Genomic DNA, 207,029 nt, shown 5'->3' on the forward strand with positions numbered 1-207,029 from the left:
ACAGAACTAAATAGAGAATTCTCAATAGAGCAATCTAAAATGGCTGAAAGACACTTAATGCTCAACATCCTTAGCCATCAGAGAAATGCAACTCAAAACAACTCTGGCCAAAATGGCTAAAATCTTATACTAGCCAGAATGACTAAAATCAAAAACAACAAGGACAGTTTATGCTGGAGAGGATGTGGAGAAAGAGGCAAACTCCTCAATTGCTCATGGGAGTGCAAACTTACAAGTACACGACCACTTTGGAAATCAGTATGGCAGTTTCTCAGGAAAATGAATCAGTCTACCTCAAGATTCAGCAATTCTACTCTTGGGCGTATACCCAAAGAATGTACATTCATACAACAAGGACATATGCTCAATTATGTTCATAGCAGCATTATTTGTAATAGTCAGAACCTGGAAGCAACCTAGATGCCCCTCAACCAAAGAATGTGTTGGGCCCCAACCCCACGGGGTCTCTGTGACTTGCTGGTCAGCCTACAAGTGCAATTTGTTTTCCAGTCAACATTCAGCAGGAGTAAAACACACTCTCTTCTACCTGGGGTTTTTCCACTGTGCTGTAAGCCTGTATATAAAGCTCCTCCCTCCTACAAGAGAGAGACCTCTTAGCATTTGTAATGAAGACACACACACACACACACACACACACACACACACACACACACACACACACACACATTCTCCTGGCAATAAAGGCAGCACATGCATTCTCTTAGTACAAACAAGTGGACATCTTGTCTTGTCTCTCTTTTCCTGATACCCTGGAGTTGCTTGTGGCACAGGTGCCACAGAATGGATGGAGAAAATGTGGTACATTTACACAATGGAGTATTACTCAGTGGGAAAAAACAAAATAATAAAATCTTGAAGTTCGAAGGCAAATGGATGGAACTGGAAGAAAACATCCAGAGTGAGGTAACCTAATCACAGAAAGACACGCATGGTATGTACTCACTCTTGTATGGATTTTAGACATAGAGCAAAGAATTACCAGCCTACAATCCACACCACCAGAGAAACTAGGAAACAAGGAGGACCCCAGGAGAAAAACACATGGTCCCCCGAAGAAGGCGAAAGGGACAAGATCCCCTGAGCAAATTGGGAGCACGGGTTGGGGGAGAGAGGTAGGAAAAACAGAAAGGGAGAAGAGGAGTGAGGAGGAGAACAAGAGAGATCAGGAATACTGAGACAGGGAAGGAATAGAGGAGAGCAAGAAAGGAGATACCTTGACAGAGTGAGTCAGTATAGGTTTAGAGAGATGTCTGGCATTTAGGAAAATGTTCAGGGATCCACAGGAATGATTCCAACTAAGAATCTAGGTAGTAGTGGAGAAGCTGCCTTTGATGTTCTTCCCCTATAATGAGATTGGTGACTACCTTGGTTGCCATCCTAGAGCCTTCATCCTATGGCTGACTGAAGCAGAAGCAGGCACCCACAGCTTAACACTGAGCCATACACCTGGAATCCAGTCGTAGAGAGGTAGGAGGGATGAGCAAAGGAGCCAACACAGCGCTGGAGAAACCCACAGAAACAGTTGACCTGACCTACTGAGAGCACAGAGACACTAGTCGTAAACCTGGGGAACCAGCATTGGACCGAACCAAGCCCTCTGAATGTGGGTGCCAGCTAGGAGGCCAGGGCAATCTATGGGACCTCTAACAGTGGAGCCAGTGTTTATCCCTAGTGCACAAATGGACTTTAGAAACACATTCCCTATGGAGGGTTACTATTGCAGCCCAGATACATGCAATAGTACCTAGGCCCTCCCCCAAATGATGTGACAGACTTTGATGGTCCCTCGTGGAAGGTCTCACATCCTTGGGGAGTGGGAGGGGAATGGGTTTAGGAGCATGTGAGGATGGAAGGGCAAGGGAATGGGGGTCTGGATATGTAAAAACTTTTTAAAAAGATATGTAGGTCTTAGAGCAGACGGGAATGAGCATGTGAAAGTACCAAAGTCTCAGTTTATTGTATTCCCACTTCAGGCAGAGTTTAAGACAAGATTGTTTCTAGATTAACTAAAGCAATGTCTAGTATTTTGAGCATTGTAGCATTCCATGAAATTCTCTTTCTATTCCACTTCTCCTTAAGCTTGCTCATGATATAACTTTTTTCCCTAGGTTAAATGCTAAACCTAACCATAGGCTAAAGAACTGGGTGAGAGTGGGGAGGAAGTAGCTAGTTTTTTTTTTTTTTGTATTTCCTATGGGTGTTTGTGGGCTTTATCCTTTAGGAAGTTACTAAACACTGGCTATGTAACTGAGTCCTAGAGCTCTTACCTAGCATGAATGAAGCCTAGGTTTCAACATCAGTACTGGGGGGTGGGAGGAATCCTGGCATATGTTCAAAACCATATTAGTTTTCTGTTACTGTGAGAAAATTTCTTGACCACTTGTATTTACGTTTCCAGTGCTGTGATAAACACATATCCAAAAGCAACTAAGGGAACAAAGGATTTATTTAAGCTTATGAACGTAGTCTACCATGAAGGGATGTCAACTCAGGAACTCATGCAGGAACCTGGAGACAGGAACTGAAGCAGAGACCATGGAGGAACACGACTTGTTCTTAGTGACTTGTTCAGCCTCCTTACACAACTCAGGACCACCTGCCCAGGAATGTCACCATTCATCATTGGCTGGGCCCTCTAGACTGGCCAATCTAAGTGAGGTATTTTCTCAGTTGAAGTTCCTCTTGCCCAGTCACTCTGGCTTGTGTGTGGTTGAAAAACATATCTAACCAGGACAATGACCAAGGACAAGTCACTGGAGAGCTTATTTGGGCTTGAGTATGTCATGGGCAGGAAGCCATGACAGCAAGTGGCAGGCATGGAAGCAGGAACAGGAAGCTAAGAGCTTGGATCTTTATCTACCCCAAGCATGAAGCTGAGGGAGCAAACTAGAAAAAGGCAAGGCTATTTACAGTCAAAGCCTATCTCAAGTGACATGCCTCCTAGGCCTCCTCAATCAGAGGCATTGACTCAGGACCAAGTGTTCAAATACCCAAGACTAAGGGGGGCACTTCTCACTCAAGTCACTATGAATGCTGTGAGTAGAAGGCTAGTCCAGAATACATCAGAAGCATCTATCACAACATCCCTGCCCTATAAAAGAAAAAGGCCTTAAATACAAAACTGACATTTTTACATGTATGTGGATATACTCCTTTAATCCTAGTCCTTGGCAGGCTAAGGCAGTATGATCATGAGTTCAAAACCAGCCAGGGCTACAGAGTACAATCAGAGCTCAAAAACTTTCGCAGAATATTTGTTTACATTGTAAAGATGTATCTCTGCCAAGGCACCCTTCTTGTTGATTTAATAAAGAGCTAAATGGTCAATAGCTAGGCAGGAAGGAATATACTGGACTTCAGGCAGAGAGAGAGAGAAACTGGGAGAAGGAATCAATTTCCCCAAAAGATTTGGAGCAAGTTGGGTGTACCACTCTAAGAAGAGGTAACTGAGCCACATGGCAGAACACAGAGTAAAAAAATATATATGGAGACCAGAAGGTGGGGGCACATGCCTTTAATCCCAGCACTTGGGAGGTAGAGGCAGGCAGATCTCTGAGAGTTTGAGACCAGCCTAGTCTACAAGAACTAGTTTCAGGACAGGTTCCAGAGCTACACAGAGGAACCCTGTATTAAAAACAATAACAACAACAACAACAAAAAAACAAAGCCCCCCCCAACCAAAAATGGGCTAATTAACTTATAAGAGCTGGCTGGGGAAAAGCCTAAGCTAAGGTCAAGCTTTCATAATAAGTCTCTGGTCATTATCTGTGGGCTGGCAGTCCAAAGATAGTCCAACAAGTTAAGCTTGCTACAAAAAAAAAAAGAAAAAATGCAAACATACATTTGCTCAGGGACTCAGTTCAATCAGCTTCCTAGCTGGGAACGCTGGGTACTGAGAAGGTGGAACTTAATGCTCTGCACCATTCTCTTCTGCTTCCATTTGAAACCTATCACCGTTTAAATCAACAGCTGCAGAGGACGTCAGGCAACGCAGTCCAAACCAGACCTGGTTTTCATTCTCCTTCTAAGGTGAGTGTGGCCTGTAAGGGCAGCCTGCACTGAAGGCGATGGTGAACTAGTCGGCTGAGGGTGTGCGCTGATGGTGTGCTTTAGGAATCACTCCCTCGGGAAGCTGCATTCACTGCTATAGAAATAATCCTCATCTCATTTCGTCCCAGGGGGACTTAAAGAGAACACTAAACCTATAAGAAAAATTTCCTTCAGATACCTCATCAATGGACCTATTTCTTTTCTTTATTTTAAATTTATTATTAGTGTGTGTGTGTGTGTGTGTGTGTGTGTGTGTGTGTGTGTGTAAACATGAGTGCCTGTGTGGTATGTACATCCTGTGCAGCATGTGTAGAGATATCTTTCTACTTTAACTTGCGTTTTGGGGTTCAGTCTCAGGTAAGTAGTCTTCTGTGACTCTACTTTTACCTGCTCAACCATCTCACCAACTCCTGCTTATTTATTTTTAATTTATTATTATTATTATATTATTTTTAATTAGAAACAAGCTTGCTTCACATGTCAATCCCAGCTCCCTCTCCCTCCTCTCCTCCAGCACCCCCTCAGACTCTCCCAGCCTCCCACCCTATCCCAATTCCCTTCCCCATAAGGGATATCCAGAGTTTGTCATTTCGTTCAGAGCAGGGCCTAGGCTGTCCCCCAAGAGTCCAGGCTGAGAGAGCATCCCTCTTTGTGGTATGGACACACAAAGTCCATTTGTATGCCAGGGATAAATACTGATCTACTGCCCAGGGCCCTGTAGATTGCCTAAGCCTCACTGATACCCACATTCAGGGGGTCTGGATCAGTTCCATGCAGGCCTCCCGGGTGTCGATCTGGGGTCCAAGAGCTCCCCCTTGTTCAGGTCAGCTGTTTCTGTTGGTTTCACCAGACCATTCTTTACCCCTTTGCTCATCACTCCTCTCTCTCTGTCACTGGGTTCCAGCAGTTCAGTTCAGTGTTTAGTTGTGGGTGTCTGCCTCTGCTTCCATCAGTTAATGGATGAAATTCTAGGATGGCATATAAGGTAGCTGTCAAACTCATTATCAAGGATGGGCATTTAAGGTAGTCTCTTCACTATTGTTAGTTTGCCAGTTGGTATCATTTTTGTAGATCACTAGAGGTCTCACTGGTAGACAGGTCTCTCCTCAAACCTAGAGACTGTTAGTTTCAAGCTTTCTTCATATTTTTAGTTCCTACCTAATAAATGATAGGTTAGCTTAGTATATAAATAAACTACAGCCTAACTGGGGAATATAATGACTGAGTTTTAGCCAATCATAAACAGTGAGGTTTAGGGAATCACAAGTACACACTTATGATATCATACCCAGATTAGACAAATGCTCCATAACACCATGGCCCCCGAAGTCAGATGCCTTGTTGTAGCCACTTCACTTCTGGCTCCATCCTATAAAAATCCACTGCTCACAGTGCCAAATAAAACTATCTGAGCCTTTCCTGGTTCTGGGTGCTGCCAAATTCATGAGTTACTGTATGGACAAAGAAACCATGTTAAATCCAAGTTCTCCACACTTTTTCTAACATTTCTATAGCACTATCAGGCAGTGGACAACCTTCTTCACCTTATCCACCTACAGGTCTGTGGTCACTAAGGACTATGACAAGGAGGCCTAGGTTCCCCTGAGTCACCTAAGAAATATCCCATCTTGAGACATCATGATCTTGGGTTAGTGTAGGTAAAATAACGACAAGGTTATGTTTTGAGTCTTCCAGATGCAAAATTTATACAGTTGACTAACATAGTCTAAGAAAAATGAAAAAGACAGAACTGAACAATCTCTCAAAAGCAGGAGGGAATTTTCCTGAGGACACTAATCCCCGGGGTAGGGGCCAGTGATAAGGATAGCCCTGACTAGCCTTCTATTAATTACTTTGGCTCAGTTGTGACAAAATATCTGATAGAACAGTCTGAAGAGGGGGAGATTTATTTCTTCTTGTGGTCTCAGAGAACTCCGTTCAGAACAATCTGAAGAGGGGGAGATTTATTTCTGCTTATGGTCTCAAAGAACTCCGTTCATGGTCATTTAGCTTCGTGCTGTTGAGCAAGAGTGTGTGGCAAAGGAACCAAAAGTAGGAGCCCTGGACAAGCTAAAACCTCAAGGACTCATCCCCATGAACTAATTTCCCCAAGTAGACTTCAGCTCATAAAGTTTCTACAACCTCCTTTCCAAGAAAGAGAGTGCCACCAGTATGGACCAAATCTTTAAAACATTAACCTATTGGGGACATTTTATATCCAAATTGTAAGCATAAAAAATGATTGTACAAAAAGGTAATGAAAATTTCTTCATTTCTTATTTTCCTGAAGAAACACTCTGTTGTAGCATCCATGGTCTCCTGTCTCACCAAGACTTTTCTCCATTGGAGAATCTAAAAGCTTAGAGATTGTAAGTTAACTCCTTCCTTCCTTCTTCCTTCTTCCCTCCTTCCTTCCTTCCCTCCCTTCCTCCCTCCCTCCCTTCCTTTCCATTCTTTTCCTTTCCTTCCTTCTTTCTTTCTCCCTCCCTCCCTTACTTCCTTCCCCCCAGCCCCACCTTTTTCTTTCGCCCTAGTCTCATGTAGCTCAGGCTAGCCTGGAACTTGCTCTGCAGCCGAGGATGACCTTGAACTCTCTATCCTCCTGCACCCCACTTCTCAATTTGCTGGGGTTACAGGCATGTACCACCATGCCTTGCTTTGGCCTACATTTCATGACTGGGTAAAACTAATCTCATAAAAAATTAAAAGCAAAATCAGTTTGTGGTGGTGCACATAGAGGTGGAGGCAAGGAGGATCAGGAGACTGAGGCAGCCTAGGCTATAAAACAAGTTGAAATCCAGCTTGGGATATGAAACCTGTCTCAAAAACAAACAAGCAAATCAAATCAAATAAAATAGACATTTAGAAGACTATAAGCATTAGGGAGCTTTTCTCTGTCCCAATTCAAAGGAAGCAGAAGTCCTTGGTGAACCTGTGCATCCTATAGATTCAACTGTTCTGTGGATGTACAATCCAGCACTTGGAAACATGGTGGCAGAATAGACCCATTTCCCTCCCAAGCCTACCTAGGGCACTCTGCCCAAACAGCTCAAACTGTTATCACTATCACCAATCTACCTCCTTCATTTTATTCTTGGGCCCCTTCAAGCCTCAAACTAGGGGAACAGAACCAGTAGAATATCTATAGTTATAAGGGAATTTCTTAGTTTACAAATGAGAGACTGAAGATTCCCACAGTGACCACCCCAGCCTAGAGAGGTAAGAAATTTGGTGGCTGCTCATTCCAAGAAACTGAAAGCCTCAAAAGAGAGACCAGTAATGCAGTGCCAGCTTGAGGGCAAAGGCCTTATACCAGAGGCCCACTGGTACAGTGGTACATGCCTTTAATCCCAGACAGAGGCAGGCAGATCTCTGTGAGTTCGAGGCCAGGCTGGTCTACCGAGCAAGTTCCAGGACAAGCTCCAAAACAATACAGAGAAACCCTATCTCGAAAAACAAAAACAAACAAACAAAAACAAACAAAAACAAACAAAAAAAACTAAAGAATCTGGTATGTGATGTCCCTATGTATCAGCAGCAAAGCATAAACTATTCCTGCTCAAATAGGGTCCTAGTGTGTGCACAAATGAACATCTCTCTTCTGCATATTCATTCTGAGTTCCCAGAATTTTGGACGATGCTACCCATGCTCAGGGTGATTTTCCCACTCATCCTACAAACAACCTAACAGACACATCAGGAGGATATTTCACCAACTTTCCAGTCATTTTACTCCATCAACAACCAATATTAACAATCATCACAAACTATAACACATAGCTTCCAATACATTTTCTTCAAAGGCTTCTTATCCTTTCGTTCTGACTCTTCCACGTGACATTTAAGAGTTAAATGGTCATTCAGATACAGGGAGCTCTGGGTCTGAGGCTGCTGCTACCTCATTACCCTGTTGGTAATGTCCTATGGCATAAAGCCAATGTGCTTCGGGGGTATTGGACAAGTGTTAAGTGAAACCCCATGACTGTAAAGCTGCAGAAAATGCTCATTGTGTAAACGTGGAAGCCCCATGAGAGCAGACACAGGCCACCGGTCTTCTCCCACCTCTTGAGCTCCACTTCCATGCAACTCAGATCCCCTTATCTCATGCCAGCCTTACCTATTTCTATATCTATCCCAGAGCTGAGCCTGGGTCCTCTGTGTTCCAAGATGGGTACTGGAAACTTAGCATGGGTATCTAGCCACAAAGAATGCCTTCTTTTTTGAGACTATCACATAATAACATTTGAGGTGACAGTTCATCATCTTTATTATGCTGCGAGCAAGAGATCTGGAAACATTTCTTCAGTTGCAGAGAGACCCTTAGCATATGCAAGTTAAGTCTCCATTTGGACCTAATTTGTTCTTTGTCTTAGAACCCATAATCATGTAGGCACATTTGATTTTTGTTAATATTTTTATGTATGTGTTTTGCTTCCTACATGGATATATGCACATCGCATGCAGAGATCAGAAGAGAGCACTGATTGCCTAGAACGGGAGTTAGGGATGGTTGTAAGCCACCAGGTGGATGCTAAAAACCAAACCTGGGCCCTCTGCAAGAAGCACAGTGCTCTTCATTACTGAACTGTCTCTCCAGCCCAAGCAGGCACATGTTTCTAAAAAGCAGTTTTATTAATTCTGACACATCTCATCCCAGCACACTATTTTAACATGGACATTCTTTCCAGTTTGCATTAACAACCCCCTTCACTAAAAATAAGGCAGTGCATTTCCCTCTCCTGACTTTTCTTTTTTTTCTCACCTCGGTCACTTCTTCATCTACACGTGTCCACACATTCGTGGACAGTGTAGCTTTTTGTGGAACTACACAGCCTCTGTATTTAGAAATAATGGTCAATCCGGCCTTTTCATGGCACGGAGAGAACTGTACAGCATGATTCATCCAGCAGAGACTTGAGCACATCTGGAATAGTGCAGCCACAGTGTTCGAAGCATCCTATTCTCACTTCCAGGCCTTGCTTGTGTATCCACTAGCTACTTAACAGGAAGTGGATAGTACAATCAGAGTGTCCCTGGAGGCTACTGTACATGGAAAAATATGCCCCAGAGCTCGCAACCAGGCCACCATCACAGACATACGGGACTGAAAGGGAGGGAGAATCTGGGAAGAGCAAATACAGATGAGCTTGTAGTGCCAGTCCATAGAAATACAAGGAGGAAGCTACACTAGCTAGCAGCTTAGTCGCACCTTCCTCTTGCCCCATATGACCCTATGGTGTTCTCCTAGTGGCTAATGTCTACTAATAATAGCAAGGTCTGAAGCAGTGCTGGGACCGCAGTTTAGCTAGAGCACCTCTGCACACACTATTTGAGAAGGGAGTTATTGTCAGGTCTGTGCATCCAGAGGATCAACCCTGGGAGAGGGAGAGAAACTAAAGAGGGAGACAGAGAACCTCACTCTTAAAAACTATTTTTATGTGTATGTGTATCCCATGTGTATGTGTGCTCTCAAAGGCCAAAAAGAAGAATCAGATTCCCTGAAGTTGGAGTTGCAGGTAGTTGTGAACCGCCAGACGTGGGTGCTGGGAATTGAATTCAGGTCTTTAGCAAGAGCAAGAAATGTTCTAAAACTCTGGGCTATCTCTCCAGGAAAGGGGTAGGGGAAGGGAAGGGGCAAGAGAGGGAGAGAGAGGGGTCTTGAATTTTGTTTGGTAGGTGTAAAAAAATTCCTGGGTTAAGAAGGCTCATTTGTGTAACTCAAGTTCCCAGGGCACAGAAGAGGCTCCTGGGTAGTGTCTAGGATCAATGAGAAGATGTTCAGCTCAACCTTGGGAAGTTCCTCATTATCACATGGTAAAAACATCTCTCTCCCACTAACCCCACTTGTTCCTCTGCAGTTGCTCCAGAAAGCAAAACTTGACCAAGTTAGAGTTCTTCTAAGTACAGTGTTCAAGAATTGTTTAAAAAATGATTCTCTGGGGACTGACATCTGGGGGACCTGCATGGGACTGAATTAGGCCCTTTGAATGTGAGAATGTGAGTGACAGTTATGTGGCTTGATGTGTTGGAGGATAGTGGGACCAGGACCTATCCCAGGTACATGAACCAGCTTTTTGGAGCCCATTCCCTATGGTGGGATACCTTGTTCAGCCTTGATACAGAGAGGAGGAGCTTGGTCCTGCCTCATCTTAGTATGCCAGACTTTGTTGACTCCCCAAAGAAGGCCTTACCCCCTCTGAGGAGTGGAAGTGGGGGAGGTAGGGGGCATTTATACACCTCATGTTAGACCTTTCCATCCTCAGACCTCTGTAACTTGCATTTATCCACCTAAAATACCTGTTCCTGAAGTCTGCTTTGTGACAGTTGCAGCCTTGGCTGCTGCTTTAAGCTGACAAAGCTACCAGTCATGAAAAGCATCTGAGTTCTTGAGAAGGATAAAATTTTACCTGAGCTAATGATTAGAGAATGACGGAGACTTACTAGCTGGCATCTCTAGTTCTGTAGCAGACCACCTGCTGTGACCCCTCGTCCCTCTGCACCCCCATTTCTAGGCCACTAAGCAGATCCTGATGGTGACACATCTGATAGAGGGTTAATATCCAAAATACATGAAGAAGTACAAAAATGGGGCATCAAGAAAATAAATAACCCAATTAAAATGTGGAGTACATGTCTAAACAAAGACCTCAAAAGAGGAAACTCAAATGGCGAAGAAGCACTCAAAGACATGTTCAACATCCTTAGTCATCAAACCAAAACTACTTTGAGATTTCATTTACACTAGTCTGAGTGGCCAAGATCAATGAAACAAATGACAGCTCATTCTGGCAAGGGTATGAATGAGGGGAATACTCATCCATTTCTGCGGGGGAGTACAAACTTATACAGTCACTATGGAAATCAGTGTGGCAGTTCCTTAGGAAGACAGGAATGGATCTATCTCAAGATCCAGTTACACCACCCTTAAGCATATACCCAAAGGTGACAACAGACACTTGCTCAATCGTGTTTATTGCTGCTCCATTCATAGTAGCCAAAAATTGGAAACAACCAAAATGTCTGTCAACAGATGAACTGATAAAGAAAATGAGGTACATTTACACAATGGAATATTAGCTGTTAAAGAATGAAATCATGAAATTTTCAGGTAAATGGATGGAACTACAAAACAAAACACCATCCTGAGTGAGGTAACCCAGACCCAGAAAGACAAATACATGTATTTGCTTATATGTGGACATTAGGTGTTAAGTCATTGATAAGCAAGCTACAATACTTATAACCACAGAGGTCAGGTATAGAGTAAGGGGCTACAGAGGAGGGATGGAGTGCCCTAAGAAGGGGAAATAGAATAGACAGTTACTAATGGATGGGGGTGGGAGACTGGAATGGATGATCAAATGGGTAGGGAATAGGGGGTTGAAGGGGGAAATATGGGGAGAGACAGCTAAAACTAAGAGTCATTTGAGGGGGTATATGGAAACCTAATACAGTAGAAGCTTCCTAGTGTGTGTGTGTGGGGGAGGTGATGTGTAAGTGACCCAAATGAAATTGTCAAATAATGGGGGACATAGAGCCCCCAACTGGACATCTCATCACTAAATGAAGATTCTTCCAGTACCAGGAATGGGCACATCTAATAAAATTGTTGGCTAAAGGGGTCCCATGGCAACCCCCCCAAACAACCCAGGCTGATGCCAGGTATAGTGGGTGTTCTCCACTAACTTATAGTAAAGCTTATTGCTGAAGACAGTATCTACACAACTCACTGAACACAAAGAAGTCACCCTGGTGCCTAACTTGAGCCTTCACCCCTACTGAATAGTTTTCAAGATACTGGAAGGTACTCTGCTAGCTACCAAAGGAGAAAAGTAAATACTAACCCAAGTACTAACAAGCCTATTTATACAATGGTGACCTACTTTCAAGATACGCAGGTGCAATAGTGGCACAGAGCTTATAGCAGTAACCAACATCTGATTTGACTTAAGGCCCACTCTATGTCATGGAGCCCATCCCTAGCTCCTCTTGGGTGGCCAAGAACCTGAGACTAGATAGTCTAGGGACCTAGGAGAAAACCAAACACTGCTGTTCTACTGAGGGAACACATCAATAAAATTACTGTTAAGGACATTCTGCTATACTCATAGGTCAATTCCTTGCTCAGCCATCATCATGTAAGCTTCTTCCTGAAGCAAATGGGAACAAATACAGAGACCCACAGTCAGAAAATAAGAAGAGCGTGAGAGGCCTTGGAATACTAAGCCCTAAATGTCTCCTCAAATCTGTCCTGTCAGGCCTCAGGGGATTCTTCAAAAGAGGAGGATGAAAGTATAAGAGCCAGAAATGATGGAGGACACCAAGGAAGCAAGGCCTTTTAAAGACATATAGACAGAGACTGGTAGCAGCACAAGGTTTCCAAGGATCTGCACCAGACAGGATTTTAGAGTTAAAAAAAAATGGGCTCGCATTCCCAATCCATAAACTATCTCCAATTGATTTCCACTTGCAAATGAAAAATTAGTTTTTGCTAATGGGGTTTTATGAGGAAAAAACCACTTTTAAGGGCAGGCTGTATGCCCAGAAGTAGATGGCCAACAGAAAACAAACTCAGCAGCATCTTGGAAGTCTTTTCTTTTAAGCTTATGGATCCTTTGCATTTATATTATGACTTCTGGTTTGGGAGTATTATAGGATTCTTTGTGTGTCTCTGCATCTATATGTGTTTCTTGTGCTTTTTCTTTGACTTTTTCTTCTGTTGGTTTGTTTTATCTTATTATTATTATTCCTTAGGTGCCTGTTTGTTTTCTAAGGCAAGACAGAAAGGGTGTGGATCTGGATCTGGATGGGAGAGGAGGTGGGGAGGAACTTGGAGTAGTAGGGGGAGGATAAACTGTAATTAGAATATATTATATTTAAAATCTATTTTCAATAAAATAAAAAACATGATTCTCTTATATATTTTTAAAATCCTGTTTTATTTAACCCATCATTGAATAAAGAGTAAAATGCCGGAATTCGTCTGGAAGAAAATATGAAGACTGACTTGTACTATATACACAGTACAAAGAACACTGAGCTGTATGCTAATAATGTAAAGCTGATGAAGACCCTGTAAGCGCACGAGGTGAGACCCCGAAGTTATGTTTTCTGCACAGGAAAATCAGTACCTCTGTAAGTGAACTTCCTTTTTATTATCACCAGTGTTCTACAAGCTAAACTCCTCTAAATACCCCAGGGTGCACATCTGTACTGGCTTAATGTGGCAAGCCTTCATCTGGTAGTCAGTTTACTCCACAGGAAGGACATGCACTGATCATCTCTCATTTCTAAGCCTTGGGAAAGTTTTTACTTTGCTTTGTTATGTTTTTAACATCTACCTTCTGTCTAGAGGCCCTTCTGATATTTAAAGACTAGAGACAACTCATTTTTCTCTTGGAGTCAGGTGCCCAGACTGGCTGCAGGTGTGCGGGGAGCAGAAGGGTATTTCATTGCAGTAACAAAAGGGAGAATTAAACCTTGGTATCCTTAAAGCCCAGGGGACAATATTTACTGTAAATCCTATTTGCTGCCTCTGTTACTCTGAAGAAAACCTTTATCGTGGATTTTCTCTGCTCAGAAGAAAAGGCGAGGCTCTATATATATGGCTACAGCAAAGAGCTAGCAAGAATGAGAAAAGGGACTATTCTGACAAGCAGTATGCGAGGGCAGGTTCTGCTGCAGTGCTGGGTCAACATTACTTCAGAGACAGCAAGTTCATTTGGTCCAAATATTACGCTTTGGCATGATCATTAAATTTTGAATCCGAGTATGGATAGGGATATTTCAGGCACAAGCTCTATGCATTTAGTGGCTCTAATTGGTATCTGGTGACTGCAACAAGTTCTGCTTTATTACCAGTACTGTTCCGAAGTCTCTTTCCGACTCTAAGGTAGGCTGTTCTAGTAGGTCCCTGACGTGGGCTCACAGCAAAAGGAGAAACTGGGAGACACATGAACACACACACACACACACACAAGGCCTAAAAAGGAACTGGGGAGATGCCTCAGGCTTAGGAGCACTTGGTGCTCTCTTAGAAGATTGGGGTTTGATTTCCAGAACCCATGTAGTGGCTCACAACCACCTGTGACTCCAGTCCTAGGAGATCCCGTGCCCTTCTCTGGCCCCCCATGGCTTCAGGCATGCACATGGGATACAGACACACATGCAGTCAAACACACTCATAAGAAAATGAATGCATTCTTTACAAAAGAGGTCTAAAGACAGGAAGAGCCAAGGAAAGGAGGAAGTGTGGGAAAAACAACTGAGTCACACTTAAAAAATATGGAACTGTTCTTCTCTGATGGAAAAACAGCATGGCCGACAGCAATGTTTTCATTTTAAAAAGTGATTTAACTACAGAGATCTGGGGCTGGGGAGATGGCCCATCTGTTCAGAACACTTGTTGCTTTTGCAGAGCACTGGATTTTGCAGAGCACTGGATTTTGGCTCTTCGGTGCATGCACATCAGGGCGTTCACAGCTCCATGGGTGCCTACATACACAGGCGCCTACACACAAACATGTGCGCACACATGAATAGAAATATATTTTAAATAGCAATAAATATGATTTTCTGGTAGTAATTCAACCCAGACAGGTATAAATTTATCAACCCACAAACTGATCTTTCAAAATAGAGCAGATTCGTGACTCAATGAAAGTACTCAGTGTGACCTTTACAATCCTATCTAACTCCTTTACATATTTCAGCACTCAGAGATTACTGTATCAGATAGTATACAAGTCCCCACAGGTAGTTCTGTGATTAATACTACTGAGGTTAAGAATACAGGTCTAAATACTTCAAATTCCCCAGATTATCCAAATTCTAATTACACATGCTATAGGAGAGAAAGCGTCCCTGCCTCTAGTCATACTTTACCTCCCTGAGTAGCAAGTGAGATTGTCTCACTTCTTGGACACCATGGCCTTTTGCAGAAGGGCCCATTGTACCCTAGTCACTATCAGTAGTGAAAAGACCCAGGGACAGACCTTGGCCTATGGTAGGCCTTAATCAATCCTCGTTAATTCTTCTAAATATGATTAGGCAGAGAAGCACACTGTTGCCTAGCTCCATACTTATAGATTTATTGTCATGTTGGGTAACTGCAGTATGTGGAAACAACTGCCAATATGATTGAATCAGGAAGTCTAGCCTTTAGGATGATTAGGTCTTGAAGGTCCCCTGAAATGTGGTAACGCCTTAGACAGTAGCCTTCACTCAGCATTCACTCCTCTTTGTCCTCTGTCTCCTTTGACAGAGTTTTTCACCTCATAGGGACAGTGATATAAGCACTGTCTTAGAATCAGAGAGGCCAGCTTAACAGAGACACCTAATGGGTCAGTACTTTGATTTTGGAATTCTTAGGCTCCAAAACTGTCAGAAGTATTTGTTCTCTATAAATGGCCCAGTCACAGGTAATATGTTATGGTAGCATGGGCAGAAAAAGACATTCTCCAAAATCAATGTATAGAATGGGAAGGGACAGAGGGAGAAGAAGGAAGACATGAAGGGACCTTTGGAGACAGGCTACCCAGAAAACAGGTAACGTATTGCCCCAATAGAGAAGGAAGAGCAATACTTCAAGAGACAAGGGAGGGGCGTTAAAAAATGGAAGTAACAGCTGACCTGACAAGGGGGAGCATATGGACCCCAGACTGATAGCTGGGAAACCAGCATAGAACTAATCCAGACACCCTGAACATGGGTGTCATCGAGGAGGCCTCAGCAATCTGTGGGGCCTCTGGTAGTGGATCAGTATTTATCCCTAGTATACTAATGGACTTTGGGAGCCCACTCCACATGGAGGGATACTCTCTCAGCCTAGACACACAGGGGAGGGCCTAGGCCCTGCTCCAAAGGATATGACAGATTTCGAAGATCCCCCATGGAAGGCCTCACCCTCCCTGGGGAGCAGAAAGGGGATGGGATAGAGGGCTAGTGGGGGGCAGGGGAGGAAGGGAGGGAGAGGGAACTGGGACTGACATGTAAAACAAGTTTGATTCTAATTTACATTTGTCCAGCCGTATACGTCTTTAGTCCTGCCTAAAGTGGGTGTGGTTAGCGGTGTGGTAAACCGCCCTTTTATTACCTCATCTGTATGCGCCTCTAGTAAGTCACATGTTTCATGGCGGCATAGACTTCCTCCTACAAAAAATAGAAAAATACATAAAAATAAAAATAAAAAATGGAAGTAAAGAGAGGCATGAGCCACACTGTTGATTTGGTAGCAACTCAGGAAAGGGAAAAAGCTGGGCCTCTGGAGGTGTGAGCAGAAACTGATGCCAACAGTTAAGAACACCATGCTGGCTGCCAGCATTTCCAGTTCAGTACACGGTCCAGGTGGATGCACCTTGAACATATTACGTAACTGGCATGAGCCAGTCATGAAAGGGAAAATACTGTGTCATCGCTCATTTATCAGTTAAACAGTCAAATTCATAAAGATGGGGAGCAGAAACACAGGCTACTTGGTTTTGATGGGGAGGGTGGAGAATGGGAAATGATTACTTAGTTTCCAAATGAGTTTCCAACTGAGATGGTGAATATTCCAGGAAGGGTGCCTGGTGATGGCTGTGCAACCAAGGATTAAAACGATAAACTGTTGATTTTGCTACGGGAGGGGGGGGGGGAGAGAGAGAGAGAGAGAGAGAGAGAGAGAGAGAGAGAGAGAGAGAGAGAGAGAGAGAGAGAGAGAGAGAGGGAGAGGGAGAGGGAGAGGGAGAGGGAGAGGGAGAGGGAGAGAGAGAGAGAACCTAAAATGATAAAGAACTTGGGGAGATCATTCAAAAACTTTTCTTTCTAATCACTAAAAGTAGGAATGTAATTTCCTTGCTTAAACTGGTGTTCTTTTGTTCTGTGATGGCACCCTTCGAAGAAAACAGTATTAGAATTACACAACAGAGGCAGTGAGGGGAACGTGCAGAGAGATCATCTAATATGTCCAAGAGCACAGGGAATGTTTCAAAGAGTCCCCGAACTGGAACAAACATTTTAGACTCCAATCACCCTGCACTTAAAAAAACAAACAAACAAAAAACAGTATATGATTGGCTTATTGCGATACTTCCCGTTTAACCCACCCAGCCTTGCCTTTTCTGGATATACCAACTCACACAACAAAAAAGAATTCCCTCCCCTATCTGCCAAGAAGGGTTGCATCAGAAGTCTCAGGTTTTGCAGAATGTGTCAGATGTGTGAAAAGTCTCGGGTTTTGCAGAATGAAATCTTTGTTTACTGTTGAACCACACTTGAGATTTTTTTGGTGAACTATGACCCCCCCCACCCCCATGCAAGAGAAACCAAAAAGAGCATTCAAGATAACTGAGGATGCAGCAGGGCATCTCTTCACAACATAAAGTGCAGAGAGGGACCTCTGGGCCTGCAGCCAAGGCTCCCGCACAGCCGCTTGCTCCCCGCAGGGGGGGGGGGTACTCAGCGCACTGTCGTGCGCAGGCGCAGCACTGTGCTCAGCCGCCCCGGTTCAGTGGTCCCCGGCTGCTGTCCCGGCTGCTCCCGGAGCACCTGCCCGGTCACCAGCTCCTCTCCAGCACCAGACCCGCCGAGTCAGGCGCGGCCCTTCCCTGACCCCAGGAGGCAACATGCCAGGGCAAAGTCCCCGAGGGTGTGAACCCCAGTGTCCCAACCCCTGGGCGGGGACGGGCTGCGGCAGTGCGGGGAGCTGTGGCCAGCACAACCCGCTCAGCCCTGCCGCGAGCCGCCGGGTGCCCCGGGAGCCTCTGCCGCCACGCTAGGCCCGCACCGAGGAGCCCCGGAGCTCAGGGTCCGCGCCGCAACCCTCTCCGGGCCCGCTCCCGCTCCTGCGCGCGGCCCGCGCTCCTCCGCGGCCAACGCCCCACATCGCCGGGCCCGCGCCCCGCATTGCCGGGACCCGTTCCTCCGCGCCCCGCACCGCCAGGGCCAGACCCCCGCCGCCCAGCCGGCCCGCGAGCTCTCAGGCCCGCGCCACCACCGCCGCCGCCGCCGCCGCCGCCGCCATGGCGGAAGTCCACAGACGTCAGCATGCTCCGGTTAAAGGAGAAGCCCCCGCGAAAGCCTCCACACACAGAGATGAGGAGGAGCTGGGGATGGCGCCGGCCGAAACGCTGACGGTGTTCCTGAAGCTGCTGGCCGCCGGCTTCTACGGAGTGAGCTCCTTCCTCATCGTGGTGGTCAACAAGAGCGTGCTCACCAACTACAGGTGGCCGGGCTGGCGGGCGGCGACTGAGGCGCGGCGGGGCGGGGACGGGGGTTCGAGTCCACCCGGGGATGCTCTCGGCCGCGCTCCCCGTCGCGGCGGCGGGCAGGGGGTTGGGGGGACACACAGCGAGGCCGGTGTCCGGGGACTGGCGACCCGCGTGGCTGACAGCCTGGGGACCAGCGCGGCCGCACAACCCACGAGCCCGCCGTGGCCACTGTCACTGGGACTCCGGGGCAGAAGTTTGTGCGTGGTATGTGTGTGTGTGTAGTGTGTGTGTGTGTGTGTGTGTGTGTGTGTGTGTGTGTGTGTGTGTTTCTCCCCCAGATTCATTTAAGAAATTTAAAACCGTTGGCGAGATCTCTGCCTTAACTTTCTGGAAAAATCCAAAATCCGTTGCTGGGAGCCCAGGGAAATTGTAAAACGGGACAAGATGAGACAAGTGGCCGCCCGAGGCTACAAAAATCTAAGTTTTTGTTTTTTGTTTTTTAATTTGGATGGAGGGCAGGCATTGGTGTGGGTTGAATTGAAATGCATTTTAAGGTTGTCAGTGTGAAAGTTGAATTCACGGTGCCTGGAGGGCTTTCTGGCTGGTTTTAACCGCGTTCCTTTTCTTTACCCCCTTTGTAGATTTCCATCCTCGCTATGTGTTGGACTTGGCCAGGTTAGTTGGAATCTTGGGCATTCCGTGGTCGGTGTTGTCAGAACTTCTGTGTGTGTCTTTATATGCAGAACAGTGCATCTGTGTGTGTTCTCTGTTTGCAGATGGTGGCCACGGTAGCAGTTCTCTGGGTGGGAAAGGCACTCAGGGTAGTGAAGTTTCCTGACTTTGACAGAAATGTACCTCGAAAGGTAAAAGTGAGAAAGAAGGAATCCTTTATTTTATAAAAAGGAGCCATTCTGTGGCTTACGGGGGAAAAAAATCAGTGCCTTGCATATTTAAAACCACAATTCAGCCCCAGCCCCAGTCCACGAGTGAATATAGCACAGGTAGCAGTGCTTGCAAGAGATGTGCTAAAGTCTCTTGAAAACGAAGGTAGAAAAATCTTTCTGTTTTGATTAAGAAGTTTCTGGTAATAGCTCTATCCACTTTAGCCATGATACTCTTTTATTATTTCTTGGCCTTGTGTTTTTGGAGGAGAGGTGTTTTCATATTGCTCTCTACGCTTCTGTGAGACTCCACGTGAAAACTAAATGCTTTCTCTCCTTCTGTGGGCATTGGAGTCTCAGACTCACGGGTATCATATTTTCAAGCAAGTGATGTTTCTGCCTCACGTGGTTGATCATGTTTATACTTCTGTGTCCTTTCTTCCTGCCCCCCCCCTTTCTGTCAGCAGTGTTGTCTATGGAAGGAAAGCTAATGTTGTTTGGGTGTTTTCGCCGGGGTCAATACTGTTTATGAAAACTAATCTTATGTTTCAAGTGGAAAGAATTTGACTATATAAACAGAGATGCTTCTGTTTGAAAGGACTTTGCTGTCACTGCCTTTATTATTGAGATTTGTTACCCTTTTCACTTTTCCAGACGTTTCCACTACCTCTACTATATTTTGGGAACCAAATCACCGGACTGTTCAGCACAAAAAAACTGAAGTATGGATAACTTTATTTTTCTAGTGGAGTTAAAATAATGTAATCTTAAAGTTAAACACCAATGTCATATTAATGTGTCATGATAGATGGGGGGACAACAAAAATACCAGGAAGCATCCACTACCAAATAATGAAGATCGAACCCGAAGTTTTAATTTCAAGCTGTCTATTTGAAGCTAAGGAACAGATTTTGCTTTGTTTCCTTTCTCACTTTTATGCTAAAAGTGTTCAAATATTGTCAGTGGTGCTGTAGATTTTTCTCATTTTTGCAGTATTGCCATGGAGAAAGATTTCTGCCAGGCAGACTAGCCTTGGACTTGTGGCACTCCTCTTGCCTCAGCCCTCCAGATTGCTGCCCTCATGTGTGGTTTACAATTTTACTTCTGTAATATAGTTCATAAACACTGTGTATTTTAGGTGTATTCCACACAGCAAATCAGATAATGGACATAAGAATTTCTACAGGTTTCCTTTTAATACAAAGTGGCTAAAGTCGGATGGAATCTTGACATAAACATGATTACTACATCAGCTGTAACTTTGTAACTAGAGAGCCATTCACGTTTAGCTTAACTCCATGGGCACATTACCCGCTTCCCTCCTAGTTCTTGGCTTCCGACTTTGCAGTGGTGTGTGTATGTAGTAAATACATAGGGGCAATAGTTTAGCAGAAACCTCCATGAACTGAATGAAGCCCTGATGTAGTAAATGATTGTAAACATTATGGCGGGGTCTGGACAGATGGGTCAGTGGTTAAGAACACTGGCTGCTCCTCCAGAGGACCAGGCTTCACACCAGGCAGCCCACCTGACATCCGCCACTCTCTTCTGGCCTTTTTAGACACCTTCATCGGCATCCACATACAAACATATATGTATGTAAAATTAGAAATAAAATCTTAACACAAACACAGTATGAGAACCAGAGGCAAAGAAGTTTTTGTATTCTCCTTTTTGATTCTTTTTGAACCAAGAACCCTGAGAGAATGACCAGAATATCTCTGGGGAAAGTTCCTAGGAAGTCAGATTTGTCACGGAGAGGGATTCCTTTTCCATCTCATTACCCACTCGGAAGGAAATACGGGCCTACAGCAGAATGCTGCTTTTATAAAATTTGCCTTTTTTTAAAAATCCATTGTCATGCACTCACATTCTGCCTTTGATTGGCAGACAAGTAGAAAGCATTTTAGAGTGAGATATATTCAGAAATTCTTACATTGTAAGAGGCTGGCTGTTTGATTAATGCAAGCAAACTGCTCTAAGAATTTAGAGGAACATGTTTCATGGGTGAGATTTTCATAGTCGTCTAAAAAGTAAGAAGGGAAGTTGGGCCAGTGAAAAAGAAAGAAATAAGAAAGAAATATTAAAGACTAATATGGCTGGAGTCAGGCTATTTGCATAGTTATGAGCCTATGATAATAGATGCATGGTTTTATCATTTTGTAGTTAATGTTTTAAAGGCTTTTAAAGAAAACATTTCTTTAGACAAATAAGGTTAGTCATCATGAGACCTGCATACAGTCAGAAAGAGATTAGCATTGTTCAAAACTACCCAATTTGTAGAATTGTGGTTTACAGTTATACACTTTTAAACTTTGTTTTGTCTGCTTGTTTTTCTTTTACAGCTTACCCATGTTTACAGTTCTGAGAAGGTTCTCCATTCTGTTTACAATGTTTGCTGAAGGAGCTCTACTCAAGTGAGATTTATTTGTAATACGTTGTCCTTGTTTATAAGACCAATACTGTTGTTTGTGTGCATGTGTTTGTGTGGATGTATTCATTCCTGTGTGTGGTTGTCTGAGGCCAGATGAAAACATTGAGTTCCACATAGCTGAAGTTATAGGCAGTTGTGAGCAGCTTAGTGTGGGTGCCAGGAATTTTAACTCATGAGGCATTGTTCTAGCTCCATATATTTATTCTTCAAATACTTTTAAACACCTTAAAAAGCTCTCCAGCCTATGTAAAATACTAATTATCTTTCTCGCTTCTACTTTAAGCTTTGAAAGCTTAAACAGGCTGATTATCTTGCTATCAGAATTAATGTAGTTGGGAAGGTTACAGACCACAGTTAGAAAACTACCCCAAAATGGGATGTGCTTGCTAGAATTCTTGTGTCTGTTGCTGCTATTAGGAAAAGCCAGGTCGGAACCCTAGGTATATGTTTTAAATAGTGTTCATGTCTTGTTTACTTTTACTGCAAATGCGTGTGACCCTTTTCTACTTAAAGACACTTTGACTTGAAAATTCCAACTCAGTGATAATAAACAAATGGTAAGACTAAGAGAAACCTGGTTATAGTTATTTCTATAGCAAAAGGAATTTATACCCCACCTTTTAAATACCTAGTTCCTTGGAAATACTCATAATGTGATTATATTTATCCTTTTTTAAAGAAAACATTCCCTTTGTTTTTTTCATTGATATGAATCTACATGGATAAAGTCACATGTATGTATATTTTACATTATTTTGTAGGAAGACTTTCTCTTGGGGTATTAAGATGACTGTATTTGCAATGATTATCGGAGCCTTTGTAGCTGCCAGGTAAGATGTGGGCCTTTGCAGCCTGTATGCTAATTATCAATAGTTATTAATATTATGTCTTGAGCATCTTTGAAAACTACTCAAAAGACTTCCAGTGTTAAATCTTTTGGGCTGTATTAGATCAAAGCTAGAGAAATGAAGATTTGGGGGATTCCTAAAGTCAGTTTGTGTAATTTAGGATTGATACTGTTCTCTGCTTGGTGAGCACATACCACAGACCACACAGAATATTCAGCACTGACACATTTATGACTTCTTTTCAATTCTGACCAATATGACTTTCCTGTTTTATATTTGAAGGAAGTCTTCCGTCACTCTCAAGAGTTACAGCTAGTAAGCAGCAGGGCTAGAGACCAAGTCTGTCTGAAATCCGGTCTGAGATTTTATACCATGCTAATTCTTTCACTGTGCATGCTGTTAAAGAAAGTAGTATCTGCCGTTCTGTGAGACGAGGTGAAGGACAATGAGTCTTTTCTCCTTGTGGAAAAGGAATAGAAGCATTGCCTCATCTGGCCAAGAACATATCACAAATGTCATGACATGGATACTCTTATTATATTCTGAAGCTTTTTCCATTTAAGTTTTAATTTTAAAATATGTGGAGGAAGACACAAAGCAAAGATATACTTTTAAGGTGAGAAAAATATGAATGACCACTATTTGATGATTACAGGTAGGCAGGAAGGAACGGAAGGCAGGCAGACATGGGGAAAATACATACATACCCAAAGAGTGAAAATTGGAAGGGTATCTAGGAGTCTTCTAGACACGGTGCTCAGCTTGGTAGATTTGCTAGTGCTACAAACTTGTTTTCCTTTGGGAGCCAACTGTGCTTCCTCAGCTCGTTAGCTATATGCCTGTGGTGTAAGTGTATGTAGTGGGGTGTAGACATCAAATTCTATTTTGCATTAAATCTCCAAACGAAATTCCACTCTTTTTAAAAAAAATCATATTTTTATTACATTTATTTGTTTTGTATGTATGCGCGTGCGTGCCACAGGGCACATATATTGAGGTCAGAGGACAACTTGTGGCAGTCTATTCTTTCCCTTCACCATGTGGGTCCTGGGAATAGGACTCAGATTATCAGGGTTGGTGGCAAGTGCCTGTACCAGATGAGCCATCTTGGGGCCCCTGAATTCCCATTCTTAGGAAAAAAACAAAAATCAAAACAACAACAACAAAAAAAAGAGGGCAGCATCATTGGTTACTGGAATGTAGAGCTGACTCCTTTTCTCTCTAAGTTGCCTTGGCTCCTTTGACAAAAGTTCAGTAGTAACCACGTACCTTTCTTCTTATAGATGCCATCCTAAACTATGTATATTCTGAAGTATTTCCCCAATGCCAGTGAGAACCCAAGTTGTACTACACAGCAGGACCTCCCTGCATCTCCCTTTGGCCTGATGTTGCAGTGGCCTGGAGGGTTTCCTTTACTAGATCAGCCACACGTATGTAGTGTCTTTACAGAGCCATAGAACTTGAGGATATTAGAATACACTGCTGGTAGATTCTGTCAAACTTTCACTTATGGTTCATATTTACTGAGTTCTTATGATAACCACTCCACTAAATGATAAGAGCTTTGTTCTCTTGATCTCCCTAGTTATGTCTTGTTCTTAGAACTTGCTTGTACGCTCTTGTGGCTTGATATCAGAACTGTCATCCATGTTTCAGAAATTCCACCCAGGGACAACTTAGTCCTATCTTTTATGTGAATCTTTGACCACACACACAAAAAAAGACTTGTTCACAGCTCCATCCTTGACTTCCCGTCCTCGAAACCAATGCCTTCTGCTTCTGCAGATTAGGTAATGATGTTTGGTTGCTTGTTTGCTGACTTTAGAGCAGCATACAGCGAATTGAAATGAGTGTTACTTGCGCAGATGTGCGGTTTGTTTATTCTGAGGTAGGGTCTTAACTAGTCCTGGTTGTCCTAGAGCTGATGTATAGCACACGCTGGCCTTAGCTTGCCTCCTTCTGCTGCAGCCTCCTGAGTGCTGGTGTGACAGATGTGTGTCACAATGGCTGGCTCCATGGTTGACTATTGGTGTGAGCACGGATGTTTCTCATAAACTTGCCAAGTGTGGCCAGGCCTGAGGAAATGCTGGTAGCTGATAAGATGCATAGTGGTCTACATAGACAAGAACATGCTTGTTCAAAATTAACTGCACATTTTTGAAGGTGATCTTAAAGTGTTGCTTATGTTCTGCAGCTCTGACTTGGCATTTGATCTGGAAGGATATGTTTTTATTTTGATCAATGATGTCCTGACAGCAGCAAATGGTGCATATGTGAAGCAGAAGTTAGATTCGAAAGTAAGTAGCGATCTACAACTTCTTCATTGGCTGCTCACAGATGGTGGGGAAAGTGTGGAATAAAGAAACCTACTAAGGAGGGTTGGGGAAGCAGACAGGAGGTCTCTGAAGGTAACGTGTATATATGTTCATGTTAATATAAATAAATTCATATTTGCCGTGGCTCATTCCTGTAATCTCAGCACTCAGGAAACTGAGGCAGGTGGATAGCCCCATGTTCAGAGCCTGCCTTGGCTGTATAATGAGGCCCAGCCTGGGCTACAGAGTGAAACACTATTTCAAAAAAAAAAAAAAAAAGACAAAATCTCTTTAAATTAGGTTGTAATGCTGGCTTTCTAGAAGGAAGTGTGTGAATATTGATTTAGAATGAGGTAAGAGAAATAAGAAGTGTCCATAGAGAAAAGTGTCTTCATGATTGTGGTTGTATTCTGGAAGAGTTAGTGGGGGGGGGCTAATGAAGTACAGGGAAGTTTGGGCAGTTACGAAGGAAGTGAGTGCTGGGAAAGGCTGTGGGACAAGGAAGCCTTTGGATGCTAGGGAGCTCTGGGCATGCTCTCAGAGACCACTGCATCCCTGGGTCCAGATTTTTGTCTTCCACACAGTGCGCACACGGGCTTTCCACAATACCATCTGCTTGGTGACTCTACTTTCCATAGAGACACATTCAGTTGTTACTTTATACCCTCAGAAAGCCAAGTATTTGAGCTCTGTTTTGTGCGCTACATTTTAGGGTTAAGTTACCATAAGAAAACAGCTACCTGGATTTCGGTTTTCTTTGTCTTACAACTCTTAGTGAATGGGTTGTCCTTAATTTCCTAATGGGCCCTGTGAGAACGCACATCGATATTCATCTCAGATACCACCCTCCCTTTTCTTGAGCAGCTGACACGTGTTTATCTCATAACTGAATCTCATAACCTACGCATGTTCCTGCTCGTATTTTATTTTTGTAAGATGGCCTCATCCATTCCCTTTCTTGTGTGCCCTCTACTGTGTATAGTATTTCTGAAAATTACTTCAAGTGTTTTTTGGAGCTCAGATGACAAGCAAAAACAATGTCCCACTTGATAATGGTGATCCTAGTGGATTCCTGGTCTATGTGTCTCTATGGTTGCATTTTAGTTAAAGTTACTAGTAACAATTTTTCACCCTTTTTAAAAAGAGGAAAGGGAATCACAGTCTGGCCTAACCCTGATTCTACTGTGGGCTCATTTGCTGGTTTACAAAGAAGATGCCAAGGCGGCATTGCAGTGAGCTCTCTGAAGCCATGCGGCAGCCCAGCAGTCTTCTGTGATGATGGAAATGGCCCCTTCTCTCATTAGAGACATGGCTTCTGGGAATGTGAAAAGTGACTGGTATAGCTGAGAAAGTAAATTGGTGGCTTCATGTAATTATAATTGAATTAGCTACATATGGCTAGTGATTACTCTTTTGGACAGCACAATCTAGAATACATCCCAGAACCTAGGAGAAAATGAAGGTTTCAAATGATTCTTGTTCTAGAAGAAAGTACTTCAATTCCACACTTAGAAATGGCTGATAACTTCCTTTTATTAAAACTCCAAAGCTGAAAGGTAGTAGTGATGCGCACCTTTAATTCCAGCTCTTAGGAGGCAGAGGCAGGCGAATCTCTGCAAAGTGAGTTCCAGGACAGCCAGGGCTACACAAAGAAACCCTTTCTCGAATAAACCAAACCAAAACAAACAAACAACCCTCCCCCAAAAGAAAACCCAAACAAACCACAAAACAAATCAAACCTCTGTGGTTCTGGGGTATACTTGAGTTGATTTCTTTAGAAATGTGTTTTTTAATTACTTAATTTTGAGACATGATCTCACTATGCAACCCTGGTTGTTCTGGAACTTGGTCTATAGAGCAGTCTGACTTTGAATTCACAGATATGTGCCTGCCTTGGCCTCCTGCATGCTGAAACTGAAGGCATGTGCTATCATACCCCATGTAGCTTAGTTGATGTATTGCTTGCCTAATATGCATGAAACCCTGTACCACATGAGCCAGGTGAGTCTAGAATTGGAGGCAAAAGTATAAGATGTTCTATTTCATCCTTAGCTATATAGTGAGTTTGAAGCCTGAAGTGTTTATCTAATTATTCTTTACCAGTAAAAACTCAGAATCAGATTTCAGAGTAAGAAACTGAATGATAAGAGAAGTGGTGAGAGTCTACCAACGATCTTCTCTCTCTCCTTCCTTAATCCAAAAGGGCCAAGAGTCTTTCTAAGCCCACCCTATTACTTCCTGTGCCTCTCTATGTCTTCAGTCCTCCAAAACCTCTATGGCTAATTTTGGTCAACTGGTAGCTAGCTCTACCCTCTGATTCAAAATAAATTTTATTGGCAGTCTCAGGAGTGCCAGAATGTGATCAAAATACCCCACAACAGAAACCAACCTGAGATATATGAGACTCTGTCTCAAACAAAACAACACCTTATTCAATCTGGGTGTTAGCAGCTTTGTAACCTGAACCCTCAGGAGGCTGATCCAAGACACTTGTGAGTTCAAGGCCAGCCAGTACTGTGTATTGGCATCTGATACACTTGCAGTGTCGTAAGGAAGAATGCCATTCAAAATAATTAGAATGTGAGAGGAGCTACAAAGAGTATGGCGTTAGTATTTGTCACCTGTCAGTTATGTGGTTGGCGTATCTGTGTTTGTGCAGCCTGCATACCCTGTGCTCCAGGCTGGTTCACGCTCTGGGTCATGGGCACTTGTTGTTTAAGGTTTTGTAGTCTCACTGTTGATCTTTTCGTGGTCCTACACAAAAAGGCACAGCTTTCCAGTGATACTTAGTTATAACTTATCCATATTTTGGTTTAACCGAGGACCAATATGGTCACACTGGTTTTAGTAAGTCAGAATTGTAACTTCATGGGTCACACAGCTGAAGTCCTAAGACAGAAAGACCTGGGCCTGCATTTCTGACTTGAATGTGATTATTCAAATGAAGACACTTTTTAACTTTAAAAACAATCCAACATAACTGGGCTGTGGTGGTACATACTTTTAATCCCAGCACTTGGGAGGCAGAAGCAGGTGGAGCTCTGTGAGTTCAAGGCCAACCTGGTCTACAGAGTGAGTTCCAGGACAGGTTCCAAAGCTATAGAAAACCAGTCTCAAAAAACCTCAGGGAAAAATAAAAACAAAACCCATCCAACATAATATCTATATGTAACTGAACTAGTAATCTATGTATGTTTAAATATACCTATCTGCTAGAACCAACTGAATAACAAATTGTTTACTATGTAGGAGCTGGGAAAGTATGGCTTGCTCTATTACAATGCACTGTTCATGATCCTTCCCACCCTGGCCATCGCATATTTCACAGGAGATGCACAAAAGGTAGGACTTCATAATTATGGGTTATTTACTTACTGTTTGTGATCAGAAGATAGACTTTTGGGTTGTTAGAAAGAGATGTGCTTATTAAGTGACCACAAACTGAGAATTTACTCTTTAGATCTTTAGCCGGCTGATGTCATGCTAACCTGCCTTCTTGTCATAAACATTTTAAGTATTAAAATGGCTCAGAATAGGTCTCTGTGCCAGGACAGAGAAAGAAGAGTTTACATTAAAAACATTGTTGATTGATTAATTTCTACATGTATAATGTGTTTTGCTCATATACACTTCCCTGTTATCCTCTATTAACCCCTCCCACTCCTGCCTAATCCCTTCTTTTGACCAAGATCCCCTCCTGCTTTTGTGTGTGTGTGTACATGTCTGTTTGTGCATGTTGTGTGTGTGTGTGTGTGCATCTGTGTTCATGGTTCATGCTGCATTGAGAATAATTAGGTATGCTGCAGGAGCATGGGTTAGGAGTTATTAATTGAGTAATCACCCTGTGGCTGCACTTCTAAAGGAAATGTGTCCTTCCTGTAGCTGTTAACTGCTGGTGGGTACTCAGGAAGAGATGAGACCTTTCAGGCCCCTCCCCCATCCATGATGGACTGTTACAGGGCCCGATTATGTGCAGATTTGTGTAGGTAACCACGGCTGCTGTGTGTTGGTGATCACAATGGCTGTATGTCTAGAAGTGCCTCACGGCATTCCTCCCCACTCTCTGGCTCTTAGATTTTATCCACCCCTCTTTCATGATATTCCTTCCCTGAGGCTTGGAGGGAAGAAGTTTTACATTTTTATTAATCTATTAAAATAGGAATGGAAGCAAAATAAAAAATTCTGAAGTATTAAAACTATTTGAGTCTCTAGAGTTCTGTTTCTTTGTCGGGTGTTTATCTTCTTAAATCCCACCTTGGTTCCCCATCGACTTTGGGAGGTACTTAGTATTGCATGGTGCCTTGACCAGATAAATAGCAGCTCATGTAGTAGTTTACCAATTCTATACAAAACTTTACTTAAATAAATCCAGAATAGAATAGCAAAATCAATCCCAGAGAATTTTTCTATAAAACATGCCCATATTTATAGAAAAAAACTGGTGTTATATTGTTAGAAATAACAACATTTTGCAAATCAAATGGAAATGCAAAATTCTGCTAATGATATCCTTCCCAAGATTCTGTTTCTTGGTTAAATATCTTGGTTATGCTTTCTTAAGGCAGCAGACCATGAATCAATGGGAACTTGAACAGAAGATTTTGAAATTAGAGTACTCATAAATTCTTGAATCTGAGACAGAATTTTGTCTAGGGCAATCTTTTAAAGAGTTACCCCAGATTATTTTGAATATATGAATAGATGTTTTAGTGAACTGTGGCCTGGATACCAGCAAACCTAAACATGACCCCAAAATAGAAATTGCTATTGCTTTTGACTAATGTGTTAAATAACTTTTCTGTGGCTTTGAAGAAATGGGGTGAGAAACTAACATTTCCTGAATGCTCATTATGTATTAGTCACTTATATGAAATATAATCTCACTTTCTCAATAGCTTTGGGAAGCTTGGATTATCCCTATTTTGTTAATGTGGAAAGAGTTCAGGACATTAACAATTTTGCCTAAGGAAATAAAACTCCTTCCAAAGGCCATGGTCTGTAGAGGCCTGCTTCATTCTAGCAGACTCTGGCTGAAGAAGCTTTTTCTCTCGAGAGTCAGAATGAAGGTGTGATAGAGATAACCTGCCCCTCAGGACAGGACAGGTGTCTCTAAGTCTCAAGGCAAGTGTGTATTTGAGACAGTGTAGGAATTAACATGTTTGTATACTCTAAGGACTTGTCAAAGATGTGATTTTCATCAGATGTTGACAAGTATTTTGAAGCTACTTAGAACTATTAGCTGAAGGAGGTATGTCTTCATTCCAAAATGATGACAGTTTGTATGGAAATTATAACATAATTTGTGCATATTTCAAAGTTCAGTAGCATTTTATTCCTGGACTCAGGAGGCAGAGACAGGCAAATCTGAGTTCAAGGCCAGTCTAGTCTATAGAGCCAGATCCAGTGCTGCACAAGAGAAACCCTGTCTTAAAAAGAAGGGCGGGGCGGGGGGAAGAAACCCAAATAAATCAAAGCTCAATAATGTACATGTAGTTTGAATGTTCCAATTTGGCTAAGCATGCTTATTTGTAGCATGGAAAGTTACTTTACCATCTATAACAGGACTAGATTTGCTTTCCTTTTCTCCTTTGTCTTTAGTCAGGACAGTACATTTGTATTTTCTTTTTACTGTTTTATTTTTCTAATTACACTGTCAGATACAGGTCAAGAGAATATGTTTTAGAACAATGATTTTGATGAGTATCAATTCACCTAAAGATTTTCAAATTGGGATGATGAAGTTAAAGATAAAAGTAGAACTGACTGCTTTGTAGTCATGCCTCATTGTGCTTTGCATGTCACTCTTACTATTAATTAATACAGCTCTTATGAAACATTTATTGGGGTACAAATAGACACTGGCCATGCTCTCACCATTAGATGGCTGCTACGTAGGACAAGGATGTTCACATTTTCTTCAGCTATTTAAATAAAGGAACTCGGGAAAAACAGAAACCAATAAAGTAGCCAGAGACTTTCTATGCATGTGTGTGGAAACAGGGTAAATATATTTTTTCCTATTATGGAACCATGTAAAAGTACTTAAAAACTATACTTTATAAATTGAACCGTAAGAAAAAGATGAAGTATTCTGTGATGCATCTTAAATTTGGACATAACTAGGGCAGGTAGGACAGACCAAATTATCCTTATTACTCAATAAATAATAAGGGCCAGGAAGCAAACTGAAGCGAAGCCTGATTTTCTCAGTGGGGATCTAGGGAGAGGGCTCTGAAAGGTCAGTTCCCAGAGAGTCAGGAGTGGACACAGCCAGTGATGCTGTGGGCATAGAATTTAAGTAAGAGTCGGAGGTGTAGACACCCTGAAGGTCCCTGTAATTTACAAGACAAAATCCAACTGGAAACTCATCCCAGGGAGTACATAGTACAAGGGCTGAGATCAGATGCCTTGTGTGTGGCTCTGTCCCACCTCTCCCTCCTCCCTCCTCCTTTCTTATTGGCAAAATCTGAGGATTACTAGAAAAGAAAGGATCAACATAATTAACAGTTTTAGAAGAGATGCATCTTACAAAGTATCCTTAAAAAACAAAACAATAGCAACAAAAAACAAAACAGCCAGACTTGGTTTGCACCTGTAATTTCAGAATTTGGGAGGCTGAGGCAGGAGGACGGGTCTGAGTTTGAGGCCAGCCTGGCCAACAGTGTGAGACTGTCTCAGAACCAGCCAGCCCTCCAACCAACCAAATCCCCCAAAGGCTAGCTACTGTAGAAACAGGAGAACCAGGAGTTCAAGACCATCCTTGGCCACATACTGAATTTGAGACTAGCCTGGACTGTATGAGACCCTGTGTGTTATACAGAAATCATCTTCCCTTTATTAAAAAAGAAATCTAATAACATAGGTTAAAAAGAAGTGTGTTGTGTCATTTGATTAGTGATTTTCTAAAGTGTCAGGATAGATGTGTCTACGCTCTGAGCTGCTGCCTCCAAAAGGGAATGCTGTAGCACAAAGCCAGCATTCAGAGTGGCGAGTGTTGGGCTTGGCTTCCTGGCAGCACTTTGAACTGTGTGTTCTCAGGTACCTATGGATGAACAGACCCCTGCCGTGGACCTCACAAGGCTGCTGCTGTAGCTGGGTGCACTGTGTGGTGTCCACTGCTGTAGCCCAGCGCATTGTGTGGTGTCCACTACTGTAGCCCGGTGCATTGTGTGGTGTCCGCTGCTATAACCCAGTGCATTGTGTGGTATCCGCTGCTATAACCCAGTGCATTGTGTGGTGTCCACTGCTGTAACCTGGTGCATTGTGTGGTGTCCCCTGCTGTAACCTGGTGCATTGTGTGGTGTCCCCTGCTGTAACCTGGTGCATTGTGTGGTGTCCACTGCTGTAACCTGGTGCATTGTGTGGTGTTTGCTGCTGTAACCTGGTGCATTGTGTGGTGTCCACTGCTGTAACCCTGCACATTGTATGGTGTCCACTGCTATAGCCCGGTGCATTGTGTGGTGTTTGCTGCTGTAGCCTGGTGCATTGTGTGGTGTCCGCTGCTGTAGCCCGGTGCATTGTGTGGTGTCCACTGCTGTAGCCTGGTGCATTGTGTGGTGTCCGCTGCTGTAACCCTGCTCATTGTGTGGTGTCCGCTGCTGTAACCTGGTGCATTGTGTGGTGTCCGCTGCTGTAGCTGGGTGTCTTCATTATGTTGCTGCTTGAGTGGCCTGACTTAGAAGAGTTCAAGGAAAAGTTACTGGTCTAAGTAATTACTAACCATTACTTCATTTTAGGCTCCTCACTTACCTGTTTGAGTTACTGAGATTTTGCAGGATCTCTCTGTGGACCACACAGGTTGATTTTATTTATTTATTTATTTATTTTTGAATTCCTGTAGTATTTCCTCCTCATAGAGACAAATCTCTTATTTGTAGGTTTTGGTGTTCTCCTTGTAAAACACATGTGTTGGATCAGAAATTCTTTACATCCATATGGGTGGGTCTTTCTCAGCTTGAGTGTTCTTTGGTTATTCTTGTCTTCAGGCCATGCTCTTTAAAAATAGGAGCAGTGACTCAGTAGGGAAGGTGGGCCATGTTTTGCTACCACACAGAAGTAAGTGTATAGGTGTTAGAACCAGAGGACCAAGAGGAAGTAGTGAACCAGTATGGGCTCTAGTTTCTCATCTGAGCCAGGAGCAGGAGCAGAGGGAGAGACGATGTGGTAGATGTTAAGTGTGGTGTGGAGTAGGTGGGTAACCTGGGGCAGTGCCCTTGTCCTAACTTTCCTAAGGTAGGGAGAGAACTTTGGAGATGTTTGTACTGCCCTATCCTCTGTCTTGGCAAGTTCCCTGGCAGTTTACTTTTGGGGAAGGACTGAAGTCCTTTTTTCTCAGGAGCTTTCAAAGTGGCATGCTATCATTCTCACAGTTCTTGCTTAAATATATAGTGCTGTGTATATATTTTATTTATGAGAGTTTTATAATGTATACAATGTGTGTTGATCGTATCTATCCCCTATTCCCCCTGTCACTCCCCATGGATGCTCCCCATGTGACCTTTCCACTGCCATGCCCCCGCCTCTCCCCTTGGGGTACACTCCAGCCTGAACCGTTTTTAACTTGTTGGTCTAGTAAGAGTTGCTATATAGAGGCCTAAAAGGGAAGAAAAGGATGTGTTGTCTTCCCAGTAGTATATGATAGTACAGTGTGGGGGTGTGGGGGGTCAGCCCAGCAAGTGGTCTGAGAAATTCCATCATTGGGGACCTCTATTTAGGTAAAGACTGTGTAAAAAAAGGGAAAAGAAAAACAGAATTTCAGAGTGAGGATGGAGCAGAGTTACTGTTTGTTCCATACTGTCTGGAGAATCTGTTATATCAGTGCTTTTAGTTTTGAATGAGTGGATTTATAAAGTATAGCAAACAAAAGGAAAAGGATAAATAGTAGCAAATAGAAGAAGCAACAGAAAGCAAAACATCAAATCAGATGCTCACAATGTCCAGCAGAAACGGTTGGAGCAGCCTCCTTGAGTGCAGTAGAAACTGACTGGGGAGGTTGAGGCAGGCAGCTGGAGTCCTGATTGAGCTTTTCTCCTGGGATGTGGTACTGACAAGGGGTCTTGGTCCTGTTCATTTTCTCTGCCAGCTAAAGAATTAAAAGGCAGAAAAACCTCAAATGCAGCAAGTAGCAGCAGCAGGAGAAAATCAGCCCCAGCAGACAGCATCAGTGGGGAAAGACTTTCTTAGAAGTGTCTTAGAGAGGAGGAAACACACAGCAAAGCTCACAGACAGAAAGACCCTCTACAAAACAGAGGAAGGCTTGGACCTGGAAATCCAGTCTTTCTTGAGACTGCAGTTTTTAAGGATCTTTAAGCTGCCTTTTTTTCTTAGTTTTGGTTTGGTCAGTTTGAACAAAGACAGGGTGGCTGGTAGGCCAACAACTTTGGCAGAAACATGGCCTGATCTAGACTTGAATGGTTCAGCAGTCCATCACCAGAGGGCCAGACTGGCAGGAAAAACAATGACTGGGGCCTTATGCTGCCAGGTCAGCCATCTTGGAGAGGAAGAGGCCAACCATCTTGCAAGTTCACCACTCTTATTACCTAATTATGGTCCCTTTCTCCATGGATGAGCTTCCCATTCCAATTGCAGACGTTTTGGTATGGGATAAACAATAGTGACCTTTGTGGGAAATGGTTCACCTTGTAGCTGTTCGCAAGGACACAGTGTTTTTACTCTTTGGCTGTTTTGCTGTTCTTCCCTCTCTCAGTAACAGAGCCAGAGGCCCATCCTGTCTGCAGACAGGAGAACACAGAGGACACTTGAAGTAAACATCTAGAACTGTTTCTCTGCCCTCCTAATGCTGCAACCCTTTAATACAGATCCTCATGTTGTGGTGACCCCTGTTCATAAAATTATAATGATTGCTACTTCATAATTGTAAGTTTGGTACTATTATGAATCATAATGCAAATATCTGTGTTTTCTAATGGTCTTAGGCAACCCCCATGAAGGGGATATTCAACCCCCAAAGGAGTTACAACTTACAGGTTGAGAACCACTGTGTCAGAGTCTGGACTGGGAGAGCCTTCCAGGCTTCCAGAGTCTACTTTTAACAAGCTGACATACACAACACATGACAATTTAGACAGTTTAGCAGTATAATGTGCATTACAATTAGTGAGTTTATGAAGAGAACTCAGAGGTGTGTGTGTGTGTGTGTGTGTGTGTGTGTGTGTGTGTGTGTGAGAGAGAGAGAGAGAGAGAGAGAGAGAGAGAGAGAGAGAGAGAGAGACGGAGGGAGGGAGGGAGGGAGAGAGAGAGAACAGCTATTAACTGCAGGCATCTGTATCATTTTGTGGATTTTGAAGTTACATTTCTCAAAGGATGTAGTTTACCAGGTTAGATGATTGTTGGTGCGAAAACAAGCTTTCACCTTAAAGTAAATAAAAGGTACCTTATTCTAGAGCCAAATATCATTGACTGTGGCCCAAAAACATACGTGTGTGTGTGTGTGTGTGTGTGTGTGTGTGTGTGTGTGTGTGTTACCTGGAATAAAGGAAACCATAAATCAAGGCAAGTTTAAAGTACATTGATGGGTGCATAAGGGAGGCAATTATAAGTTGGGGAAGCTTGTCTATCGGCCTCACATTCTATCTGATGATACTTTTGGGTTGGTGGACACTGATGATCTGCTACATGAATAGATTCCAAACTGTTTTTATTTAGTAGTCACATGATGTTAGTTACTACACAGAGGTAGACAATGAATGGCCGTTCAGGGACCTAAAGGTAGCCTGAGATAAGGTAATTAATAAGCCTGTGAACCTGCAATATTCCAACCTCCCCATGTAACTGCAGTTTTAATCAGAGCATCAGACTTTGCAGACACAGCTTTTCCCCCAGAATCGCCTTGACACAATTAAGCAGTGTTTACAAATTACTTCTTAAAAGTAAGTAAAAGCTTAGTTGAGAGTAGTGGCTTGTACCTCTATCCCAACACTTGTGAAGCAGGGAAAGGCAGATCTCTGTGAGTTCTAGACCAGCCTGATCTACATAAAGTTCCGGACCAGCCAGGGATGCATAAGCAAGACCCTGTCTGCAGACGAAAAAAGGTAAAAAAATATATGAGCTGGCTTGCTTCTCTTAAAGAATTACCTTTTCTGAACAAAAGATAAAGTGTTTTGGAGAAAGGAGAGCTGACCTGGGCAAAGCCAATGGATACATGCATTCTGGTCCAAAGCAAGCATGATCCACTTGGTGTTTTTTAAACCTGTGTTTGAGATATGAGGATTTTAGCATCTTAGCTGTTGTGTTGAAAGTTTTGACTCTAAAATCAGCAGGAAATGCAGAGTAGACCTTCAGGGCTTCTTCCCCTTCCAGTCTTTTTGGCGTACTTTCTTGCTCAGGGTAGATGGGATGACTAGGCTGTGGGGCAGGGCACACACCTCCCTGCACGATAGTTGTGTGTTCGACATTTCTGAGTTTGCTACATACTTAAGATATGTAATAAGGTGTGGCTTTTACTGCTTCTCTTCTTTTAATGCTCCCTTGTGGCACAGGAGCAGACCCATGTGTGTTGTAGGGACTGGTTAGGTCATATTTATCCTGCAGCTGTGTTTTCAAGTGGCTGTTGCTTGCGTGTTTACAGCCAAAGATCTATTCCTGTCCTAAAGCCAGAATGTAGCAGGCTGACTGACTTTCTCCAGAGGCAAGCCAAATACTGAGGCTAGGGGGCAGGGATCCCATGAGAACTGTTTGTCTCCTTCTGAATATTCATTACTGGAAGAAAATCTAGTGTGCCATATAAAGAGAGCCTTAAGGCTTAGAGTATGCAAACGCAGGCTTATATATTTGCTCTCTGAACTGCTGCTAGTTGACTGTTGTCTTCTGGAGATAACAAGACCTTGAAGGAGCCAAATAGCTTGATTTGTGTAGAAGCTCCACCCCCATAAATATCAGGCAGTACTTTGACTGTTTTGGTTTGTTTTCATCAGTGGAAAACATGACTAAACCATCTTTATCACAGTGCCCCAAGGTGTCAGAATTGTGCGCCCACATTTAGAGCTAAAGAGAAGGAACTCAAGGACATAATGCCAATTACTTGTTACTCACAGGCGGCTTGTACTCATATGTGTGACTTATGTATAATTAAGGATATTTACTAAGAATGTACCTAAAAACTTGTAGAACTCAGTCATTGGAAGACAAGATTTTGAAGGGCCAGAGAGATGACTTAGAGAGTAAAGGTACTTGCCATAAAGTCCAAGTTGGATCTTTGGAACCCACATAATGGGAGTATGGAACCAACTTTCCTAAATTTTCCTCTGACCCCCAACACATGGCATGTGCATTCTCTTCCCCCCAAATAAATAAATGTAATTTTTGGAAGAGCTGGGGAGATGGCTCAGTGGGTAAGAGTGCTTGTTCTGCAAGCATGAGAACCTGAGATCGGCTCCCCAACATCTAGATAAAAAGCAAAGCAAAATAAAAAAGGCTATTTATACAGTAACCCCAACATTAATGGGTGGAGACAGGTGGAACTTACTGGCTAGGCAGCCCAGTCAAAATGGTTCAGTGAGAGACCCTGTGTCAAAGCAATAAGATGGAGAGCATCTGAGGTCTTACTCTGGCCTCTGCATGGCGGCGTACACACATACAGGCTTGTGCAGCTGTGTACTAGTAGGTATATGCCTCTCACACACAGAGCAAACTATTTGGCAGATGTCTCATAAGAGAATAAATACTAACATTAAGTATAAGCACATTAAAAAAATACTCGTTAGCAATAGAGAAATACAAATGAAGATTACAGGAGACCACTTACTGCTTGGTAGACTGGCCCAAAAAGTTTCTAAGTGAGTCAGAGTGCAGGGCAATGAGAGAACCCCAATCAGTTATAGTGAGAACCTAAAGTTGTGTTGCTAATTTGAAAAACAATTTGGCAGTTTCTTGTAAAGATGTGCTCACTAAAAGAACCACCAATCTCATGGATCAGGTTTTACATAAGATAAATGAAAATGTGGCCAAAGATGTTTCCCGCAGATTCATTGCAGATTTATTTTTAAGAATAAATCATGTGGGAACCATGCAAATAGAAGTCCACTGAGTAGTGATTCAGCAGTGTGTTGTATTCTCAGGGTGGGATGCTCTCACAACTGATGGTACAAGTGAGTGCATGACAATTTCCGTAGGACCCGGATGGATCAGTGTTACGCCAGAGCAAGGAGGAAGACTCAGAAGAGTTTGTATATGGCTTGCTCTACCTGAAGTTGCCAGACAGCAAATCTGTCCTAGTGTTACTGAACTCCAGCCAAAAGATCATTGGATCCTGGGGACTGGAGTTACAGATGGTGTTAGGCTGCCTTGTGGGTGCTGGAAATTGGACCCAGCATGAAATTCTTGGGAAATTTCTACTTTTGGGCCCATTGTTTCAATAGTCTGATAGTCAGGTTGAGAGACACATGTGTGTCTTTAGTATCTTCATTTCTGCCAGGCCTGTTATAGTAGCAGAAGTACCTTTGAGGTCTCCAGGGATAGAATAAGGGAGATATCTGATTGTGATGAGCAGGTGATGCTTGGGTTGGGTGTAGTGTTGTCCTTATCTTGCATGTAATAATGATTATTCACTTTAAATTTGTCAATTATTGTTTCTGTTTTTACTTCAAATTGGTGTTTTTTATTTTGATATGATATACCTCAAAAAAATCATGAAGAAGCTGAATAGCTGCTGTGCTAGAAATATGATTAGGTAAAAAGTGGGTCTTCCCATGGTAGCTCACGTGGTAGAGAAAGACATTTGAGAAGTGAGAGCCATAGAGGAAAGGACTGAGACACCACTGAAGTGTTTCATCAGCTGCTGCCCCACGAAGAGCCTTGAGTTTAGCCTATTGGGTGAGTCAGTGTGGATGGGTAGGGCATTTCAGTCCAAGGCTCACAGCATGAAACTTTTTTTAAAAAAATATTTTATTTATTTATTGTGTATACAGTCTTCTGCCTACATGCCAGCAGAGGGCATCAAATCTCATTCAAAGTGGTTGTGAGCCACCATGTGGTTGCTGGGAATTGAACTCAGGACCGCTGGAAGAACAGTCAGTGCTCTTAACCGCTGAGCCATCTCTCCAGCCCGAGATGAAACTTCATCTTGTGTTTCGTGAACAGGAAGAGCCTGGTATTGTGGGAACCACAAACTGGGGTTTAGTTAGATGCAGGGATAGTTGCAGCTGGACATGTTGGCACAAAGACAAAAGGTGAAATGTTTTTCACATTTACTTGTCCCTCCTCTGATGGAACATGATCCTGCCTTCTTTTGTGTGTGTGTGTGTGGGGGGGTGTTCTTTACATTTTGTCTTAAAACAAACAAGCACCAAAAACAGCATCATAACAGCTTCTAAGGAGGAAAAACTGTTTTGACTCATTTTCTCCAGACTGGCTTCTTATGACTTAAGGCTGCACTTAGCATCTGTGCACCACAGAAGGGTCAGGAAAGCCCTTGATTGACAGCCACCTGCAAAAATGGTGCACTTGGGCAGGTGTGACTTGAACCTATAAGGAAAGATCAGTTTTTTAGTAGCAAGAAGGGACAGTTTAAAGTCTCCTCTACATTTCAGTTTGGAAAGGTGCAGACTGAAAACTGGTTCATGTACACATATCTGCAACTCTTTTTCCTAATATGATATCTTAACTGATTCTTTGAGAATTTCATATATACATCTGATTTATTTTGATTATATTTATCTATGCTTCCTCTAATTTCTTTTCTTTTTAATTTATTTAGTTCTACTTTGGGAATGTGTGTGTCTGTGTGTATGTATGCTACATGTGTGATGGTGCTCACCATGGCCAGAAGAGAATGTGAGATTTCCTGGAGGGGTATTGGGAATTGAACTCAGCAAGACCAGCAAGTGTTCTTAACCGTTGAATCACCTGTCCAGGCTACCTCCCAGCTTCATATTCCTTGCCCTTTTTAAAAGTAACTGACCAAGTCCACTTTGTCTTGCCACCTACCAGGGGCCACACCATTTAAAAATAAAGGACCTCTCCATCCCCCAATATTTGAAACTCCTGAGTATCATTCTTAGTCCTTGGAGTGATATATCAGAGAAATGACAAATGAACTAAGGGACCCCAGTTAATGACAGCTGTTGGGAGGACCTGCCCAATAACCCAGTGTTTTCTCGTGTATTGCAGGCGATGGAGTTTGAAGGCTGGACAGACACCCTGTTCCTTCTGCAGTTCACTCTCTCGTGTGTGATGGGGTAAGCCTTTATACATTCCTAGCAGATCATTTCCTAGAGAAGCAGGTTTCAGAAAGTTGTTTTAGAGTTTTTCTCCCTTGCTTCTGAGTGTCTTGTTCAGTTTCCTGAGTATGTCACCTTGTAGCTTCACGTTACATGGGAATATGCTGAACTGATCTCAAGCCACTCATAGATGGATGGAGAAATGAAATGTATATTTATCTACCACCCCACTGTCTGATAACAGCCATTATATTTCCATTTGCATCATTTCATTTTCCTCAACATTGACATCTTACATATGTCATTGTCCCTCACTTGTAAGAAAGAAGGTTCAGAGCTTTAGTAAATAAGCTTGCATGGTTAGTGGTTGACAGTGGTGGCATTTCATTTTGATGCTACTTGAACTGAGTTCTACGTGTGTAGAAGTGGAGAGGGCTCTGCATTTCCCAGGTGTGTTTTCCTTAGCTGGCCGGTTTGTTGTAGCAGGTGAGTGGACATGAACACAGTGAGACAGTGCTTCAGAATCTCAGTGATGTGGGCATTACAAATGATGTCAGGTAGCTGTTGAGCAGACCCGCCACCTCCTCTTGAATTCTCATGTGGTGTTCTCTCATTATTGAGAATCTCTCTTGCCTTCATCCTGGCCCTACTTTATCTTAGTGGCAGGTGCCGAGATGACAGAGGCCTGTGAGCCTGAGCTTCCTGTCTGGCTTTCATGAGTTGGCAGGAAGGATGTTCTCTAAGGAATCCTCGTCATTGGGAATGAGATGCTCATGGTTTTGGTAGCAGGAAAAACACCCAGTCAGAAAACAGATATGTGTTTCTCTTGAGTTCAGTTTCAAGGATGTGAAGCTGTGGAGAATGTGAAGAGCTTTCAGTTGCTCGGAAGCTGCATAGCTGACACTGGTTGTTTCTCTTGGTGAAGGATTGTGGGAAAACAAGCTCTAGCCTGTGACAGACCCTTTCCTTCTCTGCCCTAGGTTTATCTTGATGTATGCTACAGTACTGTGCACTCAGTATAATTCTGCTCTCACCACGACAATAGTTGGCTGCATTAAGGTGAGATGAAATAACAATACTGTTTCTTCTTTGAAACGTGCTTAATTTAAAAAATGTTCCTCTAACTTAAAAATCTGGGGGTGAGTGAGATGGTTAGTTGGTAAAGATGCTTGTTGCTGAGTCTGCCAACCTAAGCACAATCTCTAGAACCCAATGGTGGAAGGCAAGAATTGACTCTGGCAGTTGTCCTTTGACCTCTACTTACATACTATGGAATGAGTGCTCCCCCGAAATAAATAAGTAAAAACTGTTTAATTTTTTTTAGTTAAAACTTGGCTATAGAACCAACAGGATGGTTCAGGAGGTAAAAATCCTTTCCGTGTAAGCCTGATGACTTGAGTTTGATTCTTAGAATTCATGTCAAAGTGGAAGGAGAGACCTGACTCCACAAATTTGTCCTCTGACTAATGGCATGTGCGCCCTCCCCTATTATATATACAATAATAATAATAATACAATAAAATAAAATTTAAAAGAATCTATCAGTAACCTTAAGTCTCATAACCTTATTCCTGTGTGCCAGCCTACTAGCTTGGCACATTGTGGTGATAATTTCTAAATTAGTTTATAAGAACTTAGGAAGGACATAGCCTCTGCTTGAAGGTGGCTTAGCTCTGGGGGGTGTGGGAAAAGTTGGTTACTGTAGAGGAAGAAAGAGAAGTAGACTGCTTCCTGACAGCAATAGACCCATCCCTCCACCCCCAGTGAGAGCAGTTGTGCTTGGAGCACTGCCTTCTTTGGGAGGTGAAGCCTGCCAGAAGCTAATCATAGGAGTTTCCTAGGTCTGAGCCAGCCCTCAAATGGTCTGCTTTTAAAAGCTGTGCCTGGCACTTCCCGTGATGTCTTTCCTCCTGTTCCATTTTCTTTAAGGAAGAATCAACAGGCAGAAAAGCCAAGTTAGCATGAGTATTGAGCTAATGCTCATCAAAGCTGGGACCTCTTTTATCTGACTTAGTAATCCTAGTTCTTCAGTTTTAAGAATACTCCAGATGCTCGGATTCCTCAGCAATCGGCAAAGTGGGCTTGCTTTCTGCAAGAGACCAGACCGGGATGTGCATCACCATGCCTAGTCCAAATTCTTTTTTTTTTTTTTTTAAGATATCAAGGAAAAGTGTTGGTCAAGTCTCCATCTTCCTTTTCATTTTTAAAAGAAGGAAAATGCTTGCAGTTAAGCAACCTTCTTTCTTCTCCCCTCACAAACCAACAGTTAGCTTAATGGGAGGAAAAAGTCAGGTTGGCCACACCAGGAGGCAGAGCAAGTTTGATGATGCATAGTATTCTTCATGCAGGTGAGTGTTTATCCTTTGGAGAATCAGACGAGGGAAAGGTTCGTGTCAGAGATCCCTTATTCCTGCTCTTACTTTTGCCATCCACAGACGGTAGACCTGTGTTGGTACTGTGCACTTATATACTTTGTACTGAAATCACGTGTGCATTGCAAAAACTCAGGTGGACTTACATGACAGTGTATCACTGTTTTTCCTTTTAGAACATATTAATAACTTATATTGGAATGGTCTTTGGTGGAGATTATATTTTCACATGGACAAATTTTATTGGCCTAAATATCAGGTAAGTAAAAATATTGAATTAAATATAAATACAGTGACAGGTGGGATTTAGATACTCAAATAGTGTCACAGCATAGGATTGGGCTGTTCATTCAGTTGTAGATATATTCACTTATAAAATAAACTTATGGAGTACCTGAAATGTGGTAAGTATATTTTAATGTCTCTAGCCAACATTTTAAAGAAACAGAAGGAAATGGTTCCATATTCAACATGTAAGATTTAGAGTTGAACTTTCTCCCCTGCATTCAAGAACAGTAATTTCCTAATTGAACTTGACTGGGTAATGCTCTCAAGAAATTCAGGGCTAAAACCATGAATTCTGTTACACTTGTGATTATCTGACCATAGGTATGTGACTACTTTAAAAAGATACTAATTTAGTGGGGCTGGGGAGATGGCTCAGCAGTTAAGAGCACTGGCTGCTCTTCTATAGGATACAGGCTCAATTTCCAGCAACCACATGACAGCTCACGCCATCTGTAACTTCACTTCCTGGGGATCTGGTGTCCTCATCAGACTAAAAGTCATGCACCACCACCACCCTGTGGGCACAGGCACCTTCATTTCTATGGATGTACTGATGAAAAGAAAAACCTGGGCCGGGTTTCTCCTAGGACTGTGGAAACTACCTAGCAGAGAGGCGTCTTCCTGCTTGGTTCCTGCTAGATTTATGTGTATATTGCATCTAGGGTATCTGGAGGACAATCAAGAGGGGTGGCAAGGGCTTATGTTGTTTTGGGGCCTTTGGGGTCTCCATGTCCAACTGTTTTAAGGAGGTAACTCATGCCTAGCACTAGGGTTTTGTTTAATAACTCTTGGCTTCTGGGAACAGCTTTTTCCAACCACGCAAAAAATCTCCCTCGAAACTCTCTCTCTTTTAATAAATGTGTTTTTAAATTTGGCTACAAGATAGGAAGTTTCCATATAACTTTTTCTTATACCCTTCATCTTGGCTGTTCCCAATCCCTCCCTGTTTAACTTTTTCTATAACTGCTATTCCCACTCTCTACGTTCACATTTCCCATTGTCTAACTCTTCACTGAAGGCTCTTTCCACACATACCCCACATTGAACACACAGAATTAGATTCACAGCTAAAATCCACGTGTGAAGAAGAATGTGCAGCATTTGGTTTTCTCTGCCTGGTTGTATCACTTAATACATATTTTTTCATTTTCATTCATTTAGCTGTGAATTTCATAATGTCACTCCTCTTTACAGTTGAATAAAACTCCATTCTGTACATGTATCGCATTTCTGTTATTCCTTCATCAGCTGATAGACATCCAAGCCCATTCCAGGTCCTAGCCATTGTGAATAGAGCAGTAATGAACATGAGTGAGCAAGTATCTCTTTAATAGGATGTAGAGTCCTTCCAGTATCTGCCCAGGAAAGTCTGAGTCATGTGGTGGCTCTCGATGTATGTTGTGGAAGAATGTGCACACTGATTTCCATAGTGACTGCCTGAGTTAGCTCCCCACCAGCATTGACCAATGCCTTTCTTTTACCTTTGTTTGCCACCATCAATGAAGGGTTGATTGACACTATTAAAGCCTTCTTTCAGTTCCAGGGTTTGAATTTGTAGTCTTAAATATTATTTATATGTCTATAAATTATTCAGCTTATTTTTGGGACCAACCTCTGTCCTGATGTTAATCTTCTCTCCCTAGTAACCTACTTGCCACCTCTACCTGATTTATTCCAAACCCAGTTCCTTTCATTTTCTTTTAATCAACTCTATCGAGAGTCCCAGCCATCTTAATTTCTGGAAACTCCACCCTTCCAGGTGAAAGAGCAGGCTCCACTGTGTGTAGGAATTATTTTAGAATTTAGTTTTACTTGTATTTATGTGTAAGTGCCTGTATCTGTTAGTGTGTATATGTGCATCCTGGTGCCCTCTCCTTTCTTTACCGTGGGCCTGGGGCTAGCCCTTTACCGGCTGAGTCATCTCACCAGCCCCTCATCCTTTTAATTATTTCTCAAATTATTGAATTTCCTAGCCTTTCACTTCCTCAGGTATAAAAAAAAGGCAGTATATATTTGCCTTATTAATTAATATGGAGATTAATAATAGTAATAGCTTCATAATGTCCTTTGTCATTCTCCTAATGTTTATATGTCATCTTCTTGGGGGGATTTGGCAGGGGGAATTGGTGAAGGATGTGTGTTTTAGTCATGGTTCTGTTGCTGTGAAGAGACCACTTAATTAGGGACTTGTTTACAGTTTCACAGGTTTAATCCATTAACCAGGGAGCTAGGCAGGCATGGGGCTTTACATTCTGATCCACATCTGGGTGATGTGGTTGGGGTGGACAGACAGACAGATGCTCTGGACCTGGCATGGGCTTTGAAATCTCAAAACCTAGCTCCAGCAATTTGCTTCCTCTAACAAGGACACACGTACTCCAAGGGGAGCACACCTCCCAATCCTTCCCAGTAGTCCACCAGCTAAGAACCAAGCATTCAAATATCTGAATCTATGGGGGCCATTTTCTCAAACCACTACTATGTGGTTTCTGGAGGTTGCCTCTTGAAGAGTGTGGAGTTAGAGTGAATGATGACTTGTGTTTGTCTTTGAGTAAGTTGCTGGTGCTTCTGCTGAGTTCCAGTGTTGTTATGTATTAGGGATGAAACTAACTTACTGTTGAATTAGGATGACAGAATCCAATAAGACTGAAATCCAGGCAGCCCAATTCCTGTTCCAGTGTTATTTTCATTATAGCTTTTGGCAAGAAAAGTATATTGTTTAGTTTTTTTTTCACTTTTTATTTAAAAATGAAATTGTCTTTATTATCATTTCTAGGGCTGTATTTTGGCTACTGATTTCTTTGACTAGTTATTATGCAGAGACAGAAGTTGTGGATATTAGTTTTTGAATGTAAAAGCCAAACTCAGGGACTATTAAGTAGATTTCACTTGTTCAGCAATGGTTTCAGTTCCTCCTTAACAGACTGCACTTTTAAGGAAACCACTAACTGAACTATATTCTTGAAGAATATATGATTAAGCCTGAACAGGTCTGGCTCCCCTGTAACCTGCCTGGCTTCTTTGTTGCATTAGGAAGGGCTCAAGAGTCAGTTATGATGGCTCACATCTGTAATCTCAGCAGTTAGGGGATGGAGGCAGGAGGAACAAGAATTCATCCTCCGCTACATAGCAAGTTGCCACCAGCCTTAGCCACAAGAGACCGTATCTCAAATACCAACCCCGAAGAGAAGTTGAATGTCCCTCCCTCTGGCCTGGTTCAAATGCAGGAAGCCTGGGGCATGCTTAGTAGCCTTCCCGGAGCCACTCAGCTTTGATTCTATGATTCAAGGAGGCGTTAATGTTTTCAATAGAGTACAGTTGAGAGCCTGTCTGAATCTTCCCTAAATGCTTTTTTTCCAGTGTCCCATTCCTCAGTGGTTAGCCAAGGGCCCTCTCCCAAAAAAGAAGCCACAGGGAGGGTAGGGGATGAGTTCTGAAGACAGAACTTGCTGCTGTGCACCCATCCATCAGTCTGGGCTCTGACTTGTGACTCAGGCCTGAAGAATGTTCTTCCTGAGTAATGACACCGTAATCTTACAGCCAGGCAGCTAGAATTCCTCAGCTCTCTGGAACGCATCTTTTTCTGTCATTAAAAATGAACACGTGATTAAATAACTAAATATAATAATTTATTCTTTCCAGTGTAGAGTGCTATCAGTTTTGGCAAGTAACATTTAATCTCTGTTACCCTTTTGTATGTGATTGCTTCTATTCCCTCAGATCCTGACAGAGATCTTTGTTTCCACAGAGCTTCCAGAATGTTACATGAATGATGTGTGCTATGTTTCATTTCCAAGTCTGGCTCTTTCACATGTTTTCCAGCTGTTTTTGCATGTATCGACATCTCATACAGTTTTATTGCTGGGCACTCTACGGGATGGATATGTTACAGCTTTCAGCATTTGAAAGCAGTTGGGCCATTTCCAGTTTAAAGCTATCATGCTACTCTGTATTATTGTCCATAAATACTTGCTTAAAAATTTGTGTCTGAACCTAGGTTTCCATTGCAGTGGGATAAATACTTCTTAGAAGTAGATTTCCTGGGCTGTATAGTAACACATTTAACTTAGTAAGAAATGGCAGGCTAGGGTGTCACTCAGTGCTAGAGTGCATGTTATGGGAGACCCCGGATTGATTTCCTGGGGGGAAGGGGGAGAGAGATGGAGACACAGAGACACACAGAGAGATATTGCCAACCTTTGTTTCCTCCTAAAATGTCAGGATGGCTTTGCATTACCCCCAGCAGTTTGTGAGGTTTTGGTGCTCTTCCCCCTGGCCTTGGGAGCTGCCTGTCTCACTTTGCTTTTAACCCCTCTTCCATCTCTGTCATGCAGTCTCACTGTGACCTCTTTCTCCCAGGGTTAGTTATGTGAGCATCTTTTTAATGCTGACATGCCATCAGCATGTTTTTTTTCTCCTCAGTCTTTTAGAGTTTTGAAAGCATGGCATATTCTGTTTTGGGACTTGTCTTTTTATTAAAGTGTATTTTAGAGAAGAAAATTTTTAGAATCTGATAAAGCACAAGTTTGCGATGTTTTCTTCTGTGTGTACTGCTTTCATTGCTGTATCTGAGAAGTCTTTGCCTGACCCAAGTCCAGAAAGGTTTTTCTCTTGTGTGCAGATTTTTTGTTTCAGGCTTCACAATTGTTTACAAAGCCTGTTTTCAATTCGTTTTTACTTATAATAAAGTGTGGATTAAGGTGCTTTTGAATGTGTTGTATAAATATACATATTCAATTGCTTCCATGCTTTTAATTAAAAATAAAGTCCTTTCTATCTTTTGCCTACATTCTTATGACACTATTTGATAGGTGATTTTTTTGTTTTTTGTTTGTTTGTTTGTATGGTTGGTTTTTTTCTTCTTTATTTCAGCTCTCTAAGGGAGGCTGAGAGTTAGAGAAAGGAACCTGAATGCATTTTGAAGACAGGCTCCAAGCCTGTTTCTCTATGCCAGGAATTCTGCTGTACCTCATAGAAGAGGGTTCTAGAATAGCCAGTGTCACACAAGTAAGCCATGGCTCGAGGACCGTAATCCAGAGGGTTAGGTCCCAGAGTCTAAGTTACATGTTCAGTAAATGAGTCAGTAAGTTAGTGTAGCTTCATGAGTCACATGTGTGTTCGTTGCCACTTAGATTACCGGTTTTTGAGGGCAGAAAATTGCTTATCTTAATTATGCCAGTAAATATTGTTCCTAGCCCATGAGAGGCATTCAGCCATAGTGATAACAACACAGTATTGCCAATGCTTGCATGCTTGTAGTTGTATAAGGCCCTATTCTTTGTAATGGCTCCTGTGAATATCCCTTTTCACAGAGAAACTAAGGCGCTTGCCTCTAGTTGTCTAGCTGCTGAGTGGCTGGTTTGCAATTCATCTTCCATATCCGTATTCTTAACATGCGTATTGTTTAGTTAGTAATAGTCAATAGATAAACATATTAACTATTTCTGTAGCTTTTCAATATATGTGTCCTGGTAATGTAAGCCTGGAGCCATTTTGCAGGGGCAGGTAATAAAAACCATTTACTATGGCCCATGTGGCCAGACCAGACTCTATGATATGGTGTGGTCCAGCTGTAGAATTGCTTCCTAGGACATTGTTCCAGCAACTTTGACCAGCACCTGACCTGTCACACTCTTATTTGCTTCTTTCCTTAAAATTGTATGTGGTGTTTTTAGTGCCAGCATGCTTCTCCTCAGTGCTTCCCTTCTTATAGATTCTTCTGTTCCAGTGTTCTGAAGTAGAAGCCTGTGCTTTCTTTTATTTGGTGGCTCTCATTTGGAGAAAGAGAAACACATATTTGTATTCTTTTAGTGGCTGCTGACGTCATACCTGCCAGGCTGCTTATGGTTATATAATGGTTTCTCATTAGAGTAGCTTGGACTTTTGAACAAGTTGTAGGAAAGTCATCTAGCTCTTTGATGACATCTCCATGGGAAGAGGGGAGAGCTGAACTGAAATGTAGCAAAATGCTATGTTCTGATGCAGCTGCTGCTGCCATCAGCTACCTACTGTTCCTTCTTCATGACCTCAGCTTCTCATTTTTAAAATGTGGGTTTCACTTCAAATTGTCCTGCTTGCTTCTGCTCCTCAGTGGCTTGAGTCAGCCTGGAGTGTCCTGTGACTCAGGTCACTTCGTAGGAGACTTGGAAATTTGAAGGACTTTCCCACAGGTTTGGAAAGCTCATAATGTGTGTTTGCTCTCCTAGTTGTAGTGGGAATCTACTCATATCTAAACTTTCTTGAAGAGAGAAGAAAGGAGAGGTGAGGCAGATACAAGAGAAAAAGGGGCAGGTGCTTTAGTCCTTAGTATCAAAGATACTTACACAAGCAGCAAACCCGAACACCCCTCCTCAGTGCCTTGAACCTCTTCCTAGACGATAGCCAGGAGTGGTAGGAGGAGATGCCAAACAAGCATTCAAGCTGGGCCCCCTTTCCCTCAACCGTTCTCTTCAAAACCCAAAGATGCACGTGCAGTCTCACCAGAATTCTGATCTGGAGGAGGCGTTTGTCTGGCATCTTAATAAAGCAAGTGATATCCTTGTCAAGGTTGTGGGTGCCACAAACATCTCAACAGGGTTTGGGAATCTTGTAGGTTTTTTTTTCTTCTAAATTTATTCCTGGGCAGTCTCCCAACACTCCTAGGCAGATGGAATGGTTCATAGCCTAGCCAGACTTGTGTGACTAATACACTTCTATTTTTGAAGTGTGTGCAGAGACCAACACTTATTTTGGTATAGGTAGGGCATAAACAGATACCTGGGAGGCAGCAGCTCGCTTTGCATTCTGGTCTCCTTGCTTGCCTTCTGTCTTATTACCATTTCGTTTTTGTTCTTCTAGCTCCCTTGGTAAGTGAAATAGAATTGGCTGTTAAATCCATTTGATCCTTAGACTAAAGCAAGTATCCACTTGAACAAGGTTAAGCCAGAGAGGAACTCCCTCTTCAGGGGTGTGTAATCTGGCCAGAAAGACTGCTTTATTTATAAGCAAATGTGTGCTCAGAGCCTGGCTGGGGCAGCTGAAGCAGAGCTTCTGGAATGAATGCTTGCTCTGCTGACTGGAGAGAAAGTCATAGAGAAACGGGGTGGGGGAAAAACTGCCTAGGAAGGGTTGTGGGGTGCATTTCATGTTCATACCTGGAACACAGGGAGTGAGTCCTTTGTTTCAGAGAGAAGAGCAGGCAAATAGCCTTGAAGTGCAAATGAGTCTGGAATCTTCCAGAGCTGGGCCTGCACAGCAGGGATCAGCAGTGAAAGGAGATGCCATTCAGCTCTTTAAAGGAGTAGATTGGGGAGGGCTTTTTGGTCATTACAAAATTATTTTGGAGAGAGGGAAGGATGATGGTGAAGTTTGAGTGTGGTGTCATGTGACTTAGTTTTAACAGGATTCATTTGGCCTGAAGGAAGAGAGGACTTAAGGAGTGGTTGCATTATTGTCAGGAATTCCTGTGGAGATCTTTCTACAGTTCAGGGTGGCAGTGTGGAAGCCTTTGGTGGTATTCACAGTAGTGACCAGGCTCCTGTAGAACTTCTATGAAGAGCTTGCAGGGCTGCTGTTATGAAGTAACTATCCAGACGGTCAGGAATTCAGGTGCTGTTCCCAGGAAACAAACCCTGCCAGGGTTTGTGTGGGAGGCTTCATGGAAGGATATTTAATAGGCCTCAGCATTTGACTTTTACTCCTACTAGTTGGCTGCTTTTGAAATGGTCTATTGCCCTGGTATATAGCATAAGTGTGTTATTTAATGTATAGTTCTAAGGAACGAATTTTTTCACATGATTCTGTAGCTTAACTCCTACTTCAGTCCTAGTCTCTGTTGCACAGAGGAGGGAACTGAAGTAACATGCCCTCTGTCACAGAGCTCACAGTTTTGTAGCTGCTGGCATTCACAGTGGCCCTGTGGAGACAGTGGCAATGCAGCTCTTTGCTTGGCTGATGAGAAGGAAGGTAGGAAGGCTTGCCCTCGGGCAGTTGAGAGGGGTCTTGCCTCTGTGGGAAGACTACAGCTGAAATCCATAATTTAGTGGAAATTGTACTTGTTTGGAAATAACAGGAATCAAACTCTTGACTCATATGTTTTGAGTAGACTGGCATGTTTGGCTTGCAGAATGCAGAGCTGTCTGCTTGGACTCACACACACTAACATGTCAGTGGTAAATAACATGGAGGCAGCAGGGACTGTAGGATTCTTGTTCCCTACCATGGGGCTGCTATACTGATGGATTTTAAAGGCTGAATATTTAATTGTTGGAAGGTAGTGAACATGGCCATGACTGTAGGCCTTGGAGGTAACTTTTCTTTTTAAAAACTATGTATTATTTCATATATGTGTATCTGTATCTGAGTGGATTATGTGCACCATGTGTGTGCAGGAGCCTGTGAGTGTCAGAAGAGGGCATTGGATCCCCTGGAACTGGAGTTATAGACAGTTATGAGCCACCATGTGGATGCTGGGAACAGAACTCAGCTCTTCAACAAGAGGAGTATACGCTCTTAACCACTGAACCATACCTCCAGCCCCTTTTGTTGTTTTATGACAATATGCATCTACCATCCAAGTTAGAAGGCTCTGGGGATCAAGCCCAGCGCTATGATATGCTAGGCTGGCTGTCTACCCACTGAGCTCCACTCCCAACATGTTGTGAATCTAGAAGCCATGAGCTGTGTCATCAGAGGTATATAGTTTCCATGGATTTCCATAGATTCAGACTTGGAAGAGGTGAGTGGTGCAATTTCAGACTAGACTGCAGTAGTCTAACTAGACCCCTCTGACTGTGAGGAAGTGTGGCTGCTGCTTCTCCTGATCGTCCCCTCTTCCTCCTCCTCCTGCTCCTCCCTCACCGTCATTCTCATCTTCCAACACTGTCTGAATTAGTAATACTTGGGTCTCTGAGATGTATGCTCACATTTTTAAAAAAGGTCTGCATGATGATTGGTTCTCAGTTTTAATGTGCATTTACATGTTACTGACGGATATTCAGTTCTTACCAGGTGATTCATGAATGGGCATCTCTGTAAACACAGTACTTGGTGATGGTCGGGTCCGGGTGGAGACCTAAAGGACTGACTGCAGCTCTTTCCTTCATCCCTTGCTGTGGACTGAAAGCTGTGTTCCTCCAATGTTCACATGCTTGCTCTGATTCCCAGGGTCAGAGTTTTAGGAATAAAGCTTGGGGAAGAGGGGAGGCATTTGGAGGTAAAGATTTCTTGAGATTGGTATCCCTAGCAAAACAGGGAACCTTGCTCCCTCCTTCATTGAAGGGCCCAGTGAGAAGGCTCCCTGTCCCATACACATTCCACCTTCACGCTGCGCTGCCCTGCTGCAGAACTGGGAGAAGAAGACATCTGTTGTTCATGTGCTGTCTGTTTTACAGTGTGTTACAGTGTCATGAGTAGCTACGCTGATGCTTCCACTCCCCTCTGTATCAGGGCCAACAGGGAAAGTAGGAGAACAGAAGTGTCTCCCCTTGACCACTGTGTTATAGTGCACTGTGTGTGTGTGCGCGCGTGTGTGTGTGCATGTATGTGTGTGTGCACGTGCATGCGAGCGTGCATATAGTAACATGAACTTTATTTTTATTCTTACTTTTTTTGTAGTGAGATCAAACACAAAGCCTTCTGCTGGGCAATTCTGCTACTGAGCTGCAATCCTAGCCCACAATTACATTCTCAATTATATTCTCAGCTCATGTAATCTCATTTAATCTAACAGATAAGCCTAAAAGCACAGTAGCCGACTTCCTCTTTTCTTTTTCCTTTCTTTCTTTTTCTTTTTTTTTTTTTGGGGGGGTGGATTTTGAAGACAGGGTTTCTCTGTGTAGCCTTGAGTGTCCTGGAACTCACTCTGTAGACCAGACTGGCCTCAAACTCATGGAGACCTGCCTGCCTCTGCCTCCTGAGTGCTAGAGCTAAAGATGCGTACTAGCTGGGGTGGGATGGGGGGTGGGGGTGGGGGGTGGCGAAGGGTGGTGATGGTGGTGGTTATGCAGATCTTTAATCTCAGCACTCAGGAGGCAGAGGCAGAGACAGAGACAGAGGCAGGCGGGTCTCCATGAATTCGAGGCCAGCCTGGTCTCCAGAGTAAGTTTCAGGACAGTCAGGACTATACAGAGAAGCCCAGTCTCTAAAAACAAAACATAGCAAAAAGGCGTGTACCACCATCCCCTGCTCACAGTGACACTCTTACTGAGTACAGAGATGTTACTTCAGAAAGATTAATTAATTTTCCTATCTTCGAGCTAGTAGAACATTGAGGGTTTGGACCAAGACCCAACTCTGGTCCAAGATTATTGTATTACACCAAGCCTGTACTTCCTGGTGTTCCAGTCCAGGTGAAAGGACTCAATGACAGGAGAAGTATAAGAGTATTGCTTTCAGGTTGTCATGGGGATGTAACAACCTAGGAGAAAATGGAGTGAAAGAAAGAAGGAGCCGTTCTTCTCCATTGTTTGGGTTGGGGTGGGTTTGAGGAAAGGGAATTGACTGTAGTGGAGAGATGTACACATGGTCCTCAGGGAGTTTGTAGCTTCAGCACAAAGGCTTGGTCCTAGCCAAGCTATCTGGGAACTCATCTGCCAGGAATGACGTTGGAAGCAGAACTGTTTCCAGAAGGGCAGATCAGATCCTACAGCAGCAGGATGGGAGAGCTGCCAGGTGATGGAAAGGGGCAGCAAGAGCCCTGGTGGGAGTTAGTGACAAAGGGAATAAAATGGGGTTTTCCATCGTTACCACACAGTGCCAGCCCCTTGCAGGGAACTCAAGATGAAAGAATAGGACTTGGGGGACTGGAGAGGTGGCTCAGTGGTTAAGAGTACTGCTGCTCTTCTAAAGAGCAGAGTTCACTTCCAGAGGACCAGGGTTCAATTCCCAGCACCCTGTCTGTAACTCTGAACTGGGGGATCCAGTGTCCTCTTCTGGTCTCCTTGGGCACCAGGAATGCACATAGTGCACAGACACTCATGCAGGCAAAACTCCTCCACACATAAAATTAAATTTAAGAATAAGTCTTGATGACGGTGAGGGACAGGGAGCTGCAGTGTCAAGTACAGCGGGCCCTGAGGGGAGGCGGCTGCCGCACTGGAGCTAGACTGGCCTGGAACCTGATGCTGGGCAAGTTTCTTTTAACTTTTTTTGTGTATGAGTATTTTGCCTGCATGCATGTATATGTGCACCACATGTATACCTGGTGCCATGGATCCCCTAAAACTGGAATTATAGACAGGTGTGAGCTGCCATATGGGTGCTAGGAATTGAATCCAGGCCCTCTAGAGGAGCAGCCAGTGTTCTTTTTATTTTTTCTAAAGATTTATTTATTCATTATATATACAGTGTTCTGTCTGTAGCATATGTTCATGCAGGACAGAAGAGGGCACCAGATCTCATTACAGATGTCTGTGAGCCACCATGTGATTGCTGGGAATCGAACTCAGGACCTCCAGAAAAACAGCAAGGGCTCTTAACCTCAGAGCCATCCCTCCAGCCCACAGCCAATGTTCTTACACACTGCACCATTTCTCTATCCCCTCTGAGCAAGTTTCTTACAGGTTGAGGACTCCCTTTCTTCTTCTGTAAAATGGGCACCTTGCAGGGATGTAGCAACCTGGAGGGGTATTGAAGTGGCAGGAGAAGCATGAAAATGCAAACATACCATGCACTTCAACAAGCGGTCTGCGGAAAGGTGCTAGGCAGGTTAGAGTAAAGGAAGCTTTGTAACCTGCAGGGAGGGCTCAGAGAGTGGGGAATGGTATACCAGCTCCTAGTTTCAATTGCTTCGTCATGGAAGCCTGAGGTTGGCATTTTTCACCCTTCCACAGCTAGCCTGGGGCTGGGACATCGAAGCCCAGAGGAAAACAGAATGAGTTTTAAATTGCGTTGATGAGGCTTGTGGCCAGGCCGAAGATGGGAGCTAGACCCAGGGCAGGACAGTTTTAAGGGGAGGACCCAGCCCAGGCTCTGAGCTGGCTAGCCACCCAGTGGAATGGGTACTGGCAGTTTGACGTGAAGAGTCAGACAGGGGCGCTGTTTCTGTGAACCCCTCCAGCTTACAGCTTAGTTTGAGAGGCAGGAAGGTGTGAAGCCTCCCCAGAGGATTAATAGAGGCCACTGTCTGCATGGACACTGTGGAGCGCAGTATAGGAACAGGTGAGACGTGCTGCCATAGCCATAGGCCAAGTGCTCAGGGGAGCGGCCTCCACGAGCTCGCTTCTGGCTGCAGAGGAGCCACCTGGCATCTTAGCAGCCAGCCTTACCCACAGGGAATGGTCGTGGTGTGTCCTCCAGATCTGTCTGTCTTCCAGTACAAACTGAAGCACGCATTCATGTTCAAGTGATTCATACAGAGGTGACCAACATTGAATGTTTTGTGCATTTTTCCCCTCGTAAGATGACATTGCCTGTGTCATTTATAGCATTTTAGTGGATGTGTAGTATCCTACTGTGTGAATTTATATAGTAATTTCCCACTGCGGGGCACTTCACTTTTACCAGACTTTTCCCCATTACAAGTGGCATGAGTCCGTCCTTCCTTCCTTCCTTCCTTCCTTCCTTCCTTCCTTCCTTCCTTCCTTCCTTCCTTGCTTCCTTCCTTCCTTCTTTTCCTCCCTCATGCTGACTTTCTGTCTTGCAGTATTGCTGGAAGCCTGGTGTATTCTTACATCACTTTCACCGAAGAGCAGCTGAGCAAGCAGTCAGAGGCCAACAACAAGCTGGACACTAAGGGGAAAGGAGCAGTATAACCTGATGGCCGGCGCTTATGTACCCTGAAGACACTGAGGCGTCCGGACTCTGGGCCGTAATATTCCTTTGCAATTGTTTGACCCTAGGATTGATTGTTGCCTTTGAAGATTTATTGACTGTATGTTAACTATATTTGAATTAATTTATATCAGACTGGAAAATGTCCTGGGTGGGGTTTAATTTATTTTTCTTCTTGATGACAGTGAAACATCAGTGTTTTGAAATCTTCTACCCTGTAGCTTGCTATCCGGGTGGCCCTGATAGTATATAGAATGTGTTCCAGCTGGAGCTGCCATCTAGCGGGCTGTGTCCAGAGGCGATTTAGCTGGAAATGCAGCCTAGGATCTGAACTTTCTTCTCTTTTAATTGCATTAGCTTCATAGTATCACTACACTTGCCAAAGGTGACAACTTTGGCACTGAAAACCCCATGAGGCCCTGAAGTGTTTTGCTTCCCTGGATTGTGTGGGGTGGGCAGAGTGTGCCTTGGGATGTCTGACTCCTTTGTTCAGTAGGAGATGAGCAAGGGGCGGAGGAAACCGGCCATTACTCTGATAGTCACTCAACTGTAATGCATTGAACATCCTTGTCGGGTGTTGCGCTGAGTGCGGGGACGCAGAGATGAGCTGGTGGTGGTTACCAAAGCTCATTCCTGCCATAGACTGAATGTAAGATGGAGAACTTGGTTCTCTGTCCAGCTAGAAAACCCTGGGACCGTGTGCCGGTCACTTCACCCTGTAAAACTGCAGGCCTGTGAGGTTAGAAGCACCTGACCTGCCCACTCCCCAGAGATTTCAGAGCCGCGGTGAGATACTAAAAAGCTGTGGTCTCCAATATGGTGCAGCAGTAGCTCAGCCTCGTGCTTCTTCTAGAGAGGCAGATAGTCGAGGTGGCTGCCATCTCCATCCCCATGCCTCCAGCATGGGGATGCAGTTGCTACTCTTTGTATCCTGTTTGCAAGTCCCCATGCCAAGGTCGATGTGAGGGAAGAGCTAGCTGGGTGTCTTTGTATTGTTGGGACTTGATCTCTTCCTGGCAGGACCAAAGTCATGCCCTCAAGTGACATGAGGCCAGCTCTCACCTGCAGGCACACCCACCCGTACCCTCAGTCCTGCGATGCACCTGATGAGCATCTCAGGTGGTTTCTCCATTCTGAGAGAGCAGCTGGGAGTGGACATGGCCTGATGGCCCCAGGGAGGAGTGTTTGTCAGAGCTGGGTGGCATGGCACCGAGACCTCACTTGCTGTGGAGGAGGGTGTGTTTGCTCGGGCCAGCAGAGTAGATGACCTCTGCTTCCTTCATGGGCAGTGGGCTGGATGCTGCAGGCCTAAACAACTTGGATTTTTGTGTTTCATTGGGGAACAGGAGAGTTTTGATTTTTTTCCCCCTCTTTTTGAAATTTTCATCTGTAGGCTCCACCTTGAATATAAATTGTAAGAAAGCACATTTGCAAGTTTTCTGCAATCTTGTATCAGGAATCTGGAAAGCTTGGGTCTGTGAAGCTGAGGCAGGGTCTCCAGGGTATTAGTGTCTCTCTCTTGGTGGGTTCACAGGCACACTGAGGACCTTAGGCCTGGGCACCTTTGCTTTCATCATTAGGACGCTTACATGAGAGAAGACTTAATGACCTGCGTGTGAACAAACAGGATTAGTCTGGCACTCTCAGGTGTATAGTTGTTCAGCCAGAGGTCTGACCTTAGTTGAAAGGACACCAATGAAAGAACTTGGTGATTTTTAAATAAGGCCTGCCTGCAGTCGGGTAACACTGATTTTAGACCTACCCCCAAAAGACCAGTGTTTCCATTTCAGAGGACTTGGTCCTCAGATCATCTTCTAACTCAGATGAGCCACGCTGCTCTCAGAACTGCCTCTCCTGAGCCCTCCCCTGACCTGGATGCTCTTTCTTCCCACATCTGTGTGATGCTGGTTTCTCCCATGAACAGGCTGTAATGGATTTCTCCTTCCCTGGGGGGAAATACTGCGAGAGAGTACCATTCCCATTACATAGGACACACAGCAGGTGTAGGTCTAGCATCCTTTCGTGGAGGACTGTGTTTGTTCAATGCCAGCATCTTAGGGCGGCATGTTTCCCAAGAAGCTCAAGCCTGTGCCTCCTTGCTTAGGTGACAGTCTCTATCCTCTAACCTTTTGAAAACACAAAACAAAAACATTCCCTGTATAATTACAGCCACTGTGGTTCTGCTTTTTCAGAGGAAAATTGTTTTCATATTATGATAGCAAATTTGAAAAAGCGAAAACTATTTTCTGTCTCAGTGGGAGACAGTTGCATTTCAGAATGGAAGTTCAGTGAAGACTTAGCTGTCACCCTAAGGTAGTTTCCAGGCCTTCCTCCCTCACCTCAGAAGTAAACACACTGGACTGGCTTCCTCAACCTCCGGGCAGCTCTCTGTAGTCTGTGATGCCATCATTTTCCAAGCCTGCCATCTACTCCTTCTCTTCACCTTTCACCTGGTGGAATGACGAAAGACTCTCGTGTTTTGTTTTTTAAACTTCCTTTTGAAAGTATTTTTTAAAAAGAAATCTACTGGCTAGATTTTATTGTCTCACAGAAATGTTTTTAGAGATTATTTTGTTCACAGATGTTCCTTTCTCGGGCTAAGGACTGACTTGCCCACAGGTGTCTGCCTCTCACAATGTTTCTTCAAAATAGATTTAATTTACCAAGTTACTTAGTGTTTTTAAAAGGTACTGAGCATTGAGGAATGTAAATCAGGTGACATAAACATGAAAAATCATGTGCCTAAATATTTTTTTAATGATGTCAAATAAATACTTTTTCTGGAAAATGTGTATTAGCATTCCTTCCTGCGTCGAGCAGTTGAGAGCTAGGGGTCTGCTCACATTTAAGAGGGTGGCATGCAGGTGCATGCAATCCAGAGGTGGGACACTATTCAGTGTTAATGCTTTGCAAAAATAGTACCTGTGGCTGCATAGTCAGTGTCTTTGACGTGCCTTTGATAAACTAGGAGAGAAGTGCTAAGCTGTTTGCAGGATGTTTGACCTGCTTGATGTTTTTTTGTTTTGTTTTGTTTTTGTTGTTGTTTTAGTGTTGAGTACCTTTACTAGGTAATAATCCCTGAGTGAAATGCACTCAGCAGGACAGCCACTTTGGTACAGTGGACTCAGTGGAGACAGAAGTACATTAAAGTATGTAGAGGTAGGCATGCATTGAGGTACTTTTTTAAGAATCATGACTTACTGCAGGTGTGCAGGCCACAGAGAATGTCCACCATGCTGTGCACTTGTCTCCAGGTCAGACGTCCCCATTTCCCCTTTCTCCATTCCCTGATGGCCCCAGTTATTTCTGTTTCTCCAAGTTTGACTAGGCTACTAGAGGTGGGACTGTGCAGTGTTTGTCTTTGGGGGACTGACTGGTGTGTTGCACATGCTCTGTCCTCTAGGTTCCTCCCTGCACCACACATCAGGTTTTCCCTGAAGGTTGACACTGCCCTGGTGTGTCCACAAGCACAGCCCGTTGGTTGTCATGGATGGGACCCTTGGGAGCCATGCTACTGTGAGTGTGGTTTTGCATGTGTCTTGTTACAAGGTTCTGCTTCCAGTCCTTTTGAATATGGTCCTAGTCAGCTTGCTACAGCTGAGAGTCACCTGAGGAAAGCCTTGATTGAGGGATTATCAACATGTTTCAGGGTTCCCAAAGGTGGGACTCCATCCATCCATGAAGTCATATCTCAGGGATTATCAGCGTATTTCAGGGTTCCCAAAGGTGGGACCCCATCCATCCATGAAGCTATATCATCTTTTATAAAGTGTAGAAAGGTCTATCAGCCTAGTGTGAGACACATTGCAACTCTGGCACATCTGAGTTAAGCACCTAAGGTCAGCATGAACCGTGGTGAGTGCTGTCTGACCTGGAACTCCTTTGGCGGCCTGGGTGGTTATAAGTGTCAGCACTTACTCAATGAACCACACTCTGCTGGTACAGGTGCTGGAGATTAAAACCAGGCTGAGTTGGAGGGGTCTCAGCAAGACTGAGGCTGAGACAAGTTTATTGCAAGCAATCAGACTTTTTATACTCTTGTCAGAAACAGACTATAATGGCAATGGCCAGGATTGATACAATGGTAGTTGCTAGGATACAGTGATGGTTGCAACTAATATCTAAGACCAATTTTCCTGTCAAGCCCCTATATGCTGATTTCTAGGAAACACACAAATATACAGGTGACCTGAATGCTTCACTGCCTGAGGGAGTGCCTCAGTCTCTCAGAACTAAAAGGCACAAAGTGTCCCAGGAGCCATGGTCTCTAACCTGAAAAACCTATGACCCAGCCATGCCTCTCAAGATGGCTGGACCAGGCCTATGATTCCCTGCAAGTGGTATCATGCTCATCACAACTGTGTCTTGTCAAATGCTGGTTTTTGTGGGTTTGCTTGCTTGTTTTTTAAATCAGTGTTCATGCTCCACAGATTTAAAGCTGAAGACTAAGTTAATGGTGGTTTGGATCAGAGGGGACCAGCAGCCTAGCTTCTGGCCATTTGGCTTCTGGTGGCAGCTATGATAAAAGTTTGCTAAGATGAAGAGGCAGTATGGGCGGAGGGCTGACTGTGTTCTTTTGCTGATTTAGCTTCTGCCTTTTGGTTGGTATTTAGTTATTACTTTTTTTCCTAGTGGACAAATGACTTAAGCAAGGCTAAGGGACTTCTGCTTCCATCAGGGATGTTTAAATCAAGACTCTGATTCCAATGAAAATCCTTACTCTTGCAAGGAATGCATTGCAAGTAACACTGGACATTAAGAGGACACACTATGAAGGTGGAGTGCCTCGTGTCTCTTCCTCCTCAAGTGTGTTTCAGTGGTGAATAATGAGGACAGTGTACAAATGGTGACAGAGTCGTGAAAGTCTGTTGGAAATTCTAAATGTTTGGGGGCAAAGGAATTTCTCCTGTAGAAGGGCTCCTGTCATAGCTTGCTTTCTATTGCCGTGCTAACCCACAACCAAAATCAGCTTGGGGAGAAGGTGTTTATTTACTCTTACTTCTTATAGTCTACCATGGAAGGGAGTCAGTCTGGAACCGAGAGGCAGGAACTGAAGCAGAGGCTGTGGAGGAGCACTGCTGCCTGGCTTGTACCCCAGCCTTCCCATAGAACCCAGGACCACCTGCCAAAAGGTGGCAGCACCCACAGTAGGCTGGGCACAGACTGCCCCACAGGCCAATATGTTAGAGGTATTTTCTCACTTGAGGGTCCCTCTTTCCAGAAGACATTAGCTTATGTCAAGTTGGCAAAATAACAAACAAACAAAAAACAAAAATGCACAGCCCAGTACCCTTAGAGAAATGGTAGTTGAAACTAACTCTTAAAATTACATTTGTTAATGTTTACGTGTGCATGTGTGTGCATGTGTGTCCGTGTGCATGTGTGCCATGGGTCTGTTGATGAGAGGACAACATGCAGCAGTGGGTTCTGCCCTTCTACCACCTGGTTCCTGGTGATGACCCTCAAGTTTGCAGGGTGGACTGTAAGTGCTTTCACCCACTCAGCCGTCTCTCCAGCTTTGAGCTGATGATTATTTACAACCAGGATTTGGGAAGACCCCAGAGGAAATAGCTCTCTAGAATTCCAGGACCTCATGGTGTTTGAAAGAAAATGGTCCCAAAAGGGGGTGACACTTTTAGGAGGTGTGGCTTTGTTGGAGTAGGTGTGGTCTTGTTGGAAGAAGTGTGTCACTGTGGAAGTGGGCTTTGGGGTCTCAAGATATTGCCCAGAGTCTCAGACAACTTCCTGTTGGCTGCAAGATGGACTCTCAGCTACTTTTCCAGTACCATGTCTGCCTGAATGCTGCGATGTACCGCCATGATAATAATGGACTGAACCTCTGAACTATAAGCCATCACAATTAAATGTTTTCCTTTATAAGAGTTGCTGAAGCCAGGTGGTGGTGGCCCATGCCTTTAATCCCAGCACTCAGGAAGCAGAGGCAGATGCATCTCTGTGAGCTTGAGGCCAGCCTGGTCTACAGAGTGAGTTCCAGGATAGGCTCCAAAGCTACAGAGAGACCCTGTCTCAAAACCTAACAAACAAACAAAAAAGGGTTGCCATGGTCATGGTGTCTCTTCACAAATAAAAACCCTAAGACAGCCTCTGTACTTTACCTTGTCTGGAGCATGTCCTCCTTAATAGTATAGCACTTCATCCCTGGGCTTCCCTTACCAGCTGGGGGGGGCGTGGCTCAGATGAAGAGAAAGTACTGAGATGTGTGAGGGTCTTGATACCCAGTTGCATATCAAATGCAAAGTCCATATCACTGTCTTCAATCACATTTAAGTTTCATGAAGGCAGAAATCGTATTCTCTTTTGTTTCCAACCCATGCTGGGCACATTGTAAGCACACAATAAATATTTGTTGAATGAATGATTCCAGATAATGATCACTTTCAATTTTAACTTTTAGTTTACAAAATTAATTTTTAGTGCATGTTCTGGAAAGGCAACATCAGTTGCAGTATATGCACCAGCTACAGGTCTCAGGTGACAAATTCCAGAGTCTCTGAGAGGCGATGGTGGATGTAGTCAATACAGTTGTAACCTGGTGATGGCACTGTGCTCACCTGCTAAAAGGCATCAAAATGGAAAAGCCATCTGCCAGTCAGACATGGCCCGATGGCTACCAGTGTGACCAAGCTGGCCGAGCTACCTTAAGGCAGCTAGCACCCCAGCTTACTAGGACAGTAGACCTGTGGTGGGGCAGATGGACTTCAGAAGACAAATTGAGAATGCCATTGAACACTTGAGAACTGACAGGATGAAACCAGTGTGAAGACACCCGAGGAGGAAAAGGTGCATTTTGGTGATTTTACAAGGTGGAATTAACAAGTGATGATGAACTCTGCTTTAAAAAATTGTGAGACTATGGTAAAGTGGCCTGGAACAAGTCATAACATGTGATGTTTAAGTATGTCAATAAAATCCAGGGAATTTCCTTGTAGGAAAGCGCATCCTCTTTCTATTGCTCAGTTTTGAGCAACTCTGGAGTGTTCTGGAAGATCCGATTCTAATTCCGGCCTGGCTAATTGTAGTGATATTATGTTTGTAATCTAACAAAGCTTGCCTGAAGATCAGAGTGCAGAGCTAAATCACTAGTTAGCCACACACTTAATAAGAGCTAAGCCATTAGTTAGCTACACATACACTAAGCCACTAGTTAACCATAGAGGCCAGGCAGTGATGGCTCATACCTTTAATCCCAGCACTTGGGAGACAGAGGCAGATGGATCTCTGTGAGTTCAAGGACATCCTGAGCTACATGAGAGAGTCAGTCTAAAAGAGAAACAGAGCTCACATCTTTAATCCCAGCACTAGGGAGGAATATAAAACAGGAGCTCAGTGCAGTCTCAGGGCAGTATGAAGTTTGGTGGAGTCAGTCTGAGGACAGGACCACCCTTTAACCCTAATCTCTGTCTCTGAGTTTTTATTCTTTGTGCTACAGCTAATGGTTTTACTGACATCCTACAACATGCTGTTCAGTCTTCTTTCAGCCCAGATAGCCATTCCTGTTTGGCTAGATCAAGCAAGGTTCACATTCCTGCTACATCCAGAACCCACTGGCTTCCATTTGCTTTTCTAGTTTGAAGGAATTTCTCTTCTCTAAAAATCACACTTAGAGATGAGGTAGATAGTCTGTAGACATCTGTCCTATGATGCATGTCTTCCTTGAACATAACGGTGTGCCTTTGGAAACAAGTGACCAGAAAGATGATCTAACTTCTCAAGGTGTCTGTTTCCCAATTTGGAGACTGCAGGGAGTTGTGAAACCTGGCTTATAGTGATCGAGGGAGAATGTCCCTGGAAGCCATAGCTCAGAGTGGCCAGGGTTATCTGCTTGTCTATTGGCGATCCTTGCCATGATTACCATTGTTTCTTTGAGTGAATGCCTCTTCTTACTCTTGTAAGCCAAAGGACTCAGAAAGAAGCCACCATCCTATGAAGATTAGCCTGTATACCGAGGACTGCAACTGGCCAAAGGGTAGCTAACAGAAACCTGAGACTCTGGCCTTAGAAGCTTCCTAGCCCTCTCATGAGGCCATATAAACTATCAAAGTGTTGTGAAGGGAAAGAACAGAGGGGTCTGGCTCTAAGCTATTTAATGCAAGGCTGCAGGGCCCTAGACAAGATCTTGTTTTTACATGGTAGGCCTTAGGTTTTCCTGTACATAAAATGACAGGGCTGCATATAAGACTCTAGGACAGCGGTTCTCTACCTGTGGGTTGCGACTCCTTTGGGGGTAGCATATCAGATATCCTTCATATCATATTTACATTACTACTCATAACTAGCAAAATTACAGTCATGAAGTAGCAACAAAAATTTTTATGTCACAGCATTAGGAAGGCTGAGAATCACTGACCTAGGGGGTCTCCTCTGGACGATGGCAAGCTCTCCTACCCAGCACTTACATTTTGGCTTCCTACTGACTCTGGAAAGGTTGGAGAGTGCATGTCAAAGCCACTAGCTATTGTCATTTGCCCTTTTTTCTTAGAAAACAAGGACAGTTAGGACCAATTGCCAGGTGAGTGCTGACAAAAATTTGGGATTAACTACAAAGTCCTAAATCTGAAATCCACAGGGCTCTGAAAAATCACATTTTTTTCAGTTGCCAAACTGATTTGGCAACACAATCTATGGGTGCATTTTAAAGTGGACCTAACTGTTTTGACTATGGGCTTTTTTTTTTTTCAAATATGCTCCCAGTGTTTTGAAAAACACCTTCTTCCTCTCTGAAATGCTGGCTGGAGGGTTTTTGGTAAGATTAGAAACCTGTCTTTTTCCAGTGACTTCACAGCCTTGTGACATCAGTCCCAGTACAAACCATCCTTATTTTACCTGGAGCCAGCCTAGGGATTCTGTTTTTCACAAAGTGACCAAAGTGTCCAGATCAACCGATACCTTGAAACATGGCTGAATTTGGATGGAAAAAAGAATGTTATAAAAACTGCTGTCTTTAGGATAGGATCTAAATAAAATGTGACTATTCTCTGGTATGAACAGAAATAAAATATGAGGTATGGTTGAAGACAAGGGAATGCAAGGCCAGGCTTTGAGTTGTTTTTCTCTGAGGATTATTTGAAATAATGTTTTTGTTTTCCCTGTCCGCTCCATGATCTACTGACTGAGCACATCAGCATAGGGACCAGCTGACACTGGCTCAGAAACGCTTCCCCAGGTTCTAGCTACAGATGAGTCACTTCTCAATGAAAAAAAAATGGGTCTCAGAAGGAAATGGACATTGCCACTGTATTCAAGCCACAGGTGGATGCAGACCCTGTGAGAAGCCCTTGTGACTTGGACTATGGTGACATTCACTTCATCTGTCCAATGTTTCTCCTCACCACACCTCATAGGAGCACACAACCAACAGGGTGGCATGATCTTAACTGGGAGCCGTTTTTAGAAAGGTTTCAACACAGCTTTTCACTCACAGGCAATTTGGACAGAATGGAGCTGTTTGATTATGCCTGACATTTTCACAATTTGTAGAAACTTTGCAGACACAGCCCCAACACATTTGCACCGTCTTCTAAAATGCTTACAGTCATTTTTAACCCTGGAAGTAAATGTAGGCAATGGAATGGATATCGCTCACCATAAACATCAAACTCACCATTCAAGAGCTACTCCAGTAGGTCCCCACCAACTACAATGTGTGTGTTTAGAGGGGAATAGTGAGTTACTAAATTTAAAAGGATGCACTCAGCTGGTGCTCATGTTCATCTGATCAAGACCCAGCTGGACCCAAGGGCAAGACAAAGATACTGTCAAGTCTCTGAAATAAGCCCAGTTCCTGTTTCCTGCAATCTGAAGCTGTTCAAGTCAGGGCCCAGAATCCTCTTCTTCCAAAGCCAAGCATACAATCATTGTGGAACTTCAAAGTCTATCTGCTTAAAAACAAAAACAAAAACAAAACAAAAACAAAAACCAAAAATCCCTTATCGGGGAATTAGCGCTGAACTCTACTGCAAACTACCTTTCAATGTCCAGAACATTTTGAGTCAGTTCAGCCAATCAAATGTTAGCAATGAGGAGGAAAAGGCTATATTTAACCACTAGGCAAAACCTCCATTAGGCTATACTTCTTAGGCTTTGCCACCGAGCAGTCCTCTATATGCACTACTCACCAGACAGCACGACATTATATACAACTGATCAATACAGCCTGCTCTGTAGTGGGTATTAGAAGTGAATGGTTCCAAGTGGTGGTGGTCCACACCTTTAATCCCAGCACTTGAGAGGCAGAGGCAGGTGGATCTCTAAGTTCAAGGCCAGCCTGGTCTACACAATGAGTTCCAGGACAGCAGGGGTTACACAGAGAAATCCTGTCTCAAAACAAACAAAAAACCACAAAAGCAAATAAAAAAGGTAGGGCAACCACATATTTATTTCATATTGGTCACTTACACATCTCAAATTGAAAATACATTTTAGGCAGAGTGTTGTAGTTTAATCTTTTTGTACACTGTGAAGCTATGTCTCTGCTAAGGCACCTTCTGGTTAGTTTAAATAAAGTGCTGAATGGTCAATGGTTAGGCAGAAGATAGGGGTACCTCCAGCAGGACTTCTGGGAAGGAATCAAGAGAGGTGGGATTTCCCAGCAATACCTCTAATAAGTCAGACGTACAGTATGGAGAGAGGTAATGAGCCATGTGGCAGAACATAGATTAATATAAATGGGTTAATTTAAGTCTTAAGTGCTAGTTGGGAACAAGTGTAAGCTAAGGCCAACCTTTCATAATTAATAAAATGTCTCCATGTCATTATTCAGGAGCTGGTGGTCCAAACAAAGTTCAGTTATACTAGAGTTCTATGGCAAAGCGGTGGATACATTCATTTTCCCATCACCCGTGCTGTTCCTACAGAGTACTTATTTTGACCCTGACACTTGTCTACTTGAAGACATACTGAATTTCTGAAGCCAGCAGCTCAGTATCTGGTACAAGAGACTCAAACATTTGCTGAATTAGAAGATATATGGAAATATAAAAATTAGCCAGTTCTTAAAATTTTGTGTATGGGTGTTTCACCTGCATATATATATATATATCTATGTACCTTATACCTACAGTGCTCAAGGAAGCCAGAAGAGACTGCTGGATCCCTTGGTCCTACAGGTGGTTTTGAGCCACATGGGAGCTGAGAATCACACTTGTGGTCCTCTGGAAAACCAGGCAGTGCTCATAATGGCTGAGCCATCTTGCCAGTGTCAACTACTGACAATAAAATATAAGGAAATCTTCACCATCAGTTTAGATGGAGGACAACTGGAATGTGGTTAGTTCTAGCTTACACAGCTTTAGTGACTGCACTAGGTAGTATGTACAATGTGTATATATGTAGAGAATTTAATAGTGTCTCATTTAGCCCAGGTTCACCTAAAACTTGATCCAACCCCTTGGCTTCTACCTCCCAGGAGCTAGAACTACAGGTTCAAATTATTTACTCAACACAAAAATTAAATACACCCTTTTATACATCCTACAGTGGCAGTGGGATAGGAAGAAGTCAATTCAGATAATAAAATACATGAAGGTAACAGGTTAACTTGAGTGGATGAACCTATTTAAGATGGGTTTTGAAGAACACTGGATTTTTATGGTAAATTTTCCCAAGTAACTAGAATTATAAGAAATTTAAAAAGTCATTTTCAGTTAAAATAAAATCAAGGTCAAATCCGAAGAGTGGCTCTTTCCATGTGTTGTGGATTTTGACAATGTCATTTCGATGACTATGGATGACACTAGGAAACTGTGTCTGGTTGATACTGATAACTGTCAGTTATACACATGGGTATGCTGGTCAGTACACCAACACTTAGGTATTACAAGTGTCACTCTGGATTACCTGTCCATAGAAAAGTTAAGTATTGTGACAAAACACATTTTATTTTGCAAATTATATGGTATGAACTTCATTGAAGAAGAGGTGAACTTATTATTTTTAATTATACAGTTCAGAGAAAAGGGTAATGGAGGTTTGGGGGGTAAAGTCTCTGGGGAGAATAAAGGACAAAAATATACCCTTTCCAGATATAGTAGTACACATTTTATACTCCATTGCTTGAGACAGGAGATTAAAGCCAGTTTGGACTACATGTCTAAGTAGGCTGGGCCCATAGCCTTGATCCCCGTGCTTGGGAGGCAGAGGCAGGCAGATCTCCAAATTCCAGGCCAGCTTGATCTACAAATTGAGTTCCAGGACAGCCAGGGCTGTTAACACAGAGAAACCTTGTCTCAAAGGGAGACAGAAAATAATAATCTAATCTCAGGTAACTAAAACTGTTCAGTGTACTGTGCATGGGTGTGGAGGCACCAGGAATGGTACCCATCTGTACTGTGTTCCCTACACCACAGAGATTGAAAACTGAAATTAAAACACAGTGAAACTGAACAAAAAGGTACAGCACAACACACAGTGTGCTTACAAAAATATTTTAATGAGCATATCAGAATGGCAGAAGGAAATGGGAAAAATGACATTTTACAGTGCAAAATTATTATGCAGGAATTTAAAAACATCTAATTCATAATTTGAATGCCTACTTAAATATTACTTCAAATACATTTTAAAGCTCAACAGATTTTGTTGAACTGAGTTACAGCTTCTGAACCTTATTGAGAATACATCATAAAACATTATATATTCCAAATGAAAACAACAGTGCTTTGCTAGGATCTAAATAACTACCAACAGAAACTTTTCTTTTTGAGACAGTGTCTCAAGTATCTCAGGCTGGCCTCAACCTCACTACGTAGTTGAGGATGGCCTTGAACTTCTGATTCTCCTGCCTCCAGCTCCCAAGTGCTGGGATTGCAAGTGCACACCACCACACCCAGTTTATGCGGTACTGGGGATGGAACCCAGAGCTTCATGCATGCTGGTGCAAGCATTCAACCAAAGGAGCTATACCCCCCTGCCCATCATGAAGGCTTCTTTTCTCATCTCAACTTATTAAGAGCTCAAATTATAAAATGTACTAAATCTTAAGCAAATTAGATTCATGATATTGTCAAGATGTTTAAATAGTGCAATGACTTCTCAAGTGACAGTGGTTACATTGAAGAACAAAGGGTGAAATCCCTGTAGAAATACAGAACACAATTAAGATTTTGGGAAAAGCTGAGCATCACTTATTAGTGGAATGTCTTTCTTTATGCATACTTTAAAAAGAAAAATAAGATTTATTAACATTTATACATCTGGCACATTTGCCATCATGCCTGAGAATTTTCTTAAAATGTTGCTGTTATGGGTCTCAAGAACTCCACAAACTTGCCACCAGATGGATCTTTAAAAAGGCGGACATGATACTGAGAATACTGCAATGACTGAGAAACACATCACTGTTCTTTAATACATTCCTAGAGACCACCTGTGACAGAGAGCTAGGATGACCTGTACTCACTTAATAAAATATGCTTCAGAAAATAGATTACAGCTGGGTGTGGTGGGCAACACCTCCAATCTCAGTATCAGGGGGCCGAGGTAGGAGGATTGCAAGTTCCAGGCCAGCCTGGGTTACACAGTGAGACTCTGTCTTAAAAAAAAAAAAAAAGACAGAGACAAACACACACACAAGGAGGATGGGGGAGTGAGCAGGGAGACAGGGGCCATGGCCATCTGCTAAAGCTACTTGACTTACTGCCATTCTGGATAAATTATCTTTTCAGTAAAACAAACAAAAAGCCCCATCATGCTTCTCAGCACTTCCATCTGAAACTGATTTATTGGGATATTTATGCAAAAACAGTAAATGCATATTATACGGACGGATGTTGTCAAAGTCCAATACTGATTGGGGGCGGAGAAAAAGTTGTTCCCATTGGTCATGAGAAGCAGTCTGGACAAATGTAAGAACACTAGAGGGATGAGGCCTAGACGGTCATTCTCAGTGCAAACCTTTACCCATGCTGCATCAGACAACTGAGCCAGTAAAAGGACCACAGATCTGCCTCTAAAAGATTTGGCTCTTGCTTGAACTGATGGCTGAGAACGAATTGAAAGCAGCATTTGGGGATGTGTCTGTGTGAGAAAAGATAGCTAGTAATCCTTTACTAAAAAAAAGTTTGGAGATAGGATTGGCCTATCAGCTGTATAAAACTACACTTTATAAGAAGAATTTTACACTAAAAATAAAATCCTTACAAGGCTAGTGCATACAGATAATCCTTTTTTAAAAATCACACAGAACAATGATTATTTTGTATCTGTTTCATTTTGGAAAAACAGTATTAAATCTGTCAAACTGGATTGTAACTGGAAAGGTCTGAAAATTCTTAAAACCATTATTTTCTCATAAAAAAATCAATATTGCTACCTGTCAACAGTTATTCTTCAATGTGACAATATTAACATCACCTGGCCTTTTCTTCCTGTTGACATAATGAAAACAATGGGAAATCTTATAGTGCATACAAGAGTAACTGAACAGGATTCTATTCAGCACGATACATTTACGAACTGAAGCTGACAGTATGTCTTTGTTTTGCTTCAAAAATAATTTTGAATATTATAGCAAATGCAAACAAGCTTGCAAATCTGAGTATCATGCTGAACTCCAGAAGTCCCAAATTATTTGTCCATAAGTAGAAGCTTGAAATAAAAACATATGTTCATAATTCTTTATGAATGCTTTTACCACCTGGATAAGAAACATGACTTGGTTAACTACACACACTTAAAAATTCATTAGAAAAATTTTAGCAAAATAAAATGAAAGCTGACAGACTCAATATCAGTTCCTCTCATAAAAGTTTACCAACTGTACAAGTTAAGAAAATTATACAAGCTTTTTGTATTAAGAAAGGACAGCTCAGTCAAGACATATGTACTGTAAAAATCTTTCAAAGGCTACAAAGAATCTGGAAAAATACAGAATGTATTTCTTATGCCCAGATAAGAATATGGAAAGACATCATTGATGTCAACAATTTTACAAATACAAACCTGACTTGGTTTATTTTTAAACTTCTACATATAAAAATCATGCTAGCATAACCTTCAGGATTCATGAGGGTTTCCTTAGTGACAATGTTCAATTTGTATGGAGAGAAAAATGTCTGGTGTAAAAACATTTCTAGATAATTCAAAAATTGGTGTTGAGCATAAACACAAGCTTATTTTCCCCCTTGCTATTCTTCCTCATAAAAATAAGGAAAAATTAACTTTTAGTAAAATTTACGATTAGTATCTCAAATGAGAAGGTACAGATAAGTCTTTGGGTCATTCAAATTTACCAATGTTTTTATCCTACAAGAGTCTTCAACGATTTGAAGTAAAAGAACTTGCAAAAGGTGGAATTATGAATCCCATTTCTTAAAGTTAGGACTCAATTTAAATGTTGAGATTTAACCAACTGCTTCAAAGAAATCAGCTTTCTAAAGGTCACCCACCAACCCTGAAAATTGTAGTCACACCAGAATTTACTGCAAAGAAAGTAACATAGGCCTAGGACTTAGTCGTTTGTGTTTTCGTGTTCCTCAAATTTCCCATGCGAGACTGCTTCCTGGAAAAATTCAGACGAACCCGGACTTTCTTTCCCATTGCTGTTTATCCGTCGCCTTTTGGCAGGTCTCTCATTTTTTTCATCAAAATCATTTTCATTTCTTGCAGTCATATGGGCAAGTTTTGGGTCGGTGGTCAGGTTATCTGCTTCATAACCATTAGTATCCATATCTGTATGAAGTGGCTTCTTATTTCCGCCTGTTGGTCCATTAACATGTAAGCCTTCCACTTTTACTTCTTCTTTGTTTAGTATTTCACCTGGTCCATTAGATGACACACCTACATCCAGAGAAAGATAAAACTTAATACAAAAAGCTTAACTCATCAACTATTGTAAAACAGCTGCTATAACAGGTTTTCATCAAGGGACAAGCAAAGTATCAAATGTGAACATACTCATGGTGTGAAGCATGGCTGTGCCACTTACCAGCTGATACTACCCAAATCTTCATATGCTACACCTCAGTTTCCTTACATACCATGAGACACAAAGCAACGTATGTTACACAGTTGATGTAAAGACCAACTAAGGCAATGGATTTTAAGAACAAAATCCATATATTAAAAGCATGCTAAGGGGCTGGAAAGATGGATCAGTGGTTAAGAATGCTTGGTGCTCTTAGAGGAGAACCTGGGTTCAGTTCCCAAAATCCACATGGAGGCTCACAGACACCTACAACCCTAGTCTCAGGGTATCTAACACCCTCTCCCAGCCTCCTCAGGTCTCACACACATGGTACACACACATACATGCATATAAACACATTAAATGTAAGAAAATATTCAAAGAAGAATCCCAAGTATTACTATGTAGCAACACTGACTGACATTGTCCCCACAGGAGGTAGGATCTGAAAAATGGAGAATTTGAGGACCACTGCACTGCATATAGCAAGACCCTATCTATCTATCCACAACAGGCAGGAATTATTCTAGTTAAAGCAAGTAGCGGAAAGACCATGTTAGAGCCGATTATAAAATGGAACACAATTTTGATAATACAAAGTCCACTCAGCACACATCACTGGAAATAAGTTTTTCTTTTTAAGATTTTATCTATCTATCTATCTATCTATCTATCTATCTATCTATCTATCTATCTATCTATCTATCTATCTATCCATCCATCCATCCATCCATCCATCCATCCATCCATCCATCCATCCACCCACCCACCCACCCACCCACCCACCCACCCACCCACCCACCCACCCACCCACCCTACCTACCTACCATGTGTACAGTGTTCTGCCTACGTGTTTGCCTGTAGGACAGAAGAGGGCACCAGATCTCATCATAGATGGTTGTGAGCCACCATGTGGTTGCTGGGAATTGAACTCAGGACCTTTGGAAGAGCAGTCAATGCTCTTAGCCTCTGAGCCATTTCTCCAGCCTGAGATAATTAAATCTTAACCATGTAAAAAATATTCAACATAAAGGATGGGTCTCAAAGATTACATTTTGGTCAAATACTCAATTTTTTCCAGTTCAGTATGTATCCAAATCTTTAATACATCATATAACACTAAAGAAATAATTCTGTGCTAGCTAGTCTAAATAGCTAGGTTAAACTGATCAAGTAAAAAATAGCTGTAATAATATTCTGGACATGAATTACAGTCCTTTATATAAAAGAAATAAAGCTAAAAATTAAATATATATATAATTAAGCTAAAGTTCTAACCTTTCTTTGGAAAACCTGAAAATCTTGATCACACTTACCTGATGTCTTCTGAGCTAAGTAACATTCTTTATTCATTTGTGAAAATTATCTTGCCCTAATAGTGCTTTCTCATCACAAAGCTAAAACAAAGGGTTCCCTTGGTGTTAAGATGGTAACAGACAAAAGGACTGACACTCGTGAGCACCTACCTCAGTTCCATGCTGCAGTCACACTGCTCCTTCCATCTCTATAAAAGGGGCAGCAGACTGCAGAACACCAGTCTAACAAGCAGTCTTAGACCCATGCATGGGTGCTCAGACCACAGCCTGCCTGTCTGGCTTGTTCTTCAAAGAAGTACAGAAAAGGACTGTGAAATGAACTAAGTAATATATATGCAACTTAGTGAAAGCTTGAGGTCAAAGCTTTGGCAGTTTCTCTTCTACATTCTCCATGGCTCTCCCCAGTTTTAAAGTCCAGTTTCTTCCTTACAGGGACGCTGCATAATAATGCTTGCTATTTTCTCACTTGGGACAATTAAAGTAAAAACCAAAACAGCTCTTACAGATGGTCCTTCACATACTCTGAAAGAACAACACTGTCTGCTTTCTCCTGTATACCTGCACACTTGTGTGTGTGTGTGTGTGTGTGTGTGTGTGTGTGTGTGTGTGTGTGTGTACAAATGGTTCTGTAGAACACCCATGCTCAGGCTGAGAGCTGCTTCACATGTGCTCATTTTTCAAGGCTATTATACTAAGTCAAATATTTAAACTTCACTTATTACCTACTTTTTGTCTTTATTATAGCTCATGTTACAGGTTCTCAAAAAAATTTGAAAAATAAATATTTCTTATGCAAAGCATCTGGATTTGTCTAAAAGACAAAGCAGTATTCACATCCAGGCAGTATCCCATTCAGGTAGGGAGATGCTACTGAATACAAATTTATTGAAAGCAACAGCCCCTGTGTAGCTTGCATTATGAATTTCAGTTTATGAGGTCACTACGAATTCTTTCCAACTACTCCATGGTGTGTGTTTGGATGTCTGTGTGCTAATGTTTCATGTTATTTACATTTTCAGCCTCCAGAGTTTAAAGCAAATTCCCTTGAGCCACTCCAAGTGTCCTTCACTACGAAGAACTAGGTGTATTTCCTGGTTGCTTACCATTTTGATTACTATTGCTGACAGTGCCATCTTCTTTCTCGGACTGGCTGTTACTACTATTTGAGGCAGTAGGGGGAGGGGATGGTGCTCGGCTAGAAGCAGCACTTTCACTCTCATCCAAAAGACGATCCATGTAATCCCTTAAGATTAAATTAAATAACACAACAATTAATTCCTTAGATAATGAAGATTAAAATTAGTTGAAGTTAAATATACATTCCACTATTAACACATATGCCCTGACTGTCACTTACTTTCAAGACAATGCCTTACTACTGTACCAGGTTCGGAAACACTAACTTTGGAAGCTTCTGGCTATGTATTTGTAGGGAGATGCATGAAGATGCTAAGCTAAGGAAAATGTAAAGTTCACGGCAAATTTAAAGACTAAAATGTACAGAGAATGGCTTAAAATGGCTCAACTGAAGCTGGAGTGCGTATAAAGAGGTGAGCATGATGTCATCTGGGATACAGAGTGATTTGTGAACAGACTGGTTGTCAGATTTCCTAAAGGCAATACCTGAAGGTACAACGGAGACCTAACACAAAGGGTGTTCCCTGCTAGCCACCATACAGTTCAGCATTCTGCCAGATCTGTACCATAATGGGTTGAGTCCTAGGAATATTTGCTAGTCACCTGTTAGCATCTTGCTATAGACAGGTATATTTGTAACATCATTACTATTTCCTGAACTATAGTTGAGGATCATTGACACTGGGCTGAGGTTAGAAGATCTAGGCTAAATGTGTGTCTGAGGGTAGTTATTTTACAATTGAAATGCAGATAAATCCTGTGTGTCCTATCTATACACATGGTTATCATCTGTGGGTTGCCTAAAGTTTCTGTCAAGTACAACTGGAACATGGTCATACACCATGGGTTGAGACCCCTGGGGGTGTTGAACAACCCTTTCATCACAGGGGTTGTTTAAGACCCCTGGAAAAGACAGATATTTAACAGCAGCAAAATCACAGTTTTAAGGTAGCAACAAAATAATTTTATGGTTGCGGCCACCACAACATGAGTAACTGTGTTAAAAGGTCACAGCATTAGGAAGGTTGAGAAACAATGCTTTAAGGCATCACCTATGTTTTATACAACTTAAAATAGAAACAGCAGAAAATGCAAGCAAGTCAGAAATAGTTCTCACAGAAAATCAATTTCTCACTACATGAATAGTAATGTATAGTATGGTCATTACTTTTCATTTTTTTGTAAGATATTATCGTACTATGTAGCCTTTACTGGCCTGAAACTGTACAGTCCAGACTACATTCAAACTCATAGAAATCCTCACATCTCAGACATTACAGGTATGAGATATCACAATCACACACAACTGGTCATTGATTTTTATAAAAGGTAAAATACACCTATGAAGAAAATGCTATAGATCTTAAAAAAAAAAACAGAATGGAAGACAGGGCAGACAGGCAGGCAAAGTTCAAAGAAGCACAAAGGAATAAAAAATAAAAGTAAATTCCACAAAACGATGGCAATGGTACCCAGGGGAAAACCAAACATATTTAGGATTTCATTCCATTATGACACGAAACTGGTATTAAATCATACCTTAGGAAAAACAAAGTGTGGGTCACTAACTATGATTTATCTACCTACAGAAAACCTTAGGAGAAATTAAGATGATAAACATCTTCAACAAGTTTTCAGAAACTGTAAGAGACTATCATAGAACCTAAAATGACTAGTGGTCCATCCCTTTCTACCTTACTGCAATGGACATCAGAGTCAACTAAGCAAAGCCTTCATTATATTCGTCTGCTAAGGCTTTCGGGAGTCTGAGCTAGCACAGCACATGTTGTGTGTTCTTATGCTGATGATGACATCCTCATCATGGCTACATTGTTTCTGAAATGGGGAGGGGAGTGGGAGGAGAAACACATCTAGTCCTACATTTTTGTCCTTGAATAGTACCACTAAATAATCCAGAATAATAAATTTAGTAAGTGGTTAAATTTATGAATTAAATTATTAATCATTTTTAATTACTTATCAAGCAATGATAAAGTTTGTAATCCTTCTTTATATGGCTACCAACTCTGAGTAAATAGGGAACAGGAGAGGAAAGGAGTTTACTGTCTTCTGACGAAGGTGGATCATCCTCATTTACTCCCTTGTGGGGACTGGTGTCAGAGATGAAGCCAAAGCCTTCAGCAGACTCAGCAAGCACTCTAACACTGAGCTCTAAGCCCAGCCCTCATTTATACTTTTTTAGTTTATTTTGCTTTGGGCTTTAGAATGTCTGGTCAGAGGAAGTACTCAGTGCAGACATCTATACCTATAAATGAACATAACGAAGAAACACTATGGTTTATGAGTTTAAAAAATACAACCAAACATAGGTAACAATCACATCTTTGTAAAGGGGTTTGAGGACATCTTTACTAGTGCACACTGGCCTCATCAACTCAGAGCTTGAAGGAAGCTAAGAATTTCTTGTGCCAGGACTGCATTTAGGCAGTTAAGACACATCACGCATACTGTGATGAGAGCTACCATCACTGTCTCAGTCAGAATGTTAAGAGTTGCATTACTATCATTACACATTACTTCTATAACAATGTCCTGGAAGACCCCAGGACAGCTAGGAAATATGTCTATCAAACAAGAGGATACAATTTAACCTGACCATCATATTCCTGCACCCTTTCCCCTCTTTTAAGAACACCTACATTCAAATCTTGTTTTAGTTCCAAAGATCAAAATATACTACACAAGGGAAAATTTCATATTTCCCTTCCTTTTTAATGGCCCTCTACTTGTTGTGTAGCCCAAAAGAGTTTAGAATTTGTCTTAATCCCATTTTTTTAAACTGTTTTCAAAGGTGAAAACTAAGCCAGATGTGGTGGTGGTACATACATACAATCCCAGCACTAGGAAGGTGGATAAAATTGCTAAGAATGAGGCCAGCCAGGACTACATGGCAAGATTTTGCCTCAAAAAATAAAAAAATTAAAATTGAACGCAGTATTTGCACAGTCTTTTTTTCATTTTAGGAAAACCTAATAAAAATAAATGCTTTAAACCTTGGTTTAATGCTTGCTGTCTTAACATGTACAGTAGCTTACTACTTTTAAGACAACAAAGTCTCCATGCCTTATATGTCAACAAACTGTAAGTTTTGAAACTAACTGTATTTTGAAGGACTACAAAATTCATAATTCTTTTAAGACAAGAAAGCTTAGAAAACAACTCACGTTACACCAGGATGAAGATTATATTTCTTTTTTCCAAACCTTGTTTGCTGAGCAAAGAAATCATAACGCTCAGACTTTTTCCACATGTAATAGAATGCTACACATTCACCAACTGATCTTGTTCGGACCTGTAAGAAACAAACGCTTGTTTTAAAGAATATTCTCCTTAACAGAGCCACTTGAAGAAAAACCTCTTAAGTGTGTGCTGGATGGTTTTACATAGCTTGACACAAGCTACAGTCACTTGGAAGAGGGACTCAACTAACAAAATGCCTCCATAAGACTGGCCTACTAGCAAGTCTATGAATCATTTCTTGATTGGTACAGTTATTGCCAACCCTGGGCAGGCAGTTCCAAGCTATATAAGGAAGCAAACTGGGCAAGTCACTAGGAACAGGACAGCAGCAATGTTCCTGCTGCAGTTCCTGCCTCTAATTCCTGCCTTGATTTCCTTCAATGACAAGGAGGTTCTGTGATGTGAAAGTGTAAGCCAAATAAACCATGGCGTTTTACCACAGCAATAGAAACTTTAAGACAGACTGGGGAAAAAAAGCTACTCCTTAGTTAATATACAAACAAACATATTGTACATGGAATACTAAACTACAGCAACTGTGCTGAAAACTATTTTTTCCAAATCATTGAGAAAAATAATACATCAATAACTATGTAAGATACTTAGCATTGTTTTTTAATTCAAGGGTACAACCATTCTAGTATTTTACAATAGAACAAGTATTCCTCTACTGCAAATAGGAGTGACAATTGGGTTAAAATGAATCCAAAGAAGAAATGCTTTTTACTCACAGACCATCTAGGGAATCTAAATTTAAATTCTCTTATAAAATGATTTCCCACAATGAAGCATGAACTCAGATCTGAATCTTAAACTTTGAAAAAAATTAATTCAAAAATGAATCGAAGACCTTAATATAAGGTCTGATCCTCTGAAACTGCCAGAAGTTAAAAAAACAAAACAAAACAAAACAAAAAAACCCTTTGCCCTGCAAATGAAACTATCAGCAGAGTAAAGAATTCACCTACAGGATGGGAGAAAACTTTTGCCCTCTATTTATGTGAAGTGGACTAATTACTTAGAAAATATAATGAATTCTAAAATGGCCAATAAGCACCAAGAATCCAGGATCTTTAGCCTTCAAGGAAATATGCACTAAAACTTCTTTTAAATTCTATTATACTCAGGTCAGAATGGCTTATCACAAAAAATAAGCGACAAAACCAAATGACAACAAAGGCTGGCTGGATATGGGGAAACAAATGCCCCAGGATGGAAAAAAGAGGATACTCACACACTTCTTGATGGGAATGTACACTGGTAAAAAGTATGGAAATCAGTATGGAGGTTCCACATAAAACCAAACTGAGTTACAATATGACCCACTTTTGTCTTCCCTAGGTATATGTCCAAGGATTCTGCACATCACAGATATAACTTGCATAGTCATGTTTATTGCTATATTACACACAACAGCCAATAATAGAACCAGCCTAGATGTCCACCACCATATGAATAAGTATAAAAATATGTAGAAACAAAATACAATTTTATTTAGCTGTAGAGAATAAATGAAATTATGATGCTGTCAAGAAAATGGATAAGCTGATCTTATGTTACACAAAATAAGCCAGACTAAGAAGGAAAAAGGTATTTTCTCTTACATAAAAATATAGATATAAATTTATGTGTACACACACATGTGTACAGGATATGAAAGAAAGGAGGAAGAGGTTAAGGGGCCAGGAAGGTAATAGAATATATATGCCATGACAGCAGAGCAGGGAGGATGAGGAGAATAAGCAAATAGACTTGGAGATGTCAAGGAAAAGAAACAAAGTATAATATATATGTATAAAATGTCACAAAAAATGAAACTCGAAAGTTAAAAAGAAAATAAACAAAAAACAACTCCAGATGAAGTACTGAGAGATGTTTGTAATCCCAGCACTTGGGAGGAAGCATAAGTAGTTCAAGGTCATTCCTATCTATGCTTATTCTTGATACAAAACCAAGGTTCGGTTAAATAAGACTCATCTTAAGAAACAAACCAAAACAAAATCAGAAACTAAAACACAATAAGTAAATAAATAAACCAAAATTAAAAAGGCCTCCAAAAATTAACTATGAAAATCACCACTCATTTTCTTCCCCAAATGTCTATAACTATGCCAGGGAAGGAGAAGCTCTTAAACTAGTACTTATTCCTTGTTCATTAAGATACCACTGTGGCTTATGGGTCTGCAACTAATTATGCAAATGATTGGCTTCCCATTATCCACAAAAAATGCTGAAGATCTCCTTCACTGCTACTGCTTTGGAGAGCTGGAGAAATTGATGAGTAAGAATAAAACACTGCACGCTTCCAAGAGAAAAGGCACATGCAATAGTGCTCTAGAAACAGGATGCTAACAAAATATTTTTGGCATTGATTTCATCTACTATAGAGGACATCCTTTCTTACCTAACAAAGATTTTTCTTCCTTTTCTTCCCCTCTGCTTGAATTTTATAAAAGATGTAAAGCAATAAGGGCTTTTAAAAAGTCCTTTCAAGGGGCTAGAGAAAGGGCATTTAGTGGTTTAGAATGCCCAAAGGCCCCAGGTTCAATTCCCAGCATCCACATGATGGCTTACAATCATCTAGTTTAAGGGGACCTGATGCCCTCTTCTAGCCTCCTAAGGCAACAGGCACACATAGCAACACCAAGCATTAAAAAAAAAAAAATCCTTTCAAGCTCCTTTTTGTTTTGCTTCCTAAAGAATGATTTCAAGCAAGCAGTTGTAATTTACTAAAAGCAAAAACCAAGGACTCTTGGGGCAAGTTGTTAACTACAATCCAAAATCTTCATGAAATAAGCCCATAACAGAGCTTCGATATTTTCAGATTGGATCTTAAAAATCACTATCCTCCCTTTGTTCACTAGAGCAACTAAGTAGAGCACAGGCTAGACAACTATTACAGCATTAAAAGATCCCACTTAAACAATTATAATAAAGAAACGTATATATGTACGTACGTATGTATGTTTTTCGAGACAGGGCTTTTTTGTGTAACAGCTTTGACTGTCCTGGAACTCAACTTTACAAAGCTGACCTAGAAATCAGAGAGGCCTCCCAAGTGCTGGACTTTAAGATTTAAGGCAAGCACCACCACAGCTCAGCCAAAGTTATATTCTTAATAAAGCACATGTTGAAACTTTGGCTCATGGTTTCAAGTCAGCTAATGAGGTTTTTAAAGTCATACAGGTGGGGTTTTGCTCAGTAATACTCCAGAGATACCTTTGAGAGGTAATCCAATAGTTTGGTTAGCAAGATTTCCATGTAAGGAATACTAGAAAAAATAAAATGTACTTTTCAACCTGCAAAATGTATTTTAAAACAAATTCAGGAACACATACAGTCATCAGCATAAGACAACCTTTCCCCAGAGTGCTGATTATCAAATTTGGACACAGTGGGCACCTCACTTTGAACACCAATTGCATTTTTCAAATAAACATTCAAAGGTCCAAGTTTCTCTTCTATTATCAATGTTTTTCTTTTGTAAAAGATGTAATTATCTTTAACTATGTGTGCTGTGTTTAGATTGTGTGTGTGTGTGTGTGTACATGTGTGCATGTGCGCGTGTGTACAAGAGAATGAAGGTGCCAGTGGAGGCTGAAGGTGTCAGATCCTCTCGCTAGAGTTACAGGAAGTTGTAAGCCACCCAACATGGATGCTGGATACCAAATCTGGGTCCTCTGCAAAAGCAGCATTTGTTCTTAACTGGCGGGCAATTCATTAATAATGCCTGATGTCAGTCATAAAAATGCAGTAAGATTTAGAAGTAGTAAATGCAGAACAAAATTAGTATGAATTCACAGGATCTGTAGCTTTCATTAATAGTGTGACAAAACAAAGCAACTGTATTCCAGCAACAGCTAGGAAAAAAAAAAAAAACACCAAAAAGCAAAGCACATAAATGAATTAGAGCTTCAAATATATGCCCAATACCTAAACATAGCCCTATACAAGGTCCTAGATTAAAAACAGCTCTCTTCAAGGGACTATGTAAGCCCAGCTTATCACATTCATGAAAAGTAATGTTCATGAGTTTTAGTATTTGTGCTGAGACTTATCATAATCTCCCCACAAAAGCACCTTATTTTCTTTCCTATTATATAAAATGATGGAGTTAATATTTAAAATCCTATGAGAATTTTATTGAAAAGAAAAAAACCCACTGGGTGTGGTGGTACACACCTTAATTCTAGCACTTGGGAAGCAGAGAAGGTGGATCTGGGAGTTAGAAGTCAGCCTGGTCTACATAGGAAGTTCCAAGATAATCAGAGCTGAGACTCTAAGTCACAACAAAAACAAAAACCCAAAGGCTGGCAAGATGTCTTGGCAGGTAAAGGTGCCTGCTGCTAACACTACCTACCCATTACCCAAAATTGTCCTGTGACTAGCACACACATGCACTATGGCACTTATATGGCCCCTTCCACTCGTGAATGAATAAAAATAAACCTTGAAAACAATTAAATGTTCAAATTTGCAAATTATTATTTAGTTCTTTAGGATATATAATGTATGACTGATATTTATTGGATATCAAACTACCATGTTAAGTCTCTAGTGATAGATACATCTGGAAAATATCATTGCAAGAATATGATTTAAGATCATTTAGGACTTAGGTACCATAAAACATATCTTAATCACTGGGCAGTGGTGGCACATGCCTCTAATCCAAGCACTGGGAAGGCAGAGATAGGTGAATCTCTGAGTTGGAAGCCAGCCTGGCCCACAGAGCAAGTTCCAGAAGAGACTCCAAAGCTACAGAGAAACTGACTCAGAAAAAAACAAAAAATTATTCAATTAATTAATTAAAAAAAAATCATGGGCAGTAAGATGGTTCAGTGGGTTAAGGCGCTTGCCACCAAGCCTGACAATCTGAATTCAATCCCAAAGTTACATGGGGGAGTGGTAGGGGTCCCAACTCCAGAAGGGGAACGAGAGGCCACCTCCAGAGTTGTCCTCTGACATGTATATACACACACACCGCACGGTTATTTTCACTGTAAATTTGATGTTAAGAATATTTTAAAATTTATTTAAAGAGGTATTTGCAATCGATAGCTGCAGGAAGAGAGAAAATTTGTTTTCTTCAATGGAGTGACAGGTTCTATTAACCACACTCAGAGGCAGGCCCCACAATTAGAAGCAGTCAGTTAAGACACACTCAAGAGTCCATGGGTGTTGTGCTTGTGTGTGAGAGTGAACCTGCGTGTGCACTTAAAAGAAGGAAAGAATATAAAATTGGTTGGATAGGAACTGGGAGGAGTTGAAGGAGAGTATAGAATATGATAAAAACATATCGAATGAACTTCTTAAAGAACAAATAAAAACATTTTTAAAACATAAATAAACCTCTTGTCACAGAAAATGGAAAGCAGCCTCAAGCAATTGTATTACGCAAACAATCTGGGAAGTTGACTGGCAGACATATAAATGAATTCAATTCTTAAATGTTTACAGTATGATGAAAAAAGTTACCTGGCAAACAAATCAGGCAGTCTAAGTATGCTTATTCTAATGAGTGTAAATCAAAGATTGTAGTATTAAACAAACTTTAAATCATGACTTACTTTATTAGCCTGGATCAGATGAAAATCTTTTCCATAGGCCTTTAGCCCTTGTTCAAAATTCCTACACTCTTCCTCTGTCCACACAGATAATTCCTCTGACAAAATGAAGGGATAAAACTATTAATATACTATAAAGAAACAAAGCAAAATTGTAACTTTCTGGCAAAAAAAAAAATTAAGGGAGTATCTTACTTTGGTAGGGGTGGGGGTTCGAGACAGGGTTTCTCTATGTAACAGTCCTGGTTGTCCTGGAACTCGCTCTGTAGACCAGGCTGGCCTCAGTGATCCGCCTGTCTCTGCTGCCCAAGTGCTGGGTTTAAAGGCATGCACCACCACTGCCCAGCATATCTTATTCTAAAGTGCTAATAATATTGGTCATTGCAAAAGATAGTGATAAAATTTCCTGATTTAATAAAATTGGAACGATTCGGTCCCTAACCCTCCAATCTCAGATTTGGGCTACTTGTTCCTTCTTTGTTGTGGAGAGAAGGTCTTGCCATACATAGCTCCGGCCAGGCATTCAACACCTCAGTTCTTCTCAGCCCAAAGGTCATTAGGCACCTTTCCATGTCTTCAACCTGGTTAAGTTCTTTCTTACTTTGGACTCCATTTGCCCTCTACTTCATCCTTGAAGTAACACAACCCTTTACTCATCAGTAAAACTATTGTATTCTCAAGTTTCCCCTCAAATCCTCACATTAACTAGATATGCTCAGCTATAACAGGCTTCAACAATATCCTCTAACTCTCCTTTAAAGATCAGCCTGCCTCCCAGGCTGCCAGGCACCTTGACGACTGAGACTCCTGGTTAGGTGCTTGGTGATGGGGACTGTCCTTCTGTACATGTGTCTCTTATTGGTTGATGAATAAAACACTGATTGGTCAGTAGAGACAGGAAGTACAGGCAAGGCTATGAGATGAGTGACAACCACTTTACCTACTGAGCTACCTTACCAGCACAGTCTCGCAATTGTAAAGTTAGGCAGCAGAAGTCCTTTTACCCAGCTCATAGGACTTTTACAAAGATCAAAGAAAAGAATCTTTAACTGTTTTGAAACTACAAGGCATTATATACTTTAGACTTTTACTTAAATGCCCTCATTTTACATAATAGAACAATCTTAATCCCACTCCCTGTAACAATTTGAGTGGCATTTGCACTCTCTGCACATACCTATTGAATTGAGAAAGACTGGAATTAAGCTGAAGATATATTTACCTTAAAGTGAACAGCTTAAAGTTAAAATTTCTGCCAAGTCATGAACAGAAGTCTAGCATGTACTTACCTCGAGCTGCTTTGACATTAAATCTCAATCTTCTCAAGGCTTCTTCTGTATCAAAACTGCATTTAACCAGTTCATACAAAGCCTAGGAAAAGAAAAGGTTTCTATGTAAGACTTATAGACTGCCAATATTCCAGCCCGATGCTCATTTTTAGGAGCACATTTTCTGAATCACGTGTTTATGTCTATATTTTCTGGTCCAATTTTAGGGTACAAGGATAAAAAGACAAATTCAATCTAACCTTCTATGCCTCTCCCTAAGTACAAGGTAGGATATGTAACCTGGTGACCATAGCATCCCAGCAACTGAGATATTCATTTCACAAAAATATTATTTGCTTAAGCTGTAATTCTTTGTAGCCTTCTGAGATTTGAAATGTACTTTAAACAAATTAGGAAAAAAAAACAATGACAAACAAGGTTCTAAAAATAATGTCGTATTGGGTTCATGTTAGACCTTAGTCTGACCATATACACAATGGTATTATCTGAGATGAGGAAGCCAATTTCATCACAGATGTGGAGTCTCATAGAGACAGATTAGAAAACAAACAAGGCTGGGCGTTGGTGGCACACACCTTTAATCCCAGCACTCGGGAGGCAGAGGGATGTGAGTTTGAGGCCAGCCTGGTCTACAGAGCGAGTTCCAGGACAGCCTCCAAAACAATACAGAGAAACCCTGTCTCAAAAAACAAAAACAAAAACAAAAAAACAAAAAAAAAAAAAGAAAAAACAAAAGGTTGGCAGTGGTAGCACACACCTTGGGAGACAGAGGCAGGTAGATCTCTGTGAGTTGAGGCCAGTCTGGTCTGCAGAGTTCCAGGACAGCCAGGGCTACACAGAGAAACCATGTCATAAAGAAAAAGAAAGGAAGGGAAAGAAAACAACAGGAAACACTTTTAAAAACACTATGAAAAGTATATATGAGCAAAGTCAAGATTTCTGTTTAGTAGAGTTGCAATTATATCAATGATGTTAAGCCTATCAACAGTAGGTCTTGTGATAATTCCAACCTTTACAGAAGTTCAGGTGGACAGAGCACCCACAGAAAAATGATTGTCACATATGAGGAAAACCCAAACAACTTGTTCCTTACTAATGTACCTGTTCATTGTCTTTAATGTGAGATCCTTCAGGAATTGCTTCTACACCTTTTTCATCACCTGTTCTTCTGGATGCATCCTTAAGAAATACAATCACTTTATCTTCTGGTAAATACTCTGGGTCCCACAGAAGCTGATCATCATTTTCATATACTAAATTCATAAACAAAATGTTAATAAAAACTACCAAAAATTGACATAACCTGTACAGACATATTACTAAACAAATAACTCAGTCTTTTAAAAAATTACATTTATTTTCTTTGTATTTGTTATGCATGTACCACACCACACATGTGGAGGTCAGAGGACCATTTGGAGGAGTCAGCTCTTATTTATTTATCTATCCATTCATTCATTCATTCATGACAGGGTTTCTCTGTATAGCCCTGGCTGCCCTAGAGCAACTTGCTGTAAACCACTCAAGAGATACATCTGCTTCGGCCTTCAAAGTTTTCAAAGTGCTGGGATTGAACGTATGCACCACCACCACCACCACCTATCGGGAGTCAGTTCTTAACATGTGAATCCCAAGGATCAAAGTTGGGTCATCAGGGTTGGATCTCTGTTCTCTTGTTGTCTTCCTGTTTGTTTGGTTTTTTGAGACAGAGTTTCTCTGTGTAGTTTTGGCTGTTCTGGAACTCGTTCTGGAGACCAAGCTGGCCTTGAACTCACAGAGATCCATCTGCTTCCCAAGTGCTGGGATTAAAGGCATGCATGCATCACCATTGCTCAGCAATCTTGTCTTCTTTTTTTTCCTTATGTGCCTGCACACGTTATAATAATTTTCATATCAAAGTCACAACCTTTAAAAAAATTTAAGTTTCATCATAATTTCCAATGTAATAATAGTCTAAACCTCACCAAAATTAAAAAAATAGAAAGGAATATGACCTAAGACAGTGCCCTATAAGAGTTCAATGAAAACACATAAAACCCAGAACCAACAGCCTAAAAATGAATTGGTGCCAGAAATGTGGTACCTCAAGAGTCATGGCAAAGTGTTGTAAGAATAATTTCCAAGTCTGGTTAAATCCCAGAGTGACTAGGGATTGTGAGGCCTGCAGGGTCTGGTCTACTAACAAGGACATGAGGATATAAAGACTGAATCATTAGAAGGGCTAGGAAGGTAAGTAGAAGGTGAAATAAAGTAAAATCTTTTGAAAAGTACGGATGGGAAGGTAGAGGTACCGCAGGAGGCAGTGAGGAAATCCAGTTGAACAAAGTTTGGAAGGCCTTTGTTTTTAAAGACAAGAGACAAATATTTAAATTTCAATAGAAAGGAAACCATTTGATAAAGAACTTTGAGACATCAGATGACTTTTAAAATTCCTTGTATTATGAAAAGGAGTAGCAGCTAATTAAGCATCTCAGGCATACTAGGGAATGTATTGGTGTATTCACATAAATTAATTTCTTACTCCATCCATACAAATGTACTTTTAAAAAAAAGTCTTACCTGAAAAATGTCTTTCTGCCATTCTTTATTGTTAGCATAATAAACACCAAAACTGAAAGGCTGAATCCATTGCTAAGAGAATTTGGACATAGTATTAGTTTCTGTTCTCTGCTCAGCCTACTCTGCAAAGGAAGCCAGTTCCTCACTATTTATGTTTTAAAGGCTGTCTCAGGAAGAGGAAGTGAAGATGGTGTGTGTCTGAATCCCAGTGTTCTCCATACCTCATTTAAACCTACAGAACAGCACAAATTACCTAAAAGACATTTCTGAAATCACTGACAATGTTTTGTAAATCCTCAAACTGGTAGACTACCATCACCAGGTGGCGCCAAACGACAAAGTTTGCCTTCTTTAAGGCTGAACAGTTGTGGTTGTGTCAGTAACCTCAGAATAACAAACTGTATTTTAGACAATTACAATGTAGTTAGCAAAGAGCATGGGATGAGAGTGACTGGATTCCCTCTAATCAATACTGCATAGGTCATAAGCATGCAAATGTCAATCAGCTTGAGTCCAGAGAGCAGTTCACAAGTGTATGAAGTAGAGGAGGAAAGCTTGGGGCAGCATACTAAAGACTGACTCAGCAGCCATTAAATGAGACCCTGGAATTGCTAATTCACAGATGAATCTGATGAGGCTGGTCAGTGAACCATACTTAACTAGGTATTCACATTGCTCATTTCAGCTATTTTATTACCTACAATAAACTTAGAAAAAGTTAAAGTAATCAAATTGAACATACAACACTGGAGTTCACCAGACATATTTTCACATTTACATAGCCTTATGACACACAGGTTAAATGAACAGTTCTGGGATAAGCGTTCCTAAGCAGAAAGTGTGAAGGCCAAAATGATCTGAAATACAAAACACTGCCTTAAATATTCTAGATAAAGGCTATCAACCTGTCCTAAGGGCAGACTACATTTTTTCACTTCCCTGTTTTAGTCACATCAGAACTTAAAATAGAGCCAGGTGTTGTAGCAATATGCCTATAAGACATGTTCTCTCTGACCCAGCTGGTGATAAACACCCTGGGGTTTTGCAACAGGACTGCACTAATGAGCAATATCTTTTTACAAACTTTATTTTTAACAGTATCTGCGTAATATTGGTATTTGCTTTATGTTCACAGGGTTCACTACAGAGAAATGAATTTTGTGGGTTTTTTTAAAGACAGAATTCCTTCTTCCATTATTATAATCCCCCCTACACAAAAATAAGAGTCTGCTCACATGACTCCTCCAGAGAAATGTCATTTTCCTACATCCTGTCTGGCATTTCTATACCACCTAACACACTTAAAGTCTTCAAATAAAAGCCAGGCATGGTAGCACATACCTTTAAATCTGACAATTGGGGACACAGGCAGAGGGATCTGAGTTCAAGGCCAGCCTAGTCTACAAATTGAGACACTGACTCAAAAAAGAAAAATACACATATAAAACATCATCATCTTTAAATTGTACTTCACTGCAAAGAAATGACATCCAGAAGAGGCAATATTTTCAAAGTAGAAGTTATAATTTATTTACTGTATTTGACGATAGATACGAAAATAAAAGGTAAAGTACAACAAGAGATAAACCTTTAATCATGACAGCAATGTACTACAAAACTATGGTGTCTTCCTTCCAACTACTAATGACTCTTGTCTTGGGGGCTGAGGAGTAACCCAGGGGTTTGGGCATGCTATGTAAAAGTTTTACCACTAAGCCACACAGTCAGCCCCCTTAATATCAAACTATCAAAATATAGGCATTACCTCCTTCATAACCAAAAATTTTAAGACGTCTAGGAAAATGGAACAAATGTTTACCTCTCAGTTCCCTACTGACAGAAAGAAACTCATGGCCTGATATTGTATAAGCACAGTACTTAAATTTCAATATAAACACAAAAGCCAACAGACCATTTTTTTCTGAACACAGTAAGGTACACATAAGAAAGACACAGAATTCCAGCACAGAACAAAGGAACTTAAGGAACTAAGCCGGGAAAGCTTGTAAAGGCAAAGTCAAGTGATATGAAAACATTTGGCTATGAAATTTAATAGCTTATGCTGTACCCTACATCTCACCTCTTACATCCAGAAGAGCAGCAGGTATATAATTAAAACAGATTATCTAGAAAGAATGGCAAAAAGAAAACAACAAAACAAAAACAAAAAAACTCCAACAACAACAAAAGACTTCCCAATTCTAAGCTGAAATGTGAAGATAATGAAAAAGAAATTAACTTTTAGCTTCAAGCAATGACACACTACATATGGGCTCAGTAAGGATACAAATGCATTCTTTTAAAACCCACCTAAGAGCTGGGCGTTGGTGGCACACGACTTTAATCCCAGCACTCAGGAGGCAGAGGCAGGCGGATCTCTGTGAGTTTGAAACCAGCCTGGTCTACAAGAGTTACTTCCAGGACAACCTCCAAAGATACAGAGAAATTCTGTTTCAAAAGACCAAAAAATAAAATAAAAAAATAAAACCCATCTAATACAGGTAATGTGAAATAGACCGACTCAAACAACAAATCCTCATTTATTTTATTATTAGATGCATGATTTAAAAAATTTGTAAAACTTAAATATACAAGTATTATTCCCTAAGTATGTAAGACTCAATTGACAAAATATTCCTTTTCACTTATGTTGAGTTTTAGGAGCACATAAGCAACCAGTTGTTTATCAGTTGATTTTTAACCCTGTTATCGAAAAGTTGTCTATTATTATGAAGCCAGGCAGTGGTAGCACACACCTTTAATCCCAGTTCTAGGGAAGCAGAGGCAGGTGGATTTCTGAGTTCAAGGCCAGGCCAAACTGGTCTACAGAGCTATTTCCAGGAGCCCTAGGGCTACACAGAGAAACCCTATCTCGAAAAACCAAAGTATTACGTTCAGAGCATTAAAAAAAAAAAAAAAAAAAAAGCTTTTCTTAAGAGAGACACATGGCTGAGCTATTTTAAGGCATACACCCTCAGACTCTCTTCTTTTACAGTGACCAGCCCTGACAAATACGCTTCTTTTATATATGTCATCAGGGTTATTTGGTAGGCTACCATGTCCTTACCACATCTGATTTGTAAATTAAGAGGCCAGGGTTAGCAGATGGCTCAGTGGGTAAAGTGCCTGCTATGCAAGCCAGAGAACACAAGTTTGGATCCCCAGCACCCTGTGTGAAACCCAGAGCAGCAGCAAGCATATGTAATCCAGGCAGCAGGGGTAGAAGACAGATGCCCACTGGTCAGCCAGTCTAGACAAACAGACCCTATGCATCATGGTAAAGAGCCAACAAAGGAAGGAACCCAACAATGACCTCTGGCCTTCACATGAGCATACCTAGACACAAACACAGGCCACCACTCAAAATAAGCCCATCACATCAAAATTTCAGCAACATAACTTTCCTATAACTCACCTTTTTCATTTTCTTTGTATCTACAAACACCAACTGGAATCTCAGCTTGAAACATGGAGCCCACCATGATTTCCTATTTTAAACATAACAAAAAGATCTCGTGATACACATCATATGTTCATGTTTAGCTTCACCTTCTTCTTGGGTAAACTCACTCTGGTCTCTCTGTCATAAAACCAATTACCTACCTCATGGTAGAATTGTGAGGATGAATGAGTTAATAATAGCTAGGAGCTTACATATGACTGGATGGGAAATAATAATAATGACTGAAATGCAATATAAACAATATATACAAGATATGGAGAAAAATTAGTAACTGAGTTTTGATTAGCTAATAAAAATAATTTTTAAAAATACCCTGAAAAATAGAAAAATCAACTTTGGGCGTTTTTTAAAAGTATTTATTTACACTTATGATTCTTTGTGAAGGCAGCATAAACACCACTAGCGAAACTGTTAGAAACTGAAGTCTTTAGGTCCCAAAGGCAACTTTAACTCACACTGAAGCCTGAGAAACAAAGGTTTAAGATAAGGGAACAAAACATAAAAGGTTTGTAAAAAGTTTTGAAGGACAGATTCATTTCCAAATCAAGTCTTTTTGCTTGAGGTTAGTGCCTAAATTTCTTCAATACAAAATGAAAAAGTACCCCTTCCCCAAAAGGTTTGAAACTGTCTCTTGAGAAAGGCAACTGGAAATCACCACTGAGATTTCTCATGGAATGGGGATCGTCACAAATAGATCCAGTATTTTCAAATGAAAATGTGGACAAAAACAGAGCAGTGGTGGTGCACGCCCTTAATCCCAGCTCTTGGGAGACAGACACAAACACATCTCTGAGTTCAAGGCCAGCCTGGTCTACAGAGTGAGCTCCAGGACAGCCAGGGCTACACAGAGAAACCCTGTCAAGAAAAACACACCCCAGCCCCCCAAAGTATGAGCATGCTTTAGGAAGTTTAGATGACTTAGGGTTAGAAAGCTTCCTCTCTGCTGCTGTTGTCACTTCTCAGTTAACAGCATCTCACTCTACTTCAAGGACATGCTCAATTCAATGAGACTGTTCTTATACTACAGAGGAAAGCCAGACTTTCTCACGGTTAGATTTCAAAAAAGACCATCGCAAAAGACAAACCTCCTCCTCATTGCTTAGCATTCTCTTAATGATGTCCACTACAGAATACCTCTGCTGTCAATCCCTATGCCTCTTTTTACTTTATTCACCAAAGAGTCACAATCATTCTTTAACTTTCACCCCAGAATGGGTAATTACTCCCTATAGATTCATGCATGGAATTCCCCCTTCAGTTAATCATCTACACTATATACTCTGGCACCTCCCCAGATGGGAAAGAATTGCATACAATAGGGAAGAAGGTGCAGAAGGCAATGCCTCAATCTCTGAAGACTCATTACAGCTCCTCCTTCTATAAGGAAACATCAACACTGTAGCACAAATAATAAAAACCCAGAGATAGATATTGGGGTTAAAGCTGAAGATCAGATAAGCAAAGCAGCCAGTTCTCACCTCTACCAAAGCTCAGACTGAAGGGGCGATCCAACTACACTGCTGCTCAGACTCACTGAGACTGCAATGCATTCCTGTCTCCTCCAGCCTTATATTCCTCTCCGCCCAGCTGTATCACTCCTGTCCCCACCTCCATAGTGCTGGGATTAAAGGTGTGAGCTGTTTCTCATTTAGACTGATTCACGCCCATGTAGCCCAGGGTGGCCTTGAACACACAAAAGATCCATTTGCCCCTGTCTCACAAGTGCTGGGATTAAAAGTATGTACCACCACTGTCTGGCCTCTATGGCTAGCTAGTGTGGCTACCTCTGCACTCTAATCTTAGGCAAATTTTATTTGTTGTATCATAAACAAAATATTACCACACAACATTCTCCGGAAGGTAGTCAAAGTTGCCCTGTGATGGCTACTATGTTCTAATAGGAACAAATATACATGGAGGCAAAACAACCATAAACATGAAATGATGAAATAAAACAAAACCAAGGAAGAAAAAAAACTTCAAAGGGTGTTATCTCTCACTATGGAAAATATTCTCCTACAGAAATGATTTGCTTTAACCAATTACATATAGTACGTACTATGATTTCCTAAGAGGTTCAACTCCTGTGCAATACCATTAAATTAAACCCTACAAAATTTAACTGTAGTTAATTAAATAATGCTATGTAATAGTTTAAGGAAAAAGAACCTAATGTTTCAAGTTTATTTTAGAAATTAGTTGTATGTCTGTAGAGCAGCCCAACCCACACCACCAACATTTCTTACTTTAGGACTAAATGACAAGAAATTTGGATTTCTAATATTGGTTTGAGTATCAATATACTCAGCAAACTCCATTCTACCCACCCTATCATTTTATGGTAAATGTATTTCTTAGTTGGATATATTAATGCAGACCTTAAATAACTTTTTACAAAATGCTTAATGCCACAAAAAAGGCTAATACACTGATTTTGTCAATATGCATTAAAATATTCCTGGCTTTTAGAATATTACTATAAGTTTTGGAAAAATACCTTTTTCCAGTCTTCTGATGGAATATAATCTTCATCTTCTTCAGATTCTTCTTCTATTTCACTATCTAGAATATATAAGAGAAGGATACTATAAAACGGGCAGTTATCCTGTTCACATCTATACGTCTTTGCATTTTTATACCTACCATCAAATATTCAGATATGCTAAAAGGTCTGCTAAATCAGACCAAGATATTTAAAATCAAATAATGAACACTGTATCTAAAACAAGACAACAATAACAACAAAATTCCCCCAAATAAAAGAAAAACTATGTTTCCTCAGCTGTATAAGGAGTCCACTAGAGTTTGATTCTCAGAAACCACACTTAGGTGAAGGAGAAAGGTAACTCCTGTTGTCCTCTGATCTCATCCCCCCACAGTGGAAAACTGGTGAACTATATTAGCATATATTCATACCCCAAGAACCTACCACCCATTACACCAAGATTAGAGAAGATAACACTATGAATACATAGCTATGTACTTCCCGATGTCATCTTTGGTCTCTAGATTCTATTTATGATGGTGTTCCTGCCAAGACTATATCATCTTGAGATCCTGTGTTCACATTAGTCACACAGCCAAGAAACTTGACAAAATTATTTCTCAGAATACATCCCTGTTGCTGAGTGACACATGATTATACATGAAAGATGGTGCAGAATCAAAGAAGAGTACAAAACAAAATCTTCAAGACTACACAAACTAAAAGGAACACACCCATATTCAGGTAAAGCAGTAAATGTGATGTATGCACTGAGAACAGGTCCTTCATTCTGATACTCTAGTAACCCCTAACAAAATCCATTTACCTTTGAAAGCAATATCATGAGTGAATTCAAGTATCAGTAAAAGCACATTAGAATTTTAGGTAATACAGAAGAGGGAAAGTTACATTCTAACTAATGCAATGATAATACACATACTTGTATCAAAATATTTACAACGACGTGGGCGGATTATTTCCTGAGCATCTTGGGAAGTAGCAGATTGTGAGGGATCATCATTGGAAGACTGAGTTTCATCCTCCTGGCCCGATGAATCCTTTATAGTCTCTTCCTATAGAATAAGAAAATGTGTGAGCCTCTTTTATCTAAAATTATTTTTTAAAAATGAATACAGAACTGCCAGGCAGCCTATATAATTTAAAAGTAACAGTTTTGTTTTGGTTTTTTAAATTGGTACTATTCAGAAAAAGCAGAAAGCAATCTGAAATGACAGTACAAACTTATCTCACTGGAGTGAATTACAATGTATTTTCTTTTTTTTTTTTTTTTTTTTTTTTTGGTTTTTACGAGACAGGGTTTCTCTGTATTGTTTTGGAGGCTGTTGGTCCAGCCCGGCCTCGAACTCACAGAGATCCGCCTGCCTCTGCCTCCCGAGTGCTGGGATTAAAGGCGTGCGCCACCACCACCCGGCTGATTTTCAATTTTTATATACACATTTCTGTAGTTTTGTTTCTGAAATTTAACTTTGCTGTACAAATTATATTTAGAGCTTAGTACTATCTGTGGCTTCACAAAGACAACAAAAATTTTAGAACATAAATGTTCCACAAGATAAAAAACACTTACTTTATTTTCCCCACTACAGCCACTGTTGTCATCATTATCAGCATCTTCATCATCTTCACCTTCCTCCTCCTCTTCCTCTTCCTCCTCATCTTCTTCAGGTAACCGAACAGTGCTGTCATAACCATAGAGGCTGAGAAGCTCGTGGATTGGCATGTCGCCTTCCTAAGTACACAAAAAAGTCCATTTCTGAAGTTAGTGATCTCCTATTTCCATGTTACAATTTACAAATCTATACAGTACTAAATTGACAGTCCTTTTTTTACTTAGCATGTGTGTGTGTTTGTGTCTAATATGTTTAGTATTTTCAAATTAGGAAATAATGCTATCTGAAAAAGAGGTCTAAGATATTTATTGAATATAGAAGTTACCTACAGGGAGATAGGAGCTCTGGGAACGTGGCTAGCTACCAAGAGAGACATTTTGCTTTTCCTTTCCTTTTATATCCCACCTGTCCCATGTATCCCTGCCCACACCCCAAATTGTGGGCTCACCCCTACATTTCATCAGAATTACTCTTCGTTGTTCATTAATATGCAAACTAAGTTAATATTGTTTCAAAACAAGCTGTACTTTCCAAACAACTGAAAAAGAAAAATACTGAAACACATAAAAAATGACTGGGTTCAAAATCTAGCACTACCTAAAAGAAGAACAAAAGAAAAGTCATGTCTGAAAGAACAGAAATGTTCATAGTATCAAACACAAGTACTAAGTTGTCATATTGAAGTTGATAAAACAAGGAGCATGACTATAAAAAGTTCAGATAAACAACCAGGTACAATGGTGTAGGTGTGTAATCCCAGGACCAGGGAGACTGAGGCAGGAAGATTTCAAACTCTAGGCCAGACTGAACTACACAGGGAGTGCAAGGCCTGGCTGGAGTGCAGAGCTGAGACCATGTTTTCAAAAAACGATAAACAGGAAAGCATAAATGCAAGCAGAATAGACAAATTCTACTAATATACTATTTGTCTTTTTGGGACAGGGTTTTACTACATCTACACTGGCCAGGGAACTTACTCTGTAGCCTAAACTCGTTTCCAATTCCTGGTCTTTTTGCCCTAATTCATGGGTGCCTGAGTTAAAAGTGTATGCCAGCTGGATGCCAATTTTATTTGTAATTAGAGGTAGTCTTAGCAGTAGACCCGCTCGGAGAGAAGAGTCTACATCTTCCAGCAATCTATCCCTGATGGGCTTTACTGGATTCCTCTAGTCTATCAACTAAATGCTGAACACATGACATTTGTCTCATAGAACACATGGAAAAATAAACACTGAAGACACTAAACCTTGGGTCAAAGTATACAACTTTGACATTTTTTGTATGTTTGTGTGTGTGTCACTTCTAACAATGGATTGGCAGATATCATCTGTGCACGGGGACAGGGTAAGAGTGAGATACAGTATTATGCAGCATTCAGAGGTGAGAGAACTTTGGGAGGTCCTTCTCTATCAGGACATTATTGTACTAGGGTCTACCCATTTTAGAGAACATTACATTATCAAAGTATACATTCTACCAAGTATTAAGTGACCATTTCCTTCAACTTATTTCTCTGACACTTCAGCTAATATGTGGTTGGGAAACCCCAGGGATCATCCTTTCTTAGCATTCCCAATACCATCCAGGGTTACCTGGTTTTTTTATATGGGTGCTAGGGATACAAACTAAGATCCTTGTGCTTACACAGCAAATGCACCGAACACTGTGCCACCCCCCAAACTGATGACATCTTTGGAAAGAATGAGAAGTTTACAGATTTTGCCAGGTCTCTGGGTCCAAGCTAATGAGAAACAGGAATATCTGCCCTCTAGGAAATGCTTTGATTCCCTTATCTCACAAAAACCAAACTCAAAATGCTCAAAGTACTATCTACAATCTCACTGGTCTTCAACAGGAATACCTCTTAATTAGTACCAGGTAGACATGCATTAAGAACATTCAGCTACTCTGTTTGTTTGTAGTATTTTATCAGAATCAGCTAAACAAAAACGCAGTGAGTGTCTCACACAACACAGGAACAACGCGATGAAAAGATTTGAAAAAGGAAGCCCAATCGTATTAAAAAGCAGAAACTAAGGTATCACTTGAGCCCCAAATCCTGGCTATTTTCCTGCCCTTAATCATGTTTTTGTATACAATATAATGAATTCTTCACTGACTGCTTTAGTTCCAAATGGACTTCTGTCTTTCTACTCCCAAGATTCTGATGGTATCAACAGTAGTGATTTTCAAAGTGAATATTCTATATTTCCCTCAGAGAAAAAGACTGAAGGATGATTAAAACTTGGCCAATAGAACATAAGTGAACAAGGGTCTAAAGTCACCTAGTCTAGAGAACATCTTACTAGTTTTGTTATCAAAGTCTAACTTCTACCAGTATTAAAGGATTTCATTCAATTATATTTAAACACCATGATGAAATAGCTGGGTTTTATCCTTCATCTAGGAGCAAGGATATAGGAATAGGAGGACAGAGATCAAAAGCTATAGGGCATACAGTATATGCGTACTACTGTGCATCAGCTTTCTCTGAGAAACACAGGAATGATACATCTAAGATTTAAGATTTATTCAGTAGTTTATCATGTGCCAGACACTGTGCTTTACATTATTATCTTTGTAAGGATGGAAGTTTAACAATGATAATCAAGTTACATGCTTATGGAAAAGTGAGGTTAAATTAAGAATCCAGGTTACCTAGCTCACTGACTTGCTTACTTAGTTATATATGCACATATACTTTACTCCTTGAAATCTGTTACATGTTCACCATGCTGATGCAGTATGAGATAAGGGCTGAGTAGATAAGACTATGAGGGATAAAGACAGACACAGGCTGAATAAAAATGGATGTATATTATAATGTGCTTTAGGAAGTAAATTTTATAAATACCATAATAAAAAGTGGGACAGTCATATCTGTGTAAGCTAACAGTACACTGGCTAAAGTTTAGAAGAACAAGCTACTTAAAAGACAAACACCAAGAGCTCAATGGTTAAGAACACTTACTGTTCTTGCAGAGGACCAGGATTTGGTTCCCAACACCCACAAAGAGGTTCACAACTGTCTGTAACTGGGGTTCCACAGGATCTGACACCTTTTTCTGGCCTCCCTCCACAGACACAGGCACATCATACATGGTATAAAGACATGCACGCATGACAAACACTTGTCTCGGGATTGAAGTCAAGACAGGAAGATAAAGTCATCAAACACTGACACACTAGAGTACTGTAAGATCCGAGTAGCATCAACTTCTTGGTTGCAGAAGAGATGACTGGTCTCTCATGCATGTGGCACAGATGCAAACTTTCACAGCAGGGCCATCTGGTGGATGGGCACGCTATTCTTCACATATTTACTGTACCAAAATAGACTTAGCAATACAAGATTATGAAGAGGGGAGGTAAGTCCTAAGGGACCCCATCAAGATTAAAGACAGTTCCTAAGGTAACCAATCACTTGGGGCTACTAGTTGACTAGAAGACAAACTACAAAGATAAAAAGTCAGTAAATTTCTTTGATAATTTTCATATTGGGGTTTCTTTAGTATTTATAATTCAGCCTGTGCATACTATCAGATCCCAAAAAAACTCAGGGCAAACAGCTAACTATGGTACCTATTAGTACCTATAGTGCAGCAGGCCTCAAGTTCTCTCAACATCACAAGTACCTGGCACAGAGTCCTAGCTCCTCTCAGCACTTCTCATCCACTACCCTACCTTAAACCTCTTCAAGTCCCTGAGCTTCCATTTCTATCCCCAGCTTCTGATTCCAAGATAACCCAGCCATTTCAGCCAAGCACTCTCTTGGTCCTCCTCCCCTCTTGCCCTTCCTTCTCTCTTGATTTCCTTTCTTACCTCTCCCCCTATGGACAGGTCTATTCTGCTGTCCATGCTCATATTCAGTCTGGACTCTTGCAGATGCCTCTGGCTGTTCTCTCCTTCATGTCTACAATAAAAACCTTCTCCTCAACCATATATAGGAGTAGTGATGTTCTCATTTTTTTTTTAAACCAGATAGGGTTTCTCTGTATTGTTTTGGAGGCTGTCAATCCAGCCCGGCCTCGAACTCACAGAGATCCGCCTGCCTCTGCTTCCCAAGTGCTGGGATTAAAGGCGTGTGCCACCACTGCCCAGCGATGTTCTCATTATTATTCATGTACACTGCAAGAAAATCTCAATCTTTCATACTTTTTTCTAGAAAGAGAATTCAGAGAAGTGACAAATTGGGAGACAGCTTTTACCACAAGGTGCAAATATACACTCAAGAGGTTAGTGTGGGCACTCACATTAGCCACTCAATCCCTAGCCCTAGGCTTTGGTGCTTTACTGGGAATATGTCCAGTGCTTTAAGGGGTATTAAGAACAAATGTTAGTAATAAGTCTTTTTCTTTTACAATGCATTTAAATAGATGCAATTGATACTCATATTTCTTCTGAATGCAGTGCTACAATTGTGGCCATGCTTGGTCTCTTGAATTTTAACATCACTGGATAAGGGTTAAATTTCGGTACAGGTAATTTACAGCAAACACAAAACTTCATGAATCGTGTGCATAATTTTAACACCCCTATTAGTATCTCAGTAAATTCTAATCAATTCATCTAATTGTATTAAAATATTTAAATGTAAGATTTATATGGGGGCTGGAAAGATGGCTCAGTGGTTAAGAGCACTAACTGTTCTTCCAGAGAACCCAGGTTCAAGGTTCAATTCCCAGGCCCACATGACAGCTCAGAACTATAAACCCAGTTCCAAGGGATCTGACATCCACACACCAATGCAAATTAAAAAAAAAAAGACTTATATAATACCTTTTATTACTGGCATGATACATGCAGCTACAGCTGCAAACATTAAAGCCTGTATCAACAGTAATCAATGAAAAGTTTAGAATTCAACTTGAATGAAATTAAAACTACTTTTAAAGTATTCTAATATTTGAGTATCTTTGAAGTAATTCAGTTGACTTTGATCTGAAAGAACTCAAATAGAGGTGAGAGTGAAATGCATTTGTTAAATTTATTGCTACTTTATGAGCTGTGAAGTTTGCCCACAGAAACAGATTTCATATAATGAAAGCTCCAAATGTAAAGCACCACCCCCTGAACTTCATTCACCACTGTCTCACTCCCAAAAAAGTAGATGAGTAATCAATAAGACAAACTGGTTTATTTATTAAAGAAAAACTGGCTTGGTTCATACCTATGAAGTTTATAACTACAGGAAATCTAATCATACCACTTAGTTTCAGATTATAAAAGTTGTAGATATGGGGATAGTTAAACCTAAGACTTTGCTCTATGTGGAATGTCGGGAGATTCTGGGAGAGTATAAGACTGCTTGAGATGAAAACATACAGGATTCTTCTTTTCTTTCTTTCTCTGACCTCTATAAATTTCAGTTACCATTTCCTACAGAAAAAAATAAGCTATGACTGTCTAGCTTCTTACTTTTAAAGACTGTTTCTGACCCCAAGTACAACATGAGCTTTTTTTTTAAAGGCTCTGTGAAAACAAATAAACAATATTCCCACCAAAATAAATTCAGTTCTCTGGTCAAAGTTTAGAAAGTTTGCTCAGGCACAGTGGATAATGCTAGTTTTAGTAACTAAATGATTCCAAACAGGACCTAGCAAGATTTAACTAAATGGTATCAGGACTCCTTTCAAATCCTCACCTAAACTCTGAAACATAGATAATTACTGTAGAAGTATAATAACATTCATTGTCTCTATCTATAAATACCAGCACTATGTCTGTTTTACATTTGTTTTATCAAAGGAGCAAATTAGGCCATACACATAAGTTTTATTAGAGAATACTAGATCCCCTTATAAAATCAATGAAGGCAATAGGTATTATTACATATACATATATGTATATATTTTATATATATATATATATATATACATACATACAAATGTGTATGAACTGTGGTGGGAAAACAAAACTAAAACATACTGAATAGGATATAGTATTTTGTTTATTTCTTATTAGCATATACGAATGGCAATGCCAAATCCAGAGAAGGCAGCAACAAATCCCAGACTGCCAAGCATACCTCAAACAAGAACAAACTAGCCAACCCAAAAACAAAAGCAGTTAGTAAGGTACAGTGTAATAGGGCTTTTGTGATAAATGGAAAAGGTCCTATCAAGCAGTTGGCCTTGCAGCAAAATTAAGTAATTTAGATTTTTCTCTAGGAGTTATAGGAGGTTGAAATAAAAGGATTTGTACTTTAGAAAGGTCATTATAGATACTGCATGGAAATCTACTGGAAGAAATGTAGTAAAACCAAATGGAGAAACCAATTAGGAAGTAGTCATAATAGTCTAGGATAGAAAAAAAATATCTACTGGGGTAGATATAGAACAAGAACTGGATAGAGATATTTCAGTGGAGAGCAATGGCAGGGTTATTTAGAAACTCAACATCGATGAAGAAAGAAACATTCTCCCTGGTCTCAGTATAAAGAAATATTTTTTAAGTGACATTTTTATAGCTAGAGAAGGTACACGTAAGGAGGGAATAGTAGATGTTGTTTTGAGTGTTCACAATTTTAGAGATAGCTGCCAAAATATTTTAGGAAAAAGTCAGGTTAAGCCAGAAATACAAACTAAGAAAAAGCAAGCAGAGACCATGGAACAGATCAGATCATACAGCTTGGCAGTTTCAGATTTGGAAAGCAGGTAGCTCAAGCTTGCTTAGTTAAGATGTAGGCTGGGAGCCTACCCTTGGGAGAGTTGTGGTATTTATTAAGTCTACAGCACATTCGGAGGCAGCTGACCTTTATAGTATGTACATGCTGAGCAATTACCTAATAGAGACAAGAACAGAAGAATAGGTCCAATAAACAACCAACAAGTACAAACACTTAAACTTTAGGTAAAGAAAAACGCACAGGGACACTGAAGGGAAAACAAAGTACAGGGAAAAGCAGAGCGGAGAAAGAATGGTAAGCTGTGTTGACTACTAAAGAGAGTTCCCAAGAATGAAAAGGAGCAATGGGTGTAGAAAGGTCAAAGGTGAACCCTGATAGCAAGAGGCAGGCACAATCTAAAACTTAATTAGAGAGGAAAATGATGACATTTGAGACATTTAGACTTTGAAGAGGGTAAATAAAAGATTCAGTAACTGGGGATGGGGTGGGGACCACAAGAGAAAATTCAGGATTCTTTTAGTGTCCATTTCTGACAGATCTTGATGTTTTATCAAAAACTACTACTGAATTCCATTATTTTACACAATAATTCTTTTAGCCTTAATTTCAAATACCCCACCTATGGGTATTTAAATTTTCCAGCATAAACAGAGGACCCAAGTCTTCAGTGTCCCCTACTCCATATGCTACACCGCTTCACTGCTAGTATAGGTCATTTACCCTTGCAAGATCCTCTATTTCAGAACTGAAGTTTGTCTCTCCTTCCATCATTTCTTCTTCTTCTAATGTTCGCTCATCATCAAAATCATGAACCAGCATGTCAGCTGATGGATCAAATTCATGGTCCTCTGATGTTGCTGAGCCTCCTATAAAGAACATTTCCAGACGTATGGTAAGCCTTTTAAATAAAGTGCATCTTATCAGTGTTACTTTAGTATATATGCATTGTTTATTTGAGGCTGAATGTAAGTTAAAAAGGACCAGGAAAAAGACAGACACAGTAAATGCTTTTGCTTCAAAAAATTATTATCTTTACTCATCCCCACTCCCAAAAGGCTCTTGCAAGGAACTACTGTTTGCCATGGCGCATTCCTATATAATCAGTTTTTTTTTGGGGGGGGGGGTTTACGAGACAGGGTTTCTCTGTATTGTTTTGGAGGCTGTCGGTCCAGCCCGGCCTCAAACTCACAGAGATCCTCCTGCCTCTGCCTCCTGAGGGCTGGGATTAAAGGCATGTGCCACCACTGCCCGGCTATAATCAGTTTATACTGCAAAATGGGGGTAGAATATTTGTAACTTAAAATTTTTTGCTGTAGTCTTCTAAACAGTAAACTCAAGTTATAAAGAAAAAAAAAAAGCTCTATCAAGTAAGCATGGTCTCATTTTGAAAGTTCTCTTGTCCCTGAAAATCTGAAGTCACATATTGCAGAGTGATTTTTAAGGTCGATGACAAGCTGTATATGTTAAAGTGGCTACACTTTTATGTGCTATGATTGCAGAGGGCTACACCATACAGTCTAGGTATGTGCTAGGCTTGTAGTGGTACACTCTATGATTCTTGAGTTTACTGGAATGTGAGCTTGCTGTTAAGCAACAGTGGACCACTGAGCAAAAATAATCATGTACCATCAGCACTACCTTAAAGACATTCTAGTATTTGAGTATTATCTTGAACTTATGCAATTGATCTGTAAAAACTCAGGGGTTATGAGTAAAATGTAATAATATATATATACAATTTTTATCAAAGGCAATACAAGTAACTCTAAGGAACTGATATATCCTAATCAACATTTAGCCTGGTTAGGGGGATGTTACTCGGTTCAAATAAACTGCAAAAGCTAAAGCATGGGTGTTCTATAGACATTTCCTACATTTTGGTTACTGCCAAAAACCAGGGAATACCAATGTATTAGAATTCTTCAGGCAACTCCCACAATATTCAGAAAGCCCCCTCCCCTTTTACTATATGCCAAATAATAATAAGCTTAGTCATTTGACAAACATTATCTCAATCCTCAAGCAGTGGTATAAAGTAGGTATTATCACCCGATTTAAAAGGGGGAGGGAGAAGTAAGATTCAGGCTTAAGGAATGTAAGAAGCACTTCTCAACACAGTAAAGATGAACAGAGTCCTAACTGTAACTTCAACTCCTGTGCTCCAAACTTCCTGTAAGTCCCTACATATCTTGTCTTCAAGTGTAAGGACAACGAGTTATTAATCATTATGTAAGTTTCAGAATAATTTATATAAAAAATAGGCATCTTTTCTTAATTTCTTATAACAGACTGTCTTAGTTTTATTGTTATTACAGTAGTAATTGAACTACTGGGCAGGAGGGTTCCTATGAGAGTACAAATAAGAACCATTAATTTGAAGTTTTGTTTTTATCATCCTTTCAGTTTTCTGAAACTTTTCTTCTGAGACACTTAGCAGTAAACAGTGTCGAAATCTCACAGATGATGCTACACTTTTATTCATGTTTTCGGACAGAAAGATGCTTAAAAAAACTCTATTATTGGAGCTGGAGAAAGGGCTTAGCAGTTAAGAGGACTTGTTACTCTTGCAGAGGATCTGGGTTCAGTTTCTAGCAAACACCTGGTAGCTCACAACCATCCTTATTTCTAGTGGATTCTTCTTCTGGACTCAATGAGCTACAGGCATATCCACAGCACATATACATACACATACAAGTAATAACACCCTTACACACAAAAAGATTACATCACCATCCCTCCATATGGATATTATTAACTTAAACTTAACATAGTTCTTATTTAGTACAGATATTGCCAAAAATAGTTATACTAAATATAGCCACTCATCGTTATACTGTTATCCACTTAAACATTTCCAACTCACTAGTACACAGCACCAAATCATGAATGTCATATTACTTACCTGAAATCTCTTATCTTTTGTCATCATTTGCAGACAGTTCTACTTAAAGACCTGCCACCTTATCCCCCTTCCCCACTACATGAAATGCCTAAGTGTATGAGTTGCTTTTCTAATTTCAACCTTTCCCAAATATGTATCGCATATCAACTTTCAATTTTAACTATTTTCTTAGCTTAAACTGATGTTTACTTTATATGAGTTCTTACTATCTTATTTGCAAGTAGCAACTAACTATTCTATTATTGTCTGCCAGATGCTAGACCCATTATTAGGACAGTTTCCTGGAGGGGAAGCTCAATAATAAGAACATCTTTTGCTTTGTAGAAGTTAAGTAATTTGCTAGGAAGTTAAGATAATCACCACTTTGTCATCTACTTTTGGATCATCTTTTTAAAGGCACAAAGATAACTCTAGGTTACAATGTATCATGTATACCAGTTCAATTACTTAAAAATTTCCCCTCTGCCAGGCATTGTTGTCACAAGCCTTTAATCCCAGCACTCAGGAGGCAGAGGCAGGTGGATCTCTTTGAGTTCAAGGCCAGCCTGGTCTACAGAGCAAGTGCCATGATAGGTTCTGGAGCTACACATAGAAACCCTGTCTCGAAAAACAACACCAAAACCAAAAAAAAAAAAAAAAACAAAAAAAAAAAAAAAACAAAAAAAACAAAAACAAAAAACAAAAAACAAAACCCTCTCCTAGAACTCTCACATATAATGGTTTTGTAATGTGCCTGCACTCCAGATAATGCTGACTGAGCCAACATACAAGTCATTTAGCATAGTTATGTGACTATGACAACTCCCAAGTACAGATGCTATGAAGACTAGCTTTTGACAGTTAAGCAGTGTTTTTTTATGTGAGGCCTCTATCCTTAATTCTATCAACTTTAGTAACTCTCTCTATAATTGTACATAGCAACAAACATTCTTTCTGCCAAAGCCCCTGATAGTTATATACTTATTGATGAATGCCTTGAAAGAAACTCTAAAGCTTAGTAAATCTACAATCTTACATGAATAAACACAGGAAACCCATTTTCTTTTTTCGGCAAAACTCATTTCTAGAGTTTTGAAAGAAAAAAATACTGGAAATATTTCTATACTTTACAATCAACATAGTGATGACACCTTTCTAATCTTGTTGCTTCTAACTCCTAACCATCCTGAACTCATTTATAAACTACAAAGTTAAAAAAGTCACAAAAACCAATATACTTTACAAAAAAAACTTGTAAAATTCGTAAAAAACTTGAAGTAAAGATAAAATCAAGTGTAAAGTTAACACTCAAGTTATTTAGAAGTAATTCAATCCTACCTCCAGAACATAACAATGTATGTCCATGGAAAGCATTCTAGATTATTAGAAAAGACATGTTAAACACAAAAAGTTCCAAGACAGTCAGGGCTACATAAAGAAACCCTGTCTGGGAAGGGAAGAAGAAGAAGAAAAACCAAAAACCAAAAACACACTCCCAAAAAAGAATGAACTCCCCCAATAAAAAATTATAATACAAATGTCTATTGCTTCATTATGCAAAATTCAACAACATGATGTTAAACTTTGCTAACTATTCAATGTGAGATACTTTCAAACAAAACACACCTAAGAGGACTCCTGAGGACTTCTAAAAAAAACATGTACAGTATTGAAAGGAGAATATAAAAAGCCTAGACAAACAGTTAAGAGTATATACAACCTATCCTACTCAAATCTATGAATAAATTCCTTATGTTCCCAATGCAACTCCCCTGCTGAGTAGTTGGCTTATTTTATTATTTCCTTTATTGGTAAACGCATTGACAATTTTTTAATCAAATATAACGCTTTGAGTATCTGTAAGATAACTAACTCCTTTTCAAAAGAACTATTTCATATACACTTTCAATTAAACAACAATTTTAAACTATAAGAAATACATAAAGCAACGGAGGAGAGGGAAGAGGAAAGAGTAACAAAGAGGAGGAGAGGGAAAGAGCACAGAGTTAGGAAGAGGAACTCGCAGCAGCCTCACCTGTACTTTCAGGGGCAGTCAAACATTGCATCCATTTCTTTTTCCCCAGAAAAAAGAAGCATTCACAGAAGAAAAGCAAGTCAGATGATAGTCTAGCTCCTCTAGCCTTTATGTCAACTAACAGGACAAACAGTCGAATGGGATTATAAAAACACATAAAAATACTTACCTGGACTTGAAGACTCAACAGATGGCTGAAGGGAAAAGAAAACAAATTAGCATTTTTGTATCATGTACCTTCATAAACATTTTAAGAAGCACTCAATGACTAATGACACAAAAACTATACCAAGTTTTAATGCCTAAAAAAAATTTCACATGATCTTTCCCTTCCATTATGCTTGGACCTAAAGAAACACCCAACACACTCTTGGATTTAGAAGCAAAAATAGTAATATATGAAATTAATTCTGATTTTAAAAGCTGTACAGTCCTCAAATAGGTGAGCTAAGAGGTATGGTTTTAGATCTTAAAATCTTCAAAAAAAGGTTTCATCCCACTTATACTGAAATAACCATACACAAAGTTTGATGTCAGTGGTTTGTAAAGCTCAAAAAAAATAAACAAACAAAAAAACCAAACAAGTTCTGCCAATAGCTATATTCCCACCTCACCCTCGAGAAGGACAAGAGCTTTCTAAAGTCCAGGATGGCTTTGACCTCACGATCTCCTGCCTCAGCATCCCAAGTGTAGAGCTTACAGGTATCACTGTACCACTCATTAACAACCTTAAATGGAAAATATAAAGAAAATTGGCAGCAACTACTTTTACTAATATTGCCATTTGACAGTGTGGTTATTTTATCTCAATTCTGTTAATTTACAATTATAAACAAATCATCTTCAAACTAAGTTCCTTCTAGATAAATGCAGTAACTTGGGAGAATTTAAATGCCAGTTCAGCCAGAGATACTCATTGATGTTTTGAGAAGGAAGGAAGTCATCACTGGTAAAAGAAAGAGCATGCTATTAAGAATATTTCTTCTACTAAACACAACAGGCGTGAGAGTTAAGGTAATAAAATGGAGAAAAGTATTCAGTTTTCAAGGGCCTGGGAATCTAAGACAGATCTCTACAAGGTATTTAAGTTCCATTTTGAAACCTACCTACGTCATGGTACTGTTGTAAGTGGCATTCCAGATTCCAGTGGTGACCTATGCTGGCTTTTGAGGCACACTTTTTCAGAGGTCCAATTTCTTTCTTTTTTTTTTATTTTTAAATTTAAATTTAAATTAGAAACAAGGTTGCTTCACATCAGGTCCAATTTCTACTTCTAAACTTTAGTAAGAGAACAGTTCATCCCTTCAGCATGGTTTTTCTAACACCACCACCACTAACAAACCCAAACAGTATAGATCGTATTACGCATTTCCTATACCACACCAGCATTATTTCAAGTTACTATACCAGAAAAGTTAATAGGGTTGTTTAGTTTGGTTTCTCTGATGAGAAGCTGGAGAGCAGGATGCCATGGAAATAATACAATAGCCATAAAAGCAGAACTACAGTTCTGACGTGAAATGGGTGTTGGCGCCATACATATTATCCAGCAAATCTACATCCTAAAATCTTAATTCCAACTATAAGTCTAACCTTTGGACAATTACATCATTCAATGACTTCATTTGGTGCCAAGTTGATCAGTACTACAGAAAAGTTTCATCGCAGTCCTTTCCTTTTTAAGTAAATGTCTAAAACAAATACACATGGCATAAACAGCCACCACAATTTCTTATAGATTAGGGCTCAAAGAGAAACAGTTCCTAAACATAATTATTTTTAACATTACAATGTTTTATAGTCTTCTGATTAAAAAAGAAAAAGCTTTCTGAAATCAAGTATATTGGCACACTTTTAATCCTAACACTCAGAGGCAGAGGCAGGCAGAGCTTACTGAGTGTGAGGCAGGTCTGGTCTACATAGTGTATTCCAGATGAGCCAGATATAGTAAGACCCTGCCTTAAAAGGGGGAGGGTGGCTTTTGACTGTAAAGAACTACTACTGGACATTATATGGTTTAACGGCATTAGCTATTATCAATAATAGGATACTGAATATGGAAGCAGTATACTTCAGTTTATAAAAGATCTTTCACCAGCAGTAAATAACAATACCGCATTGGTGAGTATTATCATCAAATAGTTGCCAGCTTCAAGTTCTAAAATGGCCCCAAATATAGAGGACTGGCAGCACTGTTAATAACAGCACAGGGTACTCCACTGAGCACATCTCTTAATGTTCAGAGAGCTAATATTCTATCAGAAGTGCTGGGCTTGATGGAAGATGGCATACGCCGGCTGCAGAGGGACAGGACATGCTAAGTGTCTATATATTCTAGTTCTTTATGTCACAAATAAAAGTTTACTAGTTTGGGAGGAAAGGGTGAGATTATTTTATTGCAACTTAATTGCAACCAATTAAATCAAAGATTACTTGCTGAAAACAAGCATTTAAAAGTTATTATGGGGCTGGAGAAATGGCTCAGAGGTTAAGAGCACTGGCTGTTCCTCTAGAGGTCTCTTCTAGAGGTCCTGAGTTCAGTTCCCAAAGAACACTGTATACATAATAAATAATGTTTTTATTTTATAAAAAGTTCTTATTGTGAGCTCCACTTTTATTCAAAGAACAAAAATGATTCAAGATGAAGTTGTGTTTAATATCACAATACAGGGGTTTCAATATAGAATGAACATTTTTATAGACATGCAAGAGAACAGAATTCATACAGTGCTACACATTCTCAAGCAGAGTTACTTTATTTTAATCATGTTTGTAGCAACAACACCTATTCCGTCCACTCATTTCACACCATAGTAAACTCGGAATATGCACTAAAAAGATGCACCACCACAGTGGCGATGGAGACAAAGCTAAGGAAACCTATCACTCTAGAACCCTCTACATCTCAAGCCAAAGTCAAACCACTCTGTTCTCCCTTTTCTCTCGTTACTATTTCTAAAAGCTTTTCTACCAGCTCAAAGCATGCTTAAAATATAAAATCAAATTGATTATTTACCTTGTTGAGCACTTTTATTTCTTTAGGAACTAGCTAGTAGATTTAACAATCTACTCCAAAACAGCTTGGACCATTTACCTTTTAATATTATAGTAAGTTAGAAAGAGGAATGAAGATAAAACAAAACTATAAATAAGTAATAATTTTTAACTATCTATTCTTATGTACATATAAGAGGAAGACTCACATTATTGCTAAAAATATGAATGATTGCAACCATTCAGGAGATCCTTTACCAACATCAACATAGCCTATCACACATATAAGTGTATATCAATGTGTGTGTATTATTTATTACCATAGCTTGTTTAAAGCAATGAGTTGGGTGGAAAAAATAAATTCATTATTTATGTAGTTTTAAATGATACATGGTTCTTCTAAGCAACAGAATACCATGAGTCTGTAATAGTGACGAAACATTTTGTGTTTGAGCTAAAAGAAGACTAAAAAAGGTATTGGGAGTTTAATAAAATCACTAATATCTATACTCAGGAAGTAAGTCAGGAAGCAAAGGGTTTTCCCATTTCATATTTTTCTGTATGGCTGGAATTTTCTATTGTTTTCATGTTTTACTTATTTTTTTTAAAGAAAATGAGGATTATCTTGTGGAATTATAAGTCTTATTTTTTTTCAAAAAAAACTAAACCACTAGTACACTTTAATACTAGCACTTGAGAGATAGAGGCAGGCAGATCTGAGTTCGAAGCTAGTCTGGTTTACAGACTGAGTGCTAGGACATCCAGGACTACACAGAGAAACCCTGTCTCAACCCCCCAAAAAACTAGTGCTTTTTACTGTTTCTTAATTATAATTATAAAAAGTTACAGTACATGTTTATGTGGGACAGAAAACTATCTAAGCAGAAGGATATCAAAGGATAAAAAACTGGCTGAAATAAAAGCAGGAGCTCTGCAAAACTGTTCCTGTATGCCACCCCACTCCACAGTTGGTGATTCTGTGGATAAGGTCGCTGTGCTAACCCCAGTGTCTCAACTGTGTTCAACTCTTTTTTGTACTTTTCTAAAACAGAAAACCCCAATTTGTAAGAGTCAAAGACCAACTCTATAAAAAACAAAACAAGACTATTATCATTATTTTTACAAAAACTAATGTGGCCGGGCAGTGGTAGCACACGCCTTTAATCCCAGCACTCAGGAGGCAGAGGTAGGCGGATCTCTGTGAGTTCGAGGCCAGGCTGGACCAACAGTCTCCAAAACAATACAGAGACACCCTGTCTCGTAAAACCAAAAAAACAAAAACAAAAACAAAAAAAACCTAATGTGCTCAAAGGATTCACTATATCTTCAGTGAAAAGAAAAATGGATTTCCCCCCTCAAACCAATTCTATCACCATTTCTTTAGATGTTGCCATCACTTTCTTAGGGAGGTAGAAACTAAAAAGGAAAGGAGGTACCAGGCTGAGACAGAATCAGAGAAGCCTATTCCAGGATGCACACGAGAGGCATATTGTGGCTCTTCCACACAGATGTTTATCAGTTAAACCTGTCTACTTTCAGAAATGCTGTTACTCTATAGACTACTTGAAGTTGAAATTAGGAAATTTACTACAGGTAGTAGTTTCCAAAGGTAGGATGACATTATGGAAGACAAGCATCAGGAACACAGAAGTCTGGGTTTGGGACTTGACTGTGCTACACAGACGAATTGTGTTATGTAGGACAAAGTACATAAACGCTGAACAGTTTCATTTTCTCTATGGTGAAAAGCCTTACATTTCTCTTAAGTTCCTCAAACCTAGGTTTACTTTCATTATGAATTAACTCGAACGCAGCTAAAAGGTAGGTAGGTTTAAAATTGTCTTCTCACTTTACTCTTTAAAACTATGTCTAGAGGAAAAGGCAATTTCAGTTAGCATAAAGCTATTGTGTGGTGCTGCTTTAGAAACACACACACACACACACACACACACACACACACACACAGACAATTACAGAGCCACAGAAAAGTCCAAGCAACAGTTCAGTCACCGCAATGAATTCTGAAGCCATTTGTTAATCCTTTGTAACCACACAAGGTTTGATCTGAGCATCAAGCAAAAAAATTATTTTCACAGACATACTTATGCTTCACTGGCAGCGTTTGCATCTAAATTATATGGGAAATTGATTAGATTCATCAACATTACCTTAAATTAACTCCTTTTATTTCTCCCACCTAGGTTATCAAGAATGTTGACTCTTAGTCCCACCAAATTAAATTATTTCAGAACTTACATGCAACACTGGAGTTCCTGACTATTCTGGATAGCTTTGAGGAACAAATAATAAGCAAAGGAAATAAAACTCATCACTACTATAGAGAATTGTTTATAATTTAAATTCACTGCTGTGAAAGAGGGGGAAACTAACACTGAAGAGAAACAGAACACAATGCAATTTCATTAAAAGCAAACCAAAATCCAAGCAAACTAAAATAATACTAAACAAAAGATTATGTTTTTTTAAAGAGAAATGAACAGATGAACATAACAGTAAATAAATGTATCACTATTGAAAATATTTAGCTTAAAGTAATACATTAAGCAAGTCCATTTAAGCATTTTGTTACAGAAATAGGCTCGGTGAAAAAACAGATCTTAAATTGAACTATGGCTTTTTTTTTTCCTTTAAGAATCCCTGTATGTTTACATACTCTGAAAGAATGGACAAAATTCTTTGTTCCCAAAGGTCCCTATATCACATTCCTTATAAAGCCCTAAGGATCAACTATTCATTCCCCTTATTTTCTCTCCTGACTTGGTTAAACTGTGACTACTCTGTAATTTCCTCCCTTTTAGTATAACTAGAAGAACCTCCTTTAGTAAGCCTACGGTAGGTAATTTTAAGGGATAATAAGCACTGTGAAATATTACCAAAAAGAACTAAGAGGAGCATATACTAATCATGTGCTCACAAAATATGATTCAATGTGACCACAAGTGAAGAACCAGTAAATATATACTTCCTACTATAAACTCAAAGATGACCAGATCAGTATAAAAACAGAAAAACTACTACATATTACAAATCATATTTAATGCCACTTACGGTTACAAATCAAGTATTTTTCTAGAAAAACAATGTTCAGATCATTCTCTGAAGTAGGAAAGAACAGCATTAAGTCTACAAACAATACTTAAATTTTTGCTGGATCGATGCTTATTCAATAATCTTCAATTCCCCCCATATTTACCAAACAAATGCATACTCTCCTCAGTTTTGCTTTATCAAAAGCACAGTATTTCAGAATGCGTACTCTTTACTGCATGAAGAATAACCCTATTAAATCTATACAGACGTAAGTGAAAACATTCTAACCAATCATCTCTCCACCAACATTTTTTCTAAACTACCATTCTTTTTTGAGAACAAACAAAAAACCCTCAATTATTAAAGAACTGAGACAAGGAAAATTATAAATTTACTTGCCACTTCACCTATTTTAGGATATTTTCATTGACACAAAATTCCTTTACTCCTCACAGACCCTTGGGTTTTATCCTACATAGCAAACCAAAGTGCAACCTATAAACATTGAAAGAATATAAACTATATACCAGATCATTAATTAAACAGATGCAATGAAAAAAAAGTCAAAGTCAAATTCTTGATATTGAATCATCCAGGTGTTTCTGCCAATCGTAAGCATTCAATCTCCACATAATGAAATACCCAAGAATAGTGGCTTAAACTAGAAAACAAGAAATGGCCAGTGTCAGCACACCTCTTTCCTTGAATTTTTTAAAACAAAGCAAAACAAAACAATGCTAAGGTAACAAAATAATGTTCTCATTATGCTAGTACTCAACTTTTTGGGTGTGGTTTCTTTCAACTTTAGTGTCAGTATTTTCTTACACAAAGCTACTTTCAGTAACTTGCTGTGGGGTATGACTATACAACATAACCCTTAGCTCACAGTACAGCAGTGACCTACCTAAATCTAGTGAGTTTTCAGCAAGTGGGAGTCCAGTGAAGGTTAACTGATAAGATACCTGAAAATCCAACTATACTTCTTTAGCACAGGAGTCAGACCTCACCAGGAATGAAGTCCAGGAACAGACTGAGAACAGTGAAATAAAAGTAGGGTTCACTAAACTCCTGTCTTGCCATTCTTTAACTATGAATAGGTAAAGAAATGAAAACAGACATAATTTTGCATTTTTGCTGTAAGTAATAGTATTTAATACTGTCAACAGTCACACTACCATAAAAATCTCTTCTTTAATAGCAAAAAAAATCCAAAACATAAATATAAAGGCAATTCTATAATAGAAATACAAGTTAACACCCTGAAAACTACTTCAGGAAACTTGACTGGTACTGAAAGGCCTACCATGCTATGTTTTTGTATTCCAAGATTTAAGGATAATAAGCATATCCACTTCACTTAGCAAATGAAGGAGCTGAAAACAGTTAAGTGGCAAATAAAATCACTTACTTCCTCAATCTATTTTTTGGGTGCCTTTGACATAAAAATATGGAAATGTTCAGCAATTTCTCTGCCTTATTAACCAAGTATTTACATGACTTGCCTCAATGGAGATCCAAAGAAGTCCAAATATAATAATGTGAACGGGGGGGGTGTTATATGAACAATAACGAAATTCACGGATAAAAATAATTAAAGCAAACTACAGAACTCCTGTTTAAAGGCTAAATTTCCTATAGCACATTCTAAGGTCTAATTATTCCTAAACCAACTTGTCTGCCTACCAATCTGAGAGCTAACTAAGGGAACTTGTTTACTAGAAATGAAGCAAAGGTTGGGAAGGGATGTGGCTCGTTGGTAGAGCACTTGTTTGCTTGCTCGCTTGTCTATTTTGCACAAGACCCTTGGGTTCTATCCTATAGAAAAAAAGAGGGCCAAAAGAAACAAGAAAAGAAAAAGGGTAAATAACAGGCAGCTTTAATGCTTTGACTTGGAAGTTGTGTGTGTGTGTGTGTGTGTGTGTGTGTGTGTGTGTGTGTGTGTTTAAAAGGGGGGGGACACAGCAGTTTAGGAGGTAGAGGTGGAAAGTTGGAGATTCTGCCTGGGGAAGAATCCCCAGTTTGAAGCTGGAGAGGGTCCACTGGGTTAACTTCTCCTGCTCACCTATACTAAACTCATGAAAAGGAGGGTCAGCTTGTCCTCCCCCGGCCCCCTCCCCCGCCCCCAGGTACGCAGCCGCGGGCGGGGGAAGACACGGGCAGACTGGCGGGCGCACGGGGCTCGAGAGGGAAGAAAGTTCGCGGGAGCAGGCAGTGAGGAGTCCTCGGGCCGCGCGGGCAGTCGGGCCAGCGAAGTTGCGCCACGGGCGCTTCCGGACGGGCGCCCTCGCCCGCTCCTCACGCCAAAGCCGCCTCCCAACTGCCTCAAGTCCCACGGAGTCTCTCCGCCCAACTAAGTTCCGTGGAGTCCTGCCGGGCGGCCCGGCCGGACAACAGGTGGGCAGCGGCGCCACAGGCCCGGCCCGGGCAGGCCCGCGCCTCCCGCCCGCAGCCCTCCGCCGAGGCCCCGCCGGGGAGGGGCGCTCGTTCTTACCTCCGCCATGTTGGCCGCGCCACCGGGTCACATCGCCGCGGCGGGTCGCGGCCAGAACCCGGATGTGCGCCTGGACCGCGGGGCTCCCGCCGCTGTCTCCGCCGCCGCCTCGGCGGGAACGCGCAGGAGCCGCCCGAGCGCGCCACCACGCCCCGCTCCGCCCCCTCGCGGCTCCCCGCTCGGCGGGACGGGAGGGGAGAGGCCGGCGGGCGGGCGGGCGCGCGCAAAGCAAAGCAGGGCGCGCGCGGCCCCGCGGCCGCGGTCCCCGGGGAGCGCGCGCGAGGGGCGGGCCTGAGAGCCTCCCCTCTGCGCGCCCGAAGTCCGGAAGAGGACCCTGCCCGGCACTCAAGCCGCAAGCGAAAAATACCTTCTATGCTACACGTCTGTCACTTCTCAAGTGCTTTAGCTAGAAAACAGATGTTGCTGGGACACAACAGCAACATGAAGCGCGCTTTGACAAGAAAACGCCTGCTGCCCAAACAGGCAGAGCGCAAAGATGAAGAGTTGCGATGCCACATTTTTGTACAACTACACGAAAGTTTCAAATGTAATGAAAAGCTGCTTTTCAATGAATATGTCTACTTGACTGCACCGAGACAGAACCTACTAACTTTCAATGCCTAAAATACCTGCAAGTAGAAAGTTTGTTTTAATGCACTGGTGGCCTTGAGGTCCACACTGATAATGGCCGGGGCCAATGATTTATTCCAATTTCCTAAAGTAGATGCTGACTAAAATAGATTTAAGGCTGTTATTAAAATGGGCAGTAAGATATTTTGCTAAACCAGAAGTTTAAAAAGCTTTTTTTTCCAAAGACCAGCTTTTTTCCTACATAATTAAGGCTTCTTCTTAATGACAAAGTTTCAAAATAACTACCAATATCATCAGTTAAATGATACTCATGACTTATAAGTAATATACCATGATTAATAATACATTGTGCAAATGTGTACATACGTAACTTTCTTAAACTTCATACTTATAATGCAATATGGGGGATGTTGATTTCTTAAATTATTTCTATTTCCTTAAAATTCTAGATCCCGTCAAGCCTTTTCCCATTTCTAAACACTGACCATGAATCTGAAAGTCTTAAGCCCAGTAACAATTTGTGCATGAATAAACTGCATTTACAGGTATATGAAGTAGCTGCTAAGTGAAAGGACATTACCTTGTAATTTGACAGGAAAAGAATCCAGAGACAGTCTGTAAACCAATTAAACATAAACATCTGATGCACATTTTCTACTGAAAGAAAAGCAAGGGAAAGAAGAGAAAGGAAAACTTTAAGGTTCCCAAATCTACAAACAATTCTTACTATTAACTGCACTGTACAGCATTTTCATTTTAATATCTTAAAGATCATATGCTTCCTCTCCCCACCCCCAAATTCCTGGAGGGAAGTCAATATTTTAGCACAGGTATATATTTAATATTATAAATAAGACACTATTTTGAACTTTTTTAAAATGTCAGTTCCTATCCAAATAGTTCTCACTAGATGAAAAAAGCTAAAGGCAAAGAACAATGAGCATTCGTGGGCCAGAGTTGGGTACAGGTAAAAAACGATAGAGGTAGCTATACCATTGTGATGGAGGACTTTGCAGTAACATATGAGAGGTTAATACATATGAATTTTAGCTGGCCACTAAAAGGAAAACTGGAGTATTGTTGATATTTAATACAAAGGTATAACTTGCTTTAGCTCCTTGAGTTTTTGGTTTTCCTGTTAAACCATGAACAAAAATCCGAACAGTAGCAAAGAACAGACTCAGATTCCTTGAGCTATGGAGTGAGTCCTCAAAGTCAGACAATCAAGTCTGCAACATTCTGGATAGGCACTTCTTACTGTGAACCATCTTTAAGTTATCTGATATTGCCAACCAATATTATTAACTTTAAACAGCATTAGCCTTTGTGGGGGAAATTCTCTTTATTTCCTCTTGGAAATATAAACTGGGGTGCAGTGTCTTCTAGACATTCTGGAGATGAGGTGAAACAAATATAATACTATAGGAATACACAAACACATCACTACTGAACTCAGTATACTTGTCCTATTGACAATCCTTCCTTCAGGAAAGCTATGTATTTCTGAGAACCCTTCCTTACTCCTTTGGTGTCAGATGTGTAAGAACTCACTACTCATATATTCCTGCTGCGTAGGACCTTGGGGTCTTCTGTCAGAAGTAGGATCTGCCAGGGAGTTTTTCTGCCTGTGTTTACAGACTTACACAGACTCACTGTACCTCTTGAAGAGGCTGTTCTTTTCAAAAACAGTTCAATGCTTGGATCATTATTTCCTGTCTTAAAAGCCAGAAGCTCCTTTCACTCATCACCCCTAGTTCTTCGGCACTCTATAAATTCAAGAAACAATTTCTTTGTACTCAAATGCAAACTGTCAAAAATTATACTTGGGCTAACAAAAAAACATGTATCTAAAAGCAGGACATGGCAGAGTAAAATGCATAGGAAAATTCAACAATAACCTGATCAAAATCATTAGAATTTACTAATGTGACATCCAAAATGGTAACTGTGTTAGAATTCTATATTAAACTGTTTAAGTTAACATTTAAAAAAATGTAGCTGATTCTGACTCTTATGCAAGTTTTTTTTGTATCTCAAAACAACACTATATAAGACCTAAATAAGCCTAAAAAGCCTCCTTATTTTGAGGAAAATTAACATTAACTTTTGCCACATTAAGCTGCTCACAACTATTCTATGTGGTAATGTATTTTTTTAATGCCAATTACTGAATTCTCCATGCAAAAGTTAAACTTTCTTAGCATGTGAGGCCCTTGGTTCATGCTCCAATACTATAAGAAAAAGTTATTAAACAACTTATAGTAGTTATAATGGGCATATGTATGAGTGCATGCATGTTGCACAGCATGCATGCATTCACAAACACACACACACACACTTTCCAGAGATATTTACTTGCTAACAAATATACTTAGGTTCACAAGTATACTTCAATCAGTACCTCAATCAACAAAACCTACTTTGACAACTTACATTTACCTACGATGTATAACCTTTTATTCAGCACCAATACCTGACTCAAAAACTAGTAATATATCTGTTCTATAGGCCTATCTGTTTGTGCAACTCAACAGGTACCTCTCAAAGCACACCAAGAAAATATATGTAACAATTCTGATTGATACTGATAAACACAGCATAACTAAGATCTTAAAATTCTCCAAGTCCCTGAGTCCTCTTTGGAGACTATTTTCTGAACTATTTCCCAAAATTTTTATTTAGAAATGACAGCCTACACTGTGTATGTGATGACAAAATGTCTACAATCAAAATTGTTCTCGAATGACATCTGAGACAGATTGAATTTATCTTGACTTTAGTAGGCAGAATGCAGGTTGCAAAGCACAGCAGCACATACGTCTGGAGGCTCCACAACTATGCAACTGCAATTATCTTTTTGTTAGTTCTTTTATTAATGCCATCCTAAAAGACTTAGAGAAATCTGGCTCTCCAAAGAACGGTTTGGGTTCCTTTCATAATTTTTCCCTACAATTTCATTCAGCGGTCCCATTTTATCCTTATGCTGCAAACTTGTGTTCATAATTCTTAACGTTGCTGATGTTATTCTTATCTCACCCAAAAGCTTGAAAGGGTTGGCAATTAGCAGGCCTACAACACAACAACAGACAGTAGTCCTGTTCCTATTACATGGGGGAGTTTGCTTTCGCCCTCCCTTCATCTCCAATTGTTCCCCTGCCTACCAGCATCACATCCGTCTTGTCTGCATTGAACCTCAACCAGTTGGTTCTTAACCACGTCCGAAACTCAGCCAGGCACTGGGAGAATCGAGCCACCACACCATCTGGATTAAAGGAAAGAAAGCCTCAGTAGGGACTAGACAGAAACAGTGTTACCACAAACTCACCCAGTCTCACATTTTCAAAAAGATGCCTGAGGACCAGTTCAACCGCCCCATGGCAATTTCAGCAAAAAGACACACACACACACACACACACACACACACACACACACACACACACACACGAGTCCTGCAATTTGTAAGCATGCTAAAGATTAAAAAGGAGCCCAATAATTAGGTTTCCGTATTTTACCCAAGATTTAAGAAACATTTAGTCAATTTCGGGTCATTCAGTTAAGCGGCCTCAGAAGCCAAGCCAGTCTTATCATTGCCTAAGGTCTTCTGCAAAATTACAAAGATTGAGGAGATTTAATGTAAGAAAACTGAAGCCCGGGGGGAGTGACTTGCCCAAGGTCACACAGCATGCAAGGACCAGAGATGGGCACCAGGCCAGGAGCCTCTACATTACAAGCTAAAAGAATAAGGCCACTCCGGGGGAGACAGGCACCAGGAGCGGCTCGCTGCCTGCAATGCCGTCTACGAGTCTCTCGCCCCCTAGCTCCCCCCGACAATGGCAGGCTGACCCCGGGTATTGCCCACCACCTCAGGAGATGCTCTGCCAGATAGCCCACGACTGGCTGGGACAGCTGGAGAAAATCAGGGGCACAGAGGTGGAGCCACGGGGGGAGTGGCCAGGAAGCCACACCCCTGCCGCGGAGCGAGGGCCGACCGAAAAGGGCGGAGGCTGGCCTGCCGGCCCGGCGAACTCCGCAGCGTAGTCCCGGCGTGCCGCGGAAGTAGCGAAGCTTTGCAGCCACCGCGAAGCCCGAAAGACCGAGCAGGGGAGGGGCCGTAGCGGAGCGTGCGCACGCGCACGGGACGGCAGTGCCTCCGAGCCAGCCCTCCCCGCACACACTCGTGCAGCCCCGCCCCGGAAGTCCAGGGTCTTCCGGGCGGCGCTCTGCCGTGGGGGGAGGGGAAGTGGAGAAAGGAGACTGCCGGCGGCTCTGGAACCTCGGTTCCCGACTGAAGGATGGGGAAGATGGTTTGTGGAGGCTGCACTTACAGCCGCCGCCGCTGCCGCCGCCTCCGCTGCTGCCGCCGCCGCCTGAAGACGCCCCATCCATCCGCCTGCAGCCGGGAGACTCGCAGCCTGGGAGGGGCCTAGGGCCTGGGCCGCCCGCCTCCTCCGAGTCGTCGCCCGAGCTTCCTCCAGCTCCACCAACCCTCTGCCCTCCCCTCCGCCTCCGCCCTCCTCCTCCACCTCGAGCGGACAGCCAACCGCGCGGCCGCTTCTTGAGCCGGGCTCCTCGGTCGCCATGACGCCCGGCAAACATTCCCAAGCCGCTGACGCGGGCGGTTGGGGTCCGGGCACCGCTGAGCCCTAGTCTGCGGGTCGCCACCATGTACGGCTCTCCGACGAGCACCCGCAAGCAGGCCCTCTTTGCCGCGTAAGTTCCGCACTAGATTCGTGGTCCATTCCTGTAGATCCCGGAGGCAGCCCCTCGGTTTGGGAAGGGGTTCCCACTGTGCATTCAGTCTCATAGAACCCCCCTCTGCGGTGCTCGACCCCTGCCTCCTGTTGCTTCCAAATGCTTTTGCTTGTATTCTTTCCTTTGGTCTTTCAACTTCAAGCCTTCTTGCTGTGCTCGGGCTCCTTGGTTTCTCTGAGCAACCAAAGCTAATTTTAATATGTTCTCCAGCAGAGGATTTTTTTTTTCCCATCTCCTTCCAGCTTGTCTTAAGACTCTTAACTGCTTACAACATTCTGCTAAGCCAGAAGAAAAGCACAAAGATATGTGGACTCCTGCGGCGTTGAACTTGAAAGTGGTTCCTTGAATGTCCACGAAAATGTTCCCCAATTCATGTTCGCATATTTCCATTATTTTGCTGACTTCTCAAACCAGCCACATCTTTTCTTCAGTCCTCTGCTCAGTTGTTTGACATTTGAATTTTCTGAAAGTTCTTGGCAGAGAACCTTTTATTCGCCCTTGATTGTAGTACACAGCCTTTAGGCCATCCTTCCACTTCGGAAAAAAAACAATTTTCTAATAGCCAACAACAATCAATTTATACTTTTGTTGTTAACTAACCCATCACCCCCTTTGATCTAAGTGACCACTTACTGAGTTTTGAAATACTTCTATTAGCTCCTAGGACACCACCCATTCCCCAGATTCGTGGCTAGTTTTCTGCTTTTTGTTTTTATGTGTGTCTGTGTATTTTTATTTTTTTATTTTTTGGTTTTTCGAGACAGGGTTTCTCTGTGGCTTTGGAGGCTGTCCTGGAACTAGCTCTTGTAGACCAGGCTGGTCTCGAACTCACAGAGATCCGCCTGCCTCTGCCTCCTGAGTGCTGGGATTAAAGGCGTGCGCCACCAACGCCTGGCCTCTGATAACATTCTTAAGGCCTTTTGGTTGATGGAAATCAGTGGTCTGTTAATAGATTCCAAAGGGTTTCACTTAGTAATCAAAAGATACTAGGTCAGACACAGAGGTAGGCAGGAAAAGGCAATTTGGGGCTAACGGTAAGCAGGGTAAATTGTAGTCAGGCTCTGGAAATACAACATTCCAACCTCTTCACAGTCACTGAGGTTTAATCTGTTAATTAGCTTTTGTAGAATGTTCAGTGTAAGGTGTTAGTTTTCACTCTTACTCTCAGAGTAGCTGAAAATGTTAAACCTCCTTGGGAATTTAAATAATGGAATTCAAAATAGATGAGTGGTTAAAGACAGAATAGGACTTGAGATGTGAGCTACTGTAACTTTTTGAGATAGCCATGTTACCTGATTAAAACAAAGTTTCAAACTTAGTTATTGCTGTAACTTATTCTCTTCTTTTTTAGAATTTATTTCTGATCATATAAAATATCTCTTGAAGAATTTACCATTTTTTCACTTTCTCACTTGATTTTTCCCATTTTGCAATCTTCCTATTAGCATCACAGATATGGACAAATCACCCGCTGTACTAAAGACAACCCCTTTCTCTATCCAGTTGTTTTATTCTAATTCTTTACATGTTCTCATTTTGCTATTTAATTTGTTCTTTGACTATTCCTCTGTTTACTATTATAACTTAAAGAGAGGCAGGTGCATGGCTAGGAGCTGACTTACCCTTCAGAATGAGCTGGTTTAGAGCCTCACTAGCATTGAGTTGGCTGGACATATGCAGAAGGGGACATGATTGGTCCTCGTAGCAGGAGACCTTAGAGAACCCAGAGCATCAAACAGGACCTTGAAGGAGAGACAGAGAGAGTATTTGCTTCAGAATCCCAGAAAGGGACTTTAGAAGAGATGGTTGTCATGTATAATATGACATGAGTCCTGAAGAACTAGCTTTCAACTCTCCAAGGCAAAGGGGTTTTGGATTCCTACAAGTTTCCTTGTGGATAGACAGGCCCCATAAGGAGGGGTCTAGCTTGGTCTGGCCTATAAGCTACATATGCGGCACTAGGTAGGACTATAAACTTACCCTAGAGTAGCAAGGCCTGGTGCAGCAGGCTTTATTTATTCTACTGAGGGTCCCAGAGACAGAACTGCGCAGGAGGGAGTCTGTGCTCAAATGGATACAACAGAGCCTGTCAGTTCTTTTTTCTAACCTCCAGACGGCTGGGAGGCCTGCTCTCATTTCTGGCAGAGGGGGCAACCAGAGGGTCTCTGTAACGTGTTACTCATCTGTTCTCATATGTTGTCCACTTGTTCCATTAGAACCCTAAGCATATTTATTATTTTAAATTCATAGTTTTGACAATTCCAAAATGCTTGCCACATCTGAGTCTGATTGTGTTGTTTTATTATTTACCTCTTCCCACTTACTCTTGCCTTTCAATAAGCCCTACATATTTTGTTGTTGAGAGTGAGATGTATCATATTGAATTTGTATGATTAGTAATTAAGCTGTATTTACTCTTTTCTGAAGGTGTTCAATGATTAAGGCTTGGGTGTCCTCTAGTGTCCTAGTTTTGATCTCTCTCTCTCTCTCTCTCTCTGGCTCTGTGTGTGTGTGTGTGTGTGTGTGTGTGTGTGTGTGTGTGTGTGTGTGTTTAGGTTTACATTAGCGGCTAACTAAATTGTGTGAGCCTTGCAGTTGTTTTATACTTCTCTGTATTACAGAAGCCCTACTGTTGTGTAAGATGCCCTGGGAAAGAGACTGCTTATAGAGTCTTGGTCTCCTGCTGGGCTCTTGTTCCTGAAGTATGATCTTCCTGCCTCCACTTCTCAAATGCAGGAATTACAAGTGTGTGCCACCATGTTTGTTTCTCAGCCCCTTTTTCCTCATCTGGTGAGACAAGATGGCTAAGTGGGGCTGTAGTTGGGTTACTTCCTCTCCCTGTTTCTGATAGGCCTTGGCAAACTCCTAGTTGCTTCAGCTCTGGTGAAATGGGCTTCTGTGATTGGTGCTTGCTAAGGAGAAAGGATGATTTTTCAGGTGTGTTTCAGAACAGTTGTGTTCCGTCCACCTGGTGGGTTTACGGAGGTAAAATGAAAATGAGCTGGTTAAGCTGAGCCTGTGCGTATTCTTCAGTAACCAGCCAATTATCACTTATGTTTTCTGACCCCTGAATGGATCCAGTGTCAGTTCTCTGTAAGCTGTGATCTCTTCTCTCTGGCATCTCCAATTTTCAGGGTACTTGTTTGCCCTGTGATCTCAATTGTCTGATGGAACTGAAAAGGAAAGTAGTTTTCAGTCTTCCTGTGAAATGAGAAATGATGACTTTCAAGATCTTTACATGTTGGAGTGGAAACTGGAAGTAAGTCTATTCATTCTTTAGTTCTTGCAACCGGTTGTCTTCACTGCTGTATAGAAACCACCGAAGGTTCTACAGTCTGAGATCTAAGTGCAGAAGGCACTGAAGAGTTGGGGACGGTTGGTGAAGTACATGCTTAGTTTGCACAAGGTCCTGGACTTGGTCCCCAGCACCACATAAACCAGGCATGGTGATGCATACTTGTAATTCCAGCACTTGGGAACTATAGGCAGAAAGCTTTGAAATTCAGGGCCATCTCATCTTTGTGGGGAGATTGAGGCCAGCCTGGACTAGAGATTGTGGCTTTTTAAAAAGTTACGGAAATTTAAAAAATAAAGTCGTACTTGCCTGGGCATTGTGGCACATATCTTTAATCCTAGCATTCGAAAGGCAAGTGAATCTCTGAGCTCAAGCCCAGCCTGGTCTACACAGTGAGTTCCAGGACAGACAGAGCGACATAATGAGACTCTGCCTCAAAATAAAAAATAAATAAAATCACAAATTTGGTGTGATTTCTTAATTTTTTTTTTACCCTGCACCTTACTGGTCACTTGGAATCTATGGGTGTTTACCTCAGATGGCATCTCTGTGCACTTGCTTCACTAGTGACTTAACATCTCTGCTCTTACCTTCCCCAGAAATCCACATTACTCTACATTCCTTGACTACTAGCAGATAGCTCCACCAGGCTGTCACCTATAAGAGTTGAATATATCCATAGCAACTCTTTATATACTTTAGAAGTAAAAACTACTCAACTCAGTTTCCACATAGGGAAAGACATAGTTCAGTTGACGTGTGTGTTGTTTTTTTTTTGTTTGTTCGTTTACGTTTAAAATTAGAAAGCTCTATGGAACATGAACCAGAGAGAATACATTAACCATAGTTTCTTACAGCACAGGAGAGCAAGAGAAGTAAAAGAGAGAGAAGAAGGGGAGAACCACATGGAGGTGCTCACTTAAAAGGGGAAGCTTGCTCATGCGTAACTAGTGTTGTAGCAATGACATGTCCATACCCCTGTGTGTGCCCTGCCTATTGTCAGCATAATTCTGGAGTTCCAATAGTGTGCCTACGAGCTGTGGGATTAGTTTGAAATTTTTCTTATATGCCTTTATATGTGTGTCTGGAGTTTTAGTAAGAATTGAATTACAGAGTAATAGATTCAAAGTCTTTGCATCACTCAAGTCCTATCAGCTCTGTCAGTCATTTTGAGAGTAACCACATTTGTGTGTTTGTTTACATTTATGGTATGTACAAGAAAACTTGAATCTTCTTCAATAAATGTTTTTATTGAGAACTTGATGCTGTGTGTTTTGATCATACTCACCCCACTCTTCTCCTTCCCAATTCAACCTCTCTGTTCCCCTCAACTTGATGCTCTTTTAATTTTTAGTTTAATAACCTGACCTGTTAACTCTAACTTGTGTCCATACACTTCTGGATGTGGGGCCATCCATAGATTATGGATGGTATGGAGTCACATACTTGAAGATAACTGACCTCCCCACACACACACAAATGAAGCCAGCTGTTCATAGCATCTCAGCTAGAATACTGACCAGTTTGCTCTTTTGCAGGCAACTGTAGCTGCCCTGAGTTGATAAGTGCAGCCATCCTGTGGTATTTAGAAGACACTTGTTCCTGTCCTCTCCTCTCTGGCTCTTACAGTCTTTTCACCTCATGTAATAGGAGGCATGAGGAAACAGTTATTAAAAAAATGATTAATGAAAGGACATACCCTCACTGTAACTTCAATAAAACTGAAGTTTAGCATTATTTTTATCATTAAAGACTTATCAAACAGCTGCTAGTGGTGGCACACTCCTTCACTCCCAGAACTCAGGATGATGGAGGAAGTTCTTCTGTGTATGTGTTTGTCTTATTAGTTGATAAATAAATTACTGTTGGCCAATAGGGAAGCAAGATAGGTGGGACTAGGAGTCAAGGAGGATTCTGGGAAGTGTAATAAAGAATAGAGAGTCACCATGTGATCCTGGCAGGAGAGGAGCACGAGCCTGGTGTTCTTGGTAAGATAAGACCTTATAGAAATATATATATAGTAGTTATGGTTTAATACTTAAGACAGAACTAGCCAATGAGAAGCCCTGGACTTTGGCTGATAGCATTGTAACTAATAGAGTTCCTGTGTGTTGTTTGAAGTTGGCACGTCTCTGGGACCAGGCTGATGGGAAGAATGCTTGTTACATCAGGAGGCAGAAGGCAGGTGGATCTCTGAGTTTTATGACAGCTAAAGCTACACAGACTGTGTCTCAAGCAACCATAAAGAAGAAAAAGAAAAAAACCTATCAAGCAAAATATTGACTATCTTAAACAATGAAAAATTGATTTATGCCAGGCATTGGTGGCGCACGCCTTTAATCCCAGCATTTGGGAGACAGAGGCAGGTGGATCTCTGTGAGTTCGAGACCAGCCTGGTCTACAAAGTGAGTTCCAGAACAGCCTCCAAAGCCACAGAGAAACCCTGTCTCAAAAAAAAAAAACAAAAAAAATTGATTTATAAAAGGATTTTTTAAAAATACAGACAGTGGGGCTGGAGAGAAGACTTAGAAGTTAAGAGCTCTTGCAGTGGACCTGGGTTCAGTTCTCAGCACGCACGTGGTGGCTCACAACCATCCATAACTCCAGTTTCAGAGGATCTGATAGGCTCTTAATCTCTCTTCTGACCTCTGTGGGTAGCCCAGCACTCGTAAAATAAATCAGAGAGAGAGAAAGTGCACTTTAAAATATGGCCTGTGAGAAGACACAGAGAAGACCCTGATGGTCTGAGTTCATCCCCTAGGACCCTACATGACAGAAGGAGAGAACCAACTCTGGTAGGCTGTCCTCTGGTCTCTGCAGGCATGCCATCTGTACATGTACACACACATAATACTTTTTTGAATGAGGGAAGTTTTCACTTACTTGGGATAATGCACCCCCCCCCCGATAGAAACAGGCCTTGACCCTCTCATTTTATTAAAATGGCATACAAATATTAAAATGGTCTAACCTGCTCCCTGTTCAAGGTTGCACACTAATGCATTGAGCAATTCATGTTCTTTATCAGTTTCCCAACAGCATCAGGATTTGATAAGGGATCAAGGTCCGAGGCAGACTTGGCAGGCTCTTTCAGTGCAGATCTGTTGTCATCTGAATTGCTTGTCTTTGGTGCTAGCCATGGGGTATGAGGATTGGCATTGCTCTCTGACCAGCCTGATATTCAAAACCAAAGGGCATTAGGTCTAGCAAGTACAGTCACAACACCCCATCACTAACTGCTGGGCACATAGATGGTTAACCATGTAAGACAGAGAGGATGGTGTGACAAGACCTTTCATCTTTCTCAGACTGGGAAAAAATTGAGGGAACCAGAGAAGCATCGGATCATATCCAATTGGGATACCTGGGAAATTAAGGAAGACAGTGGACTTTGAAGAGCCACCAAGAAGCTTCTAGTATCAGCACTATTTTGCCTTTTTTCATACCCATTTTCTTGCCTAGTATAATGATTTCATAACCACACCAAAAAACATTAGAAAACCAAGAGCCATGGTTTCCTGTCACAAATGGGGAAAACTTAAGATTGAATGAACATAACAATAGGACTAGTAACCACACACACACATCTCTACCAAGAGGGTCGTGTCTCTCTATTTCCTTTACATTAGGGAAGTTGAATTAATACAATTAAATAGCTGTCCATCCCGATGTTGTGTGGGGAGAGTTTATGTGAACATTAACATTATGCCATACTTTACAATGTCAAGATATGTATTTGTTAATGCACCCAAAGGTGAATATCACCCTATATATCTGAGGTCCATATGCATGTGTGTCCAAAAGTTTGATAAGAGAAGTACAAATTCATTTCCTGAAGCGTGGAGTACCTGATAGTCTTTTTCTTCAGGTAGAGTAAAACCTTTTATCTTCCCACTGATGAAATTACCTGGTTTTCCTTATCCCAGGAAAAATTTATAGCCATTTTTGAATTTTTAGTTACCATATTTCTAAGTCTTTTACTAGCATGTTATCCTTTTATAAGAATGGTTCATACAGTTTTTACTTAATTTTTCATAGAACATAAGTACTTATAATGAGCTATGGAAAAAAATGGATATTTTCCAAAATGGATCTTGGACAAGAGCCAAAGCTTTAGTTAATTTGAAGAATTAGTGTCATTTGTTAATAGACCCAATTTTATAAATAGATCAAAATATTTGTCTATTGAATTGAATTCTATGATCACCATGTAATGTAGCAGGAATACCTCAAGAAGGAATAATTCTCTTAAAGAGAGTTATACCTATTGTTATGGCAATGTCTATCCAGCAAGTGAAAGCCTTACCTGATGGGAAAACATAAAAATAAATCTAATCACAAATTTTAAATGTCTCTTTTAGTAAAAGGAAAAATTTAAAAATCCTTTGTATTCTAAATCAGTTTTTATTTTTATTTTTTGAGATCATAACAAAGAGACAGTGCTTAAGAAAAGCTTAATGTAACAGAACCAGTAGTGTTGTATCCTTAAACTGTAATCGGCTTAGTTATAATATGTTCTTTTTCCATGAACCTTTCTGGAGCACACTAGAATTCTGGAGATACATCACTTAGGAATGAATACTGTTTTATATAAACAATTGGGATTTTAGAGTTTTTTGAAGCACTTAATAGACGAAGTTCAGAAAACCTGTATTTATAAAGCAGTGTGTTTATTATCAGGCCTTTTGATAGATCACCAAAACACATTTACAAGCATATACATGTAGATTTTAATTGCACATGCTAAAAAATTCCAATGTGAATAAAATGAAAAATTTGAAGTGGCTGCAGGTTTTGTTACTTCTTTCTTGGAATACAAAATGTGGAAACACTTATAATCACAAATGACAGAATTACATGAAACCCGGTGTGCCTGGTAAACAGAGAAGTATAAAGTTATATCCCCAGCTCCTTAAGTAGCCCAAAAACTGGAAGTTGGAGTTTTTGTGTTGCTTTAAGGCAATATCTTTTCCTAATGTTGGGTGCCAAAAGCAGAGGGTGGAGGCATGTTCTTACCCAGAAAACCACCTTCCCCATGTAACTTTAAGCTAAAACTGTTTAGTCTGAATTTATAGTGAAGCTATACTATATTCCTGTGCTTGTTGGCTTATCTAAAATACGGGAAGGGAAAAGAAAAATTCTTGTGTCAAGTATTGTGCATCTACCTAGTGCCCATCTGGAACATACTCTCTTCATAGATCATGTTGACATGAAACCCTGAAACTCTTATGGCCATTTACCCAGAAGAAAAACATCTAACAACAACAGCAAAAGTCAGGAGAGGAAGGAAGAGGTGAAATTTGTGGTCATAGTGATAATAGTTGATGAACTGTTATCTAGGACTCTGACATAGAAGAGAAGTCTAAAAGGTTAATAGGTAGAAAAAAATGGAAGGATCTGGGGGTTGAAGAATAGGAAATTGGGCTATAAAAGCAGTCAGAGGATGTCTAGTTAAAGGGAAAGATTTTAAGTACAGGAAAAACTACAGCAGAGTTATGTTCATGGCAGAATAAGATAGAGGAGTCTTAAGATTTACTGAAAAATAGTTCCTGAAGAACAGTGCTAGGTTATAGAATATGGATAAAATTTAGTTTCCGATGAAATAGCAACAACTTTTCAAACATTTATTTTGCTCATGCAAAATAATAGGTTTGTGGCTGGGCTGTGGTGGTGCAAGCCTTTAATCCCAGCACTTGGGAGGCAAAGGCAGGCGGATCTCTGTGAGTTCGAGGCTGGGCTGGACCGACAGCCTCCAAAACAATATAGAGAAACCCTGTCTCGTAAAAACCAAAAAAAAAAATAATAATAATGGGTTTGTGTGCACACTCATGCGCGTGCGATGCCTGTATATGTCAGAAGAGGAGAACATTTGATCTCCTGGAACTAGAGTTATAGGTAATTATGAACTTCTATGTGGGTGCTGGGAACTGAATTCTGGTCCTGCAAGAGCAGTGAATGCTCTTAACTGAGACATCTCTCCAGCCCCCATAGAATGGCAACTCTTGTGGAAAGGGAAAACGTGACAAGGATGAACTCAGAGGAGTCCACGGGAAATGAGAAGAATTTAAAGGTGGTAGAGATACTACAAAGGAGTTTTGGTAGGACTGATATTTTTATCATTGATCTTGGCAGTAAAGTCCTTCCTTTAGAGAAGAAAGGATGGGTCCAGGGTAGGGCACTTACACTTAACACTCTGTAGAAGAGTGCAAAAACAACAAAGACCAAATAGTGTGATAAAAGTAGGAAAACTAGATCATTGTCCAGTTTTGAAAAAAAAAAAAAGGTCAAATTGCTTTGTAGACTCTGGTTGAGCATCTTAGAGGTTTTCAATACAAAGAACTAGAGTGGTAAAAGGATAGAGGTCGGGCTGTCTTGGGAATTTGTAAACTAAATACAGTAGTGCAATTATATAGTCCCTCCAGAATTTAAATACTTTACTATAACTTTAAAATTGTGTAATTTGTTCAAAAGAAATAGGGTACTTTCCTCCAGGTTTTATTGCTCATGTTTAATCTACATGTTTTACTACACTGTACACTGATAGGTATTTATCATGTGGCAGGCACTTCCTAAATTAAATCTGTGAAATCCTCATAATCGCCTGTGAATACTATTAGCCCTGTTTTATGAACAAGAAAACTAAGGCTCAGAAAAGTCATTCCAGCTTTTGTTGTTGTTTAAATCAAATGCTCTCCGTTAAGCCCCTGCATCTTTATATAATTTTAAGCTATATTTTCTTTTTTATTGTTTATAAGTGTGTTTTGGCCCATACATGAGAGGCCAGGCATGTGTGGGGGTCAGAAGACAACCCTGGGGACTTGGTTCTCTTGTTTTTGAGGTGGTCTCTCTTTCTGTTCCTGATACACCACTTACTCTAGGCTAGCTGGCTAGGTTCTGGATGGTACATCTGTCTCCACATCTGGCTTTTCACATGGGCTTGGGGGCTTGAACTCATGCCACCAGCTTTGCATCACAGTCACCTTTACCCACAGAACCATCTCAATGGCCCTGTGACTTTCTACATAGAATAGTGTTAGTTCTAACCTCTTCAGATTGCTTCAGAAGTGATGGTACATGGAACCTCTCTAGAAATGCTCTCACACAAATTAAAGTCATAAGTACCTATTGTTGCATGTTATTTGTTTAGCTTATTTGCACTTCTAAATGAAAGTGCAAATAATTTTGCTATAATTTGAACTTTCTTTTCAATTCTGGGTATTGTGTATTTTATTTTCCTTGTATAGGAGTCCCAGCTCACAAACAAGGAAGTCCATTAGCTTTAACCCATCAAAAGCAAGTTCAGGGAAAGGAGGATATGCTGGCGTAAATCAAAGCAGACTGGTCACGTCAAGAACTATGGTTTCTGTACCTGAGATAAAGCCTGCAGAAAAACTGAATATTTCTAGCACTAAGACAGTCCAGGTAACATTCTTTTTTTTCGAAGCCATTATTGTGATGTTTATTGAATCTTTGTGTATGCATGCATATGTTTGTACACCCTGGCACTGGTGTGGAGGTCTGAAAACAACTTGGGAGAGCTGTGTCTCTTCTTCTACCGTGTGGGTTCTTGAGATCAAACTCAGATCATCAGGCTTGGTGGCAAGCACCCTTACCCCCTGAGCCATCTGCTGGTCTCAATGGTAACCATTTTTAGAATTCTAAGTTTTGTGTTTTTTTTTAATTTACTTAAAATTATGTGTGGAGGTATGTACACATGAATGTAGGTACCTTGTGAAGAGGGTATCACATTCTCAGAACTAGAGTTATAGGCAGTTGTGAGCTGCCTGATGTGGATTCTGGGAACTAAACTGATGGCTGAGAGGCCAGCGTGGGACTGATCCAGACTTCCTAAACATGGGTGTCAGTGAGGAGGCCTTGGGAATCTTTGGGGCCTCGGGTAGTAGATCAGTATTTATTCCTGGCATCCAAATGGACTTTGGGAGCCCATTCCACATGGAGGGATGCTCTCTCAGCCTGGACACATTGGGGAAGGCCTAGGCCCTGTCCAGGATGATATAACAAAATCTGGAGATTCCCCATGGAGGGCCTCACCCTCCCTGGAGAGTGGAGTGGGGATTGGGTAGGGGGTTAGGGGGAATGCGGGGGGTGGGAGAGGAGGGGAGGGAGAGAGAGCTGGGATTGACATGTGAAGCAAGCTTGTCTCTAATTTAAATTAAAAATAAATAATTAAAAATTTCAAAAATAAAGGTAGGTTCCTTAACCCACATGTGAAGTTCCAAGTCTTGGCAAAAATCTGGAGAAATCTGACCTTTCATCTCTGCTGATGGAACCATGTGGCAGCTCTATAGCAGAATCCTAAAAGTGAGCGTGCACATAATCTCTACCCAGAATTCCAACAAAAGTTCATAAAGGTCAGCATATCATAGGCAACGATATTTATAGCAGCACCATTTGATGCATGTGTGTGTGCACATGTGAGCCAGGGCTCACATATGAAGGTCAGAGGACAACTTGCAGGAGTCAGTTCTCTTCTTCCACCACGAGAATCCTTGGGGATCCCCCTCAGCATCAGCATGACAAAGAGTACCTGTACCCACTGAACTGTACAGTAGCCCAGCAGCACCATCTGAAAGCCAAAACAGCTTTAGCCTTAGCACTTGGGAAGCAGAGGCAGGCAGAGCTCTTTGAGACTGAGGTCAGCCTGGTCTACAGAGTGGGTTCCAGGACAGTCAGGGCTACACAGAAAACCTGTATCCAAAAAAAGAAAGAAAGAAAAAAAAAACAAATGGAAAATACGTAAATGCCCATGAATAGCAAGATAAAACATGATACATTAACAATGAAATACTATATAACAATGAAATGAATAACCAGTGGCTATATTCAGTAATACAAATGAATCTTGCATAATAATGAACAAAAGAAACCAGTATCAAAGGCATTTCATACAGCTTCATCTAAATAAAGCTTATAGGCTAAACTATTAAGTGTAATTACCACTTTGGATGCAAGATATTAGCTCTCCTGAAAGAAAGTTCTATGGTACTGGTAAATTTCTGTTCCTAAGTCTGATTGTCACAGAAATGGGTAGAACAACCTTCAAATGTATGTAGAAGAAGCATCAAAGACCCCGGATAATCCTGAGCAAAAATGATACTGCTGAAAGTCTGCCCATACCCAATTTCAATCTATACTGTAGAGCCCTAGCGTTATAAACAGCATGGCACTAGCCCAAAACAGATACACAGGTCACTGGAGTAGAATAGAGACCCAAGTACAAGCTCATACAGCTTTAGCCACCTAATTTTGACAAGGGCAAAAACAAAAAAAAAAATAACACTGGAGAAGAGATAGCTCCAACTGTGCTGCGGAAACTGAATAGCTACATGTAAAAGAATGAAACAAAACCATCTTGGACAAAACTCAACTCCACATGGATTGATGAGCTCGGCATAAGACCTGAAACTATGAAACTGTAGGGGGAAAGTGTGGTTTTTGTTTATGATCTAATAAAGCTTGCCTGAGACCAGAATGCAAAACGAGCCACAGCCATAGAGGCCAGGAAGTAGTGGTGCATACCTTTAATCCCAGCAGCCACACTAGTTAGCCATAGAAACTGGGTGGTGGTGGCGCATGCCTTTAATCCCAGCTCTAGAGAGGAATATAAAACAGGAGCTCAGGGCCTCAGTCTCTAGTCAGACTGCAGTCACTCTGAGGACAGGATTGCCCAGCCTGGGTAGAGCTAAGAAGTCTCTAGTGGTTGGCTGCTTTGCTTTTTGATCTTCAGCTTGAACCCCAATATCTGTCTCTGGGTCTTTATTGTTCATGCTACAGAAAAGAGTAGGAATTTTACCTCAAGATACAGGCATAGGTAAGGATGCTCTGGATAGGGTACTCAAGAAATGAGGCCAATAGTCAACAAATGGAATCTCATTGTGTACAGCAAAGGAAAACTGTCTTCATCTCTTGCAGTACCTTCCTTATTTCATTCATCATATGTTTTTGCTCACAATCAGGAGCTTCTTTTCTTTTCCTCTTTTTTTTTTTTTTTTTTTTGGTTTTTGAGACAGGGTTTCTCTGTATTGTTTTGAGGTTGTCCTGGAACTCGATCTGTCGACCAGGCTGGCTTCGAACTCACAGAGATCTGCCTGTCTCTGCCTCCCGAGTGCTGGGATTAAAGGCGTGTGCTACCAACGCCCAGCTATTTTCTTATTTTAATGTACATACTTTCTTTCAACTTCGATGGTTGGGATTTCCCCTGCCTCACTCTTATTAGATACCATTACTATAAAATCCATAACCTTTTGGGTGAGGTGTGTTGTGTTAGTTACTTTGTTGGGATTTATGTATCTGGTGTTATTTAATCAGCCACACATTTTTTTCAATTAAAGTATTTGCTATATTCAGATGGAATTTAGATGTGATACAGTTGAGTGTGTAGTTCAGCAAATAGTTCCTCAGTCCAGGAGCTGAGTGCTTGATGTAAAACACTGTATTATTCCCTGACCAGAATATTGACTGCAAGAGTAATCACAGCTGCTTGATATTCCCACTATGCAAACACCATACTAGCCAGTTTTTCACATTGGTGCCTGTGATTTCAGTAACCATTGGAGGATAAATAATCAAGGACAATATGGCATATACTCAGGATTAAGTATTGATCAGACTTGGAAAAGGAAAATAAAAATGAGGTAGGTAAAATAAGTATTAGAGGAAGCTGAGAGACTGTTATAGTCCACAGACTTTAGACCTTGTTAAGCTGTGGAGGGTTATAATTAAGAAGTAAATAGTGAAGGGTTAGTATGAGAGAAGGAAGAGGAGGGATATATATTCAATGTCCTGAAGAGTATAGTAAAGAATGTCTTAGAGTACGCTGCATGGAAACACATAAGCTGAGCTCTAAGACCTGAGCAATATACAAACAAAAGCAAAACCATCAGGAGGCATACATGCGAGATTGGAAGCAAACTAATTAAACCTAGGACATACAAAGATTAATTTATTAGTGACTTCTGTCTTGCTTTGCTAAAACACCATGACAGTGGCTGCCCCGGCCTGCAGGGTCAGTCAACGGGGAGGGAGTAAGAACGGGGGATAAGAGCCTCAAGAGACAGAGACAAGACAGGATTCTGATCAAGTCTCGTTTATGGAAAGTACTAACAGGGCTTAAGTAAGGCAGGTAGCAGAAGGGAGGGGGAGCAGTTTTCTTTGGCAAGGTATGTTCCAAGGACACAAGTCTGCAGCTGGGGGAGTCTGGAATGCAGGCCAGGTGGCAGAAGGGTGTGAGAGCCTGGACTGCAGGCCTTGAAAATATGCTCTACAGGAAGATAATCAGGCACAGAGAAACAGAAACTTAACTGTTAGTCTCTAAGAATACAGTAGGAATATTAAAATGGCTTGTATTATGCTATCCTTATTTGGGGCCCTCCACAAATGGCAACTTATGAAAAACATCTATTTGGGCTTATGATTTCAGAGGGTTAGAGTCCATGGTGGTAGAGTGAAGGAGCATCTTAGAGCTGACATCTTAATCCACAACCTTGAGGCAAAGAGCAAGTACTGGGAATCACAGGATCTTTTGAAACTCAACCCCTACACCCAGTGATACACCTGCTGCAACAAGGCCACACCCCTTCCAATAATGCCTCACCTCCTCCAACAAGGCCACACCCCTTCCAATAATGCCTCACCTCCTCCAACAAGGCCACACCTCTTCCAATAAGGCCACAACTCTTCTAACAAGGCCACACCTCTTCCAACAAGGCCACACCTCTTCCAACAAGGCCACACCTCTTCCAACAAGGCTACACCTCCTCCAACAAGGCCCCATTTCCTCCAACAAGGCCATATCTCCTAATCCTTTCCAACAGTTCCACCAACTGGAAACCCTGTATTCAAACATGAGCCTATGGGGGCCATTCTCACTCAGACCACCACAGTACCCATGCAGGGAATTCTGTCACTGTTGTGCTAAGGTGAGGTTCTCAGGTCCCTCTGGCTTTAGCAGGCTCCACTTGGTACTGTGCTGTAAACAGTTTTTTTTCAAGTCTATGCCAAAATGTATAACAATATGAATAAAATATCGTTCTATTTTTCTGACTGCTGTGTGTTTTATCATTAGAGTATAGTATTGCTTTTTAAAACTTTTCTATAAAGATAGCTTTCTGGAGCCAGGTGTGGTGGTGCATGCCTTTAATCCCAGCACTCAAGAGGCAGAGACAGGGTGATCCCTCAGTTCAAGGCTGGCCTAGTCTATAGAGCAAGTTCCAGGACAGCCAGAGCTACACAGAGAAACTGTCTCTCTCTAACATAAACTAATTAATTAAAAAGCTTGTTGTCATGCCAGCCTCTTCTATATGCATTTTGTCACCTTTGATTATATCAAGAGGCCATATCAAATGATTGTCTATACTCTCCAGGTTTCTGTATGATGATCAGTGACAGAGATCAGCTAACATTTCCAGGTCATATCTTTGCATTTATTACCTATATAGAGGTACATGAGTAAGATTTATTTTTATTTTGCTTAATTAAACATCAAGCATAAAACTTTGTTTTCTTCAGGTTTTCATGTTTATCTTGTCCTGAGAACATTATACTTAATATTTTTCTGCTATATGTATTTCTGTTTTCTTGTCTGAATATTAACTTTAAATGGCCATTTTCCACAGGTGTTTGATGTGAGAGGCATTGATGTCACTCCCCGACCACTCTACCATCCAGATCCGCTTGTCGGAACAGCAAAGCCAAATAAACTCTTGACGTCACAAGAAGGATCACTCGGATCAGACTTTATTTCTTCATATAGCCTGTATCAAAACACAATTAACCCTAGTATGCTAGGGCAGTTTACAAGGTGAAGTTTCCTGGCCCTGGTTCTTTTGATTTCATTTATATTGTTCTTTCATTTATATTGCATACATCAGAATATATATGTTTCTGGTTTTCTTTTTTCTTTTTTGTTTTTTCAAGACAGGGTTTCTCTGTGTAGTTTTAGAGCCTGACCTGGCACTGGCTCTATAGACCAGTCTGGCCTCAAACTAACAGAGATCCACCGGCCTTTGCCTCCTGAGTGCTGGGATTAAAGGCATGTGCCACCATTGCCTGGCCTCTGTTTCCAGTTTTCTAATCTATCAATCCTAGTGTTCTAGCTTTTATGTTTTAATTACATTTATTGTTCAGAACTTGACTGAAGACTTCCCACAAATTCCAAAACATCACAAAAAGTGTGTATATTTCCCTTAAGATTGCCCAAGGAACCAAAAGAAAAGACTCACTTCACAGTCAGTTGCAAATTCCAATTAGATATTTTGGCCCAGTTTCTTTGGGGTTTTATTGCTGTCATTTAAAATACAGTGCAATCACATACTGTTCTAGAATTGGCACTCAGTTCACACACTAAACATTTGGAATGCCAGATGAGATAAAGTTGACCTCTTGGTAAACAATTGAAAGCATAAATGTAAGATTTTACAGACAAATGTTATGATCATTGGTTTGAAATTTATTTTTGAATTTGTGTGTCCATTTCCTGCTGTAAATGCATACATATACGTAGATACATACATACATGCATATGCTGTGAAAGTTTTCCCTAGGGAGACATAGCACCCCAGAAAGAGAACCCATGACTGACCAAACTTGTACCAAAGTCCAGCATTGTGAATTTTTATTGGCCTTATTAACAGGAGTAGGGGGTGAAGGGTTGCTTACAGGAATTGAGATGACTCAGAAAGACATCTACATCACAGCAAAGCAGACCCCACATGGTAACCACAAGCCACACCCCTGCGCTCTCTGTGGGGCCTGTGGGCTCCACAGCCCCAGTCTCTCCCACCATAGCTCAGCTGCTCAGTCTCCTCCCCAGCGCTTGTTTACTCCTATTAACCCGGGGAGGGAGATTTGAGGCTCTTCCAAGTTACAGTTTCTCTGGGACATAACCTTTTTTTACCTCCAAAGTCTGTGAGCGTTCCCCCACCACCTCTTGTAGGAAGGTTTCCATTTGTACAGTGTAGCTATGTCTTCAGTTCCCTTTGGAGAGGAGGAAATGCTGCATGGTGTAGCTGTGTCTTGTTACCTTTCAGGAAGGCTTTGGTAAACTGAACTTTTTTTTTTTTTGGTTCTTTTTTTTTCGAGACAGGGTTTCTCTGTGGCTTTGGAGGATGTCCTGGAACTCACTTTGTAGACCAGGCTGGCCTCGAACTCACAGAGATCCGCCTGCCTCTGCCTCCCGAGTGCTGGGATTAAAGGCCTGCGCCAATGCCCGGCTACTAAACTGAACTTTTGGGATGAATTGTGAAGACTATGCAGAAGAGTGTTCTTGGCTGAGCCCCTAAACAGACTCCCAGGATGGAGGCACTAAAACATGCAACAACAAAATGATGAAAAGTGACAAGGAAAATGGAGGCTGAGAGGGAGCTATATTTAGATATTCATTCAAAATATACACTGGGAACATAGCGATGGCCTCTTGGTATAGATTTGATATGTTATTCTAAAATAAACCTTCACTTTTTAAAGACGATGAAAAATCAACTGAAGATTTAAAAGTTAGCTTGATTTATGTTGCTTATATGACTAGTATATTTGACTTTTCTACCTGTTGATGTAGTCTAATTTACACTTTTAGTTTCTCACAAGGACATTGAACAAATGTGTTAACTTTCAAAGGTCAGTTCTAGGGAGCAGCACAGTGTCGAAGTCAAGTGTGTCCACAACTGAATCAATGACAGAGGACTTAGAAGAACCAGCTTACAAGAGAGAAAGACTGGCCAGTTTTACAGGTAATAAAACATTTTTTTTAATCTCACAGTTTTAATGTGTTCTCAGTGGTTTAATTCCCCACACTGAAATTGTCATTGTCTGTAATATTTGTAAAACCTAGATTATTTTGTCACAGTTTGTATACCATTTTAAGATTAATTTCTTAATTGTGCCTGAAAGTAGATAAAAAGGAACTGAGGACCTATCTTAGCTGAGGAACATTTGCCTACATGGAAGGCCTCAAGTTTAGTCACTAGCAATACCTCCTCTCCCCCTCCTCTCCTCCCCTCCTCTCCCCTCCCCTCCTGTGTGTGTGTGTGTGTGTGTGTGTTTGTGTGTGTGTGTGTGTGTGAGAGAGAGAGAGAGATTCCATTTTTCCTATACATGTACATACAAGTCAACCCTTGGAAATAATTATCATTCTTTTCAAGTGTTTATTTTATGTGTGTGGGTGTTTTGCCCGTGTGCATGTCTGCAGAATCTGATCTGTGCACAGTGCCAGAGGAGGCCAGGGGAGGACATCAGATCCTCTGGAACTAGAACTATAGACCATCATGGGTCTTCATGCACTTGCTGGGAACTAAACCTCAGTTCACCTGCAAGTGGTAGTACCCAGGGCATCTTTCCAGCCTCTCAGCCTTTTTCCCCCCTGAGTTGGCAAATAAACAATTATAGTCTCTACATAGATAAGGGTCTGTTTGTAAAATAATCGAGTGCTTTACTCAGCTTTGTATACTGTCCTTCAATAAAAGAAACTAGGGCCCTTTAAAGAAATAGCTGAATTCCGTGCCTTGGGCATATATAAGATGAGCAAGAAAGTAAAAAAGTACTTGAACAAAACCCTGCCTATCTTCACCCCCCCAAAAAAAATGATAGTGACACAGCAGCCATTAGTGCTCCTGTCAGCCAAAAGTAGACAAGTTCGACAACAAAAAGTACGGTGCTGGGTTATAACTCTAACAATACCCAGGAACCCATACTTAGATATACAATAAAGGGTAGAGTAGACAGAATCCTATATAGAAGAATTCTAAATCCTTATGTAAATATTTGTCCTTCAAGGTGGACTTTTCCTGTCCTCTTAAATATGGGCTTTGCCTCTTGGCTTTCTCCAGATTACAGTGTATTGAAACAGAGACCAGACTCAGCTGAGTGGGGATTGTAGTGACCAGTCCCCCATTTTAGCAGCCATTACAGGCTAACATGTATTTGCATGACCTTCCTGCTCCTGTCCTGGTCACAAAGGTCAGATGCCCTCCTGGTGACAAGGAACCAATCAGAAGTTAGCTGGTGGGGCTGTGCTTTAGGGCTCTGGGTGTGCTTTACAGACAGTGCACAACAGTGATGTGCAAAACATAGCAACCGCCCTGGGAGGGCCTATGGGCCATAACAACCAGTTGACCAATCAGCACAGGGCGGTTCACTCAAACCTGGAAGCGCACCAATCCTGAGACTGTTTCATACCCCTAGACACTCCTCTTATGCTGCCCTTTAAGGTCCCTGCCTCAAGGTTGCTTGGGGTCTTTCTCCAGCCATTCGCCATGGGGGCGGGGTGAAGGGCCTGAGTTAATGGGATTAGCTCGTTAAATATCTACAATAAAAGACTCTTTGCTTTTGCATTGAAATGGGCCTCTTGATGATTTTGGGGTTCAGTATTTGGCCACAACAGGGATGATGGCAGCAAGAAGTCCTGTTGATAGCCTTGATGTCTTTTAAGATTAGATGTGGCTCCTCTGTTTCCTTCCAGAAACCTATCACCTGTGTCTTGCAATAGGCAATCCTAAATGGAAGCATGCTCCACATGCATGACCAATACTCCTCAGTCTTCTAACACAGGAAACTGCCACAGCCTAGGAAATCGTAAGGGACAGGGTGATCAAATGCGGTGTTTTGGCTGACATTTTGGAATACATTCTGAGTTTTTAGATGGCATTAAAAATGAAGCAGACTAGAATAAAAGCTTCAGATGGTGAAGTGTCGCTATCAATTTACTAGTTGCACTAGGTACACCATAGAAATGTTTACTACTGAGTAAATGTTTCCTACCGGAGACAACTGAATACAGGTTGTGTGCAAACTCTAATAGTCTTACAAATATTCTACATCTTGAACTATTCTAAAATGAAAAACTTATTCAACTGTCTTGAAATCTTTCCCAAGCCTTGGGTGTTCTGATGCCTACACTTTACAGAGCCAAAAAGAGGCTAATGCTCGGAAACACTTGGGGTTTTATTTGGGTGATGGAGCAGCTTGTTAGGCTGTCACTCGCTCCACAGGGAGATAAATGAATAATAGGTACTTGTACATGAACTCATAAAGTACCTGTGGTTAACACATATGCATTTGTGTGAGAGAGAAGCACCGTTCTGTAACTCAATCTGATTGTAATTGCACTGAACTCATTGTAGCTAAACAACAACTTAATCAAGGCTTCATCGATTGTTCTTTACTGAGGTCTCTTTTGGTTTTTTTGAGACAAGGTTTCTCTGTATAACAGCTCTGGCTGTCTTGGAACTCATTCTGTACACCAGGCTGACCTTGAACTCATAGAGATCCACCTGCTTCTGCCTTGCAAGAATGCTTGGATTACAGGTGTGCGCCACCACCGGTTGGCCTAGGGTTTCTTAAAGTGACCAAATAATATATATTTTTCTTTACCCATTTCTAAATCAGTTGAAAAGCACAGGGTATGGCCAGATACACTGGAAACAAAACAGTGCATTCTGAGTAAAAATGCTTTTGAAGCTCCAAAGTTGACCGGGTCTCACCCTTTCATTGAATGCTGTAGATTACTATAGAGTCCTTCCTGTCCTTCCAGAGGGGCTTCCTGTGTGAACATGTAAAAGGGAGCCATGATTGATGTACATGGCTTGAAGATCATCATGAGTGGAGAAAAATGTGCTTCCTCCATCACTGAAAGCAAAAAGTACATTGATAGGTTTCTAGGCAGAGATGTAAGTGTATTCTCCACCTACTATAAGACTAGTCTGGAGCCAGTGATATGTAGATTCCATAGGTGCATACTGCTGCTGGAATTTGTTTTTTACTATGTATCAAATTCAGGTAACAGTCAGGAGATAATAGACATGCACAGAATCCATTTGCTGTTCTGTGGTTTAGTCTGGATAGTGTGTTCCTCTGCCATTAAGAAGACTTATTTTTGCTGGATGGCAAGCCCTTAGGAGGCAGAGACAGGCAGATCACTGTGAGTTCGAGGCCACCCTGGTCTTCAGGGCAGAAACCCTGTCTCAAAAAACAAAACAGAACAAAACAAAAAACAAACCAAACAAAAAAAAGACTTATTTTTCCCAGCTCTAATATATAACTGGTACTGCCACATTAGATTCGGTATGTGTGCCAAATCTCATGTGAGGTTGTTTTTAGAACTATGTCTATGCTGCAAGGCTACTTTATATATAGCTGAGTCATTAACCGACATCTGATGGTCTAAAAGAGTAGACAGAGGATCAAGAGCCTGTTTTTTTTTCTTATCAGTCTCGAACTTTGCTGTGTTCCTGTGAAGTGTTAGACATCTTACTCCTGCCTATTTTCTTCATTGATGTTGTAGGAAACCTGAATTAGATGTACCTCAAAGCTGTCTGTGTAGATGATTCATTTGCTTCCTTTTGCTCATCCTATCTTAGCCAGATTTGCTATTTCAGAACAGTGCTTTTTAAAGAATCATTAAGACAGGCTAGTAATTAAACACTTCCTTTTTCCTGACCTTTATTTAATGTCACTGTAACTACACTGTAGACCATGTTCTGGGTTATTCTTCATTTAGAATTGTAGCACAAACATTTCCACAGTATCTTAAAAATACATTTATTAGAATTTCATGCACAGATAAGAATGTGTTACTATATGCAACCATTCCAGATGCTGACTTTTTTTAAAAAGATACTTGTGGGGTTTGTTGTTGTTGTTGTTGTTGTTTTAGATTATTAGGAAGTTGTTTTTCTGCAGATTCTGAACATTAGGAGGGGACTGAGTCTTCGTCTCTGGGAAGTGTTAAAATCTTGCTTTATTGTGCGGAAGCAAGTCACATTACAGTCTTATGCATCCCTGCTTTCTCCCCTTTTGTTAAGAAAAGTACACTGAAGTGTGGTATGACTCATGCCTCTTATACCAGGGCACTGGAGGTGGAGTCAGAAGGGCTGTGAGTTTGAGTCCAGCCTGGGCTACATAGTGAGGTCCTGTCTCAAAACTGCAAACCTACTGAACCCTGATCTATATGCCACATCAGGGCTGTTTCTTGCCTGTAACCTATCCCAAGCTTCTTCAGTTCTGAAATTCTATCCTTAGTATAATTCTCCTGGGGTATTGGACCTCTCACTATTCTAAAGGTTTTGACTAATCTTTTTTTAACATATTACTTATTTGTGTGAAAGTTGAGACCATTTCACACCTATAGTCAGCCAGACCTCTTAAAGATTCCTCTATCTCTTGTTGAAGACGATTGGTGGTGAACTATAAAAAACAAAACAAAAACAAACAACAAAATAATCGGGTTGCTGAGACCTCAAAGGATCAGGTGCCATTCATAATGCACATGCCCCATATTGTTTTTCACCAACAGCTACCTGAAAATCCCTAGTAAGAGAACAGGATAATTGTTACAGGATTGCCCTTGGAGCTGTGACTGGAGGTATGAGGCTAGGCTAAGACTGATACCTGTAGCAGCAAAGCAGACTGTTACAGGCTTCTCCAGTTGCTTTCACAGAGGTTAATAGTCTGCTGTTAAAACACTTTCTGTGTGTGTATTGTCATTGTGTCTCAGTGACTAGACAGTATGCAACCTGCCGTGTGCGTATCATTATTGTGTCTTAGCAGTTAGGAAGTGTGCACACTAATCGCTCTGGGATGGTCTTCTTGTGGTGTGTATTTTAGATGTTCGAGTTTTGAGGACCACACCTGAAACAACTATAACAAAGGAAGATCTGGAGAAGAACATAGAGATCATTCTCACAGAGACGGAAACATTGAAATTTTTTGACCTGCCAACAGTCATGTTCTCAGTAGAATCCGAAGAAGCTGAGAAAATAACGTATGTGTAACTCAGTTTTTCTATTATTTCTAGAAATGCACCCTTAAAATTACATTCTCTGTGATCTTATGTGGGCATGTTTACATCACATGACATTTTTCTATAGGAAAAACCCTTCTCTTTAGCACAGCCTGTGTAACTATGTGAACTTTTTTTTTTAGATTTTTTAAAATTTAAATTAGAAGCAAACTTTTTTCACATGTCAATCCCAGCTCCTTCACATTCTCCCCTCCTCCCCTGCCTCCCACATACCCCCCAGCCCTTCACCCAATCCCCACTTCATTCCTCAGGGAGGATGAGGCCCTCCATGGGGATCGCCAGAGTCTGTCATTTCATCCGGAGCAGGGCCTAGGCCCTCCCCCATGTGTCCATGCTGAGAGAGCATCTCTCCATGTGGAATGGGCTCCCAAGTCCATTTGTATGCCAGGGATAAGTACTGACCTATGACCCGAGGCCCTATCCATTGCCAAGGCCTCCTCACTGACACCCAAATTTAGGGGGTTGGGGTAAGTCCCATACTGGCCTCTCAGCCACCAGTCTGGGGTCCATGAGCTCCCTCTTGTTCAGGTCAGCTATTTCTGTGGGTTTCACCAGCCTGGTCTTGACCGCTTTGCTCATCATTCCTCCCTCTCTGTAACTGGTTTCCAGGAGTTCAGTTCAGTGTGGGTGTCTGCCTCTGCTTCCCTCAGCCACTGGATGAAGGCTTTAGGATGGCATATAAGGTAGTCATCAGTCTCACTACGTGAACTTTTGAAGAAGAAAGGGCAGTGGTTAGCAGGTCCAAAGTTCTAGTCAGCAGGACCAAGTCCTGGCGTTCTGTCACAGCTGTGTGACCATAGTTAATGTATGTTGCAAAATAGCTAGACGAGAGGATTTTGGGCTCACCACAAAGAATAAATGTTCGAGGTAGAAGATATGTTCCTTCCTGTGATTTAATAAAAGTAGTGCATGCACATATCCAAAGCCCGAGGACCTAAGTTAGAGTCCCAAGTGCCTACATAAGAAACCTGCATATAGTTGGTGTCAGAGAGGTGGAGACAGGAGGATTGCAGGGATTTGCTGACTGCTGGCCCAACTCCAGGGACAGTGAGACTTTATCTCAAGGGATTAAAAGAGTGACCGGATACCTGACATTTTCCATGTACAATCATATGTGCATGTACCAGACATACATTTAAATAACTGACATATACAGCAATAATAAATACATGAAAAATGATTCCCTCAGATTGAATTTGGTAAAGGTATACCAAACCAATAAAGGATAAACAATAGATCCTAAATCCAAACTCTGAGGATGTTAGAGCTATGGTATGATTGGATACAAAATAGTTGTGAAATGTTTCAGCAATTAAGATAGTTAAAACATTTACATTAAGAAGCTCCAACTGACCCATTTGGATAAGAACTTTATGTAATTGTCAGAAAGCAAGTATAGGTCTGAATAGCTACACAAAATGAAGTATAAAAAGAAAATGGATTATAAAAATAATGTTCTAGCATGTCAGTATTTCACACATGTACAGTACAAATCCCAGAGGACTGTTCAGAGTGGGGTAGGCTTTCCTACGCTACTGACAGACTCTTGCATAGAAGTAAAAATGAAAGCAATGGAAATGACCTCAGTGCATTGCGCTGACACTCCTGAAAACCAAAGATAGGTTTACTTTTATTTGAGTGTGTGTGTGTGTGTGTGTGTGTAAGAGAGGGGGGGAGGGAGGGAGACAGAGACAGAGACAGAGACAGAGAGAGGGAGGGAGGGAGAGAGAGAGAGAGAGAGAGAGAGAGAGAGAGAGAGAGAGAGAGAGAGAGAGAGAGAGAGAGAGAGAGATCACTAGGAGAGGCTGTAGGAGGGCATCATGTTTCCTAGAGCTGGAGTTACTTGTGACTTGGAGATTCACAATGTGGATCCTGGGAGCCAAACCCCAGGCCCTCTGTAGGAACAGCAAAACTCTTAACCACTGAGCCATCTCTACACCCCAAAAGAAAATTTTTTAAATGTTTTTTTTTAATTTATTTATTTTTATTTTATATGCATTGGTGTTTTGCCTGCATGTCTGTCTGTATTAGGAGGTCAGATCTTAGAGTTACAGACAATTGTGAACTGCCATGTGGGTTCTGGGAATTGAACCCAAGTCCTCTGGAAGAGCAGCCGGTGTCCTGTTAACCACTGAGCCATCTCTCCAGCCCCAGAAGAAGATAAGTAGAAGAAAACATAGGAACAAAAAAAAACCAGAACCTTCATAAAAGCAGACAGTATATTTAGGGAAAGATCACTTCATAACGAAAGGGGGATATAATAATTTTAAATTAAAATTTCAAAGTAGACTTACACTAAATGAAAAATTAGTAAATCCCGACTAAGGCATTCTCATTCACCTTGTGTGAGGAGGATACAAAACATTTTCTGCATTAATGGAATTAATATGTGAGTTAAAAAAATACTTCTAACTAGGCCAGGCAGTGGTAGTACACACTTTTAGTCCCAGCACTGGGGAGGGAGAGGCAAGAGGGTCTCCGTGAGATCAAGGCCAGCCTGGTCTACAGAGTGAGTTCCAGGACAGCCAGGGCTACACTGGGAAACCCTGTCTCAGAAAAAAATCAAAAATATTCATAACTAACCAGTTTTGAAAATAGCATGCACACAATGTGGCAAAAAGTAATACTTGGGAAGAATTTGTAGCTTTAGATGTCACGGATTCTCTGAACAGAGTGCTGGAATATTGGTCAACACTGAAAGTAGCATGGACGCTGGGAAGCACAGCATGAAACAGTCCTTTGTGGCAATGTAATGAAATACTTTCCTAAGGAGTTTTCAGTGCTCACTTCATACTTTGTTACATTCTGTGTTCACGAAAGCACTTGACAACATGTAATATAGAATGATGATGATATACATTCATAACAATTTTTATTAATTAGTTATTTTTTGTTATTTTACAGACAGAAGAATAATAATTATGAAATCCTTTGTAGAAATAGATTAGGCAATGACTTATATGTGGAAAGGATGATGCAAACATTTAATGGAGCCCCCAAGAATAAAGAGGTTCAGTGTGATAAAATTGTCATGGAAGAAAAAGGTAATTTGTTTGGCAAACTGTTGTTATATTTTAATATATGTTCCTGGACTCTGTCAGTTAACACATGTTAAACTATATAAATACAAAATGGAAATTGATTTGCCCAGGTCTCAATGCTAGTTACTGTAATTTATAATGTTTAGAATTTGACAAGGTAACATGAAATAATGATATACAGTATTTGAATAATACAATTGTTCATACTAATTCTTATGCACCCTATATCAGAACTCTGCACTCTTCAATTATTTATAAAAACTATATAAAATGATTTTATGATGTAGTTTGCTACTGCCATGAACATTTGTATATTCCAACAATCTTTACGTTCTTCCTATAGTAACTGGCTTAATGATCACCATAACACTATAAAGTGGGTTGATTATTAGTCTCCATTTCATACATGAGGAAACATCCATAGAGGAGTAGCCCAGGTTGTTTTTGACTTAGAACCTGTGCTCTTAAACACTACACTTACGACCTCTCCATGTTCACGGATTAACATTTCTGAGGATACTACATAAGCAAAAGCCTGAAGTGTGCAGGCAGAGGAAAAGCTAGGAGAAAGAACATATATAATCTAATCACAGTTATTACTGAATATAGCTAGGAGCTACCTTCTTTCTAAAGATTGAAAATACAAACCTCTAATAAAAAGAAATATTTTGTTTTTTCTGTAAAAGAGCATTCATCTGTCTTGTTGGTGGGAATATTTATTGCTCACCTGGTACTCCCTTTTATGTGAAAGAGAAGAATAAATGCTCCAATCTCTTTTTAGTTTTCCCCCCATTCATACCTCAATGCAGAGGTGCAGTGTGCCTTCGTGGTACATTTGGGAGTATAAATGTGGTGTACCTGGATATCCTGCTGTTTTTCCTTCTCTGATAGCAGAAAGTACAAATTCTTACTAGTATGAAACCATCTACAGCACAGCATAAGTGAAGTGTAAATTCATTCCTGTGATGTCTCAGTTCTCCTGAGGGGAAAGCAGGAGGATCAAAAGTTCAAGGTCACCCTTGGTGTGTAGCAAGTTCAAGGCCAACCTGAGATAACCTGAGGACTTTTCTTAAAGAAAATAAAAAGTGTGACAATGGAAATGAAAATGTGCACTATAGTTTGCAACAGAACATTTAGGAAAGAAGATGGGATAATAGTTTTTAATGGTAGATGGTTTCAAAAGATCCAGTCAGAGGAACAGGAAGGAAAAACAAACAAACTGAAATGGAGACCTATGGGACGGTAAGCACACATATGTGGGTGTCATGAGACTTTGAGAAAGGGACAAAGAGTAGTTGAACAGGTAGGTCATAAGCCAAGTCTCTCGAAACTTGCTAAGGGTCTGATTCGAGAAGAATAACTCCAAAAAGAGAACCACATAAGACATAAGACAAAGTGAGAATCTTGAAAGTAACTATAGAAAAGTGATTTATCACACACACAGTCAAGTTTTAACACAAATCAGTTTTGCATTGGAAACCATGGAGGGCAGAAGTTAGCACAGTGACGTTTAAAGTTCGGAAGCAAAAGAAGCACTGTCAGATAACTAACAAATCCTTTAGAAATAGAGAAATTACGATATTTCTGGGTATTCAAAAACTAGAGCAATTTATTGATGGTGGAATTGCTTTAAATGAATGAGTCCTTTAGGCAAACAGGAGGACAGTAGACAGTTACCTGAAGCCTTGTGGGGGGAAAAAGCAGTAAAAAGAACACACAGGCAAGAAAGAAGCCAGTTACTTTTGTTTCCAATTTCCTGGTTTTGTAATAGAGTTTAAAAGAGATGCAGAGGGGCTGGAGAGGTGGCTCAGTGGACAAGAGCACTGGATGCTCTTCCAAAGGATTCGGGTTCCATTCCCAGCACCCACACAGTGGCTCACAACCATCTGTAACTCCAGTTCCAGGGGATCCAATGCCCTCTCTAGGCTTCTGTGGGAATGCATGTGGTACACATAGATACACACAGACAAAACACTCTTGAGATAAATACAAATATTTAAAAACATTAAAGAGATTGATAAAGCAATGTTTAGGTTGTTAATAGGCTTACAATATATAAAGAATATAATTTTACAAAGCAAGGTAGTGGGACAGAATTGTATAAAAAGGAAAGTTTTAATATACTGTTGACCAAAACATTAACAATAGGTTTAAAATAATGGGTATATGTCTGTGTATGTGAGGTCAGGTGCCCGTGACTGAGACATTGGATCTCCTGGAGTAGGAATGACAGTTGTGGGCACTGATGTGGGTCCTGGGGACTTAACTTGGGTCCTTGGAGGGTGCAGAGTTTGTCTGTGTAGCTTTGGAGCCTGTCCTGGAACTAGCCCTGTACACCAGGCTGGCCTCGAACTTATAGAGATCTGCCTGCCTCTGCTGGGATTAAAGTGTGTGCCACCACCGCCTGGCTCCTCTCAATTTTTAAAGGAAAAGTTTGTTTTTACTAAAACATCATTCTTAAAAACAAAACAAAACTTCCACATCATTAATTAAAAGTTTAGTAGGGTCAGCAGTAGGAATGAAGTATCTAGGGATAGTACATTGCTACAAAAGCAGTAAATTGGTGGAAAAAGGGGACAGGGATCTTGAAATTATTATTTGCAGATACATGAGGTTTTCAGTTTGTATTTGATCACCATTTCTATATTTGATAATTTGAATAAATGTAATTAAGGTTTTTGACAATGTCATTGTCCCAAAAGGTACAATGTTTCTACCTAAATACTAACTAAATACTGAGCAAAAAGTAATGGGATGCTTCCCACAATCAGATCTGTAAAATATAAGATGTCTCGTGTTGTGTTAGCCACTAGCTAAAACACTGTCTCGGGTATTGTCCAAGTCTGTATCCAATGACAGCTTTGCAGTGACAAAGCTGATGAGGTGATTCTTCTCCAGCCTGGGTAGAAAGGATGTAGAAACAGAGGTCAGATGAAGAGTGAGGGTAACCCGGACTATCCCTAAGACATGAAGGCATATCTAGATGCTAGTATTGAGATGGGGCAGGATCTCCCGAGGTATCTTCATGAACTATGTCTTTGTTATTTTCCTGCCAATGCTGTTAAAATTAATGTGTTCTTAATAGAAAATAATTTTAGATTTTTCTATGACAAGTTATGTACAAAGTTGTAAAATTAGAATTCATTTTGAAACCCTTTTGCCTTTTCTTTCTGTTTAGGCATAATGGCCACTGCCTGGGATTTGTATGATTCTTTCAACATTCCCGAAGCTCTATTATCAGCAAAACAATCTTTAGTTGCAAGTAGAGGAAATTTACTTGCTAATGATCAGGACCCAAATCAACAAGGAAAGTACCATGGTCAAAAGTGAGGCTGTGTTCATCCATTCCAGGGTCTGCGTGATGTCTTCACATAGCACTCTACATTCTTCTGCAGCAGTCACAGTGTTCCTATCCACAGATCATGTAAAGCACAACTTTTCCCTAGGATCCTGCTTGTACTTTCACTGTTTCCAAGCAGGAAATTCATCTGTCTTTTTGTTTTGTTTTGTTTTTTTCTTGGATGCTTGTCAAGAGTTTGTTGTTGTTTGAGACCGGCATGGAACTTGCTACGTGCGCCATGCTGGCCTCCAGTTCACAGAGATCCTACCTGACTCTGAGTGCTGGGATTTAACACATTTACCACCATGCCTGGCCTTGCTTTTGAGTTTTGTTCTAGTGCATTTTTGCTTTCCCTCTCTTTCTGAGCTTTTTTCACATATGTGTGCATGCTTGTGTATGTGAGTGTGCAAGTGTGTGTGTGTATGTGTGTGTGCCCCAGTCCAGTGTGAATGGAGGTCAGAGGACAAACCTGAGTGTGGGCCCTCCCCTTCCACCCTGTTTGAGATAGTCTTGTTATTGTTTGCTACTAATTATTCTGGGCTAGCTGCCTTTAAATTTGAATATTTAGAACATTACATCTTCCATTATTTGTTTTCCAGTTTTGTTTAATTTTTGTTCATTTATTTTACTACCTTCTTGGTAGTTACTACTTTTTTAGTTACCATTTAATTTATGTGTGTGTGTGTGTGTGTGTGTTTGTGTCTGTTCTTCAGTTTATCTTTGTATACCTGTTCAGTTAGTTGCTTGTCTGCATATTACATTACATACACATAACTTAACAAAGTTCACTGATGTCAGCATGTTACCAGTTCAACTTCTATGTTTGTTGGTTGGTTTTGGTTTTTTGAGGTGAGATTTTTGTAGTGTGAGTTTTCTGGCCCGGCATCTCCTGCAGCCCTTGAGTTCCAAATAAACACAGACACTATATTAATTATGAAACTATTGGCTGGTGACTAGGGTTTCTTATTGGTTAGCTCTGTCTATCGCATTACTATTAATCCATGTACTTCCACGTGGTCTTGGCTTACTGGGGAATGCTGGACCTGCAACTTCTTTGCCTGCTACATGATGACTGCTCAGTGTCTCCACAGAGAAGAGAGCTATTTCCTGTTTGTCCTTGCTTATATCCTGATCCAGACCAGCTACATCACTTCCTGGGATCACATGATGACTCCTTTCTGCCTACACTTCCCAGAATACTCGTTGTCTCCTAGTCCTACCTGTCATCCTTCCTGGCCAATCAGTGTTTATTCATCAACCAATAAGACAAACATATACAGAGAACATTCCATATCAGATTTTGTTATGTACCCTGGCCTACTTGAAACCTGTGAGATACTAGGCTAGCCTGGAACTTGCTATTATTTCTCTGCCTTTGCCTCCTGAACCCTGGGATTATAGGCATGGTACTCCCTTGTTAGTTTATAATGTTTGCCTTGTGTATTTCTTCTAAATATCAAGGAAGACGTTTATATTTAAAACTGCATTAGACAATATAATGAATTTTTCAATCATAAATATCTCAGAAAGACTAAAGTGTATTTGCCATACACACTTTAATTTTATTTGTGTGTGTATGTCCAGTGTTTATGTTCAGTTGTGCATGTACATCCTCCTGTGTACATGTAGAGGTCAAAAGACAGCTGAAGTTGTCATTCTTCAGGAGCTATCCACTTTATTTTTTGAGACAGAATTTTCTTCTGGTCTTGGATTCAACAGTTTGGCTGAACTGCTTTGCCAGTAAGCTGCGGGAACCCATCTCTCCTGAGTTAGGAGTGAGAACCACTATAGCCAGTGGCTGCTGCTGCTGCTGCTTCCTTAGGCAAGGTGTCACTATGTAAGCCTAGCTGCACTGGAACTCACTATACAGACCAGGCTGGTCTCAGAGACCCACCTGCCTCTGTGTCCCGAGTACAGAGATTGAAGGCATGTGCCACCAGGCCCTGTCTAACCCCAGCTTTTCCATATTGAGCTCAAGTCTTCCTGCTTGCATGGCAGGCACTTTATTAACTGAGCCTTCATCTTCTCCTAATTTTTAATGGATGTTTTTAACTACAGAATCCAGGTGAACAGTTCTTTTCATGCAGCATTCAGAGAAGATAAGCAAATTCTTCTGGAATCTTTTGTTTCTAATGAAAAGTGTTGATACTCAAATAATTTTCTTCCTGTGAATATCTTTCCCCTCTTGCAGCTCCCAGTATTTCTATTTTGTCTTCCCGGGTATTTAATTTTTGCTTTTGTTTTCAGTATTATAAACATGGCAGGTCTTCGGTGGATGTCTTTAGGTTCCTCTTCAAGGCTCATTCGGTTTCTTCACTCTGTGTTCCTTCTTTGCTCAGTTCTATGTATTTTCAGCTGTTGGCTTCAGAAGACAATTTCTCTCCTTCTGAGATGATAATCATCTGAATATTAGAACCTGCATAGAAGACCAGGTGCTTTTGCCTGTTTACCTGACTTCCTGCGGCACTGGGGGATGTGACTGCTGAACAGGGGGCTAAGCACCCCAGCTTCCTTCATACTTCTGTGACTAGTGCAGATAGGACTGCCTCACCACCTGCTCAGCCACCGACATCACAGGATAGACACAGCTTTTATTATTGCTAGGTAGTCATCAAAATTCTGATTCCCGACACTTGTCAACTTCAGTGAGGAGAAGGGAAAACCAGATAATGCCCCGTGTCTGAGAAATCCCAGGCTCCCCAGCTGTTCATGTCTGGCATTCTCATGTGCAGTAGAGGGGAATGTTCTGGTCTTCCACTGTAGATTCTCTGAAACCACACAGGATGTCCAGGCCTCGTGGTGAGGATGGAAGCCAGGCTGTCACTTGGCCTCTGTGTCTTCTCCAGTTCTGCAGTACCACTGCTACAGTTGATGGGCTGCCTGCCCTCTGAACAGGGAGCACAGGCTTCCTATGAGCATTTCTCTCTGTGTTCAGTGTGTTACCAAGTTGCTGTCTTGTTTGTGGTGTGTCTTGAATGTATGGCTTCTTTTATGTCCTTTTATCTGGGCTGCCACCAGAAGGTGCCACTCACATTTAGCATGGGTCTTCCTGCTTCAGGCAATGTGACTGAAGAGCCCACAGGAATGCCTGGCAGTTTATGTTTTAGTTGACTCCAGAGTCAGTCAATTTAACAATTAAGATTAGGTACGACAGTGCCCCAAGTTGATACTCATTCCCCCAAATCTGTGAATATACTACCTTGCAATGGAGGAAAGAGTGTTTTTTTTTTCCCAGACATGATTACAGATTTATCTTCAAATTGGAAAACTGTCTTTCATAATCTGGTTCCCCAGTCTAAACACATAGTACTAAAAGGGCCAGAACTTTTGTCAACTGTCAATTGAGAGCAGGTGTAATGACAGAAGAAGGTCTGAGATGCACAATGTTGCTGTCCTTGAATATTGAGCACATCTTTAAGGTAACTCTTAAAAAGGTGAAGAAGCCAGGAATACAATTTCTCTAGTGCTTCTAAAGAAGAATGTGGTCTCATCAACTTGTTTTTAGTTCAATTACACAACATTCTCTAACAAGAACTTTAAGATAATCAAATTGCATTATTCAAGCCATGTGGTTTTTATAGCAGCCACAAAGCTAATAATTAGTACACTATTCATACACACACAAAAATAATCAAGTCAGACCTTTGTCTAAAGATGGATAATTATTTTATGTCAATGTGAACAGTAAAGTACAGAGAATTACTGGTTTGATTTGAATGTGCCCCCCAAAGTCCATCTGCTGGAAATTTAACCCAGAAATTTATCTACAAGTGAGCTTTGGGGGTGATACTGGAGTTAGATGGCATTGTGGGAATTGGGCCCCCACTTCAGATCACTGCTTTTGTAAGAAAACTCATCTGAGCTCACGTGCTTCCCATTTCTGGCCACGTGATGCTTTCCATCATGCAGTGGATAGCCAGAATGCCCTCACCAAATGTAGCTTCTTGGCTTTGACCTTTCAATCCTTTGGAACCATCAGAAACATATTTCTTGTCTTCATAAATTACCTAACATGTAGTGAATTTTTTTGGTACATGTTCATAAATGTTCAAGGATATGAGTGTGCATGTTCATGAGTATGCATGTATATGTGCAATGCGTGTATGTAGAGGGTAGGGGATACCTTCTGGTATCATTCCTTCTCCGACACTGTCCACCTTTTTTTTTTTTTTTTGAGACAGTCTCTAATGAGGCCCTGAGGCTTAACCACTAGACAGACTGTGGGTCCCAGGAATCCACCTTTGTCTATCTCTCCAGAGCTGGGATTCCAGCTGCTGCATCCAACTTTTTACATGGGTCCTGGGGATTGAACTCAGGTCTGCATGCTTGCACAGCAAGAACTTTATCAATTGAGACATCTCTCCTGTTCCTTAAGCTGTAATTTTCTGATAAATTACCAGAAATATACTAACATGTATGTGTATTACCTCAATATTAATACTGCATATCCTCTGAAAAATAATGATTTTTTTTGGATGGGTAAGAGTTCCACAATGAGTTGTATGTTTGTACTTTCTTTGTGCATGAAAGATTCAGTAAATGACTGTTGAAGGTGTTAGAAATTGGAACAATACCGAAATTATAAAATATAATTTAAAAATCTTTAAAATGCATGAACTACTACTTGGCTTTTTTGTAAATGAGTTGTGTTTCTATTTGCAGATAGTGAAACTAGTTCCTTAATGGATATAGAAAATGTAATTCTGGCTAAAGTTCACGAAGATGAAGAAGACAATTCAGAGGCAATACTAAAATCTGAGAAGCTTCATCAAGACTTATTTTTCATGGAAAGGGTTTTAATGGAAAATGTATTTCAGCCAAAGCTTGCAGCCTACCGCCAACTCCCTGTTTTAAAAGGTATTTTTAAAAAATAATCATGGTTAGACAAATAATTTAAAAATTAGTTGCAGTTTTGCATATTTTAAATGTAATTTCCACACTAGTTATCACTTATTAAAGAATATGCTTATGTATTTTTAACCACTTACCAATGACTTATGAAACATATGAGGAGCACTTGAGTCCAGACCAGATAATCCACAGAAGGGCTGACCTCAAATTTAAAACTTCAAAAGCATCTTTGTGCTTATTTTCTCCTTGTTCCTGCATCAGATTAGGCACTCATTTTTTTATAGTGTTTTTCGTGTTTAGTCTCCCTTTGCACTGCCGTCAACTCTCAGGTTCTGACTGCTTTAGCATCACTCCCTGATGTTAATGGCAGGGACCTTCATCCCATTCTCAGTGCTACAGATCTCCTATCATATGTTCATGGAATATTTTATTTTAGCTATTTACAAATTTATTGTCAGCTTCTACTTTCTGGAGCTGGAACCCAGGTCCTTATATAAGCTCTGCTCTTGAGCTATACTTCCAGCTGTACTTCCTGTCCTGAGTGGTTTTTGTTGTTGTTGTTTTGTTTTTGTTGTTTTAGAGATGAATTCCGTCTTTTAACGCATGAGTGAGGTGAAATTTATAAAGGTTATATAGTGTGTCATTTTATTCCAAGTTTAATCCTTTCCACTCTCTTACCTTATCTTGCAAATTTATCCTAAACATCCTATGGTCATCGGATGCTCGAACTATTCAGAGCCTTCCCATTGCTTAGGGTCAGCTACATGTCTCAGAGTGTATTATTCCAGACATCTCTACTCTGGCCAGAGACTGTCATTGTTCTCTTTGAAAGTTCCTTGGAATTCAGAGACCTTTGAAATCTGTCTGTCCATTTCTTTCCCTGTACTGTCTTTTCCTGTTGTAATCCCACTTTTCACGAACTCTTCTTGATCCTCAAATCAAAGTTAATCACCTGTGTGGTTAAATCAACAATTAGGTTACAAAATAGAATGTGTAGCAAAGGCTTATAAACTTTTTGCCTGGAAAATAGAATAATGTTTTAAAACTATGGTCTTCTTTTATGTAAGGTTGCTATTTTAAAATTTGTATCATGTATACTGTTCCATTATATATCTAAAGAGTTGTATAGTTGTAACTTAAATTACTGTAAATATTGACATTTCCAAAGCTAAACTGTTAGTATAATACTTGTTTACTAATTAAAATAACAGAACAAATACTTTAATGGGTGAGATTTATAGAAATGGCATGTTTATATTTAAAATGTATTTTAACATATTTAGAAAATTAAGTAAGTTACATAGCTAATACCCTGATCAACATAAAGAATATACCCATGAACCATAAAGGTTATCTTGTTCTGGTTACATGTAAACATTACCTAACCCCTAGGCAGCAGTTGACTTTATCTGTAACCACAAGTTAACTTTCCCAGTTGTGGTGCATTATTTAAATGCATTCCCAAGATAAATATTGTTTTTTGAGACAGTGAGATGACTCAGCAGGTATAGGCACTTGACACCAAACCTGAGTTGGATTCCTCAGAACACACAGGGTAGAGAAAACTGACTCTTGTGCATCATCTGGCTCCCGTACACACACACACACACACACACACACACACACACACACACACACACACACACACACACACACGCACGCACGTTCATTTACACACACACAAATGAGTGTAATAATAAAAAATAAAATTAACTTGAGTTTAGACTCTTTCACTCACCATTCCTGATGTTGCAACCCAGTTAGATTGGTATGTATATAAATGGCTAATTTCTCAGTGAAGTGCTCCAGCACATGAAAATACTATAATTTGTTTACTCAACAGTTGACGGATCTACATTGTGTTCCATTTGAGGTTTCTGATTGACTCTTTTGGCAAATGTATTTCAGTTTCTTTTGTGAAAATGCCTAGCTCTGGATCACTGTGTAGATGTGTATTTATCTTCATTTTAGGAACTATGAAATATTTTCCAAAGGAGTTATACCATCTTACATTTCGATAACCAGTATGTAAGAGTCCCAGTTTCTCCAAATGCTAATTATTGATACTGGCAATACCTTTAAAAATGTTATTAGCATATATTATAAATAACAGGTTGCATTTCATTTTAAACATGTATGGAATGTATGTTATCATATTTAACTCCATTACCTTCCCATGTCCCATACCCATTGACTACTTTCCTCTTTCCAAATAGCAGTTGCCTGTTTCAAGGAGGGAGGAATCATGAGGATCTATAGGCAATTAGTTTCTAGAGAGGTAGAGATGTTATCTTCATTAATATAGCCACTGGAAAGATGAACATACTTCTGTAAACAATACATTGTCCATGTAAGTAACTTTACTTAAGCCCATTGGTATACACACACACACACACACACACACACACGCACACACACACGCACGCACACACGCACGCACACACACAAGGAGGAGGAGGAGATGACAGTCTTTTTAGTGTCATCCTAATGATTTGTAATGCTGAATGCTTGTGGTTAATTTTGGTATTTGTGTACTTTTCATGTATTGTTTGACTAGGTGTTTTGCATATACTAAAATTTAGTTCTCATATTTGTGTGTGTGTGTGTGTGTGTGTGTGTGTGTGTGTGTGTATGATGTGACATGGCAGGGGGCTGTGCCAAGGCACACACGTGAAGGTCAGAGGACAGCTTTGTAGGGTCAGCTCTCTCATCGGTCTTGGGAATCATACTTAGGTTTTCTGGCTTGGTGCCAATTGCCTTTACCTTCTGAGCCATTTTGCTGCCCCTGATGGTGTTATGTGTTAAGTTCTTGTTAGGTGCAAAAGAACAGTTTATTGGGATTGAATAAAAGGAAGCTAGCATGCAGTTGTAACCACTGAATATTAATATCCAAAGAATAAAGGAAATACATGGGAAAGTAAGTAGTAAAGAAAGAGGAGAAGAAAGGCCTTTTAATAATCATGGGACCCAGAATGACCCCTGTATCATTGAAGGAGCAGAACAAAGTTGAAGAATTGAGACTTTGCAACTTAGTATTAAGCTACAGCAGTCAAGATAGTGCATGTTGGTGAGAAGATAAACAAATAGGTGAATTAGCAATCTAGAGATCTCAGGATCAGACCTGTCTAGTGAACTGATCTTGGGCAAAAAACAATACAACAAAAAAGGCAGTCTTTTCAACAAGTGAAGTTAGAATATCTACATACAAAAAAGGAAATCTAGCCACAGACTTTAGATTCCACAAGAAAATAGCTAAAATATATTATAGACTCCAATAAAAATGCAAAATTCTTAGAAAATAACATAGGTGGAACAATAATCTTGGGTGTTAAATGTGTTTAAAGTAAAACTGCCCAAACACAATACATCAAAAAATAATCGATGAGCTAAAGTTCCTTAGCAGAAACACCACAGAGAGACTAAAAAGACAAATCCCTCGAGAAAATATTCTCGGAAGATATATCTGATAAACAATTGCTGGCTAAAATGTGCAAATATGTCTTAAGACATACCATCCAGAAAACAACTTGCTGGGCATCGTGCCACATGCCTATAATCATTGGACTCAGGAGGTGTAGCAAGAGGATCAGGAGTTCAAGGCTAGGCTGTGCTATGTGACAGCCAGTCTAAAACACAGCAGCAAACCACCAATACTCCACACTCATGACTTAAAAATGAGAAGAAGGTTGATGTGGTACACATTTGTCCCACCACTCTACAGGCTGAGACAGGAACATCAAGAATTCAATGTCTGAGACGGAGAGATGGCTCTGCAGGTAAGAGAAGTGCATACTTTTTCGAAGTACTCAGGCTTGATTTGATTCCCAGAACCCACATGGTAGTTCACAACTGCTTGTAACTCCAATCCAACTAAATCTGATGCCTTCTTCTGGCTTCCACCGGCACCAAGCACACATAAGGTGCCTACACATACATGCAGGCAAAACACCCATAAGCATACTAATAGAATAAATAAAAACAAACTAAACAAACAAGAAGGATTTAAAGCCTGCCTGGTCTACATAGCAATGTTCCGTCTCAAAATCAGTAAAAGGTATAAAGAGAGATCTCACCAAGGACAATATCCAGATGGGAAAATATATCATTGGGGAATTACAACTGAAAACAACCATGAGGTATGTAAAAGAACTCACCTGTTAGAATGGCCAGAACCCAAACACATGGTAATACCACATGTCAATGAAGACGTGGGCCAAGAGCTCATTTGTGACCGGTGGGAATGTACACTGGTATGTCTAGTCTGGAAGACAGTCTGACAATTATAAAACTAAGCACAGTCTTACTGTATAGTCAGTCTATCAATAGCATCTTGGTAGGTACTCAGACGAGCAGAAAATATATGTCCATACTCATCAAAAGCCCTCTACACAGTGTTTATGGGAACCTGTTTCATAATTCCTCAAATTGGAAAGCAAGCAAAATTCCCATTACTAGGTAAATGAGTAGACCGAGGTGCACACATTGCTTGGTGCTAAGCCATCAAGTTCTAGGTGGACATGGAGGACGCATACTCTCTCTTTACCTAATTGCCCTCACTCTCACTGGCAACTCTATTCCTTCCCTGGCATTAGAGCCTACTTTTTTGGGATTCTGATGAATACTAAAAGCCAGTTGAGACATACAGTCTTATGGACTGAACAACTTTATTCTTGGGTCTTTCTGTTGGTAGACAGCCACTGTTGCACTGCCTGGACCACAGCCTGTATGTCACGCTAATAAGCCTTCTAGAGAATCTTGACTAATAACAGTCATCCTCACAACATGAGCAAATGAACACATGTAGCTATCAATAAGGCAAATACTTTTGTGCCCCCCCATGCCCACTGGACTTAAGAAACAAGCAAACCATCCACATCTAATTTCAGTGGTTCTGTAGCCCTATGATCACAATTTAGGACCCTTCAACAAAACATCACATCAGTCTATTTCATGGATGTTGATTGGACCCTGTAAGAAAATATAAACAAGTTATAAGATACTTTTATATCAGAAGGCAGAATTAAATGTGGAGGAAAAAACCCAGAAGATTCCTGCCTCAGTTAAAGATAAAAGATATTCTCTCTCTCTCTCTCTCTCTCTCTCTCTCTCTCTCTCTCTCTCTCTCTCTCTCTCTCTCTCTCTCTCTCTCTCCACCCATCCCTTGGGCTGGGGGCTTTCACTACAGCCCCTCCCCTCTGACTGCTCAGGGATCAGATGCACTACTCCTCACAGTTCACTGGCACTGACAGCAGATTTGGTAAGACAATTGGGAATTCTTAAAGGAAGGATTTAGTTAAAAGAGAGAGTTTTAACCACATTAAAAATGAGAAACGCAATTACAATGGGAGAGAGTTAGCTCTCTGTATGATTATGTAGTAAATGATTTAAAAATGGAACAATTAAATGAAAGGATAATCAACTGGGATTAACATACTGTTAATTATCTTTTTGAAAATTTTTGTTGTCAGTTTGATAATTCTTGGTTTATCTCTAAAAATGTTGGTTGATATGAGTGCAATGATAAAGGCCTTAGAAAAACTTATTAAAGTGGATCATAGAGATACTGAAATCCAGACAGAGGAATTTAATGGAAAAACCAAGTTCAGCATTGCATTATAAGGTTAAAGTGGAACAGTCTAAGGTCTTAAGAAAACCAAACTTAATGTGCCCATTAACTTTATAGGAAGTGCCAAATGATAGAGGTTCTGTAAGAACTAATGGGATGCCTGTGACAGTGTTAGATATAAGGAAATTCAAGGAAGAGGTAGTCTCATATGGCTTGCATGCACCATTTGTGAAGTAGATGTTAGACACGTGGTCAGTTTGTAATAGAGTTATATCCCTACAGACTATATAGACTTGATTAGCCTCCAAAACAATACAGAGAAACCCTGTCTCATAAAAACAAAAAAAATACAAATTAATGATGTTGTTATTGAAGATCTGGTAGCCATAGGTGTGGAAATAACATTCATAGCACCAGAATCTTGGCATCCAAATTTGCTTCTTCAGGAGTTAAATGTTAAACATTTAGGAACTGGAACTTTATCTCAGGTGAAACAGAGCACTGGAAGGGTCAAATGTACAGGGCCAGAAGGACAGAGAGGAAAACTAAAGCCATATGTTGATAATATACCAATGAATTTGTGGGGACATGATGTGTTACAGCAATGGATTAGAAACAAACCATGAATTAGCATAATTCTGGGAAAATATAAGAAGGTATTATAATGAACAGTCACCGACCATTCCAGTTGTACAAAAACATGACAGCTGCTGATCTTTCAAAGGCACCAACAGCACTACCTTTAAAATGGTTAACAGAAAAATCTGTATGGGTTGCACAGCGGCCTTTAACAGCAGACAAACTGCAGGCTTTAGAAGAGCAACTAAATGCTCAGCATATTGAGGAATCAACCAGCCCTTGGAATTACCCTGTATTTGTTATGAAAAAGAAATCAGGAAAAAGGAGAATGGTAACAAACCCAAGAGCTGATAATAAGGTGATACACCCAATGGGCTCTCTGCATTCTGGAATTCCTTATAAACCTCTCTAGTGCTGGGATTAAAGGTGTGTGCCACCATCACCTGGCCTCTATGGCTTGTGGCTGGCTTTGCATTCTGATCCCCAGGCAAGCTTTATTAGATCATAAACAATATATCACAACTCCTCTTTTTTTTTGTCTAATACAAAAAGGCTACAATTAACATAAGAAAAGCCATATATAATAAGTACAATAACTATATACAATATATACAGGCAATAAGTACATCGACAATGTTTAGTCCAGTTGCATTTGACAAATTCAGAGAAAATACTCCATTATCTATTCTATCTTGGTGAGTCCAAAGTCTTGTACTTAATTTACTTTCTATTCTAATTTGCATTATCAAATTATGTTTTAATGTCTCTCAACCTTTTACACTTTACACCTTTTTAGTGAGTTTCTTTTCTTAGTCTGGTCAACAAGGAAAACTATAACTATCTAGTCTTCAACTCCCTCAGACACCAGAGAAGGAAATAATATTAACTGAATAAGGAGGAAGTGTGAGCAAATAACTTCCAAAAAATGTGAGAAATGACAGAAACAGCTGACTGACCGCTTTGCTTTTCTGACCCTCAGCTTGAACCCCAGTATCAGTCCCTGAATTTTTATTATTGTTGGTACAATGAAGCTTGTTTTGCATTTTCAAGGTAGCAGCATTTTGATGTGCTACTCTGGCCCATTCTCTTAGTGGCCTGAAAGTCTGCTGTCAGAAGGCTTCTGTAGGTCTGGGTTACCATTCAGGTGCCCTGTCACTTTGACTGTGTATTCCAGTAGGTCTAGTGATGTTGTGTCAGCAACAGAGAACCTAGTCAGATTCTTTGGTGTGGAGAGCAATATCTCTGTTTGATTTAACTGTAGAAAATGAGCCTGGAGAGGCTGAAGAATCTTTGGAAAAGGAGAGTCATGAGGAAGCAGATGATGAGGTTAAGAAGGAGGATGAGGAAGAAACGGAAATGGAACTAGAACTAGAGATAACCACAGAGCAGTCAACAATACCAGCCAATTTGGAACGGCTCTGGTCTTTTACCTGTGACTTAACCAAAGGCCTTAATGTGAGCAGCCTTTCCTGGAATAAAGCAAATCCAGTAAGTTACCAAATGGTCTAACAATTCCATCCTAGCATTTAAAGGATAGTTCTTTTGTAAAATTTCATTAATTTGTGTGTATGGTGTGTGTGTGTGTGTGTGTGTGTGTGTGTGTGTGTGTGTGTGTACAGGCTAGCTGGCCAGATGATTCTCTTGTTTCCACCTCTGGAATTACAAGTGTGAGCCATCACATCTGACTTTTGGGGGCTTCTGGACACTGAACTCCGGTCATCAAGCATGTGCAGCAAACACTTCTACACACGGAGTCATCTTGCTGGCCTCTGGTAAATTCTAAAATGAAGGATATTTTTGTTTGTTTCTTTGTTTTTATTCAGCCATGGGCAAAGGATTTAACCTGGCTATGGAGGAAGCTTAACTTAACATCAGTGTAGCCATGACAGGCTGCAGGCTAACAATATGGGGGACAAGGCCACACCCTTACAATAACCAGGAAAAGCCACAGTTTGTACCCTGTGAGGGACCAATCAGAATTGAGACAAACAAGTACTAGATGCTCCAGAGCATTACAAATAGCTTACCTAACTTGTATATAGGTTGCCAACTTCCTTGCAGCAATGCCAGTACCAATTCCTGTTTGACAAGACTCCTGCTGCCACATTCTTGCCCACTCAGGAGTTCAACCCCCATCTGAGTCTGGAATTCCCCTACCCTCCAACCCCATCCTTTACTCCTTGAAAAACCTGCCATAGCTGAGCTCATTGCTTTTCCCAGTCCAATCACTGTGTCAGAGTGGACGGAGAGCCCCAGCTCGAGCTTGCAATAAAGGCTCCTTGCTTTTGCATACTAACTCTCACATTCCCGGTGGTCTCTGGAGGGCTCATGACATGGGCATAACAGCTATAACAGATAGTTTTAAAATGTCTCTGAATGAAGTTTTATGTTTGAAAACTCAGAAAAGTCAAATAGTTATTTTTCTCTTTACATATAAAAAATTACCATCTTTATTCTAAGAGTGTGCTTGGCACATGGTACCCTCCAAGTCCACATTAGGTGATGTGATATATACTAGAAAATAGTGTGTGATTGACTTATTTTAACCTGTCCCCAAATTGATATACCCACGTTTTTCTTCTCCTCCAAGCAGTCATATTTGGAAGGGTGTGCTAAAGCAGTGATCATGCCAATGTGTAAAACGTTTATGGGATTCCTCAGTAATATTATTACTAGTATTATTAAAATGAATAGGCAGCACTTTGTGTGTGCCAGAAACTATTTAAAGTTTTTAAAAAACATTTTATTTTTATTCTTTTACATTATGCATATGTGTGTTTGTGTGTGCATGTGTGCTCATGAGTGCAATGTCCTAGAAAGCCAAAGGCAAACTGATCCCCTGGAGCTGGAGTCAGTTAGAGGTGTTGTGAGCACAGTGTGGGGCCTGGGAACTGAACTCAGGCCCCCTGGAAAACACTACATGATCATAAGTGCTGATACATCTCTCTAGCCTTGTGCTAACTTACCTGTGTGAGTCAGATCCTCCATTATGTTGATAGGGAACTGGAGGCAGAAAGACAATAAATGATTTCTTTAACCTCACCCAAAGAGGAGACCCAGCAGCCAGAACTCAGATGCAGAAATCTGGCAGGAGAGTTCCCAAGTCACCTTGAGGCAGATAAGCTAGGTCTTAAACCTGTGGGTTGCCACCCCAAAGACCATCAGAAAGCACATACTTACGTTATGATTCCTAGCAGTACCAGAATTGTAGTTATGAAGTAGCATTGAAAACAATTTGTGTAGGGGTAACTGCAACATGAGGAACTAACTGTATTAAGGGTCTCAGCATTAGGAAGGTTGAGAACCACTGAGCATGGGATTCCTCAGTAATATTATTACTAGTATTATTAAAATGAATAGGCAGCACTTTGTGTGTGCCAGAAACTATTTAAAGTTTTTTAAAAACATTTTATTTTTATTCTTACTCTTTTGGAGTGTTGTTCTTTTGATCTTTGGGAGGTCGGCCACCAGCTCCTAAATAAATCACACACGAGCCTTATTCTTTATCAATGCCCAGCCTTAGCTTGGCTTGTTTCTAACCAGCTTTTCTTAACTTAAGTTATCCCATCGACATTTTGCCTCTTGGCTTTTTCCTTCTGTATATCTTACTTTCACTCTTATTCCATGACTGGTTAGGTAGTTGAGTGGCTGGCCCCTTCTCTTTCTCCTTGATTTTCTCTTGCTTTCCAATTCCTGTTTTTCTCCTCCTATTTATTCTCTCTGCCAGCCAGCCCCAACTATCCTTTCTGCTGCCTTGCTATTGTCTGTTCAGCTCTTTTTAGACCAATCAGTGTTTTAGACAGGCAAAGTAACACAGCTTCACAGAGTTAAACAAATGCAACCTAAAAGAATGCAACATGTTTTTGCATCATTAAACCAATGTTCCACAGCATAAACAAATTTAACACATTTTAAATTAATAATCCACAACATAGATGCTTAGTGTAGTTTGAACTCAAAGTATTGTACATACTAAGCAAGCACTCTACCACTGAGCTGTAGCCCCAGCCCTAGCCCTCTGTTTTACCAGTAATTTGTAATAGTTCATTACAATAGGTATCTTTATGCATTTGCTACTATTTCCTGCCATCCTTTCAAGTGTCTTTTTCTGGTTTTCAGGACCTTTTGGCTGTTGGCTATGGGAACTTTGGATTTAAAGAGCAAAGAAAAGGAATGGCTTGCTGCTGGTCAATAAAGAACCCCATGGTAAACCCAAACAGTAATAAGAATATTTTTGTCTCATTAAATGTTGACAGGAAGTCGGGCGTTGGTGGCGCATGCCTTTAATCCCAGCACTCGGGAGGCAGAGGCAGGCAGATCTTTGAGTTCGAGGCCAGCCTGGTCTACCGAGCAAGTTCCAGGACAGGCTCCAAAACAATACAGAGAAACCCTGTCTCAAAAAACCAAAAAAAATGTTGACAGGGTTTTTGTACGATATATACTTGTGTATAGTAATTCAGCAAAGTCCAAACTATTTTGTCAGTCAAGACTTTCCACTTACTTATGTGTGTTCACATGTGTAAGTGCCTACGTGTGCAGGTATGCATGCATGTGTGTGTGTGTGTGTATGTGTGTGTGTGTGTGTGTGTGTGTGTGTGTGTGTGTGTGTGTGTAGCTCGGAGCACACAGTCTTAGAGACTGTTGACTCAGGGCCATTCACCTTCTGTTTTTGAGTCAGGGTTTCTCAGTGGCTTAGATCCTCTTGTCGCTGCCTACAAATGCCAGTATTAAAAACACACACCACCAGAACCCAGTGTTTCTCCATGACTTCTGGGACTTAATTCAGGTCTTCTTACTTGAAAAGGCAAGAAATTTACCAACAGAGCCATCTCCCTGGTCCTCATTGTTTTCTTTTGTTTAAATTCATAACAGTTACAATTTATTCTTATTTTACATGAGGAGAAGGGAAATCATTCATAACTTCACACAATACATCCCAACCATCTTTTATTTACTGTGTTATCACAGCTAAGTATAAAGGAGCCTATAACCTAAGACCCCTTGAAAAAAACACATGTAATCAATGGGATCAGAAATAAGAATAGAGCACTCTATTTAGCTAGTAGAAAAAGAGTTAGTAATCTGAGAAATAATCATATTTTTTCAGAAAAATATATTAAACCTAAGAATCAAGCCAGTAGGTAATCCTATCAATAAATCTAGATATCTACTTATTCATATTCTAGCTTAATAACAGTATGAATTTTATAAGGAGAAAGGATAAGAATGACAATAGGCTTTTAACTAAATAGCCCTACTCCATCCATCTATTGCTGTGTAGCTTTACATTTAATTCAGCTCAGAAGTAAAATGTGATGTCAAAAACATGTAGGGTAAAAGAACGTATGTAGTGATTAAAGTTATTGTGAGTAGCCACAGGGCACTGGGTTAACACACAGAAAAATAAGCTATTTGAAATGTGGGAGGATTGGCAGAATTCATCATCAGTAGCTTGTCTCCTTTTCCACATAGGGATTAGACAGAGGAAAGGATTTAGTCCAGTCACAATAGAGTTGTAAAAAGAAGTAGGTTAGAGAGTTGGGAGGAGTTTTTCTTTTTCTTTTTTTTTTTTTCGATACAGAGTTTCTCTGTATTGTTTTGGAGGCTGTCCTGGAACTCTCTCTGTAGACCAGGCTGGCCTTGAACTCACAGAGATCCACTTGGCTCTGCCTCCTGAGTGCTGGGATTAAAGGCATTAAAGGCCTGCTGGGAGGAGTTTTTCTATTTGCTTTATAGAAATAATGAAACAATCCAGGTTTCTTCCTTCCTTCCTTCCTTTCTTTTTAATTTTCTTTATTTTATTATTATTATTTTTATTTTTTGAGACAGGGTTTCTCTGTGTAGCTTTGTAGACCAGGCTGGCCTCGGACTCAGAGATCTACCTGCCTCTGCTTCCCGAGTGCTGGGATTAAAGGCATGTTCCACCACCTCCTGGCTACAATCCAGGTTTCTAAAGCAAATGGCAGAAGGTGCATGATCTGTTTGCAGCTCGTTATGCACTTCCATCTGGAGGGAACCATGCACTTGTCACACTCGTCCCTGCTAGAGGATTGCCAAGTGTGACAACTTATACAGAAGTCCATGTTGTATTTATAAAGCCATTGAGAACTAAGGCTTTATAGTAAGTTAAGGAAGTGACTGTTGCAAGATTTGTTTTCATGTTTGCTAGAAGCTATGGCCAGGAGTAACTGAAGGGAGACTAACTTCTCAGGTTCCCCGCCAGCACAAGACAGCCTCAGCTGCCATCGTAGGTTGCCTTACTATGATACGTAAAAAACACTTACAATGTAATGGAACATCCCGCCCTCCCCACAGTGGCCAGAGCGTATTTATCAGAGTTCATACGGAGTCACCTCTGTGGACTTTTCAATCGGCACCCCTAATCTGCTAGCAGTTGGCTATCAAAATGGCACGGTTGCAGTTTATAACGTGCAGAGCACCAATAACATTCCAGTTCTGGACAGTAGGTAAGAACCCACCAAGCAGATGAACAGACATATGATGCATGCTTGTTTTTTTTTTTTTCCGGGAACATTCATAAGCGTGAATGTTTTCACTTTAAGCAAATATTCTGTTCTTACTGAGAATAAAATACCATTGTTCTCAAAATGTTGAATGCTTCTTCCTGTTGTCTCCTGCTGGAAGATTTCATACTCCTTACTTCCTTCATACTCTTCTTTGCCTACCTTACCAACAAACTTATCTCAGCTTAGTGGCTTATGGATATTCTTAAATTATTACTTTGATACCATTTCCTCTAAGAAAATTCATTGTCTTCTTTTGCATACCCTACGCACCTTAATCTTAATGCTCACCACACTACACAGACTGTTTGCTGGTGAGTAGACAGTCAGGCAGATCTTTCTGAGCTCCTGTGTAATCTCAGTGAAAGCAAAGAGCAGGATTTCTTCTGTATTCTCATTATGTCATAAAATATTTAGCTTGTCGCTGCAGTGCATGTTAGAGGAGAATTGAGGCAATGAGTAAGTTATAAGGAGAATACAGGCAGGTAAAAAGAAAAGATAGTTAAATGAGTCAGGTGGTTGCTGTTTGTTTGTTTGGTAGACTAGATTTCAGATTGGCTAAGAGTTGGCCGTATATTTGTAGCAGTGTTAGAATAAGCTTAGTGGAGACTAGGTAGAGGTTCTTAGTACTGAAGTTATTTGCATAGGTTTGCCAGAATGGGTTCTAGTGCTTATTCCTAGGAAAAAGACCCATATTTGTTTTAACCAAATATTCAAAGCTATCCCTTTACTGTAAGTTCAAAACTATCTATTGATTGGAAAGTTTATATAAAATAATCAAGGGAATGAGAAATAGGAATAGAGATAGAAAAAGTCAGTAATCTGAGAGAGAATTTTAATAAAAAAAATCTCAGAAGCAAGCCAGTGGGTAATCTTAAAAGTATAGGAGACGAAAGAAATGTTGCAGGGGTTGTTTGTTTGAATAACAGACCAAAGACAAATTGATTTGAACAATGGAAAAGAAACTATAAAAATAAAGTTACTTATTAAACATGTGTAAAGAATGGATACATAAAGCAAAAAAATATAGATTCTAAGAAGAAAATGTTTTCCTGTGTGCTCCTTTTTATTAAAAAAGGTAATAGAATTATGGGTCAGTAAAATTTTCCTTTTGAAAGAAATAAGAAACACCATAGTAAATATTAAAGTGGTTAACTATTTAGATGTATGGCTCTTGAGCACACAAATAAATAAGGAAATAACTACATAAATAAATAATTTTTTAAAAGGAGCCAGTGAGATGGCTCAGTGGTTAAAGGCACTTTCCTCTGAGCCTGAGGACCTGAGATGGGTTTCGTTCCTGGGACTCCCAACATGAAAGAGACAGTGGACACTAGCACTATTGTCTGACCCTCTGCACATGTGCCCTGGGATACATGCAACACCCCCTCCCCGGGCACATAGAATAAATGCAAATGCAAAAAATTTACATAGTGATTTGACAATAAAAGTGCACTATATGAGTAGAAAAATGATCCTTTAGAAAGTTGTTCTTAAGGTTCTCCAAATTTATCTAAATCATTTTTATTTGGCATTGTCGTCTGTTTAAGCGAGTCACCTCACAAACATCTGGGACCTGTTTGGCAAGTGCAGTGGATAGAGCAAGACAGAGGGACTACAGGGGATGACAAAAGAGAGATCTTGGTGTCTATATCAGCTGACGGAAGGATCGTCAAGTGGGTTATTCGCAAAGGACTGGATTGCCATGGTAAAAACCAGGGGGAAACCATTTTCTCAGATGTTGAACTAAAGATTCTGGGTGAGAAAAACACATCTGGGTGAAAGCTGACAGATTTTGGCTTGGTCGGTAGGTGAAAAATCTGAAGTTGGTCATTGCTTTCTGAGCATCCAGATTTGTTTTGCCCCAATTTTAATCTAATCATATGCATACAATTAATTTGCAAAAGAGACGGATATGATGCTGAGTGTACTCTTGCACGTAGTTAAACGACAAACTGTGCATATGTTTATATACGTGTGTGCGCAGACACACACATACGTACGTACATACACATCTCTTTCCTTAAAGATTTGATGCGACTGAGACGAACTACGGCTGCCAGCAACAAAAAGGGAGGGGAAAAGGAAAAAAAAGGCGAGGCTTTGATATCTCGGCAGGCGCCTGGAATGTGCTTTGCTTTTCACCCCAAGGTAAATTTATTTCAACCCAGTATCTGCCATTATCTGTTATGGTTTCCAAAAACTGAGAGCAGTTTGTGAGCTGTACACACAAAACACACATCAGTGTAGATATGGCTGCCCGTATGAGGCAGTGCGGTAGAGGAGAGCTGCGGCAGAGTTCATTCTCTTTGCAACTACATGCCTCCTAGGCATGCCTCTCCCCACTCTCTTGTACTTAGGTAAATCACCTCTAGAATACACTGCTCTATATTTTAATGTGAGAGTTAGCCCTCAGGATTGGGATTATGAAGATCACTGGAGTTCAGATTTCCCAAGACCTTGATGACATCAGAGCAGTTAATGAGGTTTGGCTCTTCCAGAGGAACTTGGGAATCAGAGGACTCAGACGCCACAGCAGACTTCTAAGAAAACAAGTTCCATATGCTCAGTCTTTCTAGTGATACTATCACGTGCCTCATTTGAATGAAACCTTATAGGACAGAGAGATGGCTCAGGAGGTAAAAGCAGGTACCCCTCCCCGACCCTGAGCCCTTGTAAAAAGCTGTATACAGTGGCATGAGTCTGTAAAGCTAACAATCGTACAGTAAAACGGGAAGTAGAGACAGTAGTAGAATTAATCAGAAGCTCATGGGCCGGCTGGCTTCAAACACACTGTTCAGTGGAAGCAAAAGTGACCTCGCCTCGACAAGGTGGGACAAAAGTTGTCCTCTGACCTCCATGCACGATGTTGATGTAATTTATGTTAGTAATATTTTTCTGTGTAATTGGTTCCCACTTTGATCTTAGTAACTTTCCTTCTTCCATTTGTATTGGTTTTAAATTTCTCTTGTCTTACTGACTTTTCAAAACGGTGGTAATTGATTTGTGAGTGTCCTTCTTTGCCACACACAGCTTTTTAACTTAAAGTTTTCAGTGATCATAAAATAAACTTTGCAAAGGGGTCAAGACTGGGCTGCTTTAACCCGCAGAAACAGCTGACCTGAGCAAGGGGGGAGCTCTTAGACTCCAGACTGATGACTGGGAGGCCAGCATGGACTGATCCAGACCTCCTGAATGTGGGTGTCAGTATGGAGGCCTAGGCAAGCTATGGGGTCTTGGGTAGTAGATCAGTATTTATCCCTGGCATACAAATGGACTTTGGGTGCCCATCCCACAATGAGGGATGCTTTCACAGCCTGGACTCTTGGGGGTCTGAATCAGTCCCATGCTGGCCTCCCAGTCATCAGCCTGGGGTCCAAGAGCTCCCCCTTGTTCAGGTCAGCTGTTTCTGCTGGTTTTACCAGCCCATTCTTTACCCTTTTGCTCATCACTCCTCCCTCTCTGTCACTGGGTTCCAGGGGTTCAGTTCAGTGTTTAGCTGTAGATGTTCACCTCTACTTCCATCAGTCACTGGATGAAGGTTCTAGGATGGAATATAAGGTAGTCGTCAAACTCATTATCAGGGAAGGGCATTTAAGGTAGTCTCTCCACTATTGCTTAGTTTGCCAGTTGGTGTCATCCTTGTAGATAGCTAGAAATCTCACTGGTGCCAGATCTCTCTTCAAACCTATAATGACTCCCTATATTATGGTATTTCTCATCCTGTTCTCCCCTGTTTTTCCCCCAACTCAACCATCTTGCTCCCCCATGACCTCCTTTCTCCTCCTCTTCTCCCCTTCTCTTTTTCCCAGCTCCCACTCCCCTCCCCGCCCTGCTCCCCATCTGCTCAGGAGATATTGCCTCATTCCTCTTTTTTGGGGTACCATGCATATCTCTCTTAGGTTCTTTCCTGTTCCCCAGACTCTTGTCAGTGAAGTTATAGGTTGGCACTCCCCTGATTCATGTCTAAAATCCATATATGAGTGAGTACATACCATGTTTGTCTTTTTGTGACTGGGTTACCTCACTCAGGATGGTTTCTTCTAGTGCTGTCCATTTGCCTACAAATTTCAAGATTCCATTGCTGTTTTCCCCCGCTGAATAGTACTTCATTGTGTAAATGTACCACATTTTCTCTATCCACTCTTCAGTTGAGGGGCATCTAGGTTCTGGCTATTACAAATAATGCTACTGTGAACATAGTGGAACAGACGTCCTTGCTGTATGAATTTGCATCTTTTGGATATATGCTTAAGAGTGGAATTTCTGGGTCTTGTGGTAGACTGATTCCCATTTTCCTGAGGAATCTCCATACTGATTTCCAAAGTGGGCATATGAGTTGGCACTCCCACCAGCAGGGAAGTAGTGTTCCTCTCTCCACATCCTCCCCAGCATAAATTGTCATTGGTGTTTATGATTTTAGCCATTCTGACAGGAGTGAGATGGTATCTCAGAATTGTTTTCATTTGCATTTCCCTGTTGGCTAAGGATATTGAGTACTTCTCAAGTGTCTCTCAGCCATTTTAGTCTCCTCTATTGAGAATTCTCTATTTAGTTCTGTACCCTGTTTTTTAATTGGATCCTTTGGTGTTTTGGAGACTTGCTTCATGAGTTCTTTGTAAATTTTGGAGATCAGCCCTGTGTCAGATATGGGGTTTGTGAATATCTTTTTCCATTCTGTGGGCTGTCATTTTGTCTTGTTGACTGTGTCCTTTGCCTTACAGAAGCTTCTTAGTTTCAGGAGGTCCCATTTGTTAATTCTAGATGTCAGTGTCTGTGCTACTGGTGTTATGTTCAGGAAGCAGTCTCTTGTATCAATTCATTCAAGGGTGCCTCCCACTTTCTCTTCTAACAGGTTCAGTGTGGCTGGATTTATGTTGAGGTCTTTGATCCATTTGGACTTAAGTTTTGTGCATGGCGATAGATATGGATCTATCTGCAGTCTTCTGCATGCTAATATCCAGTTATGCCAGCACCATTTGTTGAAGATGCTTTCTTTTTTCCCATTGTATAATTTTAGCTTCTTTGTCAGAAATCAAGTGTTCAGAGATGTGTGGGTTAAAATCAGGCTTTTCAGTTCGATTCCATTGGTCTGCCTGCCTATTTTTGTGCCAAAAGCAATTTTTGGTTATTCTGGGTCTTTTGTTTTTCCATATAAAGTTGATTATTGTTCTTTCAATTGTGAAGAATTGTGCCGGTATTTTGATGGAGATTGCATTGAATCTATAGATTGCTTTTGGCAAGATTGCCATTTTTATTATGTTGATCCTACCAATCCAAGAGCATGGGAGATCTTTCCATTTTCTGGTATCTTCTTTAATTTCTTTCTTTAGACACTCCAAGTTCTTGCTATACAGGTCTTTCACTTTTTTGGTTAGCATTATCCCCAGATAGTTAATGCTGTTTGTGGCTATTGTAAAGTGTGATGTTTCTCTGACTTCTTTCTCAGCCCATTTATCGTCTGTATAAAACAGGGATACTGACTTTTTTGAGTTAACCTTGTATCCTGCCACTTTGCTGAAGATGTTTATCAGCTATAGGAGTTCCCTTACAGAGTTTTTTGGGTCACTTATGTAAACTATCATATCATTTACAAATAGTGAAAGTTTGACTTCTTCCTTTCCAATTTGTATCCCCTTGATCTCCTTTTGTTGTCTTATTGCTCTAGCTAGAACTTTAAGTACAATATTGAAGAGATATGTAGAGAGTGGACAGCCTTGTCTTGTTCCTGATTTTAGAGGAATTGCATTGAGTTTCTCTCCATTTAGTTTGCTATTGGCTGTTGGTTTAGTGTATATTGATTTTTATTATGTTCAGGTATGTCCCTGTTATCCCAGATCTCTCTACAACTTTTATCATGAAGGGGTGTTGGATTTTGTCAAAGGCTTCTTCAGCATCTAGTGAGATGATCATGTGGTGTGTCCTTTGTATTTGCTTATATGGTAGATTACATTGATAGATTTTCGTATGTTGAACCATCCCTGCATCCCTGGGATGTAGCCTACTTGATCATGGTGGATGATTTCTGATGTGTTCTTGCTTCTGATTTGCTAGTATTTCATTGAAGACTTTTACATCCATGTTCATGAGGGATATTGATCTGTGGTTCTCTTTCTTAGTTGTGTCTTTGTGAGGCTTGGGTACCAAGGTAATTGTAGCCTTGTAAAAATAGTTTGGCAGTGAACCTCCTGCTTCTATTGTGTGGAACACTTTGAGGAGTATTGGAATTAGCTCTTCTTTGAATTTCTAGTAGAATTCTGCACTGAAGCCATCTGGGCCTGGGCTTTTTTGTTGTTGTTGTTTGAGAGACTTTGGTTGACAGCTTCTATTTCATTAGGGGTTATAGGTCTGTTTAGATTTCTTAACTGTTCTTGTCAAGTGGTATCTATCCAGATAACTGTCCATTTCCTTTAAATTTTCAAATTTTGTAGAGTACAGGTTTTCAAAGTATGCCCTGATGATTCTCTGGATTTCCTCAGTGTCCGTTGTTATGTTCCCATTTTCATTTCTGATTTCATTAATTCGCGTGCTCTCTCTCTCTGCCTTTTAGTTAGTTTGGATAAAGGTTTGTCTATCATGTTGATTTTCTCAAAGAACCAACTCTTTGTTTCATTGATTCTTTGCATGTTTTCCTGGTATCTACTTTATTGATTTTAGCCCTCAATTTGATTATTTCCTGGCGTCTACTCCTCCTGGGTCATTTTGCTTCTTTTTGTTCTAGAGCTTTCAGTTGTGCTATTAATTCTCTAGAGTGACTGTTCTCCACTTTCTTCATGTGGGCACTTAGTGCTCTGAACTTTCCTCTCAGCACTGCTTTCAAAGTGTCCCATAAGTTTGGGTATGTTGTGTCTTCATTCTCATTGAATTCGAGGAAGTCTTTAATTTCTTTTTTTATTTCTTCCTTGACCCAGTGATGGTGCAGTTGTGTATTGTCCAATTTCCATGAGTTTGTAGAGTTTCTGCACTTTGTGTTGTTGTTGAATTATAATTTTAATATATTGTGGTCTGATAAGATACAGGGGGTTATTCCCATTTTTTTGTGTCTGTAGAGGTTTGCTATGTTTCCGATTATGTGGTGGATTTTAGAGAAGGTTCCATGTGGCGCTGAGTAGAAGGTATATTCTTCTGTGTTTGTATGGAATGTTCTATAGATGAATGTTAAACCCAGTTGGGTCATAACTTCTGTTAGTTCTTTTGTTTATTTGTTAAGTTTCTGTCTGGAGGTCCTGTCTAGCGGTGAGAGCAGAGTGTTGAAGTCTCCTACTACTAGTGTGTGAGATTTTATGTGCAATTTGAGCTTTAGAAATGTTTCTTTCACAAATGTGGGTGCCTTTGTATTTGGGACATAGATGTTCAGAATTGAGACTGCATCTTGATGGACTTATCCTGTGATGAATATGAAATGTCCTTCTTCATCTCTTTTGATTGATTTTAATCTGAAGTCTAATTTGTTAGATACTAGGATTGCTACACCAGCTTGTTTCTTGAGTCCATTTGATTGGAAAATATTTTCCCAGCTCTTTACTCTGAAGCAACATCTGTCTTTGATGCTGAGATGTGTTTCTTGTATGCTGCAGAAGGATGGGTTCTGTCTTCGTATCCATTCTGTTAGTCTGTGTCTTTTTATAGGCAAGTTGATACTGTTGACATTGAGGGATATTAATGACCATTGATTTTTGATTCTTGTTTGTTTTGGATTTATTGATGGTGATGTTATTGTGTGTAGGTTTTCCTCCCTTTTTCTTTTGGTGTTTGGTAAAGTTGGATTATCTATTGCCTATATCTTGGTGAGTGTAGTTATCTTCATTGGGTTGAAGTTACTTCCTGTAGGGCTGGATTCATGGATATGTACTGTTTAAATCTGACTTTGTTGTGGAATATTTTGTTTTCTCCATCTATGGCATCCTTGTTCCCTTAGCGTTTGTAGGACATCTATCCAGGATTTTCTGACTTTCATAGTTTCTATTGAAAAGTGTGGTGTAATTTGGAAAGGTCTACCTTTATATGTTATTTAGCTGATCTTAATATTTTCTCTTTATTCTGTAGGTTTGAAGTTCTGATTATTATGTGGCAAGGGGACTTTTTTTTTTTGCTCCAGCCTATTTTGGGTTCTGTAAGATTCTAGTATTTTCATAGGCATATCCTTCTTTAGGTTAGGGAAGTTTTCATCTATGATTTTGTTGAATATGTTTTGTGTACTTTTGAGCTGTATTTCTTCACCTTCTTTGATACCTATTATTCTCAGGTTTGGCTTCTTAACGGTGTCCCCTATTTCCTGGATATTTTGTGTTAGGGATTTTTTGGACTTGATATTTTCTTTGGTGGATGAGTGTATATCCTCTAATGAGTCTTCAACACCTAAGATTCTTCCATCTCTTGTATTCTGTTGGTGATACTTACATCTGTAGTTCCTGATCTTTTACCCAGCTTTTCTATTTCCAGCATCCCCTCATTCTGTGTTTTCTTTATTGTTTATATTTCAGCTTTCAAGACTTCAACTGTTTGAGTTATTTCCTTTATTTGTTTGGTTGTTTTTTCTTGGCTGTCTTTAGATTCTTTAAGAGATTTGTTTATTTCTCAAACTTTTTGATTCGCCTTTTCCTCCATTTCATATATTTTTGTTTGTTTGTTTTTTCTTCTGTTTCTTTAAGGGATTTTCTCATTTCCTATTTGAGGTTCTCTATCATCTTCATAAAATATTGTTTAAGGTCTGTCTCTTCTGCTTCATCTATGTTGTGCTTTTCAGGTCTTGCTGGCATAGGGTCTCTAGATTCTGGTGGAGTCATGTTGGTCTTTCTATTGCTGAGTGTGTTCTTATACTATAGTCTTCCCATCCCTTCTTCCAGTGGTGCAGGTGAGGTCTCTCTGTCTCCACTGGTCTCCCTGAAGCTGGGTGCACCGGTATGGGGAGAGTGGAGGATGAGATCTGGCAGGAATCACTTCCTTCTTCTCTGAATGCAGGTGGTCTTTCCTGTGTGGGCGGGTCTTATTCAAAACTATCAGTATACTCTAAGATGTAGACCATCTTTTCACTGTGAGCCCCCGTGACATTGAAAAGTTAGATTCTAGATTCTCCAAACACATGGCACAGAGAACATGCGTACTTTCTAAACTGGTTGGTTATGTGGGGACATAACAATGAAACATTGGACCAAAGTAAGACCAAAACCCAGCAAGGTAAATGCCAAATCCTGCAAGTCCATGTCTAGCATCTGGGTCCCATGATGGAATCTTTTGTGCTCCAAAGAGCTTGGATACTCCCCCCCCCCCCCCCCCCGCCCAACCACTGGTATTAGCCACATTGAGCAACCAATGCTTTTAGTGGATCATGATCAGTATCTCCAACATCCTAGGTTCTGTTATAACTTAGGCTTCATCTCACAGCTTCATGGATTTCTGAAGCTCTTTCTGTCTATATTCAGAGTACATTTTTTTCTTATTCTGCCTTTCTTCTTCACTGGGTCACAAGGGACTCACAGCTTCTATCACACTATTTTATCCAACAAGGCAAGACACACACACACACACACACACACACACACCTCAGAATATTCTCTTAATTTATAGGCAGTCATTTATTTCTTCTGAGTAATTTTGGTTTGAGTCTATTTTACTAGGTAGGAACACAACTGCTTCTTTTTGTCTTTAACTTCTACTTACTTGAAATACCCTTCTTATTCTCTATGTGTCTTTGCTAGGGAGCTGTGTTTCTGGATCTTATCATTAGAAAGTTAAGATCATTTATATTTAGTGCTATTATTGAGAGGGATTATTGGTTCCTGTATTTTCTTCACTTCTTTTTTTGCTAATTTAGTGGTTGTTTGCCACCCCCTCATTTATATAAGGGGATTTGATGTTTAACAGAGCCGTACAAAGCCAGGTGGTGGTGTCGAACACCTTAAATCCCAGCACTCAGGAGTGAGAGGCAGGTGGATCTCTGAGTTTGAGGCCAGCCTGATCTACAAAGAGAGTTTAGGACACCCAGGACTACACAGGGAAAGGTATCTTGAAAACAAAAGAAAGGAAAACCAAAACAAACAAAGGGGAAAAAAAAACCAAACCAGAACTGTACATGATTTCTTCTATCCCTTTGTGTGTTTATTTCTGATGAGCTTGTCCTCTCCTGTACTCTCACGATTGAGATGGTTCTTCTTCTTTGTAGAGGAATCTTTCACGTATCTTAAGCATTGCAGGTTTAGGGTCACGAATTGCTTTAGTTTGTGCTCATTTTAGAAAGCCTTTATTTTTCCATCCACTTTAAAAAGTAACTTTGATGGTTTATTATTTAAATTTTCTCATCACCATGACCTCCCATAAGCAACTTAAGTGAAGACAGTTCTTCTCACAGTCTCATGGTAGGGAAGACATGACATCATCCAGACTGGCAGAAGTTCTTCCTATCATGGCTCTGGGACATGCAACAGCTTGCTCACATCTCAGTGGATCATGAAAATGAAGATCTCTGGCCTGACATGGGTGTGTAATTACACCTCAAAGCCCAACTCCCATGACTTACTCCTTCCAGCAAGGCTCACCATCATAAAGCTCCCATAGTCCCGCAGACCAGTACCACCAGCTAGGGGACCAAATGTTTCACCATATGAACCTTTGGGAATCTTTTTTTTTAATTATGAAACTGTTGGCCATTATATATGGTTTCTTATTGGCTAGCTCTGACTTAATTATTAACCCATAACTACTAATCCATGTATTTCCACGTGGTCTTGGCTTAACAGACCTGCAACTCCTTTGCCTGCTACATGATGACGGCTGGCTCAGAGTCTCAGCAGAAAAGAGAGGAGAAGCTGGGAGTCTTTTTGTATTCAGTCCACAACAGCTGCCTATAGTAGTCTTGTTGCACAGTTACCTATCTCAGGCTTTGAAGCACATCAACATGTTTTTCTTGGCCTTTACAGTTCTGTTGAGAAGTGTGATGTTACTATGATCTGTTGTCATTTGCATGCATTCGGTATTTTTCTTTTACAGCCTTTAAAACCCTGTGAAAAGATTGCTTACTGGTCATGTCTATTTAGGGTTTTAAATACCCCATGTACTTAGATGCCCGTTTTCTATCTTGGGAAACTTACTGTCTTTGGAGAGATTTTTTTTGTGCCTTTAGTGTATTTTATTTTTTGTTTTGATAACCACAGCACCTTCTGCCCCATGGACTCACAGGTTTGTTTTCTTTGTGGTGATATATTATTTATGATTTATTAAAGCTTGCCTGAGGGTACAGAAAGCAAAACTAGTCACAAGCCACAGAGCCAGGCAATGGTGATACCCATCTTTACTCCCAGCAGCCATTTTAGCAAGCCATAGAGCCAGACAGTAGTGGCACAAACCTTTAATCCCAGGACTCCAGAGAAAAGCAGATGGATCTCTGTAAGCTCAAGGCCACACTGAGCTACATGAAATTGATCTAGTCCTGCAGAGAAACAGCTCACACAAAGATGATCCCAGCACTTGAGATCACACGCCTTTAATCCCAAAACTTAGGAGTATAAAAGGAAAAAAAACGAAACAAAAAAATGGGCCTCATGTGGAGATTTATTCTCCAGCCATGTTGAGGCTGTGGAGAAGACAGGCCTTTCAGCGTGAGGTAGGGGTAAGAGCTAGTGGCTTGCTTGCTTTGCCTCTCTGATCTTCAGCTTGAAACTTGAACCCCAATGTCTGTCTCTGGGTTTTTAATTTTTCATGTTACATATATTAACTACAGGAGTTCATGGGAGTTGTACTCATACTGTTTAGGTTTTTTCCTGTTGTTTATTTTTGATTGGTGTCTGAATATGGAATTTCCTCTTCATGGTCTTCCATTCTTAACAGCTGTGGCTGACTTTCTCATCCATGCTGCTGACCTCTCTAAGCAGATCCAGAATTGACTTCCTTAAGTTCTTCATCTGTTTTTTGTACCCATATTGGCATAGTTATCATTTATGCAAGTAGATTTGAATTCTTGGTCTAGCATGTTAGCCATTTGAGCCATCTTTGTATTTGATGACTGAGGTTTTGATTATTTTCTGATCAAATCTCATCTTTTTGTTTCTTTTATGTCTGTTTTTCAATTTATGCATGTGTTGTAATGGATGTTTCTTCTGGTTTTATTTGGGAATCTTCTTGATAAATAGGGTTCTTTTCAGAGTCAGTTCATAGTACCATTCAGAGTGGAACAAGTAAGCCACAAAACACCACACTAACTCAAATACGTTAATATACTTATTATCTCTTTAAATGCACTTAAAATCTCTCTATGATCGTCTCTTCTAAAGTTAAAGTGAATTACTATATTATCAAATGCCATGGGATAGAAAGTGATGAAAATATTGTTTTTATGATTTTTAAAATTATAGTAAAATTTTAAATGCTAAATTAATAAAGAAATTAATAGAGCAGGAAATGGGGAAAGAAGCAACATTAAATAAAGTGAGGGAAGAAGAGCAGTGGTGAAGCAGAGAAAAACCCAAGAGAGTGATGTGGAAAAGTATCTCTATGACCTCAGAGTAGCGGGATTCTGTAAAAGCACAAAAATGTTAACCTATAAGGTGAGCTCTTATGTTGGCAGTACAGAAAATCCTGGACCGCAGAGCTCGGTTACAACAGAAATCTTACATGTTGTCATTCAATTGACTGTAAAATTTGCAATTTGCATGGTTTTAAGCCTCGTGGATGATTGGGATCTATGTTTCCTCCATTATTTCTCATTTTATTTAAAGGTCTTTTTCATAATGATTTATATAAACTATATATATTCTAGATCCTATTGCATATGTTACAATATCTTGTCCTGGTATGTGACTTTTCCTTTCACCTCATATTGACTATTTTACAAACACATGCTCTCTCACCCTGTAAGTTAACATTTTTGTGCTGTTACAAAATTCCCCTACTTTGATGTGGTCATTGTAAAATCATAAAATAAGGACAAAAATATATCTGATAGTATTTCTTTTGGTTATTGAATGGGTTTACTATATGTTAAATTGGCTGATCTTGTATTGAATGCCTGACATACCTTGTGTTGTAGGACACCAATATCTACCTGGTTGGCACAGAAGAAGGCCTTATTCACAAGTGTTCCTGTTCATACAATGAGCAATACCTAGAGACCTATAGAGGACACAAGGTCAGGTTAATTTTAGGAGACTTGGAAACTGTATCTCATGGTATTTTTGAAAGGCATATACGATGTGCCTAACAGATGCAATCAGTTTACAACTGTGAGTTAGTAGCCCCTTGAATAAGTTTGTGTGCTGATTCCAAAGAAACATTGTCTCTTGCTTATATTCATTCTTTGTCTCTTATGATCATCTCTTCCATATTTCTTTGTTATTTTGTAACATCATCTGATATCCTTTCAGGAGTCTGTAATATGTGTTCATAGTTACTGGCCATTTTCTCAAGTATTTTTATATAGGATAATTAAAGGAAGATTAAATTTACAGTCTTTCAGCTAAAGCAGTCCCTATGTAATGCTCAGTGGTGTGTGTAGCTTCTAGAAATCATAGTAACTTTTAATCTATTGGCCAAGTTTAAAATATAAGATGTCAAATATTCTTTACCTATGCATGGCATTTTTGCATTCCCAGGGTCCAGTGTATAAAGTTGTATGGAATCCATTTTGTCCTGATGTCTTCTTGAGCTGCTCTGCAGATTGGGGTGTCATGATCTGGCATCAGGAGACTCTCAAGCCATTTTTGAGTTTTTACACAACTACTTATGTTGTTTATGATGTCGCCTGGTCTCCAAACTCTGCCTATATTTTTGCTGCTGCAAATGAGAGCAGAGTAGAGATTTGGGACCTTCAGATCAGCACGTAAGTATCTAATGGTAATGTTTTGAGTGATGTCTCCGGCAGAAAGAGATCAAATAAAAATACCAATCTTATAGCTTTGTAATCAGGTAACAGGTGTGTGACTCAAACAGTGCCAGCCACAGCTCAAGTATGACATTATAGGATGATTTATTTTGAATCAATGCTATATATAATAGAGTGACTGTTTAAATGATCCATGCCTTGGTTTTAATTTTCCTAGTAAAACTATAGTTTTCAGGGCAATGCTTCCCTAGAAACAGAAAAATGACACTGCCTTTCCTTTTCAAAGAGCCCAGGTGGTTATTTTCATGACCAAGACTAAGAACCGTCTCAGCTGAAGGTGGCCTTATACTCTAGCAGGTCTTATAGATTCAAATATTCTTCTATGAAGAGATAATTATGGTGGCCTGTGGTAGGGCCTTGCCTGCTATACACAAGGAAGGGCATTTCACAGGCAAAACTGTATTGCACTTCACAGTCTTTTCTCATTAAGGCCTTCAATTGATGACACATATCCATGTTGTGGAAGGGAGGGAGCTTTGTTTAAATTCTAATTGTAATGTTAGTCATAGCTAAGAACTGACACCCACACCCTCCCCACCCTCCCACACAGAGAGAGAGAGACAGACAGACAGAGAGAGACAGAGAGGCAGAGAGACACGGAGAGATACACAGAGACAGAGAGAACAAAAACTTTTAGTGGTGGCAGATGGGTGTTTGAACAAAGAACTGTACTTGGCCCATAGTATTACCAAGTTGACACACAAAATTAACCAGCACAAAACCTTAAGTTTATGTGTTCACATTTAAGTTAGGAATTAAATTTACCTGGCTGCAACTGCAACTGTCTTGTTGAAGAAATGAGGTTCTTGATTAGGAGAAAAAGTTATTCTAAATTTGGAAACACTTTAGGAGATTTTTGTTTGTTACATCAATTTTTAAAAAATCAAACTCTTTTTCAGTTTGTATCTTTTAAAAGATCAATTTGATGTGACACCTAAATTTACAGATAAATTATTTCATTACAGTTTGGACCCTCTGATTGTGAATGTTGCTAATCCTGGAATCAAGTTCACAACCGTTCTCTTTGCCAAACAGACAGATTGCCTTCTAGTGGGAGACAGCGATGGGCAGGTTGCAGTCTATGAACTGAAACATATGCCTACTGCTTCAGACACTGGCCGGGTAAGACTCAGATGCAAAACTTCTAGGTCCTTTGTGAATCCGTTGGAGTGTGACTTTGTAGTATGTCATGGATGGACGTACATTTGGTGAGTGGCAGGTTTGAGGTGTATGGTAATGCGGGATTCCAAGTGTCCATCAAGCTTGTTTTCAGTCAGCCTGGGATCCTTAGTTATAGAAGATAATAATGAGAAAATGATGGCACCATATAAGGACCTTAGACACTGTTGGGAGGAACTCTGTCATGCTTACTGTGTAACCCAGGCTTGGACAGTCAGTAGGTGTAGCTGAAATAAATGTCTTCAGAGATTATCCACTGTTCTTGAAGTGAGAACTGATTCTGGTGCTGTACCATATGCAGCTATTCAAATGTGAGCATTATGTTGCCCAGCTTTGACAAAAAGCTCAGTATCATCAATGCACATTATTTTTATAGTAGATTTTTTAGTTTTTCTTTGTTTTTATTGTTATTGCAAAAAGTAATCTGGTAAATATCTTAACATGAAAAATGTTAAAGTAAAACCACATAAATAATATTCTAAAAAGCACTGAGTCCAATAGAAGAGAGGGCACAAGTTAAGAACATCCATTCACAAAACTGTGGTGACAATATACCTTAAAAAGTTTCTAAACTAACATTCAATATGTTTTCACAATCAAATTGACAGGTTTCTTTAGAATGTGTACAGACCTACTAAGTAGCAGGTAGCATCTGCAAAGTAAAGTCCTTTAATATTGCTGTTGGGCTAGAAACTGATGTACTGTCTTTGGAAACAATCTGACAGTGTAAAACTAGCATCAGGAGCCCTTCAAGGGAGTGTGGATTGCCCTGAGCTAGTAATTCCATTCTTGGAACTTTTTATTTATCATCTTTCCACCTAAACCCCTCAGGGCTTGTTCCTTCACCTACTTCAGATCTTTTCTAAAATGACTTTTTCAGTTAAGATTTCTTTGTTTGTCTCATTTGAAACTGTAATATCTGTTCTCTCCACACTCCCTATTCGTCCATCCCCATCACTAATTTCTCTCAATAGCACTCACTTTTTAATATTCTATACTCTTATTTATCTAAAAAGTTATTTCTATATGCCCCCAGACTAGAATGGAAACTCCATAAAAACAAGGATTTTGCCTATTTTGGGCTAGGCTATATTTCCATTATTTAGTTCAGCAACGGGTATACAGCAGGTGTTTGTTGAATAAATATGCTTTGAAAGATTCTAAGAAATCAGAATATATTGTAAATATCATTTTTAAGGGGAAAGATGGTGAATGAATTTTAGGGTTCCAACTCAGTTACTTGTTTTCTTTTCTAGTGTATGCAAAGAACTCTAACAATCAGAAAAAGCAAGCCCAATGCTTTTTTAAATGAATAAATATATAAAATACTAATTCACAGAGAGGAATCTACGGTACCAAAACATCTTCATCCTCAGTAGCATTTATGAAATACTCAACTGAAATTAAAGCAGTAGCTAGCATTGATTAAATGGTTGTAATCTAACCAACATCAAATGTTAGCAAGGGTTGTAAGAATATACATGTATATATATATTTACATTAGCCTCCTTGGAGATCATTTCAATAAAACAGAAGTCCTTATAACTAGGCGATAACTCCTCATTCATGTTAACTAGCCAAGAAGGATACCGATGTAAAATTATTTTTCTTTCTTAGATGTTCTTGAAGCAACCTTTATGTGTAGAAGGATGGCTTAGTCTACCCTCAAATAAAAGAGGTTCAAGTGCTATATAACATGAAAATCCCAGTAGACTGTACACTTTCACCCAATTATAGATTGTTTTTCAGTATATGAGCATCAGTCTAGATTGCCAGGAAACCTGATATGAAAAAGTCTTTTATATATAAGTGAATATTGAAATACATAATATGTAAAGACTTGTTTATGCAGAAAATGTTAAAATTATGTTTGTCTTTGTACATGATACTTTTTTATTAACATAAAAAGAATAACATTGTAAGTACATTTAGTTACTACTCATTTGGCTGAGATGTATGTCGAATAGTGTTGGCTAGGGAGTGATGAGACAGCTTCTCACAGAAGAGGCAACACCTCAGTGCCTCTCTTGGCAGGCTTAAGTTCATTTATTTCTCATGACACTTTTACTATCTGGTCAGGCTCCAACACTTAGATGTTTATTTGCTGTCTCCCTAGATTCTGTTTATCCCCCAGGATTTTATTTCATTGGTAATGGTGTGAAATATACACTAGCGTGTCTCAGAGGTTAAGAGGGCACACTGCTCTTCCAGAGGATTCATGGCACCAACTCAGAACTGCCTGAGCTCCAGGGTATAGGATATATCTGCCCTCTTTGGCATCCAAGGCCATCCCCATGCATACACACACACACACACACACACACACACACACACACACACACACACACACAGACAGACAGACAGAGAGGAGGACACACACACACACACACAGAGAGAGAGAGAGAGAGAGAGAGAGAGAGAGAGAGAGAGAGAGAGAGAGAGAGAGAAGAACATTAAGCAAACAGTTACTGAGCAACTACTATGAAAAGAAACCTTTGAAGATACGCGAATGAGAAGACACTGAATCTTCTTATAGCAATCATGGGTCTATATTGATAAATCAGAAGCAATTCTAGATGATGGCTAATAGAGGACTGTATAACTAAAATGTATCACCTTACCACTTCTCCAAACACAGACATTTAGATAATATGCATATTACTATGATCGTATGAGAATTTTTGAATATATGTAGAAAGGAAAGTTTTAGGAAGATGGGCATAATATGCTAAAATTCATGTAAAAGCTAGATGTGACACAGCAGGGTGTGATGGTGCATGCCTTTAATTCTAGCACTTGGAGACAGAAAGGTTGATCTACAGGCCAGCCTGGTCTTCAAAGTGAGTTCTAGGACAGCCAGGGCTACACAAAGAAACCCTGTCTCAAAAAACAAACAACAAAAAAAAAGCTAGATGTGGTGGCTCATGCCTGTAATCTCAATGCTGAGGAGATCAGGTATGACTGCAAGTTTAAGAACTACCTGGTGAGATTCAGTCTAGTCTGGTCTGCAAAGATGAGACCCTGCAGCAAATAACACACATACACGCACACACGCGACACACACACACACACACACACACACACACACACACACACACAGAAAACAAACGAATGAACAAACAAAAAAACCTATTCTCAGTGAATAGAATTATAGTTTGAAGTATAAAATGCAAACGCAACATGCTTCATTTTTATGTTTGGATCTTGATTAGTTCAAGCCATCTTTTCATTTGAACAATATATTCTATAAACAGAAATTGGAGTTTACAGAGTTCAAATGGCTTTAAATAAGTTCTTGTATGTGTGCTCTGGTGATTTCATGGCTGGTGAGCAAATGTTTCCTTTAATAAATATGTCCTGTACATTAGCGAGTGAGTATATTTTCATGATTGTCATCAACGTCTTTGAAAGGTTTAGTGCTATTTCTGTGGGTATAACCCACCCATCCTCCTCCATAGCTTTTGGAAAACAGTTATAGTCCCAGTAATAATATGAAGTACTTCTTATCAAGATATTATGTGAAGTGACATCATGACTTATAATTTTTCCATTAATTTCAACCAAGAGTGTGTCAGAGGTCTGGAGGACTTTTGGTTTCATCCATAGGAAAGATGTGTACCAGATCTCTAAGGCTATTTATGGTTATGACTGATAAGGAAAGACAGGATAGGAAGGTATACAAAGGGAACTTCAGAGCTGCCAAGGTAGCTCATCAGATAAAGATGCTCTCTGCAAGCCTGGTGACCTGAGTACAATTCCTTGAATCCATGTAAAAGATAGAAGGCGGGGAGACTGACTCCACAAGGTTGTGCTCTCACTTCTGCACAGTCAACATGTGCACCTACACACACTTTTATTTTTATAGGAAACTTCTTGTATATTAAAAATATACGAAGTAAAGTGGCCTTTGTTGATTTGGTGTGTGTGTGTGTCTGTGTGTGTGTGTGTGATGTGTGTGTCTGCATGCATGTTTGTGCAGACACTAGTAGAGGACATCAGTTGTCTTGCTCTGTCACTGCCTTATTCACCTGAAACAGACTCACTTTCACTGAAACTGGAGCTAGATTGGCAGTCAGCAGCTCCTACTGATCTGCTTGTCTCCGCCCACTCACAGTGCTGGAGTTGCAGGCACTTATAGGACTATGCCCAGCTTGAACTCAGGTTCCCATGCTTGCACAGCAAGTACTCCTCCCCTCTGAGCCATCTCCCTAGTCCATATTTGTTTATTTGGATGAATATGTATTTTGTAATCAAAGAATGCTACCATACAGCCCCGTGCCTGGTGTGATAGAGAAGTGTTCAATGGATTGGTATGAGTTTTTGGGCAATGTGTTCTTTCTCTCATTGCAATTATAACTCTGTAGTATAGCTAACTGTTGACAGGATATACCACCCCTTAACTTTCATGATGCCAGAAGCACCAGGTCTCTTGATATGGTGAAAGTCAATCACTAGACATCTAAGTTTTGCTTTAAAGAGTTATGGTTTAGGAATTCAGTTGAAGTCAACTTTGTGGGCCCTTTAGGAAGAAACCTTTTCCATGACTAATCTCTAGAGATTGCTCTTGTATACTTCATTGACTGCTATGACTTGGTGTATAGATATTTGCCATATTTTTCTCTGTTTGGGGTATATATACTTTATCTTAACTAAAGGAGAATATTTAAGAGGTGGGGTGTTTAAAATGGGGTTTAAAAACATAGACATGTGATATACTAGGCCACCGTTGAAAGATACCAAAGGCACTCATTGATTGATGAGATAACTAATCAGTGTATACCATGTGACAGGGCCTGTCTTAGGCACTAAGGATATATAACTGAGCAAGCTGCAAGACTGATCCATTTCCTTAGCCCAAGTGAGAGACAGAAGCAGGAGGGCACAGCTTTGAAAAGCACAGGAAGGTTAGAAGTGGCCAGGCGTTACATTATTCCACTGGACACTGTAGGCTGACACAGCACTGAGGGCAGTGAGTGCAGTACAGGCCAGAGGACCGGAACTGACTCCTGAGATGCGGGGGGCCTCCTGGTCCTTAGAGTTTAGATACGTTCAGCATCTCCATCTCCCATAGCCTTCAGATGCCGATTTTCTCAGTATCCTTTTTGCCTTGTGGTAGAGGGAAATGTGGCTCTTTGGACTTGTCGTCTTTCACTATAAATTCTCGCATTCTTCCCCCCCATCTTTGGTTTCCTTCCTAGTGTGTGATTATCTTGTGAGTTTTAGTACAGACCCACATGAACATCAAGAAGTCAGTCTCTAAGTCAACCATCGACAGAGGTCAGGAAAGAACTGGAAATGCAGGTGAGCCAACTAAGGCTCAGGTGCAGAGGTAAACAGGAGGCGCTAAAACTGCCATCCCTTCCATCAGATCCTTATAAAATTGTTTGCCAAGCTTCATTAAAAGAGGCTTTCCTAGGAAAATAGCTATATGTCAGGAAGCAAGTGTCATTGTTTAAACCTTCCCCTGTTTGTTCTCTCTTTTACAATCTTACTAGATGCCCATTAAATGTGTACATCTAACTTACAAATTTCAAATGGCATTTTAAAGACAGCTTTACTGTTCAGATTGAATTTTATTGTCTTGTAATTGTGTGTTTTTTTCTTTTCAGGGAGATGTAATAAGTGCTCTGCTTGGGCCCAAGACAAACCAACCAGGATAATCAATCATTCTTGCTACATTTTGTTCTTGTTTAAGGAAAAGGGAATAATATTATATACTGTAAGCTAAGATTTTAGTTTTAAGAGAGCAATATGTGGCCTATACCTTCCATTTAAATTAAATTAGTTTTTATTTCAGAAACATGATTAGTTTATAATTTTAAATACTGAAGATATTTGTTGGGATTTTCTTAATTTTCTAAAGATTTTTATGCTCTACTTCTTGGTCATATACATAAACCTATAACATGTCCAAATATCTTGGGAAATGCTTTCTTTAAAAACTTAGCTATTTTTCGCTGGGCGTTGGTAGCGCACGCCTTTAATCCCAGCACTCGGGAGGCAGAGGCAGGCGGATCTCTATGAGTTTGAGGCCAGCCTGCTCTACAGAGAGAGTTTGAGGACAGCCTCCAAAACAAGACAGAGAAACCCTGTCTCGAAAAACAAAAACCCCCCAAAAAAACTTAGCTATTTTTCTAATTACTTCATCTGCAGGTAGAAGATAAAAATCACAGAAACTTTGGGATTTACAGTCACACAGCCACTGAAATGAGCACAGTGAGCTCTCACATCTGGCTTGGAAAAATCAATGCTGCCCTCCTAAATCTGAGCCTCAAGACTAGAGAACTTTGTCAGACCGCTTGGCAAGCTATGGGAGGGAACAGCAAATATCAGCCACATTGTCCTGCTAGCCAGCATCCCATCTCCTCATCAGAGGGGAACACTAATCAAAATACATCATCACCTTCCTCCGAAAGCCCGAATCATCTGTAGGGAACTTTCAGCGCAGACTTAGAGTTGTTTCAGCAAGAAAACAAGGTCTCTGCCCTATACACCTGGTCAGGGAGTTTTCTAAAGAGGTCTAGAGAGAGATTGGGCAGGAGGATGGAGTACCCCCCAACCCACTGACAGACTGCTACAAGGTGGTCCATGTGTTCAGGAGTCAAAGGAGGCTAGAAGGCATAGCAGCCTGTTCTGTAAAGTGTTTTGAGTGAAGAAGAGAGACTGGGTGTGTGAAGCCAGCTGAGGCTCTGGAGGTCCTGTGTGTGTCTGTTCTGGTGATGCTCCATCACAGTGACAACTACTGATGACAATAACCATTGCCTTGCCATCTCCATATTGGGGATCTATCCACTAAACAAAAGTAACCCATTTTTAGGTGGCTCTTGGGTTTATCTCATGTCCTAAAGATTTGATATTTTTCTGCTGGTCTAAGTCATTGTGGTTGCCTTTCTGAAAGATTGAAATAACTGTGTTACTTTGAGTAAAAAAAAACACAATAAAAACTGATTTAGTTGAAAAATGCATTCCTTTTTATTTTAATGTTTTCTTTAATTTTTCTCTTGTTTTCATCAAACCTGGCTGAAAATTAAAGGCCTCATATTGGATACTGGACAATGGATCCAAAAAATTGAACATATTCTACTTCATTTTCTCCTCTAGATCATGCAGGGTGAAATGATGCTCTCCCATATGTAGATTAGGGATGAATTTGTATTAGGGAATTTCCTTGCCTGTTTTCTAGGCTAACTTCAGTTCCTTATAGTAGACTCCATCGCATGAGAATTCTACCCATCACATCACTAGTCATGTCATCTTTACTGCACGCGTGTATGCAGTTGGGAGCAGAGAGGGTGATGGCCATGCTGAACTTAGCACTGGGCAGTCATCACTTAGGTTGATCATTTTCCAGGAGGCTGCTCTCATACAGAACTTAAAGCCGTCTGAGTCTCCTGCTAAGCTAGCTGTACTTCCCACTGATCTAGACAAGGATAATGGTATTCCTAACTGTGTAATTGTGCATCACATTTAATGTTCCTTTGGTTTACTTCTAAACAATTACTTAGATTTACAAATGAGAAATTAGAACACCCAGCATGTGCCACTTTGTCTAAAAAGTTTATTCAAAAGAAAATCTTGAATTTTACTGTAAATCAGTTTAGTTATTAATATGCTAGTAATTATGCATATTGAAGCTCTTTTTAGTATACAAAACACATTCATAGCCATCATCTCAACTTACTTATCTTAACAATTTTGAAACAAGTAGAGCAAATTGTTTTAATAAAAATATCTGTTCCCAGAAGACTGTGGCTTGAAGAAGTAAGATAAAATACCAGACCATTCACTGGCAATTTGAAATGATTGAACTCAAACACATTGGCTTTGCTTTGTTTTGGCTTAGCTTGCTGTTCTGAGCAGCCATTATGATGAGCAAATATATGGTCAGGTGTAAGGTATGGGGGGGAGAGAGAGAGGGGGAGAGAGGGAGAGAAGAAAGAGAGGGAGGGAGAGAAGAAAGAGAGAGAGAGAGAGAGGGAGGGAGGGAGGGAGGGAGGGAGGGAGGGAGGGAGAGAATGGTTCCTATCCTGTGGAGAGAGGTAGATCTGAAGAGGAGAAGCAGTGAGTAATGGCCTGCTTGCCACCAGGGCCATGGTGACATCTGGTCTTGGGCTGCTGCCGAGGGCCATGTCTGGGTCTGTGACCCTACCACAGCCAGGGTCTCTTCCTCAATGGACAATGTGCAGGCTCCAGATACCACCGAAGGCAGTCTAGATGCCCAGAGTCTGGCCCAATACCTGAGACCATATTGGTGCCTGAGGGTCATGCTGTCACAAGGGTCATACGGATCTGGGTGGCCTACACTGCTGCCTGGGGCAAGAGGCCATGTCCGTGTCTTCTGTATCCGTTGCCCCACCATAGCTAAGGTCTGTGTTGAGGTCTGTGGCTCCCGGTACCATCGGAGGCTCTGTGTTGCACAGGGTCTGGGAGACCATTTGGAGTCATGTTGGAGTCTGCTAATCACATTGCAACTGGGACCATGCCGATCTGCATCCTGGGACCAGGGTGACACCCAGGCTCTAGCTACTGCTGCTAGCCATGTGTCAATGGTCAAGCTGCAGCTGGGGTTTGTTGCCCGAGTTATCACAGGGGCCCATTCAAACTATGTGTTGAAGTACAAGGGCCGTGCTGAGATGACCCCACCTGGCCCTAGGATAATGATGACCCCACCACTTGGGGAAACTGGTCCTACCGCTTACCATGAGCATGGGAGAGTTGGCTCTGTCTCTCACCTGAGCAGGGTGGTCCCAGCAGCCCTATCAGACCAACTCAGTTACCACTCTGACAGACATCCAGAGATTTGAGTTGGTAGTCCCCAGCATCTACCCCATCTATGATCTGATGGAGCATGTGAAAGACTTGGTCCTGAAGAACCATACACAGGATCCCCATAACTCTGGGCAACAGCAGGAGATTCAGTGAGAGACCAGTATTGATGGTGTACCAGAAACCAGAAATAGAGAGAAGAAAGCCATTCCCCATTCAACTAGTGATATTCAGAAGCACTCAGAGCCACTGGAGCAGAAGAGCCCTGTCCTAATGATAGATGGATCTTGATACAGAAAGACATTGTAGTCATATCTAGGGAAGGGCAAGAAACTTGTGCTGACATTGAATTTCATCGGTACCCTAAGAAAATATTTTAGCATCAGAGTAGATAAAACATTTGAACTGTAGAACTTATGGAGAATGTTGAATCAGCCTGGAACGTTCATGAACATAGCTGCAGCTTTCTTCCATTTTATTACAGTAAAATCCATTTCCCCTTTCAATATAAAAAGTGATAACAACCCCACTGCCTTTGTGTGTGTGTGTGTGTGTGTGTGTGTGTGTGTGTGTGTGTGTAGATTGTTATTACTTTGTGTGGTTGTGTTCCCACCAGCAATTTGGGAAACAAGGCTATCTAATGTAAAGCATCCCAGGAAAAGGGCACAAGGCTCATTCTGATCACCAGAGCCCTGTCCCCAGAAAGCATCTCTAGCCTCTGTACTCTGCTGTGCTTGTTCCTTTGCTTCAGGAGATGCTCACTGTCCTGGTGACCTCACTGACTTCTCCACACAACAGTTAGACTTTGCAATCTGTTTGTTCAGAACTTTGTTTCAAATTTCCTCAAAACTTGTGGGCCATTTACTGGCATATTAGCTTCTATGTGGCAAACTCATTGCATAGTAAAACTGAAAGGCTGACACTTACATGAGACCAGTTCCTAGACTGAACAGAAAATGTAATATGTTTACCAAATCTGATATATAATGAATCTTATGAAAGTGGGCATTTATCTTTTAAAATTGCCAAAAGTTTATGCAATTTCCCAAAACAACTCATAAAAACCTATATTTTCACCAAATATGTATTCTATATAGATACATTTAACTATAAGACGATATGGTATTGTTACTCTAAGAAGTGTCCCAGGGTGAATTCTTGGGAGATCTATATCTGAACTCTGATGATAGATAGAGGGATAGAGACAAGGATAAATAAATAGATGTGTTTGGGGTTTTGTTGTTTTCTTGTTTATTTGAGTGGTGAGGTTGGAACCCAATAAGGTTAGGTAAGCACAGTGACAGTGATCTATTCCTTAGTTCTTACATGTATTTTTTTAAATGTTAAAACAGGGTCTCACTAGGTACTCAGCTGACCTTCAAGTCACTCTGTAGCCCAGAGTGGCCTGGATCATGATCTTCCAATGTCAGATTGTAGACCCACCCACTCCACCAGGACAAGCTCACTTTTATTAAATTTTCCAAACTGTAGCATGCTTGATTGTTTATTGTCTTTATTTCTAAGCACACAAAATGATAACAAAATACAAAATTGATGTTGTGTACATACAAAATAAAGCTTTAAGTATCAATTTCTGTTAGAATTCTAAGTATATCTGAAAACATACACATGTGTGTGCTTGCAAACACCAGATTAGCCATTTATTGGCAGATATGTAAATTGATTCCATTTTTTTTCTTTTTCCAAACAGGAGTTTATAGAGCCTAGTCTAGTCTCAGTATGCAGCCAAGGAAACCCTTGGTTTCCTAATCTTTTCTGCCTCTACTTCCCTACCGCTAGGACCCGGCATGTACCACCATGCCCAGCCTTGATTCATGTGTTTATTGTGAATAAACCACAGTGCCTCACAACATCCGAACTTCATTTCTTTCAGATGTATACCCAGAAGTAGAATTTCTGAATCACATGGCACATTTAATTTTGGGGCGGAAGCTCTAAATTTTCCACCATAAAGGTGCCAAATTTGCCTTTCTCCATGAGCAGTGATGATGACCACATTTTCATATACTTTTTGACTGTTGTGTATCTTCTTTGAAAAATATATTTATTTCTCTGCCTGTTTAATATATAGATCACAAAACTTTTGTAGTACATGTGTGTATGGGTGTGCATGCTAAAGCATACGTGTGAGGTCAGAGGACAACTTTTGAGAGAACTCACATGAAAGATCATCTTGTTTACAGTCCAGAAAATGAATTGATGACAGGGCCCATACAGAGGCCAGCATAGCAATCCAAATCAACTTGGGGGTCAAGACACAGAGGATAGAAAGCAACAGATGGATGATGGACAAATTCAGAAAATAGAAACTCGCCAAGTAGGGACTTTGAGATTTGATGGATGTTTGACTACAGAGAATATTTCAGTCAACAGATAGTAGGAATGAGGAGTTTGAAGTGACTTCCAGGTGTCAGTAGTTTTGTCATGACAGTTCCCAATAGAATTCACTGAGTCATATTAGAGGTCGGAGAGATGGTTCAGTAGTTAACAGCATTTTCTGCTCTTATCAAGGACCTGACTTTGTTTCCCAGTACCCACATTAGGCTGCTTACACATAACTCCATCTCCAGGGGACTTGGCATCTGCAGACATGACTCTCACAGGCACACACAAAAATAAATCTTAAGAAAGGTATTAGGTAACTTTGTGTTGGAAAATACGTAAATGTTTGCTAATGAATTTGTAATGACTAAAAACATAAAATAACTATATGTGATCTGACCCATACCTTATCAGTGATGTAGTTAATTAACTTAATTACTGACCCTGTGATATTTTCAATTTAACAAGCTATAAAATAAAATTGCAGGTTTAATACCTCAAAGTGGCATTCTAGCTAGAACCAAATATCAATACCAAAAATGTATCAGTCTAACGCTGATGTCACTGGACTGTGGTGGGTCATCACCATTATAACTGCTATTAATCTATGCAAACTTCTCTTTGTATCAGGCTCTGGTCAGTATTCTTTGCATTTAAGCCTCACATCACTACCTTTATGATGTTGATGATGTTAGCACTTCACAAATGAAAAAGTGTAATTCCAAGACATTATGTGTCTTAAGTTCTCATAGCTGCCAAGTGGCAGAACTGAGCTCTGTTTGATCAAATGCTACGGGTATTACTTACAACTCATATCAACTTACCTCAACCACCAGCTACAAGGCATGCCATAGCCACGTGTCCTGGACAAGCAATACAGAGGTGAAACACACCCATAAGAGGTGAAACACACATCTACCAGATCCATTGTGATTCTTAGTTTTAGTTTTGGTTTTTATCATATTGAGGATTTTAATATTTGGGTTTTGTGTATACACAAGCATGCAGAAGTTTGTAAGTTTCCTCTAACTATTCTTTTGAAACTAATGAGTTAACAAGTTAGCATAAGTAAGCCAGTTAGCACTTATCATAATCTATGATGTTCAATAACAAGTAATTAATTAGCAGTGCCCTTATATAGGTTTAGAAAATGTTACTTTTTGTTGGGACAAGCTTCCATGGATAGATTTTCTATGTATATCTACACCTCAAAACCATCCATCCATTTGTTCTGCGGTTTGTCAAGCTGGTTCTTACCACAGCTCATAGAGTTTGTAGTTGACAAGGCCTCCCTATAATCAACACATTGGGTATGCAATAATTCCAATTGTTAAGGACAAATAATATGGCCTATGTGCTTAAATTTAAAATCTTTGGGTCATGGGGCTGGAGATGCTCAGCTATTAAGAGCACTGGCTGTTCTTCCAGAGGACTAAGGTGGTAGCTTTAGGATCTAAATTCTTCTGGCCTCCTAGGGCACAGATGACATGCAGACATACACTCAGAGAAAATACCCATACACATAAAAATAAATTTTAAAGCATTTTAAGTAAACTCTTTGGGTCATTATAAACACTCTCTATATCTGCAAAGATTTTGTAATTATAAGATAATTATATTAATCAGAAAAAACGAGGTTATGCTGTTACAACCAATAATCCATAATGCTCATCAATTTTATATGATAAGGACATCTTTCTTGTTCATATCTCATGCTCTGTGTAGGTAGCTTCTAGAAGTACAAGAAATACATTTCTATGTTTATAAACTTCCCAACAGCTGGTATTTTGTTACTGCACTCTGAAGGGACTAGAGCACATTTAAAGACAAATGCAGCCAGGTGTGGCAACACACTCCTTTGATCCTCACACTAGGGAGGCAGAAGCAAGCAGATCTCTGAGTTTGAGGCCAGCCTGGCCTACAAAGAGAGTTCCAGTATAGTCAGCACTACACAGGGAAACCGTGACTTGAAAAACAAAACAACAAATGCAGAGCAAATTGAAGCAACAATTAAGGAGTCAAGCATCAAGTGAAAAGGATTAAATGTCCTAGGGACATGATAACCAGCAAACTGACTGATCACAAGATGGGAAGATTTTACTTTGGTGGTCCTCTCTAATCAAACTTCAAAATAATGTGGACGGAGTGATATTTGGACTCAAGTAAAGAATCTTAAAAGCCAACCTGTGAGGATTATGTTACGTAGATAATAATAAATCACCAAAAGGTTTTGTTTTTATGTTTTTTCATAAAGGAATCATTTTATTAATTAATTTTGATATATTTATAAAATATTTTCTATAATTTCATATGTATACCCAATGTAGTTAAATCATATTCATTTCCTTCTCCCTGAATCCTCAATCCCACTCCCAATGCCAAGTCTCTTTTTTTTTTTTTTTTTTTTTTTTTGGTTTTTTGAGACAGGATTTCTCTGTGGCTTTGGAGGCTGTCCTGGAACTCACTTTGTAGACCAGGTTGGTCTCGAACTCAGAGATCTGCTTGCTTCTGCCTCCCAAGTGCTGGGATTAAAGGCGTGTGACACCAACGCCCGGCTGCCAAGTCTCTTTTTAAAAATAACTTACTGTGTTCAATTAGTGCTGCCCATATATACCTGGGTGTGGGAGCATGGTCATTACCTTAAAAAAGACTGACTCCTCTTCCCCTAGCTGTCATCAACTGTCAGTTGATACTATGTCCATTTAGCAAAACACTAGTAGCACATTCATCTCTAGGGCCTATGAGCTTCACAGGCAGGGGTTCTTGTTCAGATTTACAGCACCAGCTGTGAATTTCTTCCTGCAGAGCAGACCTCAAATCCAGTTAGAAAAGTGCTTGGTTAACCCCATAACATCCATGCCACCATTGCATATCCTAACAGGTTGTTCATTAGAGCTTGCAAGATTCACAAATCAGTAAGACCCTGATGACTTTTCTCCCCTAGCTACCTACAGAGCAACTTCCAGTTCCATGAAAGCTAGCCACCAGGGAGGAAGTTTGCTAGGTCAGTACCAGCTTGACTTGTCTGTTAAGTCCTGTGACCAATGTATTCAATAATGTCTTACTATCAAGTTCTGATAGGCAACCAAAAACAATGGCAATAGACTACATTATCTGGGTGGTCTCTGGAACTCCCCTTGCCCAAAAACTCTGGTGGAGTAGCTCACACCTCTCACTAGTCATTTACTTTGGCAACCTGTGACTTATGGGAGGAGTATTATCCCCCCAGTAGGATAACTCCAATCAAACTTTGTTTTATTTCTGAGGCTTAAAAATAGTAGGTTTCTGTGGCTTTTTGTCAGACATCCTTTGTGTTAGTTCCTCTTCCCTACCCTCTAGCCCTGGTCCCCATTCAAACATGCCCTCCCATTCCATTGCCCCCCTTCATATGACTTGTATTCTATGATCTCTCCCACTTTAAGATCTCCCTCCCCTCAATGAGGAAGAGTTTTGAGGTAGGAGCAACCTAATCAGATAATTACAGCAGGACTTAGAATTTCAAGTTCAGAAGAGTCATTAAGCAATCCAATCCAAACTTCTCAATTTACATATGAGAAAACTAAAGCAGCCCGGTGTGTGTGGGGGGGGCACACTGGGGGGTTCGAATTGTGGTCATGGGCTTCGTCAGCCTGTACAGGCCAGGATGACTATCTTGTATCCATTTAGCCACAGAGTTCAGATCCTTGTGCCTTCTCATCCACACTCCAAATCAGGGTGACCCCTGGAGAGGCCCTAAGAACTGTAGACAAAAAATGGAGGCAGAGAAAGAATAGTTAGAATTTAGTGGAGCAGAGCAGGGGGGTGGGTGCTAACTGCAGCTTCTATTAGATTCCAGAGTGTATTTATATTAGGGCTGCATAGATGTTCTGGCCTGTTTTTCTGTTTCTGTGACATACTATTCTAACCAAAAGCAAGTTGGGTTGAGGGGGGACTTATTTCAGCTCACATTTCAACAGCACAGTCTACTACTGAGGGAAGTTGGCTTACCAAAAGAAGTGTTTCATTATTTAGCTGTTTGGGATAGGCATACCCGACTCACAGGTTAAGGATATCAAGGAGCATTCAAGTCACAGAAATTCTGAGCTGTGAGGAGAAGTTATCTTTCCTAGTCCATGATGATGCTGAGGAAGATGGAAACCAAGACCTTAACAACTGTTAATATGTAAAGTGGGGTATCCATTGTTTCATTACCTCTGCGATCTGTCATCACCAGCATTTAAAAAAAAGGGTACTTAAATAATTTGTTTTAAATTCTAGATCTGGTGAGAGGAAAGCCAGGAATCAAACCCTAACCCTGACAGACTGCATCACTGTGTGATTACCCACTGCATTGACATAGAAGCCACATCCATTCCCTGGAAGCTTTCATCAGATGGGATCGCCTTTGCTAGAGAGATACCACTATTGACTTTCAGAATTTAAAGCTTGCTCTCTGTCAGCTAGTAAATGAAAAGTGGGCTTTGAAGCAGATACCTTCCTGCTTCCCAAAGCGTTGCACTTCCACAGCAACCCCCGAGAAGATGCAGCAATACTAAGTGAGATGCTTGGATGATTGAGTACGCAGCAATAATCATAAACGCACATCGATAGCCCTCCACACCGTCACCTGCGTGCTTAGTAAACACTGTTAAAATAAGGTCTGAGCGATAAGGCGTCAGGGGGATTAGTATAAATGACCCAAGAGGGTGAGGTAACTTCAAAAATTCACTGGGTATTACTGATTGCATCGATTCTCGTTTGCTCTCTCGCACCATGAAGGGCCCCACTCTCGCTCTGTTTCTCTTCTCTGTCCTGTTGGCTGTCGTGCAAGTGAGAGGCAGGGAGACTGTGAAGCTTTGTGGCCTCGAGTACGTGAGAACAGTCATCTACATCTGCGCCAGCTCTAGATGGAGGAGATCCCTCGAGGAGGCTCGCCAAGCTCAGAGAGGTAACTGAACTCATGAACGTCACTTCCCCCCACCCCAGACCTATTTTTTAACCCCCGCCCCGCTGTTATTTTAGTAGCTATTCTCTAAGAAACTCTGATCTACAATGTAGGGGCTTAATCAACAAATTTGGCCAGGTAAAAGGCGAACATGCTACAGTTCAAAAAGTAATGCGCTGCTACTCTTTAGTCTTCTGCTTGCAATCATTTCGCTGCATCGGACTTCAGCAAGCTTAGCATCAGTGGGCGCAGCAGTGAAGGCTATGGAGAGGCCAGGTATCAGCACACGGATGATTACAGAGTGTATTAAGTTAGAATTCAGGTAAGTGGCTTACAAGGGTGAAAGGAAGGACCCGGAGTACCTGGCAATTTCAGAGGCAACATTTCACTCAGCTTTCCGATGAAGATCGTATGAAGTAAGTAACGCTGTCACTGTTTATCGTTTATCAATAAGAAAACTGTTTACTCAGCTGCTCAACAGTGAAGCCAGGAAGCTAGCCAGGTCTATGTGCTTCCAGAACCGAAGTCATTGCCACTGTATACTGTGTACCAAGTGAAGAAAGGACATCATGGAGAAGGTGAGGGCGGGTGGAGGTGGCGGCATCGTGAGTAATAGGAAATGTGTGGTCAGAATTCCCAGAGTGCCTGTCAATCTGTTATCACAGCAACGATGTGTGGACTTCGCTGAACCTCTGTTTCAATTTAAGTGACTTTGAAGATTGACTGGAATTCTTTCTGTTAATCTTGTAATGAATTATGAGGTAAGGAGCTGGAGACATGACTCAGTGGTCCATGTTAGGCAGCTCACAACTATCTGTAGCTCCAGCTACGGTGGATTGACTCCTTGGCCCTATTGGGCACCTGTATTCATGTACACACACACACACACACAAACACACACACACTTAAAATAATAAAAATAAAAATTTTAAACTATGAGCTAACATTTACTTAAGGTTTTATTATTCTATTTTTTAATCAACAAAAGTGGATTAATCATGTATGATGCTGCACAATGGCTAAGTCAGGCTAATTCACACATTACCTACACACTTATTTCCTGGTGGTGAGAACACTGAAAATGTATGCTCTTAGTAACTCCAGAATGCACATGCTGCTGTTCATCAGAGCCACCGCATTCTAGGGGCCATCTCTTGGACTCACTCCTCCTGGCTGCTTGAAACTCTGTACTCCTTGGCTCCCGTCTTGCCATCCCCGGACACCTAAGTCATCCCTGGTTAGCCACCATTCTCCTTTTGCTCCTGTGGCCTTGACTTTCCAGATCTCTCTTCTAACTGGGGCCATGCAACATAGCTCTCTCTGTGCTCACCTCATGACTCTGCCTGAATAATGGATTTCATTGTCTTTGTTTTCTAGTAAAGATTTAGGGCATGAATGACTTGTAAATGCTGAAGGTTTCAGCTCAGCTTAAAATGACTTTTCGACTTCAGTAAAGGATCAACAACATTCATATGTTAGCGGAATGATGCCTTGAGATGTGATAAACTCGTTCTTATCACTTTAATACGGAGGCTCATACGGACCTTATCAGAAATATGAGTGTTTTTCAACTCTAAAAGTGAAGGAGTTGTCACTGATTTTTGAAACAGCACATCAAGTTATGGTAGAAAAATTATTTGAAATAGCTCTGAAATATACAGAGCAGTAGAATGAATGTTATATACATTTCTCCCTTTTAGAGTTTAGTTTTGGTTGTGAGCCTAGCCTTTAACGGCTGAGCTATCCCTCCAGCCCTAGATTTTATTTTTTAGTATTGTTGTTGTTGTTGTTGTTGTTGTTGGTGGTGGTGGTGGTGTGTGTGTGTGTGTGTGTGTGTGTGTGTGTGTGTGTGTGTGAGAGAGAGAGAGAGAGAGACAGACAGACAGACAGACAGACAGACAGACAGACAGACAGACGGACAGAGAGATTTGTATACAGGCACATACGCCACAGTACATGTGGTGATCAGAGAACAACTTTGTGGAGTCAGTTCTTTCCTTCTATCTTTGTGTAGATTCTGGGGATCAAATGCGGGTCCAGGCTTTCATTGTCAGGCTGCAAGTACCCTTACCTACTGAGCGATCTCACTAGCCTATCTCCTTTGGACATTACTGATATCATAACACTAAAATCAAACCTTCCACAGGTCTCCATCATCATGTTTTCCTTCACATTATTTATCTGATCAATTACTAGTTGGCCAACTAGCATTCATGCATGTGGATTTTGTTTAGTGCTTGCCAGGGCTGATACATGAATCTAAACTAAATTAAAAGCCAGTGGGGCTTGAATACAGATGTAGGGAACAACATTTAGATCAAACAACATGACTCATGTTTTACTTTCAGATATGGAATGGAAATCCCATTGATGAGCTCTGCCAGGAATACCCAGGGTTTTTGTTACTGTTGTTGTTCTGTCTCTAGCTAATTAATTATACCTCTATGGCTAATTATATAGCCTATTGCTAATTATAAGTGATATATTTGGAAACTGCTGGTCATGGAGTAGAGGTGGCTGGCAGCAGTTGCTGCTAGCCAGCTGATACTGATGTCTTTCAACCTCTGTAAAATGAAAAGCATGCACAAGCCAGCTCTTCCTGAATTGTGGGTGGTCGGTGCTTCCTTTGTCGGGGCTCCTTAAGGTAGTATGGTGCCTTTCCTCTCTTATAGCTGAGCCAAGAAACTACTTCCAGCTCCCAGACAGACAGGAGACATCCACGGAAACTCTTGAGCACAACCTTCCCAAGATGGATACCTCAGGACAGGAGCTCGTTCAAGATCCACAGGCGCCCACGGAAAGGCTTTGGCAGTTGAAGAAGGACTCGGTGGTGTCCAAACGAGATCTGCAAGCTCTGTGCTGCAAGGAAGGCTGCTCCATGACTGAGCTCAGTACACTCTGTTAGGAAGAGCCCACACCCATGGGCGAGCTTCTGCATGTTTCTAATTGGCGTTCTACCACTGAGCCCCATGTTCAGCTTCTATCACTGCAACCATGGTTTTGGGGTAGGCTGTCCTTTCCTAAAAGGGCTGTCTGTTATGTCTTAAAGCCAAGAGAAGTCTCTCTTCTCCTTTGCCAAGGTCAATCCACTCTTCTTTCTGAATTCTAACTATTGCTTTGAAATTTCAAGTGCTGTGCAAAACTGCAATAAAATGCCTGAATCGAAGTTCACCATGATTCTTCTTTTAAATTTAATGAACTAATTAAATTAAATAAGTTAAATTTAATTAATTTACTTTTATTTATTTTCTTTTTATTAATTTATTTTTTTACATTCCAATTCCAGTTCCCCCTCCCTCTTTTCCACCCGTTGCCCCCACTCTCCTTCCTCTTATCTGCTCCTCAGAGAGGGTAAGGCCTGCCCTAGGAAGTCTACTAAGTCTGTCCCATCATCTAGTTGAGGCAGGTCCAAAGCACCTCTCTACCCCCACACCTTGGTGTCTAGGCTAGGCTGAGCAAGGTATTTCTCCATATAGAATGGGCTTCACTAAGTCAGTTTGTGCATTAGTGTTAGATATTGAACGCACTGCCAGTGGCCTCATATATTGTCCCTGTTACACTATTGTCACCTGTATTAAGGGAGTCTAGTTTAGTCTTATGCAGGTTCCCCATTTGTCAGACCCGAGTCAGTGATCTCTCACTAGCTCAGGTCAGCTGATTCCGTGGGTTTCCCCATCATGGTCTTGACTCATTTGTTCATATTATTGCTCCTCCCTCACTTTGATTGTACTCCAGGAGCTTGACCCATTGGTTAGTTGTGGATTTCTGCATCTGCTTCCATGTGTTTCTGGAAGAGGGTTCAAGCTTCTCTGGGATTGTAGATTGTAGGTGGGATATCTTTTGCTTTATGTCTGGTATCCACTTATGTGTGAGTACATATTAAATTTCTCTTCCGGGTTTTGGATGTTTTTTTTTTCTAGTTCTGTCCATTCGCTTGCAAATTTTAGGATGTCATTGTTTCTTATCACTGAGAAGTACTTCATTGTGTAAATATACCACATTTTCTTTATCCATTCTTCAACTGAGGAACATCTAGGCTGTTTCCTGTCCTGACCCACAGGACACTCAACGTGGGGCTGGTGGACACCTAGGAAAAAGATGGGGGGCAGGGGACACAAGGTCGGACGCCAAGACAAGAATCTGATCAAGGCGACAACTTTATTCATTCCAAAGGGATTTATATAGGGGAAGGGAGGAGGGGAAGGAATGGGGGATGTGCTGTAGCTGCGATGAACCTGGTGGAGCGAAGGTCAGTGGGATGGGTAGGTCATCTGGTAACCTAACTGCAGATTCTAACTTTATCTTTCACATTCCACCTTTTATTGTTTAAGCCTACGCCCTAGATAAGCCACAGGTCTGTTTCTGGAATTTAGCAGGTAGCAGGGTGGTTCAGAGTCGCATACTCTCTATGAGGGTTGAATCACATCTTTTCATATGAGTACGTGAGGCAGCCTTGCCTGGTTGATGGCTGGAGGCACTCTCACCAGCAATGGAGGAGTGTTCCCCTTTCTCCACACCCTCTCCAGCATAATCTGTCATTGGTGTTTTTGACCTTAGCCATTCTGGTAGGTGTAAGATGGAATCTCAGAGTAGTTTTGACTTGCATTTTCCTGATGAGTAAGGATGTTGAACATTTCCTTAAGTGTCTTTCTGTCATTTGAGATTGTTCTGATGAGAATTCTCTGTTTAGATTTGTATCCCATTTTTTAATTGGATTATTTGGTGATTCTTTTTCCTTACAAAACTGTTATAGCCACCCACCGTGCCCACTGACATCTGAGGCAGGCGGCAGAGCTGGCCCTGAGGTCATAAGAGCAGGAGAGCTGGCCCTGCCCACCACCACTGCAACACTTGGGAGAGCAGGCCCTGTACCTTGGGCAGCACAGTAGAGCCAATCCTGTTGGTGGAGGTGTGGGAGAGCCAGCCCTGAGGTTTTGAACAAAGGAGAGCTGTCCCTATGACCCATCTGTCATGTGGCGGCATGGGTGCAGAGAGATGCCCTCCCCACCCTGTTCATCAAAGCCTGAGGCGGGTGGGAGAGCTGGCCCTGGACCTCATCAGCTGCAGCACTTTAAAGGGTGACCCCTACCCCATGCCTGGGCAACACAGTAGCACTGACTCTGAAGGTGTAGGTGTGGGAGACCCGACCCTGAGGATGTGAAAACAGGAGAACTGACCCTGCCTCTCACTAGTCCCAGCAAGAGGTGCACGATCTTCAAGACACAAGGCAATAGCAGGATAACCAAGAGGAGTTCCAGTGAGATACTAGCATCAATAGTGTATCAGAAACCAGAGGCCTTGAACCGGGCCAATGGCTCTGCAATGAACACTTGCAAGTAAAGATATATGGATAAAAGTGTATGTTGTGTGGCTCTTAGTGTCACACTACAGCTTTCATAATGAGACTGAATTTTTCCTTCTCTCTTTTTTTTCTTTTTCTCTTAAATTCTATTTTCTTTTATTTTGTAGGGGAGGTTGCAAGCGCAGAGGGTGAACACAAAGGGATGGGGAAATGAAAAAGATGGAGATGCAGCGTGTGAAAGACACAAAGAATAAGTAAAAAGAAGGACTTAAAAAAGAGTTAAGAAAAATTGTTATTAGGACTGGAGAGATTTCTTGGGAGTTAAGAGCACTTGCTCTTGTAGAGGTTATGGGTTCAATTTCCAGCAACCACACAATTGTCACACTCTTGTCTATAACTCCAGTTCTAGGGGATCTGTTACCCTCTTCTGGTCTCCATTGGCACTCAGTCTGAGTGTGGTGTAAAGGCATATATTCAGGCAAAACACTGGTCATGTAAAATAATATGTATGTATAAATCTAAAAAATATTGCTAGAGTCAGTGATTGAGGATACTCCAGCAAAAAACATGTACCAGGAATTGGAGAGATAGGTAAGCAGTTTAGAGTCCTTGCTCTTTCAGAGGATCCTAGTTCAATTCCCAGAACTCACATGAGAGGTTACAAATATTTATACCTGCAGTTCCAGGGGATTTGATGCCCCTTTCTGGCCTCCTCAGCCACCAGGCAAGCACATATTGCACAGACATACGTGTAGGCAGAACATCTATACACACAAACAAATCTTTAAAACAAAATAAAAATAAAAGTCATGTGCCACAAAAAATACTTGGTATGTCCCCTTGCAATCTTTTATTCTTTAGCATATGAGTGATGAAGGTCCCAAAACTGGAGTTACAGATGGTTGTAAGATACTGTGTGGGTTCTTGGAAAGAGACTGCTGGGCCATATGTCCCGCCCTACCTAATCTAACCAGCTCTTACTACAGGGGATTCAAAGCCTCCCTTCCAGTGATGGGTAAGATGGGAGAGACTGCAGTGATGTCTTCTAAGCATGATGAAAACCTGGAAGACTGACCATCAATCCTGCAGCTCCTTCCAGAGATATTTGGGGCCACAGCTCTTAGTGGCATCTGTGGCAGGAAAGCAGGACAGAGAGAGGGGCATAAAGATTATCACATGAAAGAGATGAATGATCAAGAAAAAAAGTATGTTTGAGTAATGCTCTCCTTCTTGTAGCCTAGGCTACCTTGATTTTGCCTGTCTTGCAGAGATAAAAGGGCTTTCCATTCTTTTCCTAGCACTTGAGAAACCAAGCCCTAGCTGGTGAAGGCATTGTTATGCGATCGGCTGTCTTCCTAGATAAGAGGAGAAAGTGGGGCTATCACAAAAGGTTTTCATCACTTACACTGGCTGCAGACTCTAGTAGGTTGTAGTGATAGGATCTGTTCAGCCTAGTGCATCTCTTATTGACACTGTGAATGTCAACAACTGTATGTTGGGTGCTCATTGTGTGTGGTCTTTAAACATCGCCTCCACACATCAGCTGCAGGGAACCTGTAAGGAGCAGATGCTACTCCATCATCGTCTTTCACATGAGAAATGTGTCTTACATCTGCACAGCTGAGTGGATGCTGTTTCCAGACACACAGTAAGCTGCTTAGTGTGGAACAAGGCAGTCTCGCCAAGCTTGCTAATACTCAAAATCCTTATAACTGTTTTTTGGAAGCTAGTTTTACTAGGTAGCAAGCTAGATAGTCCATTTTTTTAAAGCTACTTTTACTAGGTAGCAAATTAGATGTCACCAGGGAAGGGAGGCTTTGGAGATGGAGCCTTTCCTCTTAACCAGCAGCTTGTAAAACCAGAATGAAATTTCAGTACTCTGTTAATTGATCAAAAGATGGGATCTGAATCATAGTCCCTATCCTTGATGGAGATGTCATTATGAACTCTCTGGAAGGTTGTTCATTGAGACCTTCCTAAACCTTATAAGCATATGATCTAGGAGCTGGAGAGATGGGGTCAGGGGTTAAGAGTACTGGCTGCCCTTCCAGAGGACCTAGGTTCAATTTCCCAGTACCACATGGCAGGCAGCTCACAAGTATCTGTAACTTCAGTTCTAGGGGATCCAATGCTCTCTTCTGGCCTCTGTGGGCACCAGGCATGCACATGGTACACAGACAGATATGCAGGCAGACACTTATGCACATAAAATAAAAACAAGTCTCAAGAATATGATCTATTAGAGGTTTACTTAAAGAATATAAATACAGTTATCCTTTCAGAAGAAAGTCAATCCAAATGACCCTGTCAATCACCTGGATAGGCGTAAGTCCTTCAGGAAAAGCAAATTTGGCTAGAGGCTTTATAAACAGTGTAAAGCCTTCCAGAAATATAAGTCAGATTGATTTACTGTACCAGGTGTGAATTTCCTCCTGTGAATTGGACCTTAAATCCGATCAGAAAGCTGTTAGTTACCCTCATTACACAGCTTGCCAGTCACTCATTATCATAGCTCACAGAAGTCTTAGCTGGGTATGACTATTGATTAATCTCCCCTCTCCCACACCCAGCATCCTGCATAGCATCTTCTGGTACTGTGAAAGCTAGGACCAAAGTGTGTGCTGTCTGTCTTTAGCAGTAGAGACTTACTATTCAGTTTTAGTGGGCAACTGTATTAGTTACTTCTATTGTTGTGATAAAAACACCATGACCAAGGCAACTTAAAGAAGAGAGCATTTACTTGGGCTTATGTTTCCAGAGAGATAATAGTCCTATGGCACAAATAGTGGCAGTAGACGGCAGTCTGGGCAGCAGGAACAGCTTTGAGCTCATATCTTGAACCACAAATGGCTGAGAATGAACTGTGAGTGACGTCAGGCTTTTGAAACATCAAAGCTCATTCCTAGTAACGTATTTCCTCCAGCAATGCCATACCTTCCAAACAGCGCTACCAACTGGGGACCGAGTGTTCAAATGCCCCAGACTATGGGAGACATCTCATTCAGATCACTTCAACAACTAAATCAATGGCAATAGCCTATATTGGTTTTGGGGAGCTCTCTGGGACCCTCCTCTCAAGCAAAGGGAGTAGCCTACACCCAACACTGGACTTTTTATTTGGAAGCTATGACTTCTGAGAGGAGCATTATCCCCTGTGTAAGGTAAATCCAATTTAATGCATATTTAACACACACACACACACACACACACACACACACACACACAGTCTTCAGGAAGCTTATAAAATAGTAGGTTTCCAAGTATCTTTTTCAAATGCACTCACTGTTAGCTATTCCTCTGTCTCCATATTCTTCTACCTGACCAAGAACTGGTGGCAAGGAGCTCATAGGCTTCAGGGGTGAACCTACTACTATTTATTACTTTGCTAATAGACATGCTGCCAAGCAACCTTCTCAGTATGTATCTGTGTACCCACAGGCTGATGCTGCTCCTAGTACCCAGCAGAGGAGCATCTTTGTGCATTGGGTGGTGTTTGCTTCACAAATTTTCAACTGGTCAAAATGCAGAGAGCAAGTCTGAGGAGAGCCCAGCAATCCAAACCATATCCCCTGCTTTTCAAGGCTCAAAAACATTGTGGAAGATTACAAATGCTAAAGGTTGTATTCTGTGAGCAAAACAGTGTTTTCTGGACATGACAGAACCATTGCATTCACAATAGCTTGTACAAAATCAAGGCAGTCAGCATTCCAGCATGGGTGGGGAAAAGGACTTGGGAGGCTCCATCCCGTTCTGAGGAGCTATTGCTGGTTGAGGGATGCTAGGGGAGGGATGCTGGTTGAGGGATGCTAGGGGAGGGACAACTGGTTTTCTTTATGGACGTGGCCTCAGAGAGGTTGACCATGATCCAGTGGAGGTCCTTACACCCTTGTGCATATGGACAGCACATTAGATTCAGTGGCTTATTTTCTTTTTTTAAAAGAGGAGCAAGGACGTGAAGTTAGAGGGAGCACATAGTGGGCGGGGCAGGGTCCAGGAAGAGTTCAAGTAGGAAGTGGTAGAGGATGAATGTGATCAAAGTACATTGCATGCATGTATGAAATTCTCAATAAGTAAGTAAAAATACTGTATTTTAAAATTAAAACGGAATATAGGTGTTTTGGAATATTTAACTATGTAAAGACGTGCTGTATTTGTTTAATTATGTAAAGATGTGTTGTTGTTTTACCTTGCCTGCTGCCTAAGGCACCTGATTGGTCTAATAAAATGTTGAATGGCCAATAGCGAGGGAGGAGGC

General features: G+C 40.7%; 3 protein-coding genes across 23 annotated transcripts; 2 read left to right on the top strand and 1 right to left on the bottom strand.

Moving 5' to 3' along the window:
- The first annotated feature begins 17,559 nt into the window (after positions 1 to 17,559).
- On the top strand, positions 17,560 to 58,113 carry Slc35d1 (solute carrier family 35 member D1). 2 transcript variants are annotated; one of them, XM_040757061.1, is made up of 12 exons: positions 17,561 to 18,274; positions 18,902 to 18,935; positions 19,037 to 19,123; positions 19,796 to 19,863; positions 21,488 to 21,559; positions 22,338 to 22,406; positions 24,619 to 24,721; positions 27,989 to 28,081; positions 39,866 to 39,933; positions 40,896 to 40,974; positions 42,464 to 42,546; positions 55,198 to 58,113. In XM_040757061.1, exons 1-12 carry the CDS (start codon positions 18,072 to 18,074, stop codon positions 55,304 to 55,306), a joined length of 1,068 nt encoding a protein of 355 aa, XP_040612995.1. In that variant the 5' UTR covers positions 17,561 to 18,071; the 3' UTR covers positions 55,307 to 58,113. The 2 variants fall into 2 exon arrangements, with proteins under 2 accessions (XP_040612996.1, XP_040612995.1); XM_040757062.1 differs by lacking the exon at positions 19,037 to 19,123 and having other exon boundaries at positions 17,560 to 18,274.
- Positions 58,114 to 67,752: 9,639 nt separating this feature from the next.
- Positions 67,753 to 119,100, bottom strand: Mier1 (MIER1 transcriptional regulator). Of its 15 annotated transcripts, none has more exons than XM_013114911.3 (16): positions 118,952 to 119,100; positions 117,788 to 117,888; positions 115,207 to 115,280; positions 105,669 to 105,693; positions 105,500 to 105,536; positions 101,304 to 101,449; positions 93,913 to 94,074; positions 93,265 to 93,397; positions 92,337 to 92,401; positions 89,792 to 89,864; positions 84,919 to 85,070; positions 83,818 to 83,899; positions 82,532 to 82,626; positions 76,886 to 77,013; positions 73,667 to 73,806; positions 67,753 to 71,120 (listed from the first exon to the last, which is right to left on the bottom strand). In XM_013114911.3, exons 1-16 carry the CDS (start codon positions 119,010 to 119,012, stop codon positions 70,792 to 70,794), a joined length of 1,803 nt encoding a protein of 600 aa, XP_012970365.2. In that variant the 5' UTR covers positions 119,013 to 119,100; the 3' UTR covers positions 67,753 to 70,791. The 15 variants fall into 15 exon arrangements, with proteins under 15 accessions (XP_012970365.2, XP_040613003.1, XP_040613004.1 ...); XM_040757069.1 differs by having other exon boundaries at positions 115,207 to 115,241; positions 118,952 to 119,099; XM_040757070.1 differs by lacking the exon at positions 118,952 to 119,100 and adding an exon at positions 118,489 to 118,753.
- Dnai4 (dynein axonemal intermediate chain 4) lies at positions 119,100 to 200,638 on the top strand. Of its 6 annotated transcripts, XM_040757063.1 has the most exons (18): positions 119,100 to 119,336; positions 129,918 to 130,095; positions 135,309 to 135,493; positions 137,308 to 137,420; positions 142,291 to 142,447; positions 145,391 to 145,530; positions 148,706 to 148,834; positions 153,530 to 153,724; positions 161,125 to 161,351; positions 163,983 to 164,069; positions 166,179 to 166,330; positions 167,938 to 168,095; positions 168,417 to 168,538; positions 179,409 to 179,507; positions 179,971 to 180,197; positions 181,226 to 181,382; positions 197,307 to 197,475; positions 200,145 to 200,638. In XM_040757063.1, the coding sequence occupies exons 1-18, from the start codon at positions 119,290 to 119,292 to the stop codon at positions 200,375 to 200,377; spliced, it is 2,775 nt and encodes a 924-aa protein (XP_040612997.1). In that variant the 5' UTR covers positions 119,100 to 119,289; the 3' UTR covers positions 200,378 to 200,638. The 6 variants fall into 6 exon arrangements, with proteins under 6 accessions (XP_040612997.1, XP_040612998.1, XP_040612999.1 ...); XM_040757064.1 differs by lacking the exons at positions 197,307 to 197,475; positions 200,145 to 200,638 and adding an exon at positions 187,049 to 188,400; XM_040757065.1 differs by lacking the exons at positions 166,179 to 166,330; positions 167,938 to 168,095; positions 168,417 to 168,538.
- The last annotated feature ends 6,391 nt before the right edge of the window (positions 200,639 to 207,029 follow it).

This window comes from Mesocricetus auratus, unplaced genomic scaffold (assembly GCF_017639785.1).
Source record: "Mesocricetus auratus isolate SY011 unplaced genomic scaffold, BCM_Maur_2.0 Super-Scaffold_100014, whole genome shotgun sequence".
NCBI classification, from domain to species: Eukaryota; Metazoa; Chordata; class Mammalia; order Rodentia; family Cricetidae; genus Mesocricetus; species Mesocricetus auratus.

Bases quoted from the DNA above. Each gene is read 5' to 3' on its own strand.
- Slc35d1 (XM_040757061.1), top strand. From the start codon at position 18,072: ATGGCGGAAGTCCACAGACGTCAGCATGCTCCGGTTAAAGGAGAAGCC. The intron at 28,082-39,865 runs GTAGGACTTCAT...CGTGTATTGCAG, and splicing joins TCACAGGAGATGCACAAAAG to GCGATGGAGTTTGAAGGCTG. The intron at 42,547-55,197 runs GTAAGTAAAAAT...TCTGTCTTGCAG, and splicing joins TTTATTGGCCTAAATATCAG to TATTGCTGGAAGCCTGGTGT.
- Mier1 (XM_013114911.3), bottom strand. From the start codon at position 119,012: ATGGATGGGGCGTCTTCAGGCGGCGGCGGCAGCAGCGGAGGCGGCGGC. The intron at 117,889-118,951 runs GTAAGTGCAGCC...CCTTTAATCCAG, and splicing joins CGGCGGCAGCGGCGGCGGCT to ATGGTGTGGTGGCTCGATTC. The intron at 105,537-105,668 runs GTAAGTATTTTT...CTGGGGAAAAAG, and splicing joins TGTTGAGTCTTCAAGTCCAG to AAATGGATGCAATGTTTGAC.
- Dnai4 (XM_040757063.1), top strand. From the start codon at position 119,290: ATGTACGGCTCTCCGACGAGCACCCGCAAGCAGGCCCTCTTTGCCGC. The intron at 145,531-148,705 runs GTAATTTGTTTG...CTTTCTGTTTAG, and splicing joins AATTGTCATGGAAGAAAAAG to GCATAATGGCCACTGCCTGG. The intron at 168,539-179,408 runs GTAAATTTATTT...CTTGTGTTGTAG, and splicing joins GCTTTGCTTTTCACCCCAAG to GACACCAATATCTACCTGGT.